Source organism: Bufo gargarizans, chromosome 3 (genome assembly GCF_014858855.1).
Source record: "Bufo gargarizans isolate SCDJY-AF-19 chromosome 3, ASM1485885v1, whole genome shotgun sequence".
Classification (NCBI taxonomy): domain Eukaryota; kingdom Metazoa; phylum Chordata; class Amphibia; order Anura; family Bufonidae; genus Bufo; species Bufo gargarizans.
Window position 1 is genome coordinate 260,959,210 of NC_058082.1, and position 288,358 is coordinate 261,247,567.

Consider the following 288,358-nt stretch of genomic DNA (forward strand, 5'->3'; position numbering starts at 1 on the left):
AAGTCCTGAAGCCAGGGACCTCATGGACAGTTGTACATATATTGTTCATTTGTAGGTTTCTCTACTTGGTTTCCTATGAGGGTTCAGGATGTATAACTTATGCAATCCTGAAACCCCATAGTACTATGTACATATATTGATTTTGTATGTTTGTCGATTGTGTACCCATACACTCTAGGTAAAAATGTGTGACAGCATATACCCAGGGAAACTTGCCCAACACACTGCGGTTGGTTATAATTTGGCTGTACACATTTGCATCCTATAGTTGTTTCCCATTGACACGGGGGTCTGTGACCTACCTGTGTATTTGGAAGTGTAGAAAGATATGCCAGGTTACATGAGTCTCTATGGGTACACACACTAAATCTAATCTGGCGGTGTTGGGAGGGATGTGACCTGTTTGTGTGAATGGGGAAGAGTAGATTTCCTAGGGACAGACCCCCTCCTTTACCAAGTTAATTTGCCACTTTAACCCCAACAACGGTGACGTTTGTAAGGGTTGGACTGAATATTAGTAGTGAGGTGTTCTTTCCCGCAGTTAGAATTTAGGTACCATGACATCACCTCTTACCAGAACTTCTGACCTGCCTTGTAAATACCTACGTATCTGTCCATCGGAGAACCTCCCCAACAACTGATTCTTCAATCAAGATGGAAGTTGTACTTATGTTGAAAGGAAGCCAGTCTACGGTTGACCGTACCCCAGAAGGAGGTGCTACATGGGATTGAGGGTAAAGTCACTCCAGAATCTTTGGGAGTGACTTACGCCGGAAGATTAGCACTGGCATTAGGGGTTGCTGACGCCAGAAGAGTAACACTGACACAGTCTACGGTTGCTGCGTGGATTGACCTAGAGACTGCAAGGGTGAAGCCATTTCCCTATATTACATTGGGAGTGGCCGATACCTGAAGATCATATCGAAAGATAAAGTTCCAGACCAAGATCCAGAGAGAAGACTGTGTATTCTGTGGATAGAGATGGCTGGTTATGGTGAAGGGCAGGTCGACGGTGTCGGTCGTGATGGGTGATGTGTGATGTCTAAGTACCTAAGGGGCAGATTATACTTCAGTCCTTCCTGAACTGTCACCAACAGTGAGTGCGGTTGAGGAGGCAAATACTTCCCAACCCTTCCCCCCAAAAGTTTATTGTCGTGTTCCCAACAACAGGAGGATTGTTGAGTGAAGTGTTAGATTTAAATATATATGTATATATGCCCTTATATATATGCATATACAGTATATTAGCCCTTTTGCATAGGCCTGTCCAGGTGGTGTAGGTGTACACTACGTGCAGAATTATTAGGCAAATGAGTATTTTGACCACATCATCCTCTTTATGCATGTTGTCTTACTCCAAGCTGTATAGGCTCGAAAGCCTACTACCAATTAAGCATATTAGGTGATGTGCATCTCTGTAATGAGAAGGGGTGTGGTCTAATGACATCAACACCCTATATCAGGTGTGCATAATTATTAGGCAACTTCCTTTCCTTTGGCAAAATGGGTCAAAAGAAGGACTTGACAGGCTCAGAAAAGTCAAAAATAGTGAGATATCTTGCAGAGGGATGCAGCACTCTTAAAATTGCAAAGCTTCTGAAGCGTGATCATCGAACAATCAAGCGTTTCATTCAAAATAGTCAACAGGGTCGCAAGAAGCATGTGGAAAAACCAAGGCGCAAAATAACTGCCCATGAACTGAGAAAAGTCAAGCGTGCAGCTGCCAAGATGCCACTTGCCACCAGTTTGGCCATATTTCAGAGCTGCAACATCACTGGAGTGCCCAAAAGCACAAGGTGTGCAATACTCAGAGACATGGCCAAGGTAAGAAAGGCTGAAAGACGACCACCACTGAACAAGACACACAAGCTGAAACGTCAAGACTGGGCCAAGAAATATCTCAAGACTGATTTTTCTAAGGTTTTATGGACTGATGAAATGAGAGTGAGTCTTGATGGGCCAGATGGCTGGATTGGTAAAGGGCAGAGAGCTCCAGTCCGACTCAGACGCCAGCAAGGTGGAGGTGGAGTACTGGTTTGGGCTGGTATCATCAAAGATGAGCTTCTGGGGCCTTTTTGGGTTGAGGATGGAGTCAAGCTCAACTCCCAGTCCTACTGCCAGTTTCTGAAGACACCTTCTTCAAGCAGTGGTACAGGAAGAAGTCTGCATCCTTCAAGAAAAACATGATTTTCATGCAGGACAATGCTCCATCACACGCGTCCAAGTACTCCACAGCGTGGCTGGCAAGAAAGGGTATAAAAGAAGAAAATCTAATGACATGGCCTCCTTGTTCACCTGATCTGAACCCCATTGAGAACCTGTGGTCCATCATCAAATGTGAGATTTACAAGGAGGGAAAACAGTACACCTCTCTGAACAGTGTCTGGGAGGCTGTGGTTGCTGCTGCACGCAATGTTGATGGTGAACAGATCAAAACACTGACAGAATCCATGGATGGCAGGCTTTTGAGTGTCCTTGCAAAGAAAGGTGGCTATATTGGTCACTGATTTGTTTTTGTTTTGTTTTTGAATGTCAGAAATGTATATTTGTGAATGTTGAGATGTTATATTGGTTTCACTGGTAAAAATTAATAATTGAAATGGGTATATATTTGTTTTTTGTTAAGTTGCCTAATAATTATGTACAGTAATAGTCACCTGCACACACAGATATCCCCCTAAAATAGCTAAAACTAAAAACAAACTAAAAACTACTTCCAAAAATATTCAGCTTTGATATTAATGAGTTTTTTGGGTTCATTGAGAACATGGTTGTTGTTCAATAATAAAATGAATCCTCAAAAATACAACTTGCCTAATAATTCTGCACTCCCTGTATACATAGAGATGTATGTATGCCCCCTTGTCAGCATACATCTCTATGTATATAATATATGTGTAAGTGGGCTTATTGCTGCCCATTCAGACCCCCAGTATATATATATTTATGGATGTGCCCCAAGCATCTATAAGTGTATGTATATATATATATATATATATATATATATATATATATAGTTAAAATATGGCCAGAAGATTTCCCATGGAGGCCCCCCCCCCCCCCCCGGAATGTGCCTGCAGGAGGGAGAGGCCAACAACTGGACAAATTATGTCTAGTTTCAGCCGTTTCAAAGGACAGAGGATCAATAAAGATCCTCTGTCCTTTGTTAACATCTCCGGCAGGGACATGGGACATGGGAACAAAGAGTTCCCATGTCCCTGTGTGCCGCTTACCTCCGGCGCTGTAATTACAGTGCCAGAGGTATGCATTATTTTCACAGACTGGAGGATCAAAGCATACCCCCCCGCCTGGAAGCGCGCTCCAGGATGCGCGGTCTGGCGCGGTGACGTCATATCACCACGCCAGCACTCGTGGACTGGGCTGAAGCGCGGGAAGACAGGAATGAGCGCTCCTGGGTTTAAATACCCCGGCCATGCTGCGCTCAAGGACACAGGACCCCCGGTACCTCCCCTGCAAGAGTAGAGCGCAGGCAGCCATGCTCCGGGCTGCGCTAGAAGACATAACCCCGGCGTGTCCCAGCAGTTACCCCTCACCCTCCTGCCAGAGGAGAGCACAGGCATCCATGTGCCGAGCTGCGCTGCACTAGAAGAGCAGAATCCTGGACTCCCCAGCCCCAGAAGGAGAGTGCAGCCAGCGCTCAGCCCAGTAGAAGAACGCAGGCACCTCACCCATGGAACGGGGAAGAAGGAGAACCCTGGATGACTAAGTACCCTTCCCTACCCCTAACCCATTAACCCCTTCACTGCCTGCTGCTGTGTGCAGCCCCGCATACTCTTGCTGGGCTGTATTAACCCTTGTTATCATGGTCCCCTGCAATAGCCCCGATACCCCTGACCCAGGTAACCCCTGATGTTCAACCTTGGGTTAACCCCTTTATGTCAGCCATCCCCTGCACTGTATTTACCCCTGCATTGCAGTGATTGTGTGGTTTACATCCCCTGCTTTAACCCTTGCATTGCTGGGCTGTATTAACCCTGTATTCCCCGGACCTGTAACCCACGGATATATCCTTAGCCTGCAAGTATTAACCCTTGCAGTGCCAACATTAGTGTTTTCCTTGTACCCTGTAGAGACAGTGAGTAGCCAGGAGGGTGGGTTGATATTTGTATGTAAGTGTAATGTATAGATAGTGTGTGGGGTGGAATGGGAATTGTGTATTGTGTAGTGTAGTTAGGTTTGTATTGTGTTTAATAATACTGTTTATTGTAGTGCTATTATTGTATTGCGGTGTGTGCCTCTATATGAATATATATATTTATAACCATTGATCTTTAAATATATATATAGATATAGCATATTATTAGACTTGTATAATTGTATAGTGTAATAAATACTTTTACTATTCATAGTGCACTGTTTATAGTCTTTTGTTGTAGCCGCCGTAGGATAGTAAGACCTCAGATCACACCCTCAATCTTCATCAGACCCCAAAATCAGACCCTCAGTCTTCACCAGACCCCAAAATCAGACCCCCAATCTTTACAATCTTTATCAGACCATAGATCAGACCCCCAATCTTCATCAGACCTCAGATCAGACCCTCAATCTTCATCAGATCTAAATCAAACCCCCAATCCTCCTTAGATCCTTAAATCAGACCCTCAGTCTTCACCAGACCCCAAAATCAGACCCCCAATCTTCATCAGACCTCAGATCAGACAAAAAATTTAAATAAAACAACTTACTTCCCCTGCCCTGGACTGCGCTGCTACTCGAGAGGTCCAGCACCCTCTTCCTTCTGCTCTGCCTTGTGACCTGACATAAGACAGCATCAGGTCATAGTGCGTGCTTATGCGCAGTACATCCTGATTCGGTACGTTGTCAGGACACAGAGTGGCGCTCAGAAAAGACCAGAGAGCAGTGAGTAATACCAGTGCTAAATTCACCGGTCCCCAGTCCTACTGTCCTAATGAGCACTTCCATAATGGAAGCACTCATTAGTAATCACTTTATATGATGCACTGCCATTTCCCCCCACTTTTGGGAGAAAAGGTGTCTTATAAAACAAAAAATAATGCAATTTTCAGTGTTAAAAAAATTATTAAAATAAATATCCTACCAGATCACCAGTTTATGACTATTTATGTATTATACGCCTATAAACAACATGTAAAGATTCTTCCTTATTTTTCCATGTATTGCCTTTATTTGTAGATCCAGGAGGTGTGACATAAGTGTCATTCAGCTGTTACTGGATAACCACTTAGTCATGTGTTCATATATATGTGGAAAAAGGATATTTACACATTAGGTTGTGGTAAAGAATAGCTAATGCTTTCACAAACTTGTTTTCTGGTCTAGTACATATTCTTCAACGTGGCTATATTAACAAATGGAAAATCTTGTGTTTAACTTTATCAACGAACTTACATTTCCAGAATACAGATTATAAAAAAGTGTAAGCATGCTAATAGCACTTATGAGTTTCCATTTGGACATAGTATATAAATGTACATTAGGTGTGGATCCCATCTACGGCAGCATCACTTACGTATCTCAAAAAAGGGGACTTGTCTCACCCATGGTGTCTATTTCATTTCTATGGGGATTCCAAAAATAGCTGATTAAGCACCCATTCTCAAAATAGGAGCCAGTTCCAGAGGCAGGACCTACACCTACGGTATATAACATTTATAGAATATCCTGTGGCTATATCAGAAATGTCCAAATGGTAATAACTCTTTAATGTTAAGAAGGAATCTCAAGTTGGAAGAAGCTTACTGAGACAAAGTAAAGTGCAGGGTCTTACATACTGGCCTAGGTTGGATGTGTTATGCACCTTTCTCATCATGATATTTACTACCAAACGGTTGTTATCAGAAATCGAGACAGACGGAAGACAGTATGATTGCAGGATCTGACTACACAGGGTTTGTAACAGCTGTAGATACAGAACAGTAGGGTACAGTATTTGCAAAGCACAGAAATATAATAAAACATGCCCCTCAAGACTAATTCACGCTTACTACAGCACATCCTACAAAAAGTCAAAGGGAATCTGATATCTAAACGGATAACTTTTTTAGTCAAAGTAATTTTTATTGAAATATCAGAGATATATATCGCTTTCAACACAAGTGATACAAGTCATATGAGGATTATGCTTTACATATTATTTGAAAGGCACTGGTACATCCACATTATGATACATTTTTATATCGTGTCTTCTCGATATGTTTTATTTTAAGAAAGGATAGAGTCTAATTAACCTACAAAAACATTTTAGCAACTTCTATTGCAAACTTTCTTTTGTCATTTATGATACATAAAATTATCAAAAACTTTTACAGAATGTTACAGGTTCACATGACCTGTAGTATTTAACTGTATATAAACGTACATACAACGGTAAATTTAGGGTGATCGGCTCCTGTCAGTGACTTCCGCTTCCATTAATTCTCCGGAAAATGTTTTAACCAGGTGTCCCACTTTAGTTTTAAGTAATTGCTTTTCCCTGCACATATTCCATATATTTTTTCGTTTATGTAGTTCTTTGAAACCATCTCGATTACATTTCTTATGTTAGGGATATTGTCCGACTTCCAATTTTTAGCAATCAGCATTCTGTACGCTATACAAATGTGTGTAAGAGGGTATTGTACTTCCGAGGATATATTTTCCATTTCCAAGTTTAGCAACACCAATTCAGGGGTTATCCTAATAGGTTTCCCCATTAGCATACTAGTTAAGATCTCTAGATCTTTTTTTAACTTGGTAAGTTTTGGGCAAATCCAAAACGTGTGTAATAGGGTGCCTCTTTGGTTGCATTTTCTCCAACAGTAGTCTGAGCAAGTGTTGTAGAACTGGTGGAGCTTAACCTGAGTGTAATACCATCTGCTGTACATTTTAAAGAATTGCTCTCTATGGTTTGTGCAGATAGTGGCTTTTTTAAACAATTGTGTCGCCTTGTTCCAATTGTTAAGTGATATATTTCTGTTTAGATCTATTTCCCACTTCTTATGATATGAAACACTTTCTTGAAGTGTATCGTTGTTGCAATAGTCATATATTTTTTTAAAGTTGTTGTTTATCAGTCCGCTCATAGAATGGTTTAAGACAGGCATGTCCAAACTGCGGCCCTCCAGCTGTTGCAAAACTACAACTCCCAGCATTCCCTAATAGCTGTAAGCTATCCAGGCATGCTGGGAGTTGTAGTTTTGCAACAGCTGGAGGGCCGCAGTTTGGACATGCCTGGTTTAAGAGGTCCGATAGCTGTTGTGGCATCACTATTTCTGCTGAAGGGTATTTTTCCCAAATAGTTTTTATAGCTTTGTACATGTCTCTGTCTATGTCTGTTAAGTTATATTTGTCTTTAAGGGACTTGTATGATTTGAAGTTATTGTTGTCAATTAATTGTCTTAAGTGGACAAGTCCTTTAGACGTCCAATTTTCAATGTTTTTGAGTACGATGATATGTTCAAGTGATGCTATTTCCAGAGGGTGCCTACTTGAGTTTGGTAATTTTTTATGTTTGGAGATTTGTATGTTCCAAACCTCTGTGGTGCTTTTTACGGTGGGTAAAATTTTCTTTGTAAATTCAGGGAGTTTGTCAGAGTTCATTATGAGGTGTGTCCAGTTTTTTACTTGAGTTGCCTCCGATTCTATTTCCACCCAAATTTTGGGTTCCTTTATATGTCTTATCCAATCCATTGATTGCTGCAGCAAATTGGTATTATGGTAAGCTTCTATATTAGGAAGGGATATTCCTCCAAACTGTGTCTTTTTTGTGATAATTTGCATTGGGATTCTAGGTTTCTGTTTGTTCCATATAAAGTTGTTAGCTTGCGTTTGGAGGTTTTTTAGTATGTATTTAGGTAGTGAAATGGGTACCGTTCTGAATTTGTAAAGCACCTTAGGCAGTATAAGCATTTTATAAAGGGTTAATCTTCCAAACCAACTCCATTCTCTTAGCGCTAACATATCTATATCTTTCCTGAGATTTTTAAGCAGGGTGTGAAAGTTTTCTTTTATTAAAAGGTTTCTGTCTGGAGCTATTTCTGTTCCTAAAAAGGTTATTGTTTTGTGATTCCATATATAATTGAACTCCTCCATGATCTTGGATCTGGTATCTTCGTTAATGTGAATCCCTAGTATGTGAGACTTGTTTTGATTTACTTTGTGGTAGGAGATTTTTCCAAATCTATCTAGTTCTTTCTGTGTTTCTCTAATGGATCTAAGTGGGTCAGTTAACGTTAATATCATATCATCCGCGAATAGTGTAGTTTTATATGATTTATCAGTTATTTCAATGCCTTTTATATTCTGGTTCAATCTTATATGTGTTATCAATGGTTCAATTGCCAGAATGAATATAGTTGGGGAAAGTGGGCATCCCTGTCTGGTCCCGTTACTGATAAGGAAAGTATCTGAGTATATACCATTACATTGAACTCTTGCAGACGGGTTTTTATATAATGCAAAAATCGCTTTAATCAATGTTTCCGGGAAACCGTATTGAGATAGGACCAATTTGGCGTAATCCCATTGAATTCTATCAAACGCCTTCTCTGCGTCCAAGGAGAGAAGCAGAGAGGGCGTTTTTCTGGTTTTTGCCCAGAAAGCTAGGTCAATGATCTTTCTAGTACCATCATATGGTTGTCTGTTTTTGGTAAATCCTACTTGGTCTAAGTCTACCAGAGACGGTATTAAATCTTTCAACCTGTATGCTAAAATTTTTGCGTATAGTTTGACGTCTGCATTTATCAATGAGATTGGGCGGAAATTTCCTGGGCTGGTAGGGTCTTTACCTGGCTTAGGGAGCGTAATTATGTTGGCTGATAACATTTCTTGAGGAAATTCTCCTTGTTCCATTGCTTTGTTAAAAGTTTTGGTCATATGAGGAATTAAAATGTCATTGAAGATTTTATAATATTCGGATGAGAATCCGTCTGGACCCGGCGCTTTCCCTTGTTTTAAGGATCTTATTGCTAGCTCTGTTTCTTTTTCAGAGATAGGGGATTCAAGCGAGTTTTTAATTTCTGGATTAATCTTTGGAAGTTTGCATTCTTTCAGGTAATCGGTAATTTCTTCTTTTGTTGGTTGGTGTGTGTCTTTATCTTTTTTTAAGTTGTAAAGTTTTTCATAGTATTTAGCTATTGAGTTAGCTATTTCTATCGGGTTAGTCACTTTTTCTTTCGTGATTTCGTCTATTAAGTGTTGTATTCTGAACTGAGTTCTGATATTTTTGGATTGTCTGGCCATTAGTTTTGGTGGCTTATTAAAATCCCTATAGTAATGTGCTGCTATTCTTTTTGTTGATGTTAGATGATTTTTAAGTAGGATATTGTGGAGTTTTAGCCTAAACTTAGTTAGGGCTTCTAGTGTGGAAAACGAGTTGTCTAATTTGTGCTTTTCCTCAAGGTGTCCCAATTCTTTTAATGTGTTTGTAATTTCTTTTTTATGAGACTTATTAAATCTGGCCGTCTGTTGAATTATTATCCCTCTTGAAAAGGCTTTGTGAGCCCTCCACACCATAATGGGGTCAGAATGTGAGGAGGAATTAAATTCAAAGAATTCTTTTAAGTTTTTCCTTATTGCTTGGTTAGATTCTTCATTGTTGAGTATGAATATGTTATTTTTCCATGTGAAGGATGTAGGGGCCGGTGCTGTATTTTTAATTTTTAGTAGTATTGGCGCGTGATCTGACCAGGTTATGTTGTTTATAGTGCTCGATATGATCTGATTGAATGCATCAGCTTTAGCTAAGAACATATCAATTCTTGCGTACGAATTATGGCATTGTGAATAGTGTGAGTAGTCTCTTTCAGAGGCGTTTAAGCATCTCCATATATCGTATAGTCCCCTGTCCTTTAACCCCTTATCTATGAGAACTCTGTTCTTATTTTTCCCGCTGTTTGTATCTAGAATTGGGTCCTGTATTGCGTTAAAATCGCCTCCCATCAAGAGAGTCCCTGTGGTTAGCCTGTCAATTTTTTTGTAAAGTTTATTCAGGAATCTTATTTGTCTGGTATTGGGGGTGTATATATTCACTAGCGTGTATGTGGAGTTGTTTATTTTGCAGTTTAGGATGATGAATCTTCCTTCGCTGCTTTTTGTTACTTTTTCCTCTTGAAAGGTTATTGAGTCTTTGATAAGGATAGCAACACCTGCCCTTTTAGATGTCGCGTTAGCATAGAAAGTCTTCGAATAACCCTTAATTTTTATTTGTGGATTGTCACCTTCTTTGTAGTGTGTTTCTTGAATGAAGACTATGTCTGGTTTGAGGTTTTGTAAGTCATGTTTCAGGAATGCTCTCTTTTGAGGACTATTCAGGCCCCTTACATTATAACTAAGCATTAACAGTGTCATGTTACTTTCCTGTATCTAGCAGAGATAGAAAGGTGGAGTATTCTTAGTGGGTGTGTTGGATGCGGACGTGGAGTGCGTCCGAGGGAAGTCACTTACGTTTGTAGTCTTCCGTACCTCTGTCAGCGCGTACGTTTTTTCAAGGTATGAGGTGAGATGAGTACAAGACTTGGTGATAACTTGGATGATCTGTGTGTGGATAGTTTACACCTGTGTATATATATATATAGGTTATATTCAAAATAAGAGCACAATATATGACAGGAGCCGATCAAGCCCAACCTAAAAAGTAAATAATCTCGTAACTTACAAGAGTATAAAGATATTTAGACCAACAAAAGTAAAGAAAAAAAAAATAAGAATAAATTGGTGAGTAAAATTTATAGGATGTGTGAGCACTGATGTGGCAACCCAGAAAAGGAGGTTACCCCATAAGGGCCCACTATATTGAAAGATAAGAAAGATAAGAAAATAAAGGAAAGTAAAAGTAAAAATAGAAAATGATAAAGAGTAAAAATAAGATAGGGGAATATAGATGTTACAGAAGAGTAGCCTCCGCTACACAATTGGGGTCAATCGCAGGAGAGGGAAGGGAAAAGAAGATAAATACACTTGGAGTCTTGGTGATACATGTGCTCCAGTGTATACTGCAATAATTGTAAAGACTGTCAACATGTTTTTAAAACTATTATAGAAAGATACATAATGGTTTCATCAGCGTAGTTTCATCTCTTCTTCTTCAGCGCGGTCTTTCTCTTTTTGATGGTCTGTCAGGTGGACCATCTTCTATTTCTGGTGAAATATCCCATTTGTTCAGAAGGTCCAGGCCTTGTTCCATGGATGTGATGATCCTTGTCGTTCCTCCGTCTGGGATCAATAGTTTTACCGGGAAGCCCCACCTGTAAGGTATATTATGTTTGCGTAGTGCATTAGTTATTGTTTGGTATTTTTTCCTCTGTTGGATTGTGAATTGTGATAAGTCTGTATAGACTTGTATATTCTTGAATTCTTCTGGTAGTTGTTTGCACTTTCTGAATTCTTGGTTGAATTTTTCCTTGATTTTATAAAAATGTATTCTAGCGATAGTGTCCCTTGGAATTGAAGGGTCTAGTCCTCTTGGTTTGGGCAGACGGTGGGCTCTATCTATTTCAAAGTCCTGTGAGGAGCAGTCTGGGAGTACTGTGCCCATTAGTTTTTGTAAGTATTGTGTTAATTCCGAGGGCAAAACGGTTTCTGGTATGCCCCTGAATTTCAAGTTGTTTCTTCTATTTCGGTCTTCTAGATCAGCTATTTTAAGTTGTAATCTTTCAATTTCGTCTGAGTTGCAATTAATGGTGTCAGCAATCTCGTTATGTGACTTGCATATCTGATCTACCTTGTTTTCTATGTGCGTTACTCTGGAGTCCATCTTTTCCAGCTTTGAGTTAGTTGATGAAAAGACATTGCTTATCTCTTTTGTAAAGGATTTGTGTAGCAGTAAAATTGTCTCTTTTATGAAGGATTCAGAGGCCGCTTTGTCAGTAGCAATGATAGAGTTTAGGTCTATTCCCTGATTAGGTTCAGGTACAATTTTGGTCTGATCTGTTTGAAGTGTCTGAATTTCTTCGTTTAAGGATCCACTGAATGATTTTTTCCTTGCTCTCTGTTTTTGAGGACTCGCAGTATCTGAGGAGTTGTCTGAGATATTTTCGTTCTCCATGTTATCCTCCTGTTCTTCATTTCCCATAATTTTATTGTTAATCTTGAGGCCTTTATTTTTGGGATATTTTGTCTTATTTTTCTGCGCGCTTTGCATGGTGTATATGTCCGGGAAGTCTTCTTCAAGATAGTCTTTTGACTGATAAGTTTTATTTGATGGGGTTCGCCAAGCTTCAGGATTATTTATCCCTCTTGTACAATAAGGGTGGTTATGTTTCTGTTGCATCTCACAGTGTAAATAAGAGATCTATGAGGTGTAGATACAGCAGGGACACTGTAAGATCTATATATTATAGCAGTTTGGTATTTTCTTGTTAATGAAGAAGTGTTTTCAATAGCAGCTTGTTCTTACAAAAGGCAATATCTGTGATATAGCATGTACAGCAGTATACCCCACATATATAGAATGCCCCACAGTCCTACCAGGTTACTTGCTGTGACTGGTGTGTCGCTGGGTTCTGGGGCTTGATGGGTTAATGCATGCGCTTCTGTTTCTGGTGCTGCTGCAATCAGAGCTGTGCCTCTGCTTTTCAATTTCCTGCTGACAGCGATCTTTGTATATTTCCCCACTGTTATGGGTCTCACTGTTGCCAGGCTGCGATCGGAAGGTTAGTGTCTCCCTTCAGTAGCTTCGGCGTCTTGTGTCCCTTCTTCTTTTGCTCTGCACCCTCGGTCACTTTCAGAGATCGTGTCCGCTACTGCGCTGTTGTCTGCTGCTTCAGTAGTAGTAGCGCTCCACACGAGCAGCTAGGGGAGTTGTCTTGCAGCTTGTGTTTTTATTGCGGCAGTCTCTTTGCCTTGCGGATCACACAAGATGTCGCTCCTTTCTCTTCTATTGCAGACTCCGCCCCTTTTGTGACGCGTTTTTTCGCGCTTCTTCCCCTCAGCGCCGCGGCTTTGCTTCAGATCTTGAAATGAGTTCTTGTGTCCGATTTCCTCGGAGAATGAAAAGTATAGAGTAAAGCTCTTGTATCTAGGGCCTTTTCTTAGGCTGCCTGCGCTTATCTGACATTCATAAGTCGCCTAATTTTGTCGCTTCAGCAGGTATACACGAGGAGCTGTGCCTAGCTGCTTCCTCTCTGCATGGGTTCCAAGCTCCGCCCCCCGGATAACTTTTTTAATGGGGCAATGTTGAATAATTTTGATATCAAAGAAAACCTAAATGTTAGAGAAACTTTGCATTGCATTTGTCTGTTCTGAGGAGTTAAGGTCATTGATATCAATAAAGGGTCAAAGATAATTATCTTATCCCCTCCTTCTCATGAAGCCATGCTTTATTAAAAGCTTAATGAAACTTATCTCTGCCCTTAAAGGTGTGTACAAATCTTTATCTTTTTTCCCCCTTGACCGCCATATTCTGGCATTTGTAATTTTTTTTATATTTATGCCTTGGAGCTGTGTAAGGGCTCGTACCTTGTGGGGCAACCTGTAGATACCATTTTAGGGTAGGTATGAATTTTTGATAATCATTTCTTAAATTTTTTTAGAAGGCAAAGCAACAAAAACAGCAGTTTCAATTTCATTTTTTTCCATTGCAGCATTCACCATACAGATTAAATACTTTTACATTTTAATAGTTCAGTAATTTTCAGACACAGTGATACCAGTGAATTAATCTTTATTTTTATTGTTTATTTATTTTTAAACATTTTTCCTTTTTTAAAACCTTCTAGGAGACTTAAACATACGATAATTAGATCACTTCTACCATAGATTACAGTGGTTTACCATTTCAGTCTATGGGAGAATTGCTAGGCTTCTATTGAGCCACTTAACTATGGTAGGCCTGGGAGCCTTCACAAGACTTCTAGCTACTATAGAAACCAAGCAGCTCCCGCAATCTCATTGTAGAGGATTGTTTGCTCACTGGGAATAGCCTGTTCCCCCTTCATAAGATGTGGTCACAACTTTCCATGGCATCAGAGGGGTTGAATGTCCGTGATCAGAGTTGTCTCAGATCACAGACACTAATGGCGATCATTCCAAAGGGTTCACTTTTTCTTGCAACTGCATTTACTAAAACAGTTATTGCAACCTGGTCCTGATTCCTATCTATAAAATTGCATGATACATAATTGGCTGAGATGCAACCACTTTAGTTAAAATAATTCAAAACACCACCGAGTCTGAACCATGAACTGGATTTACTGCAAAGCTGGCAGGCCAGGTGCAGCTCTCATTTACAGTCTGCATATTTATATGGGATGAAACTCTTGCTTGGAGATTTACTCTACAATTTCCATAAACAAATGTTCTAACCAGGTCAAGCTCCGTACAACCATCCACACCCACATATGTGCTCCCAGAATATAGTCCAAGGCAAATTAATGTCTATTTCATGCAAACATAGCATTAAAAAAGGTATGTCATCTAAACATACTAAATCCCAGGTCAGTTCTGTAAAAGCAGACTCCAGTCCTTAGGGTTATTTTCGGTGGATGATTTTTTTTCCACCGATATGTTACAAGAACCAGCAAGGAAAGCACAGCACTTCTGTCAGTACTTACAGTGAAGAATTACAGGAAAAGCCCCATGCTCAAGGAATAAAAGGAGACTGGGGAGAGCCCTGTTCTGTACTAAGACAAATATATGCATAGACTGGAAGATCATATTACAGTCCTTTACTTCTATAACGACAACATATTCTGCAGCACTGTACAGAAATTTTCACCATCCCCAGAAGAACCAGTCACATCTCCTGACATGTCCGTTTTAGTAACTATTTGCACTCCCCATGTAATAACAATTTTGGAGCATTTTTTCATATAACTCTAGGTTGTGCCGTTATGCTATTATTCTTTCTAGACGTTTACGAAGAAAGGTACAACTGTGTATATCCAGTTGGGTGCACGTCCCTGCACAGTCTGACCCTGGTAGCACTAATTGGATAGTGTTAGACTATGCAGGACACATCCCCAACTAGTAACAGTCTGTTGTACATTTATTCATACATTTCTTGAGGGAAAAAAAGTGGACTGGCACAACATACACAAAATAGGATCATAAGAATCAGTGCTCCCGAATTATCATTTTGTGTAGAATACAATTATTTACTAAAACAGACATGTCAGGAGTGGAGACACGTCCTCTTTAACACAAGGGTCAATTTCATTGTACAATAAGTATGCTTTGGAGTGTTGGAGGAAACCGGAAGAAATCCACTCAAATATGGGGTGAACATATAATTTCACTCTTGGTCAGATTTAAACCCAGGACCTAGTGCTACGAAGCAACCAACATCTTTTGTCATACGTTTTACTATATACTGAGGGTTTTATAGTATGTAATATAATCACTGTTGCTGCATTGGACAGTGGTTGGGCTTTGAACTCTCCATCATATAGCTGGTACACACATTGGCAGAGGAAGCTGACGTTTTAAGGTAATTAGGCTAGTTTCACGCATCAAGAAAATTCAGCATGCTGTTACAGCAGAGAACAGCCTGCCGGAGTTCTCTGGATCTGGCATAGTCGGATAGTGTTGCGTGCCTGCCAGATCACATTGACTATAATGGGATGTAGTGGGGATCCGACTGCTCCCTGATATGTACCATATGTTGGAATTCGGCTGAACAAAAACTGTTGCATGCAGCAATTATTGTCCAGCCGAATCCCAGCTGATATGCCGGGGAGCGGCGTATCCCTGACGCATCAAGTTGTAGTCAATGGGGTCCAGCAGCTATGCCAGATCCAGAGAACTCTGGCAGGGTGTTCTTTACCAGAACAACCAGCCAGATTTCTTTGATGCATATGTGGAAGTAGCCTTTGCATTTAGGGGTTTTGTTGGCTTTTCTGATATTTTTGACACCAAGAATGGCACAGTCTGTAGTGTTATTTCTGTCTAAAATATAGGAACCCTGACAATCTTCACCAAAGCCTTTGGGCCACCAGGAATTTGCCATTATTTATTTGAAAATTAATCTAGGAAAGCTGTGATACCTCCCTTATAAATGGAATGCATGATACTAGTGTAAGCAAAGTCTTAAAGGGGTTGTGTCACTTCAGCAAATAGCATTCATTATATAGAGAAAGCTAATAAAAGGCACTTACTAATGTAATGTTATTATCCATATTGCCTCCTTTGCTGGATGGATTCATTTTTCTATCACATTATAAACTGCTCATTTCCACAAGTTATGACCACCCTGCAGTCCATCAGCAGTGGACGTGCTTGCACAATATAAAAAAAAAACAAAACACCAGCCTATACGAGCTCCCACAGTCACGGCCACCAGAGAGGCAGCACTTTTTCCTATAGTGTGCAAGCACGGCAACTGCTGATGAACTGCAAGGTGGCCGTAACCAACCATGGAAACGAGCAGTGTGAAATGTGATGGAAAAATTAATCCAGCCAGCAAAGAAAGCAATATGGACAATAACAATGCATCAGTAAGTGGCTTGTATTAACTTTCTCTACATGAAAAATGCCACTTGGTGAAGTGACACAACCCCCTTAATTAAATTCACCTTTAAAAGTTTCCAGTCATTTTCCATTCGACTAAGATAACATATGTGCAATGTGGCAAACGTCCTACAAGGCAGTCTGTTGCATCTTTGGCTTTGGCTGAAAAAGCTGCAAGTTGATCCAGAGGAAGGCAAAAAAAAACAAAAAAACTGTGAGGTAGAAGCCAATTTTCCCCCCTTTAGGGGAAAAAAATGTCTTCCCGACTCCAATTAGGCAATCAGAAAAACTTCCTGGATCAACGACCCCTCTCTAGTAACTATAACCTATAATATTATTACCCTCCAGAAATACATCCAGGCCCCTCTTGAACTCTTTTAGTGAACTCACCATCACCACCTCCTCAGGCAGAGTTCCATAGTCTCACTGCTCTTACCATAAAGAATCCTCTTCTATGTTTGTGTACAAACCTTCTTTCCTCCAGACACAGAGAGTGTTCCCTCGTCACAGTCACAATCCTAGGAATAAATAGATGATGGGAGAGATCTCTGTTCTGTCCTCTGATATAGTTATACATAGTTATTAGATCACCCCTTAGTCGTCTTTTTTCTAAAATGAATAACCCTAATTTTGATAATCTTTCTGGGTACTGTAGTCCACCCATTCCAGTTATTACTTTAGTTGCCTTCCTCTGAACCCTCTCTAGGTTGCTATGTCTGCCTTGTTCACAGCAGCCCAGAACTGTACACAGTACTCCATGTAAAGTGGCAGGACTATGTTCTCATCACGGGCATCTATGCCCCTTTTCATGCAACCAATTTTGTTATTGGCCTTGGCAGCAGCTGCCTGAGACTGGTTTCTACAGTACAGTTTGCTGTTCACTAAAATTCCTAGGTCCTTTTTCATGTCAGTGTTACCCAGTGTTTTACCATTTAGTATGTACTGGTGACTTCTCAAGCTATAAACAGCAGAAAGAAGTTCCAGCACTATTGAAGAGTCTGTTGCTTGTCTTCATTTTTGGTAACAAATTATATCATATGGACACCATCTCACACCCCCGCACATTGACGCATTTTGAATTATGAAAAAAGATAAAATAACCTCTGAACAACCTACACTTGTCCTGACATATAGTCGCCAGTTCACACAAATACAACATGCGATCAAAAAATGTCTCCCAATTTTGTATGAAGATGACATACTATGTGATACCTTGAAAAATTGATGCAGAATAGTGTCGAGACGACCCAGCACATGGGCCAGTGTTCTTTCTCCATCTATGTTTATGCGTACCGTAAATAAACCATTAGGTACTTGGTTAAAATATTTAGGCTTCACTAAATGTGGAAGACATTCTTGTAAAACATGCAGATATGCCCTACCTGCAAAAAAAATTCACAATTCGACACACTGAAATATTCCCAATAAAAAGTTACATTAATTGTAACACAATGGGTATTATTTATGTCATTAAGTGTACAATCTGTGATCTTATGTATGTGGGGAGTTCAAAACAAGGTTGCGGGAACATATCAATTAGGTCTGCGACTAAAAAGGTGTTTGATTATTTTCATCTAATTTCCATGTATTTTGGTGTGCTGAAAACAAATATTGAAAAAACTCCTAGACATCATGATTTGCCAGAAAATTTAAAATTGTTATTGGTTTTTAACCAAATTTAGTCCAAATTGCTATTAATTAATTCAAATAAGTGCATTTAAGATATAAAATGCCCCAAAAAAACTAAAAGGGGTTGTCCGAGTTATGGTTGTCCGAGTTAAGGTCTGATGGGTCAACTTAAAATCCAATATGATTCAGAGCAATGCCGTCTTTTTATAAATTCTTCAAAAAGAAGTCTAAAGCAGTTTTACTCCACAATGGTGGTTTTTACACTTCCATACCTGTAGGTCATTCTGTACACTTGAAGGAAACCTACAAGAATTGGAATAGTTTTTTTTGTAAACTTAAATATGAAGACCATGGTTGGCAAGTTTGTGGGGACTTGAAGGTCTCGTGCATGCTGCTCGGGCAACAAGCTGGGTATACCAAATACCCTTGTTTTCTGTGTCTATGGGACAGTCAAGACTGACAAAATCACTGGACCAAGAAGAGTTGGCAGCCGAGGGTGCTAACATTCGGTGAAAAAAATGTCCTTCGAGAAACTTTGGTACCTTCCCATAAAGTTCTTCTACCACCTCTCCACATAAAATTGGGATTGATGAAGCAATTCGTAAAATCACTTCCAAGAGATGGAGAATGCTTTAAATACTTGGTTACCAAGTTTCCAAGCCTGTCAGAGGCAAAATTGAAGGAAGGTGTGTTCGTCGGACCAGACATTAGAAGGCTTATAGTTGATCAAGAGTTTGTCAATACCATGACGGATCCTCAAAAATAAGGGTGGATTGCATTTTAAGATGTACAAAATTTTTTAGACATTAACAAAGATCCTCAATACAAAAAGATTATCGGACGAATGCTGAAAGCATTTCAGGCTTTAGGTTGCCTGATGAGTTCCTCCAGTCCCACCTTGACTACTTTCCTAAAAATTTGGGAGGAACAAGGTGAACAAATCCACCAAGACATTAAAGAGATGGAAAGGAGATACAAGGGAAAATGGAGCATTACAAAAATGGCAGACTACTGTTGGATGCTTCAGAGAGACATTCCAGATGCTACTCACAAGCGTAAATGCACCAAGAAGAGCCTCATAGGGAAGAAGAATTGAGTTTAGTGTGTGTAGGTGAGCTCATTTCAGTTCAAAAAAGGATTTTCATGAACAAATTGTAATAAAACTTTTTCCATTTATTTTTAGGTATTTCCTTATTTAACATATTTACCTAAATTCTCAGGAAACGTGATGTCCTATGACAAAATGGAGGTCATTTTCGGATTCAGCGCACCAAAAAAAAAAAGATTACGTGGAATAACCAAAACAGCTCTTGAAAATAATTTTTTTGCAGACCTCTGATTTCCAATCCCTCAGCGACGGGTATATCAAATGCAGCAAATCATTTTATTACAGAACATAATCACAGTTTATATAGCTTCTGTACATTTGCGATTGAAAAGGTAGTGGTCCCGCCCAGAGGTGGTAACATGAAGAAAAAGATTTTGCAGCGGGAGGCATATGGGATCTTCAGATTGAATACCAGATACCCTTTTGGTCTCAATCTGAAAAAAGAATTGATGTATTTTTACTAATATTGCTATAATATGATTTAACAGCCATTGTGATGTTTTAAGTGTTATTATAAGGGTTTGTATTCAATTAGGTTTTTCTATCAATTTTATCTTTTCATTAGTATTTTATCACATTATGCAAAAAAAAAATTCTACCCAAAACTGCACATGATCAAGGTTCGGATCTGGAATGTATGAAGTGATCTTATGATGTGACCTTGTCCTAGATAGGTGTTTTTGTATTTTGTACATCATATTTCACATTTTTGTCAGATTTATAGGTGTTGTTTTTTAATATGATGTCAAATGTAGATAATGGGTGTAGACCAGGACAGAGTAAGTGCTTTGCCTCGCCCAGGGGGTGTGGCTCCCCTCCCCCTCCTTTTCAGGGGGAATTAATCTATTTAACGCCTTAGGGACACAGCCTTATTTCACCTTTAGGACCAGGCCATTTTTTGCAAATCTGACCAGTGTCACTTTAAGTGCTGATAACTTTAAAACACTTTGACTTAGGCCCCATGCACACGGCCGTGTTTCACAGCCGTGTGCAGGCCGTGGAACCGCGGCCTGGATCCCTCCTGAGAGCAGGAGCGCATGGCGTCACTGGTTGCTATGACGCCGTGCGCTCCCTGCTGCCGGCACAGTACAGTAATACACTGGTATAGATCATACCAGTGTGTTACTGTATTGCGGCGGCAGCAGGGAGCGCACGGCGTCATAGCAACCAGTGACGCCGTGCGCTCCTGCTCTCAGGAGGGATCCAGGCCGCGGTTCCACGGCCCGCACACGGCTGTGAAACACGGCCGTGTGCATGGGGCCTTATCCAGGCTATTTTGAGATTGTTTTTTCGTCACATATTGTACTTCATGACACTGGTAAAATGAAGTCAAAAAAATAAAAAATTTTGCATAATAAAATACCTAATTTACCAAAAATTTGGAAAACTGTGCAAATTTCAAAGTTTCAGTTTCTCTACTTCTGTAATACATAGTAATACCCACAAAAATTGTGATGACTTAACATTCCCCATATGTCTACTTCATGTTTGAATTATTTTGGGAATTATATTTTATCTTTTGGGGATGTTACAAGGCTTAGAAGTTTCAAAGCAAATCTTGAAATTTTTCTGAAATTTACAAAAACCCAATTTTTAGGGACCACTACAGCTCTGAAGTCACTTTGCGAGGCTTACATAATAGAAACCGCCCAAAAATGACCCCATTCTATAAACTACACCCCTCAAGGTATTAAAAACTGATTTTACAAACTTCATTAACCCTTTAGGTGTTGCACAAGAGTTATTGGCAAATGGGGATGAAATTTGAGAATTTCATTTTTTTGCCTAATTTTCCATTTTAACCCATTTTTTCCACTAACAAAGCAAGGGTTAACAGCCAAACAAGACTGTATCTTTATTGCCCTGACTCTGCCGTTTACAGAAACACCCCATATGTGGCCGTAAACTACTGTACTACCACACAGCGGGGCGTAGAGTTAAACGGTGCGCCGTATGGTTTTTGGAAGCCAGATTTTGCTGGACTGTTTTTTTGACATCATGTCCCATTTGAAGCCCCCTGATGCACCTCTAGAGTAGAAACTCCATAAAAGTGACCCCATCTAAGAAACTACACCCCTCAAGGTATTCAAAACAGATTTTACAAACTTTGTTAACCCTTTAGGTGTTGCACAAGATTTAATGGAAAGTAGAGATACAATTTCAAAATTTCACTTTTTTGGAAGATTTTCCATTTTAATATTTTTTTCCAGTTACAAAGCAAGGGTTAACAGCCAAACAAAACTCATTTATGGCCCTGATTCTGTAGTTTACAGAAACACCCCATATGTGGTCGTAAACTGCTGTACGGGCACACGGCAGGGCGCAGAAGGAAAGGAATGCCATACGGTTTTTGGAAGGCAGATTTTGCTGGACAGTTTTTTTGACACCATGTCCCATTTGAAGCCCCCCTGATGCACCCCTAGAGTAGAAACTCCAAAAAAGTGACCCCATTTTAGAAAGTACAGAATAGGGTGGCAGTATTGTTGGTACTAGTTTAGGGTACATATGATTTTTGGTTGCTCTATATTACACTTTTTGTGCGGCAAGGTAACAAGAAATAGCTTTTTTGGCACGTTTTTTTTTGTTATTTACAACATTCATCTGACAGTTTAGATCATGTGGTAATTTTATAGAGCAGGTTGTCACGGACGCGGCGATACCTAATATGTATACAATTTTTTTTATTTATGTAAGTTTTTACAATAACTTCATTTTTAAAAACCAAAAAATGTTTTAGTGTCTCCATAGTCTAAGAGCCATATTTTTTTCAGTTTTTGGGCGATTATCTTGAGCAGGGTCTCATTTTTTGCGGGATGAGATGACAGTTTGATTGGTTAGGTCATGTGATATTTTTATAGAGCCAGTCGATACGGACGCGGCGATACCTAATATGTATACTTAATTTTTATTTATGTAAGTTTTACACAATGATTTTATTTTTGAAACAAAAGAAATCATGTTTTAGTGTTTCCATAGTCTAAGAGCCATAGTTTTTTACGCTTTTGAGCGATTATCTTAAGTAGGGTTTCATTTTTTGCGGGATGAGATGACGGTTTGATTGGTACTATTCTGGCGTACATGCGACTTTTTTGATCACTTTTATTACCTTTTTTGGGAAGTAAGGTGGGCAAAATTTTTAATTTTCTCATAGTTTTTATTTTTTTATTTTTATGGCATTCACCGTGCGGTGAAAGTAACATGACTGTTTTATAGATCAGGTTGTTACGGACGCGGCGATACCTAATATGTGTAGTGTATTTTATTTTTATTTTTTTTATTCAGTGATAAATTTTATTTTTTATCTTAACTTTTTTCACTTTTATTTACATTTTTTTGACCCAGACCCACTTGGTTCTTGAAGATCCAGTGGGTCTGATGTCTGTAAAATACAGTACAGAACCCTATAGGGTTCTGTACTGTATTTTACTTACACTGAACAGATCTATGCTTTTAGCATAGATCTGTTCAGCACCATGGACAGCAGGACGCCTGAGCAGGCGTCCTGTTGCCATGGAAACCTTCCCCGTCTGCCACAACTTCGAGCCTGGGGGCTCTCTCCCTCTCCATCGGGGGGCTGCAAAGGCACAGCAGCCCCCCGATGGGAGAGGGAGGGAGCTCCCTGACCGATGACAGTTAACCTTTTCCATACAGCGGTCCGTTCGGACCACGGTATGGAAAGGGTTAAACGGCTGACATCTGCACAGATGTCAGTCGTTTATACCAGGGTGTCAGCAATGTGCTGGCACCCTGGTATAACCCACTAGAAGCCAACGAATTTTCAAGGGGAGGCGGGCTGGGGATCGCGATCCCGCCTGCCGCACCGCCCCTACCGCCTGCGACACCCCCCCTGCACCACCCGCCGGCATCAAATCGTGCAGGGGTGCAGGGGGGGGTGCAAAATCTTGATTTTAGGCACTCTAAAGTTTCTGATCCCCGCGGTCAGGGACCGCGGGGATCAGAAACTGCAAAAAGCGCAGCAAACCGCAGGTCTGAATTGACCTGCAGTTTGCTGCGATCGCCGACACGGGGGGGGGGGTCACATGACCCCCCCTGGCGTTGTGACAGGATGCCGGCTGAATGATTTCAGCCGGCATCCTGTTCAGATTAACCCCTGGGGCGCCGGAATGCCTATTTAAAGTTAGGACGTACCGGTACGTCCTGTGTCCTCAAGGACTCGGGAAATAGGGCGTACCGGTACGTCCTGTGTCCTTAAGGGGTTAAACCCGAGGGTCAGGCAGTGCACACAGTTACGACTAAGAATGTTATAGTTCGAAACGCGTCAATGTGTGGGGGTGTGAGAGGGTGTCCACATGATGTAATTCGTTACCAAAAATAAAGACAAAGCAACAGACTCTTCAATAGTGCTGTAACTTTTTTCTGCTGTTTATATCTTGAGAACTTACCTGGTTTGTTCCGTAAACAGAGGATAAAGGATATATGGTGAGCTGGATATTTTGTTTATTAACTTTATGTACTGGTGACTTAGATTATTCCATCCCATGTGCATAAACTTACATTTAAACCTCATCTGCTGCTTCTCTGCCCAAGCCTCTAATCTATCCAGATCCATCTGTAGCAGTATACTGTCCTCTTCCTTGTTAATTACTTTACACAGTTTAGTGTCATCTGCAAAAATGTATATTTACTGTGCAAGCCTTCTACAAGATCATTAATAAATATATTGAAGAGAATAAGGCCCCCTGTGGCAGCCCATTAGTGACAGTGACCAAATCTGAGTGTGTACCATTAATAACCACCTTGTTTTCTATCCCTGAGCCAGTTACTTACCAACATACAGACATTTTCCCCCAGTCCAAGCATTCTCATTTTATATACTAACCTTTTATGTGGTACAGTGTCAAATGCTTTGGAAAAGTCCATATATACAACATCTATTGATTTGCCGCGGTCATGTCTAGAACTTACCTCCTCATAGAAACTGATTAAATTAGTTTGACATGACCGATCACTCATGAAGCCCTGCTGATATGCTGTTATTTGCTTTTCATTGAGGTACTCTTAGAAAACCTTCAGTTTACCCACGACAGATGTTAAATTTACCGGCCAATAATTTCCAGACTCTGTTTTTGGACTCTTTTTGAATATTGGCACTACATTTGCTATGCGCCAATCCTGTAGAACACTCCCTGTCAGTATAGAGTCCTTAAATATCAGAAATAAGGGTCTGTCTATGACATTACTTAATTCTCTTAGGATATGGGGGTGTATGCCATCTGGTCCCAGCGATTTGTCTATTCCTGTACTTCTTTCTGGGTCAGGCAGGGCACTTTTAATGGGGAATTAACTTTTACATTCTACATTTCATCTGACAGTTTATATTCTTTAGTGAATACAGAGGAGAAAAAAATATTTAATAGCTTTTCTTTCTCCTCATCGCTTTCTGCAACTCTCCCCTCATCACTCCAACACCTTCAGATTTATAAGTTATGCATCTTGGTAGTAAGAATCTCTGTGCATCATATGTCCTAGGAGATGTAACACTGGAAGAGTCACTTATAGAGAAGGATTTGGGTGTCCTTTTAGATGGTAGATTAAATAACAGCATACAATGTCAATCAGCTGCTTCTAAGGCTACCAGGATATTGTCATGCATCCATGGACTCGCGGGGCAGGGATGTAATATTACCACTTTACAAAGCGTTTGTGAGGCCTTATCTGGAATATGCAGTTCAGTTCTGGGCACCAATCCATAGAAAGGACACTCTGCAGCTGGAAAAAGTACAGAGGAGAGCGACTAAACTGATAAGGGGCATGAAGGGTCTTAGTTATGAAGAAAGATTAAAATAATTACATTTATTTAGTCTTGAGAATAGACATCTAAGGGGGGGACATGATTAACCTAATAAATATATAAATAGGCCATACAAAAAATACAGTGAAAAACTGTTCCATGTCAAATGCCCTCAAAAGACAAAGGGGCACTGCCTCCAACTGGAAAATAAAAAGTTCAGTCTCCAGAAGCGTCAAAACCTCTTTACTGTAAGAACTGTGAATCTGTGGAATATACTTTCTCAGGACATGGTCACAGCAGGAACAGTGGACAGTTTTAAAAAGGGTTTAGTAAATGACATTAATGCTTATAAAATGTGTAGAAATCTGAGTCTCACTTTTATGTTTTTTTCAACCCTATTAACTATGTAACTAATGCTTCCTTGCTACCCTCCTATTTTAGTGATTTAAATGCTTTCTTTTAGTCATTTATTGCTTTCTTTACATTTATCCACATTGGTTTTTTCTTGTTCCTTAACCTTTTATTCCCATAAGGTATGTATGTCTCACAATTAGATTTTAGGATAATTTAAAAAATATCCCATTTTGAGGCTGTATCTTTATTTTTGAGGACTTTGTCCCACTCCGAATGTCTCAGTTAGTTAGGCCTATGGCCTCTCTAAGGGTACTTTCACACTAGCGTAATTTTTTGCTGGTATTGAAATCTGGTAAACGGTCCCAATACCGGAAAAAAATGTAGTTATGTCTTAATGCATTCTGAATGGAAAGCATCCCGTTCAGTATGCATCAGGATGTCTTCCGTTCCGTTCCTTGTACGGTATTTTGGCACAAGGGACGGAACACTACCACACAGCCTTAATTTCCATAGGGATGTATTAATGCCGGATCCTGTACCAAGTGTTCCGGAAATTGCTGCGTTGCCTGATTCGATTTTCCAGTCTGTGCATGCGCTGGGACATAGGAGGAGCTATTTTTGCTTTTGATCTTAAATTTTTTTTAAATACCGGATCCGTTATTCCGGATGATACGGATCTGGTATATCACTGGATCCATCTAATGGATCCGTAAAAAACATATTTCTGTTTGCATATGGTTTGCCGGATCCATTGCCAGAACTGCCTGCTGGATCTGAACAACGCTAATGTGAAAGTACAGTAAAGTTGGCAAAATTTAGCTTTTTTGAAGTTTGGTATTTTTGTTCCTCCCTGAAGAAACATTCTTTTGAATGATAATTGGAAGGTTATTACTTTATGGTCACTATTTCACAGGTGTCCCCCGACCTGCACATCTGTTATTCTGTCAGGTCTATTGGTTAAGGGTGCATTTACACGACCGTATAAATAGATCCGCATCTGTTCCGCAAATTTGCATTGTTCCATTCCGTGGCCACTCAAAAAAGATAGAGAATGTCCTATTCTTGTCTGCGGACAAGCTTAGCATTTTCTATATAGCGCTGGCCATGTGTGGTCTGAAAATTGCGGAACGCACACGGCCGGTGTCCGTGTTTTACAGATCCGCAATTTGCAGACCGCAAAACACTTACAGTCGTGTGAATGCACCCTAATACTCCAGTCCAGTGTGGCTGTCCCTCTAGTCAGGTCCTGAACCAGTTGGGAAAGGTAATTGTCTTTGGTTGCCAAGAACCTTTTTCCTTTATGAGATATACAGGGAGTGCAGAATTATTAGGCAAATGAGTATTTTGACCACATCATCCTCTTTATGCATGTTGTCTTACTCCAAGCTGTATAGGCTCGAAAGCCTACTACCAATTAAGCATATTAGGTGATGTGCATCTCTGTAATGAGAAGGGGTGTGGTCTAATGACATCAACACCCTATATCAGGTGTGCATAATTATTAGGCAACTTCCTTTCCTTTGACAAAATGGGTCAAAAGAAGGACTTGACAGGCTCAGAAAAGTCAAAAATAGTGAGATATCTTGCAGAGGGATGCAGCACTCTTAAAATTGCAAAGCTTCTGAAGCGTGATCATCAAACAATCAAGCGTTTCATTCAAAATAGTCAACAGGGTCGCAAGAAGCGTGTGGAAAAACCAAGGCGCAAAATAACTGCCCATGAACTGAGAAAAGTCAAGCGTGCAGCTGCCAAGATGCCACTTGCCACCAGTTTGGCCATATTTCAGAGCTGCAACATCACTGGAGTGCCCAAAAGCACAAGGTGTGCAATACTCAGAGACATGGCCAAGGTAAGAAAGGCTGAAAGACGACCACCACTGAACAAGACACACAAGCTGAAACGTCAAGACTGGGCCAAGAAATATCTCAAGACTGATTTTTCTAAAGTTTTATGGACTGATGAAATGAGAGTGAGTCTTGATGGGCCAGATGGATGGGCCCGTGGCTGGATTGGTAAAGGGCAGAGAGCTCCAGCAAGGTGGAGGTGGAGTACTGGTTTGGGCTGGTATCATCAAAGATGAGCTTGTGGGGCCTTTTCGGGTTGAGGATGGAGTCAAGCTCAACTCCCAGTCCTACTGCCAGTTTCTGGAAGACACCTTCTTCAAGCAGTGGTACAGGAAGAAGTCTGCATCCTTCAAGAAAAACATGATTTTCATGCAGGAAAATGCTCCATCACACGCGTCCAAGTACTCCACAGCGTGGCTGGCAAGAAAGGGTATAAAAGAAGAAAATCTAATGACATGGCCTCCTTGTTCACCTGATCTGAACCCCATTGAGAACCTGTGGTCCATCATCAAATGTGAGATTTACAAGGAGGGAAAACAGTACACCTCTCTGAACAGTGTCTGGGAGGCTGTGGTTGCTGCTGCACGCAATGTTGATGGTGAACAGATCAAAACACTGACAGAATCCATGGATGGCAGGCTTTTGAGTGTCCTTGCAAAGAAAGGTGGCTATATTGGTCACTGATTTGTTTTTGTTTTGTTTTTGAATGTCAGAAATGTATATTTGTGAATGTTGAGATGTTATATTGGTTTCACTGGTAAAAATAAATAATTGAAATGGGTATATATTAGTTTTTTGTTAAGTTGCCTAATAATTATGCACAGTAATAGTCACCTGCACACACAGATATCCCCCTAAAATAGCTAAAACTAAAAACAAACTAAAAACTACTTCCAAAAATATTCAGCTTTGATATTAATGAGTTTTTTGGGTTCATTGAGAACATGGTTGTTGTTCAATAATAAAATTAATCCTCAAAAATACAACTTGCCTAATAATTCTGCACTCCCTGTACAAGTTTCAGTTTCCCAGTCTATATCTGGGTAGTTGAAGTCCCCCATAATAACGACTGCATTATGATTTGCAGCCTCGTCTATTTTGTTTGTTTAGAAGTAGATTTTTTGGGGGATTTTGGTATATTCAATGGCTTATAATAAACTCCTATTAGTATTTTTCCTCCATGTCACCCACAGTGACTCCACATGTTTATATCCCCCACTTATATCTTCCCGGAGTATGGGCTTTAGACCGGACTTTACATAAAGGCAGACCCCTCCCCCTCTCCGGTTTTGACGATCATTTCTAAACAGACTGTAACCCTGTACATTAACTGCCCAGTCATAGCTATCATCCAGCCATGTCTCAGTTATTCCCACTATGTCATAGTCCTCCTCACACATCACTAATTTCAGTTCCCCAGTTCTATTAGTCAGGCTTCTGGCATTAGTATACATACATTTAAGAGGTTTATGTAAATTATTTACCCTACACCTTCCCTTATGAATTATTCTAGTCCCTCCTTCCATTCCTCCCCAGTTCCATTACCTCGCCACAGGTCTCTATCTGCACTATCTTCTCCTTCTATAACATAATTACCCTCCCCAGTCCCTAGTTTACACTCCTCCAACCTTCTAAACATTTTCTCCCCCAGAACAGCTGCCCCTCCCCCATTGAGGTGCAGCCCATCCCTACGATAGAGACTGTAGCCAACAGAGAAGTCTGCCCAGTTCTCCAGGAACCCAAATTCCTCCTTCCTACACCAGTTCTTGAGCCTCTTGTTAACCTCCCTAATCTCCCACTGCCTTTCTTGTGTGGCTAGTGGTACAGGTAGTATTTTGGAAAACACTACCTAAGCTTGTGACCTAAATCCCTGAAATAATTTTTAAGGACTCTCCACCTACCTCTAACTTTGTAATTGGTTCCGATATGGACCAGGACTGCTTTATCTTCTCCAGTCCCTCCCCAGTAATATGTCAACCCGAGCCGCGATGTGTCAAACTCGAGCGCCAGGAAGACAGCACACTGTTCGATGATCCTGGGCTTTGTGACAGATTGCCATATTTGTACCCCTAATAATTGAGTCTCCCACTACCAGTACCTGTCTGGCCTGCCTTGCTCTCCTGGTCCCCTGCTTACTGGAGCGGACATTCCCCTGACTGGCAGAGGAAGTGTCCAGCTGCAGCAGTGCTCTCCCTGAACTGATACCCCCCTCATCTGCCAACCTTGCAAACTTGTTGGGATGTGTCAGATCAGGGCTAGCCTCCCTGGCACTTTTCCCTCTACCCCGCTTTCTAACTGTTACCCAGCTACCTACCTCACTTTCCTGAGCCTCCATGCTACCACCCTCTCTCACATCTACACCATGCTTGCTCAGTGAGCAGCAAACTCTGTTCCAAATTGCCAATGCTTCTCAGTGTTGAAACTCGCCTGGTTAGATACACGATGTGCAATTCCAAACATTTGCTCCCATTTTGAACAAAGATATGCACCCTCAAACAGTTGTTCCAGGACTGCATACATTAGACACGATGTGCACTGGACACATACTAAATGGGGATTACGCAAGAAAAGAGAAAAAATACAATACAGTGCAGTTATAAGAAACTGATTTACTGTAGTCCCCTCCTAAAGTCCCTGAATCTGAAGTCACGTAAGAATTTCTACACTTTTTTCCCGACAAGCTCAATGGGGGGGGGGGGGGGTGGACTTAGCTAAAAGGGAGGGGCTTTGTGGGAAGGGGTGGGGCCTAAGATGTGCCTTTTTAAGACAAAATTATGCCAGAGAAAAGTGTCTAAACCTGCACCACATTTATCATCCAGCCCGGGCCACTATGATAAATCTGGTGCAGGTCTGGACTCCCTGTCTAAGCTTATGTCATCTATAGGCTTAGTAAATCGGGGCCTACATGTATATAGTCAGGTGCTCCACATTAACTAATGTTTCCGTGGCTAGACCTTGTACCAAAACTTAGTACAATTGATTGCATCTAGTTATACAAAAATCGATTGCATCTATCTTGCCAAAGGCATGTGGCTTGCCAGGAAATTAGTGTAGTGCAGCAGGAAAGAGAAAGTAGCCTGAGATGCAACATTTTGCACCAAAATGTTAACACAAAATTCTGTTGCAAAGTAAGCTAACCAAGAGTATTAAGTTAGACAAAAGTGTCTATCCCTGCACCAGATTTATCATCCAGCCTCAGTCACTGTGATACATGTGGCACATCTTTAGACAGTCTGTCTAGTTTATAAACATGCAAGTCTGTATAGTATAGTCAGATTGTATGGTCTGTATTGTCATCTTTATTACAAAGGCTCTGTCAGTTTGTATGCCACCAGGGCACTGGAGTACACTTGCAACTTTTTGCAAAAAGTTGCAATGATAAATCTGGCTAAAAATGTAGCTCTGCCCACAAAACATCTGTCCGCCCTTTAGTAAATGCAAGCTGCCTGTCGCAACCCACCCTAACAATGGCACAAATACATAAAAAATTTGACAAAAAGGCCTATTCCATTGTCAAAACAAGAAAAATAAGACTTGGATTCCTTTGACCCATTACCCCGAAAGTTTATGCTATCTACAGGATTAGTAAATCAATCCAATTTCTTTCCAATGCCCTGTGGAAAAAATGTCAGTAGCTTAATACTTGCTGTCACGGAAAAGGGAGAGCGTGCACAGCCCTGAGCTCAACCCACACCTCTGTCCCTGCCTACTTGGACGGTCTGCCCTAGACGACGGTGTACAACTGGATGATATTCCCTAAACGGAGTATGTGCTGGGCCTTAAAGGGAACAATGAAACTGGAGAAAATAATAAACAAAGTGACAGGCAGGCACGGAGGGGTGAATACACAAACAATGCAAATACAAGCAGCGGTCAAAATACAGGACGAAAGATACAAATAAAAGAGTAAGCAATGTCAAAACAAGCCGAGGTCAGTACCAGGAAGTCACTTCAGTACAAAGGAATAACCAAATCACAACAAACACAAGCCGAGGTCCGAATGCCAGGAGGTCATGTCAATTCAGAGGAAACAGCAGAAGCGGGGTCAAGGAAACAGAGCCGAGGTCAAGGTACAATGCAAACCAATACAGAGAACTTGGTAAATGAAAAGACCTTATTGAAAGGCAACCTGTGGCCAGCAGGCTGCCTGTTTAAATAGTCACATGACGTGGCCGGCGTCACATGACTCACAGCAGCCAAACTCAGCCGAGCACTGATCAAATTATCGGCACTCGGCTCTCCTGCAGCTCGCCCGCTGTCATGGAAACAAGGACACAGGCTACATCCCTGTCCTTCTCCTTGCGCAGGCGGTGCTACAAAGGAAGCGTGCGTCGCCGGCCCCTCGTTACACTTACCCATTCCTCGTTCCTCCTATGCCACTGTCCCTGTTGCGCTCACACAGGCTGCAGACTCTGCATTTCTGCGCTTCTTTCCTTATTCAGCTGCAATTACTATCATGCAGCTTAAATGGGTTATCTGGGTTCAGAGCTGAACCTGGACATACCCTTATTTTCATCCAGGCAGCCCCCCTGAGGCTAGCATCGGAGCATCTAATGCGGTGATGCGCTCCCTTGCCCTGCGCTAAATCGCAGGACAAGGTCTCTTTTGTTTTCAATAGCAAACTGCCAGGCGGAAACTTCCACCCAGCAGTGTGCTCGGTGACATCACTGGCTCTGATGGGCGGGCAGCGCTAAATCCCGCCCATCAGTACCGGTGATGTCGCCGGGCTTCCTGGCAGCCCCATGGAGAGCCCTGGTACGTCACCGAATCCCCCAAAAATGCCTTTGCCCTGCGCGATTTAGCGTAGGGCATAGGAGAGCATCGGAGCATGAACTGCTCCAATGCTCCTGTCAGGGGGGGCTGCCGGGGTGAAAATGGAGGTATGTCCGGGTTCAGCTCTGAACTCGGACAACCCCTTTAACAGGATTATGCCATTGGGACCTGGGAGGAAGAGCCCACAGCCTGTGTGAGCACAGCGGCATCGGCGAAGTGAGGAATTGGTAAGTATCGACCTTCCTTCCACAGGTCATTCGAAAAAACTATTATAAAAAGCCTGGAATACCCCTTTAAATAGCTAAAAACCTCCTATACAATACTTGTGAGAACATTTACAGTAACATTAGCACACACCTAGACATTTTGGGGGTAATTTACTAATAGATTACGACTCAAAGATTATTTGCGCCACAATCTGTGACTTTTCCCCATTTTCTCCAGGTCTAAAAAAGGGGGTGTGGCGTCTTATTTATAATTTTAAAACAGGCGCAGAAAATGTTCTAAATCTACACCAGTAAGGAAGCTGGCGTAGATTTAGACCGGTGGAGGATGTGCCAAAGTTATGTAGAGGCCGGCACCTCTACATAACTCCTGCTGATCCACCGCCAGCACAGGGGTTATTAGTAGATGAACCCCTTTACTTTAATACCTTTAAATAACATGTAACATATGTTCACATATGTTCCTCATATGTCAAGTCCCTGTATATAAGCCTTATAATATACAGCTATATGTTTTCTCTGAATTGACTAGTTTAATTGGATAGTGGCAGGTCATAGACTGGTGTTTCATATGCCAGTCTCAATAAGACGAAAGATCCAAACTATGTATTTCGATGCACAGGACTCAATATATTTGTCCCGTCTGTGAGGTCTGTGCATCCATGCTAGGAACTGGTGTAGGTTTCAGTTGAAATGACTGGCTTCAGTGGCGATGTATAGTCGCGGCCAAAAGTTTTGAGAATTACACAAATATTAGTTTTTACAAAGTTTGCTGCTAAACTGCTTTTAGATCTTTGTTTCAGTTGTTTCTGTGATGTAGTGAAATATAATTACACGCACGTCATACGTTTCAAAGGCTTTTATCGACAATTACATGACATTTTTGCAAAGAGTCAGTATTTGCAGTGTTGGCCCTTCTTTTTCAGGACCTCTGCAATTTAACTGGGCATGCTCTCAATCAACTTCTGGGCCAATTCCTGACTGATAGCAACCCATTTTTTCATAATCACTTCTTGGAGTTTGTCAGAATTAGTGGGTTTTTGTTTGTCCACCCGCCTCTTGAGGATTGACCACAAGTCACTTTTGCATTATGGCACGGTGCTCCATCGTGCTGGAAAATGCATTATTCTTTTGGGCAAAATTGTGAGTGAGCCCACTCCCTTGGATGAGAAGCAACCCCACACATGAATGGTCTCAGGATGCTTTACTGTTGGCATGACACAGGACTGATGGTAGCGCTCACCTTTTCTTCTCCGGACAAGCCTTTTTCCTGATGCCCCAAACAATTGGAAAGAGGCTTCATCTGAGAATATGACTTTACCCCAGTCCTCAGCAGTCCATTCACCATATTTTCTGCAGAAGATCAATCTGTCCCTGATGTTTTTTTTGGAGAGAAGTGGCTTCTTTGCTGCCGTTCTTGACACCAGGCCATCTTCCAAAAGTCTTCGCCTCACTGTGCGTGCAGATGCGCTCACATCTGCCTGCTGCCATTCCTGAGCAGGCTCTGCACTGGTGGCACTCCGATCCCGCAGCTGAATCCTCTTTAGGAGACGATCCTGGCGCTTGCTGGACTTTTTGGGACGCCCTGAAGCCTTCTTAACAAGAATTGAACCTCTTTCCTTGAAGTTCTTGATGATCCTATAAATTGTTGATTGAGGTGCAATCTTAGTAGCCACAATATCCTTGCCTGTGAAGCCATTTGTATGCAACGCAATGATGGCTGCATGCGTTTCTTTGCAGGTCACCATGATTAACAATGGAAGAACAATGATTTCAAGCATCACCCTCCTTTTAACAGGTCAAGACTGCCATTTTAACCCAATCAGCCTGACATAATGATCTCCAGCCTTGTGTTTGTCAACATTCTCACCTAAAGAACCTAAAAAGTCACACACATATATATATTTGATAATGCTTTATTAGTAGAAAAACACAATAATTATTACATATATGGCGGTTTCAATTAATGGTAAAAAGTGCAGGAGTATAAAGTGACAAGTGCATAGGAGCCACCCAACCAATCCAAAAAAAAAGGTTGATATATCTGATAGGTAAGATGGTACAAAGGGTAATGGAACGATTAAGAGCAATGCAATGAATGGTATGAGTCCCAATACCATTCATCAGGAGATGGTTTATTCTGCGCCTCATTTTGTCTCAGGCCTCTGGTGATCCGAAGTGCTGCAGTTGCCTTCATAACCCCAGGCTGCTTTTATTTCCAGTGGTGGGCAGTGGATACTGCTGTGTCCAAGTTATACAGAAAACACCATAAATATCAAGAAGCAGAAAAATCACAAATCATCAATATACCCAATGAAGATACAAGGTTTTCTCATGGATGCGGTCCCTATCATCTGACAGTCTGACATATGTTCCCGGGACACAATAGCCTGATAATCTGGTCTCTAGGACAGAGTTAAAATAATAAATTAAGATTTCACCCCTCATTAATAGGTAGACACAGCAAACTTATGAGGCCCATAGGCTAAAAGGCCAATGTTTGTGAGGTGTGATTATCCGAAACCTTTGGTGGTTGTCTAAGGACTTACTACACATACATATATTATCACATGAAAGGACACTATTACAATCAGTACATGAAGATGATCAAACTTAGAAAAGTCACTGGTTACTTACCGATGCCAACAAGTCTGTGGTTTCAGGATCTGTACCATGGGTCAGCAGTTGTAATCTAGGGTTAGGTAGAGACTGCAGATTTGGTGATATAGAGGATCCAGGTCTGTTTCGGTAATATGAGGCTTCTGGTCAGGGCGATCACTTGGCCCATCATAGACTTGACATGTCATGAAAGACATGGAGTCACTAATTTACCTTTTTGGGAAAGCCTGTGATCCTGCCATTCTGCAGGCAGGATATTAGGTGGTCTCTCATCAGGTTGTGCTGAAAGATCGCTGTGGGTTCATCGTCATCTGCCAGAAATTCAAAGGCAAATGCTATGGCGAACACCCCACAATCATAGGTGTTTCTCTGCTGATCCACGTTGAGAAATTTTAGATGTTTCAGGGGCGTATGGACCACTACAGTGGAGATGTTATTAATCTGCTCGCAAACAGATAGAGGCAAATTGCTGGTCTAGATGCTGTCGGCCACTAGGATGTCACCATTTTTGAAGCAGGTGGTCAGCCAGTGCACCCTGTCCTTGCTGTATTGGATTTGTACGGCCTTCTTTAGCACACTGTACCCTGGAGAGAGAAAAGCAGCAGCGGGCTGCAGGCCATCAAAGTCCCCAAACTGATTCTGCAGGAGATCCTGGGCCTTATTAATGATGTCATCGTCCAGCATGCCTTCCAAATGAGTTTTACTAGTGGCACCCTAGTCCAACACTGATTATGAGCACCATAACTTCCAGATCAAAATTATACATAAGAGTTAGCTTTTTGTACCACATCTTCATTTTACGCATAGCACGGTACTTCAATGCTTGATCTGAAATTCAACCGCTCCCATGTTTGTACTGTAGTCCAGGGTGCAGTCTGGTTTGTTGGTAGTGGGGCAGGTGAGCTGCTGTTAGCATGAACTGTGGTCAGTGCAATAACATCCCTTTTGTCCTTTGTTCTTAAAGGGGTTATCCAACCCCTACAATGTCCCCTCTAATGCACAGGCCACTTACACAGGTTGCACTTACCCTGCTCCCTGGCACCCACATTGCTTCTGATGTCCACACGGCTGCCGTTGCATCTCCTAGTCGCGCGGATCAAAACGTCCGGCGACGGGGGGGATGGGGACATCCAATAGCAGGCCACTATAGAGACAAGCCTTCTTAGCATTGCAGGAGATGCAGATGCGGCAGTGTGGACATTAGAAGTGACTCGGGTGCCGGGGAGCAAGGTAAGTAGAACCTGTGTGAGAGACCTGGGCATTATAGGGTTTGGATAACCTCTTCTACCACCAGCATTTTCTCATTGCAGTGCCCTGCTGTCGCCCTTTCCGAGTGGTTACCCAAACACAGATCTTGGAAGGCCTCTTTGATTTTTGAGTACCATGCCAAAAGCTCTGGCAGTGACTCAGGGTGGTAACCCTGATCCAGCAGCGGGTGCACACTATTTTCCCACTAAATCCTAAAACAACTACAGCACAGACACCGGGTGTCTGGGACAGGAGCTTCTCTACATACAGTATGTGCCTATGCATGCCACGGTCCTGGACATGAGAGAGGCTGGCCCTTTTTCTTACAGTGTGCAAGCACTGCCACTGCTGCTGCATTGCAGTGGTTGCCATAAGACCTGGAAACAGGCATTTTATAATGTGACTGAAAAATGAATCAAGCCAGCAAAGAAGGCAATATGGACAATCACAATACGTTAGTAAGTGGTTTGTATTACCTTTGTCTACATGATAAATGTAATTTGTTGAAGTGAGACAACCCCTTTAATCCCATCCAAGATGGTAGCAGCTCCACAGGAGGATTATATTACACATCAATACAAGTCTATAGTGAGGGGAGGAGGAAGGAGTGAGGAAGTCCTGTATGAGACGCACACAGACAAGGAGACTAATAAAGCTACATGGGCTGAGACATAAACATCCCCAAAAAATGTATTCAAAACTATACAGGTCAGTACCTCTCCATAATGTTCTCCATGATCTTGGGGCTGCTTCTGAGTGCATAAGAGAAGGTTAGAAAGCAGATTCTCCTCTTCTTTCTGTGTGCAGTGGATGGCAGTTAGTCTTCACCCACCAGATCTAGGAGAACTGAAAACTAAACATTCAGCATGCACAGAGGAAAACTGCTAAAAAATGGTAGATGTAGTTGACAGAAGTAGTATAATTCCTTATGTACAGACAGGTTAGGTACTTTAAAGTTAGAAGCATTGACCCCTCCACTTCCATAAATTACTAGTTTTGATTAGTAAAAAATCTTTATTTTCTAATTTCTTGTTGTCTAAACCTGGTCAGGTGCGTCTTTACCATGTAGATTGTAAGCCCTCACGGGCAGGGCCCTCTCTCCTTCTGTACCAGTTTGTAACTCATTTTGTTTTTGATTAGTGCAATAGTCTGTATTATGTATGTGCACCCCTTATCATATGTACAGCGCTATGGAATGAATGGCGCTTTAATAATAAGTAATAATAATAATTATATATTGTTTGAAAAATATGGTACATATACAGACATTTAGATTACTGAACACTGCAGCAGATTCAGGAATACTTGTTTTCACAGTAGATGACAGTGCAGGGGCACCACAAGTTCCAGCAGGCCACAGCACATAGAATCTCCCAGTATACCATCGCAAACTAAAATAGCATTGTGCAGAGAGGATCTTACTATTCTATATGCCCCTCTTGTGGTGCAATTTGCTGATATGCCATACTAGCCAATCACAGCACCTACAGGGGATGACAAACAGGCATGTCCACTGTGCAACCTTGGAGGCGATTGGTGCCCCTGTACAGTACTAATCATCTCAATTTTCAGCCACCTACAGGCCCCTGGATTTTACAGCATTGACCAGCCAATGGCAGCGATTGAAGCTGCAGGGAAGGTAGTGTTCATCTAAGCCCGGTCACAGTGTGATTGCACAGGATGACTGGTTTTCGTTGTGCAGGATATACTGTATATTCGGCACTTGTCAGGAACTTAATTCCTGATATATATATATAAACACATGGAGATTGGTGCTGGTGATATATGTCTGTAGACAGGTTGTTTTAGATATGGCAGCACATAGCCATATTAAGACTGTCATAGAGATGTGTAAGTATTGTGCTCCAAATTATTGATTGGGATCTCAATAAAAGGACATCGAAGTGAGTGTAGAGGAAGCTACACATGTACAGCCAGCCACTCCTCCATTAATCTCTATGGGATTTCTGAAAATACAGTAGTCAAGCTGTTTTAAGAAGTACCAAAGCACTGGATGGAGTGGTGGCCTTTGCTTCATTATTATCAAAAGTACAGTAGCTGTGAATAGGGGGGACACCACATATGCTCATTATGTTCTCAGGGCGAGTGGGTCCCAAAGGTATAACCCGCACCTATTGGACATTTATAGCATGACATTTATAGCATAACCTAGCATTATGCCATAAATGTTGAGGTGGGACAACCCCCTTAATTTTAGTGGTTTAGCATAAATTGGTTGCGTCCTTCAGGGTTATAATACTTTTTAATAAAACATATTTCATATTTACATAAAGTATTCTCCCCTAGATGCATCTCTAAGGCCTTATTCACACGTCAGGGTTTTGATGAGTGGTTTCCATCGGTTATCGCCAAAACCAGGAGTGGATCCTCCACAAAGATGAGGTGTAATGGAAAGATGGAAAACACTGACCAAACACTGACCCTGTGAATTAGGTCTAAGAGGGGAGATATCTTTAGACATATGGCACCTAATGAAGCCTGTAAGGAAGCACACAGAGCCTGTATTGCAGTGTATGGAGGTTGTATGAAACCCACAAAGCCTGTACAGCTACAAAGAGAGGCCATGCGACTCCATACTAACAAGTTGCACAGTCTCCATATATTACACTTAAGGGCTCATGCACACAAACGTATTTTCTTTCCGTGTCCGTTCTGGATTTTTTTGTGGACCGTATGCGGAACTATTCACTTCAATGGGTACGCAAAAAAACCTGAAGTTTCCATAAGTCCGTATTTCTGCTCTGCAAAAAACTGAATTACGCATTACGGCCAAGAATAGGACTGTTCTGTTAGGGGCCAGCTGTTCCATTCCGCAAAATACGGAATGCACAAGGATGTCCTTCGTATTTTTTCCGGACCACAAAATACATACGGTCATGTGAATGAGCCCAAAGGCTGTATTACACCAGCGGATTTTGGGGCAGATCATCGCTGACAAGTGTTCGTAGGAACGCTATTTAGCGATGATCTACCTATGTAATACTGCCGCCAATTACCTAATGAGCAAGCAAATGCTCATTCATCAGGAAATTGCAACTTTTTAGCAGGTTTAAAAACAGAGCCATGGCGATTGCTCCTCTCCATACTGTGGAGGAGATTGCTGCATGTAATAGCAGCGTTCCCGTCGGGAGACAAGCAGGCGATTGCCAGGAAAGAACGCTTCCTTACTGACAATCGTCTGCCTAATCGCCTGGTGTAATACCAGTGGCGTAACTACAGGGGAAGCAGCTGCTACGGGGCCTGGGCTGACAAGGGGCCCGGCGCCCAGCAGCGTGAGTAACAAAGTTTTCGAATTATCTAATAGTTTTTCAGGCCAAGCCCCTTCACATACAGTGCAGCTCCAATTGGGGGCCTGGCCTGTCCACTACAAAACACCGCCCCCTGTGTGACCAAATGTGAGCAGCAACACTGTCTTCAGCACAGCCCGAAGCCTGACTCCGCCCACTCATGTGACTGATCACCTGTTCCTGACATCATGAAAGGTCCTTTTGCTCACTATGAACTCGCATCTCCTGAGGTAGGACATGTAACTGAAATAGTATATAGCCAGTTCACAGTGAGTTGCCCCCCCACACCTCAGTGTACAGTCCCCCCACATCTTAGTGTACAGTCCCCCCACACCTCAGTGTACATTCCCCCCACATCTCAGTGTACAGTCCCCCCCACACTTCAGTGTACAGTCCCCCCACACCTCAGTGTACATTCCCCCCACACCTCAGTGTACAGTTCCCCCACACCTCAGTGTACAGTCCCCCCCATACATTAATGTACAGTCCCCCCACATCTCAGTGTACAGTCCCCCCATACATTAATGTACAGTCCCCCCACATCTCAGTGTACAGTCCCCCCCATACCTCAATGTACAATCCCCCCACATCTCAGTGTACAGTCCCCCCCATACTTCAATGTACAATCCCCCCACATCAATGTACAGTCCCCCCACATCTCAGTGTACAGTCCCCCCCATACCTCAATGTACAATCCCCCCACATCTCAGTGTACAGTCCCCCCCATACTTCAATGTACAATCCCCCCACATCTCAGTGTACAGTCCCCCCATACCTCAATGTAGTCCCCCCACATCTCAGTGTACAGTCCCCCCACATCTCAGTTTACAGTCCCTCAACATCTCAGTGTACAGTCCCTCCACATCTCAGTGTAAAGTCCCTCCACATCTCAGCGTACAGTCCCCCCCCACATCTCAGTGTACAGTTCCCCCCATACCTCGGTGTACAGTCCCCCCCACATCTCAGCAAACAGTCGTCCCCCCACATCTCAGTGTACAGTCCTCCCACATCTCAGTGTTCAGTCCCCACAGCTCAGCGTACAGTCCCCCCCACACCTCAGTGTACAGTCCCTCCACATCTCAGTGTACAGTCCCCCCATACCTCAGTGTACAGTCCCCCCCACATCTCAGCGTACAGTCCCCCCCACATCTCAGTGTACAGTCCTCCCACATCTCAGTGTTCAGTTCCCCCCACATCTCAGCGTACAGTCCCCCCCACATCTCAGTGTACAGTCCCCCCATACCTCAGTGTACAGTCCCCCCACATCTCAGTGTACAGTCCCCCCATACATTAATATACAGTCCCCCCACATCTCAGTGTACAGTCCCCCCATACATTAATGTACAGTCCCCCCATACATTAATGTACAGTCCCCCCACATCTCAGTGTACAGTCCCCCCCATACCTCAATGTACAATCCCCCCACATCTCAGTGTACAGTCCCCCCCCCCATACTTCAATGTACAATCCCCCCACATCTCAGTGTACAGTCCCCCCCATACCTCAATGTAGTCCCCCCACATCTCAGTGTACAGTCCCCCCACATCTCAGTGTACAGTCCCCCCATACCTCAGTGTACAGTCCCCCCACACCTCAGTGTACAGTCCCCCCTATACATTAATGTACAGTCCCCCCACATCTCAGTGTAGTCCCCCCCATACATTAATGTACAGTCCCCCCACATCTCAGTGTACAGTCCCCCCACATCTCAGTGTACAGTCCCCCCATACCTCAATGTACAATCCCCCCACATCTCAGTGTACAGTCCCCCCCATACTTCAATGTACAATCCCCCCACATCTCAGTGTACAGTCCCCCCCATACCTCAATGTAGTCCCCCCACATCTCAGTGTACAGTCCCTCAACATCTCAGTGTACAGTCCCTCCACATCTCAGCGTACAGTCCCCCCCCACACATCTCAGTGTACAGTTCCCCCCATACCTCAGTGTACAGTCCCCCCCCCACATCTCAGTGTTCAGTCCTCCCACATCTCAGTGTACAGTCCCCACAGCTCAGCGTACAGTCCCCCCACACCTTAGTGTACAGTCCCTCCACATCTCAATGTACAGTCCCCCCATACCTCAGTGTACAGTCCCCCCCCACATCTCAGCATACAGTCCCCCCCACATCTCAGTGTACAGTCCTCCCACATCTCAGTGTTCAGTTCCCCCCACATCTCAGCGTACAGTCCCCCCCACATCTCAGTGTACAGTCCTCCCACATCTCAGTGTTCAGTTCCCCCCACATCTCAGTGTACAGTCCCCCCATACCTCAGTGTACAGTCCCCCCTATACATTAATGTACAGTCCCCCCACATCTCAGTGTACAGTCCCCCCCATACATTAATGTACAGTCCCCCCACATCTCAGTGTACAGTCCCCCCACATCTCAGTGTACAGTCCCCCCCATACCTCAATGTACAATCCCCCCACATCTCAGTGTACAGTCCCCCCCATACTTCAATGTACAATCCCCCCACATCTCAGTGTACAGTCCCCCCCATACCTCAATGTAGTCCCCCCACATCTCAGTGTACAGTCCCCCCACATCTCAGTGTACAGTCCCCCCACATCTCAGTGTACAGTCCCTCCACATCTCAGTGTACAGTCCCTCCACATCTCAGCGTACAGTCCCCCCCCACATCTCAGTGTACAGTTCCCCCTATGCCTCAGTGTACAGTCCCCCCCCCGACATCTCAGTGTACAGTCCTCCCACATCTCAGTGTTCAGTCCCCACAGCTCAGCGTACAGTCCCCCCCACACCTTAGTGTACAGTCCCTCCACATCTCAGTGTACAGTCCCCCCATACCTCAGTGTACAGTCCCCCCATACCTCAGTGTACAGTCCCCCCCACATCTCAGTGCACAGTCCTCCCACATCTCAGTGTTCAGTTCCCCCCACATCTCAGCGTACAGTCCCCCCCACATCTCAGTGTACAGTCCCCCCACACCTCAGTGTACAGTCCCCCCACATCTCAGTGTACAGTCCCCCCCATACATTAATGTACAGTCCCCCCATACCTCAATGTACAATCCCCCCACATCTCAGTGTACAGTCCCCCCTCCCTCATACCTCAATGTAGTCCCCCCACATCTCAGTGTACAGTCCCCCCACATCTCAGTGTACAGTTCCTCAACATCTCAGTGGACAGTCCCCCCCACATCTCAGCGTACAGTCCCCCCCACATCTCAGCGTAGTCCCCCCCACATCTCAGTGTACAGTCCCTCCACATCTCAGTGTAGTCCCCCCATACCTCAGTGTACAGTCCCCCCCACATCTCAGTGTACAGTCCTCCCCACATCTCAGTGTTCAGTCCCCCCCACACCTCAGCGTACAGTCCCCCCCACATCTCAGTTCAAAATAAGTTACTACATGAGTAGGTTCCGCATACTTCTCCCGCTCTGCTGACACTCGCAAACTCCATGATCCATGTAAAAAAGCACGTTACTCTCCTGTTTCTGATCCACGTGATCTGGGAGTGCCACGTGATGTTGTGACGTCAGTAGGTCAGTATAGTATTTAGCCATTGCCGTAGGACATGTGAATGGAGCATTTCCAGCACTGATGTAGATACGGGGGTCGCAGAAAACCAGAGCCCTCCACCTTTCCTGTACTGCTTCTGGAGAACTACAAGTCCCAGAATATTAGTTCTTGCGATAGGTGTAAATCCATTAAAACCTGGCTACTTGTAGGCTTCCCTTATGTATGGAGACATTAAGCTGTGGTTATTAGGGGCTCAGACTATTGGGACAGTCGGTGTCAGCCCTGCAGCAATACATAGAATGGGCATCTATCCTACAGCAGGGGTCATACTGTGCTGTACATACAATGTAGTGTGACATCATATTCACCTCTTCGGTTATGTTACATAGGAAAGCACAATTCTGCAGCGGGGTGGTCCCATACAAAAAATTGCTGTAAGGGCCCAGTGACTTCTAGTTACGCCCCTGTGTAATACAGCACTTTGGCACCATGCACAGGGCTCTGATGTTTGCATGAGCTATTCCACAGGCAGAATGCAGACCTCCCAAGTGTCCTTCTTTTGGAGGGGCAGTCCCCCTTTTGGACCCAAGTCCCTCTTTTCTCCTTAAATGTCCCTCTTTTTGATCCGAGGTATAGATTTGCATTATTTCATTTACAATATTGATCAAGAAAGTGTTTGTCTGGTTCCTCTCTGTATTTTTATTATTTGGGTTTTAGAAATTTCGATATTCAGATAATTTTTGAGCTATTGTGCAAGAAGAAAACTATTAAAGTGCATAAATATACAGGAAAAAATGTACTTTTACACAATAAACCTTAAGTGTCCCTCTTTGACTGTCCAAAAAGTTGGGAGGTATGTGAATGGAGCTTCTGATGTCTCTGCTGATGACACGTGTGCACTTCACATAAAACATACTCAAATAAAATAGATACACGCATATTCAAATCTGCTTCTGGTGCCATTTGGTTTCCTTGTGCTGTGAGCCTGCCCTGATCTTTGGAACTGTTTTGTGACCCCAGTTTTCCTGAATCTGTTTATTGCCTGTTGATTTGAGGCACTGATTGTATTTATTACCAACTATATAAAAAACGTGGGGAGTTTTCGGTATGGAAAGGTTAAGACTGAAAGACCTCTGTTGTAGCACTTTATAGTCCTCAAATAATAATAAAATGGCAGGACATGAAAAAGATGATGACAGATCTCTGTGTGTTTTCAAGCACTTCTTAGGGACTGGACGCCATTCAAAATAAATAATGACCGTCCCAGGATAGCAGCGTTTCCGAACTTCAAATACATTTGCATGGGTCCCAGTTATTTTTGAACTGCTGCATGTATTTGTATTCTCCTTTGATAGGTAAACAGTGATTATTGCTTGACATGCAGATTACAAGATGAACCAGCACTGACACTGTCTGGATGTCCCTCTACCCTGTCGTGTCACACTCCCCCACAGCTAGATGTTAACTCAGCAGACAGATATTTGAATAAGTAATTTTCAAACATCCTGTGGAAAAAAAAACACAATTCAAGATGGAAATGGTAACTCTTTCCTTCCTATCTCTATGATTCTATCTCAAGTTAGGTCTGTTTTCTATTAGGGGACAAAAATGATAAATGGAACTGACACCGTCAGTAATAAATGCAGTGGGAACTGTCATGTAGAATGTGAGGAATCCCACCTTTTTATTACCGGTATCTGACAGTCCATGGAAGTATGTTGTTGAAATGAATGTATGCACCTGCGGTTTAATATGTGACATAATGCCGTCCATGGTAAGAACTTTATACACGGATGCAAAATATTAGTTCTGATGAGACTCTGAGATGTGTACAGTTTATTTCTGCACAATGAGACAAATTCACTAACAGTGTTGCACTTTGCACTGTCTAAAAAGTCAGTCATGCTTTTAGACAAATTTACTATTCTGGTGCATGGACCTTAAAGGGATCCTGTCTCCTCAAAAATGCATCTTCACCCACCAGCAGTACCTCATAGTAGCCCGCAGCCTGTTAATAATCATATGTTTTATTCTGTTGTCCCATGATGCATAAGTTAAAAAAACACAGTTTTATTCTCCATCAGCGCTATAGTGCCAGCCAGCTTGAAGTCAAGGTAACCATGCCCCCTAACAGTCCCCTCTTGCCTGATTGTGACAGCCTGCAGTACAGCCACAATTCCCCAAGTCTCACGCATGCGCGGTGCGCTCTCTAGTAATGCTCTATCCCATCTCCTGTTGCCGCTGTTAGCCGGGTTTCAGCGGCGCAATGCGGCCCCACTGCAGGCTGTCACACTTAGGCAAGAGGGGACAGTTAGGAGGTGTGGTTACATTGACTTGAAGCAAGGAGGCTGCTGCCCCCTTGACTTCAAGCTGGCCGGCACTATAGCGCTGATGGAGAATAAAACTTTTTTAACTTATGCAGCATCGGACAACAGGATGAAACATATGATTATTAACAGTCTGCAGGATACTATGAGGTACTGCTGGCGGATGTAGATGCATTTTTTAGGCGACAGGTTCCCTTTAATAAATTTGTAAAAGCCCACTTCAGATTTCCCCCACAATTCTGGCATTATAATGCCAATATTAATAAAGCCCTAAGCCAGCGGTGTATCCGCCAAAGTTACGAAGAGGCGCAGGCCTCTCCATAACTTCAGCGCATTCAGCGCCAGTTCTAAATGTACGGCAGCTTCCAAGCCATCTTACATTTAGACCTTTTTCTACGCCTAAAACAGGTATAGAAAATGATTAATCAGACGGGCCTGCCGATCCGTCCCTTTCCCCACCCACATCACGCCAACAATTTTAGACCTGGCGATCGCGGCGGAACAGTTAATATTTCAGAATAGTAAATTACCCCCTTAGTCTTAAACGGAGGCAGATTTATCATGGTTGCTGATGCTGGCTGATAAATCTGGCACTTCTTCAAGACTATATTACACCTGCCGATTTTTCAGCAGATGATCGCCGAGCCTTTCGCATGAACGTTCATCAACGATCATCTTGCAGTGTAATACTGCTGTTGATTGCACCTTGAACAAGCAAATGCTAATTCATCAGGCAATTGTGATTTTTAAGCATGCTTAAAAATCCTTTTGTGCTATCTAATTACGATCTGCTGCCAATAAACCACTAGACAGTATGGGGAAGAGTGATGGCATAATGATCGCTCCTCCCCAAACTGTGGAATAAGTAATAGCAGCCATCTCCTCCACTAGCTAGAAGGCGTGTTAAATATCCTGCAGCACTTCTTAATTTTGCAAGAAATGCTTTAGAAGGAGCCCAACAAATATGGAGAGTTCTTGATAAAAGATAAAAGTTAAAAGGATTTACAAGGTTACAAAACTTGGGGAAAAAAAGATAGTTACAGCACAACAAAAAATCTCAAAAAGTAACAAGCAAGCAATTATACAATTTAAAAGGAATGAAAAAGTAATTCCCCAAAGTAAAATGTATGCGTGAATCTGTGTGTGTAGAGAGCAACAGGTGTCTGTCAAAGAATGCGATCCCAATGTCATGAGACTAAGCCCTTTTTAAAGTCCGCATCTCCATAGAGTTACTTTGTATCCTATATTTAACATTCTAACAAACATATATGGTTAACAAGTAAAACCCCTTACATCATAGAAACATAGAATGTGTCGGCAGATAAGAACCATTTGGCCCATCTAGTCTGCCCAATATACTGAATACTATGAATAGCCCTTGGCCCTATCTTATATGAAGGATGGCCTTATGCCTATCCCATGCATGCTTAAACTCCTTCACTGTATTTGCAGCTACCACTTCTGCAGGAAGGCTATTCCATGCATCCATTACTCTCTCAGTAAAGTAATACTTCCTGATATTACTTTTAAACCTTTACTTTTCTAAATAATCCTTATTTGTTAAGCTAAAATTGATATGCTGGGGTAGGAGAATTCCTAACCTTTCAAATCCTATTGTGGTCTCAAGATCTGTCGAAATTGACACTTAAACAGAAGTGCTGGCCTTTCATGGTCCTTAAAATAGCTAAAAAGTGTTAGTATGTTATTTTACATTTCCTCCTGATTATGATTTGAAATATAAGTTTTCAATTATAACCTTCTCATTTAACGCAATTACTCACCATTCGTATCACATTCGTTTCACATTCATTCATTGACCATGTTATAGCACTTGGTTGTTTGATCAATTTTTTTATTCAGTATTCAATATAGAATTGGAATACTGAGTTCTTAACAGTTCTTTAAAAAAAAGTTGTCTCCCTTATTAATTTCTTTCTTTATATTACTATATGTTTTCCTGAATCCTATACATAATAAAAATTTGATAGATAACACACCAAAATATAACAATAAATATAATAATAATAGGATGGGACAAAGTATTCCCAACTGCTGTTTGTGCAGAAGATTTTGTACACAGTTACAGATTTCTTCAATATTCCCCACCAAAATGTTCCAGACATAGTATTCCATTCATGTTCTATTTCTGACAATTTTCCTTGTTGATGATTAAATGCAATTTCAGCTTCTTTTACTTGTTCACTTAATATTTTTAAAAGACCTTTATCTTTTTTAATTTCTTCTGTCCACTCATCCCACGGAAATGTGTCAATTTGAGTGAGATTGAATTGCATTGGAAGGGTTTTCAATTGATTTGTATTTATGTAAGAAATATTAAGTCTTCCTAAATTCATAGAAATCGCTCTCAAATCACCTTCCAAACAATATAGACCTCTTGTCAAATTCTCGTAATGTACACAAGAAGAAAACAATGCTATGACCTTTTCTTTCTCAGACATCACTTGTACACAAACTTTGTTTGGACCAACTTGAGTTACCAAATCATGAATTGAGTATACATTCTCAATCCGTGCATCGCAGGACGTTTGATTATGGAAACAAGAATGATAAATCTCCTTATCTTGCTCCGGTAAACAAATTATTTTAGAAACAAAGTGTAAACATGAAGAAAGGTCCAATTGTTCTATATGAGAACCATCAAATTCAAATTCAGTATATTGCAATTAATAATACATCAACAGTGTTTTAACTACTAGGTTATCTGGGAAGAGTGGGAGAATAGGGTTGCATTGACAATCCAACACAATGGGCAGCAAATTGAACACATTTTATAAGTGGTCAGAAACTTGTAAATAACTCATGAAAGAATAAAGTTACGTTAAAACCAAGCACACCATTGTTTTTCTTGTGAAATTCCCAATACGTTTGATGTGTCACATGACCCTCTTCCTATTGAAAAAACAAAAGTTGGATAAAAAAATGGCCAACTTCAAAATGGCCGCCATGGTCACCACCCATCTTGAAAAGTTTCCCCCCTCACATATACTAATGTGCCACAAACAGGAAGTTAATATCACCAACCATTCCCATTTTATTAAGGTGTATCCATATAAATGGCCCACCCTGTATATTGTGTCATAGAGGAAACAGTTCCTGTTGCACTCATCAGTACAAAGGGTACTGCATCAACCCATGTATTCCCTTTGTCTAATAACATTTTTGCAATCCGTGTCTTAATTGTTTTGTTCATTCTTTCCACAATGCCTGCAGATTGTGGGTGATACGATACATGGAACCGTTGTTTTATTCCTAGAATAGCACAAACTGCATGATTTTACCTATAAAATGACTTTCTCCGTCAGAGGTAATCATTCCTGGGATCCCCCAAGTACAAAACACATGATTCACCAATGCCCTTGCTGTAGACAGAGCATCATCTTTCCTGACAGGTAAGATCTCTACCCACTAATGCATACCTGAGACCATATTTACCTGTAGGCAGAGGACCTATGTAGTCTATCTGTAATGTAGACCAAGGACCATCTGCAGCTGCAATTCATAAAAGTGGAGGCTTTTGACCTTTAGGTCGTGGGTTGACTTGAGCACAAATGAGACATGACTGAACATCTTGGACAGTCTTCTCCATTTTGTTCTAGTAAAATTTATCTTTGAGAACGCCTAACACTTTTTCCTGACGCAAATTACCTAAACGCTCATGATTGTATTTTGTGAATTCAATTAAGTGTTTTGGGACAACAGGACAAAATTCCCCCTTATAGTCATGACAGAAACCCCCTTTTTCACAAATAAAGGGAGGTTTTGGACCAACTGAGAAGCAGCAAGGGACACATCCTTTGCTTGCTCTTCTGCAAAAGAAGGCAAATGAGTGTCTGTTTTCCTAACTGATAAAGCTTTCAACAATTCAGTTACTCCCTCCAACTCTCCTGCCATAGCTGCTTCCTTAGCCAATGCATCTACAGTGTTGTTTCATGTTTGCCTTTCTTATGTGCTTGGACTTTGACTATAGCCTAATAGCCTTCAGGATTTTTATTAGCCAACCTAAATACTTCCTGGAGTGTATCACTATGAACCAGGACCTTGTTAGAGGAATCTACAAAACCTCTTTTCTCCCACACTGGTAAATAATCTGTCAGTGATCTCACTAAATATAAGCTGTCACTATAAATGACCAAGGGACTCTTGTTTTCTTTCTTATCAATTGTCAATACAGTCTTGACAACTTCTAACTCTACTCTGTGAGCTCAATAATGTCCTGGCAGCCTATGCTGAACTGCATATCCCCTTTCAGGAGATCATATAGAGGCTTAGCTTTTTCTGCAAACCCTTCTATGAATTCTCTGGAAAAGTTTACCAAACTCAAGAAATGTCTTAGAGCCTTGTGTGATGTTGGAAAGGGAAGAGAAGCAATAGCATTAATCCTTTCTTGAAGAGGCTGTCTCTTTCCTGGACTGATTAACACTCCAAGATATCTCACTTCAGTTTGCAACAGCTTGACCTTCTTAGTGTTTAATTTCAAACCTGCTTCGTGCAACAATAAAAACAATTCTGCTAAGAGAGACAAATGCAACTCTCTATCCTCAGTGGCTAGAAGAATATCATCAGCATATTGCAACAGACAATCTGGTCTTGAAAACTTTGACAATACCTTAGCTACTGCTTGATGAGATATGCTAGGTGATAAATTAGCTCCTTGAGGCAATACATATTGCTCATCCATGAAAGTAAATGCAAACTTGTATTGACAACTCTTTGCAAGCGGAATGCTGAAAAAAACTTTACTGATGTCTAAAACAGAGAAAAACTTTGCCTTGGCATTCAATCGTGCCATCATGTCATGAGTATCTGCAACAATGTGTGCCACATTTGGGGTATACTTATTCAGCAATCTTAGGTCCAATAACATTCGGTATGAACCATCAGGCTTCATGGTACACCATAGGGGATTGTTCATTCCTGAATTAGCCTTCCTAATGACACCTTGATCAAGCAGTTACTGTATGATTTTAGACATGGGTCCAATTGATTCAGGTGGCAATTTGTACTGCTTTTGGGGAGGAGGATCTCTCCCTTCAACATTTACAAGTACATCTTTCATTGTGCCCACTTCACTTCTGAATTGTGCCTACAAAGAAGGAGTACATTGTACAATTCCCACCAGTATCTGGCCACAAATATTCTAAAGAAACAACTTCTCTTAAGTAAATTTTACCAACATGACTGTATTGAGTGGGATCAATGACTACAGGTTTAGATCCATCAACATCTTTCCAGATCACCTTATTTCCTAAGTCAATGACCCAACCCCATTTTTTCATTTTGTCAATTCCTATAATGTTTTCAGAGTTAGTACTAATGTCAATTTTAGTTTTCAGATAGCCAGGTATTTCCAAACCAACATTCTGAGTTGAAGTCGCTTTAGTGCCGCTCCTTCCACTAAATACAACAATTGTACAAACAGGTGCATTTGGAATTAGAGGCAAATCCTGATTAGTCACGCTTAATTGAGCTCCTGTGTCAATGAGAAATGTAATCTCTTTGGCCTGTAAGGATCCCTTTACAAATGGTCTCCCACACTCATCCAATGAAACTGGAGCCACTAATTCCAACTAATTCTAAGAGTTCGTCTTAGTCACGGGGAAGGTAACAAACCAGTTGTCCCCTCAGTCCTAACACCATAAGATTTCACCTTGTACTTTGTGTTATTCAATGTTAATACTCTAATTTACCTTATTAAAGATACATACAGTGACTGTGACTGATCCTGCTCTGGAGGAGGAGCTGTTGTCACAAAGCCATTTTCTTTCCCTGAATTTTGAGTCTCACTATAGAATTTCCTACATTGCCATTTTAAATGTCCTATTTTCCCACAATGATAACAAGTAACTTGTCCTATTGGAAACGACACCTTTCCTTTCGGTTTGGAATATTCTCCTTTCATGGGAGGGTTTGATTTAAGATGATTTGAATTGGTTACCGTTTTTTCATCCTTTTTTTGGACAGCAACAACCTTGACCTTTACACTACTTTGTTTAATTGATCTCCTTATCTAATCAATAAATGTTGCTGCCTCTTGTAAAGTAGACTTTCCTAATGCTAACTCCCTGGAGACTGGATCAAGGTATTTAAATCGTTTCACAAATGACTTTATCATTGAGGTGGGTTCAGAATTATTCTCAATTTCCATGACTATTCTATAAGCCTATCCAAATTTTATTAAGAATGCAAATGGGTCATCCTGTAAAGTTGGCTTTAACATGTCAAGAATTTCAAATGTAGGAGTAGATTCTCCAGTAGTAAATAAAAGTAGTTGCCTCAATCGATCTGCTGGGGAACTATGTATTATTTCACACTCATCATTTACTCTTGGTGTAGTCTCTAATCTCCTTGCCATATGTGAGGGAAGCCATACTTTAAATACTTTGTTTTTCTGTTCATCATTAAGGTTGAACTTATCAGAATTAGATTCAAAGATATCAGGATTGTGAAATGCATCCATCTTATCATTATAAGCTGGGATATTGTTAGTAATTTTCATTAACCGATCATGTATTTTTAAATTTAATTTGGCTGCCCTATCAAGTAATTTCCTCCTCCTGACTGCCTCAACCTCTATTTCTTCATCTACATCAGATGGAACAGTGTCTGGAACGTAGGACGCACCCTTATCTTTGCCACTTTTTGTAAGAACAGAAACGTTTTTCATACTGTGGCGTAATTTTGATATTAGTTGTGTCCTAGTTTCCATCTGATCTTCCAGATCTTCTATGTGTTGTGCCAAAATTTGACAATTTGGACAATCATTAAAACCATCCTCTTCTAAATGTTCCTGTGTGTCTGTATTATGTGTATCTTTATTATTCACACATATACTGTGTCTGAATCTGTGGCTGCTTGTCTTCAAGAACTAATGTATTGAATATTTTGACCATATGTAACACATTTCTGAGCTTCTTCTGTAATTTATCTATACACAACAACTATTTATCAATTCTTTTGTTCTCCTCTTCACATTGACTGTATAAACTTGCCCATAATTGTGCATTAGTATGACTACTCACAACTCTAAACTCAAATTTACTTTCATCAGAATAAAAATCAAGACATGCCATGACTTACTCAGATATTACAATGTCCTCGGTGTCCCCTTCACGTCTTCTTCCACAGTCAATGGAAGGATATCTGTCTACTAAATTGTTTCTTAGGCCTCCATCTGTAATATGTCTGGGAAGTGACACGTGCAACAGATGTGTGGCTCACTCCCTCTCGAATAGATTCTTCTATGTTTTTGTTTTCCTGAAGCTTATCAAAATAATTACTCTCTAGGCCCCCCCTTTTCGAAGCAGAAGGAAACCCAAAAAATCCGTACTGGCTCGCCACTGTTAAATATCATCCAGCACTTCTTAATTTTGCAAGAAATGCTTCAAAAGGAGCCCAACAAAATATGAAGAGTTCTTGATAAAAGATTAAAGTTAAAAGGATTTAATTCACATGAAAGGAGAAGGTTACAAAGCTTGGGAAGAAAAAGATAGCTAACGCACAACCAAAAAGTCTCAAAAAGAACTTTTTTGATCCTCTGTCTTGTGAAGTGGCCGAAACTGGACATAATTGTCCAGTTGTCGGCCTCTCCCTCCTGCATGCACATACCAGAGTGGGCGCACCCGTGACTGGGGGGATATTGGCCACATTTAAGCTTGGGCATATCTATATACATACATATATATATATGCTCAAAACAAAGAGCTCCCCTGCCCCTGTATGCTGCGTACCTTCGGCGCTATAATTACAGCAACGGAGGTATGCGATATCCCCACAGGCGGGAGGATCAAGGGATCCCCCCGACAGGACGCGCGGTGACGCAGCACGGGAAGACAGAAGCGAGCGCGGTCGGGCTTTAAATACCCCGGCCAGGCGGCGTTCAGGGCGGCAGAATCCCGGACACCCCCCAGAGGTAGGAGAGCGCAGTCGGCGCTCAGAGAAGTTAACCCCTGCAGCCCCACTGAAGCAAGAACCATCCCTTGCGAAACAAGCCATGCCATGTGAGAATCAACCCCAGGACAACGAGCTCAAGCGAGGATCAACCCCTAAAGACGAGCAACCCATGGAAAATGAGCTAGCTGAGTATTATACCCCTATACCACCAACGAACCCTTTGTTTATTAACCCCTGCTATACCACCAATGCTTCTACCCCTTCAGTCTTACCCTTGTTGCCCCGTCCCATACCCATGCTGCATTAACCCCTACAGACGCCAGCCTTGCTCCCCTGCCCTGATTTACCCCTGCATACCCAGGTCTAGCATTAACCCCTGCTGCCATGAACCCTAGCATTTACCCCTGCTGCTTGATTAACCCCTTGCTGGGCTGATCCTGATAATTAGCCCCTTGACTGCTCCCTGCAGCTGTAACCCCTTTACTGCTGCACGGGTGTTATTGTGAACCCCTTGTGCCCATAGGGACAGTGTGTAGAGAGGTTAGGTGGGTTGCTGGTATGTGTAAGTATAATATTTAGGTAGATTTGGGGTGGAATTGTGTATTATATTGTAATGTGTTTATAATAGTTACTGTAGGTGTATTGTGTAGTGTTGTTTATTGTAGTGCTATTACTGTATTGTGGTGTGTGCGTCTATAGGTATATATATTTATAACCATTGATATAAAAATATAAATATATATATATATATATATATATATAGCGTATTGTTAGACTTGTACATTTGTATTGTGTAATAAATATTTCTTTATTATTCATAGTGCACTGTTTATAGTCTTTTGTTGTGACAGCCATCGCAATAGTATAACGCACATACAGTAGTTCAACGTAGAGTAAAGGCAACAGAGGTAGCTAGTAAGCTAGACAATTATCTAATAGAGTTAAAATTTAAGGCATAAATAGGCGGAGTCATCACTGGACAACTCACACCTATTTATGAATATAAATTATTGAGAATAACACAAAATATCAATAATTAATGTTTCCCTTTACACATTGTATCCTATATTTAACATTCTAGCAAGCATATATGGTTAACGAGTAAAACCCCTTACATCATGATATGCTGAGGTAGGAGGATTCCTAACCTTTCAAATCCTATTGTCATCTCAAGAGCTGTCAAAATTGCTGGCCTTTAATGGCTGACTGAGGGAAGAGCGAGCATCGGACGTCACTGGGCTCGGCGCATGCCCAGTGACGACGATGAAGCTCCTGCCCTCAGTCTCCTGCAGATCGCACTGGCGCAGCCCTCAGTGGGTACTGCACCTGTGCGAGAGTTCGTTCGGCCGTGAGGGAGGGGGAGGAGAGGGATGAGAGGCTGTGGGAGGTTAGGCAGTCGGAAGGAAGGCGGGCTGGGCACTGTAAGAGGGGCGTTACTGGGCTCACTAAGGGGAACAAAACGCCCCTCTGGGCACCTTCAAGGCTAATTTGCATAACCATAAAAGTCGATTTTCTCATAAACTACTGGACGGATTACAAGATAGAAGAGCACAGCCTAGTCAAGGTAAGCTGTGCTGCATGACTGCTTTAAAATCCGATTTTGGGTTAGGGGAGGTGACAGAATCCCTTTAACCCCTTAACCCCTTAAGGACACAGCCCTATTTCACCTTAAGGACCAGGCCATTTTTTGCAAATCTGACCAGAGTCACTTTAAGTGCTGATAACTTTAAAACGCTTTGACTTATCCAGGCCATTCTGAGATTGTTTTTTCGTCACATATTGTACTTCATGACACTGGTAAAATGAAGTCAAAAAATTTTTTTTTTTTGCACCAAAAAATACCAAATTTAACAAATATTTTGAAAAATTAGCAAATTTCAAAGTTCCAGTTTCTCTACTTCTGTAATACATAGTAATACCCCCAAAAATTTGGATGACTTTACATTCCCCATATGTCTACTTCATGTTTGAATTATTTTGGGAATGATATTTTATTTTTTGGGGATGTTATAAGGCTTAGAAGTTTAGAAGCAAATCTTGAAATTTTTCAGAAATTTACAAAAACTCAATTTTTAGGGACCAGTTCAGGTCTCAAGTCACTTTGCGAGGCTTACATAATAGAAACCACCCAAAAATGACCCCATCTAAGAAACTACACCCCTCAAGGTATTCAAAACTGATTTTGAATACGTTGTTAACCCTTTAGGTGTTGCACAAGAGTTATTGGCAAATGGGGAGGAAATTTGAGAATTTTATTTTTTTGTCTAATTTTTCATTTTAACCCATTTTTTCCACTAACAAAGCAAGGGTTAACAGCCAAACAAGACGGTATCTTTATTGCCCTGACTCTGCCGTTTACAGAAACACCCAATATGTGGCCGTAAACTACTGTACGGCCACACAGCGGGGCGTAGAGTGAAAGGTGCGCCGTTTGGTTTTTGGAAGGCTGATTTTTATGGACTGGTTTATTTACACCATGTCCCATTTGAAGCCCCCTGATGCACCCCTAGAGGAGAAACTCCCTAAAAGTGACCCCATCTAAGAAACTACACCCCTCAAGGTATTCAAAACTGATTTTACATACGTCGTTAACCCTTTAGGTGTTGCACAAGAGTTATTGGCAAATGGCGATGAAATTTGAGAATTTCATTTTTTTGCCTAATTTTCCATTTTAACCCATTTTTTCCACTAACAAAGCAAGGGTTAACAGCCAAACAAGACTGTATCTTTATTGCCCTGACTCTGCCGTTTACAGAAACACACCATATGTGGCCGTAAACTACTGTACGGCCACACAGCGGGGCGTAGAGGGAAAGGTGCGCCGTTTGTTTTTTGGAGGGCTGATTTTTATGGACCGGTTTTTTGACACCAAGTCCCATTTGAAGCCCCCCTGATGCACCCCCAGATTATAAACTCCATAAAAGTGACCCCATCTAAGAAACTACACCCATCAAGGTATTCAAAACGGATTTTACAAACTTTGTTAACCCTTTAGGTGTTGCACAAGATTTAATGGAAAATAGAGATACAATTTCAAAATTTCACTTTTTTGGCAGATTTTCCATTTTAATTTTTTTTTTCCAGTTACAAAGCAAGGGTTAACAGCCAAACAAAACTCATTATTTATGGCCCTGATTCTGTAGTTTACAGAAACACCCCATATGTGGTCGTAAACCGCTGTACGGGCACACGGCAGGGCGCAGAAGGAAAGGAATGCCATACGGTTTTTGGAAGGCAGGTTTTGCTGGACTGTTTTTTTTTACACCATGTCCCATTTGAAGCCCCCCTGATGCACCCCTAGAGTAGAAACTCCAAAAAAGTGACCCCATTTTAGAAACTACGGGATAGGGTGGCAGTTTTGTTGGTACTAGTTTAGGGTACATATGATTTTTGGTTGCTCTATATTACACTTTTTGTGCGGCAAGGTAACAAGAAATAGCTTTTTTGGCAGCGTTTTTTATTTTTTTATTTACAACATTCATCTGACAGGTTAGATCATGTGGTAATTTTATAGAGCCGGTCGATACGGACGCGGCGATACCTAATATGTATACTTTTTTTTTATTTATGTAAGTTTTACACAATGATTTCATTTTTGAAACAAAAAAAATGATGTTTTAGTGTTTCCATAGTCTAAGAGCCATAGTTTTTTCAGTTTTTGGGCGATTATCTTAAGTAGGGTCTCATTTTTTGCGGGATGAGATGACTGTTTGATTGGCACTATTTTGGGGTGCATGTGACTTTTTGATCGCTTGCTATTACACTTTTTGTGACGTAAGATGACAAAAAATGGCTTTTTTTACACCGTTTTTATTTTTATTTTTTTACGGTGGTCACCTGAGGGGTTAGGTCATGTGATATTTTTATAGAGCCGGTCGATACGGACGTGGCGATACCTAATATGTATACTTTTTTTTTATTTATGTAAGTTTTACACAATGATTTCATTTTTGAAACAAAAAAAATGATGTTTTAGTGTTTTCATAGTCTAAGAGCCATAGTTTTTTCAGTTTTTGGGCGATTATCTTGAGTAGGGTCTCATTTTTTGCGGGATGAGATGACGGTTTGATTGGTACTATTTTGGCGTACATGCGACATTTTTGATCACTTTTATTACCTTTTTTGGGAAGTAAGGTGGGCAAAATTTCAATTTCATCATAGTTTTTTATTTTTTTATTTTTATGGCGTTCACTGTGCGGGGAAAGTAACATGGCCGTTTTATAGATCAGGTCGTTACGGACGCGGCGATACCTAATATGTGTAGTTTATTTTATTTTTTTAATTTTTATTCAGTGATAAATGTGTTTTTTTTTATCTTAACTTTTTTCACTTATTCTTTTTATTTTTTGACCCAGACCCACTTGGTTCTTGAAGATCCAGTGGGTCTGATGTCTGTAAAATACAGTACAGAACCCCTATAGGTTTCTGTACTGTATTTTACTTACACTGAACAGATCTATGCTTTCAGCACAGATCTGTTCAGCACCATGGACAGCAGGACGCCTGAGCAGGCGTCCTGTTGCCATGGGAACCTTCCCCGTCTGCTCAGTTATGGTCAGAACTTCGCAGACGGGGAAGGGTGAGGACGGGGCTTCGGGGGGCTCTCTCCCTCTCCATCGGGGGGCTGCAAAGGCACAGCAGCCCCCCGATCGGAGAGGGAGGGAGCTCCCTCTTACTGTTAACCTTTTCCATACAGCGGTCCGTACGGACCGCTGTATGGAAAGGGTTAAACGGCTGACATCGCATCAACGATGTCAGCCGTTTATACCAGGGTGCCAGCAATGTGCTGGCACCCTGGTATACCCACTGTACACCAACGATTATGCAATAGGAGGCGGGCGGGGGATCGCGATCCCGCCTGCCGCACCGCCCGCCTCCCGCAACGCCCCCACCGCCTGCGACACCCCCCCTGCACCACCCGCCGCCATCAAATCATGCAGGGGTGCAGGGGGGGGGTGTACTATATTGATTTTAGGCACTCTAAAGTTTCTGATCCCCGCGGTCAGGGACCGCGGGGATCAGAAACTGCAAAAAGCGCAGCAAACCGCAGGTCTGAATTGACCTGCGGTTTTCTGCGATCGTCGATGCGGGGGGGTCAAATGACCCCCCCCTGCATTGTTACAGGATGCCGGCTGAATGATTTCAGCCGGCATCCCGTTCCGATTAACCCCCGCGGCGCCGGCATCGCTATTTAAAGCCATGACGTACCGGTACGTCATGTGTCCTTAAGGACTCGGGAAACATGCCGTACCGGTACGTCATGTGTCCTTAAGGGGTTAAGGGTGAAATATGTTGCCGAAATCTGTTGCATACATTGACAGGTCAATTTATGCTGTGGATTTCTTAACATCCCATCCACTTTGTTGGTAATGTAAAACACTGCAGATATCTCACACACATTTCATTGCTGATACATCCACGTGAGATGTAATTTTCAACAGAAAAATACAAGTTAAAATCCACAATTTATATGTGCAGTACCAGAAGGACCCGGCTTTGCACGGGTAAATTTTATATACTTCATTTAATGTTTGTGTCTGTTGTCAAAAAATTGACAGTATTCCCTATAACAGTGACATCTTCAGTACCCTGCCCCCTTAACAGTGACCTCCACAGGCCCCAAGCCATTAACACTGACCCCCCACAATGCCCCACATCCTTAAAATGGGACCGCCACAGCAGCCCAACCCAACTATGACCTTCACAGCAGCCTGCCCCTTTAACAGTGTGTTCCACAGCACCCCACCCCCTTGACAGTGACCTCCACAGGGGCCTGCCCCCTTCAGTGACCTCCACATCACCCGCCCCTTAAAATAGGTTACAGTCCCCTTAACTGTGACCTCCACCATTCCCTGACCCCTTAACAGGGATCTCCACAGCGACTGCCCCTTAACAGTGACCTTACAGTACCCCACTGCCCCTTTAATAGTGGCCTCCACAGTCCACTACTCTATCAACAGTGACCTCCACAGCGGCCTGCCCCCTTAACAGTAACATCCACAACGCCCTCCCCTTTAATAGTGACCTGCACAGCGGCCACCCCTTTAGTGACATACACAGTACACCATCTCCTTAATAGTGATTTCCACAATAACCCACACTCTTAACAGTGACCTCCACACCAGCTGCTCCTGCAAGTGACCTCTACAGTCCCCCTCCCCCTTAACAGTAACCTCCACAGCTCCTGCCCCTTTAACAGTGACCTCCATAGCAGCCGACCTTTTATTTGTGACCTCCACAGTACCCCGTCTCATTAACAGTAATTTCCACAATAACTCTCCCCCTTAACAGTGACCTCCACAGAGCTCCGTTCCCTTAAAATGTGACCTCCACAACACCCCACCCCTTAACACTGACCTTTATAGCGGACCGTCCCCTTAACTGTGACCTCCACTGTTTGCTGCCCCTTAACAGAACCTCCACAGCGGCCCGCCCCCTTAACAGTGACCTCCACAGTAGCCCATCTCCTTAACAGTGATTTCCACAACACCCGACCCCTTTACAGTGGCCTCTACAGCAATCTGGCCCTTGACACTGTCCTCCATAGTGGACCACCCCCTTAACTGTGACATCTACAGCACTCTGCTCTCTTAACAGTGTCATCCACAGCGCCCTGCCCCTTTAAAGCGGACTTACAGCAGTGAAGAAAAATAGCTGGGTTGTTATGGAAACATGGTGTAAAACTGTGTGCATGTGGAAATTAAGGGTCTGCAAGCTTCTATTGGCTGATAAGGGTCATGTGACCATGAGTATGGTAGTTGGGATATGAGGAGAAAGACCTGCAGGCTTCTATTGGCTAATGTAGGTCATGTGATGGTGCCATATTTGCATTTTTGGGGGGAATATCTCTGGAACAGTACGTGCTAGAGAGTTGAGACCTGGTCTAAAACCTTCCCATACACCTGATGTACCTGTGTGCCAAATTTTGTGATTGTAAATGCGATGGTGTGGATTCCCTTAGCGGACATACATACACTCAGCTTTATATATTAGCTTTGTGTTGGATTTTGCTGCAGGTTTGGCACAGATTTCACCCTTTGCATTGCAAAGGTTAAAATCTGTGGTGGAAATCTGCAGCATACATTAAGGGGGGCTAAAACCTGAACTGAAGTTCAATTTATGCTGTGGATTTCTTAAGTGTTGTCGCCCATGACTGCTAGTTTGCCTTTAATAATATCAACCCAAAAATGAAAAAGTCAAAAATGGTTTTAGTGACAGGCACACTATCATCTAGTACGGCACAAAAAATTACCCTATATTGTTTTAATGATTATATAATTTCATAAATAATACATCATATTTATAAAAGTAGATAAAACAATGAATAAAAAGTTTCACTCAGTGATTGTATTATGTCCTCCTATCTATCTAAATTAATCCCAATAATACATACATGTATAAATAAAACATTAAAGAACCATGATCCTTATATCAATTGTATAAATAGATATCCTTATAAACCATTAGTAACATAGTACATAAGGCCGAAAAAAGACATTTGCCCATCCAGTTCGGCCTGTTATCCTGCAAGTTGATCCAGAGGAAGGCAAAAAAAACAACTGTGAGGTAGAAGCCAATTTTCCCCACTTTAGGGGAATAAAAATTCCTTCCCGACTCCAATCAGAATAACTCCCTGGATCAACGACCCCTCTCTAGTAGCTATAGCCTGTAATATTATTACACTCCAGAAATACATCCAGGTCCCTCTTGAATTCCTTTATTGTACTCACCATCACCACCTCCTCAGGCAGAGAGTTCCATAGTCTCACTGCTCTTACCGTAAAGAATCCTCTTCTATGTTTGTGTACAAACCTTCTTTCCTCCAGACGCAGAGGATGTCCCCTCGTCACAGTCACAGTCCTGGGGATAAATAGATGATGGGAGAGATCTCTGTACTGACCCCTGATATATTTATACATAGTAATTAGATCTCCCCTCAGTCTTTTTTCTGAAGTGAATAACCCTAATTTTCAGGGTACTTTAGTTGCCCTCCTCTGGACCCTCTCCAGCTCTGCTATGTCTGCCTTGTTCACAGGAGCCCAGAACTGTACACAGTACTCCATGTGGTCTGACTAGTGATTTGTAAAGTGGTAGGACTATGTTCTCATCACGGGCATCTATGCCCCTTCTGATGCAACCCATTATCTTGTTGGCCTTGGCAGCAGCTGCCTGACACTGGTTTTTGCAGCTTAGTTTGGTGTTTATTAAAATTCCTAGATCCTTTTCCATGTCAGTGTTACCCAGTGTTTTACCATTTAGTATGTACGGGTGACATGCATTATTCCTTCCCATGTGCATAACTTTACATTTGTCAGTGTTAAAGCTCATCTGCCACTTATCTGCCCAAGCCTCCAGTCTATCCAGATCCCTCTGTAGTAGTATACTGTCCTCATCAGTGTTAATTAATTTACACAGTTTAGTGTCATCTGCGAAAAATTTATACTTTACTGTGCAAGCCTTCTACAAGATCATTAATAAATATATTGAAGGGAATAGGGTCCAATACTGACCCCTGAGGTACCCCACTAGTGACAGTGACCCAATCTGAGTGTGTACCGTTAATAACCACCCTCTGTTTTCTATCAGAGCCAGTTACTTACCCACTTACAGACGTTTTCTCCCAGTCCGAGCATTCTCATTTTATATATTAAGCTTTTATGTGGTACAGTGTCAAATGCTTTGGAGAAGTCCAGATATACAACATCCATTGATTCACCGCTGTCAAGTCTAGAACTTACCTCCTCATAGAAACTGATTAAATTAGTTTGGCATGAACATCCCTCATGAAGCCATGCTGATATGGTGTTATTTGCTTATTTCCGTTGAGATGCTCTAAGATAGCATCTCTCAGAAAACCTTCAAACAGTTTACCCACAACAGATGTTAAACTTACCGGCCTATAGTTTCCAGGCTCTGTTTTTGGTCCCTTTTTAAATATTGGCATAACATTTGCCATGCGCCAATCCTGTGGGACATTCCCTGTCAGTATAGAGTCTGCAAATATCAGAAATAAGGGTCTGGCTATGACATTGATTAAATCACTTCCATTTGTTTGTATGTAATATCAAAAATATTATTATAATCACTGATACATAATTGATCCTCCTTTTAGTATATAAAAATACAAAAATTGTATAAAAAATAAAATTATATATGTCCCTTTTATGTTGAATCAGAGCATATATTCCATACTGAAGAATAAATAGATGATCATCTATTTATTCATTAGTATGGAATATATGCACTGACACTATAAATACCAATTTGGCATTGGGTGTGCCAAAGACAGAGCACCTTTTTCCAGAAGTCTAGGAAGGTGTGCCACTGTATTATTATTATACTACCACTAAAAAATGAAAATGTATTTGTCCTTGGTGCCTTGACTTTCTTCCACTCTTTGGGCTAGATGCTCCTACTGATCATGAATGTGGTTGCACAGAAATCCACAGCTTTAGATTTCTTCTAACTGTTGTGGTGTGGTCATGTCAACCTACAGTATTATTATGTGTGATGTAGTAGTGCAACATTGCCATTAGAAGATTTAAAAGGATCATGCGAGTTTTCACTCCTATGGGTGATAAAAGTAGGTTGAGGAAGAAGACATCCCTTCTTAGAGAAAGGACCATAGGTTATCAGCACAGTTTTGGAATCCATGCCTAGTGTGGGTCTTTAGAACTCAGCTTCAATGTGAGGGTCACTGTGTTCAGCTGCCCACCAATCAACAAGTAATGGCATGTCTTATTAGTCATTACTTACTATGACCCTTTATGTCTACATTTTCAATTTACTCATATTACAAAGTCATTTTTGTGGGTAGTCAGTAGGAATTTTCTGTCTTCATCAGATTAGGATCCCATTCAACACTATAAACGTTCATTAGTTTCAATATGAAATACTTCCTCATTTCAACATTTTGTCTTTTTTGGAACTTTTAATAATTGCTGTTTCTTTCCTCCCCATTGCTGAACGTGTGCCATGTACTCTACTTTAGAATAATTTAAGAGTACATTTGTGAAAGTTTCATTCCTTCTTTAGACAATATTAAGCAATCTGCCAGTCTGCTCTAAATATCAGTCTCTTAGTAACACTGCTTTAATTAAAGGAAGAATGTCCAGTGTATATGAGCTCAGATTTTTTGAATGACTCTATTGTTAAGCTTGAAGGAGCAGTGAGAACAGCCAACTATGGATTCTGTGGGAATGTCTTCTAGCCTATGAAACATTCTCCTTAAATAGAAGACCAGGAACTCACTTCTTCCATGATCATTAAGGGGCCTTTATATTTAAAGGTGCTTTCATGCCATCTAAACCTACATACAGTAAAGAGAAAGTGTTGAGTATGCAAGTATTATTAAAGTAATTTTCTGGGATTAATATCAGATTGGTGGGGGTCCAACTCCAGAAACCCCCGTTGATCAGCTGTACGAAGAGGCAGTGGTTCTCCATGAGTGCTTAGGCCTTTTCCTAGGTGCAGCACAAGTGAATGGGGCTGAGCTGCGTTGGCAAGTATAGCTACTATCAAATGGATGGCACTGTGCCTGTTGAGCTGCGGCACTCACCGGAGGCTCTGGTGAGCACCACAGCTTTCTCAAACAGCTGACTAGTGGGAGGCTGGAAGTCAGACCCCTGTTAATCTGATATTGGATAACCTATACACAATACCCCTAGATAAATTGCTTGAAGTTTAGTTTCCAAAACTTTTTGGACTTTTACACTGTACTGGTAACTCAGGGGCTCTGCAAATCTGACATGGCACCGACAAACCACTCCAACGAAATCTGCCCTCCAAAAGCCGACTGGTGCATCTTCCTTTCTGTGCCCATACAGCAGTTTATGTCCATATATGGGGTATTGCTGTCTTCAGGAGAAAATGTGTAACAAATTGCTCCTCATGACCTCTAAGGTAGTAGAGACAAAGGAATAAGCAACAAAAACTGCCATTTCGATATTTGGTAATTGGTCTAGAAGATCATTCTCTCTGGAAAATATAAAAGTGAAAAAAGTGGCCTAAACGGGTGGAAATGCTCCAAACCCAGACACTGTAGCGCTACAGTGTCTGGGTTTGGAGCATTTTCACCCGTTTAGGCCACTTTTTTCAGTGAGTTTTTGTCTTTATGTGTATGGAATGTGCCACTTCATTGTGGTGGTAACATTCTTTTGCACCTGGTAGCTTCTGTGTCACATGGTCTGTTGTGGGTGCGGCTCACAGCTTTATCCTACCTCACAGTGCATTGGTGATACCACTATGGAGGCATGTGAGAGTCTGGCTGTGAGCTGGTTTCTAGCACTGTTCAGACCCTGTTCACACACCATGGATAGTTGAGTGGTAGGACCCCATGCGTGCTGAGACACTGTGACGTGGTGCATGAGGGGCTCCGATATGTTCCTGACTGGAAGATATTGGCAAAGTTCTCAGCATTTAACATCGGCTTGAGGAAATGGCTAGTATTGTCAGTTGTGTATCATTTTGGTGCATTTTTTGTAGTCATTTGTAAATATAAAAGTGGTCTAAAGAGGGGAAGGTATCTTAACCCACCATTACCCTATCAACAGATGATAATAATGGGTTATAGGGGGGTAATTTACCATTTATAAATGTTTTGCCCCATCGTTGTTCTCCTGGGTGACAAGTCACAACCACAGGCATATGGTAGTGGATTTATCCTCCTCGGCCCATTGAAAACACACACACACTTGACCGACTAAAAGTGTATAGGCACCTTTAGAGGCCCTAGATGGATACATCCATATAATTGGCTGTGTTGTCTATGATGAAAATCTGAATTTTGGACAGATGACCTGTCCTGGTTTTTGAGCTCCTGATGTGGGAAGTAATTCTATATTCTGAGCACTACCATGGGATATTAACTACAACACAGCACAGGGGATTTCAGTTTCTAACAGTAGTGTTCATCTCACCATTAAGAAGCTGCATGTCCCAAATCTCTCTATTTTGTCACATTATGACAGCTATGCAAATTCATTCCCATCTCTGGACATGGATATTTCACATTTCACAGATGGATCCGGCAGAAGCCCTGCAACTGTGCTTGAAATGAAAGTAACAAGATTTAGGATCATAGTCACAATGGTTGCTAACCAGCCATTTGGAAGCAGCCCAACATTACTGTCTCAGGTTTGATTTAACTATACTAATAAAAGACAATTTGCCTGGCTTATGTGCCTTATCTGAACATCTGCACTCTGACTGGCCTGTCACTCCCAGAATAAAGGCAGGATATGACTCATTACTATATTAGAAGCTCTGTGCCCCATGATAACGCATGTAACACACTGTACAGCATTCATATAATACAGTACTACACTAACAGTAGATAAATGTGTGTTAAAAGGACAATATTCATGTACTTAAATGCATTTTCTTCTATTGCTAAAAAAAAAAAAAAGGTGCCTGTAGTTTACCAGTAAGTACAATGCTGATTTACATGTGTTATATGCAATCTCCTGATCGGTTCTTTCTCAATGCGGTTAAAGGGGTTATCCCATTATTCATTTTTATACCAAAATTTCTGAAACATTGTTAATAGCAGTTTTAAAGTAAATTACGGTGTTTCTAGAAAAATAAATCATAATTTTTTGCTTCCATGTGCTCCCTTTGGTGCTGATTCTTTCAGTCATTTTAGTAGCAAAGTAAGGGTACTTTCACACTTGCGTTATTCTTTTCCGGCATAGAGTTCCGTCAAAAGGGCTCTATGCCGGAAAAGAACTGATCAGGCATATCCCAATGCATTCTGAATGGATAGAAATCTGTTCAGTTTGCATCAGTATGCCTTCCGTTCAGTCACTGTCAGGCGTTTTGGCCGGACATAATACCGCAGCATGCGGCGGTATTATATCCGTCCAAAATGCCTGATCAGTCGCCGGAATCTGCATTAATTCCCATTGACTTGCATTAGTGCCAGATCCGGCATTGCAAAACAACTGAAGGACGGAAAAACTGTGAAAAAGACTGCAAGACGGATCCGTCCATCCTGCATGACAAGTGGAGAGACGGATCCGTTCTTGCAATGCATTTGTAGACGGATCTGCACCCGGATCCATCAAAAATGCTGTCAGTTGTAACACTGATCAGCGGATTCGGCAGGCAGCTTCGACGATGCCGGATCACACTAACACTAGTGTGAAAGTACCCTATACATTAAGCTGGGCTCAAATGTGCCTGAAAATCCAGTGGAAAAACGAGATTTTTGTATAACTTACCAGTAAAATCTCTTTCTCGCTCTTCCTTGGGGGACACAGGAACTCTTGGGTATAGCTTATCTCCATAGGAGGTGTGACACTAAGTAAAAGACTGTTAAGCCCCTCCTCCAGCAGCTATACCCTCAGCCTGGAGAGAGAGACTTCCAGTTATGTGCCCAAGTAGTGCAAGACAAAGGCAAGGAGTAACCAAACCAATACCAACAAGTCAGAAAAAAACACCCGAAGGCCAACAAAAAAACAATGGGCGGGCGCTGTGTCCCCCAAGGAAGAGCGAGAAAGAGATTTTACTGGTAAGTTATACAAAAATCGCGTTTTCTCGCCCAATTCCTTGGGGGACACAGGAACTCTTGGGACGTTCAAAAGCAGTCCACAAACAGGGAGGGACCACAATCAAAAGCGAACCAGGCACCGTAAACATTAAGGCACCGCCGCCTGCAAGACCAAGCGGCCCAAAGCAGCATCCGCCGAGGCATAAGTGTTCACCCTGTAAAACTTGGTGAACGTGTGCAAAGAAGACCAGGTGGCCGCCTTGCACAGTTGTTCAGCCGAGGCACGATTACGCTGAGCCCAGGAAGCCCCGACCGCTCTGGTAGAATGAGCGGTAACACCAAAGGGCGGATCCCTGCCCCGAGCACGGTAAGCCTCAACGATAGCCATCTTGAGGAAGCGGGCAACAACCACCTTAGACGCCGCCAGCCCCCTGCGCGGACCCTCCGGAATCACAAACAGAGAATCCGAGCGTCGAAAGGGTCTGGTCACATCCAGGTAGATCCTGAGAGCCCGAACAACATCCAGACGGTGAAGCTCCCGCTCCCGGGGATGCGACGGGGACGGACACAGAGAAGGAAGGACAATATCCTCATTCAGGTGAAAGGCGGACACCACCTTCGGAAGAAATTCCGGAACAGGGCGGAGAACCACCTTGTCCTGGTGAAAAACCAAGAAGGGCTCCACGCAAGAAAGAGCCGCCAACTCAGACACACGCCGAAGAGACGTGATGGCGACGAGAAAGAAAACTTTGCAAGACAACAAGCGAGGGGAAACCTTGCGCAGAGGCTCGAAAGGGGAAGATTGGAGAGCCGCCAACACAACGTTAAGATCCCAAGCAGGAACAGGAGGGCGATAGGGGGGAGCACAGTGAGCAACCCCCTGAAGAAAGGTCCTAACCGGACCGAGCGGAGCCAGTGGACGCTGAAAAAGGACCGAAAGAGCCGAAATCTGACCCTTCAGGGTACTGAGACCCAAGCCCAGAACCAGACCAGATTGCAAAAAGGATAAAACCGTAGGAAGGGAAAACCTCAGAGGGGGAGTCCCCAAGGCCTCACAGAAAGCCAAATAGGCCCGCCAGGTACGATAATAAATCCTGGCCGAGGCCGGTTTTCGTGCACGAATCATGGTACGGACCACGTCAGCCGAAAACCCCCGCCGCGTCAGGACCGCGGTTTCAATAGCCACGCCGTCAAACGTAGCGACCCTAAATGCTGGTGGAAGATCGGCCCCTGAGAGAGGAGGTCTTCTCTGAGAGGCAGAGGCAAGGGAGCGTCTGCCAGAAGCAACATAAGGTCGGCGTACCACGGACGACGCGGCCAGTCCGGGGCGATTAGGATTGCTGGCGTGCCCTCCGCCGCAATCTTCCGAAGGACACGCGGAAGAAGAGGCAGGGGCGGAAACACGTAGAGGAGCGAAAACTCCGTCCAGGGGAGGACGAGCGCGTCCGCGCCGTAAGCGTCCGGATCTTTGGCCCTGGCCATGTAGATGGGAAGTTTGTAGTTGAATCTGGAGGCCATGAGATCCACGTCCGGACGACCCCAACGGAGACAAAGAGACTCGAAGACGTCGGGGTGCAGAGACCACTCCCCCGGGTCGATAGTCGTCCGACTGAGGAAATCCGCCGCCCAATTGTCCACCCCCGGAATGTAAATGGCCGAAAGGGCCGGAACATGAACCTCCGCCCAGCGAAGGATCAGAGACACCTCCCTCATCGCCGCCGCGCTGCGAGTGCCCCCCTGGTGATTTATGTACGCCACAGCCGTGGCATTGTCCGACTGGACCCGAACAGGGCGACCCCGAAGCAACGAAGTCCAGTGTCGGAGCGAGAAGAGGATGGCCCTCAGCTCCAGAACATTGATCGGCAGTCTGGACTCCGACGGAGACCAAGTGCCCTGGACGGACCGAGGAGGAAACACTCCCCCCCAACCCCGCAGACTGGCATCGGTGGTAATCACCAGCCAAGTCATTGGCAGGAAAGACTTCCCCTGAAGAGGGGTCCGCAGCCACCAGAGGAGAGAGGAACGAACCTGGGGGGAAAGGGGAAAATGCCGATCCAGACTCTCCTGGGACTTGTCCCAAGCGGACAGAATGGCCGTCTGAAAGGTGCGGGAGTGGTACTGTGCGTAAGGAATCGCCTCGAAGCAGGACACCATCTGACCCAGGACCCGCATGCTGAACCGGAAAGAAGGACGGCGGTGGGACAGAAGGCTCTGAACCGACCGATGGAGGAGCAGACGCTTTTCCAACGGAAGTCGAACCACCGCTGAATCGGTATCCAGCAGCATCCCCAGAAAGACCAATTGCCGGGAAGGAACAAGAGAGGATTTGGGTAGGTTGATAACCCAACCGAACCGGCGCAAGGTCTGCAGCGAGAGATCCACGCTGGCTGAAGTCAGTGACAGAGAAGGCGCCTTGATTAGGAGGTCGTCTAGATATGGAAGCAGAAAAACTCCCCTGGAACGAAGTAAGGCGAGTACCGGGGCCAGGACCTTCGTGAAAACACGAGGGGCCGTCGCCAGCCCGAAGGGAAGGGCAACGAACTGGTAGTGTTCGGACCCCACTGCAAAACGCAGAAGGCACTGATGACACCGTGCGATTGGAATGTGAAGGTAGGCGTCTTGGATGTCGATGGAGGCCAGGAACTCCCCCTGTTCCAGAGAGGCCACCACCGACCTGAGAGACTCCATCCGGAAACGCTGAAGACGAAGGAAGCGGTTCAGCCGTTTTAGATCCAGAATGGGTCGCACCGAACCCTCCTTCTTGGGGACCACAAAAAGGTTCGAATAGAACCCCTTGAACCTGTCTCCCATAGGAACCGGGGTGATGACTCCTTTGTCTAGAAGAGTCCGAACGGCAGCAAAGAAATCGGCCGCCCCTCGGGAATCCCGGGGAACCCGAGAGCGAAAGAACCGAACTGGGGGAAGGGACGCAAGCTCGAGTTTGTACCCGGAAGACACAACCTCGAGAGCCCAGGCGTCGGAGACGTGCGCCTGCCAGAAGTCCCTGAACAGGAGGAGACGTCCCCCCACCCGGGTGGGTGGGGGCGCACCTTCAGGCGGGGGCCTGCTTGGTCGCGGGAGCGCGAGCAGGTTGAGATTTGCGCCAGGAGGGCTGGGTCCGAAAAAAGGGTTTCTTACGCCTGTCCTGGACAGGGTTAGCGGACGGACCAGAGGCGGAGCGAGGAGCGGAAGCCCTACGAGAAGACCTGAAACGGGAGAAGGTGGGACGACCACGAGTGGAGCTCCTAGCCTTGGATTGGGGAAGATGGGTACTCTTCCCCCCCGTGGCTTCAGAGATGATTTCATCCAAACGGGTTCCGAACAAACGAGCACCAGAGAAAGGAAGGCTAGTAAGAGATCGCTTTGACGCGGCGTCCGCCGACCAAACCTTTAACCAAAGCTCCCTCCTAGCCGACACGGCCAGAGCAGACGAACGGGCAATAAGAGCCCCTGCATCCAGGGATGCTTCACATACAAATTTTCCAGCCTGAACGATAAGTTGAGCCAGGGCACGGAGGTCTTGAATAGGGACGTCGGATTCAAGCTCCAGATCCAGCTGAGACGCCCATTCTGAAACCGCTTTACCCGCCCAAGCGGAGGCAAAGACTGGCCTAAGCGCGGATCCGGAGGCCGAAAAGATACCCTTTGTAAGGGCCTCTATACGGCGATCTTCAGTGGATTGTAAGGAAGAACCATCTGCGACGGGAATAGCCGTGCTCTTGGACAAACGGGCCACAGGGGGGTCGACCTTAGGAGGAGACGCCCAGTTTGTGATGCAATCCGCCGGAAACGGATAACAAACATCTAACTTTTTTGGCGGGGTAAACCGTGCATCAGGACGGGCCCAGGCCTTAGAAACCACTGACGAAAAGTCAGCATGGAGGGGAAAAACCGCAGAAGCCTGCTTCTGGCGAAAAAAGGAAACACTGGTTTTCTCAGGATCAGGAGGATCATCGCGAATTTTAAAGGTATCACGGATACTGTTTATAAGGTGGCCCACAGCGGAAGCCAGCTTTGAAGGCAGCGCCGAATCCATATCCCAATCGGAATCAACCAGCTCCCCTTCAGAGGGCAAATCCTGCAAGGAGGAAGGGCCCGACTGAGAACGCACCCTTGGGGGGGATACCGAAGCATCCGAGGATGACCGGTGATCTGCCCTAGACCGCTTCTGGGATTGGCGGGCTCTGGAGGAATCGCCTGCAGAGAGAGACTCAGACGGGTCGGCCAGGACAGCAGACCCGGAGGGCCCAGCAGGGGAATCATCCGGCTGCGACAAGGGCAACACATCTGCAAGTCGGCCCACAACGCTAGTGAGACTAACCACAGCCTGGGAGAGGGATCTAGCCCAGTCAGGGGGATCCAAGAGGCCAGGGGGTGACACAACAGATGGCGGACCCTGCGATGGGTCTTTGCAAAGCGAGCAATGCGGGTCAGACTGCCCTTGAGGAAAGGGCGCCTTACATGCGGTGCAGGTATGATACCAAGGTCCCACCGGCAGGGGTCAGACATGTTGGTAGGAGCAATAGAAAAAAACCCGAGTCCAGGCCAGGGGGCTACAGTGAGGAAGGGTCAACAGTCCTACCAGGTCACAGAGGAAGCTGAACGGCAGCGGCAGCAGCAGAAGAACGGTGGTGGCAACCAGAGCAACGGTCCGTCCTGCAGTGAGCTCCCAGAAGCACGCAGGCACGAGAGTGGGCGGGACTAAAGAGGCGCGGGAGAAAGGCGTCCGGCCCCTGAATGAAGACCAAGCCAGACGCTGGGCCGGTCCGAAACTCCGCCCCCCACCGAAAACATTATCGCGCGCGCGATTCAAATCCCGCGCCTAACCATTACAGGTCTCCCCAAAGGCCCCCGCCGCAGCGGAAGCGAGGTAGGAAGCCGAAAGAGGAGGACCGGGTGTCGGCGTCCTGCAATGCAACGGCACAGCGGTCGCATACCCGGCCGCCCTCAAACAAGCCTCCCCCATGAGCGCCGCTCAGCTCTCCTGGGACTTGTCCCAGACGGTACAAACAGGGCGCCAGGCCGCCGCCGAATCGCGCCAACACAACGTTACGCAACGAGGCCATCAGTAAAGGGGAGCCTTGAACCGGAGAGGAGAGGGAGGAGAGGGAAGGGAGGGAAGGGAGGGAGGGGGAGCGGAACGGCTGCACTAGCCACCTCACCTGCGACGTCTTCACCCTCTAGTCCATCCAGCTGGGACGCCCCTTCAGCCACTGGCACAAGAGTGACAGTAGCTGGAGAGGGGCTTGCAGGTGGGCGACCCAGTGCTGGCGGGATGCAGGGGAGCATGAGCTGCCCTGGTCCTCCTTTTCTTCTGTGGGGGAGGCAGCAGGGCGGATAACCGGCCCTGGTGCAGCTCAACCCCGGGAAAACAGAGAAGTCTACTGCGACTCTGTTGTCCCTGTGAAAAAATCCAAGTGAAAAAATTAAAAACTCTAAAATCTTCACAAGACAACTCTGCAGTGCAGAGAGTGTCTTGCCTCCTTGACACTAAGCAAAAAACTGGAAGTCTCTCTCTCCAGGCTGAGGGTATAGCTGCTGGAGGAGGGGCTTAACAGTCTTTTACTTAGTGTCACGCCTCCTATGGAGATAAGCTATACCCAAGAGTTCCTGTGTCCCCCAAGGAATTGGGCGAGAAAACATGCTCTGGATTTCATTACGTTTCTGCAGCAAAAAACACAAAACCAAATGTATTACATGTGATTTTTGCCATGGAAAAGCTAGCAGATTTCAACATCCACTAGAGAGATCTGCAGATTTCAGGTCAATTCACACTGCGTTTTTTTGTATGCAGCACGTGAAAGAGAATTCAGAAATTTGGCTGGTGCTTTACAACACTGCGGCTATTTCATATGAAAATACATGGCGGCTAATCAGTCACTTGTGAACCCGGCCTTAAAACGTAACTGAGATTTCAAAAACAGTTTAAATAATGCCTGTGGTTTTTTGTACAATCATAACTGTGAAGGAACAGGAGTTTTGAGGCTTCTCCAATGAATCTTTCAGCCATATTACTCCCCGTTTCAGTTGCACAGCTAGATGCATTTCCCTCAGAAGCAGGGGGTGTCTCCCTTCTGTGGAATCTGACAGCACTCTTCTGCAGTGATATCCTTTCTCTTAATTTTTACTATGTTTGTTTTCCCCCTACTTATCTCACAGAACAGATAAGTAGGGGGAAATCAGACTTACGGTAGACACATAGGAGGCTCCTATAATCTTTAAAAGCTGAGTAGAAGTAGTTCTTTTACCAGGCTCACGATCTCAGCCATCTGTGATCTCCCACTTTCTCTCAGCTGTCTTCTGACAACAGGCTGTGGACTGCAAATTAGGTGAAAGAGTGACCCCTAGTGGCCATGACTTTACAGCTTTCTCAGGTGGATGCAGGCATAGTCTTTTTTAAAAGCAGCGATTTAGAAATTTGCTAGTTACACAATTCTCTATTAAATAAAATTGTGTAAAAGTACAGTGACTCTAAGACTAATTTACACATGCCAACCTTGCAGGCAATTGTTTGGAAGGAATGTGTCCTTCCTGATAAAAGCCAGATCATCAGTGGCGGTAAGAACTGCATTTACATGCAGCACTCACTCCCACTGTATGTGTACGATCGACATCTACTGCCATTGCTCGTCCCGATACAGATTCATTGTTTCTGGGCAGCAAATTGCAGTTCACATAGCATAATCTGCTGCCCAGAAATTGTGAATTAGGTGTCCGCATAAACAATTAATTCACCTGATGAACGAGTGTTTTGCTCATTCACCGAGTGATCGGCGGCAGCTTTACATGGGCCGATATTTTGTAACGAGTGCTTGTATTAACGCTCATCCTCCGTAATCGACCTGACAATTGCACTGTGTAATTCCACCATTGGATTTCTAAGAAAATGTTATAGCCATCTTAAATCACAATTATCTTTATGGAATCAACAAGATGAATGAGTTTTGTGGTAAATATAATGGTATATGAAAACCTAGATTTGAAAAATAAATTTAGTACCCAAGTATTATTGTAGGCGGTAGGAAAATGTAGTTCTGCAAAATAATGAGCTTTTAGCCTCAGAACAAGGATACGGAAAAGTTAATTTCTTACTAAAATGGATTAACATACTTGTTGGACTTAAGGTTATTCGTCATAATTACATTAACCAGTAATTCCAGTATAGACGACTACTGCTAGTATGAAAGCAAGACTAGTACATTGTTATCATGTGACCATGGAACGACTGACTGGGACAGACTGTGTTAAGAATGTAGAGTCAAAAGGTACTACGAGTTATGTTTCACCCCATCCCTACAGAGTCCTGTATATGCACATCATTACACCATCCGGGAAACGGTACAGGGGTTTTCTGACGTTTAACCACCTAACTGTTTTGCCCCAGTCCAGCTCCAGCAGTGGGAAAAGTGGCTAACTGGAGGGGGAGGGCTACTTTAGATGCGGCTTTCTCCTGAATGACAGCAGCTAGAAACATGCAACTGATCTTGTTTGAAAGCCGACATTCCAGGCTTTCAGACCAGAATGATAGCACTATGTTTAGTACAGGCGAAGATATCACCGAATGCAGCTGGAAGTGAAAGTAAAAACAGGGTTCCCCCGCGATTATTCCCGACGCGATTTCTACCAGTGATTTCTCCTGTGTTGCTTGGACTTTAGCTGTCATTTTGGTTTTGTATGAAAGCCTGGAATGTCAAACAAGACCAGTTGCATGTTTCTAGCTGCTACCATTCAGGAGATAGCAGCATCTAAAGCAGCCCAGGGTTGCACAGAGAGCAAAGCCTCTAGGGGTAATGGCAATGCCCCCTAGAGGCTCATTTGCATATATTAAAAACATTTTCTCAGCAATGTAGGGACATGTGGACATGGAACCAACACAGATGTCTTCAGCTGCCAAGCGCACATGTAACAGGTCGACCAGTGTCATAGGGACAAATCTGCTGACAGATGCGCTTTAAGTGCACTGAGGGCACTTTAGTTCCTCCCTGCTTCCCTCGACACTCCTCTACTTGATGGACAGGGCTAAGTGTCCAGTTGGAGGGGGGAGTGTACAGGGAAGCAGAGTGGAAGAGCTAAAGTGCAGTAAGTGGCTAGGGCCTGCCCTCCTTGCACTTAGCCTCTAATTTGCATATTTATAAAAACTCTTATTCCTCCTAAGCTCAACAGATCAGGGGAAGAAGGTATATTTTTAATAGCAGGGTCAGCTCCATCAAACATTATGGATGGGTTGCTAGGGTTGATCCTGCTGACAGATGCCCTTCAAATACTGCTGACCTAACCAATCTGGATAGGTCATCAATATCAGATTGACTCTTGGCTGTGGTATTCAGGTGTGCAATTTGTGACCCTTCCTTGATCTTTGAAGTCATATCTATCTCATTGCTTTTATGTAGTTTAGTGCCATTCAATGTATGGCGCTGTGATTGGTATAGTTAGAAGATAATGCAGAGTTCATCCGAGTGCCCTGGCCCATTCAAACAGCTGCATGGAGGGGGTGTCTAGATTAGGATCCCCACCGATCTGATGTTGATAACATGTTTTAAGGATAGGTCAGCAATAACTAGGTTCCAGAAAACCCCTTTAACCACTGTATAATCAAGGATTTAGCAAAATTGTGTCCATCTTCAAGATCAGCATTTGTAGTCAGTGAATGGAAACACTTATTTACATCTAGAGGCTGAAAACCTTATACTTTTCACAACTTGCTACAGTATGAGAAAAAACATTAGGGGACTCACAGAAACTGTAACACATTGTAGCTTGCAGAGCCAATTCATTTTAGTTGCAGGTACAGGCAGACAGATTTTTATCATTTAGGGCACTTTCACATTAGCGCAGACCTTTAAAAATGAGAAAAAAATAAATACTAAATACCTGATCCGTTTTGCCTGATGACACTGGAAAAACGGATCTGGTATTGCAATGCATTTTTCAGACTGATCAGGATCCTCATCAGTCTGAAAAATGCCTGATCAGTCAGAAAAAAAATGAAATGCATTTGCATACAGTTTGCCTGATCAGGCAAGCAGTTCAGGCAACGCAACTGCCTGCCGGACTCAAACAACGCAAGTGTGAAAGTACCCTTCGCTTGCTCATTGTGAGAAAGGAAGCAGGAGACTTGAAGTCTTAAATAAAAGATATATGATGCAGTTTCTGCCGCTACAAACACCCTGGAAAAAGAAGAGCCTGCAAACTGGAAATTTCTTGCTGGTCCCCCAAAGCAATGACTACACCACAGTGACATTGCATCTATAATGAAATCATATGGCTGCAAAGAGTAGAGGAGTGGCGTATAGCACAAGAGCAGGGCAAGTAGTGTGGGTCACCACTGACCTCCGTCTATTGGCAGATCTGGGCTCTCCTGGCCCTTTTTATGGCACTCCAGAATATAGTAGATGTGCAGCTATATTTTTTTGTCATTTATGGGAGTAGTGGCACACTTGGCTGTTTCATCAACTCACAAACTACATTGGAGATCGCTCCATCCATCTACTAGGGGGAGAAAAGCACCTCATTATCCTGGAGGGGGACTGCCACTTATCAGACCTTTATGGCATATTACATACAATATGCCATTCATTCCTCATATAGCAATACTCTGGCAAGATTTATTGTCTAACTTGGAAGTCATTCAATCTTGGAAAGGCCATGATGCCAATTTGAACAGAGCCTAAAATTATGCTTTCGGACATTCCAAAATGTAATTTTATTCTTACACTAGAAAGACTGTTATTCTAATAGTCTACAGTCGAGGATTTGTTTGATGAGACTTGGAGGAAATGTAGTTTTTATAAATATATCCTATTAGTACTACTCTATTATACTATATCATGTACTTACAAAGTGTCATCTGCTGAATCTCATGATGTTACAAAGAACTGCCAGTACTCCTTTACTCTGGCCAACGATGGCAAATCTGACTGCCTGATTTGTGGATTAGGTCATAAAGGGGAATAAAACTGTCAATAATGGGAAGGTGTTTAAGGGTACTTTCACACTAGCGTTTTTCTTTTCCGGCATAGAGTTTCATCCTAGGGGCTCAATACCCGAAAAGAACTGATCAGTTTTATACTAATGCATTCTGAGAGGAGAGAAATCCGTTCAGGATGCATAAGGATGTTTTCAGTTAAGTCTTTTTGACTTTTAAGGAAGGAGATAATACCGCAGCATGCTGCGGTTTTATCTCCGTCCAAAACTCCGGAGCACTTGCCGGAATGCCGGATCCGGCATTTTTTCCCATTGAAATGCATGCTCAGACCGCAAAAAATTTGAAAAAAATAAATGCCGGATGCGTTTTTTCCGGATGATACCGGAGAGATGATACCGGATCCTGATCAGTCTGACAAATGCCATCATTTGGCATACGTTCTGACAGATCCGGCAGGCAGTTCCGGCTATGGAAGAATCCTCTGCCGCAAGTGTGAACGTACCCTTTTACTGAACAAAAATATTTTGCACCATGAAGTCTACTGTAAGAAAAGGCAAAGGCAGATCTGGGCCCATGGCTGATAACCATCCTTATCATGTGTGGCTTTAGTTGAGATACCGTATGCAATTATTGGAACATACAATATTTACTTACAGGGTGTTCATTTATTGTTCTACAAGATGGCATATAATGTGGCAAACAGATAGTCTGACTGCTCTTTACATATACGTATATATAATAAAATATCAAACAGTTGCATTCACTATATTTTATTAGTGATTTTTTTTTTTTTACAATATATTCCCATTATATTGAGATCATATGTATAACTTTTTACATGAGAAATTTATAATATAGTATATTTTTCTTTACAACCAAATAACAAAAATCTCTCAAACCCTTAAAATAGAAAAACAAACAAAACGTAATAAAACTGGTTTGTAAAAGAAGAGAATTTCAGAAACAAATCTTAAATACAGTGTGTATCCTTGTGCGTCTACACATTAAATGGTATATCTTAGGCACATTTTGTTAGCATACCAGCCAGCAATGTCTTTATAACATTGGTTACAGCCACATCAAAGCAACTAATGTGTTTCTTTTTAAGCATTGCTGAACAGTCATATAATCTTGCATTATGTGCTATGAGTCGCAGTGCGAATGACTCCAAATAACTGAATGTCAGGGTAGGGCAGAACATACATTACTACCGAGTAAGTGCAAACCATGCTTCTCCGCTACAGACAGGACACCGTGCAATACCAACTGCACAGCCCGTTTGTAGTCTCCAAGATGCAAAGCATCTGTCTTTGTAAAATAAAAAAAACAGGTTGATCATGTACAGTTTATAGACAATTTAAGATGAAACTAGTGGAAATAAGATTTAATAAAATCTTGATGCAGTGAAGGCAAATAAAATGTATGAATATAAGTAAAAAAAAAAAAAAAAAGGATCTAAGTATTACCTACCTACTGATTATCTATGTATTAGCATAGTGGCAACTGATTAGTATCACTGCAGGCGTCCCTGACGTCTACCTAGTTCTTAGTGAATAGATTGGTTCAATATTGCATCAACTTAAATTCGGGCACATGTACTGTATACAGCAGATAGGTCTACGTTGAGAGCAAAAGATTGATCACCTATATGCTACTAAGAAAAAAACAACCAAAGATGATAAATAAGATATAAGATGAATGACGTTTCACAAATCCACAGTTTCTACGTAAACTGAGTATATGTTAAAGCTAGGCAATAGAAAGCAGTGTGACATTTAGCCTGAGAACTAGTGCCATCAAGGATTCTAGATAAAAAACAAAAACAAAAAAAAGAACAACCTGTTTTGTGCAAAACTTGAAAAGATTAGCCTGCACTACTAGCAACTGGCCATGCAAGGAATTCCTCTGACTACACCTAATGGAAATGATTATCTATGTTTAGAAGATTAAATGGCTTATGGGGAATAAGAGGACAAAAGATGCATGGGTGTGAAAAAGTGGCAAATATGCCACAAAAGAGACCAGCTACCATGCATACATAGAGCCTCCTGCTTCACAAGGGGGCTGGGCAATGCCATTCGCTTCCTGTGAACAATCCACATTAATTGTCATGGCACATGGAGACTTAAACTGATTAAAATAATATGAAACTCCTCCATAATTCAGCTATCTTGAGTTACGTGAAACCCAGAACTGTTAAAAACTCTAGATCACCTGAAATATAAAAAGTTAAATAAGATCCTGTGTAATGAAAAATTTGAGTATTTATTGTAGATTGACACAAAGTGTTGCTATTCTGTACACGAGAACATGAGATGGTGGAGAACAACTGTATGCAGATCATTAAAGTACTTAAAGACTTCTCCTCCCCAACATCTCGCAATGTCATAGGTGTTCTTACGTGATATGCTGTAGGCAATACATGTAGTAAGTACCATATTGTCCATTAACAGTATTCTAAGAATGGGCATGCAGATGCCATAGACATAATGTTCTGTAGAAAACACAGAAAATGATGATTATCCCTTTTTAACAGGAAAACAAGGCATAACTGTATTATCTTCATCATCTATAGTAAATCTACTAACAAGGTACAAACGAAGTCTGATAGCTAGAATATAGGCATTTAAACTAAAGAGGGGTAGGGATAAGTAAGAAAACTAGTGCAAAACAAAGAAACCCATCAGATATCTGCTTTCAGTTTCACGTGATAAGTTCCAATGGACAATCCTGCTGCTTCTTTCACAACCTCACCAGCTTTGATTTGATACCCAATAGTACTGAAAAGCTCAATTACCTTAAAAAAGTGCCTTTTACCTTTTTTTTTTTATAATAGTAATATCTTCCTATACTTGATTGGCATACAGTACCATCCCTATTATAAACCAGACCAAAAAGAAAAATATATATAAAAAAATTATCCTATACCATTTAAGACCTAGTGTTGCACATTTATAGCAGTAGTTCTGTAAGAAAATCAAGGTGTTTTAAGTGCAAATGTTAATAGGCAGGTGCATGTACAGTCTTCAATACACATCTGCTAGGTCGTGATCTTCTTAAGTTTTGGGTGGCATTTTCACAGGCTATACTACCGTCTTCTTATCCAGTCCATATACTTGTAGACTTGTTTGGGTAGTTGATCGCAAAGCTGATAGCAGCAATGTTTTTCAGTGCCTGTAAGTGCAAAGTGACAATGAGATGACCATTTCATTGCTTGTTCACAGTTAAAATGAATGGTGCCCCAGAGGGTGGAACCGGTGCAGGGTGCAGCTTTATAATATAATATATCACACTCTTATTTCTGTCTTTGTACAGCCTTCAGAGTTGCGTAAACCAGGTCTATGTGCAAAGCCAATATATATCTAGGGGGGGGGGGGGGGGGGGGAACTAAATCATTTAATTAGAACGGAGGAAGGTAGTCCTGCAAATTATTAGCTGTTGTCGATTGCTCTCCTGCCGGACAGTACACCAAGGGTGCTTTCACAATAGCGGTTTTCTTTTCCGGTATTGAGTTCCGTCACAGGGGCTCAATACTGGAAAAAAGTTTTATCCTAATGCATTCTGAATGGAGCATCAGTTCAGTCCCTCTTACGTTTGCTGCAGTTTCCCCTCCGACCAAAAATCCTGAACACTTGCCGGATGCGCAGACCTTTAAAAATGAGAAAATAAAATCAATACCGGATCCGTTTTTCCAGATGAGAACTGGAAAGACTGATCTGGTATTGCAATGCATTTGTCAGACGTATCCGCATCCGGATCCGTCTCACAAATGCGTCCGTTTGGGTCCGGATTGACGGAACTGCCTGCCAGAATCCTCTGCTGCAAGTGTGGAAGTACCCTAAACCTAGTTGTAAAGCTTTACCACATGATTTAACTATGGGAGTGACGAATAATGACACTACCAGTCTCTGGTTAAACAGCATATACTACTATGCCGATTTTTAGGTTTTCAGATAGCCTCTTGATCTCCTTTCTTTGCCAATACAGTTCAATAAAGGTCTCTAGATGGGTTAAGAGGGGGAATAAGGTGGCAATCAAATTTAAAAGGTGTCTATCCAGTTACAAACACAGAAATATGTATGTTTGTTTTACTACTTTGATTGACAGGTTTTGGGGTAGGTCTCAAACACTCCTCTAAGGGCCTCTTTACCTGGGCAGACAATCAGTAACGAGCTCTGACGGACAACACTGGGAGTAGGTTTGGAACGATCGTTTCATTCAATGTGCAGTTTGCAAATTGTCAGAAACAGATGTTTACGTGTAGCAACCTAACAAATGATGATTTCAAAGGGATTGTGTAGCTAGTACATATTGGTGACCTATCCTCAAGATAGATCATCAATATCTAATGGAGGGCTGTCTGAAGAGGAGGTAGCTGCACTTGTGTGAGCGCTGCTTCCTCTTCAAGGACTACACCGCGCATCATCTCAGCCAAACAGTAATTACAAGGGCTCGTCCCATTCACTTGAATGGGGAAAGCACTTGTAATTACATGGCGCTACCGCTACAAGCAAAACAATGCACTGTGTAAACTTGAAGAGTAAGCAGCATTTGCACAAACGCTGTTTCCTCTTGAAACCGCTAATCATCAGGGGTGCCGGGAATCGGACCCCTGCCATTCAGATATTGATGATTTATTCTGAGGATTGGTCATCAATATGTACTGGCCCGCACAACCCCTTTAATATCCACATCAATGATGGGATCAACGACCACCTTTATACAGGGCAGTGCTTGGGTAGAATCATTCATGCCATCATGGCTCCATATAAAATGGACCTTAACACAGAGCATGGGGATCAACCTGGTCATGGATAACATCATAATTGTGGAGGGAGGACAATACTGTTGCCTATCTCTAATACAGGGGCACCCCAGCATCTGAAAATAGTGGATGCAAGCTCATGTGTCTGTCCCTGTGCCTGTTAGAGAACTTAACGTGGGCTTCACAAAAGTTCATCCCATGGCTGCGCCTCATTAAATAGGTTGTGTCTTAAGTTATTATATTATCCCCTAACCACAAGATACCTGAGGAGTCTGATTGCTGGGACCTCCACTAATCAGAAGAACAGGGGTTCAAGTTCCCTGGAAGGAATGGATCAGCAGTCTGAGCATGACCACTACTGCTTCATTCATTCTCTATCGGATAATGAACCGAGTGGCTCCAGTAAGGCTCTATTCACACGACCGTATGAATGAATACGCATACGTTCAGCAATTTTGCGGGTGCTGACCCATTCATTTCAAAGGGGCCCAAAAAAATGTGGACAGCATTTTCTATGATAGTGGCGGCATGTGCGATCTGTAAATTGCAGAACAAAAATGGGACCGTATCTGTGATCTGCCAAACACCACGGTCGTGTGAATGTAGCACAACCCCTTAACATTTAAACCTATTACAGAGAAATATTTAATTGTGGCAGGAGAATCAGAGTCTTCGCTTATCCAGACAGAGAAGAACCAAACAAATGTGTTTGACAAGAGTACAGCACTTCACGTAGAAAAACCCTCCAAAGAAGATACCTGTTCTGTGTACTCAGTGATTTGCTCATCTGTAGTTAAACTAATTAGATAATCCTCTAAGCAGCCCAGCGCCTGTAGTGACAAAACAGAAATAAGGAACGTCAATCTATAGGTGACAGCAAGCTGACAAAAGCCTCATTAGTGCATACTAAAGATACGAGGAGACAAAATCTAACAACTCAAGCCATACATCGTACATTAGAAATGTTAAGTAAGCCATGGAAGAGGTTTCTCGAACATCCAGGCACTTAGGTTAAAGAGCTTTTATTTACGAATATTTAAAAGCATGGACGTCAGACATCATACACTGTGTGAAGCCAAATCAGTTCCACGAATTCTCACTTATCAAGTTACCAATAACCAGCATTTGCTGGGAAGCTAGTTTAAAAATAACAACCAATACTACCGCTCCTGCGGTTGTCACTTGCCTGCCACAACAGAAAAGAAGATAAACAGAATTTTATAAAAAAAATATTGTGTTAAAGAGGATCTTTCACCACTCCTGACATCCCTGTTTTAATAGGTTTATGCATTTCCCAAGTAATAACGATTCTGGAGCATCTATTCTTATGTCTCTGTTGTGCAATTCCTTTATTATTTCTACTAGAAGTTATGCATGTATTGCTAGCAGTCTGCAGTAAGGGTACAGAGGGGTGGTAACTAGTTGGAGGGGTGTCCCTGAACAGTCTCACTCTAACAAGTTAGTGCTGCCATTTTCAGACTGTGCAGGGACACCCCCCAACTGGTTACCACCCCTCTGTACCCTTACTGCAGACTGCTGGCAATTCATTCATAACTTCTAGTAGGAGTAATAAAGGAATGGCACAACATACAAACATAGGAAAAGTTGCTCCAGAATTGTTATTACAGGGAGAATGCATGGAGCTATTAAAACAGTCATGTCAGTAGTGGTGACAGGTCCTCTTTAACACTGTTAGCACTAGTCTTACATTCATTTAGGCCTTAGTCACATGTCCGTGTACAATTTCTGTCCCTAAAAAAACGGTCTGTTCCTCGTACAGGAGGATGTTGTGCCAGTTTTTGTACTGCGTGTCTAGAAAATAGACCAAAGCAGTGCATGCCTCTGCAGCTCTGCTCATTTCCTCTAGACCAGGTGTGCTCAACCTGCGGCCCTCCAGCTGTTGTAAAACTACAACTCCCACAATGCCCTGCTGTAGCCTGTTCGGGCATGCTGGGAGTTGTAGTTTTGCAACAACTGGAGGGCCACAGGTTGAACATACCTGCTCTAGACCAACGGTCCAAGGAAAATATTGGCCCATATTTACTAATCCTAAAGATGGCTTCCGCTTAGACAGGCAGTCTAGACCTGCACCAGATTTGTTACATGGGCTCAGGCTGGATGATAAATCTGGCGCAGGGATACACAGTTTTCTCTGATATTGGTTGGTTTACTCCTTTCCCCACAAAACTCCCATCTTCTGCTAAACCACACTCACTTGTTGAGCATGTAGAAAAAAAAAAAGTGTAGAAACCCTACATGCCCCAAATTGTGTAGACAGATTTTTGGCGTAGACACATTAGTAACTCTGGGCCACTGAATTCAATGTCCGTGTGCAGTCCGTGGTGAACACAGAAAGATAATCAGACGTGTGAATACGGCTTTACTAATATATGGGGAACAAGATACTAGAATCTGGAGAGAGGGACTAAAGTCTCCGCCAGCATGCAGCTGAATTGGACATTTGGTAAAACCTCTAAAGAAAAGGTGTCCTAACATTTCTCATCTCTGACAAAACTTGCAATGATGCTGTGTGCCTAAGAGCAGCTTCGCCCAAATGTCATTTTTTGTTGGACCTAGGTACAGTTTACAACCCCTTCCCCCCATTCCCTTCATTCTGATCGTAGGAGCTCTTTATCTCCAATATTGGTGTTTTAGAGATTATTTCGATTAAAAGGAGTTTATCCCAGCACTGCCACCGATTAGCTGTTTGGAGAGGCCGTAGCTCTCCTGTGAATTGGCCCAGGCTCCAGTACAAGGCACAGCAGTTGTACAGTGAACAGCACTAGGCTTGGTATGCTGAGAAGAGGTTCTCAGCATACCAAGCATAGTGCTGTTCACTGTACAACTGCTGTGTTTTGTAGTACTGCAGCCTAGGCCAAATCACTTGAATGGGATTGAGCTGCAATTAGGCTATATGATTGATGAAAGTGATGTCATTGGCCTACAAAGAGGCCCTGGCACTCACTGCAGTAGCCGCTGCCTCTTCAAACAGGTAATCGGCAGGAATGCTGAGAGTCCTGAGGATAAGCCTTCAACTCGCAGAAAACCCCTTTAAAATGCTGCCTCGTGTACGCTTTATATCCCCAAGTTTGCAACTGCATGTAAACGTTCAAATATGTACAGTAAGTCTTACTACCCTCCTGGTTTTATTTAGGACATACTTACATTTGCACAGTTCTCTGCAAGGAAGAACAGTTCAGTGAGAGCTCTATGCAGTGGCAGAAGAACACCAGAGCTAAAGCCATCTTGACAAGCTACATTTTCCATGGATGTGAAAACTGCCCATAATGGCCTCAACAGCCTGAGGTCACAATCTCTAAACAGGGTAAAACAAATGAAGAAGAACACCAAGTAAGAGAATGATTTCACATTGGCACTAGGTATAGTACTGGAACACCTCCAGTGCAGGCTGGAGTTGGATCCCATCATCCCACCCTGCAGGTTACCGATATCTGTACAGTGGTAAAGGAGAAAAGCAGTAATTTTGCAGCATAAAAGTGGAGATGTATACAGTCTAACATATTAAATACCGTATGAGAATGGGTAAGGGCTTTTGAATGAAAATGATGCATTTGATAGTCTTCTCACCTCACACGACTAAGCTGTAAGATCTTTAATAGTAAGTGGATTGCTTTTAATCTCTGGTGGCCAGTCTGCCGGCACGCCACATCAACCTGCCACTCCCAGATACTGGACAGAGGAAGATGTCGGACAACTCTTTGGTCAGATAACATCTGTTTTAAAATTTCAAATCCTGGAACACATGATGCAGAGCCTTATGAGTCCAGCTACAAAGCAGCACATGCCATGCAGCTACAAAAGACACAACATAAAGATACTAAACCATCCAAAGATCATATCTATGAAATAAAACAAAAATGCAGGGAGATCTTCCCTTTGAAGTCATTGTGCAGCTCTGCTTAGTCTCCTTGGATATGAATAAATTGACAACTGGGCGTTACCATTCCCCCAGTCAGATGGGTGTCCCCCTACACAGTCTGGCACTGTCAGCACTAATGATAGTGTCAATGTGTGTAGCAACAGCCCTCTCCCCCACATCTAGTAACACTCAGTTGTCAATGTATTCATACATTTACGAAGGGAATAAAAGATGAATGGCCCAACACAGAGTTCCAAGAAAGGATGATCTGGAAGTGTTATTTTTTGAGAAATACAAGCATTTACTAAAAATAAAGAGTGCTGACAAGTCTTCTAAGGGCCCTTTCACACTTGCGTTGTCCGGATCCGGCATAGAGTTCCGTCGTCGGGGCTCTATGCAGGAAGAATCCTGATCAGGATTATTCTAATGCATTCTGAATGGAGAGAAATCCGTTCAGGATGCATCAGGATGTCTTCAGTTCCGGACCGGAACGTTTTTGGGCCAGAGAAAATACTGCAGCATGCTGCGCTTTTTGCTCCGGCCAAAAATCCTGAAGACTTGCCGCAAGGCCGGATCCAAAATTAATGCCCATTGAAAGGCATTGATCCGGATCCGGCCTTAAAGGGCTTCTGTCACCCCATTAAACCTTTTTTTTTTTTTTTCTTTACTAATAATCCCTACACTGCGATCTCATCATACATAAGCTAATTAATGATTTTCGTTCAGTAGAATTTGTTAAAAATCGATTTTTGAAATATGTAAATTACCTTGCTACCAGCAAGTAGGGCGGCTACTTGCTGGTAGCAGCCGCATCCTCCGATGGTAATGACGCCCCCTCTGCTTGTTGATTGACAGATCCCGTCCGCTGGCCCTTTCTCTGCTGGCCCTGCCTGTTTTGATTCAATATCTGGCGCCTGCGCCGCAGCCGTACCTCTCTTCAATCTGCGCAGGCGCACTGAGAGGCGGTCACTCGCTTGGCCGCTCGCTCCTCAATGCGCCTGCGCCGGGTGTAGATGTGACGTCATCGGCGCAGGCGCATTGAGGATGGAGCGGCCGAGCGAGTGGCCGCCTCTCAGTGCGCCTGCGCAGATTGAAGAGGGGTACGGCCGCGGCGCAGGCGCCAGATATTGAATCAAAACAGGCAGGGCCAGCAGAGAAAGGGCCAGCAGACGGGATCTGTCAATCAACAAGCAGAGGGGGCGTCATTACCATCGGAGGATGCGGCTGCTACCAGCAAGTAGCCGCCCTACTTGCTGGTAGCAAGGTAATTTACATATTTCAAAAATAGATTTTTAACAAATTCTACTGAACGAAAATCATTAATTAGCTTATGTATGATGAGATCGCAGTGTAGGGATTATTAGTAAAGAAAAAAAAAAAAAAAACGGTTTAATGGGGTGACAGAAGCCCTTTAAGCTAAACGTCGTTTCGGCGCATTGGCGGATCCGACGTTTAGCTTTTTTAGAGTGGTTACCATGGCTGCCGGGATGCTAAAGTCCTGGCAGCCATGGTAAAGTGTAGTGGGGAGCAGCATACTTACCGTCCGTGCGGCTCCCCGGGCGCTCCAGAGTGACGTCAGGGCACCCCAAGCGCATGGATCACGGCATCCATGCGCACGGGGCACTCTGACGTCATTCTGGAGCGCCCCGGGAGCCACACGGACTGTAAGTATACCGCTCCCCCGCTCCTACTATGGCAACCAGGACATTAATAGCGTCCTGGGTGCCATAGTAACACTGAACGCATTTTGAAGACTAATAAGCTGGGTGAGATTTAAGAAAAACAACTGCACTAAATTATGTCCCATTTGGATATCTTATAATATTACTATTATTAAGTGACAGATCTGCTTTAACAATTTATTGAAATTGCTTAAATACCGTAGTCCGTACAGGAAAATAATCTTGATATCTTTCAGTACACCAAAAGTAAGAAAGCTGAAGCACAAGTAAATGTGGAGTGTGCTAACCTGTCTGAAATCGTCCTCTATGTCCAGCGGCCACTGAAAACTTGTACCCCCATTCTGTACAGCTCATGTCAGATGTAAATCGATAGAACAAGGTATCTCCTGTAAGAAAACATGTAAAGAAAATGTAAGGGAATGTTCCTTCTGTACCACACCTCAAACTCTTACACAGCAACTCCTTTGATGAGTAAGTATGGTCACAATTTGACTCCATAATGACAACTAAAACATACAGGATCACAGATCTATAAAATGTTTTGCAACGAGACACTTTAATACATATGAATATACAGTATTTCAGCACGTTGGTGCATCTTAAGCCATGTCCCTGCCCTACTAAACTGATGCCCTCCTCTTGGAGCGAACCACAAAGAATTTTAAAAGTACATAATAGATGTAGTGCAAAGGATATATATGCCAGTTTTGTTGGTGCAAATAAAGCCAAAATTCTGGTGCATTTAGATTAGAAAACGTCCCCCCATGTGCTCAAAGTAGCAGTGGATGTGTCAGTAGGTCTGTCTAGTAGTACTTGATGTGTGACTTGCAGGTACATATGCTGCAGACAAATCTGCTCCATGCACCTAAATAGGGTTGGTTCTGCAACATATGCATCAGTTTCGTACTGCAGATGAATGGAGCTGAATTTCTGGCATAGAAATTTCTGCATCAAATCAGATGTGTGTAAACGTACCCTTATAAAACCTATACTCACCAGGAAGTTCAAAGTCTGTCCATCTTTTAGGTGGCCCACTAAAACTGTGCAGATCTTGTTTAAAGTCAGAGGAGCTTGAAATGACCAATTCATCACAACCTTCTTCTGTGTTACACAACGGGTCAAACTTGATTGATAGATAAATTGCACCAGGGATGTGTACTTTGTCCTAAAGAACAAGAATGGACATTTACTACATAAAATTTCCTGCACTTCAAAATTTGTAGAGTAACCACAATCAACAACAAGTAGTTCTAGGAACATTTCCTTTAAAGGAAGGCCATCAGCAGTTTTTTAAACTGCTGATAGCTATATATAGGAGAGAGAGAAAGCAGTGAAGAGATACCTAGAGTTATACTTGTATAGAGAAGGGTCGGCACTGCTGGATGGACGCGGTGCACGAGTCAGTGGGTAGACATCCCAATACTTGCAATAGAAGGAAAAAAGACCGGCACTCGCGATGATGATGAATGTTGCGTTTATTCAGTCACATATTATAAGCATATAGTGACGCGTTTCAGCACAACACGTGGTTTCATCAGACTATACAATACACCCCTATCACATCCCTTTTATACACAGAGGAAAGGAGGAGTAACAGAAAAAAAAAAAAAAAAAAAGAAGGAAATGACATCATGATATATAGCTCCGCCCACTTCAGGGCTGACACAGGTATAATAATGAAAGGTGCAATAAACCAAACAGATCAATGTACATACATTGATGAAACGGGTAATAACAATTCAGGAATCAAGTCCGCTGAAAGAGACAAATAAAATATATGTTATTATAATATAAATTCTTATGATGGGAATAATATAATCAAGAGACTAGGTGAAACTAGAAATATTGTACTCGCGATTGAGCCCCCTTGGATCCAAAGTTTGTAACAGATGGATCCAATAGGCCTCACGCTTGAGAAGCAAACTATTCCTGTCGCCACCGCGACGAGGTAAAGATACACTCTCGATCACTTGAAACCGCAACTGCGATATCGCATGACGCTTCTCATGAAAATGATATGGAAGGGGTAACAACAAGTTCTCAGTACGGATGGTGGACTTATGTTTACTTAGTCTATCTTTAATGCGCATTGAGGTTTCCCCTACATAGACCAAACCACACGGACATTTCAAAATATAAATGACATTTCTGCTGTCGCATGTGAACATGCCTTTAATAGGAATTTGTTCTCCAGAATGAGGGTGGGTGATGGTTGGACCTCTAATGACACTCGAACAGTTGTTACAATTTAAACAGGGAAATGTGTCCTGACGCGGAGTAGTCAGTGTGGTTTGTCTGACTATAGGTTTATTAGTGCCTATATCTGCTCTAATAATTTTATCGCGAATATTGTCCGCTCTTTTGAAACACATCATCGGAGAATTTTGAAATATCTCCATATGAGGATATGATCTGGACATGATGTGCCAATGCTTATTAATTATGCCCCTTATTCTCTGTGTCCAAGGATGGTACTTCACTATTAATGGAATACGTGGTGGTTTGGTAATCTTGTTTAATGTAGGGGATAGCCTCTATTAAGGAACTTTTTAGTCATCTCTTGCAACCTAATTTCACAGGTATCAGGATCAGTCACGATCCTTTTAACCGTTTGGTACTTTTCACAGTACCAAAGGGTTAAAAGGATCGTGACTGATCCTGATACCTGTGAAATTAGGTTGCAAGAGATGACTAAAAAGTTCCTTAATAGAGGCTATCCCCTACATTTATTACAATCTCAAAAGAATAAGTTAGATCAACCGCAGGGACAGAAGATTACCAAACCACCACGTATTCCATTAATAGTGAAGTACCATCCTTGGACACAGAGAATAAGGGGCATAATTAATAAGCATTGGCACATCATGTCCAGATCATATCCTCATATGGAGATATTTCAAAATTCTCCGATGATGTGTTTCAAAAGAGCGGACAATATTCGCGATAAAATTATTAGAGCAGATATAGGCACTAATAAACCTATAGTCAGACAAACCACACTGACTACTCCGCGTCAGGACACATTTCCCTGTTTAAATTGTAACAACTGTTCGAGTGTCATTAGAGGTCCAACCATCACCCACCCTCATTCTGGAGAACAAATTCCTATTAAAGGCATGTTCACATGCGACAGCAGAAATGTCATTTATATTTTGAAATGTCCGTGCGGTTTGGTCTATGTAGGGGAAACCTCAATGCGCATTAAAGATAGACTAAGTAAACATAAGTCCACCATCCGTACTGAGAACTTGTTGTTACCCCTTCCATATCATTTTCATGAGAAGCGTCATGCGATATCGCAGTTGCGGTTTCAAGTGATCGAGAGTGTATCTTTACCTCGTCGCGGTGGCGACAGGAATAGTTTGCTTCTCAAGCGTGAGGCCTATTGGATCCATCGGTTACAAACTTTGGATCCAAGGGGGCTCAATCGCGAGTACAATATTTCTAGTTTCACCTAGTCTCTTGATTATATTATTCCCATCATAAGAATTTATATTATAATAACATATATTTTATTTGTCTCTTTCAGCGGACTTGATTCCTGAATTGTTATTACCCGTTTCATTGTTTCATCAATGTATGTACATTGATCTGTTTGGTTTATTGCACCTTTCATTATTATACCTGTGTCAGCCCTGAAGTGGGCGGAGCTATATATCATGATGTCATTTCCTTTTTTTTTTCTTTCTTTTTTTCTGTTACTCCTCCTTTCCTCTGTGTATAAAAGGGATGTGATAGGGGTGTATTGTATAGTCTGATGAAAGCACGTGTTGTGCTGAAACGCGTCACTATATGCTTATAATATGTGACTGAATAAACGCAACATTCATCATCATCGCGAGTGCCGGTCTTTTTTCCTTCTATTATACCTAGAGTTATAGTCATATAGGTTTTCTGACCAAGAAATCAAAGTTTTAATTTCGTGGCACCAAGGATGTATGAGTTACAGAGACGGTCATGTTCCACGCACTAGGCATTCTGCGCTGGGCACGTGCCATTCGCTTTGCTCTGAGTGACAGCTGTAGCGGTCTTTGGATTACACACTAGAGGCCGTTACTCAGAGCAGAGGGGAGCGCCTGCACAGAGTGAATTTACAATTCTTTACTACCACCACTAAATGTGAACAGGTGTTGCATTTAAAAAAAAAAATATTGTTGAATGAATATTGTACGCAAATGAGGGCAAAGATGGAGCATGTAGTCAACAAACATGGCTGCATATGGACATCCATGTGGTGTCTTCTTCTCTGGACACATTCACTTGAATAAATGAGTCTCAGACAAGAAAAAGACAAGAACGGTGCATGCTCAATGTACCAACAGTGCAAAATGACGTCTGAATTGCACTAATTACTCTAGTGGGTCTGTGTACTATGCAGGTCCAGTTCAGATAGCTCATGGATGGAAAAAAAGACAGTCTCAATCAGCCTTAAAGGGGTAGTGCATTTGTATGAAACAGACATAATTATATTATAATACTAATAGAAAGATGTTTCCAATTTGAGCTCCATCTCCCCTTTCTTACTCACTGATCCAGCATGACATTCCGTCTGCCAACTGTTAGACTTCCTAAACTTTAACCTCGCCCCTTAGACAGAGCATGCCCATCCTTTGAAGTTATGGATAGCTTAAGCGCAGTGCACAAATGGCAGAAAGGCTGTCACACCATAGAAACCCTGCTCCGCTCAGACAGAGCGTGATGTGGCTCAGAGCAAGTGCCTGCTAGCTTCAGCAGCATAGCCACAGCGTTCACTGAGCACTGCTGTCAACGTGTCTCAAGAAACCGAGACAGAATCACCTGAGACACGCTGATAGCAGTGTAACACTGAACTCTGCGTGCCTCATGTGGCAAGACATCCCATCTGCCGACTAGCCAACTAGCAGTCACCTAACTAAATTTAAAGCGCAGCAAGGTTCATCTATGAGAGCGGAGTGGAGGAAGTCACGTGATTGGCTGACGGCACATCATGCTGCATCAGTGTGCGCTAGGTAGTCACAGTCACTGGTCAGAAAGGGGAGTTGGAGCCCAAACGGGAAACACTATTACTAGTAAGTGAATTGTTTATGATAACATAATTATCTGTATATTATTTTAAATGACTGCACAACCCCTTTAAGAGTGAAGTCAAGGCAAAAAAATATCTTGTGACAGGTTATATACAGATATGAAAAGATTATTCGGGTGGAAACAGGATACAAACAAACAGTCTTGAGAAACAGAAAAACATTGATTAGCTTTGTACCTCAAAACTTGTATTATTATTGTAGGGGTGTTTGGATTCTCGGACTTGCACTGCGATTCCAGGCTCCTCCATGAACTGACAAGCTGTAAGTGCTACTGTGCCAAGCATACTTTCATTGCAGCTGCCAAGAACCTTCTGCAAGATCTAGACGAAAATGAAATCATGCTTTCAAATAGATGAAATAATGGCATTTATCATGTAGAGAAAGTTAATACAAGGCACTTACTAATGTATAGTGATTGTCCATTTGCTGGCTTCATTAATTTTTCCATCACATTATATATTTTTCATTTCCAGGAGTTACAACCCTATTAAGCTGACAGCCCTACTGTTACATTTCACTATTACATGTCAGATAACCCCTTCAAAGGATATGTACACCTTTGGGGGCAATTATTTTTATTAGTGCATTGTACTCACGAACGAGCATCCCTAGTATCGCCGGGGAGCGAGGTAAGTACTATCTTAGGACTCTTTCACATCTGCGTTCTTTTCTTCCGGCATAGAGTTCCGTCGTCGGGGCTCTATGCCGGAAGAATACTGATCAGGATTATCCTAATGCATTCTGAATGGACAGTCCGTCCTTCAGGATGCATCAGGATGTCTTCCATTCCGGAACGGAACGTTTTTTGGCCGCAGCAAATAGCGCAGCATGCTGCGCTTTTTGCTCCGGCCAAAAATCCGGAACACTTGCCGCAAGGCCGGATCCGGAATGAATGCCCATTGAAAGGCATTGATCCGCATCCGGCCTTAAGCTAAACGTCGTTTCGGCGCATTGCCGGATGCGACGTTTAGCTTTTTCTCAATGGTTACCATGGCTGCCGGGACGCTAAAGTCCTGGCAGCCATGGTAAAGTGTAGTGGGAAGCGGGGCAGCAGCATACTTACCATCCGTGCGGCTCCCGGGGTGCTCCAGAGTGACGTCAGGGCGCCCCAAGCGCATGGATGACGTGATCGCATGGATCACATGATCCATGCGCATGGGGCGCTCTGACGTCATTCTGGAGCACCCCGGGAGCCGCACGGACGGTATACCGCTCCCCACTACTACTATGGCAACCAGGACTTTAATAGCGTCCTGGCTGCCATAGTAACACTGAAAGCAAAGCATTTTGAAGACGGATCCGTCTTCAAATGCTTTCAGTACACTTGCGTTTTTCCGGATCCGGCGTGTAATTCCGGCAAGTGGAGTACACGCCGGATCCGGACAGCGCCAGTGTGAACGAGGCCTTAAGTTATATTCTTATCAGTTTGATAAGAGTTTAGCTATAATGAGTGTTCATAAGCACAGGAGATCAGAGTTAAGGCTTCATATGAGCCAACAGCTGATGGAACTTAGGAGGGACAGTATGCAAATAGACTGATTTTTAACTGCATGTATTACAAAAACTGCAGATTTTTTTTTAAAATAAAGACCGATTGAAAATAAAGCCCCAAATAAGTAGTATGCAATCATAAAAAATTGTTGCCCCAATGGTGTCCATAGCCTTTAAAGGGGTATTCCCATCTCAGACAATAGGGGAATATCGCTAGGATATGCCCCTAGGTGCAGGTCCCATTGAGAACGAATCCCTGAAAGTTGTAGAGGGCACACTGTGCATGTGCAACTGCCCTCCCTTCATTTCTATGGGGCTGCCGAAAATAGCCAAGCACTGGCTCGGCTATTTCCATCGGCCCCATAGAAATAAATGGGAGCAGTGGCCGCGGAAGAGCGGTGTGCTCCCATTCACTTCTGTGGGGAGAGCAATTGGCGGTGGCCAGACCCCGGCCACCACATTTCCCGCTTCGTTCTCGGTATAGGTGTGGATCCTAGCGATAAGCCCCCATTGTCTGAGATGGGAATACCCCTTTAACGATTTTATTTGAAAAGTAATGCTTCAAACAGAAGGCAAAAAATATATAAAGATTTCTGAAGAATGTGCAGTTCTTCGGTGCTGTAAAGCTTGTAACACCTACCTAGTGCTTGAATTATATTGTTAACGCCTTAACATGAAACTTTTAATGATAAAATAGGAATCAAAAGGATAAAGAGGGTGTTTGAGCAGAAGTTTCTTGGTGTATGGGGCCTATCTCATAATTCTAGGAAAAATTCTAAGAGAAGAACAAAAGACTAAATGCATCATGGCATAATAATAATAATGTGTCAGAAGACGATGGAACGCCTAGTAATAAAGACCCCGTCTTTATATTACCATTACATAAAATGCACCATATCTTTCCTAATTATCACAGAGAAGCTGGAAATTATTTGCTCTATGATAAAGGTCTGGTCTCCTTTACACAGACAATATTATTAAGCCTGCCACAGATGATGGTTTAGTCCGTATAGAAAATACCTATGCTGCAATGCATATGGACGATATTTGAACTATAACTAATTACTGTAACTGTAAAAACACATTGAAGAATACATCTGATGATTTCTGACAACAGTGGTAAACCGGATGTTCTAGGTGAACATACAGTAAAGCATTCATATAATGTTGTGACTTGGGCCCTGTTCACATCTGTGTTTTGGGTTTTATGCTTGCCAAAGTGTTCCCTGTCCTCTAAATCAATCTTCAATGGAGATTTATATATATATATATATATATATATATATATATATATATATATATATATATACACAGACGTGGACAAAATTGTTGGTACCCTTTGGTCAATGAAAGAAAAAGTCACAATGGTCACAGAAATAACTTTAATCTGACAAAAGTAATAATAAATTAAAATTCTATAAATGTTAACCAATGAAAGTCAGACATTGTTTTTCAACCATGCTTCAACAGAATTATGTAAAAAAATAAACTCATGAAACAGGCATGGACAAAAATGATGGTACCCCTAACTTAATATTTTGTTGCGCAACCTTTTGAGGCAATCACTGCAATCAAACGCTTCCTGTAACTGTCAATGAGACATCTGCACCTCTCAGCAGGTATTTTGGCCCACTCCTCATGAGCAAACTGCTCCAGTTGTGTCCGGTTTGAAGGGTGCCTTTTCCAGACTGCATGTTTCAGCTCCTTCCAAAGATGCTCAATAGGATTGAGGTCAGGGCTCATAGAAGGCCACTTTAGAATAGTCAAATTTTTTCCTCTTAGCCATTCTTGGGTGTTTTTAGCGGTGTGTTTTGGGTCATTGTCCTGTTGCAAGACCCATGACCTGCGACTGAGACCAAGCTTTCTGACACTGGCTAGTACATTTCTCTCTAGAATTCCTTGATAGTCTTGAGATTTCATTGTACCCTGCACAGATTCAAGACACCCTGTGCCAGACGCAGCAAAGCAGCCCCAGAACATAACAGAGCCTCCTCCATGTTTCACAGTAGGGACAGTGTTCTTTTCTTGATATGCTTCATTTTTTCGTCTGTGAACATACAGCTGATGTGCCTTGGCAAAAACTTCGATTTTTGTCTCATCTGTCCACAGGACATTCTCCCAGAAGCTTTGTGGCTTGTCAACATGTAGTTTGGCATATTCCAGTCTTGCTTTTTTATGATTCGTTTTCAACAATGGTGTCCTCCTTGGTCGTCTCCCATGTAGTCCACTTTGGCTCAAACAACGACGGATGGTGCGATCTGACACTGATGTTCCTTGAGCATGAAGTTCACCTTGAATCTCTTTAGAAGTCTTTCTAGGCTCTTTTGTTACCATTCGGATTATCCGTCTCTTAGATTTGTCATCAATTTTCCTCCTGCGGCCACGTCCAGGGAGGTTGGCTACAGTCCCATGGATCTTAAACTTATGAATAATATGTGCAACTGTACTCACAGGAACATCTAGTTGCTTGGAGATGGTCTTATAGCCTTTACCTTTAACATGCTTGTCTATAATTTTCTTTCTGATCTCTTGAGACAGCTCTTTCCTTTGCTTCCTCTGGTCCATGTCGAGTGTGGTACACACCATATCACCAAACAACACAGTGATTACCTGGAGCCATATATATAGGCCCAATGGCTGATTACAAGGTTGTAGACACCTGTGATGCTAATTAGTGGACACACCTTGAATTAACATGTCCCTTTGGTCACATTATGTTCTGTGTTTTCTAGGGGTACCATCATTTTTGTCCATGCCTGTTTCATGAGTTTATTTTTTTACATAATTCTGTTGAAGCATGGTTGAAAAACAATGTCTGACTTTCATTGGTTAACATTTATAGAATTTTAATTTATTATTACTTTTGTCAGATTAAAGTTATTTCTGTGACCATTGTGACTTTTTCTTTCATTGACCAAAGGGTACCAACAATTTTGTCCACGTCTGTATATATATATATATATATATATATATATATACTGTTACTGCTGTCAACAGGGCGAGTCTTTACACAGTCTGACACCGGCAGCACTGATTGGACACACCACATGCACGTATTGACAAGGGGACTGAACAGCCAATTATTAATATATGCATACATTTCCAGAAATATTAACAGGCGAACAGCACAATGCAGTCTGAAGAAATGGTGCTCCAGCATTTTTTTTTTTCAAGAAGAATACAGGTATTTACTAGAAGTGACAGGTCAGACGATCGGCTAGATCCTCGATAAGTATAGGGTGGAGTCAAAGAAAACTAAAAGTTCTCCTCAGGGCAGAATCCCCGAATATGGCATTTCCATTAACTTTATGACCGATGAATATTCAGGGGCTTACGTACAGACATAAATCACAGTAAGGCTCCATTCACACGCCCGCATCCGTTCCGCAATTGTGCGGAACGGAGGCAGACCCATTCATTCTCTATAAGAACGGAATGGATGTGGACAGTGTGCTGTCCGCATCGGCATTTCCGGAGCGCGCCGCCGATCTTCTGGTCCGCGGCTCCAGCGGACAAGAATAGGCATTTTCTATTAAGTGCCGGCGGACGTGTGAATGGACCCTAATCATACTAACCAAAAAACAGTCAGAGCACAGTTTTCCCTTTCTAAATGGGACAGGGATAATTAAAGAAAAATGTGCATGTACTGCTAATCAGCTTTCATGTTCATCATGATGTCCAGGTCTACAGCATAACTACAAGATGTTTGGCGACTTGTATTACCTTCTCCCACAGCTGCTTTTCTTCTAGGTGCATCAGCATGTTTAAGATATAGGTGATATGTGCAGGACCACTTAGCTCCAGGATGTCTTCATTCAAGGGAACACCATCGGGCCATTCCGCCAGCAGGGATGCCAGAACATGGCGAGCGTATATCACAGTTGTAGCCTCGTTCACATGGTACAAGTAATCCCGCACTGCTATTTTGCTGTGCGAGTCCAGCTCCTTCTGGAGAAGAATGGAGCTCTTGGTGCGCCGTTGCTTGGAATACCTGAGCTGAAGTTCACTTTCACTGGTTAGAATAAGTTTTTGAGTGACTGGGTTGGTCTCCTCTGTGGCTTTTTCACACTGCATAGGTTTGAGCTGAAAAATAGATAGTTTCAGGCTTTACAAGAGCCGTACTGTTTCTCATTCCAGAAATGTGTAGGTTTTTTAAAATTGCAGATGTGGGAAGAAAAGCTTTTTACACACCGTTTCTAGATACAAGAAATCTAATCAGCATTACTTTAGTGAAAGTGTACCAGCCATTTCCGGTGACTTTTCCTGAATAAGCTCTCATGTGTGTACATCAGGAATAATCCTAATCTGGCCATTGCATGTATCCTGCATTTTTCACCAATTTTCACCTCCACAATCCACCTTCAATTGTCAGTTTTCCTTCAGCTGACGGGTGGAGACTAGCTGTTATTAGGTTTCCCCTACACTGCATTCAGAGAAGAGGAGATCCTGCTCGCCTATCTCTCTGTTGCTCCTATTTAGAATCAGAAGCAACATGAAAGGCATTATAAAGTCAGATCTAGTAATATAGCTGCGAACCGGGGTGAGATAGAACAAACACTACATGCTGCGGAAGCTTCTGTGTGTGTGTATGTTCCTTTGTAGCCCTTACAGCGGCAGACTCCTTTTCCATAGATTTCAATAGGTAACCTGATCTCTCAGTGAGCTGATCGTGCTTCTCTCCTGTTAAGGCCTCATGCACACGACCGTTCCGTTATTTGCGGTCCGCAAAACACGGAAGCCGCCCGTGTGCCTTCCGCAATTTGCGGAATGGAACATGCGGCCCATTGTAAAAATGCCTATTCTTGTCCGTAAAATGGACAAGAATAGGACACTTTGTTTTGCAGCCCCATTGAAGTGAATGGGTCCGCACCCGAGCTGCAAAAACTGCGGCTCGGATTTGGACCACAACAACGGTCGTAAACATGAGGCCTAAGACAGACTTCAGCTGTAAATTAAGTGTGAATGATCAGTATAGGATGGAGGAAAGAAGCATTTTTCTCTAATAAGATATAATACAAGGTTTCTGATATATATCCTTGTGCAATTGATTTATCCAAAGTTTGTTGAAAGCACTGTTAAGGCCTCATGCACACGGCCCTTGTGGGGCTGTTCTGTGCATTGGGGACCGCAATTTAGAAAAATCTAAGATCTAAAGACATATGTACAGAGTGAAATATAATGGTGAACAGGGTGTACTGAGTATTTCCACTAAATCTTACCCCATGAGAGTTATTACTATTGATTTTTAAATTATAACATGTCATGTGTACAGTATAAAATAAAGCCAAACCAATATACATACCAGACATGGTGGAATAATCATGTCTGTGTCCATCACAGAGAGTTGCGTCTGTAATCTTTCAGACTTCAGAGGCTGCCATTTCCGTGCCATTTTCTTAACTTTTTCATCAATAACAACAGTTTTTCCATCAAATCTTTGAGAAAGAAAAAATAAAAAAAGGGAAACAAATCTGAGCTTTTTGGTTTATTTTTAATACAGCATAGGGAAAGGAATGTTAAACATTTATGTAATATACTTTATTGGGAAAGTCCATCTTCTGTGTTGTACTGAGCACTGAAGACGAATATGTGTGTATATACTGAGGCAGGCTTCCAGCCTACCTCTTATCTCACTGCCCCAGCCCCTGCCTCCCTGTTGTGTCCCTTCCTACGTGACCTGTCCCCAGTGCTAACCCCTGGCAGATCTGTACATGTCTCTCTTAGTTACTCAGTACAGGGAAGAGGGCAGAGATAGGAAAGCCAGGCGAGCTGCAGTGTTCTGCACTGACAGTAAGTGTGCTATGTTACTGTATACTTACTATCAGCGCAAAACGCTACAACCCTCATCCTCTGCCCGTTTTCTCAATGGTAAGTGACGCACTAGAAAGATAGAGGACTGGGGCTGCAGTGTTCTGCACAGACAGTAGGTGTGCTACCTTACTGTATACTTAAGTGCTGGAAGCTTCATACTTCACTCTCTTCTTATGGAACCTGTATGCTTCCCTGTCCAACTGTATCTCATCTTGTATCCAAGCTAGAGCTGGCCAACAGGGTAAAAGAACCTCCTTTCATTGTACAGTTTTCCCCAATAAGCTTATCCTTTCACTATAATATTGTAATCACTTACATATATCATTACATTCACTCATAGAAAGCTTCACTCAATTCCAAAAACTCTTTTGTAGTGCATTAGGCTGCTTTCACACTAGCGTTCGGGTGTCCGCTCGTGAGCTCCGTTTGAAGGGGCTCACGAGCGGACCCGAACGCAGCCGTCCAGCCCTGATGCAGTCTGAATGGAGCGGATCCGCTCAGACTGCATCAGTCTGGCGGCGTTCAGCCTCCGCTCCGCTCGCCTCCGCACGGACAGGCGGACAGCTGAACGCTGCTTGCAGCGTTCGGGTGTCCGCCTGGCCGTGCGGAGGCGTACGGATCCGTCCAGACTTACAATGTAAGTCAATGGGGACGGATCCGTTTGAAGATGCCACAATATGGCTCAATCTTCAGGCGGATCCGTCCCCCATTGACTTTACATTGAAAGTCTGGACGGATCCGTACGAGGTTATTTTCACACTTAGCTTTTATATGCTAAAATAATGCAGACGGATCCGTTCTGAACGGAGCCTCCGTCTGCATTATTATGATCGGATCCGTTCAGAACGGATCCGATCGAACGCTAGTGTGAAAGTAGCCTTACTTTGTCAATGAGTGTATGCGGTAGTAAAAGAATAAGTGAAAAATCCTGAAATATATTACCTTTTGTGAACTTTTTCAAGGAAGGAGTCTATATTCTTCATTTCCATCTCATACATGGCACGGAGGATATGTAAAGGTATGTTGTGAGACTCATGAATTACCTAAAGGTGGTACATACAGTTCATGTAATTCAGAAAACCATAAAGAGCAAGTAACAATTAGGTTTATTTGGAAATATATTTTATTTTTTTACATATTCTTATAGTTTTGTGCTGCAATCTTCATTTCTTTATTCAGATTCAACGGACCTCTCACTGACACATGGTGAGTTTATCGCATTGAACTTGCTCGTGTGTTTCTGGCCTTATACTCCCTGTTTGTTTCAGAGAAAATTTGATGCCAGTTCCCATTAAGAACTTTTGTGACTTTTTTTACTTCTTGGTTTTCACTTTCTTACCTGAAAACATATTTTTGTGGCTTCATCAAGATCTTCGAACGGATTCGTTTTCTGCTGCATTGTATCAACAGATGGAGACTCGAAATCTTCGTCTTGGGCCTGATTCTCAGAATCTGACTGCTCTGTTTCAGACACCAAATGTGTGTCTTTCTTTGATGTATACAGCAATATAGACAGTATCTGCACACACATAAAAAAAGATGCATAAAGCGCCTCCACTAGGTTAGCTTTAAAGGGGTTTTCTGAGATTTAAGTACTGATGAACTATCCTCTGAATAGTTCATCATTCACGTGACTTAGGTGCAGCTTAGCCCCACAGAAGTGAGTAGGGTTGAGCACAATACCAACAACGGCCGCTATCAGAGCTACGGTGCCGTGCTTGGTAAGCTGCGAGAAGGCAGCAGCACCGGTGCCCTCTCAAACAGCTAATTGGCGGGGGTCCCGGGTGTCGAACCCTCACCAGATACTGATGACCTATCCTCAGGATAGGTTATCAGTATTTAAATCTCGGAAAACCCTTTTAATACAGTTTACATATAAAATTTTGCTGATGCATGACATTACTTATACTGATTCTTTGTTATAGTCCATTCTGTGCACAGGCACTGTCACAATTCTGCAGGCTCTAAAGCTCACATGCCCGACAATGGATAGATCCTGACTCTACATAGTGTTTTCTCATGGTGATCTGAAGGTTTTGAGGTTTTCAATTTGCTCTCATATCAGGCTTCTGTGAGAGAGTAGATATACTAGTGGGGTCCGAAGGAGAAAATAATATTTTTTTTTTCCAGGATACCTCCATAGTAATACCTGGCCTAAACTATTTTGTTTAGTGCTGAACTGCATTGTGATAAAGAACTTTCTATGTAGCATGCTTCTTTAAAAAGGACCGTTGACTCTCCTGACTTGTCTGTTTTAATAAGGCTACTTTCACACTAGCGTTTTGGTTTCCATTTGCGAGATCCGTTTCAGGGCTCTCACAAGCAGTCCAAAATGAATCAGTTTTGCCCTAATGTATTCTGAATGGATAAAGATCCGGAGGCAAACGGATCCGTTCTGACACACAATGTAAGTCAATGGGGACGGATCCGTTTTCACTGACAGAATATGGCACAATAGAAAACGGATCAGTCCCCCTTTGACTTTCAATGGTGTTCAAGGCGGATCCGTTTTGGCTATGTTACAGATAATACAAACGGATCCGTTCTCAACGGATGCATGTGGTTGTATTATCTGAACAGAAGCGTTTGTAGAGTTATATAAAAAGATGCTCCACAATTTTTATCACATAGGTAATGCAAGTAGGTACTAAAACAGTCATATCAGGAGAGGAGACTGGTCCTCTTTAATACTAAGTCTAACTGGAATCCGTGATACCAGTAATACACATAAAACGATAGCTGACCAGTCTGACGGTGCCACAACTAGTGATAAGCGAACTTCTGTTTTCAAGTTCAGTGTACAAGGTTCGGGATAGCTAAGAATTCCGTTATGGATTCCGCTACCACCGAACATAACTTATGGCCCGTGGTAGTGGAATCCATAACGGAATTCATAGATAACCCGAACTTGAAAACAGAAGTTCACTCATCCCTAGCCACAACTACTGGAGTCAGACTGGGGTGCTGTATCAAACACATCACATTTTTGGTTACCTATGAGATAAGCAGAACCATGAGTGTTTGTCAACCAAGTGTATGAGCAGCTTATGTGGACAAATGCTATACAAAGGGCGTTGTAGAAGATGTCATAAATAGGGGGTTCTCTAGCTTGTGGGGGCAATCTTAGAAGACGTTGCACAGAAGGAAGTGTATGCCGACGGGAAAAGTTCATGAAGCAGCTCTTACAGGGGTTATTTACATGTATCTAGACCCACCATATACATTATATAACAAAGTATTGTGTGAGTATTCAGAACAAGCATTACCTCTAGATCACGAAGAAGCCATGTTTTACTGAAACCAGTTCCTTTACTACATTTTCGCACCAGTATCTTTAATAGCCCAGAGTGAATAAATGCAGACTGAATTTCTTCAAAATTATGATTCTGCAAATTTAAAATGTTAACATGAGTAAACACATGGATGAAAAAAACTGGATACTTTTTTAATAACTCAGAAATTAAGAATTTAAAAACAAGAATATCGATACTGCGATGTTCATAAAACAAATACATTTTACACTAAGCTGTTAGTACAAGTATTCAAAAAGTAAAATGACAGAATTTCTGTCTGGAAAATATATAGTTTAGGCCACCTTTATATTGTCATTTTTCATTGCCCATAATGAGATGAAAAGTGACTACAGACAGAATATATTGCGATTAGGTAATTCTATAAGCCATGCTGCCCTGACAAAAAGCTACACCTTTACTTCCGCAGCATCTCCACAACATACGGTTTAATGATGATATAGGTCAGTTCATAATTTTAAAGCAAACTTGTCAAGTTGAACATGGTCTCTGAGCTGCAGGCAGCACATTATAGAGCAGGAGGAGCTGAGCAGATTTATAGTTTTGTGGGAAAATATTCAGTACAACTCCTATCATTCCTGCTGATTCTGGGCTTTGAAGTCAAGGATTCGGTCCTATCAGTGATTGACAGCTATCTCTGTGTACACAGTCATAGAGGGAAGGCCATCAGTCACTAACAGGACCGAATCCTTGACTTTAAGGCCAAGAGTGAGCAGGGATGTAAATGAATTAAGCACAACTTATACTGAATATACTATACTATAAAACTGTATATCAATCTGTTCTGTAACACACTGCTGGCCGGTTACACTCCATTTTCAGGGTTTCTTTAAACACTTGCCGGTGAATGTCCTATTGTCTGACGTTTGAGGAAAGTAGCCAATATTGAGTACTTAGAGCTTGCTTTCCAGAAGTACATAAAAAGGGCTTGAACTGCAGAAATCTTTTTGGTTGTTGGCTACCTTATGTGGCCACACACTCCATACACCTCCTAAAGGAGACTTATAAAACCAGATGTCATGAAACATCCATTTTTTTCCCAAAAGGAAAATCATCATGTATCATATAGTATAATTAACTACTACGACCACCACCACTATGGTATATTAAAGAGGACCTTTCATGGGTCCAAACATTGCAAACGAACTATCAGGATATGTAGCGCGGCACCCAGGGATCTCACTGCACTTACTATTATTCCTGGGCGCCGATCCGTTCGCCCGCTGTGGACCCCGGTATATTCTCCAGCTCTGTATGCTAATTGCTAGCATCGGAGCAATGGGGAGGAGACAGGCCTTTTTCTCAAAAGGCATTCCTTCTCCCTGTAGCGCTGTCCAATCAAAGCGCAAAACGTCACAGCTAGGGAGAAAAAAAAAAACAACAACAAACAAACAAAACTCACCTTCTCCCTGGAAGGAACACCCATTGAGAAAAAGGGTAGTCTCCTCCCCATTGCTCCGATGCTAGCAATTGGCATACAGAGTGGGAGAATATACTGGGGGCAACAGCGGGCAAACAGAGCGGCGCCCAGGAATAATAGTAAGTGCAGTGAGATCCCTGGGCGCCGCACTAAATATCCTGATAGTTAGTTTACAATGTTTGGACCCATGAAAGGTCCTCTTTAAAGTGTTTAGCTGTGGATTACAATATTAAAACAGTTGGATTAAAAAATAAAAACTCTTGTAGCTAATCATACAATGGGAGAAATTAATCAAAGCGAGTTTAAAGGGAATCTGTCACCAGCGACCTCCACATCAAACTGTTTGCAAAGCCCTATAGTTGTGGTACAACTGTTTAAAATGCTGCTTTTCTTCTTTTGTTCATCTGAGGCTCTGTTCCAGAGTTATGATACTTTTTCTTAATATGCAAATTAGGCATTTGGAGCTATGAGAGCGTCACCATTGCTCTTCTTGCACCCATGCTCCACTCATTTCTGTGGCCAGATCCTTCATTGGCTGTGTTCCCAGTGCCTGGCCCTGTCAATCAGAGCAGTGAGGGAGGGGCTGTTCACAGGAATGAGTGGAGGTTGGGTGCAACAAGAGCAATGGTGACGCCCTCATTGTTTTAATATGCTAATTAGGCAATTGGTGCAAAGTATCATAACTCTGGAACGGAGCCTCAGATCAACCAAAGAAAGAGAACATTTTAATCAGGTCACCCACAGCTATGTATCTATGCAAACAGTTTAAGAAGTCATGTCACCAGTTTATTCCCTTCCCTTTAAAGTACCCATGTACCAATAAACAACTTTGCATAAATCAATAGTACAAGTGAAGGCAATAAACTTAGCATGTTTTCATAACCTATAATACACTTTCTACACTCAGAATCCGCTTTTCCTTCCCCTGCCTCCTGAACTGTTTATTCACTCTGAACTCACTGATAAAACCATACACAGTAGGCAGAGATGAAGACAGATTTTCAGCACTGAGAGATCAGGTTACATATGCTCCCCAAAGAAGTCTGTGGGGCGAATAAGGTAGAAACATGATATTTACCGAAAAGAACACAGATATTCTGCTCCCCTATCACACACACATGCATCAACAGCATGGAGGACATGTTACAGCAGTAATGAACAGTGTAGCTGTGCATCCAGCAACATTTCGGGGTCTTTCTATGCCTTTCTTCCTCGGCAGCTGCTCCTGCCCCTCCTTCCCTCTCCACAAACTTCTATGGACATTAGCTGTAACTAGACCCCCTCAGTGAAGCTTAAAATATGTCTCGTATGGACAGAGTTTATCGGTGACCAACAGCAAACGATCAGTGCAGGAAAAAAAAAAAAAGTCGTTGTCGGATTAGTGGGGAAAAGTAGACTTTTTATCTAATCAGATATATTAAGGTTTCTTTTATATCTCTGCTTGTACTATTGATTTATGGAACATTGTTTATAACTGGAGTTCCAATTTAAGGAGAAAGTGTCCATGGCAGCCAACCAGATTCCAGTTCTCATTTTTACGTGCTTTTCTTTGAAAAAAATAGAGGGCAAATGATCGATTTTTACTTTGTATGAGTATAATAAAGCTCCTATAGATCTCAAAAAGTCTAAATCCAGTAAAGTGTTATCACTCATTTGAAATATCCTCATTTGGCAGGTTTACATATACAAGTTGAACCAGCATCCTTCAGGGTTACCTTAAGAGTTTTATATAATCCCTTTAGAGCCAGTGACAGGACCCATGTAGCTTCCACCGCCTCCACACAGCTGTTGTCCAGATTCAACTGCAGGAGGTGGCGGGAAATGGAGGCAAAGTGTTGAAGATACTTCTTGACATTTCTTTGGGTAAACTGCCCATCATAGTCAGTGTTATGTACCAGTTGATAATCTTTCACTGGGATGAGAGAGTGACAGTAATTGTAAAGACTTTGAGATACAACAGCTAGTAAGTATTAGTTCTCCTCTTTTTTATGTAAATTTAAAGTGGTTTTCTGGGAAGTAAAATATTGAGGACCTATCCTCAGGATAGACCCTCAGTATCTGAACAGTGGGTTTCTGAAACCCAGCACCACCAGAGATCAGCTGTTTGAAAAAGCCTCAGCGATGTGGGTGGCACCGTGGTCTCGTGGCTCACCAAGCAAAGCACGGTACATTGTAAAGCGGCTGTGCTTGGTATGGAACCGAGATGTGCCTAGGCTATGTGGCTCATAAAAGTGACGTCATCGGCCAAGGAGCAGCGCTACCTCTTCAAACAGCTGAATAGTAGAGTTGTGCCAGAAGTTAGACCCCACCGGTCATATACTTTACCTATGCGGAGGATAGGTCATCAATATTTTACTCCTGGAAACCATTTTAATGCATAGGTTCACTTTTAGTGAGCTAAGAGGACACCTATACTTCGGAAACTGAATATTAAGCATAAAAAGTATAATAAACACATATCTGCCCTCTTCAGGGTATCACTACTCCTGGCATGTCTGTTTTAGCAAATATTTGTATTTCACATAATCTAAAAATTTGACAGGATACTTTTTCTATGTTGCCCTGTTCCTCTGCTATTCCTACTACACATTTATGAACAAATTGCCAACGGGGTGTCACTACACGCACTCACACTGTTCAATCAGCACTGCAAGTTCAGACTATGTTGGGGACACACCCAGATGGCAATTCATTTATTTCATCTTACTGCAGAATGAGACTGGGATAATCAGTTTTTAATAAGCCCCCCCACATCTAACAAAGTTTATTTTTAACCAAATTATAGATTTTTCCTTAATCTGAGTAAAACTTTATACTATAACAAGACTTAATTATAGGAAAACATTGACTGATGTAATGTTCAGGATCAGACAGATGTCCCAACACTCATCTACTTAACCCATAATCTAAATCCAATGATACACAAATACCCCTCCCCTCCCCCCTAATAGTGTTTTTTACTAAAGAGGTTTTGACTACAGGAGAGATTTATTAAACTGTCATTAAGGAAAACTGGCTCAGATTCCACCTTTCATTTCCTAAAGGAGCTCTGAAAAATGAAAGGTGGACTGTGATTGGTTGCTACGGGCAAGTAAGAAAGTTTATGACAGTTTTAATAAATCTGCCCCACTGAGTACACCACAGTTTTACCTTAACTCTTAGTAATGGAAAAATATAAAACGCTCTCCAAATTTAAAAGCTTGAATCTCCATATGGGTTAAATCTTGTAGCTGCCTCATTGGGTCTATTATTGCAAGTAAAATCTCAATAGAAGAACCCAACAGTAAAAATAGCAAATCATTTTTGTATTTATTTTATTTACATAGTGCTGACATATTCCACAGCGCTGTACAGACATTATTACTCTTTATTAAGGTAAATTTCTTTCTAAACTCAGAGCCTTAGAGAATAACTTTATTCCATATAATTGTTAAAAGCGAAGGTGCCAGCAAGATATGGCGTCTGGCTTCTTGATGTGACAAACCTAATCGCACTGCAACTAAGTGTGCCACTATTTAGACACATTTTAGTCACAATTCAGGAGTGCTGATCTGGGCTGTTTAACCCCTCACGCCACATTTAAGCGGTTACAGAGGGAGTGGACTCCCTCTTTACCCCATCGGCACACTGCAAATGAGATTGCAGCATGCTGACGTCAGTGCAGGGAGGCTGGGACCTAGAGAATGCCTCAGGTCTGCCTCCAGCATTTCCCAGCAGGCTGTGCCTCTCTGGCTCAGTCTGCTGGTGAATATCAGTATAGCAATGACATTAAAATGCATGGCACTATAGGAATAGTGCAATGTATTTCAGAAAAGTGCCTATTAAAATGGTTTAAAAAAAAAAGGAAAAAATTCCAAGTTAAAAATACACTTTTTCCATTGAAAAAAAGCTTTTCAATGGAAAAAATTGCAAAAATAAGATCTCCACATATTTGGTATTGCCAAATACAGAACGATCCATACTAAACAATAATTATGCAATTTATTCTGTACGGTAAATGATGTTAAAAAACAAACAAAAAGAAACTATAAACAAATGACAGATTAGCTTTTTTGCTTAGTTGTCACCACAAGAAACAAAATAAAAAGCTATAAAAAAGTGTTATGTACCCCAAAAAGATAGCAATGAAAACTACAAGTCGTCTCGCAAAAATCAAGCCCTTAGACAGCTCTGGGGGCGGATCCCCTTGCTTTTAACAATTATATAGCATAAAAATGTTTGTTTTCTTTTTAACGTTTCTCTAAGACAGTGAGTTTATTGCTTTAGGAACGTGTATCTTCATTATCTTCCATCCGACTGAATAAATGTCTTTCTAATGGAAGTCAGATGACCTCTTTGGGGGAAAATAAGGAACAATAGCGCAAAAACTAGGTGACACACAGCGGTCATTATCATGTGTTATACCATACTTACCGGTTTTGCGTTTTCTTGTTTTGATGTCAACAATCGCAGCTTTATTTTTCTCAGTGAAGTGCTTTAATATAATCACATCATGGGGCTCTTTGGCATTATCTATATATACAGAGTGTGTTCCCATACATAGTACCTGCAGGCAAAATCATACTATGCATAAAAACAAATACTTTATAGAGACATCTGGCAGAGAGGCATGGAAAAATTACAGATAAAGCAGATCCCACGACTCCCCTTATTATAAAGCCTCCTTTACTTTAGAATATGTGCAGCAATTTCATGACAACTTTAACCCTTTCATGACCAAGGGTCATTGATGCCCCAATGTCCAGGTCAAAATTTTCAAATCTGACATGCGTCACTTTATGTGGTAATAGCTTTGGAACACTTTTACTTATCCAGGCCATTCTGAGATTGTTTTCTCGTGACACATTGTACTTCATGATAGTCATATATTTGAGTCAATAAATTTCACCTTTATTTAGGAAAAAATCCCAAATTTACCAAAAATGTGGAAAAATTCAAAATTTTCCAAATTTCAATTTCTCTGCTTCTAAAACAGAAAGTGATACCTAATAAAATATTTATTACTTAACATTCCCCATATGTCTATTTTATGTTGGCATCATTTTGGAAATGTCATTTTATTTTTTTAGGACGTTAGAAGGCTTAGAAGTTTAGAAGCAATTCTTATAATTTTTATGAAAATTTCCAAAACCCACTTTTTAAAGGACCAGTTCAGGTCTGAAGTCACTTTGTGGGGCTTACATAGTGGAAACCCCCATAAATGACCCCATTGTAGAAACTACACCCCTAAAGTTACTCAAAACTGATTTTAAAAACTTTGTTAACCCTTTAGGCGTTCCACAAGAATTAAAGGAAAATGGAGATGAAATTTCAAAATTTCACATTTTTGGCAGATTTTCCATTTTATATATTTTTTTTCTTTAACACATTGAGAGTTAACAGCCAAACAAAACTCATAATTTATTACCCTGATTCCGCGGTTTACATAAACACCCCACATGTGGTCGTAAACTGCTGTACGGGCACACGGCAGGCGCAGAAGGAAAGGAATGCCATATGGTTTTTGGAAGGTAAATTGTGCTGGATTGGTTTTCTGAACGCCATATGTTTTTTATTTTTGTGCCGATCGTCTTGTGCAGGGGCTCGTTTTTTGCAGAAAGTGTTGAGGTTTTTATTGGTACCATTTTTGGGTACATAGGATTTTTTGATCATTCATTATTACACTTTATGTGGCAAGGTGACCCAAAAATTGGCAGTTTTGGAACAGTTTTCATTTATTTATTTTTACAGCGTTCATCTGAGGAGTTAGGTCATGTGATAGTTTTATAGAGAAGATCGTTACGGACGTGGCAATACCTAATATGTATACTTTTTCTTATTTATTTAAGTTTTACACGATAATAGCATTTTTGAAACCCAAAAAATGATGTTTTAGTGTCTCTATAGTCTGAGAGCCATAGCTTTTTTATTTTTTGGGCGATTGTCTTAAATAGGGTATCATTTTTTGCGGGACGAGGTGACGGTTTGATTGGTACTATTTTGGGGGTCATACGCCTTTTTGATCGCTTGCTGTTGCACTTTTTGTGATGTAAGGTGACAAATATAGCTTTTTTGGCAGAGTTTTTTTAATTTTAATTTTATGGTGTTTATCGGACGGGGTCTATCATGTGATATATTTATAGAGATGGTCGTTACGGACGCGGCGACACCTAATATGTGTATTTTATTTTATTTTTTCATTTTTTTATAGGAAAAGGCAATTTCTTTTTTCTAATTTACATTTTTATTTATTTATTTATTTTTACTTTTATTATTTTCACTTTTTTTTTTATCAGTTCCCTCTTGGATCTTGAAGATCCAGTGGGGCTGATAGTTGTACTATACTTTGCAATGCTCTTGCATTGCAAAGTATAGTACTTCCAGATTGCCTGTAGGTGGCAGCACTGGACGCCTTTGCCATGGCAACCAGACGCTTTTGCAAAGCGTCCGGTTGCCATGGCAACCATCGGGTGCTGCAATCACAGCGCTGCAGCCCCGATGGTGGAGAGAGGGAGCTCCCTCCCTCTGTTAACCCCATGGATGCCGCAACCGCGGCATCTATAGGGGTTACAGGAGAGTGTCAGCATAGAGCTGACACTCTCTGCTGATGGCGGCGGCTCAGTAATTGAGCCGCCGCCATCGCACACAGCAGGGGGATCGGGGGGGGGGGCAGCGCAGGAAAGAGGGGGGTTCCGGGAGGCTGCCCATAATATCGAGGGAGGCGGGCAGGAGAGCGGCTTGAAAATTAATGCAGGGGGCGGGGAGGCGGCGGACCGCATAAGTGCATGGGCACAGATCAGCGGGGCACAGATGAGGGGGCACAGATCTGCACTAAGTGCTTGGAGGGGCACAAATCGGGGAGCATGAGGTACACTATCTGCTTTCAGACTCTGATCTGCAGAGCGCAGATCAGAGCCTGAAACCGGCATTTAACACTGCCGCGATCCGATTGGTTAGTCTGCACAGACTAACCAATCGGATCGATTGCCGGCAAGGGGCCACTCTGATTGGTCCCTTGCCGGCATTACTGCACTGTATGCTGTCCGTGACAGCATACAGGGCAGGGGCAGAAGCTTTAATCCAAGCGCTTTGCAGCGCTTGGATTAAAGAGCTGCCAGAACGTTTATATACGTGGTAGCTGCACGGGGTATGTGCAGCTATCACGTATATATACAGATTGCAGACGTGAAGGGGTTAAAAGGGGTTTTCGGAACCTCAGAAACCCACCTTAATTGCACGAGTCCCCTGTAGAAGAAAGTTTGTGATATACTTCCCACCTTGAAGTTGAATGGAACAGCCGTTTAGAAATCCAGTCACATCCGTCAGTATCCGTCAAATAGAAGTTCAATGGCAGGAGATTGGTGCTTGCTCCAATTCACCTTTTCTGACGTAAGGTGGAAGTCCAGCAATACAAATAGCAAGCTTATACTAAGACGGGGTATCAGCGTGTAAAAACAATCAGTCCAGCATGGGTACCCTGTTCATTCATTAAATAACTAAATTTAATAGGAAGTTTAAGAATTTACATATACACAGACATATACAATTCTATGCAATAGATCCACGCAGAGGCCAGAGAGTGTGAGTTAATACCTAAGGTAAAGGTATATAGAGCGGGAGGCCGGGGAAGAGTATCCCTAGCATTGATTCCCTGAACTGGTCCTCTGCCCAGGGACGTCTCCTGGTGGTGGGGGCGCCCTGTCCACGTGCCTAATCTCCAGCTCCTGACTGTCCCTGGTGAGGTGAGTGGTGGAGTGAGAAGATATGCGTGGTATCTAAATGGAAAACTAGCACAGATAGGCTATCTGTGCTAGTTTTCCATTTAGATACCACGCATATCTTCTCACTCCACCACTCACCTCACCAGGGACAGTCAGGAGCTGGAGATTAGGCACGTGGACAGGGCGCCCCCACCACCAGGAGACGTCCCTGGGCAGAGGACCAGTTCAGGGAATCAATGCTAGGGATACTCTTCCCCGGCCTCCCGCTCTATATACCTTTACCTTAGGTATTAACTCACACTCTGGCCTCTGCGTGGATCTATTGCATAGAACTGTATATGTCTGTGTATATGTAAATTCTTAAACTTCCTATTAAATTTAGTTATTTAATGAATGAACAGGGTACCCATGCTTTTCTGACGTAAGGTCAGAAATTAAAAACTTCATACAGTAGAAGGACAGCACTTGATGAATTTAATGCAATTAAGTTTGTAAGTAACGTAAGTTTGTAAGTGTGTAATTTTCATCCAACAGTATGCAAATCTCACAATGCCATCCAGGAAGATACATTAACTTGACAAAGGGCACTGAACACCCGAAACGTTGCAGCAACACATATATAACTAATGCAAACTGGTGGCGAAAGAAAATGAATAATAAAATAACATAACTGCTTCAAATTCACAGAGTGCTGTCCTTTTACTGTAGTGAATCCAGTCAAGTGGTGTGTCTCCTCTGAAAATACTGCTTCCACTGACACGTCCTTTCCGACTATAGATGTAATGTAATGTCACTTCACAGCCCAGGACGGGGAAGTACTGTGACCGGGGTCAGAACCTCTCACTAGAGCATGTGCAAACTCCTGAATCCACCTCACTGGCGAATGCGCAAGGGAGAGGAAACGTTCACAGAACCTCCACTGTCATGGCCTGTGGAAGTGACATCCCGTACATAGACCATGCCAGAAACCTGAAAAAGAACATGGCATAAGCAAAAGTTTAAAAAGGGGTTCTTCATGTGACAGAGTTCCTGAGTGGCCGATCCACGCAATTTGATATATTACAAACTTTCTTCGACAGGCAAGTTATGTGTGATTAAAGGGGTTCTGCAGTTTAACTGATTATCTATCCTCTGGATAGATCATCAGCATCTGACCGGCGGGGGTCCGACCCTCGCCGATCAGCTGTTTGAGAAGGCATTCAAGTGAACAGAGCTTAGCCCCGCCCAGGCCAGTTGATTCTAGTCGTGACGTCACTGGGCCAGCGGTAATCAGCGAGAAGGCCGCAGCGCTGCTGGAGCACCGCTGCCTTCTCAAACAGCTGATCGGCGGGAGTCCCGGGTGTCGGACCCCCGCAGGTCAGATGCTGATGATCTATCCAGAGGATAGATCATCAGTTAAAACAAACTGCAGAACCCCTTTAAGGTTTTTTTTGGGCCCACAAGGTCCTGGAAAACCCCTTTAGGCTACTTACATTTTATAATAATTTTGTTGCTGCTGCCACAGAGTGAATGCAACCAAGAGGCTAACACTGAAGATAATAGGGTCAGCGCTGCCCTGAAGTACTGACATGCACTGTTATGACCACAAGTCCACTTCTACTTTAGCAAAGTAACATAACCATTACAACCATTTTAATGCTCCAAAAAATAAACTTCCTTACGGTCTGTGTATATAGTTCCTTTGTGGATCGACGTGTCTCTGTTCAAAGAATATTTTTTAATGCATTGAATAAGAAAAAGATTGTGGAGGTGCACAATCGATTTAATACCTTAGCCTTTTGGGAGATATCAGTTGCTGACTATATCTACAAGGATATTAATGATTTCACAACAATTATACAGAACGGTAATCAATTTAAGTGATAACTGACATATGGACAAGTTACTGGTTAGGGACAAATACAAAAATCCCACCTAACTGTAAAAGATAGAGAGGTTTTCCCATAAACAATATTTATCATCTATCCAAAGGATTGGTGAAAAATGCATGATTTCTGGGGGTCCAACCATTGGGACCTCCACTGATCACCAGAAAGGGGGATTCTCGGGTCCCCTGTGTGAATGGAGCAGTAATGTGCATGTGTGGCAACTGCTCCATTAACTTCCATGGACTGCAGAGTACAGCCCTAAGATATCTCAGTCAGTCCCATAGAAGTAAATGGTGCAGTGGTTATGCTACATTCATACATTTATATTCTTGTGACTGGTGGGGTTCCAGCGGTGGGATCCCCACCCATCATACATTTATAACTTATCCTGTGGAAAGGTAATATCGATGTTAATAGCAACGCATCTAAAGTATGTTTTGCATACAAAATGCTTCTGGTGATGTCTTACCTCTGGGAACCCAACCAAGACTAATAATGTAAAGATATTTGAGTTTTTTAGCTGGTGAGGCAGTTGTTCCATACAGTGATCTGTGAAGGCCGTCATCACTTTGTGCCATTTTGGAGAGTTGTGTAACTCTCTCAGGATATCAGACATGGTGCAAGCCCAATCAAGACCAACTTTGCTATAGAAAAATACAAAAATACACTTAAAATGTGTTTCATACACAAGAATTATTATTGATGCAAGCCAATCTCCTGCAATCAACTCTGCGCTTCCTGCTTCCCTGACCCCCTTTGATCAACTAATATTCTAAGGCTACTTTCACACTCACGTTTGGTGCGGATCCGTCATGGATCTGCACAAACGCATCTGTTCAGATAATACAACCGCATGCATCCGTTTAGAACAGATCCATTTGTATTATCTTTAACATAGCCAAAACGGATCAGTCTTGAACACCATTGAAAGTCAATAGAGGACGGATTAGTTTTCTATTGTGCCAGATTGTGTCATAGAAAGCGGATCTGTCCCCATTGACTTACATTGTGGAGCAGGACGGATCCGTTTGGCTCTGTTTCGTCAGACGGACACCAAAACGCTGTCCGCCTCCAAAGCGGAAAGGAGGCGAACGGAGCCAAACTGATGCATTCTGAGCGGGCACCTCCAGGGAAGTGTCATTACATGGCACCCATTTAAACAACTAGGTGACCATGTAATACAAGACCACACCCATTGACTTTCAATGTAAGTCAGGACGGATCCGTTTTGACTTAGACTTTTTTTTTAAAAGAATAATGCAAACGGATCCGTTCTGAACGGATACAAGCGTTTGCATTATAGGTGTGGATCCGTCTGTGCCGATACCAGACTGATCCGCATCTAACGCAGGTGTGAAAGTAGCCTTATTAAGTTATTACGCGAAGTCTCACGAGACTTCGCAAAGTAATACTTTTGGCTTATCTGAGCCAATACGCTCCGTACAGTATTTAAACAAACTTTTATGTGAATCGACTTTGGATTTTTCATCTGAAGTTGATTCGCTTATCCCTATTTAGCATATTAAGTAGGGATCGACCGATATAGATTTTTTAGGGCCGATACCGATAATTTGTGAACTTTCAGGCCGATAGCCGATAATTTATACCAATATTCTGGGAATTTTCATTTTTGAAAAAAAAAAAAAAAATTCCTACACAAATCTGCTGAAAATTAATGTTTATTGTTAATGTGTATTTTTTTTTTTTGTAAATCTTTTTTTTCCATTTATACTTATTTTTTTAACTTATTTTTTGTTTTTCTAACTTTTAGCCCCCTTAGGGACTAGAACCCTTGTCCTATTCACCCTGATAGATCTCTATCAGGGTGAATAGGAGCTCTCACTGTCCCTGCTGCCCTGTGCTTTGTGCACACAGCAGCATGGAGCTTATCATGGCAGCCAGGGCTTCAATAGTGTCCTGGCTGCCATGGTAACCGATCGGAGCCCCAGGCTTACACTGCTGGGGCTCCGATCGGAGGAGCAGGGGAGAGGGGATCCGCTACACCACCAATGATTAATACAGGGGGGGGGGGCTTGGGTGGGGGGGCGCACTGCGCCACCAATGTTTTTAATGTGGGGGTGGGGGGCGCACTGCGCCACCAATGATTAATATACTGGGGGGCGCACTGCGCCACCAATGATTAATATACTGGGGGGCTTGGGGGGGGGGGCGCACTGTGCCACCAATGAGTAATATACTGAGGGGCGCACTGCGCCACCAATGAAGTTAAGTCTCTCATTTATTCATATACAGGAGGCGGGAGCTGGCTGCAGAATAACATAGCCGGCTCCCGACCTCTATGAGCAGTAGCTGCGATCTGCGGCACCTGAGGGGTTAACCGAGGATCGCAGCTACAGCTCATAGAGGTCGGGAGCCGGTTATGTGATCCTGCAGCTCCCGCCTCCTGTTCAATTTGAATGAATGAGAGATTTCTCTTCATTGGTGGCGCAGTGGCCACAGCCCCTCCCCTTCTCTTGTCCCCTGTCCTCCCATTGGCTGCAGCAGCAGCACAGGGGGAGGGAGACACTGCTCCTTCTCCCCTGTGCTGCTGCTGAGGGAACACGGAGAGCGCTGACAGCAGCGCGATCTGTGTTCCCAGTACGTTATCGGTATACCGGCAAAATAAATGCCGATACTGATAACCGTCAAAATCCTCAATATCGGCCAAACCGATAATCGGTCGATCCCTAATATTAAGGCAGACTATACACGAGTAAGCTATTAGCCCAACAAGTAAAACTCCCCTAGACATCAAACGTTTCCACTAACTACACAAGTCCAGTTTGCTTAAAAAAGAACCCGTAAACTATGCTGAAATGTGTTTTAGTAACCACTCGCTTTGCCCCTGAAATAATTCTGGAGCATCTTTTCATATAACTCTATGTTGTGCCATTCCTCCACTACTCCTTCTAGAAGTTTATGAGTGAATTTCTAGCAGCCTACAATAAAGATCCAATTGGGGGTTACCAGTTGGGGGAAGGGGGGAGAGGTGTCCATGCACAGTCTGACACTATCCAATCAGTGGCAGCCATGCAGACTGTGCAGAGACACCCCCAACTGGACCTTTATTTCAGGCGTCTCGCAATCCATTCATAAACCTCTGTAGGCATAACAGAGTTACATGAAAAGATGCTGTAGAATTGGTATTACATTGGGAAAGCAAGGAGTTACAAGAGAGGCGACAGCATGCTTGTAGTGCTGCTCACAAATATTTTGTTGTTTTTATTTCACACTAAACGATATCATGCAAATGCTTATCAGAAAATGTAAGAAACAAACCTGTCCAGACACATAGCTCCTAGGCTGAAAAGCAGTTGAGTGGTTATCCACCCAGCTGGAACAGAACTCCCATCAGCTGCAGCCTGCTCACTGTGCTTCAGAGACAGAACCTTCTTCACTGCGCTATCCACCTCGCAAGGGTTTAGCCGAAGAATTAACTGTGCCAGAAGGCCCAAGGTTAAATGGTAGGATTCGTTTAAATGGCCAGCGTTGGATATAACAACTTGAAACATCAGTGGCAACACTTGCTGAAGATTCGCTAAGGAGCCGCCTGTGTCCTGGAATACAAAATGTAAAACTGTAGTAAGAACAGTTCACATAGAGATCATAGTGAAATTTTGTAAGAAAGCTTCCTGCTTGATGGCACATCTAAATGTTCCAGAAAAATACACTGTAAATTATGATGCAAATTCTGCAGAAAAATCCAAATGGTTCAGTTGTGGATTCTGCATTGAAAGGTGTGAAGCCCCCCTTTAGCTAATTGACATCCACATCTAAAGAATATTAGCTGCCACCACTCGTCATACTAAGTGGCCACCACAGCGCCGATGCCGTCGCCTCATCAGCCGAGGCGTACGGCACTTACATTGTCTGTGTACTGTCCGTCTTGTGCTTAACCTAGCCACTGATGAGCATTTGTGTGGCGAAATGTCAAGCTTAAAATAGGGTTTAGAGTACAGACTCTGCGCATCCTTATGTGATTTATAAATGGCAGACAGCCGTTCATTAGGTCAGTCTGGACCATTGACTGCTTGAATACAGGGGATATATAGGGACTAGCAATATGTTACTGGGGGAGTCAGTGAAAATTACCCACGGAATGCTGTCAGATCCCTTCCCCCCAGCTCGACATAGTCTATCTGTATACTGATATGGTACCGCTACATAGCGTGATATTAGCCTGTGAATATACTGCGCTACAGCATTTCCTACAGGAATTATATCAGCTTTAGGGTACAATCATTTACACAGCGATTTGAATGTACATGTGGTTGGTCACTAACTAGTACAGCCACTGTGTTCTCACCAGAGACGCAATGTTACAGATACTGGTGGGTTTTGGTTGCATCCTAAAAATCATTTAGTGACCAAGCACATTTCTATGTGTATATGTGTATTTAGGGATTCACACTTCTTCCCTTATTTTAGTGCATATCCAATAAAACAATGAAGTTTAACTTTACCCACAACGTTTCTCTTAGCTGTGACCCTATACTAAGTGGACAAGATACCTTAGGTAACCCACATTTACCCACTCCTTACCACTACCCTCCCTAGCACTCACCTCTGATGTCAGGACTGAGGCTGGTGTTTATGCTAATGGCCTTTACGACCATGCCGTCATAATGTCTCACACGTTTGCATATCAAACATGGAGGGGTTAGAGACAGAAGGTGGTGTGTTCTTTATTTACCACCTCTTCCACCCAATTGAGGTGACGTTCACATAGGTGATGCCGATGGATGGCCTAATTTTAATCCTGAGCAGCACACGGCCAAGTTCTAAATTAGGACCAGTATTTCTTTGGTCAATCTTCATCGGTATGGTTTTTGATACATAACCCCCTACTGCTATTCATGGCATCTTCTACCTGACCTTTTGAATGGTTTCACCAGGCTTAGGGGCGCTGAGGACATCTCAAATGCTAGGATAGTGTTTATGATGGGTAACATATTTTCTGAATGAAGTTGTTCTGCAACCCTGGTTTTGTGTAGACAGACCCTTGTGTTCTGTTTTGGGGAATAAGGCGTCAATGATTTTATGGCCTTCGAGTTCATGAAATGTAAAGGGGAGAAATATCGGACATAGTTGAAGGATGTACAGTCTGAGTGGAACTGATGACCCATAATTAATTAAAAAAAAACAAAAAAAAACAGGGAATACGTAAATAATATCTACAATCGGAGTAACTCGTGTGCATTGGAAGTGGGTTAAAAATGATTTGTCTCTTATTGGTCTATGAGAAACCTGGAATGAGGGTGGGAGTCGCCCGCCGCCTCTGCGGCACCCGTGGCCAGGCATAGAGGGGAAGGGGGGGGGGGGGGGGGGGGATAGGATTGTTTGATATGGGAGGTGGGAGACTAGTACTACTTCGGGGTGTCTTGTATTTTTATATGTTGATTGACCCATTAGGTTATTGCTTTATGTTAGAACCCCCGCAGTATGCACGTAATTGGGGGCAGGTACCAAGAAATGTAAAATACATTTATATGTGCTATGCTCCTTCTGTCTTATATATTTGTATATTGTTCTTGTTCAAAGAAAATTAATAAAGATATTTAAAAAAAATAATAATATATTTTATGGCCTGATACAAAAATGTCAGTTTTTTTTCTCCTACTCCGATATCTACAAATTATTTTGCTACCTATACCGAATTGACACACTGCAGATTTGAAATTTGTGCAACCAGTTGTGCAGGTCAGTTTCTGCATGGAATTTGTTTTTAGCGGGATTTAGATAAGATCAGCAAATGTGTTCCACTGTGGATTTTCCACCCACAAAACCAGATGGAAAATCCTCAGCATTTCCACTGTGAACATACTCTTTTTTTTTTTTACTAGGTTTCTTCTCGGAACACATTCTAGTGAATAAAACAGCTGCACTACCAGGCACTACCACAGGGACAAGAGTTTTCTGAGAAAAAAAACAACCCCCCTTTTTTTAATCTTACATAAATCTTGAATAAAAAAAAAGGTCTTACAGATTTTAAAGGAGGCAGCATGGCAGCTATCAGTCCTAAAATACGTTCCTGAGAGCATTCAGCAAAGACTTGGTCAGGGCTTGGGATTACAACCTTCTTGGAGTCTCCAGCAACTGCACAGAAAATAAAAAAATATATATAAACATTTCTATGAATTAATTTTACAAATACCATTATCAGAACAGATGCAGATAGGAAGAAAAATGCCTCAAAACAAGGGCATAAAGTATCTTACAAAGACATTGCTCGTTAGGGTGTTCGGCATCATCTTCATCATAACTGGACTCTTTCGAGGACACATCCTTTGCTTGGTGTCCATCTTGACATTGTGCCTTGTTGAGGATAGGTATAGGTGTGTCTATATCCCCTTTGCTCTAGAGAAAGAAAACACAAAAGTGAACAATTACCATTCCTATCAATAACAATTGTATCACTGTAGAAATAACTAGGGTATATTAACAGAAATACCTTTTCTGACTCTACCTTTTCTGACTCAGTAGGTTTTACTGTTATATTTGGAGCCTCGGCAGTCTTATTTAACAGACTAACACCATTGCTGTCAGTAACCTCATCACTGGAAGACTCAATAGAAGGCGGTTCATGTCCATTACTGGTCCACATGGAGAGTAATGATAATACTCTGACACCTATAGAAACAGAAAACAATGGGGGTTATTTGTGAAGCTGAAATACACCTAAATTAGGTGCATTTCAGGTGCAGATGACGGTGCAGCGGTTAGTAACGCTATCTGCGACTTTTCCCTGCTCACAACAGGTCTAAAATTGTGGGAATCTCATTTACGATTTTCTAGGGGCAGAAAAAGGTCATCAAGTTATGGAGAGGCCTGCGTCTCTTCATAACTTCAGTGGATCCACCGCCAGTAATGGCACTGGTCTTAATAAATGTGCCCCAATGTCTTTAGAAAAACTAATAAAAAAAATTAAAATCATACACAATTTTGAAGATAAAATTAAGAACACTGAAGCACAGCTCAACCTAAGGGCTTGTTCACACAACCGTTGCCCCTCCGTGGCGTGCTGTGGACCGCAAATTGTGGTCCGCAATTCACGGGCACCGGCCGTGGGGCTGCCGCATGTGGAACGCGACCCCGTTCACTTGAATGGGGTCCGCGATCCGTCCGTTCTGCAAAAAGATAGAGCAAGTTCAATCTTTCTGCAGTGCGGAGGCACGGAATGGAACCCATGGAAGCTCTCCGCAGGGTTCCGTTCCGTGCTTCCATTCTGCCACTCATCTCCGGATTTGCAGACCCATTCAAGTGAATGGGTCAGGGCCGCAATACGGAAAGGAGGGGCAACTGCCGTGTGAATGAGCTGTGAAACTTCAGTTATTCATTTTAACTTTTGGTCCAAAATTCTGCTCTGATTAATAACTTTAGAACAGTTTTTACAGCAAACAGTGTTCCATTTCTTCTCATACAAAACAAAAATATCCTGCATAGACAGATGCAAAATAATCCATTCTGGTTGCCTGCAGCCACCACTAGGGGATCTCAGGACCTTACTGTGTAGACACATGCCTAATTTTGTCACAACTCAGGAGGTCTGTGCCCAAGAAGTAGATTTCATCAGTTATTTGCGCCCGTTTTCTCTTCATATATTGGTAAAATCAGGCTGGCTGGTTAGGCCCCTCCTACTTTTTAGAAACATAAGCGCAGTCTAAATGGCAAAATGTCACACATTTTACACAAAGCAGGGCATGTGCAAATATTTAAAGGGAACCTGTCCCCAACTTTATGCTGCCCATACTAACGGCAGTATAAAGTAGAGACAGGTGAGATGATCTCAGCGGTCTGTCATTTATAAGATAAAAGTAAGTGTTTGCCGAGAACCAACATCACAATCATTGCAGACTGGGCCTGGAAAAGAGTCCCAGCCACCTGAGAAGAGTCCTGGTTACTCATGAATTCCTGCTCTCCTGCCCACCTGCTGATGGCTGACAGTCTTCTACCTAGTTTTCTCTCTTTCTCTCTAGGAGAGAACTGCCAGTCATCAGCAGATGGGTGAGAGCAGGAGATTATAATAACCAGGACTCTTCTCAGGTAGATTGGACTCTTTTCAAGGCCTGGGCTGCAATGATTATGATGCTGGTTCTCAGCAACCACTTACTATTAGCTCATGAGTGACACACCGCTGACATCAGCATTTCTGTCACTAGTTTATGCTGCCCTCAGTAAGGTCAGCATAACGTTGATGACAGGTTCCCCAAATTCTCACTACTGAGTTCAACTTAAAAAACTAATCTTCTTAAGGAACCCCCCTCCAGTGGTGGCAGCAGTTGGCCATAATTTTGATTTAACACTAGGTCTATGCAGGGGTCTTGAACTCATGTATCAGAAAAGCATAGGTCCGACCACTGTAAAAATACACTATATACTTAAAAATACGTGGACGTCTATACTGAGTTTAAGGGTGGTATTGAAGAGCTCAACGACTTTGGCACTGTCTTAAGATGGCACCTTTGCCACTACTCAGATTCTGAACTTTCAGATCTACCCTGGTCAACTGTAAGTGCTATTATTGTGATGTGGAAGCATCTAGGAGATACAACCATTCAGCCACAAAGCAGTAGACCTTGTAAACTGAGTGCTCAAGTGTGTGGTACTTAGAAATCACATGTTCTTTGTCATATTACTATACAGGTCCAAGCTTTATCTGAAAGTGACATCAGCACAGGAATTGTGCATCAGGACCTTGAAAAAATCTATTCATATAGTCAAGCAACTGCTCAAGCCTAAGGGTCCATTCACACGTCCGTTGTTTCTTTCCTGATCTGTTCAGTTTTTTGCGGAACCGATCAGGACCAGATCTGGACCCATTCATTTTCAATGGGTCCTGGAAAAAAATCTGACAACACAATGTGTGCTGTCCGTTTCCGTTGTTCCGTTCCGCATGTCCGATTAAATATAAAACTTGTCCTATTCTTTTCCGCAAAAATCGGATCCTGGTACAATACAAAGTCAATGGTTCCGCAAAAAACGGATGACATTCGTATGTCATTACGTATGTCATCCGTTTTATGCGGAATCCGTTCCTGGAAATTAAATCCTGCCCACAGAAATCACTTATTCACTTTAAAAAAAAAAAAATTCAAAGAAATCCAAACAACTTTATTTGCTTTGTGAAATTTATACATGTTTCCGTTTTTTGCGGATCCGAAAAATGACATACGGAAACATTTTCAGGAACAACAGATCCGCAAAAAACGGACCGAAATTCGGGATATAGAAAAATACTGACGTGTGAATGTAGCCTAAAGGGTATATTAGACTGCCAGATTTTCTGCCCGATAATTGCTAACAAGCGTTCTGATGAATGCTCGTTAGCAATCATCTGGCAGTCCAGAACGCTCTTCACCATGTGCATGTAATAGCAGCAGTGTCCTCTGCTAGATATCTGCCGATTCCCGAAGGGGGTGCTTCTCTACCAACAATCGCTAGCAGCATCGGGGGGGTCTAATACACCCTTTAGATCACCATGTACAATGCCATGCATTGGTATAAGGCACACTAGAGAAATGCAGACATCTCTAGAGTGACGACTCATGTTTCACCATCTGGCAGGGTGATGGTGGATACCTGGAGAGCCCCAACTACTGAAATGCAAAATGCCTACTGTAAAACTTGGTGCAGGAGTGATGGTCTGGGGCTATTTTTTTAAGGTTAGGTCCTGTATATCCACCACTAAATCTGTTATTTCTACAGTATACAGTCACATTTTATACAACTGTATGCTTTTAACGTTGACCAGTTTGGGGACTTTTTCATGACGCGAGGTCCATAACGACAAAGTTCATAGAGTTTAGTGTGGAGGAATTTGGGTGGCCTACACACAGCCCTGCACCCCACTGAATACCTACTGGATGTGAATCCACTAGAATGTGAATAGTGAGATCTATTTAATGGTGGACATTCACTTTAAGTTCTGAATGTGGGCAATCTGACACCTGAGCAATGTCAACCTGTAAACCTGATTCCTAGGTCACCAATTCCATGTCAACTGCAGAGAGAAACCACTGCAGCCTACCCTCCAATATCTGACAACTGTGAAACTTTCTGGGATCAGCAGATAAGAGATGAACTTTAAAATGTATCAGTTTGTAGCAAGTTGCGACAATCAAACAAGAGAGATAAAGGAAATATTTGACATATGATATGAGGAACAACGAGTTACTCCTTAAATTAAAGACTTCAAAATCTCACCCTTTCCTTTCTGCGCTTTCAGAAGACAATTTGCAACCAGATCCGTGCAGTTAGCCTGCAAAGTCTGGGCACTGGAAATGACAGCGGAATCGAGTCTGACACCGTCCTTTTCCTCTTCACTGGCCAGGTCTGACGAGTAGAGGGCTAGTGCAGTAAAGAGTAACCACGAGTAGTTGTGTATGTAAGGCTGGATGAGCCGCTGGCGGTCACTGATCTTATTAGTGACTGTTGGATAGATAGTAACACTGTGGCTAGGCAAATGGCTGAAGATGGAAACAAAGGAACAGAGTTATGGTCAATGGGGGTCATTTATTAGGACTCCCTATGCCAGTTTTTGGAGTAAAAAAAAAAAAAAAAAAAAAAAAAAAAAAAAGGGGGCCCAGTCTAAAAATGTTTACATTCTGATGTGCCTAAATTTAGAGGCACACACAGTTTTATGCCGTCCTCGACACTGGGGAGTGGTGGGGCCATCAGTCCCAGCAAAGTCACTAATATTTAGGCCAGTTTCTTGCCATAAGTCACAACTGAAGTAGGCACAGACTGGTGGAGGATAAAACTAAATTAAGCTCATCCTCTGGTAGGGGATGTTAAAGACTGGCGTAAAGCTCAGGTCTTTGATAAATAACCCACAATATTTCTTCAAAATCTTCACAAACACAGAATATCGTTTCTTTCCTGTAACAGGAATTAAAGGGGTTGTCCAAGCGTTTTTTTAATGTACCAAAAAAAAAAAAATATTATAGTAATAATCAACTCACCGATCACTTGCTACACCACTTTCCAGGTCACCCGCTTGTATCTATTGGACATGTAACTGCTGCCGCAGGTCACGCTGTGGCCAGCGATTGGCTGATGGTGGCCGGACAACCCCTTTAACCCTGTGACACTTACATTTTTAAAACCTTATTTAATTTCTCACTTTTCCCACCAAGCTTTCTTGTACTCCATTAGTGAACAGAAACACCCTTTTCCACATTCAGAAGCTGTAAACCTGTCATTACCTAAGTCCTAGTGGAGCTGAGCCGTGGGGGCTTATGTGAGCAGGACTAGGTCTCTATGGTTTTCAGCCTCTGAATGTAAACCAGAAACCTTCCATTCAAAGAAGCAAACGGAGATCATGAAAAGTGTAAGAGCATAATGGAAAGCTGCATAACTTCTCAGTAGACCAGGATAACTTTCACTTATATAATACGTAATTGACATATTAGCCGTACCCTTCTGAGTATCTCATGGCAGCATAACATCCGTAGCACAGATCAAAGTCATCGCATACATTGCAGTTGATTCTATGACCAATAATAAGTCCTTGGCAATGATCACATGCATACTCCATGTTAACCATTTCATGGTAAACCTCATGTCCTTCCGGCTTTACACCACCTATTATAAATGAGGAGTTATTAGGAATTTCAATAGTAAACACATCTAAGAAAGACATCACAGCAGCTAAATGAATCCAAAATGAATCAAAAACCACAAGGAAACATCAATGTTGAAATCTTACCGAGGAAGCAAGCTTTGCATAAATCCATGTCATTACATTGCAAACACCGGTAGCGGTGCCACGGGGCAATTTTGTCACAGCCATCACAGGAAATTTCCACATTCAACAGGTCACAGTATCTCGCGATGAACATGTGCATCTATAAACAAAGAAGGCGAGCTCAGGTTAAAAGACATTGAACAATGATATTTCTCAAGTACAATTTAGAAAATCTTGTAGAATTTAAAACTAGTGATTGTTTTTCTAACGTTTATTTTAAAAGGAAACTTCAATTTAATAAATTGCATAATTCATCATTATGAAATATAATTTCTAAGCAGTACACAACGTAACCTGGACTACTACTTTAGCAATGTGTCTATCTTCATGTTCATTTTAAAGAGCAACTGTCAGCAGGATCAACTCTATTAAACCAGGCATACTGCTGGTAGGGCAAATCCTGCTGATTTAAATGATACCTCTCTCGCAAAAGTAAGTTGAGACATTGCTGAGAAAAAAATGCTTTTATTCTTTATATAAATAAGGGCCTCAGTGCACCGAGGAGCAGGGCCTAGCCCCTCTGTGAACTGGAACCTTCCAGTGCTGGCCACACCCCCTCAGTGCACTGAAGCCCTCATTAGCATAAATAATCAAAATCTTTTTTCCCCCAGAATGACAGGTATCATTTTTTTTCAGATGGATCAATACCGCCAGCAAGGGTGCTTGGTGAAATAGGGGTGATCCTGCTGACAGGTGCTCTTCAAACCTTTCAGGACATTTTTTATTTTAGGTTTTTCCTTCCTCACCTTCTAACATGTATAATCTCTTTTTTCGTATTTCTGCTCACATAGTCGCATAAGTGCTCGTTTTTTGCGAGAAGAGTTGTATTTTTTAAATGGCGCTGTTTATTTTACAATAGCTTATATTGGAAAACAGAAAAAAAATTATTTGGAGAAAAATGGTCAATTCTGCCAAAGTTTTTGGGGTTTTGTTTTTGTGATGCTCATGGTGCACTAAAAATGACACGACGACCTAATTCTGCAGGTCACTTTGATTACGGTGATACCAAATTTATATAGTTTTTACTATGTCATTACTTTTAAAAAATAACCTTTGAAAAACTTTTTTTTCTTTCCATCGCCATAACTTGTTCATATTTTGGTCTACAGAGCTGTGAGGGCTTTTTTGCTGGGGTGATTTGTCTTCTAATGGTACCATTTAGGGGTACATAAGACTTTGTGATCACTTTTTATTCATTTTTTTTGTACAGAACAGCAAGTCTCCGCATAGCAGGATTTTATACAGCATTTTTAAATATAGACAGTATAAATAACATTATTAAAAATATTTTTAACATAAAAACTTGATTCAAATACACAGGTAATTTCCTAATGAAACATTTCATTTAACATGGGCGTTCTTATGATCAGTGGTGGCTTAAGCAGTTGGACTCCCACTGATTAGACACCTATGAACTAACCACAGGACTATATTTCCACATTGCAATAATTCTAAAATTTAACTGTCTGGATCTAGATCAATAAATGATCAATCTTCTTTAAAGGAAATGTGTCACCAAAAATGTTATGTGCCAGTTAAAACCAGAAAGTAACACATCTCCCTCCTTTTCTGATTGAAGATTTATTTTATTTTATTTCCTGAACATGATTATGGGGGCGGCCTTCTTGCCTGAGCATTTCTTCACAGCATTTAGAAAGCATTGAGAAAATTGCGTTATGGCAGCCCCATGATCCATAGACACAATGGTCAGGAGGAGACCTCATTGACTTCTATGGGAGAGTTTACTAGGCATCATTTGTGACCTGTGCAGAGGTCACTGTACAAGGGAAGAATAGATAAGCTTTGACAATCGCCTATTGTGAATGGTGGATCCCGTCTCAGCTATATGTAGGTGATATCATTACAGGCAGGATTAGAATGACAGATAAGGAGATAATTGCAGTAAAGGGATCTATACAGATAGAGAAGTGGCGCCTATTAGGCTTAGTGGTTAGTGTGAAAACTGAAGGATATATGGATTTTGTTTAAATATAGACAGACCGTGACATGGAAAATTAAAAAACATCACCAAAAATTATTTTAAAATAAGTTAAACATAAAAACGTGATTTAAACAATAGGTCATTTTCTGATGACACATTCCCTTTAAGACAACTATGATGCACAATAAATTACTAAAACAGTTTGAAAGACATAGGAGAATATCTGGTCATATATGGTTTATGATCTAATGAAAAACAATATACACTGTACCTACTGTATATTACAGTATAGGGAAGAGTCCAAATTAGTTTACCTTTCTCTTTATATCTGAATCGGCCTGGCTTATCTTTTCAAACCAGCTTTCAAACAGTCCATCCTTGCATTCCTTCAACCACAAAAGGTTCTGTCTGTAATCTGCTCTCTCATCTTCCTCCTCCCATTGACTGAAGTGAGGAAATGGACATTTCGTAATACAAAAAGGAATAAAATATATTGATTAGATTTCCCCTGACTGCTGAAATAAAGACAAAACCAGAAAAGGACACCTCATTGCTACACAATACACTTTATAGTGACATGGCAGAAAGCCAAATAAATCATACTTGGCATGGGAGGCTGTACTGCGATTGTGATCCAAGGTGTTAGCAAGCGTCCCTTCATTGTGGTTAGGGAACTGTTTTTAAGCAGTGTGGGAAGATAAACTGAATGTTAAGGACAGTATAAATCTGACAAATCATTGTCACCAGCAATTTTTGTGGAATCAGTAAATTCATTGGCTCAGTAGGGTTTGAAGTGTGGGAAGAGTAGTCCGATCATCTTGCATTGCAGAGAAATGGAAGCACAGAATTCTCTGTCATCGCTGCGTTCATAATATACTATGGAAACACAGCTTACCCGGATAGATATCTTTCAGAAAAAATACAGGACAGATATGGGATAAGTGTCTGATCCATGCAGGTCCAAGTGTCCTGACGATCACAACAAGGGCCTGTTCGCCCCCACTGGAGTGGAGCAGCAGTTACACATGTACGCTCTTGCTCATTCAGGTCTTTGGCGTTGCCTGGGATAGCGAAGTTCTTGTACGCTCCCATAGAGTTGAACAGAGAGGTGGACCTGTATGTATATGTCTTTCGCTCTACTCAAATGGGGAGCAAAGGTCCCTGTTCTTATGATCAGTGGTGGCTTCAGCAGTTGGACTCCCACTGATTAGACACCTATCAACTAACCACAGGACTTAGGACATTCCCTTTAACAAAATCATAGCCCATTTATATTTCCACATTGCAATAATTCTAAAATTTAACTGTCTGGATCTAGATCCTAGAAACTAGAACCAAAACAGGATTTGTCTCACCTCACAACACTATCATGGGTACTTATGTTCTCCTGAGTCATTGATAGAAGTAGTTCTGGAAGATCGATACTTTGAAAGAATGACAAATCTTGCGGCTCCCAACTCATGTATAACATGTGCAGGAGTGTAGTCTGCACACATGATACTGCTGGAAGAAGTGACCTGAGCAAACAATTTAAAAAAAGGTGTGTTTTTACGTAACCATTATTAATATCAAATTTGCATGTATATTATTGCTGTGAAAGCCACTGACACTCTGTTGCCACAGTTTACCCATTTCAAACTGAAATGTCAGATACAAACTAGAACGATATCTTAATTCCCTTCATTTGCAAAAGTATGCAGGCACAATTTTAAAGCAATAATTGCAAGTAATTATAGAGGTCACGGTAAAAAATAAAATCACATATGCTTTTAATAAATGCTACCTATTCTACATAGAGCCACATTTACTTTCACTCTAATTTCTCCTTTTCAAATCTGCAGCTATTTTAACAACCAAGTCTTACAGATCATGAAAAAAAAAAAAAATTGTACAGTTCATAAAAATCTGTCAAAATGTTGCTTTTGCTTATAGTCCATGTCTGTCTCAATATATGGACAGTTACAAAAGTTAATTTTCCATAAAACATTCTCAAACTGCTTTATTTTCTTATTCTTCTGACAAGAGCCAATGAGAACAGAAGGATCAGGAGAAAGAAAGTTCAGCCATTTTATTATACACTGATCAGTCATAACGTTAAAACTACCTGCCTAATATAGCGCAGGTCCCCCCACCATAACAGCTCGGATCCATTGGTGCACAGAGTTCACAAGACCTCTGAAGGTATCCTGTAGTTTTTGGCACCAAGACATTAGCAGTAGATCCTTTAAGTCAAGTAAGGCTACTTTCACGCTCGCGTTTTGTACAGATCCGTTCAGATAATACAACCGTCTGCATCCGTTCAGAACAGATCCGTTTGTATTATCTGTAACATAGCCAAGACGGATCCGTCTTGAACACCATTGAAAGTCAATGGGGGACTGATCTGTTTTCTATTGTGCCAGATTGTGTCAGTGAAAACGGATCCGTCCCAACTGACTTACATTGTGTGCCAGAATGGATCCATTTGGCTCAGTTTCATCAAGCGGACAGCAAAACGCTGCAGGCAGCATTTCGGTGTCCTCCTCCAAAGCGGAACGGAGACGGAACGGAGCCAAACTGATGCATTCTGAGTGGATGCTTTTCCATTCAGAATGCATTAGGGCAAAACTGATCCTTTTTGGACCGCTTGTGAGAGCCCTGAACGGATCTCACAAACGGAAAGCCAAAACACGAGTGTTAAGTAGACTAATTAGTAAGGTGGGGCCTCCCAAGGATTGGACGTGCACTTCAGCTGTGGACAGGGATCAGCGTGGGCTCTCTGACCAGTCCGCACATACATAGCATGCTGTGATGTACTGTTAGTTCTGACACCTTTTTATCATACCAAGCAATAACGTTTTCTGCAATTTGTGCTACAGTAGCTCTTCTGTGGGATCAGACCAGGTGAGATAGCCTTTATTCCCCACATGTATCAATGAACTTTGGACATCATGACCCAGGCGTCTGTTCACCAGTTGTTATTTCTTAGGCCACCTCTAGAAGTTACTAATCAGTGGACACTGGGAACGCACCAAAAGATCTGCAGTTTTGGAGATGCTCTGACCCAGTCTAGTCATCACAATTTGGCACTTACCAAAGTTGCTCACATGCCTTATGCTTCCTCATTTGTCCTGTTTCCAACAGATCTACTTCAAGAACTGATTGTTCACTTGATGCCTAATATATCCCACCCCTTTACCGTGCCATGTGACTGATCAATGTACACCGTACAACATCTGTAAGCTCTTTTGGGTATATACTAACAAATTAAATATTATATCACACATACCTGTCATCAAGGTTGTTAAAACTCTTTACAGCGTTGACTAAAAGCGCAACAAGCCTGTAGTAGGACTCCCGCACTTCTCTATGCAGCTCAGCTCCACAGCCTTCCAGGCGACCAAAATAGCTTCAAGGGGGGGGAAAAAATATGTTATTTTTGTACCATTTCTGGTACCATTGCTCAGTGCTTACTTATTAACAGTAGGGTATCTTTACCTGGACAATTCACCACTACGTATAAACCATTATACAATTGGCAGGGGGCTGCCTAATCCATACACATGAGATGATCCCACTAGCAAAACGCTACACTAAACTGGCCAACCAGGGAGTCAGCTTTAGCAAAAAACTAAAAAACATACATACTCCTTGATCTTTGAGCACAATGGCAATTGATCATCTGAATTCGTAAGATCAATACACACACACACACACACGTAGTTTTGGCTGACAACAGAAGACATTTTCAGACTTGGCCAATCACATTTCTGGCAGACCAAAGCTTGCGTTTGTCATTTGAAAAACTGTCATCCAAAATTGCCAGAACTGGGCAGTTTAGGATGACCTTATTCTCACATATATGGAAAGCCTAAAGGGGTTGTATCATGTCAGACTTAAAATAACATATCACGACGAAATCGCATCAAAGCGAGATAGCTGAAGGTTTTAGTGTGACCCAAAGCCATCCCCAGAATGGGCCCCCAAAGTAAAGGAGGGCGCACCGTGTATATGCACACATGCTCTCCCTTCATTTCTATGGGAGTCCTGAAAATAGCAGAGTGAGTGCAAACTTTGCCATCGCACTATTCCTAATTATTGACTATTTTCGTCAGTCCCATATAAGTGAATGGAGAGCGGCCATGCATGTGTGGCTGCTCTAGACTCACTCCCGGGGGTCTTGTTCTAATGATAGGTGTGGATCCAGAGATGGGACCCTGACCTATCTGACATTAGTAATATGCCATCAATGGCTAAGATGACAACGTATTCCAGGTTTGAAGGCACTAGTGAAGGGCATCACATTACAGAGTACTGTACTTACTTAGTGAAGTCACTCTGGCAAGCAAGCAGCTCCAGTAGAAAGACTACACAGGAGGGCTGAAAGAAATGAGGCTGCCCCAGAGTATGTAGACATTCCTGAATTATTTTAAGCACCTTGAGAATGCTTCCAGCCTGGGCTTTTCTGAGGGAGAGGACCTGCAGAACACTTGTGGAAGGAAGCAGAAAAAAATTGAACTTTTACAAACATAAGATGTACAAAGTAAGATGAAGACATTTAATGGGAAAGCTTTGTTTTGCCCAACTTTTAAATGATTTCAATCTCCACAGCTTCAAACACCTACATTAACTTCACTTATGAATATTGTAGGCGCTCCCATATTAAAAATTCTTTCCTCACAAAAGGATAATTAGAACATATTTAAATGGATGAGTGATCTGCTTTGATCATTTTACGCTGGCATTTTTCATAATACCTTGTGCTAAAAGCCTTAAGGGCTAAAAATAACAGACGTCAAGGAACATTTTCAGTCTTTACCTTTCATGGGAAATTGTTGGATCCTTTACAAAATCTAAGATGGTTTTCAAAATGGGATACTTTTCCTTCACAGATGGCAAAACCTTTGGTTCTTCCATGGAACGAAATGAAAGCAGCCGTAGCTTTGCCCGACTAAATGGGGCCTTCCGAGTAGGAGTAGGGGGAGGAGAGGCAGCTTCTTCTGATTTTTCCGTTTTCATCTGAGTACCTACAGGGGTCTCGTATTTGAAACATTCCGATTCTGGCTTTTTCTTGGAGTCCTGCTCAGGCACTTGAAACTTCCCAGGCAGACCAGGATAAGCAGCTTCTGGAGAGGCATTAATTGGCGAGGCACTTGAAGCTTGAAAATCTGCCTCCACAATGGACCCCTTTCTCTGAATATTTAGTAGCAGATCTTCATCTGCAGAAATACAGCTTTCTAATGGTGGCCGTGATTTAGGTATAAAACTTAAGAGTAAAAGACACTTTTCGATGCACTGTTTCGCTGTAAGAGAAAACCATAAAGTATATCAAATGATGGTAAGCATATTAAATCAGAAAAGTTGTAAACAAGTCAATGACATAGACAGTTCCATTATAACCTAACTATGGCAGACCTGGGAGTCTTCAGCAGGCCCCAGGATGCCATAGCAGCTGAATGACTACCACAATTTGTCGTGAGAAGGCCATTTGATCACTAGGAGCATCCCGCTCCCAGTGAAGAAAACCTCAGATTCAGTAGTAACAACTGACATTGCATGAGAGGGGTTAAAAGTGGCAGTGTATCTCTGTAAAACAGCAGGCACCTACTGGCTGTGGCTGCTACTCAGCCCCTGAGGAGGCGCCATCTTTAAAGACCTGATATCCACAATACTCCTATGGGTTAAATAGGTTTTGTGGGACTATAAATTAGGATAGGCCATCAATTTCAGTAAGAATGGGGATAATGTTTACTTTGTTTCTTTAAAAATATAATTATCTAACTATTTATGCAAAAAAAGGAAAAATTGTAGCAGCACAGCAAAAAAAACGTATGTATACAGTTCCTTACTGTGGTGGTGCCCGCTGTGTCGGAAGCCAGTCTTGAACTTCCCCAACTTCAGATGCACTCATAAAAGAAACTAGAGTGCTGCGGTTTCTTTTATGATTGCATCTAACTAGTTATGCAGAGATTGTAAGTTTATAGACTTTCCTGGGAGTTGTTTTATGTTGATATGCAATTTTGTTGTGGGCTCGTGCAAGTACAAAAGCTGTGCTTTTAATTCTTTGCTGCGGGACTTCGTTATTTTGGGTGGCATTCTGTTTTCCTCATATGGGAATTATAGTGTGACACATCCAAAATAGAAAGTTTTAAATTGGGCACCACGAGTGCTGATTGAGTGATGAAGTTATATGCTTAAGAACTGCGGTTTCTGAAACACCTGCAAGTGACAAACTTTCAATCCATCTTTTGTCACCATTTCATGCGTAATTAAGAGACCGAGCACTTTTTTCTTTCTTTCTGTTAAACCATCTGTGGCAATGTCCGATGGGTTTATTAAGCCTAATTTATTTGCACGTCTGCTCACCTGCTTCCTGGCAGCGCTTCGAAATTCTCCGCTGATGGAGGGTCCCATCCAGCCTCCATTCACTTGCACCAGGAATGGATTGCACATGCACTAGTTTACCTGTCCATCCCCAGTGAAAGGAGGCCACTGGTGGATGGAGCCTTCAATCCGCAGCCATTTTCGGGATCTGCAGAATTATGCATATAAGCCATTGGACATCAGCGCAGATTGTTTAATAATGCCTATCACTAGCTGCATGTATGTGCTGTTCACAGCACATGTGCAGATAGTAGTAGATAATGGCCAATCCTTTTAAGTAGCTGCGGCACTCTAAGGTCCCTTGCAAACTATCGTTCCTCCCACAGCGAGTCCGCATCGCGCCACCCGGCCTGACATCCCAGGGACAGGATTCACATAGCATTATATTTATTTATGATTCTACGTAACCCTTACAGTTCTGGAATGTATTGGATAACACTGGCAGCATTATGGCAGTGTTATACAATACATTCCAGAACTGTAAGGGTTACATAGCATCATAAATAAATATAATGCTATGTGACCCCCGGCAGCGCTGGGAGGTCAGGCTGGAAGCTGCGTTGCGGACTTGCCGCGGGAGGAACGCTCGTCTGCAAGGGGCCTAACCAATGCAGCAGACAAAGTTTGGTACTTTGATAAGTGGCTGCGTCTGCTACTGCAGAACGGTCCTTTAGACTTCAAAAGGGACTGAGCTACAGGGCCTGCAAACTCACAACTAAAAGTATGGAGCTTTGGCTGGTATAAAATGAAGGGGAACGCTACAATCAGCAGACTAATTGTAGAGAAGAGTCACCAGAAATAGCATCAGCGAAACATGAGTTGGGGCGCAGAGGTGCATTATTGTCTGTATGCCTTTTTTAATGGGCACCTATGGCATTATTATGTGACAAAATAAAGACTATTTGTTTGTACTATATTGTGCCTTGATTATTTTGTAGGGTACATGTAAGTTTGCAATGAGACACATGCTGCATCTAGGCCTTAGTGTCGTACACGCAGGTTGGATATATGATGCTTACCTAAGGTGTCTGGGTTCATTTCTGCTCCTTCAAAAAGAAGTTTTTCACTTCCACCAACATGCAAAGATTTCTGTTTCATTTCTAGCTGTATGGGTTATAAAATAAAGTATCCACATGTGAAATAAAACATGACTAAAGTTCCTAAAAGGGTTTTCCAAGCTGCTTTTTCTCTGGGACCTCCACCGATCAGCTGCTTGAGAAGGCACCGGCGCTTCTTTGAGAACCGTGGCCTTCTCGCAGCTTACCAAACACAGCGCCATACATTGTATAGAAGCTGTGCTTGGTAATGCACTTAGTTCCATTGACTTAAATGGAGCTGAGCTGCTACTGTGCCATGTGCTCGAGGAACGGTTCATCATTGGCCTAGGAAAAGCAGGGAGAAGGCCACGGTGCTCATAGGAGAGTCGGTGCCTTCTCAAACAGCTGATCGGCGAGGGTCCCAGGTGTCAGGTCTGGTGGTGAATGCGCCTCTACATAACTTGGGCGCATCAAGAGCCAGTGCAGGGTCTTAATAAATGACCGCATATATCTGTAGGAAAAAAAAATGTAAACTCTTACCATCCATATTCTAATGCCATCTGCCAGAGCATACACCTGGGCAAAATCTTCACTTAAACCAAGGCTGCCACTATTGAGAACTGTAAGGGATTAAAAAAAATACTGATTAGCAATTCTACACTGTATCAGCACAGACAAAGAAATTATATTCCTACTTTTTTTTTTTTATAAGTCAATATTTACCACCCGGGAACTGGCTACAGACACCCATGGTGATCAGCTTTTATTGCCAAGGAAGGCAGCAGACAAGCATTTACAACCATGCAATTCAAGTAAATGGCCGATTATGGAACAGCAACAAGCTGGGTCTGCCAGAACGCAAGCCCTATTAGTGATATCATAATCAATAATATATGGAAAGAGGTTGCCTTCACAAAACTATTCAACGTCAACCGCTTTTTCAATAAAAGAGTGTTGTCGGTGTTTATATTAATATAAAAAATAAAATAAAAAAAAGGGGGTAAAGGCAAGGAAAAGTCATAAAAATTAATAAAAGTGATGCTCATCTGCCTCTCCACTTTAGTGTCATAACTTTGTTCCTCTCTTCTCTCATGAGGTCTTATTCTCTGATGCAGCAATGAAGTCCTGTATACTGCATGACACTACTGCAGCCAATCACTGGCTTCAGCGGTATACGCTACAAGACTTGAGGCCAGTGTGTGGAGGCAGCTGTCACATGTGTTATACAGGCACGTCACTGCTGCAGTCATGTAATCAAAGCCTGGCTTGGAGGAATGCAACGGTTTACAACTGTGAATATAAATGTACTGTTTTAACACCTTGCCATGACTTTTAGGTTTAAAGTTCAAGTGCTGACAAATTAATTAGCATTATACTATAGACTTCTCTTTGTAGTTTTAAGAGCCATTAGTATCTGTACACTTTTAAAAGGGAGCCAATATATTCCAGCCAAGAAATATGAAACATAAAGATGTGTTGAAGGCAGGTCAGTGACTTAGGCTACTTTCACACTAGCGTTCGGGTGTCCGCTTGTGAGCTCCGTTTGAAGGCTCTCACAAGCGGCCCCGAACGCATCCGTCCAGCACTAATGCATTCTGAGTGGACGCGGATCCGCTCAGAATGCATCAGTATGGCTTTGTTTGTCCTCTGCTCCGCTCAGCAGGCGGACACTTGAACGCTGCTTGCAGCGTTCGGGTGTCCGCCTGGCCGTGCGGAGGAGTGCGGATCCGTCCAGACTTACAATGTAAGTCAATGGGGACGGATCCGTTTGAACATGACACAGTATGGCTCAATCTTCAAACGGATCCGTCCCCTATTGACTTTCAATGTAAAGTCTGGACAGATCCGTTCAGGCTACTTTCACACTTAGAATTTTTTTTAACAATATAATGCAGACGGATATGTTCTGAATTGAGCCACCGTCTGCATTATATGAGCGGATCCGTCTCAGACGGATCCGCTCTGAACGCAAGTGTGAAAGTAGCCTTATTTGCAATAATTTCAAAAATCTTGTTAAAAAAAGTAAACTACTTTTATCAGAAGGCATTGATTTGTTTGGGAAAGTAAATCTCCTATGATATATAAGAAACCAACATACTTAACTCTTTAAAATAGGGAGGGAAAATGATGAAAAACGAGATTTTTGTATAACTTACCAGTAAAATCTCTTTCTCGCTCTTCCTTGGGGGACACAGGAACTCTTGGGTATAGCTTATCTCCATAGGAGGCGTGACACTAAGTAAAAGACTGTTAAGCCCCTCCTCCAGCAGCTATACCCTCAGCCTGGAGAGAGAGACTTTCAGTTATGTGCCCAAGTAGTGCAAGACAAAGGCAAGGAGTAACCAAACCAATACCAACAAGTCCGAAAAAAACACCCGAAGGCCAACAAAAAAATAATGGGCGGGCGCTGTGTCCCCCAAGGAAGAGCGAGAAAGAGATTTTACTGGTAAGTTATACAAAAATCTCGTTTTCTCGCCCAATTCCTTGGGGGACACAGGAACTCTTGGGACGTTCAAAAGCAGTCCACAAACAGGGAGGGACCACAATCAAAAGCGAACCAGGCACCGTAAACATTAAGGCACCGCCGCCTGCAAGACCAAGCGGCCCAAAGCAGCATCCGCCGAGGCATAAGTGTTCACCCTGTAAAACTTGGTGAACGTGTGCAAAGAAGACCAGGTGGCCGCCTTGCACAGTTGTTCAGCCGAGGCACGATTACGCTGAGCCCAGGAAGCCCCGACCGCTCTGGTAGAATGAGCGGTAACACCAAAGGGCGGATCCCTGCCCCGAGCACGGTAAGCCTCAACAATAGCCATCTTGAGAAAGCGGGCAACAACCACCTTAGACGCCGCCAGCCCCCTGCGCGGACCCTCCGGAACCACAAACAGAGAATCCGTACGCCGAAAGGGTCTGGTCACATCCAGGTAGATCCTGAGAGCCCGAACAACATCCAGACGGTGAAGCTCCCGCTCCCGGGGATGCGACGGGGTCGGACACAGAGAAGGAAGGACAATATCCTCATTCAGGTGAAAGGCGGACACCACCTTCGGAAGAAAGTCCGGAACAGGACGGAGAACCACCTTGTCCTGGTGAAAAACCAAGAAGGGCTCCACGCAAGAAAGAGCCGCCAACTCAGACACACGCCGAAGAGACGTGATAGCGACGAGAAAGAAAACTTTGCAAGACAACAAGCGAGGGGAAACCTTGCGCAGAGGCTCGAAAGGGGAAGATTGGAGAGCCGCCAACACAATGTTTAGATCCCAAGCAGGAACAGGAGGGCGATAGGGGGGAGCACAATGAGCAACCCCCTGAAGAAAGGTCTTAACCGGACCGAGCGGAGCCAGCGGACGCTGAAAAAGAACCGAAAGAGCCGAAATCTGACCCTTCAGGGTACTGAGACCCAAGCCCAGAACCAGACCAGATTGCAAAAAAGACAAGACCGTAGGAAGGGAAAACCTCAGAGGGGGAGTCCCCAAGGCCTCACAGAAAGCCAAATAGGCCCGCCAGGTACGATAATAAATCCTGGCCGAGGCCGGTTTCCGTGCACGAATCATGGTACGGACCACGTCAGCCGAAAACCCCCGCCGCGTCAGGACCGCGGTTTCAATAGCCACGCCGTCAAACGTAGCGACCCTAAATGCTGGTGGAAGATCGGCCCCTGAGAGAGGAGGTCTTCTCTGAGAGGCAGAGGCAAGGGAGCGTCTGCCAGAAGCAACATAAGGTCGGCGTACCACGGACGACGCGGCCAGTCCGGGGCGATTAGGATTGCTGGCGTGCCTTCCGCCGCAATCTTCCGAAGGACCCGCGGAAGAAGAGGCAGGGGCGGAAACACGTAGAGGAGCGAAAACTCCGTCCAGGGGAGGACGAGCGCGTCCGCGCCGTAAGCGTCCGGATCTTTGGCCCTGGCCACGTAGATGGGAAGTTTGTGGTTGAATCTGGAGGCCATGAGATCCACGTCCGGACGACCCCAACGGAGACAAAGAGACTCGAAGACGTCGGGGTGCAGAGACCACTCCCCCGGGTCGATCGTCGTCCGACTGAGGAAATCCGCCGCCCAATTGTCCACCCCCGGAATGTAAATGGCCGAAAGGGCCGGAACATGAACCTCCGCCCAGCGAAGGATCAGAGACACCTCCCTCATCGCCGCCGCGCTGCGAGTGCCCCCCTGGTGATTTATGTATGCCACAGCCGTGGCATTGTCCGACTGGACCCGAACAGGGCGACCCTGCAGCAACGAAGTCCAGTGTCGGAGTGAGAAAAGAATGGCTCTCAGCTCCAGAACATTGATCGGCAGTCTGGACTCCGACGGAGACCAAGTGCCCTGGACGGACCGGGGAGGGAACACTCCCCCCCAACCCCGCAGACTGGCATCGGTGGTAATCACCAGCCAAGTCAATGGCAGGAAGGACTTCCCCTGAAGAGGGGTCCGCAGCCACCAGAGGAGAGAGGAGCGAACCTGGGGGGAAAGGGGAAAATGCCGATCCAGACTCTCCTGGGACTTGTCCCAAGCGGACAGGATGGCCGTCTGAAAGGTGCGGGAGTGGTACTGCGCGTAAGGAATCGCCTCGAAGCAGGACACCATCTGACCCAGGACCCGCATGCTGAACCGGAAAGAAGGACGGCGGTGGGACAGAAGGCTCCGAACCGACCGATGGAGGAGCAGGCGCTTCTCCAACGGAAGACGAACCACCGCAGAATCGGTATCCAGCAGCATCCCCAGAAAGACCAATTGCCGGGAAGGAACAAGAGAGGATTTGGGTAGGTTGATAACCCAACCAAACTGGCGCAAGGTCTGCAGCGAGAGATCCACGCTGGCTGAAGTCAGTGACAGAGAAGGCGCCTTGATTAGGAGATCGTCCAGATATGGAAGCAGAAAAACTCCCCTGGAGCGAAGTAAGGCGAGGACCGGGGCCAGGACCTTCGTGAAAACACGAGGGGCCGTCGCCAGCCCGAAGGGAAGGGCAACGAACTGGTAGTGTTCGGACCCCACTGCAAAACGCAGAAAGCACTGATGACACCGTGCGATTGGAATGTGAAGGTAGGCGTCCTGGATGTCGATGGAGGCCAGGAACTCCCCCTGTTCCAGAGAGGCCACCACCGACCTGAGAGACTCCATCCGGAACCGCTGAAGACGAAGGAATCGGTTCAGCCGTTTCAGATCCAGAATGGGTCGCACCGAACCCTCCTTCTTGGGGACCACAAAAAGGTTCGAATAGAACCCCTTGAACCTGTCTCCCATAGGAACCGGGATGATGACCCCTTTGTCTAGAAGAGTCCGAACGGCAGCAAAGAAATCGGCCGCCCCTCGGGAATCCCGGGGAACCCGAGAGCGAAAGAACCGAACTGGGGGAAGGGACGCAAGCTCGAGTTTGTATCCGGAAGACACAACCTCGAGAGCCCAGGCGTCGGAGACGTGCGCCTGCCAGAAGTCCCTGAACAGGAGGAGACGTCCCCCCACCCGGGTGGGTGGGGGCGCACCTTCAGGCGGGGGGCTGCTTGGTCGCGGGAGCGCGAGCAGGTTGAGATTTGCGCCAGGAGGGCTGGGTCCGAAAAAAGGGTTTCTTACGCCTGTCCTGGACAGGGTTAGCGGACGGACCAGAGGCGGAGCGAGGAGCGGAAGCCCTACGAGAAGACCTGAAACGGGAGAAGGTGGGACGACCACGAGTGGAGCTCCTAGCCTTGGATTGGGGAAGATGGGTACTCTTCCCCCCCGTGGCTTCCGAGATGATTTCATCCAAACGGGTTCCGAACAAACGAGCACCAGAGAAAGGAAGGCTAGTAAGAGACCGCTTTGACGCGGCGTCCGCCGACCAAACCTTTAACCAAAGCTCTCTCCTAGCCGCCACGGCCAGAGCAGACGAACGGGCAATAAGAGCCCCTGCATCCAGGGATGCTTCACATACAAATTTTCCAGCCTGAACGATAAGTTGAGCCAGGGCACGGAGGTCTTGAATAGGGACGTCAGATTCAAGCTCCAGATCCAGCTGAGATGCCCATTCTGAAACCGCCTTACCCGCCCAAGCGGAAGCAAAGACTGGCCTAAGCGCGGATCCGGAGGCCGAAAAGACACCCTTTGTAAGGGCCTCTATACGACGATCTTCAGTGGATTGTAAGGAAGAACCATCTGCGACGGGAATAGCCGTGCTCTTGGACAAACGGGCCACAGGGGGGTCGACCTTAGGAGGAGACGCCCAGTTTGTGATGCAATCCGCCGGAAACGGATAACAAACATCTAACTTTTTTGGCGGGGTAAACCGTGCATCAGGACGGGCCCAGGCCTTAGAAACCACTGACGAAAAGTCAGCATGGAGAGGAAAAACCGCTGAAGCCTGCTTCTGGCGAAAAAAGGAAACACTGGTTTTCTCAGGATCAGGAGGATCATCGCGAATTTTAAAGGTATCACGGATACTGTTTATGAGGTGGCCCACAGCGGAAGCCAGCTTTGAAGGCAGCGCCGAATCCATATCCCAATCGGAATCAACCAGCTCCCCTTCAGAGGGCAAATCCTGCAAGGAGGAAGGGCCCGACTGAGAACGCACCCTTGGGGGGGATACCGAGGCGTCCGAGGATGACCGGTGATCCGCCCTAGACCGCTTCTGGGATTGGCGGACTCTGGAGGAATCGCCTGCAGAGAGAGACTCAGACGGGTCGGCCAGGACAGCGGACCCGGAGGGCCCAGCAGGGGAATCATCCGGCTGCGACAAGGGCAACACATCTGCAAGTCGGCCCACAACGCTAGTGAGACTAACCACAGCCTGGGAGAGGGATCTAGCCCAGTCAGGGGGATCCGACAGGCCAGGGGGTGACACAACAGACGGCGGACCCTGCGATGGGTCTTTGCAAAGCGAACAATGCGGGTCAGGCTGCCCTTGAGGAAGGGGCGCCTTACATGCGGTGCAGGTATGATACCAGGGTCCCGCAGGCACTAAGGGGTCAGACATGTTGGTGGAAAAAAACTGCGTCCAGGCCAGGGGGCTGCAGTGGAGGAAAGGGTCAACAGTCCTACCAGGTCACAGAGGAGCAGAACGGCAGCGGCAGCAGCAGCAGATCAGCGGCGGCAAGCAGTGGTCCGTTCTGAAGTGAGGATCACAGAATCACGCAGGCACGAGAGGAGGCGGGACCAGTGAGGCGCGGGAAGAAGAACATCCGGCCCCTGACTGAAAACCAGCAGGACGCGGCAACGAAAAAAAAACTCCGCCCCCCGCCGAACACAATTTCGCGCGCGCGCGCGATTCAATCCGCGCATCCAATCACCACATGTCCCACGCCGCAGCGAAGCGAAAGGCAGGAGCCGAAAAGACAGGGGCCTGTAGAATAGCGGCCCTGCGCGAACGGCGATCACAAGACCCGGCCGCTCCTAACAACCCTCCCATGAGCGCCGCTAGTACTGACAAGTAACATTAAGGCACCGCCGACAGGCCGCCCCAGAGTCGGAGCAACAAGGTCAGCAGAACGGAGTACAGACAGAGCGGAGGGGAGGAAGTCACAAGGAAGGGAGGGAGAGGGAGGGAGGGAGGGGGAGCGGAATGGCTGCACTAGCCACCTCACCATGTGATGTCTTCACCCTCTTGTCCATCCAGCTGGGGCCGCCCCTTCAGCCACTGGCACAGAAGTGACAGTAGCTGGAGAGGGGCTTGCAGGTGGGCGACCCAGGGCTGGCGGGATGCAGGGGAGCAAGAGCTGCCCTGGTCCTCCTTTTCTTCTGTGGGGGAGGCAGCAGGGCGGATAACCGGCCCTGGCGCAGCTCAACCCCGGGAAAACAGAGAAGTCTGCTGCGACTCTGTTGTCCCTGTGAAAAAAAAAAAAAAAAAAATCAAGTGAAAATAAAATAAAAAAGTAAAAAATCAAAAAATCTTCACAAAGACAACTCTGCAGTGCAGAGGGTGTCTTGCCTCCTTGACACTAAGCAAAAAACTGAAAGTCTCTCTCTCCAGGCTGAGGGTATAGCTGCTGGAGGAGGGGCTTAACAGTCTTTTACTTAGTGTCACGCCTCCTATGGAGATAAGCTATACCCAAGAGTTCCTGTGTCCCCCAAGGAATTGGGCGAGAAATGATACCTAACCCTTATAAGTGAGGTTTACAGGTCATCTAGACAAGGATGACATCTGTCTTTTCACCTCTGAAAAGAGAAATCTGCTCACCTCTGTGGCTGAGGCCCCGTCAAGAATCTGTCTCAGACTCAGTCTTATTTGATGGGGGAAAAAATGCAGCCTGCATTGCTATTCGTCCAGTCAAAACAGCAGACACCACAATGGACCCCATTATACATCAATAGGGTCCATCGGGGCCATTGGTGTCTGTTGTGCAATCTGGTATTGGGGCATGGCTTCCATTTAGAAAGAAAACCAGAACAGAGATATGAACAGAGCCTTAGCACCAACCTCCAGTAGACCCAAAAATGTCAGGAAAAAAAAAAAATCCTGGTTTCTTCTTTGTCACGTTATGCCTTTTAGCTAATCACAAAACAAATACTTTGGCTTCCTCTCCAAGCATAATTTACTTTGGCAGCAAGTTTTACTGGTCCGAGATATGCCTTACAGATCACATCACAAGCAAAACCCATAAAAGAGCGTGGCAGAGCCACAAATATCTCAGTGCTAACAGTGTTTAGGATTTTCAATGCAGAGGACAGGTCTTGTAAGAAAATCATTGCAAGGGAGCGCTAATCCACCTCTGTATGTCAATGCATTTACCATATTTTTGCAGTTTTCCATACAACTGTGGCGTAAGATACACCAGTGCAGCAAAGGTGCAGTTCACAGCTTGATCAACCGCAGAACCCGCCACTATATCATTCCTTGCCAGCTGTTTCCTAATGGCTTGCACCAGTCCTTTGAAAAGTTCAGAATTAGGGCCACAGAAATCCTTGGTAGGATCTGAGTTTGCAAAGTCAAGGAGAAAGTTACGACAGTCATCTGCATGAGAGTTCTTAGTCTGGAAATAAAATAATAATGTAAAAGAGCATTTACATAATATTAGCTTTCAACTAAACACTATGGTTGCGATTTTGCTCTATTTCACAACTATTTTTATACATACGGTAGTAAATATTTTTTACCTTTATGCTTCCAAAGATTGACTATATTTAATCATACATGGCCATGTTAACTAAAAAGAAACCAATTCTCTAATTTGTATTAAAATGTTACTTTCTTTATTGCATGTAAACATGGCAGCTGCGATTCGGCCTGTACATGGCCTTTCCTGCTAGATCTACCAGCCAGGTGTACAGGTGGCAGGTATGTATGGGCTGAGACGCAGCTGAAAAGGTGCAATATGCCAGTCACAAGCATTAAAGTACCATCCAGTATTCTGAATATTAACAGCAGCATTTAGTTCATAACTTGCATGTTTTTCAAGTAAGGGCCATTTCAGCTGAACGTCTCATCTTGTCATATACTGTTAGCCAAGACCCAAACATGCAAACATCTCTAGGTCATCATCTGACAGCTTCTACATACACTATCCAGTCCTGCTCTCAGCCGAGAAGTGCCTACAACTGTATGCAGTCTAAGTAATCCTCTGAATACTTCCATAGCAGTTGCACAAATCTCTGACGGTTTGCTACGTTTCCTCCTGCAGTGCAAACTGCTTTGCTCATAGAGCCTTGCCTTGGTTGGATACAATTGTACCTACTTTTCAGCGGAGATTGGGACTCTACATGTAAACAACAGAGTCTACATTCACTGTCAAGGAACAGTGAGAACTTTACAAACTATAAGTGTATAACCTTTCATTTATATAGTGTCTTAAGTGGTTGAACTTTAGTATAAGGATAAGAGACACTACGGGGGAGACTTATCAAGACTGGTGTTCCCATACGCCAGTCTTGATCCCCCTGCACAGAAGTAAGATGAGCCCAATTTAATAAGTGGCAAATAAATTAGTCACTCCTCTGGCCGTCCACATGCAAGAAACTGAAATCTATGCCAGCCAGGGTTTGAGCTATAACTTCTGCCAGTATCTGGAGCAAGTCATTGTAAATCGGACCTCCTGCTATATTCTTTAACAATTGTGGTTTAGAACAGCAAAGACAATGGGCGTCATTTACTAAGTGATGTACACCAGTTTTCTGGTGTACATCTGCCTCAGATTGCGGTGTAAAGTTTTTTTGCACCGCAATCTGCGACTATTCCCCACTCATGCCAGGTCTAAAAAAAAAAAAAGGGGGGGGGGGGCGGAAAGCCTGTCTCATTTATCAATTTCTGCTCCCGTTTTCGGCACAGAATATTATCTAAATTTAAGCCTGCTAGGAAGCTGTCTTACATTTAGACCAGCGGTGGCTGCGCCAAAGCTATGTAGAGGCAGGGGCCTCTATATAACGTCGGCGGATCCACAGCCAGGTATAGCGGTTATTAAGACCGGTGTCTAAAATGCCGGTCTTAATAAATGACCCCCAATGTATGGTAGATCTACTGCATTTAACATCAATCTGTGTGTGAAATACATATCATCTGTACACAGACGGAAGTAATATACTCAAATAATAAAATGAAGTAAGATACCTCAGCATATCTTTGGTCTTGGGGGTTTATTTCTGCTACCAAGTTGCTTTGGACAAACATTTGATGACTAAACACAGATTTCCACAGAGGGGAGCTAATAACTGATGTCATCTTTGAAGACGGCAAATCTGCAACCGGTCCCAACTCTATATATATATATATTTAGAAAAAAAATAAGAATTAGACATTTTATTCCAATAAGGAAAGACGAAGTGACAATCATAATTAAGCCATAGCTTGACTAGGTTTCATGCTTTATTTTGTTTTTATTTTTTTATACTGCTGTGTGAAAGAGGCCTATGGGACTGGAATGTCTTACCGCATGGTGACTTCATGGCCATAGACTGAGAAGCAAAACGTCCCAATAAGCGTGCAACAAGTAGCTGTAAATCTGAACTCCAGGACAGGGCAATGTCTGGCAGGCCATAAGCGGTCACTGTAAACTTAAACCCCCATTCACTGTTGCTATTGTCCGAGAAGAACAAAAAGTGAAGTTGTGGACCAGCCTTAAAGGTCACTTTCTGAAATATTAAAATAAGTGAAATATTACATATATAAATAGTTAACCTGCCAAAAATTTCCGTACCCTTCTCTTCCTCCAGATCAGTGCCAATTCAACTTGTCATTAGGACAGAAGTCTTAAAATTAGAGAATCAGCGTGATATACTATACTGACAATGAAAAGCCACCTAAAGTGAAAAGCAGTCCCTGGTTCTGTGGAGTGGCATGATGTTTGCACTGACTGCAAGTTCTGTTGGCACATACCGCTATACACCACCAGCTCTTCAGTGCTGGAAGAGGAGTGTCGTTGTATATCAATAGCACTGCTTTTTAGAAGAGGAAGTCGGGAATCAATAAAGACTTCGCAAATCCCACATATATATCTCTTTAATTGTAAAAAAGACTTAGACTTTGCAGTGATAAATAAATCTCTTCGAAAAAGAAACCTGGAAAACATAGTGTTTGTTTTCTTACTTACCTTTGGCCATTTGTCAGTACCAACTTTGTGATCATAACGAACTTTGCCGCCTCTGGCATCTGTAAACTCCAAATAGTCACATCTGTGTAGAAACATAAAATCCACTTATAGGTATCAATAGCATAACTACCGAGTGTAAAAAAACCAAGTATAAATCGGTGAAACTTTATACCTATTGCTGATTAAAACTGATCCTTCAATATAATTATCATAGTTTGAGAAGTTGTTACATGTAAATGTTGTTTGTCTGAAAGCTGGTTTGTTGTCTGCTATCCAAAATGGCGACGGATGTACAGTAAACACAATGAAATGTCCATATTAGGGCACTTTCACACTAGCATTGTTTGAATCCGACAGGCAATTCCGTCGCCGGAACTGCCCGCTGAATCCGGAAAAACGTGCGAAAACGGATTACATTTGAATCCTGATCAGAATGAAAAAACGCATTGGAAAAAAACAGATCTGCCATTTATGGACTAACTTTTTTTCACATTTTTCGGGTTTAACATGCAAAAGCCGGATCCGGTTTGACGGAACACATGGAGCCGGATCCGCCATTAATGCAAGTCAATGGGAAAAATGCTGGATCCGGCGTTCAAAGTGTTCCGGATTTTTGTCCGGAGGTAAAAATACAACATGCTATGGCTTTCTGAAAAGCCTGATTATTAAAAAAAGACTGAACTGGATGCATCCTGAACGGATTGCTCTCCATTCATGGGGATGCATGGGGATAAAACTAAATCAGTTATTTTCCGGATTTGAGCCCCTAGGACGGAACTCAGCGCCGGAAAAGAAAAACGCTAGTGTGAAAGTACCCTTAGGCTACTTTCACACGTGCGTTTTTGCTTTCCATTTGTGAGATCCGTCATGGGCTCTCACAAGCGGTCCAAAATGGATCAGTTTTGTCCTAATGCATTCTGAATGGAAAAAGATCCACTCAGAATGCATCAGTTTGCCTCCGTTCCGACTCCATTCCCCTCTGGAGGCGGACACCAAAACGGTTGACGAAACTGAGCCAAACTGATCCGTCCTGGCACACAATATAAGTCAATGGGGACGGATCCGTTTTCTCTGACACAATCTGGCACAATAGAAAACGGATACGTCTCCCATTGACTTTCAATAGCGTTCATGACGGATCCGTCTTGGCTATGTTACAGATAATACAAACTGATCCGTTTTTTGCAGATCCATGATGGATCCGCCCAAAATGCGAGTGTGAAATTAGCCTAATGCTCATGTTAATTTTTCAAATGGCCAAATATTTTCCAGTATTTTTTATTAATTAATTATATTTTTTCTATTATTATTGAGATGTGTAAACGCAGCTATACATTTTAAATGGTATGCAAGATAAATATATTTGGGAATTACCTCGTTTCAGTTTCACACTTGTCATCAAATTCCACCTCAAAGTATGTTGCCCCAGGACAAAGGAAGACTGTTGTATCACAACAATTGTTTTCATAGTTGTGGGGGGATTCCATGTTCCAGGTCTGAAGAACCACCGGATGTTGAATTTGACTCCAACTTTCCATTTCAATCTAATCATGAAGAAAAAATAAACAATACTCTGTTTATAACATGGTTTATTCTTCAACGACATGAACAGTTTCCCTGTATAAAAAATAAAATAAAATTCCATTCAAGCAAAATATCTTGTTGTGTCAAAAGGAAATCATTTTGGGGGTCATTTATCAAATCTTCTATGCCAGTTTCGTGGAGTAAAGAAGTCGCAAGTAATGCCCACATGCAACATTTGGTGGGCCTAGTCACTTTGAGAAGTGGAGTAAAAAGTAGGTCAGGATATCAGATTAGAACACCTTTAAGTCTCATTTATAATGTGTGACTTTTTAAAAAGTTTAATCTTCACGCCAGATAACCCCTAGTGTACCTTCAGACATAGGTGTATACCACATTGCACTTGCACCAAATATATTATTACTGTGCGCCATTTCATAAATTTGGTGCAACCTCAAAAAGTAAAGACAGACTTAAAAGTGACACCAAAATCAGCGCAAATACCCCCAGCAAAATTGTGGTTAAAGAGGTATTTCTAACATAGATATTTATGACAAATCCACAGAATATGCCATAAATGTCTAGTAGATGCCCGGACCACCTCGAGGACATGCACTGGCACAGCAGGTGGAGAATAATTAGAGACGTGGCCACACATACTCAAGTCTCTCCCGACACTTCTAAGGAAGTTACAGAACTAGAACTCCACAAAGGTGTGGATCCCGAGCTTGGACATGCATCTATCAGACATTTGTGGCATATCTTGAGGATATGCTATGAATGCTCATGTTGGGAATATCCCTTTTTATAATGAGACTAAGAATTTTTACAAATATACTACCTTATTGTCACTGTCACCAGGATCACCACAAAGCTTCATCATTAATTTAGTTAGGTTACCAAATCTTTGAAGTAGTAAAGAGTGTGGAATATCAAGAGAGCAAAACTCCAACATGTACATCATCTGTCAAATAAGACACTGTATCAGTTAGTAAGCCATTGAAAACCTGAAATATTTATGCCTATGTGGCTAATACTCACAAACTGGCGTGTTGACATGGAAAACACTGAATTGTTCAATTTTTCAATGATCACCTTCCCACTGCACTCGCTCAACAAAGACTCTAATATGTTTGTCGTGTTTGTTAAGAAAAGGTCAACATCTAGAAAAATAAAGTAACAAGTGTAACTAACACAGAGCAAAAATTGTCAACGGTAATGAATTATTTTTAGCATTATAAATAATATGATGTATAATATATGCATATGACATAGATTTATAGCAGAGTATTAATGGAAATTACCTTAAAGGGGTATTCCGGTAAAGTAACTTCATTTTTGAAAACTGTATTAAGGCTGCAAGCTGTGACCCAACCAGGACCCATAAATATACATATAACCAGAGCTTCACTCTACCTTGCAATCCATTTGTCTAGCTCAGGCATCCTCAAACTGCGGCCCTCCAGATGTTGTAAAACTACAACTCCCACAATGCCCTGCTGTAGGCTGATACCTGTAGGCTGTTCGGGCATGCTGGGAGTTGTAGTTTTGCAACAGCTGGAGGGCCGCAGTTTGAGGATGCCTGGTCTAGCTCCTGTGTGAGCCTGCAACACACTGAGTATCATAGAGCACAAAACTACAATCCCCACAATCCTTCGCTTTCCTGCTGTGAGTGTTGATGTTTAGTGATTGGCTGCCCGATATACGGTCTGGCCACGCCACCTACTCAGTAATCGCCAGCACACTAACGCCCTTTGTCTCACAAGACATTTAGCTAGAGAACTGATAGCAACACACTGAGCATGCTCGACCTAACAAAGGCTGAGAACTACAGGTCGAAGCCATGGCAATTTATGAGGAAACACAGTGCGTAGCAGAGGAAGAAAACTACTTTTATAACTTATAAATGGTAAATATGTGAAATTTATATTATATTAGGTAATTATTGATGATGAATTAGTCTCAAACATAAGTAATATTCATGGTAACCGGAATACCCCTTTAAGTTAGTTAACCACATGCAAATGTCCCCCCATTCATTGCAAAGGGTGAAACCTACGGTAAAACTCCACAACATAAAGTGACATTCTGCAGATTAAAAATCCACCCCACCGGATGATTTTTTCCCCGCAGCATTTGATGACATTTCTACTGTAATGTAATGCCCTGAGGATTTTCTGCCAGTGAAATCCAGATGGAAAATCCACAGCAGATCTTACGCAGGGAAGGCCCTAACTCTATTTCTCGGGCTAGTAAAAAAATTGTTGCGCCTTTTTCATTTCATATAGACCTATATTAATACCTTATAATACTAATACAATGAGACACAGGATTTAATAACTTGCATAAAAGCATAAAAGGGTTTCCCAGCTTGCAGTTTTTCTGGACTACCCATGTGATAGATCTGGAAGTTGGAAAGTTCAAATCCGACCACAACTTACATTTCTCAAGTAATTCTCTCGCCCTGGGCTGGGACACTGGATCTTCTCCTTTTAGTTGGCAAAAGCACCAAGACAGAAGACTACCCTGGACTGCCCACAACAAGAAATGTAGGTTTGGCCCACATTCTCCCTGGGAATCATGAAGAACTAATGCTTTACTCTGCAAACAGGAAAATAGAACTGTTAGAAATTCAGTCATCTTTAAAAAGCCTAGGAATATATTTATTGCTGTGTAAAAATACTGCAATGTGTCTATGTAACTGTCGGAATCTATGTCGCTTTGTGTGTGAACACATTCTAATGTAATTCAAATGTACAAGATGACGACATTCTAAATCTTATTTACAATAAAATATTTTACAAACTAAAAATCCTAGGAATAGAGAAAAATCAGTAATTAAATGGAGGAGTCCTCACATGTCAGAAACAATGCATCTGCACTTAAAGGGAACCAGTCATCAACCTTAAAGGGAACCTGTCACCGGGATTTGGGGTATAGAGCTGAGGACATGGGTTGCTAGATGGCCTCTAGCACATCCGCAATACCCAGTCCCCATAGCTCTGTGTGCTTTTATTGTGGAAAAAAAACGATTTGATACATATGAAAATGAAACTTAGATGAGTTCTGTACCTGAGATGAGTCCAGCGTGAAGGAGCCCAGCAATGCCCCGCATCCTCAGAATCTCCTCCTTGCTCCCCAACGTCAGAAAGCTAGAGCGGTGTAATCTCGCTATGCGCAATCTCGCTAGCGCATGCGCAGTTCATTCCCTGAGGCTGATGCCAGCACAGGGAAGGAACACTATGATGACACTAGCTCGTGCATCGCAAGATTACGGCGCTCTAGCTTTCTGATGTTGGGGAGCGAGGAGATTCTGAAGATGTGGGGCAGTGCTGGGCTCCTTCACGCTGGACCCATCTAAGGTTCAACTTATTAGAACGTTGCTGTTGATAAAACGAGATTTTTGTATAACTTACCAGTAAAATCTCTTTCTCGCTCTTTCCTTGGGGGACACAGAAGACCTTGGGTATAGCTCATCTCCCTAGGAGGCGTGACACTAAGTGAAAACTGTTAAGCCCCTCCTCCACAGCTATACCCTCAGCCTGGAGAGAGAGACTGCCAGTTGCGTGTCCAAGTAGTGAGAAAAGGCAAAGTCCAACAAGTAGAAACAACAAGCCAACTACCCAACGGGTAAACAAAACTCGGAAACCGTGCAGAAAAAAACCAATGAATGGGTGGGTGCTGTGTCCCCCAAGGAAAGAGCGAGAAAGAGATTTTACTGGTAAGTTATACAAAAATCTCGTTTTCTCGCCCAATTTCCTTGGGGGACACAGAAGACCTTGGGACGTTCAAAAGCAGTCCAAGAGGGGAGGGACCACAGCACCAAGGCGAAGCACCCGAAGGCAGCAAGGAAATGCCGCCTGCAAAACCAGGCGGCCCAAGGCAGCAGCCGCCGAAGCCAGAGTACGCACTCTGGAGAACCTGGTAAGGAGTGCAAGGAAGACCGTGGCCACCCTGCACAATGGCATGGCCGAAGCCCAATGCCTCCGGCCGCGGAGGCACTAACCGCTCCGGTGAAATGAACGGTGACACCAAAAACAAACCCCTGACTTTGATGCAGCAATCTCAACAACAGCCAGTTGGTTAAAGCGGAGGAAAGCACCCAGGAGCCGTCAACCTTAGCGCGGACCTCCCGGAACACAAGAGACCGAGCGTCGACAAGAGTTGGAGAAGTCCAAGCAAAAAAAACGCAGACACTGCAAGTAACAGAGTCCCAGTCGCAGGACCAGGCCAGACTGGAGAAGACAGAATCATGGGAAGAGAAAGGCCGAGTGGAGGAATGCCCAGCTTCCTAAAGAACCCCAGGTAAGATCCGAAATCAGACAACAGAACCTGGACGAAGCACGGCCGGGAGCGAACACTAGCGTGCTCGCTGGACTCGTCTGGGCAGGCGGGAGGAAACCCAATGCGAGCAGGCGCAGATCAGTGGCACGGGCAAAAAGGTTGGTAAAACTGGTCCCGTCGGCCCCCCCGAGCAACGCCGTCCCGTATCCACAGGAGTGGGGGAGCAGAAGGACAAAAGGAAGGAACCGAAAGCGACCCGGCCAGCATCCAACAGACGCCAGGACAAGGCAGGCTAAAGTCCCTGTCATTATACACCACAGGAAGGTGTTCTACAGTCCCGGAGTGGGGACTTGAAGGGCAATCTTGACAGAAGAAGTAGTCCCGCCAGGTTACCGAGAAGGTAAGTCCAAGCAGGACCATTGCCCAGAATGGAAAAAATAACCTGCACCCAGCGGGAGGACAGAATGCAGCAACCCGGTAAACAGGCACACAGCTAGTACCGCCAGTGTGAACAATGGAGACAGTATGAGACCATAAGGAACACCGGAACCATCCATATGAACAACCATGTTCTCCCCAGAGGGGAGGGCCGCGAAGGAACAGCCCCTAAAGCCTGGCCGGGGCAGAAGCCACATCGGAGTAAAACCGTCTCAGCGGAAGCCAAAACAGAGCAGTCGAGAGAAAAAAAAAAAAAAAAAAAAAAAAAAAAAAAAAAGTAAAAATCAAAATTTAAACAAGGAGAAAACAGCCCTGCAGTAGCAGGGAGTGTCTTGCCTCCTTGGACACTAAGCAAAAACTGGCAGTCTCTCTCTCCAGGCTGAGGGTATAGCTGTGGAGGAGGGGCTTAACAGTTTTCACTTAGTGTCACGCCTCCTAGGGAGATGAGCTATACCCAAGGTCTTCTGTGTCCCCCAAGGAAATTGGGCGAGAAATCTGACAAATGAGCTCGATAGGCTAACCACCGTCATTTTTCTTCCACTTTTCAAAACTGGTGTGAGAGCTATAAAATGCAAAGCGACATTTTAGGCAATAATAAGCCAAACAGGTCACACAGGTCCTATTTTGCAACATTTTGAAGCAGCCAGAATTCTAAAATGCACAGTGTGATAAATTCCCCAAAACGTTTTCATTTTCATATAGCCCAAAGCATTACAACTGAGCACTCAGCAACTACGGTACCTCTCTCACTGCCATCACCCAAAATTTGTCCATGACAGAAAGCACTTGGCCTATGTCAAAATCTGGAGACATCTCTGTATCTGGTAGTAATAATAGTCCACTTGGGTCTTGCTCACTGTATAAAGAAATGTATTTAAAAAGTTATATGTCATCAATTAAAAATGTACTATTGAGCAAAGTATTCAGAAATTAAACTGCTATTCTAAGTATTTGGCACACAAAGTTGATAGTTTACAGCCATGTTTACAGGCAAGTGATCCAGGGGTAAAGCTGACCTTACACAGGAGATCAAAGTGGTTGTCCACCATTTAGACATTGATGGTCATGATCATCAATATTAGGTTGGTGGTGTTCAATACCCACACCACACAGCTCGTTTGTGGCAGCCTTGGAAACATAATGGAGCCTCAAACAGAAGGTGCCTTCCACCATGTAGTGCCTGCGCCGAGGAACCGCAGCTCGGCTACCACCTGTTCATAGATCACTTGGTTTCTAGTAAGCAGGCTCACAATCCACAGTCTAGAAAAGTACCCAGTCTGCCGAGCCCTCTGCATCTCCTTCATTTCTTTATGACAGGCGCATTCTGTAGCCAGCTGCTGGCAATAACTTTCTACTACTAACGCGCCTAATATCCTACTTGGCAAATTGGGCAGCAGAAGCAGAGATCTACATAGACTCACAATGTGAGGAGCTTGCACTGGGAGATTGAGACTAGGCTCCATTCACATGACCATATTTTTGGTCTGCATCTGATCCGCATTTGTTGCAAATTGGATGTGGACCCAATAATTTGAATAGGGCCGCAAAAAATGTGGACAGCACACTGTGTGCTGTCTGCATCCATATGTCTGTTTCGCAGTGCTGCAAAAAAGATAGAACATGTCCTATTCTTGTCAGTTTTGCAGACAAGAATAGGCATCGTTACAATAGGTCCGCATAAAAAGATTGCGTACATCATTTGTAATTTTTTGCGGACCACAAGATACATACGGTCACAAGAATGCACCCCAAGTCATTAAAAGCATTTACTAGCAGAAAATTTCAGGAACTGGCAATAGATAATAAAGATGTCACCTGAAGTAAGTACACAGAGACTGGAAGGTGGTTTGAACTGACTGTGGTTGCTTCTCTTCAGTAATTTTCTTCTATAATAAAAAATGACAACAGTAAAACAGGCGTAATTTTAGAAATGCAGTCGATTGTGTTAGGCTACTTTCACATTAGCGTTTTTACTGGATCAGGCAGGGTTCAGCAAACACGCTTCCGTTACTGATATACAACCATCTGCATCCGTTATAAACGGATCCGGTTGTATTATCTTTAACATTGCCAAAACAGATCTGTCATGAACTCCATTGAAAGTCCATGGAGGATAGATCCGTTTTCTATTGTGGCAGAGAAAACGGCTCCACCCCCAATGACTTGCAGTGTGGGTCATGCTGCGGTTTGCTCTCCGGTATGGGAACGCAACTTAGGCTACTTTCACACTAGCGTTCGTCGGTCCGCTCGTGAGCTCCGTTTGAAGGGGCTCACGAGCGGACCCGAACGCTTCCGTCCAGCCCTGATGCAGTCTGAATGGATGCGGATCCGCACAGACTGCATCAGTCTGGCGGCGTTCAGCCTTCGCTCCGCTCGCCTCCGCACGGACAGGCGGACAGCTGAACGCTGCTTGCAGCGTTCGGGTGTCCGCCTGGCCGTGCGGAGGCGTGCGGATCCGTCCAGACTTACAATGTAAGTCAATGGGGACGGATCCGTTTGAAGATGCCACAATATGGCTCAATCTTCAAGCGGATCCGTCCCCCATTGACTTTACATTGAAAGTCTGGACGGATCCGTACGAGGCTATTTTCACACTTAGCTTTTATATGCTAATATAATGCAGACGGATCCGTTCTGAACGGAGCCTCCGTCTGCATTATTATGATCGGATCCGTTCAGAACTGATCCGATCGAACGCTAGTGTGAAAGTAGCCTAAACGGCACGGAATGCATTTTGGAGCATTTCATTCTGTTTGGTTCAGTTTTGTACCCATTGACAATAAATGGGGACAAAAACAGAAGCGTTTTTTTCTGGTACTGAGCCCCTATGACGGATCTCATTACCAGAAAATTAAAACGCTAGTGTGAAAGTAGCATTACTCTGTTATACCCATTATTAAACACAAAACAGAAATACATGATTCAAAAAAGAAAAAAAAGAATTAGATTGCACATCCACAAGCTTAGCGCAGTGAGTGGGCTTATGCCTTTTGATCAAAAAGTACACTAATGCCTCTTATATAGCATGCAGTATAGGGGGCCGTACACCAATTATTGCACTGAGAGGCGATGTTAATTTTGCTGAGAAGCAGTTATAGATCAAAGCTTAGCTTGTTGATGTGCGATCTAATTCTTTTTTGAAACAAAATAGAAATAAATCAATTATCAGTTGTTTTTTAGCGTGCAAGGTTCCTAATAGTAATATTCTTACCATTAAAGAGAACAGTTGATCTCTTCTGGTCACACGATCAGGAAAAAAAATTGCAGCTCCATTCAGTAAAGTGTTAGTAATCTCTTGTTTGAGAGCTTTAGAAGACAAAGAGGAAATGTCCATGCTGTCCATAGCTGAAATGAGAGTAGCAGGGAATAAAATTAAACTGTGCTATTAACAGCTCTTCAGAAAAATCATCACATTTGACAGTCTGCCTTATCTACAAAAGTACTAATGTCTGTTTCCATATGTGAAGCATACATACAATTATAGAGGTTTTGCCATCTATGACTGCTATGGTATAATCACTAGGACCTTCAGAAACCTTGCCAATCACAACAAAAAGAGAAGACTGGGTTTCCTCCAGCCTTGTCTCTGCACAGTGGCACCAATATCCGCACTGTGGGGAAGAGCAACACATTCTTAGAAAGTCCCACCATTAGAAAAGTGATGATATAGAGTAACCTTGCTATATGCCATCATTTCTTGTGGTGGGGAGACAACTCCATGTCAGATATGTACAATGCCAGAAAGTTCAGAAGAGCAAAGGAATTTAGCAATGCTACAGGTTGCCACAGCCCCTTAGTTTAGGGTCATGACTGGTCCCGGGTGTTTGACCCCAACAAATCAGATACTGATGACCTACCAGACGACAAGTCATCAGTATTTAAGTCTAAGAAAAGCCCTTTAAAGAGGTTCTGTCACCAGAATCATCCCTCATAAACCAGGCATACTGGCTTCTAGGGGTCATCATGCTGATTAAAACTGAACCTTTCTTTTGTCTGTATGATAAATAGCTGCAGAGAAATATGCGTTTTTATTCATACCCAAATATTCTGAGCTCTGCAACACCCCCTGTGCTCTGCAGACTCCCCCCTCCCATTGATTGACAGGACTAGACATGCTGAGGCCAGAGCTGTGTGCTAGCATGTAAATATCATATCACTATCACAATATCATATCTACATATTGCTGCTGTATTCACAGGCACAATGTATGCTTATGTTAAAGATGTGTGAATTTTATTCTATATTTTTTGTATATCTAGGACTGTAATGAGTTAACTTTTTATTTTCCAAGTGCCTTCCTCCCACACCTCTCTCTTTGTCTCAAGCTGGAGAAGGGAGAGGGAGGCAAAGAGCTGTGCTGTGAGAAGTGTCTGATTTCTCATCTTTCTACAGGTGTCCCATAGAGTGTGGTGGAATGCGTAAGCCAATCATATGGCTTGATGATATATATATTATTCACTGCCTATAGAGAAGCACCTCTTTGAAGTGTCACATATGACGTATGCAGTATTATTGTTAGATTGTCCGCCATTACAAAATGGCGAACACCTAGATGTTTACATTAGTTCACATTCCAAAGTGGTACTCACTGCGCAGATGTTGAAGTGTTATCTCTGTTTCTCTTATCACTTTTTCCTTTTTGACCAATGAAACAATGTTTTAGCCTCAGAGAGGAATGCCCTCTTCTGAAGATGTATATATGGCTTACCCCATGTAATAAAGTTAGAGAGTGCTTTGACCAACTTCTGTGTCAGTGTCCAGTCTCTCAACCACGCGTGGATATTAACCCCCCTGAGGGTACATTGATTTGGAACACCAGAGTGTATTTTAAATGCCCTAATTTAGGGCGGTTTCATCACTTATACAGACACCAGTAAGGTATGTTAGCTTATAAGCATAGAAATACTATGCATCTCTAAGGTGATGCTATAGCTTAGAGGTATAATGGTTTACCCTACATATAGAGATCCCAGGTTCAAATCCCAGAAGACCTATACATTTTCTTTGTAATTTCTTTCTTTTATTCAAAACCATATTTATTATACTATAATAAATAATTCTCATTTACATGTGAATAAATACGCTGGTATCTCTGCAGCTGTTTAGTATACAGACAAAAGAAAGGTACAGTTTTATTCAGCATGATGAGCCCTAACAGGCAGTATGACCGGTTTAATAGGGTTGCTCCTGATGACAGAGCCTCTTTAAAAAGGTGAGTAGGCTTTCATGCTATTTTCATAAATGTCTAAATTAAGTCAACTCATGAATCAACTATTAAGAGATCTTGAGAAACACAAGAAAAAGGAACCTACCTTTACACAAGTGAGTATATAATTCCTGAGCATACTGCACTTGGTTAGATTTCGAGGCGGACGTTCCTGCAGCAAGTACACCAGAGCAGCTCTGAATTAGCTGCAACAGAAGAGTCTGGGCAGAGATACATTCTTCTCTGGGGCTGAAAGAAAAAAAAAAAGATGAATAAATAGTACCTTACACTTGATCAGCAGCATATAATTTCTCATAACAAGCCACATTTTGTGTTGAAGTTTCTACAATGAGAAAACTATATTTTTGTACTTACCGTAAAATCTGTTACTGTTCTGTTCATTGGGGAACACAGACTTGACCATGGGTATAGCTGCTGCCACTAGGAGGTGACACTAAGCACAAAAAGTGTGAGCTCCTCCCTTCAACTATACCCTTCCTACAGGGGCTAAACTAAATCAGTTAGTGCAAATGCAGTAGGAAAAGCAAGAAAAAAAAGAAAAAAGGAAAATCGAATAATGTACAAACCCAGAACCACATAGGTGGGTGCTTTGTCCCCCAATGAATGGAAGAGAAACAGATTTTACGGTAAGCACAAAAATCTAGTTCTCTCATCCGTATCATTGGGGGACACAGGCTTGACCATGGGACGTTACAGTCCCAAGGGTGGGCCATAAAAAAAGAAACCCTCCGATGAGAGAACCGCTGTCTGCAAAAATCTACACCCCCAGAGAAGCGTCAGAAGATGCAAAAGGTGTGTACTAAAATTTTCAAAAAGTGTGCAAAGATGACCAAGTAGTCGCCTTGCATACCTGAAGGGCCAAAGCTCTATGATGCACTGCCCAAGAGGCCCCTACTGCCCAAGCAGAATGAGCAGTAACCCAGAAGGGTGGGACCTGATAATTTATGCGGTACGCTTCCACAATGGCTAAACAAATCCACCGGGAAATAGAAGCTTTGGACGTAGCCAACCCTTGTCTCGGCCCCTCTGGAACGACGAACAGAGAATCCGTCGATCGGAAAGATGACGTCTGAGACAGATAGATGCGGACGGTTCGTACCAAATCCAGAGTGTAAAGTGACTGCTCGCGAGGAAGAGACAGGGCAGGATAAAAGGAAGGTAGAATGATCTCCTCATTGAGATGGAATGCTGACACAACCTTCGGAAGTTACATTTTATTTCCTCTCAGCTACAGCAATTGAGGGGTTGGGGGAGGACCCCTGGGGACAACGCATCTGTGCGGCTGATAGCCCACATTATAGAAAATGAATCCCCTATAGCCTTACTAGAACATAGTGGTCTCTCTGATAAGTTGGCGGGATACCCTACACTTAATTTAATATGTAAGGTTTGGCATAAATGTTGTGACTTGCAGTCTATACGGGGCTTTACCCAGGTCACTCCTCTATGGAGAAATCCCCAGTTTCCTGAAATGTTTCACCTTGAGGTGTTCTCCCCATGAGAACAGAAGGGTGTGGTTGTTCCTGTATCAACTACAAAGAGATGGGTGTGTTTAAATCTTTTGAACAATTCAGGAATGAGTTTGCCCTTCCTCATACAGCCTTTTTTCAATTTTTGCAATTAAGAAATGCATTCCAGGTACAGGCAAAATCTATGTCGCTTACATGTACAACAGTCCCATTGCTGCAACAGATTCTCACCTGTGGCTCTTCGAGTGGACTAATATCGTCCATGTGAGGCATGACTCCTTGGTGGTCAAACAAAAATGGGAGGGGGAGGTTGGTTATATATCAGAGGATCAATGGAAAGCCGTACTGGCACTAACACCTCAGTTATCAGTCTGAGGGCAAGTGTATGTCCCAATTACTTCTTGTTCACTGTGTACTGTGTATACCGGACTCCATCCTTTCTGTTCAAGATCGAGGTTAGGAATGATGCTTACTGCCCTAGATGTGGGGAGAGTCCTGCATCCCTGATGCACATGTTCTGGGAGTGTACGGAGCTTTGGAATTACTGGATAGGCGTGCTAACCTCATTGTGGTCCCATCTGGTCCGAGGACGTGTGTTGGGACTGTTGTACATTACAAATCGCAATTCACACCTGGGGGTGCAGTGTTTGCTCTTCCAGGCCAGACAATGAATTGCTAAATACTGCCTTAGACCCCAGCTCCCTTCTGGGGTTTAATTTTTGAACAGAATGGACAAGATTCTTCGTCTGGAAAAAGGAGTAAAAGGCAGTGCTTGGCCAAGTTCACAAAAATCATAGTTTGGCTTATGATTGACTTGGCTGTGATGGGAGGAGTGACCTCGGAGTTGCACGTGGTTTCCGAGTTTTCACATACGAGACCAGGATTGGAAATGATAACTATGGTGGGTGATCTGGAGAGAAGGACTTGAGAGACAAGTTTATCAAGGAAAGTGAAGGCGCTAAGACCTTTTCCAGGGTCACAGTTCTATCTTCTTTAACGCGCTGACACACGCTACCTATACAAGTGTTATAGTACCAGTCTCTGGGAGGTGGGGTGTCGGAGGGCGGTTTATTTTATTTTGGGTTACATCTAAAAGGGTATATTTTTGCTTCTTTTGCTTTCACTATTGAAATATGGATGTAAATTATGGAAAAAGTCTTGACAATTTTCTGAATGCCAAATTTGATGGTCTATACCCATCCCTTTTTTTCTGTATCTTGAATACTTGTTTAATAAAAAATATCAGATACAAAAAAATAAATAATAATAATAATAATAATAATTAGGACTTCCAGGTCCGGTGATAGATCCGGGAGAAAATGACGGTTTCCTGGCACGAATCATGGTCTGGACAACAGCATCCGAGAAACACCGAGAAACAGCCAAGCCGTTAAATGTAGAGACCTTAAATTCGGGTGGAAGACAAGAGGTCCTCCCGAAGGGGAAGATGCCAGGGTTAGTCAGCGAGGAGGGAGACTAGGGATGTGTGCCAATCCAGGGCCACAAGAATGACGGGCAGACTTTCGGACCTGATTTTCCGGAGAAGACGCGGAATGAGGGGAAGAGGAGGGAACACGTAAGGAAACATGAACTGACTCCACGGAATCCCAAGAGCATGGTACACCAGGGCCAGGGGATCCTTGGACCGTGCAACAAAGTTCTTGTCCTTGTGGTTGAAGCAAGAGGCCACCAGATCCAGCCGATCTCACTCACAGATCACTAGAAAAACCTGCAGTGAAAAGCCCATTCGCAGGGATCGAGACACTTCCGGCTGAGAAAGTCGGCGATCCAGTTGTCGACGCCGGGAATGTGAACTGCCAACAGCGCCGGGACATGGTTCTCCAACCAGCTGAGAATCAGCACTGTTTCTGCCATGGCTGCCGGTAACCGCCCTGGTGGTTGAGGTAGACTACTGGCGCGGAATTGTCAGACTGAACCCGAACTGGACGTCCCCTGAGGCGGTCAGTCCAATGAAGCAGAGAGAGACGAATCGCCCTCAATTTCAGAATTTTGATGGGAAGGGAGTGTTCCTCGTGCGTCCACGTGCACTGAACACGACTGGAACACTGGGAAGGAGTGGAAGGTGGCCCCTGGGGAGAATACTATAAAAGCGTGCCCTTTCATGAAGGCCCCCCCCCACCTGCAGAACTGAGGTCTCAGGTGAAGGTAAGCAGGCCTCAGTGGGGGACATTCACACATGGAGTAACCTGAGAAGGGGGCCTTGGGGACCGAGAGAATACTCACCAGTCTGCCTCCTAGAGACACTAAACTAAAACTGTTTTAGCTTAGTCCCTGTAGGAAGTGTATAGCTGAAGGGAGGAGCTCACACTTTTGTGCTTAGAGTCTGCCTCCTAGTGGCAGCAGCTATACCCATGGTCAAGTCTGTGTCCCCCAATGATACGGATGAGAATTATTATTAGTTTTTACACTACACCACAATTATTTCATATTTAGGGACAAATTTTATATACAACAGAAAAATACAGCAATGGGGGACTAAATTTGCACCGTCCTATGTGAATCTTTGAAGACTTTGAGGAGAAAGTAGGCCTACTTCAACATCCAAACATTGTGTTTTACCATAGGTTTATAGACAGCATTATCCTCATCTGGGGGAGTAGAGGATCTACATCTATTTACAGAAAATCTAAATAAAACCACGCGGAACATTGGTTATACTACAGAACTATCCATTATTAGGTCAAAGTATTTCTAACAATCCAATTTTAACATTCCGTAGACCCAAAACCTTGAAGAACATTCTAGCTACTTCATGCCCTAAAATACAATCTCACACTCAAATCGATAAGATGAAAAGAACTTGGTTAACAGGAGGTGGGAAAAAAGTGCATATAGATGCGGACTAAATGGTGTGAGATCATATGTCATAGGACAAGAGAAATCACCATTCCTATGACCAGAGGTGATTGTCATACAACAAGATATGAATTGTGGTACATCTGATGTAATACACCTCCTTGAATGTCTGTGCAACCTACAATATGTGGGGCACACCACACAAACCTAAAGAGAAAGAATGAATGAACATCGGTCAAACATTAAACGTAAAGTAGAGACACACAGTACCACCAAGACATTTTACAAGAGTTTATAATGGGGATACTGCTCTCCTAAAAGTGACAATGTTAGAATGGGTCCCCTGATCTTTCCAGCAACTAAGCAGAAAGGAAAGGTTTTGGATTTTTAGACTAAACACTGTATCTCCACTTGGTTTAAATGAATCATTAGAATACATTAATTATTAACCCTTTCACGACCGAAATCTGTATATATACGTGATAGCTGCACATACCCCGTGCAGCTACCACGTATATATACGTTCTGGCAGCTCTTTAATCCAAGCGCTGCAAAGCGCTTGGATTAAAGCTTCTGCCCCTGCCCTGTATGCTGTCACGGACAGCATACAGTGCAGTAATGCCGGCAAGGGACCAATCGGAGTGGCCCCTTGCCAGCAATCGATCCGATTGGTTAGTCTGTGCAGACTAACCAATCAGATCGCGGCAGTGAAAAAATGCCGGTTTCAGGCTCTGATCTGCGCTCTGCAGATTAGAGCCTGAAAGCCGATAGTGTTTCTCATGCCCCCCAATCCTCCAAGCCTTTGGTGCCCCTCTGTGAAAATAATAAAAGTAAAAATAAATCAATAAATAAATAAAAATGTAAATAAAAAAGAGACATTGCCTTTTCCTATAAAAAAATGAAAAAAATAAAATAAAATACACATATTAGGTGTCACCGCGTCCGCAACGACCGTCTCTATAAATATATCACGTGATGGACCCCGTCCGATAAACACTATAAAAATAACATTAAAAAAACAGTGCCAAAAAAGCTATTTTTGTCACCTTACATCACAAAAAGTGCAACAGCAAGCGATCAAAAAGGCTTATGACCCCCAAAATAGTACCAATCAAACCGTCACTTCGTCCCGCAAAAAATGATACCCTATTTAAGACAATCGCCCAAAAAATAAAAAAGCTATGGCTCTCAGACTATAGAGACACTAAAACATCATTTTTTTGGTTTCAGAAATGCTATTATTGTGTAAAACTTAAATAAAAGTATACATATTAGGTATTGCCACGTCCGTAACGATCTTCTTTATAAAACTATCACATGACCTAACTCCTCAGATGAACTCTGTAAAAATAAATAAATGAAAACTGTTCCAAAACAGCCAATTTTTGGGTCACCTTGCCCCATAAAGTGTAATAATAAATGATCAAAAAATCCAATGTACCCAAAAATGGTACCAATAAAAACCTCAACACTTTCTGCAAAAAACGAGCCCCTGCACAAGACGATCGGCAGAAAAATAAAAAACATATGGCGTTCAGAAAACCAATCCAGCACAATCTGCCTTTCAAAAACCGTATGGCATTCCTTTCCTTCTTCGCCCTGCCGTGTGCCCGTACAGCAGTTTACGACCACATGTGGGGTGTTTCTGTAAACCGCGGAATCAGGGTAATAAATATTGAGTTTTGTTTGGCTGGTAACCCTCAATGTGTTAAAGAAAAAAAATATATTAAATTAGAAAATCTGCCAAAAAAGTGAAATTTTTTAATTTCATCTCCATTTTCCTTTAATTCTTGTGGAACGCCTAAAGGGTTAACAAAGTTTGTAAAATCAGTTTTGAGTAACTTGAGGGGTGTAGTTTCTACAATGGGGTCATTTATGGGGGTTTCCACTATGTAAGCCCCACAAAGGAACTTCAGACCTGAACTGGTCCTTAAAAAGTGGGTTTTGGAAATTTTCTTAAAAATTGTAAGAATTGCTTCTAAACTTCTAAGTCTTCTAACGCCCTAAAAAAAAAAAATGACATTTCCAAAATGATGCCAACATAAAGTAGACAAATGGGGAATGTTAAGTAATAAATATTTTATTAGGTATCACTTTCTGTTTTAGACGCAGAGAAATTGAAATTTGGAAAATTGTGAATTTTTCCTAATTTTTGGTAAATTTGGGATTTTTTCATAAATAAAGGTGAAATATATTGACTCAAATATATGACTATCATGAAGTACAGTGTGTCACGAGAAAACAATCTCAGAATGGCTTGGATAAGTAAAAGTGTTCCAAAGCTATTACCACATAAAGTGACGCATGTCAGATTTGTAAATTTTGACCTGGACACTGGGGAATCAATGACCCTTGGTCATGAAAGGGTTAAACAAACATAAGGAAATTACAATAAAGAACATAAGATATTATTTCTCGGTTGCCAAAATATATTTTTTTATTGCATTTTCTTTTTTTTTTTGTAGTCTGATCAACATACATCTATTTACCGTATTTAATTTTGTGTTCTTAACATTGATTATAGCTACTGATTAATATCATGTTTTATCATATGTTGGGGTACTTTCACACTAGCGTTTTTCTTTTCTGGCACTGACTTCCGTCATAGGGGTTCAATACCGGAAAATAACTGATTAGTTTTATCCCCATGCATTCTGAATAGAGAGAAATCCGTTCAGGATGTCTTCAGTTCAGTCACTGAACTGCGTTTTGGACTGAGGAAATACTGCGGTATTATCTCCGTCCCAAATTCCGGATCAACTGCCAGAACGTGTCCTTCCGGTCTGCACATGCGCAGACCGGTAAAAATAAAAAAAATAAAAAATAATGGATCTGTTTCTCCAGATGTGATCCGGAGAGACGGATCCGTTCTTGCAATGCATTTGTAAGATGGATCCGCATCAGGATCAGTCTACAAATGCAGTCCGTTTGCATGCAGATTGCCGGATCACTCTGCCACAAGTGTGCCTAAGATTGTATTTCCATATATGTATTATTTACATATATTCTTATACATGTTTTATGCATATTTTTATACATATCTTTGATTGTACATATTACTATGCATGTCTTACCATATATCATTTATACAAATCATCAATTGTTCAGATTTTTTTAATGCATATTTGTCTTTTTCTTTTTATTCTAAATGTGATATTTCTTATAGTTGTAAATGTATCTTTAAATAGACAGTGTAAGGATTCATATTGATAATAAAAGGGGTTTTCTCCTCTCAGACAATGGGGCCATATCGCTAGGATATACCCCCATTGTCTTATAGGTGCGGGTCCCACCGCTGGGACCCGCACCTATATCGAGAACGGAGCCCCGAAAGTGAAGGAGAGCGCACTGCGCATGCGCAGCCGCTCTCCATTCATTTATATGGGGCCACCGAAAATAACCGAGCGCCGTCTGCCCCATAGAAAGTGGGGATTAGCGCTTGGTGGTGGACGGACCCTGGGAAATCTGGGGTCCTCCATCCACAGCGTTCCCCGCTCCGTTCTCGATACGCTAGGACCCGCACCTATCAGACAATGGGGGCATATCCTAGCGATATGCCCCCATTGTCTAAGATGGGAATACTTAAGATAGACTACCATAGAACGGGGGCATTCCACTTACTTATGCAATGACCTATTACTAAAAGATCCATTTAGATTCAGAGGGCAGGATGCCCAAGTGTGGAGTGCATATGCTCCACACACGAGCGCTTCCCGTTTTAGCCTCAAAAGATCGATTTCACCAGAGCACAGGGCTGGCAGACAGATGCGAGCGCTGCCTGGCCCTCTGTCAATCAGGACTTGGAGACTTGGAGGGAGGCGACAAATGTGGGAGAACGGAGCCTTTATGAGAGGAACAACGCCCCCCCCCCCTATAAAGGTTCGATTTCTGGCGTAACGAAGGCATAGATAAAAGTAGGAATAGGCTAGTTAGATTTAGCCGACATTAGCACATCGCTAATGTCAGCTAGTTAATAGGGTTAAATCTGGTGACAGAATCCCTTTAAATGGAGAACTTGCGCCGATTTTACATATGTAATTGTGAATCAAAAAGCCTTTCACGTCATTTGCTGCTACACATTATTGCTGCTGGTATGAGAAACCCCTAATACTAGCAGAGACCAATTGTGAGCATTCCTCTGGGCATCTTTTGTATGAATAATTGCAATAAAGCTCCTTTTCATGGCCAGGGAAAATTAGTGAAGAAGCAGCAGAGCTTAAAGTTCATGCTTTGATGCTCTTTTGCCCGGTGACGAACCAGGCTCTCCATGGGGCTACCAGGAAGCCCGGTGACATCACCGGCACTGATGGGCGGGCTTTAGCGCTGCCCTAGCCAGTAAAACTGCTAGGGCAGCGCTAAAGCACGCCCATCAGAGCCGGTGACGTCACGGAACACACTGCCGAGTGGAAGACTCTGCTTGGCAGTGTGTTATTGTAAACTAAAGAGCCCGTGCCCTGCACGATCTAGCGCAGGGCAAGGAAGATCATCGGAGCATGAACCCGGACAACTCCTTTAAGGAGGACCCATCATAACGAAATTCAGTGCAATCTGCAGGTGGCATGTTATAGAGCTGAGCAGATTGATATATAGTTTAGTAGGAAAAGATTCAGTAAAACTTGTAATTTATACATTTAATCTGCCTTTTCTGACTTCAATTGTACATGGGAGAGGTGTTCTCAGTGATTAATAGTATTCCCTGTGTGTGTATACAGAGATAGCTGTCAGTTATTGATAGTTGTACACGGGTGGGGTATTATCAGTGGTAGCATTCTCTGTGTAAGTGTGTATACAGAGATAGCTGTTAGTCACTGATAGCTGCACACAGGGGAGGTGTTATCAGTGATTGATAGCATTCTCTGTGTAAGTGTGCATACACATACATACTGATGGGGACCTTAGATTATGAGCCCCATAGGAAGCAATGATTATGTCGGTAAAGTGCTGCAGAACATGTTAGCACTATAAGTGAGTAAAATAAATGTAAAACATAAATACCTGTCTCGTAACTTCTTATAAAACCTCCAAAGGAGCTCCAAATCTAGGTCTGATAAATCAAGAAGTGATTTGTGCCGTGATCGATTGTCTTTTTCCTGCACAAAAAGAGAAAAACAAAGAACAGGAATTATTTTTAAATAACACACACTGCAGTACCTAAAAAACAGCAGCTGCAATAAGGTTGGTTTCAAAAGAGGCAGATTTAATGCATAAAATTGGTGCTATACATGTGATTGGGGGTTGTTTCTGAAAGCAAAGCACATGGACTTCAGCATGCTCCATTGAGATGAATGGGAAAGTTGCAAATATTTCTTCAACAAATCTGCTGTGTGAAGTCACCTTGAAGGGGCGATCCAGTTTTGTTACAAAACAATGTAATAAACACACCTGTAAATCAGGTTACAACTTTTGTTGTCTTCATGCACTCCCAAATACTGTCATGATGTATCTAATAAAAGGTTTGTTTTTAATAGCTACCCCTGGCTATGGCCACAATTCCATGCTGACCCTGACACTGACACAGCTCAGTCTTCTTTATATGTAGAGGTTTTCTGCCTACACATCCATAACCTCTCCATACAAATAAGCAATAAACTCCAGGAGACAGTATGCTACACAACCCTCAAGATGCCTTGAGATATTTCAGATGAACGGTAGCTGCAATCACTGTACTAGCGGACATCTGGCTGAAGATCATCATGTAACAAGTAGACAAGTTAAAGACCATCTGTCAGCAGATTTGTACCTATGAAACTGGCAGACCTGTTACATGTGCGTTTGGCAGCTGAAGGCATCTGTGTTGGTCCCATGTTCATATATGTGCTCGCATTGCTGAGAAAAATGATGTTTTAATATATGTAAATGAGCCTCTAAGAGCAATGGGGGCGTTGCCGTTACACCTAGAGGCTCGGCCAGTTTCATAGGTACAAATCTGCTGATGGATGAGATTTAATAATAGGGTCCTTTCACACACAAATTTGTCTGTCCTTTTTTTTTTTTTACTTGTAAAAAAAAAAAAGGTCAGAATAAGATCAAGTGTCATTTGTTTTTTTGCTTTTATCTGGAGTTTTTTTTTTTTTGCACACAGTGTGGTTTAACACTAGTGTTTTCTTTGTGGCATTTTCCCTTACAGAAAACACCTGAAAAAGCACCAAGAGCTATAGCATGCTGTGTTTTTGAAAAGAAGCAAGAAAGCAAAAAATAAAAAAATTCCAAAAACCATCTGAAGCTGCCAGCAGTACCTGAGAGTAGCCAGCAGTGTGTTTCTGGCGATCATTTTCTTCCTGAAGGCAGCTGCCTCAAAAGCTCTGAAAACGTTATTTTATCCCCTGCCCCTGGGATTTTCTAGTGATGCATGGTAACGCGCCCCCTTCTCTGCCCCTTCGCCTGTTCGACAAACCCAGCGGAACTCTAGTGCATAAGCGCTGTCAGTCACAGCGAAGGGGCAGGGAAGGGGGCGTGGTTACCGTGACTTGAAGCAAGGAGGCCGCTGCCCCCTTGACTTCAAGCTGCGCCGGCAGGGAATAACAGAACGTTTTCAGAGCTTTTGAGGCATCTGCCTTCAGGACGAAAATGATCGTCAGAAACACACTGCTGGCTACTCTCAGGTACTGCTGGCGGCTTGGGATGGATTTTGGAGGTGACAGGTTCCCTTTAAACTAACATGCAGTGCTGGTGTTTTTGCTGTAAAAAAATGTCACTAAAAATCAAGATGTGAGAGCAACCCAACACTGCCCTCATGCTTAAAGGGGTTCTCCCGAACTGAAGAATTCAGGGTAGGTTCACACAGCTTTTTTGGATTAGGATTTTTTTGCTTTGTCCACAAAAGTTGGACTGGTTGTTATGGGTAACAGACAGTCAGTACAGTTTATAGGCATGATATAACTGTAGGTCAGAAGTTACAATGCCTATACACAGCAGATGAAAGGTCAGATGACCCAGCCAAATTTCAGCACAACCAGTCAACCCATTTAATGTGTATGGGTGTATCCCAATTCTCCTCTAATGGACGATGTTTGAGGACTGAGGTGTCGACCACGTTGTATTTTAATCATTTGTTTTCAAGGATGATCAGCCATTTTCAGAGGTCAGGCTCATTCCCCATCTCCCAGCTGATTACATATACCCACTTGGCAGTGCATGCATGTGTTCAGGGATCCAAATTAATGGCTGCTTATCAAAGGTTTACAGCCACCTTAAAGGCTATTAGCAATGTTTTTTTATTATTGCATTGTACTTATTTTGAGCTACAAATCATTGTTTCAATAGGTCTTTATTAAAAATATGGAATCCTTTTTCGTGTACAGAGCTGAGATGCTGTAGTCGCACCCTTTGGATTTTCTGTCTTTTCCGTCATTTGGGGAGCTGACGGGCTCCTTATCTCTAACATTATAAACACTCATTATAGCTCAGTTCTTATCTTACTGATAGGAATGTGGCTTAAATAAGTGTTTATGACCTCTCAGTTTACAGATAATTTTTATTAGATGACCTACACAAAATGTGAATGTGAAAGTACCAGTCACACAGTTAGAAAAACAGTTAACCAAATGTGAAATAATGGCTCAATATTTTTAATAAAGGCCAATTTAAATTATGATTTTTAAACCAAAATAAGTAAAATGCAATCAAAGAAAAATTGCCTCTGAAGGTGTACATAGCCTTTAAAGGGTTTCTACCACTTCGTTTTCACATAATTAGGTGTCAGACACTAGCGATCCGCTAGTGTCTGCTCTGCCAAACAATCCTAATATAATAGCTTTTGTGGCAGCCGTTTCGCTAAAAAAAGAACTTATATTGATATGCTAATGACCCTCTAGGTGCTATGGGGGCGTCATTAGCACCTAGCGGATCAGTTTACCTTCACAAGATGCCGCCGGCCAGCGCGTCCCTCCAGCCCGCCCATCTCCTCTGGAATGCGATCAAGCGGACGACTTCTCGCGCATGCGCCGTGTGCGTCTGTATTTGGCGCATGCGCAGTGAATGTCCGACCGCTTCCCTGCTCAGACATCTCCACTGCGCCTGCGCCGATGGAGCACTATGACATAATCGGCGCAGTGTAGATGTCTGAGCAGGGAAGCGGTCAGACAGTCACTGCGCATGCGCGAGAAGTCGTCCGCTTGATCGCATTCCAGAGGAGATGGGCGGGCTGGAGGGACACGCTGGGCGGCGGCATCTTGTGAAGGTAAACCGATCCTCTAGGTGCTAATGACGCCCCCATAGCACCTAGAGGGTCATTAGCATATCAATATAAGTTCTTTTTTTTAGCGAAACGGCTGCCCCAAAAGCTATATTAGGATTGTTTGGCAGAGCAGACACTAGCGGATCGCTAGTGTCTGACACCTAATTATGTGAAAACAAAGTGGTAGAAACCCTTTAAGCATTAAATGTAAACTGTGCAGTCATAAGATTAAAGGGGTTGTCCGGGATTGGGGGCATTGCTCTAATAGTACAAGTGTGGCATACACATTACATACAAGCATGTAGTACCTTTGGCACAGATTTCTGCAGCCTAGTTTTCATCTTTGAAATTCATGGCTGGAAGTTACTGTTTTCTTCTCATTGACGTACCGGGTCCCTTGCAGGCAAGCAAAGCTTCCTCTTCCGCTGCTCAGGGAGCCCGGTGACGTCACTGGCAGCATAAGTTATTTATGCAGAGTGGATGGAGGGGCAGTAACTAGGATGGCCAACATCCCGCTAAGCCCTGCCCCTTCAGTCCGGTGACGTCACGGGCAAGAAGCTTTAGAATGAATGGAGGTGAATATTGATGAGGGGGCGGAGTTACAGCAGAGCAGAGAGACAGCTGTAACTACCTGATGCTGCGCTGCCCCAGGACCCACAGGGCAGTGCAGCCGGAAGTTAGGGAAAGATAAACAGATATATAAACAATGAGTGGGGGACCGTTGGAGCCACATAGAAGTGGCAAAAATAGCTGAAAATATATGGAGGCACCTTTATTTAGATGTACATTGTGAGCAAACGTGTATTTTATTTATTTTTTTGGTCCCGGACAACCTCTTTAACCACCTCCGGACCGCCTAACACAGATGTGCGTTCCGGAGGTGGCAGCCCTGCGCTCAGCGACGCATATACGCGTCATCTCGCGAGACGCGAGATCTCCTGTGAACGCGCGCACACAGGCGCGCGCGCGCTCACAGGAACGGAAGGTAAGCGAGTGGATCTCCAGCCTGCCAGCGGCGATCGCTCGCTGGCAGGCTGGAGATGTGATTTTTTTTAACCCCTAACAGGTATATTAGACGCTGTTTTGATAACAGCGTCTAATATACCTGCTACCTGGTCCTCTGGTGGTCCCTTTTGTTAGGATCGACCACCAGAGGACACAGGTAGCTGTGTAAAGTAGCACCAAACACCACTACACTACACCCCCCCCCCTGTCACTTATTAACCCTTTATGAACCACTGATCACCCCATATAGACTCCCTAATCACCCCCCTGTCAATGATCACCCCCCTGTCATTGATCACCCCCCTGTAAGGCTCCATTCAGAGGTCCGTATGATTTTTACGGATCCACGGATACATGGATCGGATCCACGGATAAATGGATCGGATCCGCAAAACGCATACGGACGTCTGAATGGAACCTTACAGGGGGGTGATCAATGACAAGGGGGTGATCACGCATATAGACTTCCTGATCACTTCCCTGTCATTGATCATCCCCCCCCCCCCCCCGTCATTGATCACCCCCCTGTAAGGCTACATTCAGACATCCGCATGTATTTTGCGGATCCGATCCATGTATCCGTGGATCCATAAAAATCATACGGACGTCTGAATGGAGCATTACAGGGGGGTGATCAATGACGGAGGTGATCAGGGAGTCTATATGGGTGATCACCCCTCTGTCATTGATCACCCCCCTGTAAGGCTCCATTCACACGTCCGCATGTGTTTTGCGGATCCGATCCATGTATCCATGGATCCGTAAAAAATCATACGGACGTCTGAATGGAGCCTTACAGGGGGGTGATCAGGGAGTCTATATGGGTGATCACCCCTCTGTCATTGATCACCCCCCTTGTAAGGCTCCATTCAGACATCCGCATGTGTCTGAATGGAGCCTTACAGGGGTGATCACCCCTCTGTCATTGATCACCCCCCTGTAAGGCTCTATTCAGACGTCCTCATGTGTTTTGCGGATCCGATCCATGTATCCGTGGATCCGTTAAAAATCATACGGACGTCTGAATGGAGCCTTACAGGGGGGTGATCAATGACGGAGGTGATCAGGGAGTCTATATGGGTGATCACCCCTCTGTCATTGATCACCCCCCTTGTAAGGCTCCATTCAGACATCCGCATGTGTTTTGCGGATCCGATCCATGTATCCGTAGATCCGTAAAAAATCATACGGACGTCTGAATGGAGCCTTACAGGCGGGGGGTGATCAATGACAGGGGGGTGATCACCCCATATAGACTCCCTGATCACCCCCCTGTCATTGATCACCCCCTGTAAGGCTCCATTCAGACATTTTTTTTGGCCCAAGTTAGTGGAAATTTTTTGTTTGTTTTTGTTTTTTCTTACTAAGTCTCATATTCCACTAACTTGTGTCAAAAAATAAAATCTCACATGAACATTTTTTAGACATTTATATTCCAGACTTCTTCTCACGCTTTAGGGCCCCTAAAATGCCAGGGCAGTATAAATACCCCACATGTGACCCCATTTCGGAAAGAAGACACCCCAAGGTATTCCGTGAGGGGCATATTGAGTCCATGAAAGATTGAAATTTTTGTCCCAAGTTAGCGGAAAGGGAGACTTTGTGAGAAAATACAAAAAAAAATCAATTTCCGCTAACTTGTGCCAAAAAAATAAAATAATTCTAGGAACTCGCCAGGCCCTTACGGAATACCTTGGGGTGTCTTCTTTCCAAAATGGGGTCACATGTGGGGTATTTATACTGCCCTGGAATTTTAGGGGCCCGAAAGCGTGAGAAGAAGTCTGGGATCCAAATGTCTAAAAATGCCCTCCTAAAAGGAATTTGGGCCGCTTTGCGCATCTAGGCTGCAAAAAAGTGTCACACATGTGGTATCGCCGTACTCAGGAGAAGTTGGGGAATGTGTTTTGGGGTGTCATTTTACATATACCCATGCTGGGTGAGATAAATATCTTGGTCAAATGCCAACTTTGTATAAAAAAATTGGAAAAGTTGTCTTTTGCCAGCATGGGTATATGTAAAATGACACCCCAAAACACATTCCCCAACTTCTCCTGAGTACGGCAATACCACATGTGTGACACTTTTTTGCAGCCTAGGTGGGCAAAGGGGCACACATTCCAAAGAGCACCTTTCGGATTTCGCAGGCCATTTTTTACACATTTTGATTGCAAAGTACTTCTCACACATATGGGCCCCTAAATTGCCAGGGCAGTATAACTACGCCACAAGTGACCCCATTTTGGAAAGAAGACACCCCAAGGTATTCCATGAGGGGCATGGCGAGTTCTTAGAATTTTAAATTTTTTGTCGCAAGTTAGTGGAATATGAGACTTTGTAATGAAAAAAAAATAAAATAAAAAAAATAATCATCATTTTCCGCTAACTTGTGACAAAAAATAAAAAATTCTAGGAACTCGCCATGCCCCTCACGGAATACCTTGGGGTGTCTTCTTTCCAAAATGGGGTCACTTGTGGGGTAGTTATACTGCCCTGGCAATTTAGGGGCCCAAATGTGTGAGACGTACTTTGCAATCAAAATGTGTAAAAAATGGCCTGCAAAATCCGAAAGGTGCACTTTGGAATATGTGCCCCTTTGCCCACCTTGGCTGCAAAAAAGTGTGACACATCTGGTATCGCCGTACTCAGGAGAAGTTGGGGAATGTGTTTTGGGGTGACATTTTACATATAACTATGCTGGGTGAGAGAAATATCTTGGTCAAATGCCAACTTTGTATAAAATTTTTTGGAAAAGTTGTCTTTTGCCAAGATATTTCTCTCACCCAGCATGGGTATATGTAAAATGACACCCCAAAACACATTCCCCAACTTCTCCTGAGTACAGCGATACCAGATGTGTGACACTTTATTGCAGCCTAGGTGGGCAAAGGGGCACATATTCCAAAGTGCACCTTTCGGATTTCGCAGGCCATTTTTTACACATTTTGATTGCAAAGTACTTCTCACACATATGGGCCCCTAAATTGCCAGGGCAGTATAACTACGCCACAAGTGACCCCATTTTGGAAAGAAGACACCCCAAGGTATTCCGTGAGGGGCATGGCGAGTTCCTAGAATTTTTTAATTTTTGTCGCAAGTTAGTGGAATATGAGACTTTGTAAGAAAAAAAGAAAAAAATCATTATTTTCCGCTAACTTGTGACAAAAAATAAAAAGTTCTATGAACTCACTATGCCCATCAGCGAATACCTTAGGGTGTCTACTTTCCGAAATGGGGTCATTTGTGGGGTGTTTCTACTGTCTGGGCATTGTAGAACCTCAGGAAACATGACAGGTGCTCAGAAAGTCAGAGCTGCTTCAAAAAGCGGAAATTCACATTTTTGTACCATAGTTTGTAAACGTTATAACTTTTACCCAAACCATTTTTCTTTTGCCCAAACATTTTTTTTTAATCAAAGACATGTAGAACAATAAATTTAGCGAAAAATTTATATATGGATGTAGTTTTTTTTTTTGCAAAATTTTACAGCTGAAAGTGAAAAATGTCTTTTTTTTGCAAAAAAAATGTTAAATTTCGATTAATAACAAAAAAAGTTAAAATGTCAGCAGCAATGAAATACCACCAAATGAAAGCTCTATTAGTGAGAAGAAAAGGAGGTAAAATTAATTTGGGTGGTAAGTTGCATGACCGAGCAATAAACGGTGAAAGTAGTGTAGTGCACAATTGTAAAAAGTGGCCTGGTCATGAAGGGGGTTTCAGCTAGCGGGGTTGAAGTGGTTAAAGACTAAGAAGTACAGCACAAATGTCAGGGATATATCTGGATATAGAACTCACCATATCATATGCCAGCTGTTGAACAAACAGCAATGTTTTAAGGATGAGAGTCATTCCACATGAACTGTCAGCTGCTAAATCTTTACACTTCAGACATGTGACATTTATATCAATTTTTGCTTCCAGTGGCCTGTGGTAACCAGAAGCAATGATGCCCTGAACACCTAGACGCTCTGCTGTGTCTTCTCTAGTGCATAGGAATTTCACCATCCAGTACTAGAAAGGAGGGGAAAATGAAACCAATTAGCAAAAGTTTTATATACTTTATATATGATGTGCAGGGAAAAAATAAATAAAAAAGCATGAAACTAGTGGGTGGTAAAGGGGTTTATGTTACTAACATATTGATGTCATATCCTTAGAATAGGTCATCGATATGAGATCGGTGGGGGTCCAACACTCAGCAGCCCCACCATACAGATTCTTGAAATAAACAGAGTTCGCATCCGAAACACCACAGTGCCATATCTACTGCCAGACTAACTCCCATTCACTTGAACAGGAACATCAGCTGCAGTACCAAAGAATGGCCACAGAACAGTGAATGGTGCTGTGGTGTTTAAAGGGTTTCTGTCACCGGATTTAACCCTATTAAGCTAGCTGACATTAGAAATGTGCTAATGTCAGCTAACCCTAACTAGCCTATTCCTACTCTTATCTATGCCCCCGTTGCAGAAATCGAACTTTTATAATATGCTAATTAGCCTCTATTGTTCCTGCTCCTAGAGGCTCCGTTCTCCCACCTTTGTCGGCTCCCTCCAAGTCCTGATTGACAGGGCCAGGCAGCGCTCGCACCTGTCTGCCAGCCCTGTGCTCTGGTGAAATCTCACACCGTTCAGTATTCGGCGCAGGCGCGATGAGGAAGTTTGTAGCCTGCAAGCGTCTTTCCCTTACCGTGCCTGCGTCGTTCAGCTAAATACCGCAAAATTTTGCCAGAGCACAGGGCTGGCAGACAGATGCGAGCGCTGCCTGGCCCTGTCAATCAGGACTTGGACGGAGCCGACAAAGGTGGGAAAATATAAAATATATAATTTCCTGTTGCTTATATAGCACCAACATAAACCAAAAGCACTGTACACAGATATGAATCTCAATATGAATTATACTTTTAAAACATGTAGTCAGATATACTGTACTTACTTTTGCAATTTTACACCGCTGCATTCTGATGTCGACTTCATCCCATTCCTCTTCAAGTTCAAACCAGGCAATGGGATCACACTCCTCGCCTTCTGTGGACGGCTTGCTACTCCTGTGAAAAAAAAACAATGCCAATAAGAGTGGTTTCACACACTTGTTTTTACAGTTTTTAAGTTTTTGTATGTGTTCAAATTCACTACAGACAAAGCTTGTTTTTTACGTATTTTTTGCATTGTGCTTTTTTTCCCTTAGGCCAGACAGGCACAAGCAAGATCAATGCAAGGAACTCAGAGCTTGTGTCAGTGTGTGGTCCCTTTCTGACCTCCGCTCCTCTGACTGGATCGCACAGTATTATAAAGATTTAGAAGGTTGTGCGACCCTGAAAGTCCTGGAATCTATTGTATTACACCGACAGCATTATGTCAACGCAATTCAGTAGATTCCAGGGCTCTAAGGGTCACTCAGCCTTAGGGCTCATGCACACAACCGTTGGATGTTTTGCGGTCAGTAATTTAAGGATCGGCAAAACACGGACACCGGCCAAGTGCATTGCGTATTTTGCAGAACATAATGTGGACAATAATAGGACATGTTCTATTTTTTTGTGGAACAGATATATGGACACGGGACGCACACAAAGTCAGTTCAGTTTTTTTTGTGGCACCATTGAAGTGAATGGTTCCGCAAACAGGCTGTGAAAAAAACGGAATGGACATGGGAAAAAAAAAAAAAGTTTGTGTGCATCAGCCCTTTTAAATCATTATAATGCTGTGTGATCCTGTCAAAGGAGCGGTGGTCAGATTGGGACCTCACACTGACACGAGCTGTAAGTTCCTAGCATTGAACTCGCTTGTGTGCGTGTCTGACCTTAGGCATCTCTATAGGACTTGAAAAACACCAGAACAAAAGCCTGTTTAAAATGTGCAAAAAAAATGTGATATGTATATGTTTGATGAAGTGTGAAAGTAGCCGCAGACGGATCCGTCCAGACTTTACATTGAAAGTTAATGGGGATGGATCAGTTTGAAAATTGAGCCATATTGTGTCAAAATTCAAACGGATCCGCCCCCATTGACTTACATTGTAAGTCTGGACGGATCCGTTTGCCTCCGCGCGGCCAGGCGGACACCCGAACGCTGCAAGCAGTGTTCGGGTGTCCGCCTGCTGAGCGGAGTGGAGGGCAAACGCTGCCAGACTGATGCATTCTGAGCGGATCCGCATCCACTCAGAATGCATTAGTGCTAGAAGGATGCGTTCGGGCCACTTGTGAGAGCCTTTAAACAGAACTCACAAGCGGAGCCCCGAACACAAATGTGAAAGTAGCCTAAGGTAAATATATCCTACTATCCAGGGAACTCTTGATGTTAATGAAGTAGCGATGTAAAGACAATTTACCACATGTATATACATATCAATCAACGTTATACAGGAAAAGATATTGATGACTTAATCTCAGGAAAGTAGTAATAGTAAAGGAACGGCACTCACTCCTTGTTTCTTTTGAAATGCTTGTTTATTGCCACATATTTTTCAAAAGAAATCAGGAGTGAGTGCCGGTCCTTTACTATTTATATGGGACGTCAACCCTAGGACACGTGCACCACCACGCTACATCCGTAGTGCTGACTGACAACATATTAATCTCAGGAAAGGTCATCAGTATCAAATCTGCGGGGATGCAACACCTGGCACCCACGCCAATCAGCTGTAAGAAGAGGCCTTTAGCACCACAACCTCTTCCTAGGCCAGAGACATCACTGTATATCATTCACATGGCCCAGTAGCAGCTCATCCCCATTCAAGTCAAAGGGGCTGAGTTGCAATACCAAGCACCGCCACTATATGATGTACGGCTCTGTCTTTGAAAAGCTGCCGGGAGCCTGCATTGCTCACCAGGATAACCTCTTTAATAATTGAAAATATTATGTGTTCTATAAAGAAATTACCTCTCTTTCACAAAATGTCTAAAGTCTGATAATTTCCATGTATCAAAATTTTCAAATTTTTGGAAATGCTCTTCTGCATTGAATTTTTCTGAAGAGTTGTAAGCAAATACCAAGCCACACTTGGCACCAATGGCACCTCTCCGGACCTTCAAGACAAGAGACATGAACTCAATGAACTCCAATAAACATGAATCTTAACACAAATATAAAATAAACATTTTTTTATTTTTATTTAAGACAGAAAAAACTGCTGCAGCAACAATGTTGCAATGAAATCATAAGTAGTCGTCGATTATAAAGAATCGCTGTAGGTAACACAGGGTCTGGATAACTGCCCCAAAGGCTAACAGTCTGACCACAGGCCACCTGCTGCTACGCTATACCACGGTTTGGCACTGCCCTCTGTAAACATGCTGCTTTACTGGGTGGGTCAATTATTTGTTTGCCATGTTACTCAGGTCAGCTTTCTGTAGCTTGGATGTTTGTTGCTAGTCAAAAGGACAAAATACAATGGCAAAAAGTAATCAATTCAATGCTCAAATAGAACGCCCTTTGTGGGACAACTCCTTTAACTATGAAAATGTTTTTGAATATCTTTCTCATTCCTTCGAAAAAATTAAAAAGAAATACAGTACGAGGGACTGGCCCCCCTTAGCAAGTGTGATGGTAGGCTGAAACCTGTGAGTCGAGCTGCCCCTATACGCTTCCCTCATGATTTATGTACACAGATAAAGCCAGTGATGACTTCTCACACAATAACATTACTTTAAACTACTTTTAAACAACTTGGGTCATTTGCACACATATGCTAAGCCCTAAAAGCTCAAGAAAGGGGGAGCACAGAGTTCTGTATTGATTGGTCCAGGTAATTACTCCGGTATCATGCGCCATGGCCACTATGGAGTTAATTATGCTTCTGATACTTAAACAGTAGCAAACTATCACGATCGGCGTGACTATCACATACGTGACACAGAGGGAGGGAAAGAGGAAGGCCCTGCCCAAGTGAGAGGGAAGGTGGTGACCCCTGACTCACCTTGCGGCTGGCACCTGGCTGCCCTGACGTCCCTAGATGGGTTCCTCACCCGTACGCCGATCACGTGCCTAAAACCCTGGCTTTCCCTAAGATGAGCCCTAGATAGTGAACAGGGCGGTGGGAACACTAGTCCGCACCACTAGCTCTAAAGGAAAACACCAAGGGGAGGACAGACAATACAGACTCAACATATAATCCCAGGTGGGCGACAACAGGAGACAACAAAAAGCCCAACAGGGATCCGGAGGGTAGCACTCTGGAACAACAACCAGGATTCACAGCTCCAGTGGGTCAGTATAGAAGTCCAGGCAGGAAGCTCTATAACTGGCAACTAGAGAAGTGTGAGAGGAGAATATAAGGAGGTTGGGAGTGGCAGACAAGAAACAGCTGAGGAGGAGAAGCTACGGATCCCTGAGTGAGACAAAAAGGATAGCAAGGCAAACACAGAAAACAATCACTAAGAAACAACGTGATCTTTAGACATAGAGCGCGCAGCCAGCCGCTGCGACTTCCTGACCCCGGGTATAACGGAGTCAGACGTGGCTCTTGACACCCTCGTGACACAAACCATATGTAATTGTTTAAAATTGGAAGATCTATAGTAGTGTCACCATGATGGCTAGGCAAACATCATTCGTGGTAATAGATTCACACAGCAGAATCCAGATGTTATATAATTCAACTCAGAATCTTCTTACATTATAAACTACCCTTAAATGGAAGCACAATATTAGGAGAGGGTGAGGTTTAAGTCTTCTGGAGAAAAACAAGCTTTCTTGCCAAGTTAAACACAACCCGGAGAGCACAGTAAGATGGTGTTAAATATATCTGTGATCACAACTAATGTGTAAAGCAAGCCATTTACTCTGCCTAATAGTTCCAGAACACATGTAATCATCAAAAATCACCCCATTTTAGGCAAATGACTGTGATAAATAAAGGCTTATATTGGGCTATATCTGAAATGGCAAAAATCACATCCAGGCCTCACAACCTAAACAAAAGGTGTTCCTGCTGGCCTTTTAAAGTGCACCTCCAGAAACACTCACCCACTCGATATCGGAGTGGAGAGATGCAGCTGCATGCTGAGCTGTAAAGGTATCAAGGCAAGAACATTATGCGCTTAAAGGGGTTCTCCGCCTTTCCTATATTGGCCGATCCTGAGGATAGGTCATCAATATCAGATCAGCGGGGACCCCACCAATCAGCAGTATTAACTGAACACGAATGCGCTGTTCTCTTCACTATTTACCTGCTCGCAGTCAACATCTCAGCGAAGAGCAGTGTAATTACAGCTCCTCCGTCCAGTTACTCTCTGTCTGCTTCTTCCTATTGAAGTGACTGGGACAAAGGAGCTGTAATTACACTGCTCTCCGCAGAGATGTCGACTGTGAAGAGAACACAGGGCTCATTACAAGCGCTGTGTTCCCTTCATACAGCTGATCGACAGGGATGCCGGGTGTCAGGCCGCCACAAATCAGATTTTGATGACCTATCCTGAGATTAGGTCAAGATAGAAAAAGTGGAGAACCCCTTTAAAATGAGACTTTATGAGCAGCACATGGTTGTCTCAGCATTTGTACTGCCCAGCGTGCAGTTGTCTCTCCAATGTCAAGTTTGTGGATTCTAGCCACAATTTTAGTGTAATTCACAGGCAAACTTTCAACCACTTTCACAGAGGGTATAGAAACTCAAACATTACCTTTATTAGATTAATATCATAAAATAAAATTAGGGGAGGCAAGAAAACAAGAACAAAATACAGTTCTGTATAAACCAATAGGTAAAGTGGGTGCAATAGGGGAATGTAAAATAGATACTGCAACCGACTTCTAGTACTGATGGGGTGGGAAAAATGGGGTACCCCCTAACCCTAACCTGTACCCTAGATATCCTAAACAAGGAGAAACCCTGCAACACTGGAACCTACCCTCGGCGCAGTCTAAACAATTCCTATACTGGCACAGTTTTTAGTTGCCATCTCCTCTGATGGCGATAGCGATAGTGTCTAGTACTAACATGGTTAATGTTTACCAGGATTTTGCAATTGCCTGATTCAGTTGCACTGTAATAGTGCAACTTTAAGTCACCCTGTAGCCCAAGTCTAAAAAGGTATGTTCACATGTACTGAATACGCTGCAGATTTTCCCTCCCGATTCGGAACCACAAAATCCACAGGGTATCAGCAGAAAAGTGGATGAGATGTTGTCATTCACATGGCGCAGGAAGACAAACAATCAATGCAGAAATTAACAAGCAGGACACATTTTTAATCCACAGAATGTTAATGTAGGTCACTGATTTTACTGAAGATTTCACCCTTTGCAAGCACATGGGTAAATCCACTGGGAACCTGCAACAAAACTTGCATGTAGCAGTTTCGATGCAGAATTCAAAGCCGATGTCAAAATTTGCAGAAAAATTTGTCCAAGTAGAAGCACACAAACAAAAAAGCCTCACAGCATCCTTGTAGAATATTACACTGCATTCCCTGTGTAAAAACTAAACCGCCAAACAAATGTTGTAAAAATGTATGTACTTCGATTTTACTCTACATCAAAAGGCTTACCCTAATCCTCATCTGTGTAACCTGAAAGGCTGATTCGGGTCCAGAAGAAAGAATAACGGTTGCCCTAGTTTTTCCAGTCTCTGTAAGGAATCCTTAGGAACCAAAACAGAAACAAGAGAAGTGTGTTGAAAATTTGTAAAAAAATAAATAAAATAAAAATAATTAGTACAAATAATAAAGTAATGTTGGAAGATAAATACGCTAATAGAAATTGTCATGTTGATCGATACTTTTAGGAAAATAAATACAAAAAGTCAAGAAATATTCCTGAGCTTTAAAGCCTCAAAAAGTTAAGTTGCATAAAGTGTGCATTAAAATAATAATTACACACCATCTGCTGTCCATGGTTCCACCAACAAGTTTTCTGGTCCTGATTTTTCCTCTTTCCCTTTGACATCACAAGCAAGTAAGGTAAATTTCAATGGCCTTGCTGGAATAAAAAAATAACATATCCAATGAAACCAAACAGAAGTAATTCTTATATGTTCTTACTGTGTTTAGACCAGTAACCAGCAATCCTAAGCCAAACAACCCATACTCAAATTACATAAAATATCCGTAATGCCGACAACGCCCTTAAAGGGTTTCTGTCATGAGAAATAACGTTATGTAGCTGACTGACATTAGTGATGTGCTGATGTCAGGAGTACATAACAGTATGCTTTATAACTCCATGCCTGCCGCCGTTCTCTTAAAAAACAGACTTTTATAATAGGCTAATGACCCTTTAGGTGCTATTAGGGCATTGCTGCAGCACCTAGAGGCTTCATAAGCATATTATAAAAGTCTTTATTTTAAGAGAACGGCGGCAGGCATGGAGTTAAACACACTGTTATGTACTGCTGACATCAGCACATCACTAATGTCAGTCAGCTACATAACGATTTTTCCCATGACAGAAACCCTTTTAACGTCTTCTCCTCCCTGTACCGAAAGTATGGACCAGGATAGGTCATCAATATGGGATCGGTGGGATTCCGACACTTGATGCCAATCAGCTGTTTTAAGAGGAGACGACACGATCCATTGTCTCCTCTGGAGCAGTGGTGTAATGTAATTACAAGTACTCCTTCTGTTCAAGTGAATAGACCGAGTACTTGTGATTACATTGCACTTCCGAGATGAATTGCAGTGTAATGAACAGGAAACGACACTCACATGTAGAGCTGCCTCCTCTTCAAACAGCTGATCAGCAGGGGTGCGAAGTGTAAGACCAGGGTAGGTCATCAATGTACATGGCCAGACAAACCCTTTAACACAAGGCAAAGTAGAAGAGTGGCAAAAATGGCTAAGAGATAGACAACATACCATATTTATAGAGTAGACTAATTCTAACAGATTCCATGGAAGCGATGAGAGATGAGGCCTTGTATTGCACATCGGCGTTATCAATGATGGTGCAAAGAGATGTAATCACTTTAGCTATACTCCCTCTTGCCAACGCAAAAGCAAGAAGATTTAAATTCACTTCTGGTGTCGGGCAGCAGCTTAAGAGGAAAAAAACAAGAAGGGTTAACGCTGGAAGAATCTTCATGCAGTAGTCAAAGGAGAAAGTTGTTTTCTATGGTAAGTTCTTATTACCTTGCTGTCCTCATAAGGAAGCTGTTCACCTCCTCAAGAACATTTGGTGATAAGAAGTTTGGGAACTCTGCAGTACCTCGTGTTAAGGAAAGTGGCGTCATGTGCTGTAAAGCCTTCCTATAAAATAAAACAAACGTTATGATACCATTAAATATAATGTCTTTACATTAAAGGGGTTGTGTCACCATTAAATATTTTAATATAATTCATCATAAAAAAACTAGTTACTTTTGGTTACACAGATTCTCCTCTTGGGAGGTAATCTCTTTACTTCATTATAATGGCACCTCCTGAAGTTTACCGTATTTTTAGGACAATAAGACACACACCAGGATTAGACAACACAAGATTGAAAATTATATTTTCTGCTTATTGAACCTTCCCTGGTGGGTTAATGAAGTGTAGTGGTCAAGGTCAGTAACTTTGGGGTCTTGTGTAGATGAGGTTAGAGTTTGAATAGCTCCCGTTAACCTTAGGCTACTTTCACACTAGCATTTTTGCTGGATCCGGAAAGGCTCAGCAAAAACGCTTCCGTTACTGATAATATAACCATCTGCATCCGTTATGAACGGATCTGGTTGTATTATCTTTAACATAGCCAAGACGGATCCGTCATGAACTCACTGAAAGTCAATGGGGGACGGATCCATTTTCTATCGTGTCAAATACTATGAGAGTTAAAACGGCTCCGTCCCCACTGACTTGCATTGTGGGTCGTGACGGATCAGTTTTGCTCCACATCTCATGGCGGAAAGAAAACCGCAGCATGCTGCGGCTTGCTCTCCGGTACGGGAATGCAACAAAACGGAACGGAATGCTTTTTGGAGCATTGTGTTCAGTTACAATTTGTGCCCTTTGACAATGAATGGGAACAAATCCGAAGCATTTTTATCCGATATTGAGATTCTATGATGGATCTCAATACTGGAAAATAGAAAGGCTAGTGTGAAAGTAGCCTTAGCGTGCCATCTGATGACCATTGTAGTAAAACATCAACAGCGCATGTTTTCACCTCATAAAATGTATCTATGTAAATGCATCTGCTGTCATTGCTCCGCAGTTTTTTTTTTACTCTCTAAGACATGATGCTTTACAAATACAGACAGTGAACAATTATAAGTATGGCAGCATACTGAAACAAAAGAAATAGGGATTATTCTGGATTAAAGTGGTACTACACCCACTATAAATGAAAAATGGAAGCTCTTTGCGCACATTTTTGATCAAACGTGTTTCGTCCCCATCTACCAACACTCAAGGTTGGCTTCTAAAGATGGGTATCTGTATTGTAAGGGTATTTTAAGTACTGATTAGTTCTGTCCCCTTTAATTCTGTTTAGTACTCTGTGTAATAGTTTACAAGTTTTCCTTGTAATGAAGTGGGTTAGAGATAGAACCCATCCCCCATTGTGCTGATAAGAACACATTTCTAAGTGATCTCAGAGACATGCGCTCTGGAGGAGGGGCTGTTGGGAATAACTGTGGTCTGCACTAACAAATAAATTGGGATTTGATTAGGCACTTAATTGATAGAGATGTGTGAATATCTTTCTTTCATGTAACTAGATTGATTTTCATAGGTAGTTGCCTTAAAGAGGACCTTTCACTAGAATAAAACTTCTAAACTAACTATACAGACATGTAGAGCAGCGCCCAGGGACCCCCCTGCACTTACTGTTATACCTGGGCGCCGCTCCGTTCTCCCAGTATATCCGGTATCTTCATAGTTAGGCTCCACCCAGGAAAATCTGCTGGCTTCTCATTCTCCCATGCTGTAGCGCTGGCCAATCGCAGCGCTCAGCTCATAGCCTGAGAGACAAAAAAAATCCTCTCAGGCTATGAGCCGAGCACTGCGATTGGCCAGCGCTACAGCATGGGAGAATGAGACGCCGGCAGGTTCCCCTGGGTGGAGCCTAACTATGAAGATACCGGAGGCTATACCGGGAGAACGGAGCGGCACCCAGGTATAACAGTAAGTGCAGGCGGGTCCCTCGGTGCCGCTCTACATCTCTGTATAGTTAGTTTACAAGTTTTATTCTAGTGAAAGGTCCTCTTTAAGCTGCTTGTTCCTTATCTCAACCGCTTCCCCTCCCCCTTTGCTTCAAGCTGTCTATTTTTCCAACACTGAAGCGAGAACGGAGAGGGATTGAAGCTGCAACAGGCCCGTCAATTCTCCCTCAGAACGATGTGTAGACTGTAGAAGAATGTTTGAGCCAATTATTTAGCTGGATACACACACACATTATTCACTGCCTATAGAAAAGCACCTCCTTGAAGTGTCACATATGACGTATGTAGTATTGATGTTAGCAAGACATTAAAACATGGCACTCACCCACAGGTGTTTACATTAGTTCACATAGCAAAGTTTGTAAGACAGTGCACACTGCGCAGACGCCAAGTGTTAGCTCTTTTCTTCTCATCTCTTTTTCTTCTTAGCCAATGAAGATGTAAAATGGCTTTACGCATTGTAAAAAAAAAAGAAGAGATTGCCTTGACCAGCTTTGTGTCAGCGCGTGTCCCTCCACGCATGGATATTAACCCCTTGGTGGTACCTTGATCTGGAGCACTAGAGTGCATCTTAAATGCTTTAATTAAAGCAACTTCAACATTATCCTAGGTAGGATGTGAGTATTGTTTACCCCATCTCTTGTACGCCCTGGGGGGTCAGTCATGTGTTATAACGTGGTAGACAGCCATGTGATATAGTATGGCCGACCAGATCCCTACCCCATATTTAGGCTAGTAATGATTATTTACTTTTTACTATTCTGTATGTGATTTCTCCATTTTATCTTATATTTAATCACTTAGTAAATATATTTATTCACTAAGCCTGCGTAAGCTTATTCATTCTCAAATTTGTTGAATTAACATTAGTTACAGTACCTAATACTAACAGAACTGCCTCTTCTGGGCCTAACCTAAGCCTACAATGTTCAGGGCGGTGTAGGAACTAGCTAAATTTATGCTCTGCTTGTAACCCATGGGCATATGGGTGGAGAGTGCTCAATCTAAGGGCTCATGCACTTGGCCGTTGCCCGGCTGAGACCAAATTGCGGCCCGCATACAGCGGGTCCACAATACACGGGCACCGGCTGTGTGCACCCCACATCACGGATGCAAACCCATTCACTTGAATGAGTCCGAAATCCGAGAGATACAGTGCAGTGCGGAACAGAGACACAGATCGGAAGCCCATGGAAGCATGCACTACTTTTTTGCAGTGCGGACCGTTGGATGTGGATGCCATTCAAGTGAATGGGTCCGCAATCTACATGTGATGGCCCGGTCGTGCGCATGAGCCCTAGAGCTACCCTCCAAACATACTACAAGAAAATTTAGACTAGCAATTATATAACAGTGAGCTGCCATGCGTATTTTGTTTGCCTGTTTGCTTTATGGATATGCACCTGTGACTTTGGATATGCTAGTCTAAATTTTCTTGCAGTGCGATTTTTTATTTTTTTTTATTCGCTTTAGTCAACATTTGCAATAAACAAAGTAATACAAAAAGCCGGTTAAGACCGAGGCCCTGATAACATGGGTATAACACCATATTCATACATATCAAATCGTAAATAGCACAGATCATATGCGAGAATTGTATAGTCACTCAGAGAAGCCTATCTAGATACTGAGGCGATAGCATTAGTCATATTTTGGGATGAATACAAAGTCTGTGTAGAGGAGCACCAGGGTCCCAAGACCCCCAAGAACTTAGAAGCACCCCCTATTTTTGAAGACTAATTCATATGTGATTATAGTATTTACCAATATCTTCCACTGGTTCATAGTGGGACTTCTGTCCCCCATCCACCTGATTGCTATGGCTTTCCGTGCCAGAAACAAGACTTCCTGTAGGAAGGTGTAGGGTGGATAGGTGGCTTCATCAAGAATGTCAAATAAGCATAATGTAGGTTCCAAAACAGAAATCCAACTTCCAAACATGAACTCAGTAATGAGTAGCTCCGCCGTTATTGTTTACCACTTCCAAAATTCATTTTGGCATGCTTGATGCAAGCGTTTCCATGAGGTGAGTGGGAACATAACTCCAAGTGGTGAAGACGGCCACACGAAGGCCATCTACTGTCTGGAACTGTTGTCCATTTTTTGTAAACTTCCCTTGCCATCCATCCCCAAAGGTTCTCAATTGGATTTAGATCAGGGGAACACGCAGGATGAGCCAAAAGAGTGATGTTATTCTCCTGGAAGAAGTCCCTTGTCCTGCGGGAATTGTGTACTGTAGCGTTGTCCTGTTGAAAAACCCAGTCATTACCACACAGACGAGGGCTCTCAGTCATGAGGAATGCTCTCTGCAACATCTGGACAGAGCCAGCGGCCATTTGACGCCACTGCACTTCCTGAAGCTCCATTGTTCCACTGAAGGAAAAAGCAGCCCAGACCATTATGGTGCCCCCTCCACTGTGGCGCGTAGAAAACATCTCAGGTGGGATCTGCTTGTCATGCCAGTAACGTTGGAAACGATCAGGACCATCAATGTTAAATTTTTTCTCATTAGAGAGTAAAAAACTTTCTTCCACCTTTGAATGTCCCATGTTTGGTGCTCTCTTGCAAAGTCCAAACAAGCAGTTCTGTGGTGTTCAAGGAGACAAGGTCTTTGAAGAGGTTTTTTGTTTTTGAAGCCCTTCAGTCTCAGATGCTGTCTGATGGTTATGGGTCTGCAGTCAGCACCAGTAAGGGCCTTAATTTGGGTCGAGGATCGTCCAGTGTCTTGACGGACAGCCAATTGGATCCTCTGGCTCAGTGCTGATGACATTTTTTTGGGTCTTCCACTTTACTTTTTTGTTCCAAAACCCTCAGGATCATTTAAGAAATTCCAAGTGACTGTCTTACTGTGTCCCACCTCAGCAGCGATAGCACGCTGTGAGAGACCCTGCTTATGCAGTTCAACAACCCGACCACGTTCAAAAAGGGAGTTTTTTTTGCCTTTGCCATAACAACGTGTGACTACCTGACAGAAAATGACAATGAATCCACATCTTTGCACAAATTTGGCTTTTTAAAAGGCATGTGATCCTAAACCTAAAGTTTCAGTTTATTCGTTGTTTTCATTAAATTGAATGCTCAAAAAATGTTTTGTCTCACTCCCATTTCTTCTTGTTACATGTTGAAGCTCTACTTGGAACCTTGTTAAGATCCAGCCATGCTAAATATGATTTTTTGCCATTTTTCAAGTAGTCTTAAACTTTTGGTCAGGACTGTACATAGCTAGATGTGCTTCAGAATTGGGAAGCTGGTCATACAGAGACAGCCAGGACTTAAAGTAGCGCAGCTGACCTGCCAAATAATAAAGATAGAAATCAGGTAAGGACACCCCCCTCCCGCATTAGGATGACATAAATTGGGTATAGAAAGTTTAGGTGTAGTAGATCCCCAGATGAATGGTGATATCAAGGAGTTAAGTTGCTGAAAGAATGTCTTATGTACTATGTTTGGGGCATGCTCCAGAATATAAAGGCATTTAGGTAATAGGATCATCTTGATCGGGTTAATACGGCCAGAGACTGACAGTGGCAAGCCGCTCCATACCTGAAACTTGTCTCTGCAATAATCCAGGAGAGGCTGTATGTTAAAAGTGTGGAAAGAGGTGGCATCTTTAGTAATAACTAGTCCTAAATATTTAAAGTGGGAAACCACAGGTACTTTTCCACTAAGGCGGGCCCAATCAGTATCATACAACGGAAACAGAACGGATTTAGACCAGTTAATCCGTAGCCCAGAATAAATGGCCAGAAGTATCAATATATAGCTTAGCTTGTAATAAATGGCCAGAAGTATCAATATATAGTTAGCTTGAGGAAGAGTGTCCTCCACCTCTGACATAAAGAGCACCATATCGTCAGCATAGAGTCACAGTTTGGCCTCCCTCTCTCCTACTGGAACACCCCGGAATGGAGACTCACTTTGAAGGCGCATGGCTAATGGCTCTATTGCTAGGGAGAATAGTTGCGGAGATAGCGGGCACCCCTGTCCCCATTCCAAAGGGAAATAAGTTAAGCAGATGCCATTCACTAGGATGTTAGATCTTGGGTGCTTGTACAGAAGAGAGACCCATTTAATAAAGTTGGGCCCAAAACCAAAGCATTGAAGAGTGGCCAACAGAGGCCCATTCTGCTGAGTCAAAAGCTTTAGCCGCATCTAACGATGCCAGTGCCCATTGCTGCTGTTGTCTAAGACCTATTTGAGTCACCACCTGCACTCTCCGGATGTTATCGGTAGTGGATTTCCCTGGCATAAATTCAGACTGGTCGGGATAGATTATAGTGAGAACATATCTGGCCAGACAAACTACCAGGATCTTAGCCAATATTTTGTAGCTTGCAGTGTGATTTACTACTAAGTTTTGTCCTGTTTCATTTTAAAAGCATCGGGACAATAAATAACATTGTTGCAAAGGAGGACATGGCCCATAACAATTATGGACACAATGTCAGTGCAACTGCCTATACAGTGAATTTATTTATTCTAGCATCAATGTGATGTGTATCAAGGTTTGCCAATGTTTTAGAATAGTACAGGTGAAACTCGAAAAATTAGAATATCGTGCAAAAGTCCATTTATTTCAGTAATGCAAATTAAAAGAAATTGCATTTAACAATATATTTCCGGAGTTCCTACACTTTTCTACAGCTAAGAACTGGGAGTCTAGAGGGGTGTGGAGAATAGGGAACTTACTTGAGGGAAATGTCTTTAAGTCGTTCTAGGATATGCAGGAAGAATTTAATATCCCACGTAATTGCTTTTATCAGTATCTCCAACTTAGACATGCGTATGAGACCACTATAAGGACTGGCTGCTTAGTAGCTAAAGTGGAGGCAGTTCAAAAGTTGATTTTGATGGGAGGTAGCAGGAGAGGTTTGATATCCCAAGTGTATGCTTTGTTGTTGGAAAAATTCCTCGCTGCTTTTCCATTGTCGAGGATGAGTAAATGGGAAAGAGATGTAGGAGAGATTCCGAAAGATCAATGGGCTGATATACTGGAAGCAGTGCCAAAGGTGTCCCTGAGTGAGCAGGGCAAGTTGTCGCAACTCTTTATCCTACACAGAGTGTATAAAACACCTGTGTTTGTGCATAGGGTGGGATGTAGGGCGGATGCAAAGTGTCCTAGGTGTTCGGAAGAGCCTGCGGACTTACTGCATATGCTTTGGTCCTGCCCAGTTATTGCACGCTACTGGGAAGAGATATTAGACTTGATACACCAGCATATGGAGTTAAGGGTGCAAAGTGACCCGAAAGTATGTATATTGGGATATGTCTCGGAACTCGCAACTACTGAATTTGCTAAAATTGCTATAGGTAGACTGTTGTATGTTGCCAGGAAATTAGTGGCGCTACACTGGATTCGGAGTAACCCACCGGCACTAGGCGAATTTGTAAGGAAGGTTCATGATATGTTGATGGCAGAGAAGAGAGTTTTCACTAAGAGAGGATGCCCTCAAAAGTTCGATAAAATTTGGGGCGATTGGCTGGCGCATAGCCCTATAGTTGTATGATTTTTTAAGAAACCTGAATGAGCAACAACCAGGCATTCCAGTTAATTATATGTTTGGGTGGGATGGGATGGGATGGGGTGGGATGGGATGGGATGGGGGTTACAGGAGTCTTCTTGCTTTCCTTTTGAAATAATATGTACACATGTAATAGAGATATTTTTATGTCTTTATGCTACCATGTACTTATACGCTGTAGTGTAATGGTATGATCTGGAAACAGACAAAGTCATGTGAATATTGTTTCATAATGTTACCTTATATGTAACAATAAAAAAGATTTGATAAAAAAAAAAAGAAATTGCATTAATTCAGCTTAAAATTCGAATTTTGTGAAAAGGTTCAATATTCTAGGCTCAAAGTGTCACACTCTAGTCAGCTAATTAATCCATACCGCCGGAGCAAAGGGGACCTGAGATTGTTACTTATAAGCCATAATCATCCAAATTATAAGAAATAAAGGCTTGAGATATCTCGCTTTGCAGGTAATGAGTCTATCTCATGTTAGTTTCACCTTTTAAGTTGCATTACTGAAATAAGTGAACTTTGCACATATTATAATTATTCGAGTTTCATCTGTAGATTTCACCTAAAAAGCTTATAAAAATCACTTTTTGGAACAAACTAAGGCTACTTTCACACTAGCGTTCGGGCGGATCCGTTCTGAACGGATCCGCTCATAATAATGCAGACGGAGGCTCCGTTCAGAACGGATCCGTCTGCATTATTTTTAGCATATAACAGCTAAGTGTGAAAATAGCCTCGTACGGATCCGTCCAGACTTTCAATGTAAAGTCAATGGGGGACGGATCCGCTTGAAGATTGAGCCACATTGTGGCATCTTCAAACGGATCCGTCCCCATTGACTTACATTGTAAGTCTGGACGGATCCGCACGCCTCCGCACGGCCAGGCGGACACCCGAACGCTGCAAGCAGCGTTCAGCTGTCCGCCTGTCCGTGCGGAGGCGAGCGGAGCGGAGGCTGAACGCCGCCAGACTGATGCAGTCTGAGCGGATCCGCTCCATTCAGACTGCATCAGGGCTGGACGGCTGCGTTCGGGTCCGCTCGTGAGCTCCTTCAAACGGAGCTCACGAGCGGACCAGCGAACGCTAGTGTGAAAGGAGCCTAAAATAATGACTTTCTGCAAATAGGACTTCAGGGCTCCAAAAAACATGGTTGGGCATTTGCCTGCCAAAATGTTTGAGCCAACCGTACAATAAGGGAAGCATTCACATCAGACTGTGGACTGCAATTACTACACTGGACTGTGGACGGCAGCATTTACAAAAAACGTGCTCTACATTAAAACCGCTGTAGCTGGAGGGAATTACCTCTATACAGCAGGACTCCGGGTGCAGTTTGCTCTTTAGTCCAAACATTTAGGAGCCAAATGCCTCTCTTTATTGTATTTACAACTATCATACCAACATCTGGAGCCCTGGACTCAAAAGTAATTTTCCAATTGGTCTCTGCTTTGCTGCTGCAGCTCCATGCAGGAAACAAATGCTGGAGTTCAGAATATCTGGATTATTGGATGCTGTGTTAATGTCCTTTCACAGCATGTTTAAAGTGTCTCTATGGTGAAACGCCACTTACACTATTCTTCTGCTGTAAAATGGAGACCTACATTGTTAAAAGGGCAGATTTGCTTTGCATAGAGTGAAAATAAACACGTGACTACACAATGCAAATACAAGTGTCTGAAAGCTCATGCATGAATGGATTTAGAGTCTGCCAGAAAAACCTGTCTCATGGCACTGTAAATGATAGGAGTAGTAGTGCATGTGTCAGCAGAGCCTATTTCATTGCTTTTTGATGGTCAGTACAGCAAAGAGTTCTGCAATATACATAAAAAGCAGGTGTATGCGTCAGGCTCTGAGAACAACTGCATTGGAGGCTTTGTTAGGAACGTCCATCACAAATTCGGTCATGTCTGTGTTGTTGGCACTACCTTTGCCAACAACACAATGAACAGACCCCAATATGAGTCAATATGGTTCAATCTTCTCCACTGGTGTCAGTCAAGCCACTGATCCAGCATAGCACTTGGCTTCCATTTATGGTGGTAACTACAATGCAGATGTTACATCTGCCCAAAAATCACAGGCATACAACATGCTAACTGGGTTTCTATATAAACAAGTAATCTAGTAAGTCAAAATATTCAACGCTACAAAGAGTATCCAACACGTCAACGACAAATGTCAAGGCTGGCCACACTTCTTGGGTTTCCTTGCAAAGTTAGCAGCTGCAGAAGTGGGTACAGCAGGACTCCCCATAGAGAAGGCAGGGATTTTTGTTTTACCCTCCACACCTCCATCGCTGAATACACAATGCTCAATAAAACGCTGCAATTCTGGTTCCTGCTCTGGTCCAAGTGATCATATGATTGCTGCAGATCCAGATGATCAGCTCTGGAATAAGGCTCAACAGACATGTAAAATGTAACTGTGGCTGACATATTAGGCCCGGTTACAGGGGAATACAGGCCCAGAGACAAGAGACATCAGCAATAAAAAAATGTTTAAATGACCTTTAAAAGTCTTATATACCTTATGGGAGCATGCAAAGTAAAAAAAAAAAAATAAAAAAAAAAAAACACACCAGCTTCTAGCCCCCCCCACAACTGTAAACTATGTATCCTAACCACCGTTAAGAAAAGGGGACAATTTAAAAACTTATTTTAGAGGCTATAACAAAAAAATGTAACAAGAAACCTTCTGTCAGATAAAAAAAATAATAATAAAAAAAAAAATACATAAAAAAAAATATAGCACTGAAAAAAAAAAAAAAAAAAAATTATGGCGCTCAAAGACGCATATGCTGAAAAAAAACCTGAAAATGTGTCTAGTAAAAGAAGTGGGGAAATGGCCCAGTTTTGAAATGGATAAAAGAAGTCTGTCACCTCCAAAATCAGTTTTAGGGCTCACGCACAGGAACGTATTTTGATTCTGTGTCCGTTGCGTTTTTTTTTTTGCAGCCCGTATCTGGAACCATTCATTTATAAGGGGGTGCAAAAAAACGGACATGACTGTGTGCATTCAGTATCCGTATGTCCGAGAGTCTGTTCCGCCCAAACAAAATAGAACATATCCTATTCTTGTCCCTTTTGCAGACAAGGACAGGCATTGTTACAATGGATCTGAAAAAAAACAAAACAAAACAAAAAAACACGGATGTCACATGTTTTGCGGACTGGATAATACATACGGTCATGTGCATGAGCCCTCAAAGTAAACATACCGCAATGTAGGGTAGAGCCCTGATAACCATACATTTGCTTGTAGAAATCCTGTCCTGAGAAATGCTTCGTTTTAATGGTGCATCTCAGACGTGGCGACTCTGGTCAGTGCACTTGGCCTCCCTTGTCTCATCACTACCAGCTCAAACGCTATGGACTGTTGACCAGACAAGAAGGAAAGGTGCTGGGCAGCATCACTAGTGGAGTGATGGTGCACCGAACAAAGTGGAAATGCCTGGGTGCACCAAAAACCTTATCTGGGGTATAAACAGGAGTTTTCCTAAAAACAAATCCCTGTCATTTCTCATGCATTATAAGGCAAGATGTAAACTGAATATTATCTTTGAATCTGTAGGAGGTATCACCAGAGCTACAAGAAACTGTAGAAGAAACAGCAAAACTCAATGTAAAGGCACAAGAAAGGTCATTTTACATACTGTGTGTGCTGCTGGACAGCTTGAGCAAGGGCTGGGTTTGTCTCCATTGAAGTTGTCACAAGTGACGTCAGCAGAGAAAGATACCAAATTGCCGATGCATCAGATACAGACACTGCAGACTTTTTAATCTTTTGGTGGCCAATTGCTCGGAGACCACGAACCCTCGTGTCACAGCCGTCACTCAGACATCGCTTAATATTTATCTGCACATCTGGGGAAAAGAACATTTATAGTGTTATTTTAGGTCAGGCATTCATAAATGTATATGTTAAAGTGAACGTGGGTATGCATTATCACAACCATATCTGGAAAATAAATGTATGGTACATATGGGAACCTATGCAAGAACAAAAGGTTTAAAGGTGTATTCCGGTTGTTTGAGGTTATCTCCTACCCACAGAATAGGGCATTGGATATTAGATTGGCGAGTCCACTGGGACGCCCACCGATCACAAGAACAGGGCCCCTGTACCCCCTGCAGCCCCCCTGAAATGAATGGAGCGGCTGGTCAGGCATGCATGCAGCCACTCTGTTCATTTCTATGGGAGCTCTGCAGCTAGCTGAGCGCTGTACTATCTCCGGAATTCCCATAGAAATTAATAGGGCGGTCAAACGTATGCCCGACCAGTCGCTCAATTTATTTCAGGGGGGCTGCAGGGGATACGGGGCCTCTGTTCTTATGAACAGTAGGGGTCCCAGCAGTAGGACCCCCAGCGATCTAATAGTTATCCCCTATCCTGTGGATAGAGGATAACTTCCAACAACCGGAATACTCCTTTAACTGTAATCACATTGCAAGCAGCAATGATCACAAGCAACCAAAGTACACCGATTGTTTCATCCAAGTGTAGAAATAACCGATTCATCAAGACTCCTGCTTATTCACATTGCCATGTGAGGACCGGCTATTGTGAAAGCAGACTGTAGAATTTCCAGTGCTAATGGTATTAAACCAATTACTGCAACAAGCAGAACTCATTTCAATTGTCTAAACCAGTGTTTCCCAACCAGTGTGCCTCCAGCTGTTGCAAAACTACAACTCCCAGCATGCCTGCACAGCCAAAGGCTGTCTGGGCATGCTGGGAGTTGTAGTTTTGCAACAGCTGGAGGCACACTGGTTGGGAAACACTGGTATGGAGGTCATTTATTAAGACCAGCGATTTAGACGCAAGTCTTAATAACCCCTATACCTGGCAGTGGACCAGACAGCAATGAAGAGGTGTCTGCCTCATAAGTTTGGCGGTTTCACCATTGCTTATAAATGTAAGACGTCTTCCTAGCTGTCTTACATTTAGACAATTTTCTACGCCTAAAACGGCATATAAAATGATGAATGAGAAGGGCCTGTCGGTCCGTCACTTTTCCCGCCCCACTCACATATTTAGACCTGGCGTGAGCAGGAAAAAGTCACAGATGGAGGTGCAAATAAACCTTTGCACCATAATCTGCATCAGAATTACACCTAATACAGGCGTATTTTGGCATAATAAATGACCCCCTACATTCCTAGGTAACGCCTTAATTTTGTCTAACCAGGCAGCTATCTCGGGCTCTGCTCACATTTCATTTTTACAACTCATTTGTCGGATGTTAGCAGGGAAGCCTGTGGTGCATTAACCAAACAAATCCACTCGATTCCATACACGATCTATGCCCAAAAAAAAACTTTCCTTTCGCATACCCTTTCTTTCTACTATATGGGAAACCATTGTCTTCAGCACCTTTCTATTTATACAGATACATTAAAATAGGATTTGTTGTCCTTGACCCTGTTGATTTTGAAATCATCTACTCAAGGCTATACGAAAATTAAATTTGAGACAGATTTTTAAGAACCTACCGCACACACAGGAGAAACTGTTTGATAGGGGAGGCGAACGTCCAGTCACTATAGGGCATTTAGGATTTAGTATGAATGCAAATTTTGATTCCGCAGAGATGATCTGCCTCGAATGGATGGTGGGTGGTGAGCTCAATAGGACTGAGGATACAGAGTTCTCAGGTGTTTATGGGCAGTATCAAGTCCACATATAACCCCCCCTTGCCCGTCGGTTCCAGCATTTATGTTTTTCAGCGAAAAGTCCTGGAAGGGGTAAAGGCCTTGGTTTACCCCCAGGCCAAGAAAAACATCACGGAAAGAGAAAAACTGGCTTTGAAATGGCTACAGAACAACAATATCCGGTGGACAAGGGGGGTAATGTGGTCCTCTTAAGTAACAGTTATTATATCAGTGAGGCTCATAGACAATTAAAAGATGTTAATATACATGAGGAATTAAAGAGGGACCCTACCCATGAGATCCAGGGGAGTATGCAGAGTCTGTTGCATAAGTATGTGGAGAAGAACTTTATATCGAGAAATAGAGCAGAAAAACGTATTCCATTATATCCAAGAAAACCCACTTGGTATTTTCTCCCGAAGATCCATAAGTCACTGACCGAGCCCCCAGGGAGACCTATTGTCTCGGGGGTTGGGTCAGTGACTGAGCCCCTTTCCAAATATATTGATTGGCTTCTTAGACCAACTGTGCGTATGATGCCCTCTCATCTTAGGGACACATCCGACTTGCTACTGGCATTAAGATCCATCCAGTGGCAGGAAGGATTTTAGTTGGTGTCCCTGGATGTGGATGTTGAGAGCCTTTATACACTGATTACCCAAGATGGAGGCATTGAGGCAGTAATTGAGATCCTAAAGAACATGGACAAGAGTGGAATTTTCTTGAATTTTGTTGGAGAGGCACTTGCCTTTATACTAAACAACAATGCCTTCATGTTTGGGAACAGTTGGTTTAGGCAAAGGTGCGGTACGGCTATGGGTACATCCGTAGCATGCACCTTTGCCAACCTCTACTTGGCACGTTTTGAAGATGCGTATACTCGACTGCCAACCCATATCTTTCACATATGCACACCTATTTTAGGTTTGTGGATGATGTTTTCATAGTGTGGCGTAGTGATGAAGGTAAGTTTGGCGATTTTGTAGAATACCCTTAATAGAGTAAATGAGATGAATATGAAATTTACATATGTATTTGGAGGTGAAAAATTAGAATTCTTGGAATTCTTGGACGTCCTGGTATCCGTTAAGGAAAGGGAGTTGGTGACGGAGGGTTTTAGAAAACCCACGGCCACCAACTCCCTTTGACATCACTCGAGTTTCCATCCAACTAGTGATAAGCAAGCTGTACCATTTGGCCAGTTTACACGACTGGCCAGAATTAATACCACTGAAAAAAGCTTCCAAAAGCAAGCAAGAGACCTGAAGAGTAGGTTGTCTTCTAGGGGTTACCCCATGGAATTATTAAATGACACAATGATGCGAGCATCCGATACTATTTGAGGGGGAGAATTACAAGCAAAGAAAAGATCCAGTATTAGGGGGCAGCCTTCTCCAGTAGTTTTTTCTTTCAAATATAGTTCGATGGCAGAGCAAATCAGGAAAATCATTGAGGATAATTGGAACATGTTGGAGGGAGACGCCAGTCTTGGGGATAGTGGGGGTTCACGACCCCTAGTATCCTTCAGAAGGTGTCATACCCTAAGGGATAAACTAGTAAGGAGCCATTTTAAAAGGAAAAAAAAAACGGGATACATGGTTGAATGGTTGGCGCCCACAGGGGAATAAACGTTCGGGAAGTTGCTCCTTTTGTAAATTCAACTTACAATGGTCCTCTGTCTCATTTGGAGGTTTACATCAGAGTGAAAACATTGATAACATGTAGAAGTAATTTTCTTGTTTATTTAGTACTGTGTGTGTGCGGTAGGTTTTATATTGGTAAGACCATACGCTGTTTATTTGAAAGGTTCCGTGAACACGTGGGATCAACTGCCTCAGATAAAGTAGTCCTAAGATTAATAGAACATGTCCGCACGGTACATGGCGGAGACTAGGGATGTCCCGATACCGATACCAGTATCGGTATCGGGACAGATACTGGACATTTGCAGAGTACTTGTACTCGTGCAAATGTCCCCGATACCACTGCCGATACCTGCTGTCTGCTTGCGGCGGCGCTCTCAGCAGTTCGGCGTGGGGGGAAAAAATTCTGTGACTCGCATTACCAGCACCAGACGTCTAAAAAGACGCCGTGATCCGCGCAATTAACCCCTCAGGTGTGGCACCTGAGGGGTTAATTGCGCGGATCACAGTGTCCTCTCAGAGGTCGGGTGCCGGTAATGTTCTTCAGTCTCTGCATTGGTGGCAGTGGGCAGTGCGCCCCCCTCCTTAATCATTGTATGTTAGTGAGCAGCATCATACCCCTGGTCTTCTGTGTCCCCCAATGAACTCGGCGAGAAAAGGATTTTACAGGTACAACATAAGAAAATAATCCAGCGGCTCTCACCAATCGACGTTTTCATTTACTTTATTCACCATGGGTCAGGAGCAGACGCGATACAGTGCAACCAAACAAACAGTAAGTGGCGACAGCTGTTTCGCGCACGAAGCGCTTCCTCTGGCCACAGCTCACAAGTCGAGAACACCCATCACCTTATATTAGGTAAATGCACTAGGGGCGTATACCCACTACATCACTTCCCATCCATAACGCAGCTTATGTGTACGGCGCTGTTGCGATCGCACTCACCCACCTCCATCACACACTATCCGATTGAAAGTGTGTGCATTTATTTTGTGACCACTGACCAACCAAAAGTCCAAAAAACAGCCCCCAGCTTCTGATCAGCACCCCAGCCTCTGTATCCAGAAGCATCCCCAAAAAGACAAGCTGCCTGGACGGAACAAGTGAGGACTTGGGAAGGTTGATTATCCAACCGAACCGCTGCAAGGTTTGCAGCGTGAGGTCCACACTGGCGGATGTCAGCGAATAGGAGGGCACCTTGATGAGCAGATAGTTCAAAATATGGAAGAAGAAAGACTCCCCTGGAACGAAGCAAGGCTAAGACAGGGGCAAGGACTTTCGTGAATACGCGAGGAGCCATCGCCAGGCCGAAGGGGAGGGCGACAAATTGGTAATGGTCGGTCCCCACTGCAAAGCGCAGGAAACACGAGCGATCGGGATGTGAAGGTAAGCGCCCTGGATGTCGATAGAGGACAGGAACTCCCCTTTTTCCAGGGAGGCCACCACCTATCTGAGGGACTCCATCCGGAACCGCTGAAGACGGAGGAAACGGTTTAACCGCTTGAGATCCAATATGGGATGCACCGAACCTTCCTTCTTAGGAACCACAAAAAGGTCCTCTATAGGAACCGGAGCGATGACCCCTTTGTCCAGAAGGGTGCGAATGGCAGTGAAGAAATCGGCCGCACCTTGGGGATCCCCGGGAACGAAAGAACCGAACTGGAGGGAGGGATGCAAACTAGTTTGTACCCGGAAGACACAACCTCGAGGGCCCAGGCGTCGGAGACGTGCGCCTGCCAGATGTCCCTGAACAGGAGTCGTCGTCCCCCCACCCGGGTGGGTGGGGGCGCACCTTCAGGCAGGGTTCTGCTTGGCCGAGGGAGGGCGAGCACGTTGGGACTTACGCCAGGAGGGCTGGGTCTGAAAATAAGGCTTCATACGCCTGTCCTGGGCAGGATTAGAAGATGGACCTGAAGCAGATCGAGGGGTCTGAAGCCCTACGGGAGGACCTAAAGCGCGAGAAGCCAGGAAGATGAGTACTCTCCCCCCCCCCCCCCCCCCCTGTGACTTCAGAGATGATTTCATCCAAGCGGGTCCGAATAAGCAAGAGCCCGCGAAGGGAAGGCCAGTAAGCGACCGTTTGGACATGGAGTCCGCCGTCCAAACTTTCAGCCAAAGCTCTCTTCTAGCCGAAACAGCCAGGGCAGACGAACGGGCTATGAGAGCCCCTGCATCAAGGGAGGCCTCGCAAACGAATTTACTGGCTTAAACGATAAGTTGGGCTAAAGCACGGAGGTCCTGAATGGAAACATCTGACTCAAGCTCTTGATCCAGCTGAGACGCCCATTCCGAAACCGCTTTTCCAGCCCAGGCGGAAGCAAAGACCGGCCTGAGGGCGGAACCGGAGGCTGCAAATATGCCCTTGGTAATGGATTCCATGCGCCGATCCTCAGCGGATTGCAAAGAGGAGCCGTCCGCCACAGGAATGGCCGTGCTTTTGGACAAGCGGGCCACAGGGGGGGGTCAACCTTAGGTGGTGACGCCCAAGTTGTAATGCAATCCGCCGGGAAAGGGTAACAGATATCCAACTTCTTAGGGGGAGTAAAACGCGCATCAGGACGAGACCAGGCCTTAGAAACTACCAACGAGAAGTCGGCATGGAGGGGAAAAACCGCGGACGCCTGCTTGGGGCGGAAAAAAGACACACTGGCCTTGTCAGAGCTAGGAGGATCATCGTGAATTTTGAAGGTATCACGAATGCTGGCAATAAGATGGCCGACGGCCGAAGCCAGTTTGGACGGTAAGGCTGAGTCCATATCCCAATCCGAATCAACCAGTTCTCCCTCTGAGGGCAAATCTTGTGAGGAGGAGGGGCCAGACTGGGATCGCACCCTTGGGGGTGACAGGGAAGCATCCGAAGATGATACGCGCTCCGCCCTGGACCGCTTCTGGGGTTGTCGGGCCCTGGAGGCCTCGCTAGGAGAGAGGGACTCAGACGGGTCGGACAGGGTAGCGGACCCGGAGGGTACAGCAGGGGGATCATCTGGCTGCGATAAAGGCAATGCATCCGCAAGGCGGCCCACAACATCAGTGAGACTGACCACGGCCTGGGAAAGGGATTTAGCCCAGTCAGGAAGATCCAAGAGGCCAGGGAGTGACACAGCAGGTGGCGGACCCTGTAATGGGGCCTGGCATGCCGGACAATGCGGTTCAGACTGCCACTGTGGAAAGGGCGCATTACAGGCGGTACAGGTATGATACCAGGGTCCAGCAGGCACTGAAGGATCGGACATGTTGGCTGGAAGGTCAGGAAAAAACAACCGTCCAGGCCAGGGGCTGCTGCACTAGAAAGGGTTAACAGTCCTACCAGGTCACAGAGCTGGAGCAGACAGCAGTTGCAGGCAGCAGGCACCAGTGTGTAAAACGATCCGTTCCAGCAAGAGCAAGTCAGGCACGTATGAAGAAAAAGGAGGCGGGACAAACGAGGAGCGGGAAAAGAAGCTCTGCCCCCCGCCATAGAGTTTGTCAGGCATGCAAGGAGAAGCGGGAACGAAGCTCCGCCCCCCGCGGAATCGTCGCACGCGCGATTCAAGCATGCCGCCGAACCTCCGCTTAGAACTGTCCAGTAGCCGGACAGAAAAAAAAAAAAGACATGAGCGAAGGACCCGCCAGTCCGCCTCCCATAAGCGGAGGCGAACGACAATGCCAGAATGACCCAGTAATGAACGCGCCGCCGCAAGCCCAGAGCGGCAGACGCATTGTAGGCCGGAACATGAGTGCGCCGCCACTCGCCTGCCCGGACCTAGGAAGAGTGCACACGGCCGCCGCAGATGCAGTAAAGGCCCTCCTCCCCGATCGTCTCCCCTGCATCCCCCTATGCCAGTATTCCCCCCACACAAAATGTACCGTCAAAAGTGCCTAAGGCACACTAAAGAGGTGTGAGGAGCACCATGCAGGTAGGGAACGGAATGAGAGGGGAGAAAGAGAGGAGAAGAGGGGGAGAGAGGGAGAAGGGTGGTGGGGAGCAGGAGCAGGGCTGGAACAGCCACTCTCACCATCCTGAAGTCTTCACCCTCTGTCCATCCAGCAGGGTCGCCCCTTCAGCCACTGGCACCGAAGTGGCAGGAAGCTGGAGAGGGGCTTGCGTGTGGGCGACCCTTGCGCTGGCAGGATGCAGGGGAGCTAGGCTGCCCTGGTCCTCCTTTTCTTCAGTGGGGGAGGCAGCAGTGCGGATAGCCGGCACTGGCGCAGCTCGACCCCAGGAGAAACAGAGAGGTCCAGGCGTCTCTGTTGTCCCTGTGTAAATAGAGAAAATAAAAAAATAAAAGAAAAAAAAATAATTTTGAGCAGAGAGTGTCTTGCCTCCTTGACACTAAGCAAAAAACTGGTAGTCTCTCTCTCCAGGCTGAGGGTATAGCTGCTGGAGGAGGGGCTTAACAGTTTTTCACTTAGTGTCACGCCTCCTAGGGAGTTGAGCTATACCCAAGGTTTCCTGTGTCCCCCAAGGAATTGGGCGAGAATTGTTTTTTTACAGTACAAATTAATTTAGGAAGTTATTGCGCGAAGTCCCGCAAGACTTCGTGAAGCAATAACATCGGCTCATCGGAGCCAATACATTCTAATACTGTTAAGGAGCTCCTGCTCCGTACAGTATTAGAATGAAATTTTATGCGAATCGACTTCGGAAGTTTCATCTGAAGTTAATTTGCTCATTACTAATCTGGTCATTGGACCACAGAGTGTCTTTTTACATGCGCTGCTACTTTAAAATAAAAATGAAGTTTTATTCTCATTAAATGAAGAGCTCCTTTTAGTAATTGCAATTTACTATAAGGCTATTTAAAATATTCTGTAGAATTGTAGCAATTGCCTTTTTCAATTCCCACAAGATAGATATAGACAGATAGATATATCTTGTGGGAATTGAAAAAAGGCAATTGCTACAATTCTACTGAATATTTTAAATAGCCTTATAGTAAATCACAAATTGCAATTACTAAAAGGAGCTCTTCATTTAATAATGAGAATAAAATAAAAGTTTTAAAAGTTTTAAAGTAGCAGTGCATGTAAAAAGACACTCTGTGGTCCAATTATCAGATGAAATTGAATACTAAAACCATTTTCACACATGCGTATTCAGTCTGGGAAGCAGGGTCTGTGCGGGAGCAGTATTTCCCAGACTGAACACTACTTCTCTGAAGTAACCTCACAGAAGCATCAAGATTTATGAGGCTGTGAATTCTTGTCTCACCGCAGGTCTACTGGACTGTCCTTACATAATGCTGTAACTACAGTATAGTAGACCTGCGGTGAGATACAGAAATTCACAGCATCATAAATCATTATGACGCTGCAAGTTCAGTTCAGAGAAGCAGTGTTCAGTCTGGGAAATACTGCTCCTGCACCAAGCGTGTTTCCAGTCTGAAACTGGCCTAAAACTGTTCGTCCAGGAGCAACATTTATCACCTATCCACAGTATAAGTGATAAATGTACAGTAAGACCGCCAAACTCCTTATAAGTGCAAGTCCTGAATGGGAGCTGAGCTGCAGCACATTACACAGTAATCAGAAGCGGTCTGCTGTGTTACCCTCAGGGTACCGACACCCAACACCCCTGCAGATCAGCTTGTCTCAGCTGGCGCCAGAGGTATGCCACCAATTTCTACAACCCAGAACAGGAAGAAGCTGTCAGCTTTATCAGTCATTAAAGGAGCCCTCATCCTTGTAGTTTTATGTTACAGCGTGAGATAAACATGTATTGAAATCTCTGCAAACAGCACATATCCATAACATAAGACAAAGCAGTGGATTTACTGGACTCACACATCTGACTTATGTTAGCATTTTCCAGCAATGTCACATAGCCTGTAATATGGCTGGGAATGTGGACCTCTCGAACTTCCTGCAGACTGCTGGGGTTTCGTCCCACTGCAACAGCCACTTGCTGGGGCATGTAGCTCTGGTCTGCAGCGCACACAGCAATTGATAGGTGCCTCAATACAACATCAGATTTCATTCGCAACCTATGGGAAATGAAGATATTAGCTGTAAAAAAATAGATGCAGTTTCTCCGATAAGAACAGAAAATGAATACAACTAACAGGAAACAGATACTGAATCAAATACGTAACCACGGAAGGCAGAATTATAAATAAAATATATATATATATATACACATACATACATACCACACACACACATACATATACACCACACATACATACATATACACACTATATATGACAGAAAAACATTGAAAAGATTACGTGCATGATACTAAAAATAAAAGCGAAAGTAGAAAAAAAATATTCTAACAAAAGTATCCTTGATCCACTTAGGGCCCTAACTCGAGAGATGATTCAAGGGGCTACTTCAGTTCAGGAGACATTGGCATAGCCAGGTATTATTAGAGATATTACTTGCTGGATCAGTGGTGGAGTTCCACTCATAAAGCGGGTTTCTTTATTGACTACCATCAAGGGATTAAGGCGGTACACCAACGGAAAATTTTACACTTTTAGTATAGCCAGTGAGTTATTCAATAAAATGTATCTGTATAGCACTACTTTCTGTTTTTCTCTCATTACTTTGGCTCACTGAGAAGGCCGCACATGCTCAGTTTCATCCTTCAGCTGCCTCCTAAGCCGTTATAGGGAGAAAGCTGCGGCAGAAAGGAAATGCCCCCCCCCCCCCCCCCTGAGCTGCAGCAGAAAGGAAACTCCCGTTAAGCTGCCACCTTGATATAAATCTAGCAGAGCAATTGGAGCAGTAAATGGGGAGATCTCTGGATCCATGTGAGGTACAGTGCCGATTCTGGCTTTGTTAGAAATAGATTGTCATGTACTATATGGTGTCTGACTCATTTCTGACTTTAAAGGGGTTGTCCAGGATTAGAAACACATGGCTGCTTTCTTTCAAAAACAGCACTACGCCTGTCTATGGGTCGTGTCTCATATTGCAGCTCAGCACCATTGGAGTCAATGGGCACAGCTGCAATACCTCACAACTAGTGGACAGGTGTGGTGCTGTTTTAGCAAGAAAGTGGCCATGTTTTTCTACATCTGGACAAGCCCTTTAACTTTGTACATTTTGGCTAACATTATCAAAGATTTCAGTTGCTGCAGGCATTTTATACATAGCTGACCGCCACCATTGTTCATTGAAAATGACTTTGAAGCCATTACTAATCTCTGAATGGCTGCCATACCTGAAGAGCAACATTTATGAACTGAATGCTTACTCATCAGAAGCCTGTCAGGTTCTCCTCCTTCCTCCTCAACCACTTTTATATCATATGTTGTATAGCACCCCGATAGAGTTAAATCCAAACTTCAAAGACAAGCAGAGCGTACCTTATCCAATGAGAGCGGGCACTGCCATCTGATTGCCAGTATGAGGTTGTCTCCCCATTAGTCATCTTGTCTATATCTGAGGAGTTTGATGAGGTTTCAATGTTACTGTAACACTTGGTTACTGTTTTATACTTCAGAGCTTCATCACTGCCACTCAGAGCAGAGCACAATTCTGGAAAAGAGGAAAGCATTACATGGATTTCATTGCTTCAGAAACAAAGGAAACACAATATGTGCAGTCGGTCAGATTGGGCAGTTCCAGAACAGTACTGCCACGTAATTCAAAATACAAAAAAATAAGGGAAATAACAGTCTAGAAAAGAAGATCTCTACCCTTACCATCAACATTCCTTGTGTCCTCAAAGTTGGTTCAGCAAGACAACTTAAAGGGGTTGTCTGGGTTCAGAGCTGAAGCCGGACATATCCCCATTTTCACCCTGGCAACCCCCATGAGATGAGCATCGGAGCAGTTCATGCTCCGATGCTCTCCTTTGCCCTGAGCTAAATCGCGCAGGGCAAAGGCATTTTAAGGAGTTTCAGTGATGTACCAGGGCTCTCCATGCCATGGGGCTGCCAGGAAGCCCGGTGACATCACTGGCACTTATGGGCAGGCTTTAGTGCTGCCCTAGCCAGTAAAACAGCTAGGGCAGAGTTAAAGCCCACCCATCAGAGCCGGTGACGTCACTGAACACACTGCCGGGTAGAAGCTTCCGCCCAGCAGTGTGTTATGATAAACAAAAGAGCCCTTGCCCTGCGTGATCTATCAGGAGATGCTCTGATGCTAGCCTCAGGGGGGCTGCCTGGGTGAAAATAAGGGTATGTCCAGGTTCAGCTCTGAACCCGGACAACCCCTTTAAGGTGGTCATACACAAATCTAAAGTTGACCAAAACAGACAATTTCAACCACAACAATCATTCATCGGGTGAAATTTATCAATGAATGACTTTTAGCTGATGGAAGACAACCTATTTTCATCACATAGTCAGATGAAATAGCTTTTCTTTTAAGAAAGAATATTTGTGGACCACAATCTTTTTCTGCAAGAACGTTCTCAAAAAGATCTTTCGTCCATCTTCAGGTTTCATTGTAACGCCCAATATGGACTAAAAAGGTGTATGCCGGTATCTGTAAAATTACAGTTCACCAGCTGACTGCTCAATCATCAACTAGCTTCTGCCTAATGTGCATGACCACATCATCCATGGTCTACTGAAGGGTGAAAGGTCATGGTGGACCAGGGTGGATAAAAAAATGAAAAAAAATAAAAAATAATCTGATTTTGTAATATAAAATGCTTTTTGAGGAAAATATATTAGTTTATATATTGGTCACAGACAATGCTGCAAATGTATCCAAGATGAGAAGAAATTTAAAATAGCAGGAAGGGAATACAAAGCTAATAACATATGGTTGCAGTGCTCATTTGCTGCACCTCTTAGCCAAAGACTTAAGTGTTCCAGAAATAAAGACTAATGTTGTTGAAATTGCTAAATACTTCCGTAACAATCATTTTGCTGCAGCAGCTCTGAAAAGGATGGGTGGAACCAAGCTAACACTCCCACAAGATGTTAGATGGAACTCTGTGGTGGACTGTTTTGAGCAGTATATCAAGAACTGGCCTATTCTGATGACAGTTTGTGAAGAAAATCAACATAAAATAGATGGCACTGTCATGGCCAAAATCCTCAACATTGGGCTTAAGAGAAATGCTGAACATATGCTGAGCATCCTGAAACCCATCTCTGAAGCTTTAAAGAAAATACAGAAAAATAGCTGTTTTATTGCTGATGCTGTTGAAATTTGGAAGGAACTGAGTGAACACTTAAAAACAGAACTACACATGGACAGAATTAGATTACAAGCATTAAAAAAAACGAATGGGACAAGCACTGTGTCTAGCTAATTTTTTGGCAAATATTGTCAATATCCAGTATCAGGGTCAAAACTTAAGTGCTGAGGAAGAGGAGTTAGCTATGACATGGGCATCCAGCAATCATCCATCTGTAATGCCAACTATAATGAACTTCAAAGCCAAGGGGGAACCATTCAAGAAATATATGTTTGCTGAAGATATTTTAACGAAAGTCACACCAGTGAACTGGTGGAAGTCACTTAAGCACTTGGATTTAGAGACTGTTCAAGTAATGATTTCACTTTTAACGGCAGTAGCTTCTTCTGCGCGCGTTGAAAGAATATTCTCTTCCTTTGGACTCGTTCATTCTAAATTGAGAAATCGTTTGGGTCCCGATAAAGCAGGAAAGCTTGTTGTTCTTTTCCAGATTATGAACAAAGAAGATGAAGATGACGAGTGAGCTACCGAGGACATTATTAAGCTTTTCTTGTGTAGGCTGGGCTGACAGTCTAAGTTTCTTAAAATATATATATTTTATTTAGCCAAATTAGTTAACAAACATGGATGTTTAAGCAAATAACATGCTGTAATGTTATTGTTTCAGTTGAATAAATCCTATTTAAATTGTTATTATTAAGTAAGGTAATGATTATTTTTTCTCCTTCCTAAGTACAACAGAAAAATTGCCCAAATGTGAATCTTTATGTAAAAAAACTATGATTTAAATCAAGCCTTACTGACTAGTGATTTAAATCGGTTTGATTTAAATCAAATCCACCCTGTCGTGGACTATAACCACTAGGAGACCTGGCCTAGTGATATCATTGGACCTCATTCACATGGCAAAATCAACAGCAAAATTGGGCATATAGAACTCGGGTTTTACAGGCTGTAAATGCTTTAAAACCACTTCAAAACAGCTTCCCATTGTTTTCAATGGGAAATACTCACCATAGTTCACATGGGCAAGTATATTTACAATCCGCACTAAAATCCGCAGGTGTTCGCAGGGAAATCTGTGCGGTCAATCTGCATCAAATGCTGTGGATTTACATGCGGTTTTTCCACAAGCGGATTTTACTCTCCTCATTGAAGTGAATGGAGAAAATCCGGTCAGCAAAAATAAACTAAATCTGCATCGTGTGCATGAGAATTTCGCATTCTCAAAGAATACAATATACATGACCTACACTGCAGAATTTCCACACGCAAATCCTGATGGTGTGCATTTAGCCCAAATCCACAATTTATACAGTGGATTTTCCGTATGGATTTCATCCTCTACCATGCATGGAGGGAAATAGGTGACAAATTTCCATCAAAATCTGCAACAAAAGCACAATTAACTAACGGATCGTATTTTTCTATTGCAATTTACATCCAGTGTGGATGTACCCTTAGGTTAATGTTCACACCACTGCCCAGATGTTCAAGAGCAGCGTCTCATGTCTGGAAATCATGACTGAGGGGACCATATGCCGATCACAAAAAAATAAAAATAAATATCTGGTTAAGCAATATAATGGCCTCCCATAGAAAATGTCTAAGAATCCAGACTGTATGCTGTGGAAGTTATAGATCATGGGTAAGCCTAGAGATACCCAGCCCACAGGCAAATTGGCTCATAGCCTGCAACGTTAGATGAAACCTATGTAATATGCTTTACTACATCTTCTGCTCATGGCGCAGCTTTGACGTTCTCAGTTTTCTACTAATATTTTAGGCCTATTTGAGACACAAAAATTTGTCTGTGCGCTCTCTCTCTCTCTCTTTCAGTCTGCATCCACATAACACACAGACCCCCTTTTTCATCGGAGACTCATTCATTTAAATTAATGGGTTCATGTTTTGCAGACAGACTGGAAAGGCCGTTTGAATCCAGCCTTATAAAAATACATCTCAAATAGTGTTCGGGTTCGAAATTCTTAGATAACCTGAACCCAAACTTTGCACACCGAACCTGAAACACAAGTTCACTCATCACTAATCTCAAACATAAACTGATGTTTAGTGCATGAAGTTTCTTTATTACATTGATCACAGTTAAAGAGAGTAATGAACTAAATAGGCACTCTACAGGGGGGCGCCGCATGCACTCTACAGGGGGGCGCCGCATGCACCGTTTGTAGAAGAATATGATATGGACAATATATAAAACAAGTACAAGTAACATGATGAAATACTAAACTTACCCTTCTCTTTTTTACAAAGTTTATCAAGGTAATCCTTCAGGACAGAAGACCTCATGTTACATATGTTACTGCAGCACTCGAGCATGGGATAAGGGATCACAGCACTGGGAATTCGGTTTCGATGCAAAAACCGCAGTGTCTTTGAAGAATGTAAACAGAGACGATCTTTCGATTTGGAGAATATGTCTACGAAGCCTGAGACAACATGAAAACAGAGAGAGAGAGACCTAAAATGAAGTCCAGCTGTGGTATTACCAAATTCATAGTCTTCTTGCATTTGGCTCAGTGGGTAAGAACTACCACATTTAAAACAAGTTTAATTATATTGTGGCAAAATGAATGCATTTTGTACTCTGAACAAACACCAGCAGAAAATACCTTAAAGAAATTATCTCACCTCCACCAATGATATTTATGTAGAATATAATGCTAGAATTAATAATTGACTAATATAATCTTTGTTCCACTAGCGCCTCCTGGCTCAATTTCATTTTGTAGTCCCTTTCAGAACGTAATTTATAAGGTGGCCAGGATAACGGGAGCGTGCATAGATGCACATGCGCAGAAGTCCCCTTCCAGGCCACCTCATATATGCCGTCTTCAACAGCTCCAGGTAGTGGAAGTAGCCTTCATGCTGTTCCAGGGGTGAAAATGCAGCTCGGGGCATGTAAAAGAATGCAGTATTACAAGTCCAAGAACCAGTTAAGTTTCTCTGGACATGTCATACCTGCGCAAGCACAGTCAACAGGCAGGATTACATTATGCCAGCGCTGCTTTCTTGTGCCCATTAGTCAGCTGTAGCTCAGAGAGGCAGTCTAGAGACCAGCTGAAAGTAGAAGGCGAGACAACCCCTTTAAATCATAATGATAAGCTATGCGATGACTGACATATTCCATAACATTAATAAAGACTTAAGGACTGTGTGCAAGGGGTGGCTCAACTAGTGTTGCAATATGAGAGGTGCTCTAGATCTGGTCTGACTCACCCAGTCAGAAGGAGTATAATGCAAATGAAAGTATAGACCAGCACTCAAATATAGGAAGAAGCAGAATTTATTAATACTAAAAATAGTTGATAAAAAGACCTGGTGGTGGTCAGTCCATAATGTCCGATGAGAACTAAAAAGTCTCACCTGTATGATAGAGGTGAAGGAATAAATAAAGGAATTGTATAATATAGTATTAAAAAATTGCAAAAATAAAAATATAGGTAATAATAGGCAATAAAAATAAGATGAGGGTAAGGTGACCCTATGTGGGTGATCTCGGCTTTGTGGTAAACGAGAGGAGTAACTCAGAGTGCTGATAAACTGTAGGTGACAGTTGATAATGTTCTAAAGGATCGCAGGATATAGCTGTCGGTGTGTAGTGCTTTCCTGGGTACTTTGTTGCAGTAACTGTTATTAGCCGGAGTCACCTCCCGATAGGTTTGTTCAATAGACAGTTACACAGTGAGGTAAATGGTGCTGCGGTCTAGAGCAGATGGTGCTAGCCGGTCACGGGTGAGAAAATCAACAAAATTCACAGACCATCGTGTTGTACAAAAAATTGGGGTATAGATGACAGGCCAGGATCGGGCGGCGTCCCACCCGAATTCAATGTGCTGGCCTGTGTTAACTTTCTCTATGTCTGCTCTGGGTCTCGTCGCTCACCGGTCTCCTTTCTCTTTGAAGAGACTGTCGCTGATGTTGAAGTGGATATTCCCGTGTATATACCTGAGTCGAGCAGGCCTTTCTCTGAGCGGCGTCCCACGTGTATGGTGCTGAATAAGCGCCGGTATTGCGCGGGCCTCCGGCGTTCGCGGACAAGTGGGTGCTCCTGGGAGATCCTTCTTGGTTGGAAGCGCTTCCAAGACAATGTCAGTTAATTGTCTGTATGCAGATTTCCCAAAAGCGTTTCGAAGTCTAGAGCTGACTTCTTCATCACTGCTCCTTTAGAACATTATCAACTGTCATCTACAGTTTATCAGCATTCTGAGTTACTCCTCTCGTTTGCCACAAAGCCGAGATCATCCAAATAGGGTCACCTTACCCTCATCTTATTTTTATTGCCTATTATTACCTATATTTTTATTTTTACAATTTTTTAATACTATAGTATACAATTCCTTTATTATTCCTTCACCTATCATACAGGTGAGGCTTTTTAGTTCTCATCGGACATTCTGGACTGACCACCACCAGGTCTTTTTATCAACTATTAATAAAGACTTACTTATTGGTCCATAGTTAAAAACCCCTAGCGCTAGTTACATACATGCAGTACTCTTCAATCGGACCCCTATCCCCAGCTAACAAACTGTGCAGACGCCAATCTGCTAATTTCCTAGGTGAGCAGAAGGACTACTGACCACCGCATCTCCAGCATCAAACTGCAGAAGTGGACTGCACAGAACCTGTAGGAGCCCAGAAGCCCTCCTGCTGTCTGCTTCAGTCCCCTTAGTTCTTGGCTACTTTCGCTCCCAAGCACCGCAATGACCGGCCATGAGTATGGGAGAAAGAAGTTGTACAGCAGCATTATGCAAGATATTTTACTAGATTACAGAAAACTGTTCTTCTATGTGGAGTTCAGCAGGCCATACAAATCTCTCCTGACTCAGATAGGGAAAACTAAGTGATCCAACCGCTGGGACCCAACCAATCCCAAGAATGGGGGTCCTGCGTTATCACGTTCATGTAGCGGCATGTCAAGCATGTGCCCTGCTGGAGATAACCGAGTACAGCTAACCATTTCCAGTGACCCTGTGGAGAATGAATGGAGTAGTAGGGCATATGCTTGACCTGCCGCTCCATTAGGACAGGGGAACGGGACCTCTGCTCTCAGGATTGATGGAGGTCCCAGTTAGTTATCCTGTGGATAGGGGATACCTTTGCACAACTCCTTTAGTTTCTTCAGCCCAGCGTCTCACTGGCACAGGTCAGGGTACCTGCCCACATGGCAGATTTTGTTGCGGAAATTTCTGCAGCCAAAAATCTGTTCCATTTATCTGAATGGGGGTTTGTTTTGGTTGCAGGCACATGGATCTGCCACGTGTGAACAGAACAATCAGGATGCTGAAAGACATCTCCTATTCATGAAGATCTGCTGATCAGAAAATGGAGGGCTCAGCTTGCATCATACATGTGGGCAGGTCCACTGCACAAGCCAAAAGAAAGAAATTATATATATCGTTTTTGAATAACAAAATACTAATATTACCTGGTGTAAGGGAGCAAGCTTGCAGCTGTCGGATAATATGACTCAATTCCCCTTGAAGATTGGCACCATTAGAGGCCTTGACGGCTTCCAGCATGCTCTCCAAGTCTACCACCTCATTGCCTTCCGTGTCAAACTGCGCAAATGCCTGAAAGAGATGCCCATGGTTAATCCCAGATGGAAAGTGTTCTTGGCAAAAGGCTAAGACATAGAAGTGTGTGAATCATGGAGAGGAATGCTGACTGCACTCATACATGACCACACACCAGCCAGTCTCAATCCAGTCCTAAAAGCTACAAGCATATGCTACCCAAGAGGGAGGCCGCCCGTGCTTACGGTGTGTTCACACATAGAGGTTGAGGTGAAGTTAAAACGTAGTTGCTTTTACAGGCAAAACATGTTAAAGGGATACTGTCACCTGGATTTTGCCTATAGCGCTGCGGACATGGGCTGCTAGCACGTCCGCAATATCCATTTCCCATAGCTGTGAGTGCTTTTATTTAGGCAAAAAAATGATTTTATATAATATAATATATATACATATATATATATATATATATATATATATATATATATATATACACACACACACACAAATAAATGTTTCTGGTGCCCAGCCACGCCCACTGTGAAGGAGCCTAGCACCGCTCCGCATCCTGCAAATCTCCTCCTTGCTCGCCAACATCAGAAAGCTAAAGCACCGTAATCTCGCAGCTAGCGCATGCACAGTTTGTTCCCTGAGGCTGATGCCAGGATTGCCAGCACAGGGAAGGAACACTATGCTGGCAGTGAGATGCGACGCACTCGCGCATGCGTAAGATTACGGCATTCTAGCTTTGTGATGTCGGGGAGCTAGGAGATTCGGAGGATGTGCAGCGGTGCTGGGCTCCTTCACAGTGGGCGTGGCTGGGGACCAGAAACGTTAGTACAGCGCCTTGGGCTCCTTACTTGCCTCATTTACATATAGATAAAATCGTTTTTTGCCTAAATAAAGCACTCACAGCTATGGGGAATGGATATTGCGGACGCGCTAGCGGCGATCTAGCAGCCCATGTGCGCAGCTCTATAGGCAAAATCTAGGTGACAGTATCCCTTAAAATAATTCTGTTTCCTTGCATTTTTTTTTACTGCAACTCAACTGCTACTTGTGAACACACAGTTAGGGCAGCGCGAGTCTGCTGACAGGTTCCCTTTAATTCATCCAGCACTGGCTAGTACAAAGATTAAAAAGCAAATATTACAAATTAGTTATGCTAACATCATCATTTACAAGACACTAGAAATGACCCTTGCCCTGCACTGACCAATATTGGCATAGGCAACCTATTCTTTACCTCCATAGGAGCCTTGGTTATACCTGGCGCGGTGCCCCTTGTATCTAGGTGGACTCTAATTGCTCGTTTTAGTGCTCTTGATATGGCTGAACTCCAGTTCATCTGGAGCAGAGGGAAGGGACAGGCCAAATAGCATGGTAAAGTAATATGGACACGGGTAGGGATAATTCCGGGAAACGTATGTAATATTCATGGTGAATCATAATCAAAAATGTAAGATTTTACCCCCCAGACACTGGAGCAATCAGCAATACAATTACTTCTACTGCACACCACGAGATTGTCTAAAGGCTTCTATAAAGCTCCAGGGACTGAAAGGGTAAAATTCTGCACTCACAACTCCTATTTCAGAACTGAACTCAGGACCCGTCCTTTCTGAGCTGAAAGTACTTTCATAGCCGCAGCTTCCCTTTTATTCTCTTATATAATGATTACATTTATCTGCAGGCACTGCAGCCATATTGGTAGTACTCCGACTAAACATCCCGAGAGATCGGGACGGGGCACATCTAGCCCACTAGCGGCTCTTCCATTTGTTTGTGCATTGCCGAGTCCCTGATGAACCCCAAAAGATTGACAGTCTTCGTGGAAACGCGTTGGCCTTGATGGTCCTTATGACTGATGGAATGGTAGATGCTGTCTAATATTTCCTACAGGGTCCTCATTGACCAATGTACTGGACCTGAGGCTCATATGACCGATTTTATGTTAGGTGGTATCTCAGTATCTTCTACAGTGTCCAACTGACCTAAACTCTACTGTATTAATGGGGTTATCCAATCCTAGAAAAAAGGGGGCCCCCCCATGCTGAATATACTTACCCGGGTCCCCCTGTGCTGCTCCTGGTCCCCGCGCCACCGCTGCTGCTTCTCCACGTGCACAGATGAAAACATCCGGGGTGAAGGTCTCTCCGCCTGCCATTGGCTGCTCACCACCGACACGGCAGGCGGAGACACGTTCACCCCGGATGTTTTCATCCGTGCACGGGGAGAAGCAGCAGCGGCGCAAAGGGGATCAGCACCGACACATGCCCGGCATATGGGCTTTTTTAGGATTGGATAACCCCTTTAACAGTGACTGACCCACCTACTGTGTATCAGCATCACAGTCCAGTTTTTTTTTCTACCATTCCCTACCCTTGTAGGTGACCCCATGTCTTTATCCTGGATACCCCAGTAAGATCAGGGCGATACAGGGAGAACAAAGAAGACAGTGGGATCGCACTTGTCAGGGCGGCAGTTCTGCTCCTAGGCAGGGAGAGAGTAGGGTCGCTGTAGGGTGGTTAACTTGGGCTTATTTTCATTTTGGGAGTTTTATAGCAACAATTAACGGTTACGTTTTATGGGGTCATTCTGTTTTTGCTGGGATGATATTGACAATACCTCTTCTTCGATATATATCCCGACTTCACTGACAAGTGACTGGTCAGATCTGTGCTTCCCCAGTATCAGGTTCCTGGACTGCTGGAGAAGGCACCTCATCATAAATGAATCACATTCTCCAGCAGCACAGGGGATATCGAAGGCCAGCAAGATGACTCCCAGGCTACTTTCACACTAGTGGCAAGGACCTCCGGCAGGCAGGTGAACAGCCTGTCGGATCCGTCCTGCCGCTCGTGCCTCCGGACTTCCGCTCCATGCCCATTGACTGTAATGACTGCGACATGTCCGACATTTATTCCAGCAGCCTCTCGCCGTGTGCTGCCGAGCCTCCGCCAGAACTCCGCACCGCCCCCATTATAGTCAATGGGGACAGAGCGACAGTCCGGGGGCACAACGGTCACTAGCAGCAGGACGGATCCCACAGGCTGTTCACCCGACGGAACAGCATGCCGGAGGTCCGTGCCGCCAGTGTGAAAGTAGCCTTAGGGTACGGTCACGCGGTCAGGTTTCCTGATGCAGTTTTGGACAACAAAACGAGGAGTGAATTCCAAAAAGAGAAGAAGCCATATCATCCACTCCTGATTTTGGCTTCCAGAACGGCATGGTGAAACCCGACTGTGTGGCTGTACCATTTCTAAGTCAAATCCCCATTTCTAGACACTTTTTAAAACTTGTGCTCCAGGTTGGACTTCACTTTTTGTACCCCATTTTGCTCAGTAAGGGTGCGGCCACGCAGGGAGGATTTGTTGCAGTTCACCATGGGCTCGCTGCAAATTCCAACCTGTGCATTACAAATTGCCATGCTGCATATTTTAAATCCGTACCGCAGGCGAATTTCTTCTGCGGATTTCTTTGGGAGCCTTCACACACACACACAGCAGATTTTGTTGTAGAAATTTCTGCAACCGAAATTCAGTTCCATTCATCTGAATGTGGTTCTTTCGGAGGACAGCACACAAATTTTTACGAGGCCAGTTAAATGAATGCAACGGATTTTCAGACGCAGAAATTTCCGCAACAAAATCTGCTACTTTAGGGTATGTTCACATGTGGCATACAAGCTGCGTGTGGGAAATTCTCCGCCTTTTACAGTAGCAATCCCATCCACATACTGCGTTGTGACCGGTGGGGAGGATTATAAATCGGCATCATGTTACTTCAGGCTGCGTATTTCCACCACAGCTCCACCTTTTGCAAAGCGTACGGTGAAATCAATGGAAAATCTGCAACTAATCCACGGTGGCATTTCTGCTGCAGAATCGTGGCTAAATCTAAACTCCAAATCAGCCCCACGGGGCGGTACCTTAAAATGAGGAGGATTTTCTGCATGCAATTCCTCTATGGAAAATCTGCAGCATTTATTTCACCCCTGAACATACCTTAAATCTCCCCAGACTATATCAGAAATGTTAATGATCTTACGTTTATACAATGGGGTGGCCATGAGTTGCCCCTCTGTTTACACCACTAGACGCTGCGGTAGCGATGGGCACGGGTGCTTGATTCGTTACAGTATAGTTACCAGAGTGCTTTGTACAGTCATGTCAGGGTGCCCTCCGTCAACCATACTGCCCATCCTGACCACCAGGATTCGGCTTGCCTTGCACTACAATCCCATCCGTTCCCAGCTCCTGGGGTGAAGTCCATGTACCCACACAGCAGCGGGATGCCTATGTAGAACAAACATTGGTACAGCACAGACGTCTCACTCGTCAACGGATAAGACCAGGATTTACCGCCAATGGGCAACAAAACCACCACTTATACCAGAATACACTACAGCCTGGCACACAGCAGTAAATCCTCCATAGCACGGAGTGCGTTTCGTGGCGTTCCGAGCACTGGTTGTGCAGGAACGACAACAGAACACAGAACTCCATTGCCAAATAAGCGAGTGCTTCAATCTCAGAAGGCGGACGGGACAATTCCTTTAATAAATGTACCTCTTGTAAATTTACGACCCGTCCAGGACCTTTAAACAACAGGGGATGTGATAAAATAAACTGTTACCTGGGATATCCCCCTCCGCTCCTCTCGCCAGTCTGTGCACCTGTCCTCCAGTGGTGACACTACCCACAGATCGGCCACAGTGGTCCCTTGTGGGTAGTTATGGTCACTGCTGGACAGCGACAGGGACCGGCGAGCGGAGCTTTCCGGGGAACAGATTTTTATTCCATCACATCCGCCTTCTGCTCCGAGACACGTCCCGTCATTCTGCCTACACCCATTTATTGAGGAAGTGTTTGGCCTGTCACAAGTTCATGTGTTTTTGTCACATGCCTTTCTTCAGCCTATTGTTCCCTATAAAGAAATCTATAGGAAATGTCTGAAAAAACACCAGTGACAAATGGCACGAGTGACTGGTGAGATGGCACTTGGTTGGCAGCATACACATGGTACTAGGTGCTGTAGCATAGTGGGTGACCCTCACAGGTACAGTGCCAGGGGTGAGGCCATGAGGATGCCAGCTTGCTAGGTGTGTGGCTGCAGAGGGCAGGTTACCTCCTCGCACTCCTCCCGGCCGCTGCCTCTGCTCTCCAGCATCTCCACGAACTGCTCCCGGCTCAGCGCCTCTTCCCCCCGGCTCAGCCTCTCCTCCAGGGAGCGGAGCAGGGCGGTGTGGTGCCGGGACACCACGGACTCCGGAGCCCCCACCTCCCGCACACGGGCCGCGGACTCCTTCAGCCGGGCCTGCTCCAGCAATGCTCCGGGTGACGGGGGCAGCAGCGCCGGTGCCTCCGTCCCGGAGACCACCTGCTGAGCCGGTCCTCGCTGGCTGGCCGATCCTCCTGCCGCCGAGTCCACGGCCGTCGTTCCGATCTCTTCCTGCTCCATCCCGGGGTCATCCTCGTCTCCGCTGCCGCCGCTCACCACATTCCCCATGACTATGGCAGCTCGGAGTGTCCGGAGGGCCTGTGAGGCCCAAGCCAGCGCCCGTCTTCGCCAGCCTGGTCCCGCCCCGCAGCCCGCCCCACACTGACAGCTCAGGCCTGACACCTGTTAGCAGCAGCCTGGCCCGGTAGCCTCGTGACCCGCCTCTGTGACTGGAGGGAGCACTTCCTCATCCGGCACAGAGGGAACGTCTCTCAGCTGCACCTTGTACTGTGCTGCCTGGAGTTTACTGCCTATACCAGACCCCGGCAGGAAACAGGCAGAACAAGTGCTAGACCCCCGCAGGAAACAGGCAGAGGGTGTGCTAGACCCCGGCAGGAAACAGGCAGAGCCTGTGCTAGACCCCCGCAGGAAACAGGCAGAGTGTGTGCTAGACACAGGCAGAGCCTGTGCTAGACCCCCGCAGGAAACAGGCAGAGTGTGTGCTAGACCCCCGCAGGAAACAGGCAGAGCGTGTGCTAGACCCCGGCAGGAAACAGGCAGAACAAGTGCTAGACCCCGGCAGGAAACAGGCAGAGGGTGTGCTAGACCCCGGCAGGAAACAGGCAGAGCCTGTGCTAGACCCCCGCAGGAAACAGGCAGAGTGTGTGCTAGACCCCCGCAGGAAACAGGCAGAGCCTGTGCTAGACCCCCGCAGGAAACAGGCAGAGTGTGTGCTAGACACAGGCAGAGCCTGTGCTAGACCCCCGCAGGAAACAGGCAGAGTGTGTGCTAGACCCCCGCAGGAAACAGGCAGAGCGTGTGCTAGACCCCGGCAGGAAACAGGCAGAGCGTGTGCTAGACCCCCGCAGGAAACAGGCAGAACAAGTGCTAGACCCCCGAAGGAAACAGGCAGAGCGTGTGCTAGACCCCGGCAGGAAACAGGCAGAGCCTGTGCTAGACCCCCGCAGGAAACAGGCAGAGCGTGTGCTAGACCCCCGCAGGAAACAGGCAGAGCCTGTGCTAGACCCCCGCAGGAAACAGGCAGAGCGTGTGCTAGACCCCCGCAGGAAACAGGCAGAACAAGTGCTAGACCCCTGCAGGAAACAGGCAGAGCGTGTGCTAGACCCCCGCAGGAAACAGGCAGAGGGTATGCTAGACCCCGGCAGGAAACAGGCAGAGCCTGTGCTAGACCCCCGCAGGAAACAGGCAGAGTGTGTGCTAGACACAGGCAGAGCCTGTGCTAGACCCCCGCAGGAAACAGGCAGAGTGTGTGCTAGACCCCCGCAGGAAACAGGCAGAGCGTGTGCTAGACCCCGGCAGGAAACAGGCAGAGCGTGTGCTAGACCCCCGCAGGAAACAGGCAGAACAAGTGCTAGACCCCCGAAGGAAACAGGCAGAGCGTGTGCTAGACCCCGGCAGGAAACAGGCAGAGCCTGTGCTAGACCCCCGCAGGAAACAGGCAGAGCGTGTGCTAGACCCCCGCAGGAAACAGGCAGAGCCTGTGCTAGACCCCCGCAGGAAACAGGCAGAGCGTGTGCTAGACCCCCGCAGGAAACAGGCAGAACAAGTGCTAGACCCCTGCAGGAAACAGGCAGAGCGTGTGCTAGACCCCCGCAGGAAACAGGCAGAACAAGTGCTAGACCCCGGCTGGAAACAGGCAGAGGGTGTGCTAGACCCCAGCTGGAAACAGGCAGAGCATGTGCTAGACCCCCGCAGGAAACAGGCAGAGCGTGTGCTAGACCCCCGCAGGAAACAGGCAGAACAAGTGCTAGACCCCCGCAACAAACAGGCAGAGGGTGTGCTAGACCCCAGCTGGAAACAGGCAGAGCATGTGCTAGACCCCAGCTAGAAACAGGCAGAGCATGTGCTAGACCCCCGCAGGAAACAAGCAGAGCGTGTGCTAGACCCCCGCAGGAAACAGGCAGAGTGTGCTAGACCCCGGCAGGAAACAGGCAGATCAAGTGCTAGACCCCGGCAGGAAACAGGCAGAGCATGTGCTAGACCCCCGCAGGAAACAGGCAGAGCGTGTGCTAGACCCCCGCAGGAAACAGGCAGAGTATGCTAGACCCCGGCAGGAAACAGGCAGAACAAGTGCTAGACCCCCGCAGGAAACAGGCAGAACAAGTGCTAGACCCCCGCAGGAAACAGGCAGAGCGTGTGCTAGACCCCCGCAGGAAACAGGCAGAACAAGTGCTAGACCCCCGCAGGAAACAGGCAGAACGTGTGCTAGACCCCCGCAGGAAACAGGCAGAGCGTGTGCTAGACCCCCGCAGGAAACAGGCAAAACGTGTGCTAGACCCCCGCAGGAAACAGGCAAAACGTGTGCTAGACCCCTGCAGGAAACAGGCAGAGCGTGTGCTAGACCCCCGCAGGAAACAGGCAGAACAAGTGCTAGACCCCCGCAGGAAACAGGCAGAACAAGTGCTAGACCCCAGCTGGAAACGGGCAGAGCGTGTGCTAGACCCCGGCTGGAAACAGGCAGAGCGTGTTCTGGACCCCAGCTGGAAACATAGCCAGAACAAGTGCTAGTCCCCAGCTGGAAACAGGCAGAGCATGTGCTAGACCCCGGCTGGAAACAGGCAGAACAAGTGCTAGACCCCGGCTGGAAACAGGCACAGCGTGTGCTAGACCCCAGCTAGAAACAGGCAGAGCGTATTCTAGACCACAGCTGGAAACATAGGCAGAACAAGTGCTAGACCCCAGCTGGAAACAGGCAGAGCATGTGCTAGACCCCGGCTGGAAACAGGCACAGCGTGTGCTAGACCCCAGCTAGAAACAGGCAGAGCGTATTCTAGACCCCAGCTGGAAACATAGGCAGAACAAGTGCTAGACCCCAGCTGGAAACAGGCAGAGCATGTGCTAGACCCCGGCTGGAAACAGGCAGAACAAGTGCTAGACCCCAGCTAGAAACAGGCAGAGCGTGTTCTGGACCCCAGTTGGAAACAGGCAGAGCATGTTCTAGACCCCAGCTGGAAACAGGCAGAGCGTGTGCTAGACCCCGGCAGGAAACAGGCAGAACAAGTGCTAGACCCCAGCTGGAAACAGGCAGAGCGTGTTATGGACCCCAGCTGGAAACAGGCAGAGCATGTGCTAGACCCCGGCTGGAAACAGGCAGAGCGTGTTATGGACCCCAGCTGGAAACAGGCAGAGCATGTGCTAGACTCCAGCAAGAAACGGGCAGAGCGTGTGCTAGACCCCGGCTGGAAACAGTCAGAGCATGTGCTAGACCCCGGCTGGAAACAGGCAGAACAAGTGCTAGACCCCGGCTGGAAACAGGCAGAGCATGTGCTAGACCCCGGCTGGAAAAAGGCAGAGCGTGTTCTAGACCCCAGCTAGAAATGGGCAAAGCGTGTGCTAGACCCCGGCTGGAAACAGTCAGAGCATGTGCTAAACCCCAGCTAGAAACAGGCATAGCATGGGCTAGACCCCAGCTGGAAACAGGAAGAGCGTGTGCTAGACCCCGGCTGGAAACAGGCAGGGCGTGTTCTGGACCCCAGCTGGAAACATAGGCAGAACAAGTGCTAGACCCCGGCTGGAAACAGGCAGAACAAGTGCTAGACCCCGGCTGGAAACAGTCAGAACATGTGCTAGACCCCAGCTAGAAACAGGCAGAGCGTATTCTAGACCCTAGCTGGAAACATAGGCAGAACAAGTGCTAGACCCCGGCTGGAAACGGGCAGATCAAGTGCTAGACCCCAGCTAGAAACAGGCAGAGCGTGTTCTAGACCCCAACTGGAAACAGGCAGAGCGTGTTCTAGACCCCAGCTGGAAACAGGCAGAGCGTGTTCTAGACCCCAGCTGGAAACAGGCAGAGCGTGTTCTAGACCCCAGCTGGAAACAGGCAGAGCGTGTTCTAGACCCCAGCTGGAAACAGGCAGAGCGTGTGCTAGACCCCAGCTGGAAACAGGCAGAGCGTGTGCTAGACCCCGGCTGGAAACAGGCAGAGCGTGTTCTGGACCCCAGCTGGAAACATAGCCAGAACAAGTGCTAGACCCTAGCTGGAAACAGGCAGAGCATGTGCTAGACCCCGGCTGGAAACAGGCAGAACAAGTGCTAGACCTCGGCTGGAAACAGGCACAGCGTGTGCTAGACCCCAGCTAGAAACAGGCAGAGCGTATTCTAGACCACAGCTGGAAACATAGGCAGAACAAGTGCTAGACCCCAGCTGGAAACAGGCAGAGCGTGTTCTAGACCCCAGCTGGAAACAGGCAGAGCGTGTGCTAGACCCTGGCAGGAAACAGGCAGAACAAGTGCTAGACCCCAGCTGGAAACAGGCAGAGCGTGTTATGGACCCCAGCTGGAAACAGGCAGAGCATGTGCTAGACCCCGGCTGGAAACAGGCAGAGCGTGTTATGGACCCCAGCTGGAAACAGGCAGAGCATGTGCTAGACTCCAGCAGGAAACAGGCAGAACAAGTGCTAGACCCCGGCTAGAAACAGGCAGAGCATGTGCTAGACCCCAGCTGGAAACAGGCACAGCGTGTGCTAGACCCCAGCTAGAAACAGGCAGAGCATATTCTAGACCCCAGCTGGAAACATAGGCAGAACAAGTGCTAGACCCCAGCTGGAAACAGGCAGAGCATGTGCTAGACCCCGGCTGGAAACGGGCACAGCGTGTGCTAGACCCCAGCTAGAAACAGGCAGAGCGTATTCTAGACCCCAGCTGGAAACATAGGCAGAACAAGTGCTAGACCCCAGCTGGAAACAGGCAGAACATGTGCTAGACCCCGGCTGGAAACAGGCAGAACAAGTGCTAGACCCCAGCTAGAAACAGGCAGAGCGTGTTCTGGACCCCAGTTGGAAACAGGCAGAGCGTGTTCTAGACCCCAGCTGGAAACAGGCAGAGCGTGTTCTAGACCCCAGCTGGAAACAGGCAGAGCATGTGCTAGACCCCGGCAGGAAACAGGCAGAACAAGTGCTAGACCCCAGCTGGAAACAGGCTGAGCGTGTTATGGACCCCAGCTGGAAACAGGCAGAGCATGTGCTAGACCCCGGCTGGAAACAGGCAGAGCGTGTTATGGACCCCAGCAGGAAACAGGCAGAACAAGTGCTAGACCCCGGCTGGAAACAGGCAGAGTGTGTTCTAGACCCCAGCTGGAAACAGGCAGAGTGTGTTCTAGACCCCAGCTGGAAACAGGCAGAGTGTGTTCTAGACCCCAGCTGGAAACAGGCAGAGTGTGTTCTAGACCCCAGCTGGAAACAGGCAGAGCGTGTGCTAGACCCCGGCAGGAAACAGGCAGAACAAGTGCTAGACCCCAGCTGGAAACAGGCAGAGCGTGTTATGGACCCCAGCTGGAAACAGGCAGAGCATGTGCTAGACCCCGGCTGGAAACAGGCAGAGCGTGTTATGGACCCCAGCTGGAAACAGGCAGAGCATGTGCTAGACTCCAGCAGGAAACAGGCAGAACAAGTGCTAGACCCCAGCTGGAAACAGGCAGAGCATGTGCTAGACTCCAGCAGGAAACAGGCAGAACAAGTGCTAGACCCCGGCTGGAAACAGGCAGAGTGTGTTCTAGACCCCAGCTGGAAACAGGCAGAGTGTGTTCTAGACCCAGCTGGAAACAGGCAGAGTGTGTTCTAGACCCCAGCTGGAAACAGGCAGAGTGTGTTCTAGACCCCAGCTGGAAACAGGCAGAGTGTGTTCTATACCCCGGCAGGAAACAGGCAGAACAAGTGCTAGACACCGGCTGGAAACATAGGCAGAACAAGTGCTAGACCCCGGCTGGAAACAGGCAGAGCGTGTTCTGGACCCCAGCTGGAAACAGGCAGAGCATGTGCTAGACCCCAGCTAGAAACAGGCAGAGCATGTGCTAGACCGCAGCTAGAAACAGGCAGAGCATGTGCTAGACCCCAGCTAGAAACAGGCATAGCAAGTGCTAGACCCCAGCTAGAAACAGGCATAGCATGTGCTAGACCCCAGCTAGAAACAGGCATAACATGTGCTAGACCCCAGCTAGAAACAGGCAGAGCATGTGCTAGACCCCGGCTGGAAACAGGCATAGCATGTGCTAGACCCCAGGTAGAAAAAGGCAGAGCCTATTCTAGACCCCCAGCTGGAAACAGGCAGAGCATGTGCTAGACCCCAGCTAGAAAAAGGCAGAGTATGTGCTAGACCCCAGCTGGAAACAGGCATAGCATGTGCTAGACCCCAGCTAGAAACAGGCATAGCATGTGCTAGACCCCAGCTAGAAACAGGCAGAGCGTATTCTAGACCCCAGCTGGAAACATAGGCAGAACAAGTGCTAGACCCCAGCTGGAAACAGGCAGAACATGTGCTAGACCCCGGCTGGAAACAGGCAGAACAAGTGCTAGACCCCAGCTAGAAACAGGCAGAGCGTGTTCTGGACCCCAGATTGGAAACAGGCAGAGCGTGTTCTAGACCCCAGCTGGAAACAGGCAGAGCGTGTTCTAGACCCCAGCTGGAAACAGGCAGAGCATGTGCTAGACCCCAGCTAGAAACAGGCAGAACAAGTGCTAGACCCCAGCTGGAAACAGGCTGAGCGTGTTATGGACCCCAGCTGGAAACAGGCAGAGCATGTGCTAGACCCCGGCTGGAAACAGGCAGAGCGTGTTATGGACCCCAGCAGGAAACAGGCAGAACAAGTGCTAGACCCCGGCTGGAAACAGGCAGAGTGTGTTCTAGACCCCAGCTGGAAACAGGCAGAGTGTGTTCTAGACCCCAGCTGGAAACAGGCAGAGTGTGTTCTAGACCCCAGCTGGAAACAGGCAGAGTGTGTTCTAGACCCCAGCTGGAAACAGGCAGAGTGTGTTCTAGACCCCAGCTGGAAACAGGCAGAGTGTGTTCTAGACCCCAGCTGGAAACAGGCAGAGTGTGTTCTAGACCCCAGCTGGAAACAGGCAGAGCGTGTGCTAGACCCCGGCAGGAAACAGGCAGAACAAGTGCTAGACCCCAGCTGGAAACAGGCAGAGCGTGTTATGGACCCCAGCTGGAAACAGGCAGAGCATGTGCTAGACCCCGGCTGGAAACAGGCAGAGCGTGTTATGGACCCCAGCTGGAAACAGGCAGAGCATGTGCTAGACTCCAGCAGGAAACAGGCAGAACAAGTGCTAGACCCCAGCTGGAAACAGGCAGAGCATGTGCTAGACTCCAGCAGGAAACAGGCAGAACAAGTGCTAGACCCCGGCTGGAAACAGGCAGAGTGTGTTCTAGACCCCAGCTGGAAACAGGCAGAGTGTGTTCTAGACCCAGCTGGAAACAGGCAGAGTGTGTTCTAGACCCCAGCTGGAAACAGGCAGAGTGTGTTCTAGACCCCAGCTGGAAACAGGCAGAGTGTGTTCTATACCCCGGCAGGAAACAGGCAGAACAAGTGCTAGACACCGGCTGGAAACATAGGCAGAACAAGTGCTAGACCCCGGCTGGAAACAGGCAGAGCGTGTTCTGGACCCCAGCTGGAAACAGGCAGAGCATGTGCTAGACCCCAGCTAGAAACAGGCAGAGCATGTGCTAGACCGCAGCTAGAAACAGGCAGAGCATGTGCTAGACCCCAGCTAGAAACAGGCATAGCAAGTGCTAGACCCCAGCTAGAAACAGGCATAGCATGTGCTAGACCCCAGCTAGAAACAGGCATAACATGTGCTAGACCCCAGCTAGAAACAGGCAGAGCATGTGCTAGACCCCGGCTGGAAACAGGCATAGCATGTGCTAGACCCCAGGTAGAAAAAGGCAGAGCCTATTCTAGACCCCCAGCTGGAAACAGGCAGAGCATGTGCTAGACCCCAGCTAGAAAAAGGCAGAGTATGTGCTAGACCCCAGCTGGAAACAGGCATAGCATGTGCTAGACCCCAGCTAGAAACAGGCATAGCATGTGCTAGACCCCAGCTAGAAACAGGCATAGCATGTGCTAGACCCCAGCTAGAAACAGGCAAACCATGTGCTAGACCCCGGCTGGAAACAGGCAGAGCATGTGCTAGACCCCAGCTAGAAAAAGGCAGAGTATGTGCTAGACCCTGGCTGGAAACAGGCAGAGCCTGTGCTAGACCACGGCTAGAAACAGGCAGAGCGTGTTCTGGACCCCAGCTGGAAACAGGCAGAGCATGTGCTAGACCCCAGCTGGAAATATAGCTAGAGCGTGTGCTAGTCCCAAGCTGGAAATACAGGGAGTGCAGAATTATTAGGCAAGTTGTATTTTTGAGGATTCATTTTATTATTGAACAACAACCATGTTCTCAATGAACCCAAAAAACTCGACCCCGGCAGGAAACAGGCAGAACAAGTGCTAGACCCCAGCTGGAAACAGGCAGAGCGTGTTATGGACCCCAGCTGGAAACAGGCAGAGCATGTGCTAGACCCCGGCTGGAAACAGGCAGAGCGTGTTATGGACCCCAGCTGGAAACAGGCAGAGCATGTGCTAGACTCCAGCAGGAAACAGGCAGAACAAGTGCTAGACCCCAGCTGGAAACAGGCAGAGCATGTGCTAGACCCCGGCTGGAAACAGGCAGAGTGTGTTCTAGACCCCAGCTGGAAACAGGCAGAGTGTGTTCTAGACCCAGCTGGAAACAGGCAGAGTGTGTTCTAGACCCCAGCTGGAAACAGGCAGAGTGTGTTCTAGACCCCAGCTGGAAACAGGCAGAGTGTGTGCTAGACCCTGGCTGGAAACAGGCAGAGTGTGTTCTAGACCCCAGCTGGAAACAGGCAGAGTGTGTTCTAGACCCCAGCTGGAAACAGGCAGAGTGTGTTCTAGACCCCAGCTGGAAACAGGCAGAGTGTGTTCTATACCCCGGCAGGAAACAGGCAGAACAAGTGCTAGACACCGGCTGGAAACATAGGCAGAACAAGTGCTAGACCCCGGCTGGAAACAGGCAGAGCGTGTTCTGGACCCCAGCTGGAAACAGGCAGAGCATGTGCTAGACCCCAGCTAGAAACAGGCAGAGCATGTGCTAGACCGCAGCTAGAAACAGGCAGAGCATGTGCTAGACCCCAGCTAGAAACAGGCATAGCAAGTGCTAGACCCCAGCTAGAAACAGGCATAGCATGTGCTAGACCCCAGCTAGAAACAGGCATAACATGTGCTAGACCCCAGCTAGAAACAGGCAGAGCATGTGCTAGACCCCGGCTGGAAAAAGGCAGAGCCTATTCTAGACCCCCAGCTGGAAACAGGCAGAGCATGTGCTAGACCCCAGCTAGAAAAAGGCAGAGTATGTGCTAGACCCCAGCTGGAAACAGGCATAGCATGTGCTAGACCCCAGCTAGAAACAGGCATAGCATGTGCTAGACCCCAGCTAGAAACAGGCAGACCATGTGCTAGACCCCGGCTGGAAACAGGCAGAGCATGTGCTAGACCCCAGCTAGAAAAAGGCAGAGTATGTGCTAGACCCCGGCTAGAAACAGGCAGAGCGTGTTCTGGACCCCAGCTGGAAACAGGCAGAGCATGTGCTAGACCCCAGCTGGAAATATAGCTAGAGCGTGTGCTAGTCCCAAGCTGGAAATACAGGGAGTGCAGAATTATTAGGCAAGTTGTATTTTTGAGGATTCATTTTATTATTGAACAACAACCATGTTCTCAATGAACCCAAAAAACTCATTAATATCAAAGCTGAATATTTTTGGAAGTAGTTTTTAGTTTGTTTTTAGTTTGTTTTTAGTTTTAGCTATTTTAGGGGATATCTTTGTGTGCAGGTGACTCTTACTGTGCATAATTATTAGGCAACTTAACAAAAAACAAATATATACCCATTTCAATTATTTATTTTTACCAGTGAAACCAATATAACATCTCAACATTCACAAATATACATTTCTGACATTCAAAAACAAAACAAAAACAAATCAGTGACCAATATAGCCACCTTTCTTTGCAAGGACACTCAAAAGCCTGCCATCCATGGATTCTGTCAGTGTTTTGATCTGTTCACCATCAACATTGCGTGCAGCAGCAACCACAGCCTCCCAGACACTGTTCAGAGAGGTGTACTGTTTTCCCTCCTTGTAAATCTCACATTTGATGATGGACCACAGGTTCTCAATGGGGTTCAGATCAGGTGAACAAGGAGGCCATGTCATTAGAATTTCTTCTTTTATACCCTTTCTTGCCAGCCACGCTGTGGAGTACTTGGACGCGTGTGATGGAGCATTGTCCTCCATGAAAATCATGTTTTTCTTGAAGGATGCAGACTTCTTCCTGTACCACTGCTTGAAGAAGGTGTCTTCCAGAAACTGGCAGTAGGACTGGGAGTTGAGCTTGACTCCATCCTCAACCCGAAAAGGCCCCACAAGCTCATCTTTGATGATACCAGCCCAAACCAGTACTCCACCTCCACCTTGCTGGCATCTGAGTCGGACTGGAGCTCTCTGCCCTTTACCAATCCAGCCACGGGCCCATCCATCTGGCCCATCAAGACTCACTCTCATTTGATCAGTCCATAAAACCTTAGAAAAATCAGTCTTGAGATATTTCTTGGCCCAGTCTTGACGTTTCAGCTTGTGTGTCTTGTTCAGTGGTGGTCGTCTTTCAGCCTTTCTTACCTTGGCCATGTCTCTGAGTATTGCACACCTTGTGCTTTTGGGCACTCCAGTGATGTTGCAGCTCTGAAATATGGCCAAACTGGTGGCAAGTGGCATCTTGGCAGCTGCACGCTTGACTTTTCTCAGTTCATGGGCAGTTATTTTGCGCCTTGGTTTTTCCACACGCTCCTTGCGACCCTGTTGACTGTTTTGAATGAAACACTTGATTGTTCGATGATCACGCTTCAGAAGCTTTGCAATTTTAAGAGTGCTGCATCCCTCTGCAAGATATCTCACTATTTTTGACTTTTCTGAGCCTGTCAAGTCCTTCTTTTGACCCATTTTGCCAAAGGAAAGGAAGTTGCCTAATAATTATGCACACCTGATATAAGGTGTTCATGTCATTAGACCACACCCCTTCTCATTACAGAGATGCACATCACCTAATATGCTTAATTGGTAGTAGGCTTTCGAGCCTATACAGCTTGGAGTAAGACAACATGCATAAAGAGGATGATGTGGTCAAAATACTCATTTGCCTAATAATTCTGCACTCCCTGTATAGCTAGAGTGTGTGCTAGACCCCAGCCAGAAACAGGCAGAGTGTGTGCTAGACCCCATCTGGAAACATAGCTAGAGCATGTGCTAGTTCCCAGCTGGAATCATAGCTAGAGCGTGTGCTAGACCCTAGCTGGAAAAATAGCGAGAGCGTGTGCTAGACCCCAGCTGGAAACATAGTGTCACGGCTGTGTCATGGTCTGGTGTTAGTGGACCGTGACGCTTTTGCCGAGCAAGCTTGTTGCTAGTGGCAACGTGTAGTTTGGACACTTTTTACTTTAAGTCTGGTTCTCTTCCCATTTCTGGTGTGTATGGGGTTAAGGTGTGAGCAAGATGGAGCTGGGTGTGGCCTCTTGACTCTTATAGTACTGGTGTTTGGAGCCTGAGGTCAGAGTTGACTTCAGCTTCTTGTGGAGCTGGAATTATGCTGCCATCCTGGACCTTTCAATCTGTCCAGCTTGAGGGCCACCTTGTTGAACATAGTTTGTCTTCCCATTCTATCCTTGTTCCCATACTTTACCTGTGTGGTTGTTTGTGTGGGTTTATGTTCAGGGTGTGGTGTCTCGTCTTGTTGTTGTTACATGTCTGGTCAGTTGGTGTTTTATGTCTGGCATGTATGCAAGGTGTTATCCTGGGTGTTGTGCCTCCGATTAGGGGGCTTCTGTGTTCCTCGGAAAGGGACACAGCGTTGACCACCTGCCTGTGGAGGTGGGCTCCATGGTTTCCCGGAGGGGTGGACCACAAGTGTAGGCAGTGGGCGTATTTATTCGTGTTGCTGCGGCAGGTAAGTGCTATGTGTCCCAGAGCTTGTTATCCAGGTGGGATTCCTCTCTCTGGATTCTTACCTGCTGACCCCCTTGGTTTCTCACTGTCATTTCTGTTTGTGTTTTTCAATGGGGATTCCTACAGTTGTGATGTCCTTGGGGGCCGGTGGAGTTGCGGTAAAACATGATTGTAGTGTTGTTTTCCCTGTTGCTACTGGTTGGTAGGCCTGCTGGAGACTCTGGGTCATCAGTGTTGTGGATGGAACGGTCAGGTTCTGGAGTATGAGCCCCCCTACCATTGAGGCCGGCTCATACAGTTAGGAGGTCAGGGATGGGATGAGGGTGGCATTAGGACTTAGGAGGTGACCTGCTCCCCTTCTCCTGGTATCCAGGCCTAGTGGCATATCCTACCATTCATCATTGTACGGTGGGCGGTTTCCCCCACTCCCCACCGTGACACATAGGGTCTAGCACGCGTTCTGCCTATCTGGAAACACGGGTAGAGCACGTGCTGGAAACACGGGTAGATCGCATGCTAGACCCGTCGGTCGCAGATTCTGTCGAAAAGACCAGACAAAAAATACCCTGCGTGCAGGACTTTTTTGTCTGGTAAAAAGAGAGAATCTGGAACAGAAATTGAAAGGACTAAATAATATGAAATGGAGTCTGTTCCCGTCAGTTATGTGGTTGAGCTAGCACTTCTGTTATTTTCATTGTTCTGTTCATCTAACAGCAGAATACCTAAAATAAATAGTGGTGGTGTGGACGTGCCCTAAGAGGTGGGTATTTATGCAAGGGAACCATTAGTTGTCTTAATAACAGTAGGCAATTATAGAAAAGTAATAGAGTACAGTCCATGGCAGAATATGCCATATAGATCGCCCATAACATTTACACCAAAACAACCCATACCTATACACACACACATATATTTATATATATATATATATATATATATATATGTATATATATATTTTTTTTTTTATATAATAATACACATAGAGAGTGAAGTTAAAGGCCATGGCCTGTTTATTAACTTAATAAATAACATTATAACTTAAAGCATAATCATAACAAAGTCCAGTCATGGACTCGGACTTACCTTCAGCAGTACAATATCAAATGTACACATAGACAAGTCCATCCCCATATCGGGGACGACTATCCTCACCACCCACAGCGCCATGGCCCGATCACAACGCTATCATAATCGACTAAAAAATTGGGAGGGCGGGTGGGGCACGAACAGTCCTCTTGACAGCCGCAGGTCAATTCAAAAGGCACCTCAGCCTGTGTCTCCCACCTTCTTATTCAACCCAGAGGACTCCCATGACCAATCAGAGCCCTATCTCCAGGGCCCAGAAAAACTGCCCTAGCCCTAGAGCATTTACAGGCCCACCTGAAAACCAATCAACTTAAGGTTGCTGGGCAGAGCACATCAGCCCAGAAACCTTAACCAAAACAGCGGGAAACTTTCCCGCCTAAATCCATCTTTATCTGCCCTCCTAGCCTACCAACACAAACCTCCTCACCTAAGGTCAAATAAAGTTTAAATATGGCTTAATGCCAATTCTGCCATGGGTCCCCCTCCTAATTGTCCGGGGGCTATTCAATATAGTGGATCTCACCTGCACTTCATCACAAGTCAGACAGGTAAGTCATAAAAGTGACGTCTCTCCTGACAGAATGAGGAGGGCGCAACAGCCCTCTGGTTATAGGTGGCATACAGGCATCTTTGGGTGCTCTAACTCCATAGCACAGTGGATCCTATGACATGTTGCATACACATATTAGCTGTAACATGGGAGTGAACCAGCGATGTGGAGAGTAACTAGCTCCAAACTGTGCTTTCACTTCCAGCCTAAGTACTGCAGAAAGGCCTGTTGTGGTAAAATATATTAGTTGTAATCAGCTCGCATCAAAGTTTGTGTAAGGAAAAAGGTAAGTCCATCTTCCATCAGCCGCAGCCAGAGAACCACCCAAATGCTACCATCTTGATTGAATTCTCCTGAGCATCTCCCTCCTCCTCCTTGCCCAGTCCGTCCTTTATTGACTAAACAAAAGGTGTAAAAGGGGCTGGCCCAAGACAAGGATACAGGAAGTGATGACATATCAAAGGACAGGGAGGGGCAGTCAATGTGGCTGTGCAGACTCTGTATAACAGCCAGCTGACAAACACATGTATACAATAATCTACCATTACCACTGAGAGACATGATGACAATCTATAAAACACACACACACATCCTAAGATAAAATGTCTGAATAATAAAATTTCCACAACAGGCCTAAGAGCCACAGCAGGGCACAGGCCTTTCTGCCTCTGCCTCTCACAAACCTCACTGCCTTCCACATGTATAGGGCAACTTCGGAACACCAGTGCAGGGGCATGCCACCTCCTCTTCTCAGAACATGCATACACTGGAGGCTGCAGTGCCACAGCTCCTTCTGTGCCCATACACCATGGATGAATACACACATTGTAGAGATGATACCTGGTGCCCCCCCACCTACAGCGCCTCTTCCCAGGAGAAAAGGAGCTTACTCACTGAGATCATCCTGAGCAGCATCTGGGACCGGAAGGCAAGCACTGCTCTAGTTCCTGCGCATGGTGCTCCGGGTGCTGTAGCGGTTGGGCAGCAACCGCTGCTAGAGCTGCCCCGTGCAGATGGTGTGCACATATAGTTAGATCGCGTGCCGCAGCTTCACATTGGCGTGCCAAATTGTCGCCAGCCTACTCAAACCAACCAATAACAAAGCTCCTTGCTGTAAGGAGCTTTTTTGTTGCTTGGTTCTGGCAGCAGCATCGCTGCGCTGCCTGTGCTGTTCAGTGTGCCCTAAGCTGATGAAATGCAGAGAAAAGGCTAAGGCTGGTTTCACACGGGCGTTGCGGATTGGGTCCGGATGCGTTCAGAGTGCGTTCAGTGAAACTCGCACTATTTTGCAAGCAAGTTCAGTCAGTTTTGTCTGCAATTGCGTTTAGTTGTTCAGTTTTTTCCGCGCGGGTGCAATGCGTTTTGATGCGTATTTCATGCGCGTGATAAAAAACTGAATGTTTACAAACAACATCTCTTAGCAACCATCAGTGAAAAACGCATCGCACCCGCACTTGCTTGCGGATGCAATGCGTTTTTCACGCAGCCCCATTCACTTCTATGGGGCCAGGGCTGCGTGAAAAACGCAAAATATAGAACATGCTGCGATTTTCACGCAACGCAGAACTGATGCATGAAAAACAACGCTCATGTACACAGACCCATTGAAATGAATGGGTCAGGATTCAGTGCGGGTGCAATACGTTCACCTACTGCATTGCACCCGCGCGGAAATCTCGCCCGTGTGAACGCAGCCTTAGGCTGGGTTCACATCACGTTTTACCATCCGTTTAACGGATTCCTCAGATTGATGCCATACAGTGGCATCTATTCACCATAGTTACAGCGTAAAAAAACGAATATGTCAAACCTAGGCATAAAACGTGATGTGAACACAAACTTAGACTTTCAGGGAGTAAAATGGCGTGAACAAGCATCTATGACTCTTGTACAATCGTTATTGCGACCTCTGTGTGTACTACACTCCAGCTGTAATTCTACGTGTGTATTACACCAACTGTAAATATACACATAATCTGTATTACAGGCCAGTTATACATCTACATTACACCTCAGGTCTGTGTATACTGTGAGGCAGAGACAGGCCTCATATATGAAGGAAGGTATCTATCTCCCAGAATGGTGCAGGAAACCTTCTAAGGAGATACATATTGTGGTTTGCTGTGGTGCACCTGAGACGTGGCACAAAGGTACCCGGCCTTGGTGGAGTGGAAGCCTGTAGCTAGAGTGTCCACTAAGGCTACTTTCACACCTGCGTTTAGGTGCGGATCCGTCTGGTATCTGCACAGACTGATCCGCACCTATAATGCAAACGCTTAGATCCGTTCAGAACGGATCCTTTTGCATTACCATTTTTTTTTTGTTCATGATAGTGCAAACGGATCCGTTTTGACTTTACATTGAAAGTCAATGGGGGACGGATCCGTTTGAAAATTGAGCCATACTGTGTCAACTTCAAATGGATCCGTCCCCATTGACTTACATTGTAAGTCTGGACGGATCCGTTTGCCTCCGCACGGCCAGGCAGACACCCGAACACTGCAAGCAGCGTTCAGGTGTCCGCCTGCTGAGCGGAGCGGAGGACAAATGGTGCCAGACTGATGCATTCTGAGCGGATCCGCATCCACTCAGAATGCATTAGGGCTGGACGGATCCGTTCGGGGCCGCTTGTGAGAGCCTTCAAACGGAACTCACAAGCGGAGCCCCGAACGCAAGTGTGAAAGTAGCCTAAGATAGATAGTGGACACTGTTGTTACCTAATTTACTGGTAACAGCTAATCCGGGCCTGACATTTACTGAGAGTAAGCAAAAAGCTGGGTGGGTGCTTACTCCCTACAATCCACTCCGGGGTTTATACGTGGCCCATGTCCACGATTGCGTTTAAAAGTCAGCAGCATGCCAGCCTCTCCTACATCTATCCGTCATTCACACATGTCTAAATGGGAATCGCTCCTGGACCGTTCTATTTCAATGGATGAATGGAAAACTATTTGGCAGAGAGCTGCGATGACCTCACCCTGTGTTACACACAGAGAGAACACTTACAAAATAATGATGTTCTGGTACCACACTCCACGATTATTGCATAAGTTTAATCCTAATAGTTCAGATCGCTGTTGATGTAACACGGAGGAGGGTTCACATATTCATATTTTCTGGGAATACCGGATTATAACCACTTTCTGGGCCATGGTACAAGAAGTTCTATACAGCCTGTTTAAAGTACGGTTCCCCCTAGACCCTTACACATATTTGCTGAATATCCCACATATACCTCTGAAGAAACACTTATTGAAGTTAATGTTATATATTTTGACTGCGGCTAGACGTTTACTGGCCAGATTTTGGAAAAGGACAGATTGCCCGTCACGGGCTGAACTCATCAATAGTATATTAGAAGTCAGGCGCCTTGAACATATGTCGGCTACATTGCTTGCCTCGGTAGATAAATTTGACCGAGTTTGGAAGCAATGGGACCTGGTGTTTGATGCTTCAGACTGACTGAGTCTCCGCCATACCCCACCCATCCTAACCCTACTGTGTCATGTCTTCTCACTCCCCTTTGTGTGTCCGAATCTCTTACAGTAATTTTTGTATGACTTTCTACAGTTAACACGAAAATAGACACTCTGTTATTTTAGTAATATGTAGACTCTTACTACAGTACTGTTTTTTCATGAGTATTGTATTTGTATTTTCTCAAATGTATTCATTGTAATGCCTTATTTGCATAAGGATGTGACGTATGCAATCTTTTGCTCAATGCCCTTAGTTATATCTCTGTAACATGAATAATGTACACCAAAGTCATAGTTTTTTGTATGTACATGTTTATTCTTGGAAATATGTTCAATAAAAAGACAATTGATAAAAAAAAAAAGTCAGCAGCATGAGGCAGGGTGTGTCTGTTGTGTGAGAGGCTGTAGATCACACCCTGCAAGGCGTGTGTGAAGCAAACACTAGCCCAGGGCTGGCCAACCTGCGGCTCTCCAGCTGTTGTAAAACTACAACTCCCACCATGCCCTGCTGTAGGCAGACTGGGCAAGCTGGGAGTTGTAGGTTTGCAACAGCTGGAGAGCCGCAGGTTGGCCATACCTGCACTAGCCTGTGGACACTTCTAAAGGAGCCCTGAGACTGCTTGACTTTATTGTGGATGACATGAACGGATTACTTGTCCCGGCTGACCTCAACTCTAAGTTGGCTGGAACAAGCAATAAACTGTGTCCCTGCCTGTCTTTAAAACTGGTCATAGGAGCCCACAGCATTACAATACATATAACATGTGTACTACGCTCCTGCTGTAATTCTACATGTGTTTTACACCTCAGCTTTAAATCTGTATTACAGCCCGGTTATATATCTACGTTACATGAGTATTACACCTGATGTCGATGTATACTGTACATATAATATGTGTACCATGCCCTAGCTGTAATTCTAGATGTACATTACACCTCGGCTTTAAATCTGCACATAATCTGTATTACAAGCCAGTTATACATTATATATAGCTGTATTACATCCTAGCTTAATATACATATATAACATGTATCCTACACTAAAGCTGTAATTCTACATGTGTATCACGCTTTAAATCTACACATAACCTGTTCTACATTCCAGTTATACATCGATTTAAAGCATGTATTACATCCCAGACATACATATATTTTATACTGCACTTGAGCTGTAATTCATATTTATCACAGTTTTTCCTTAATATTCATCATCTAATGGCACAAAAGAAAGATCTAAGGTGTCCCGAGAAAAATAATATCAAATACATGTAGGCTGGCTCAGAAATTAATTAGGTATTTGCAGACACATTGCTACAACTCAAAAACTGTCCTGGTAAGGAAGGGGGATAAACACTCTGGTAATGAAGGGGTTAATTTAGGTATTTAACGTATACTATTACAGGCGACTGTAAATTGACTGCTCGATATTGGATCAGACCTGTTGCTCCCACTAAGGGCTCATGCACACGACTTGGCACTGACCGTGGGGCAGCTTATTCATTTGCACTACTTTTTTGCAGTGCTGAGGCAAGCACAGAAAACCCACGGAAGCACTCCATAGTGCTTCTAATCCGTGCCTCCGTTCCACGTCTCCGTGATTGTGGACCCATTCAAGTGAATGGGTCCACACGGCCGATGCCCGTGTATTACGGACCCCCTGTATCGGCCCGCAATACGGCCACGGCTGGGCAACGGTTGTATGCATGAGCCCTAAGTGAGAGTTCATTAAAGGGTTTTTCCGAGACTTTAATAATGACCTATCCTTTGGGCACTGCTCGTTTCTGTCATATGATGGATCCACCAATGCTGAACATACACTTTTCACATGTTGTATACTGATGGGAGTCTGCTATGGAAGCAACTCTAGGAGGTTTTTCAAGAACTGCATTTTTTACGATGTAGTCATAGTACACACCCCTGCCAGAAAATATGAACATGGAATACCAATAGTTTAGTTAGTTGCTTTGTTAACAAAAAAGAATATTACACTAGTCATATTTCCTTCTCACTGGAATTGCATTGGACTCTATTCCTTGTGTCCAGGAAGGCATTCTATCACATTATAAATCTGAAGACAATCATTACTCATTATACTGACTATAGCGCACTGGAAGACTTTGACCCATTTGAAAATATGACATTTGGTTAGAAAAAATAAGTTTCATAATCATATTGTGCATAACAGCTGCTCGATCAGTCCACATACATAGATATCAAAGTCTCCACTTACTAAAGCCTCATGCAGACGTCCGTGAGATACCGGACTGGCATTGCTGGAGCGCACGGCGTCATTGGTTGCTATGATGCCGTGCGCTTCATGCCGCCGGTGCTGTACAGTAATACACTCGTATAGATCATACGAGTGTATTACTTTACTGCGGCTGCACAAAGTGCACGCAATCATAGCAACCAATGACGTTGTGCGCTCCAGCAATGCCAGTCCGGTATATCACGGACTGTGTTCCACGGATGTCTGCATGAGAGCTCGTTCACACGAGTGATGCCCGTTGCCGTCTAGTGGACCACATTTGCGGATCCGCAATACATGGGCACTGTTCTGTGGCCATTCCGCATCACGGATGCGGACCCATTCATTTCAATGGGTCCGGAGATGCGGAATGGAAGAACGGAACACTACGGAAGCACTACGGAGTGCTTTCTAGGGTTCTGTTCCATGCTTCCGAACCGCAAAAAGATAGAGCAAGTTCTATCTTTTTGTGGAATGGAAGGATAGCGGACCCATTCAAGTAAATGAGTCTGCGATCCCCCTGCGCCTGCCCCACGGACAGTGCCCTTGCATTGCGGACCGCAATTTACGGTCCACAGCACGGGCTTCACACATTTGTGTGAACGAGCCCTGAGGCTTAAGGCATCCTGCACACGACCGTATGGCTTTTTCAGTGTTTTGTGGTCCGTTTTTCACAGATCCGTTGTGTTTCCGTTCCGTTTTTCCATATTGCATAAACAGTATACAGTAATTACATAGAAAAAATTGGGCTGGGCATAAAATTTACAATAGATTGTTCCGCAAAAACGGAATAGATACGGAAGACATACATATGTGTGTGTTTTTTTGCGGACCCATTGACTTGAATGGAGCCACGCAACGTGATTTTTGCCATGGATTTCACCCTATACATTGCAAATTTATGAGTTCATGGAATAAAAACTTCCATGAACTCACTATGCCCATCAGCGAATACCTTAGGGTGTCTACTTTCCGAAATGGGGTCATTTGTGGGGTGTTTCTACTGTCTGGGCACTGTAGAACCTCAGGAAACATGACAGGTGCTCAGAAACTCAGAGCTGCTTCAAAATGCGGAAATTCACATTTTTGTACCATAGTTTGTAAACGCTATAACTTTTACCCAAACCAATAAATATAGACTTATTGCATTTTTTTTTTATCAAAGACATGTAGAACAATAAATTTAGAGAAAATTTTATATAGAAATGTAGTTTTATTTGAAAAATTTTACAACCGAAAGTGAAAAATATCATTTTTTTTGCTAAAATTTCGGTAAATTTTGATTAATATAAAAAAGTTAAAATGTCAGCAGCAATGAAATGCCACCAAATGAAAGCTCTATTAGTGAGAAGAAAAGGAGGTAAAATTCATTTGGGTGGTAAATTGTATGACCGAGCAATAAACGGTGAAAATAGTGTAGTGCAGAAGTGTAAAAAGTGGTCTGGTCATTAATGGGGTTTAAGCTAGGGGGGCTGAAGTGGTTAAACTTGAATTTAACACTTGCAGATCAGGAAAATAGTGTTTTTTGGGCAAAAAAGTGTGTTTTTAAAAACACAGAAAATGATGGCTGTATTTCTAGCTTAAATTGCACACTGACTAATCCAGATGTTGTATATTGCCAAAAAAGTGTTTTTTGGGTAACAGAATATGAAAGCTGTATATATTAAACTTGAATTTAACACTTGCAGATCTGGAAAATACTGGGTTTTTGGCAAAAAAGTATGTTTTTAAAAACCCAGAAAATGATGGCTGTATTTCTAGCTTAAATTGCACACTGACCGTTGTGTGCATCCGTGGCCGTTGTGCCGTTTTCATTTTTTTTTTTTCGCGGACCCATTGACTTTCAATGGGTCCGTGGAAAAATCGGAAAATGCACCATTTTGCAGCCGAGGCCGTGATCCGTGTATCCTGTCCGTCAAAAAAATATGACCTGTCCTATTTTTTTGACGGACAACGGTTCACGGACCCATGCAAGTCAATGGGTCCGTGAAAGAACACGGATGAACACAAGATTGGCATCCGTGATCCGTGGCCGTAGGTTGCTTTCATACAGACGGATCCGAAGATCCGTCTGCATAAAAGCTTTTTCAGATCTAAGTTTTCACTTTGTGAAAACTCATATCCGACAGTATATTCTAACACAGAGGCGTTCCCATGGTGATGGGGACGCTTCTAGTTAGAATACACTACAAACTGTGTACAAGACTGCCCCCTGCTGCCTGGCAGCACCCGATCTCTTACAGGGGGCCGTGATCAGCACAATTAACCCCTTCAGGTGCGGCACCTGAAGGAGTTAATTGTACTATCATATCCCCCTGTAAGAGATCAGGGCTGCCAGGCAGCAGGGGGCAGACCCCCCCCTCCCCAGTTTGAATATCATTGGTGGCCAGTGCGGCCCCCCCCCCCTCCCTCTGTTGTAATAATAGCTTGGTGGCCAGTGTGCGCCCCCCATCGGGCCCCCCCCTTCCTCCCTCTATTGTAATAAATCGTTGGTGGCACAGTGTGCGCCCCCCATCGCCCCCCCTCCCTCCCTCTATTGTAATAAATCGTTGGTGGCACAGTGTGCGCCCCCCATCGGTCCCCCCTCCCTCTATAGCAGTAACAACATTGGTGGCCAGTGTGCGGCCTCCCATCTCCCCCCCCCTGATCATTGGTGGCAGCGGAGTTCCGATCGGAGTCCCAGTTTAATCGCTGGGGCTCCGATCGGTAACCATGGCAACCAGGACACTACTGCAGTCCTGGTTGCCATGGTTACTTGGCAATAGTACAATAGTAGAAGATTCATAGTTACCTGCTTGCTGCTGCGATGTTCGTGTCCGGCCGGGAGCTCCACCTACTGGTAAGTGACAGGTCTGTGCGGCGCATTGCTAAATGAACTGTCACTTACCAGTAGGAGGAGCTCCCAGCCGGTCACAGACATCGCAGCAGCAAGCAGGTAACGATTTAGGGCAGTCATGTACACAGTTTTTCAGTATATTCTAACCTGAAGTGTCCCCATCACCATGGGAACACCTCTGTGTTAGAATATACTGTCGGATCTGAGTTTCACAATGTAGCTCATATCCGACAGTATATTCTAACATAGAGGCGTTCCCATGGTGATGGGGACGCTTCAAGTTATGTTCGGGTGTCCGCCTGGCCGTGCGGAAGCAAGCGGATCCATCCAGACTTACAATGTAAGTCAATGGGGACGGATCCGTTTGAAGATGACACACTGTGGCTCAATTTTCAAACGGATCCGTCCCCCATTGACTTTTAATGTAAAATCTGGACGGATCCGTCTGAGGCTACTTTCACACTTAGAAATGTTTTAACAATATAATGCAGACGGATCCGCTCTGAACTGAGCCACCGTCTGCATTATATGAACGCAAGTGTGAAAGTAAAGGGACTCCTAACTTTACATTGAAAGTCAATGGGGACGGATCCGTTTGCAATTGCACCATATTGTGTCAACGTCAAACGGATCCGTCCCCATTGACTTGCATTGTAATTCAGGACGGATCCGTTTGGCTCCGCACGGCCAGGCGGACACCAAAACGACTTTTTTTTCATGTCCGTGGATCCTCCAAAAATCAAGGAAGACCCACAGACGAAAAAACGGTCACGGATCACAGACCTACGGACCCCGTTTTTGCGGACCGTGAAAAAAAACGTCGTGTGCATGAGGCCTAAGCCTGCAAATCCACCAGATGTTGTAAATTGCCCAACAATTTTTGATTTTCAATGTCCCAAAAGCTCAGATGGAGTGCTAGTGCACTGAGCTTGCATAAAATTACCGCCGCCGCCCACTTAACTGACTTATAAAAGTTTTTTTTTTTTCGGTCACTGGGCTCAGGGCAGGATAAAAAAAAATGGTGCCCTGCACCCACAAAACACAATGTATGTAGATCGCTGAGTTAGATTCAGGTTTTGAGCAAAGATTCAGTCCTATTCTCTCCCTGAAATCACCAGCAGCACCCTCTCCCTACAATAAGCACAGCAGAGTGACGTGCAGCGCTACGTGACTCCAGCTTATATAGAGGCTGGGTCACATGCTACACTGGCCAATCACAGCCATGCCATTAGTAGGCATGGCTGTGATGGCTTCTAAGGTCAGACAGTTAAACGCTTGTTGATTGGCTGCTCTGCAGCCTTTCAAAACGCCAAGAAAGCGCCGAACACCAAACCCGAACCCGAACTATTACCGAAATGTTCGGGTTCACGTCCGGGGTCCAAAAATCCTAAAGTTCGGGTTCGCTCAACCCTAGTCCTAATACCTAATATGTCTACTTTTTTATTTATTTTAGTTTTACAAAATATTATTATTTTTTGGTTTCTCAAGTCTGAGAACCATTTTTTTTTTTCCGATTGTCAGTGACTAAATGGAATTAAAATTGGGGAAGGGATTTATAAATTTAGTACTCCATGGAAGTGTGGTACTCCCTAAAGCAACCAATAATGCAGAGGCCCGGATGATCGGGGCACGTGTCACACTGAGTGGTGGTGTCCTTCTGTATCCCCCTCATGTGACACACTCTACACTTTTTTGGGGTCCGTCCCTTCTTTCATGTATGGGGGACCACACCTGGAAAGTGTTGGCCAGGGACTATCTGGGCGCCTCCAATTCCCGAGGTACTCTGGCCTGCTCTTTCCCAGTCAGAAAAGATCAGGGCCTTGAGGACTGCCTCATAGAACTGGAGAAAGTTCCCTGTGTTGCCAGCGCTCCAGGACAGCACAAAAGAGTTATACAAGGCAACCTGTACCAAGTAGACCATAAGTTTTTTGTACCATGCCCGGGTTTTGCGCATGGCGTTATATGGCTTGAGGACTTGATCAGAGAGATCAACTCCTCCCATCTACCGATTGTAGGCAAAGATACAATCGGGCTCGAGGACCATTGCCGCGGTACCTCGCACAGGGACAGGGGTGATGCCGTTACAGTGAATTTTGGACAGTACAATGACATTCCTCTTGTCCTTATAAAATCTGGAAGCTCAAAGGGAGTGTCTATTCTGCTGCAGCTAAGGGGGCATGTGCATGCTCTCCCTATTACAGCTCAGGAGCCAGTTGAAGGATGAAGCTGAGCATGTGCGGCCATCTCAGTGAGCAGGTCAAAGAAATAAGAAAAAAAACTGCAGGTGGCTCTACACAGATACATTTTATTGAATAACTCTGTGGCTATGCAAAAATTTTTATTACATAGAAATACAAAAGTATTCAGACCCAGGGGCTGATTTGAAAACTGTAGAATATTTTCTGTGGGACAACCCCTTTAAATGCTGTGGGGGGGGGGGGGGGGGGATGTTTCCCTCTGTAACAGCTCTTTTTTTTTATATAAACTTAACTTACTTTTGTAAAATGAAACGTAGTTCAGCATCCTTACACAGGACAAGTATGGATTTTCAGATGATTGACACAATATCCTTATAGATATGGCTGAAATGTGTACTAATGGTAAATTTGTCACATGTAGAGGCACATCTATCTTGAGATGATCTTTTTGTTGTGTACACGGGTTCTTCAAGCAGCAGCCCTTTCTTTGGCCCCACTTAAATGATTGACATTATACCCGCGGTTGCTCAGTCTGATCATGATGTGTTCACATTTCCTTTCAAATGCAGACTCTTCACTGGAAACTCTTCTTGCCCTAACACATTCACCCATGTGTGGGTTTTGTGGGTCTACAAAAACCTCTAATATGAACATGTCACTAGACAGGCCCTTATCAATTGGGCATTTAAAAGTTGACTAGCAATCGGAAGTTGGTGAGTATTTCTACAGAATTGAGATGTAATATGTATAATAATGCCCTCAGGCCTTATTAAAGGCATAAATGAATAATAGCATAATGAGTGCTACACCTGGCGAGTCAAATATGCTGAGAGGCTGATGAAAAAGATCCTGGTTCTCTTTGGAATGATTGGGTGCAGTCGGAGAAAGCCTGCATGTCAGTCCACTTGGTATATGTGATGTGCCTGTAGAGCAAAAGCACCTGGGTGAGCACAACTGGCTGATGTAAATGTGGCATGGGGAAAGGTGGATTGTGCAGAATGACTGATTTTACTGTCATTACTGGTGAACTTCCCGGGGTGGAGATGAAGCCCCAGGAAGGAAGATTGAGCTTCTGGGAGGAATATGAAGCCCGCTGTGGGGTAACTAAGCCCACCACCGAGTCCTTGAGGGCCAGGCAGAAAGTTGGGTATCTCGGCCAATGGTCTTCAAATTAATTGACATGGTAAGCTTACTAAATGTTTGCAAAACCCATTTAAACACAGTTTTAAACCTATGGCCCCTGCTGGGATGGATTGGCAGTCTACCACCTGCTTTTTCCCTCCACAAACTCTAGGAGCCAAGATCCAGGTGTAACAAATATCCTGGCACCCCGACCGGGTACCTCCGTCGATGGATGCTCCTAGTGCTTCCCGAGGACTCCAAGCACTTCACTTGACACCATAAGCGCTGCAGACCCCACGAACCGCCGAAGCTTGGTTGAGGTCTCACCGTCTCCTACCCACCCTGGGCCTACGACAAGGCTCCACTGTCTGTAACGCAATCAACAAAATACAATGAGCATTGTCTTTGACTTTGACGCAATTAACTAACGCACTGGCATTGTCTGAGATGCAATTAACTAGCACACTGGCATTGTTTGAGACGCAATAAACAAAATGCAATTACCAATAATACAAAGGCTACAGCCCACATAGAATCCTCCCCTCTGCCTGTGATATAATCATGGTACGCCATGGTTAACATAATCATCACAGGCAGGAGAATACACAATGTCCTCTGTCCTGGAGACAACCGAGTTTTAATTCAATTATCTCTCAGGACAGAGAGCAATCGCCAATACACACTGAGAGACAATGGAACAGACCTCACTACTCAACATATACAATGTCTCACCCTTTACAATACACATAGACATTTAACATCCCAACATAGCACAAATTAGTTGTAAAAGTCTCTTGGGCCTGGCTGTACTCATGGCTTTTCTGTCCAAAACAGTTCCACAGATTTAAGCTGTGCAGCCGGTCTGTCTTCTCCTTCAAAGTTAGTATGGGCCATAATCCTAGGGGAAGAGGCTGGCAACCAGGCCCCTCCAAAACCCAGTGGCGAGGATGGTTTCGCCACACATCTCCCCCTCCCAGGGAAGACTAACCAGACACCTGACCTCACGCCGGTCGGTACCTGAGTTAGTCTGGCAGTCCACCCACAACCAAATATTTGACCTGTTGAATTTTGCAGCCTGGCTCTGTTCTGTACGTCCCCAGTTGTTGAGTGGGCATCTGCTACTCCTTGCTTCATTGGTGTTCTCTAGCTTGGAGCTGTAGGTACTTGGTGGCAGAGGCCGAATGCTCTCTGCCCAGATGCCAGCTCTTCCGCTGGGGGTAGCCTGTGGAAAGTCCGGCTCTGGAGAAGTGGATAGGGGAGGGCAGAGGCCGACTGCGCTCTGCCCAGATGCCAGATCTTCCACTGGGGTAGCCTGTGGGAAGTCTGGCTCTGGAGAAGAGGATAGGGGAGGGCAGAGGCCAACTGCACTCTGACCAGATGCCAGCTCTTGTGCTGGGGTAGCCTGTGGGGAGTCAGGCTCTAGAGAAGGGGATAGGGGAGGGCAGAGGCCAACTGCCAGCTCTTCCACTGGGATGGGGTCAGGGAATCCTGCCCCCAAGACCTTGTTGCGGATCAGCTATGGAGAGGAGGGGTGCTGTCCCCCTGTGGTTGGGGAGAGAGACCAATTGTCTCCTCTCCCTTCAAGGTACACTGCCGCTGCAGCAGGGGGCAGACCCCCCCTCCCCAGTTTGAATATCATTGGTGGCCAGTGCGGCCCCCCCCTCCCTCCCTCTGTTGTAATAATAGCTTGGTGGCCAGTGTGCGCCCCCCATCGGGCCCCCCCCTTCCTCCCTCTATTGTAATAAATCGTTGGTGGCACAGTGTGCGCCCCCCATCCCTCCCTCTATTGTAATAAATCGTTGGTGGCACAGTGTGCGCCCCCCATCGGTCCCCCCTCCCTCTATAGCAGTAACAACATTGGTGGCCAGTGTGCGGCCTCCCATCTCCCCCCCCCCCCTGATCATTGGTGGCAGCGGAGTTCCGATCGGAGTCCCAGTTTAATCGCTGGGGCTCCGATCGGTAACTATGGCAACCAGGACACTACTGCAGTCCTGGTTGCCATGGTTACTTGGCAATAGTACAATAGTAGAAGATTCATAGTTACCTGCTTGCTGCTGCGATGTTCGTGTCCGGCCGGGAGCTCCACCTACTGGTAAGTGACAGGTCTGTGCGGCGCATTGCTAAATGAACTGTCACTTACCAGTAGGAGGAGCTCCCAGCCGGTCACAGACATCGCAGCAGCAAGCAGGTAACGATTTAGGGCAGTCATGTACACAGTTTTTCAGTATATTCTAACCTGAAGTGTCCCCATCACCATGGGAACACCTCTGTGTTAGAATATACTGTCGGATCTGAGTTTCACAATGTAGCTCATATCCGACAGTATATTCTAACATAGAGGCGTTCCCATGGTGATGGGGACGCTTCAAGTTATGTTCGGGTGTCCGCCTGGCCGTGCGGAGGCAAGCGGATCCGTCCAGACTTACAATGTAAGTCAATGGGGACGGATCCGTTTGAAGATGACACACTGTGGCTCAATTTTCAAACGGATCCGTCCCCCATTGACTTTTAATGTAAAATCTGGACGGATCCGTCTGAGGCTACTTTCACACTTAGAAATGTTTTAACAATATAATGCAGACGGATCCGCTCTGAACTGAGCCACCGTCTGCATTATATGAACGCAAGTGTGAAAGTAAAGGGACTCCTAACTTTACATTGAAAGTCAATGGGGACGGATCCGTTTGCAATTGCACCATATTGTGTCAACGTCAAACGGATCCGTCCCCATTGACTTGCATTGTAATTCAGGACGGATCCGTTTGGCTCCGCACGGCCAGGCGGACACCAAAACGACTTTTTTTTCATGTCCGTGGATCCTCCAAAAATCAAGGAAGACCCACAGACGAAAAAACGGTCACGGATCACAGACCTACGGACCCCGTTTTTGCGGACCGTGAAAAAAAACGTCGTGTGCATGAGGCCTAAGCCTGCAAATCCACCAGATGTTGTAAATTGCCCAACAATTTTTGATTTTCAATGTCCCAAAAGCTCAGATGGAGTGCTAGTGCACTGAGCTTGCATAAAATTACCGCCGCCGCCCACTTAACTGACTTATAAAAGTTTTTTTTTTTCGGTCACTGGTCTCAGGGCAGGATAAAAAAAAATGGTGCCCTGCACCCACAAAACACAATGTATGTAGATCGCTGAGTTAGATTCAGGTTTTGAGCAAAGATTCAGTCCTATTCTCTCCCTGAAATCACCAGCAGCACCCTCTCCCTACAATAAGCACAGCAGAGTGACGTGCAGCGCTACGTGACTCCAGCTTATATAGAGGCTGGGTCACATGCTACACTGGCCAATCACAGCCATGCCATTAGTAGGCATGGCTGTGATGGCTTCTAAGGTCAGACAGTTAAACGCTTGTTAATTGGCTGCTCTGCAGCCTTTCAAAACGCCAAGAAAGCGCCGAACACCAAACCCGAACCCGAACTATTACTGAAATGTTCGGGTTCACGTCCGGGGTCCAAAAATCCTAAAGTTCGGGTTCGCTCAACCCTAGTCCTAATACCTAATATGTCTACTTTTTTATTTATTTTAGTTTTACAAAATATTATTATTTTTTGGTTTCTCAAGTCTGAGAACCATTTTTTTTTTTCCGATTGTCAGTGACTAAATGGAATTAAAATTGGGGAAGGGATTTATAAATTTAGTACTCCATGGAAGTGTGGTACTCCCTAAAGCAACCAATAATGCAGAGGCCCGGATGATCGGGGCACGTGTCACACTGAGTGGTGGTGTCCTTCTGTATCCCCCTCATGTGACACACTCTACACTTTTTTGGGGTCCGTCCCTTCTTTCATGTATGGGGGACCACACCTGGAAAGTGTTGGCCAGGGACTATCTGGGCGCCTCCAATTCCCGAGGTACTCTGGCCTGCTCTTTCCCAGTCAGAAAAGATCAGGGCCTTGAGGACTGCCTCATAGAACTGGAGAAAGTTCCCTGTGTTGCCAGCGCTCCAGGACAGCACAAAAGAGTTATACAAGGCAACCTGTACCAAGTAGACCATAAGTTTTTTGTACCATGCCCGGGTTTTGCGCATGGCGTTATATGGCTTGAGGACTTGATCAGAGAGATCAACTCCTCCCATCTACCGATTGTAGGCAAAGATACAATCGGGCTCGAGGACCATTGCCGCGGTACCTCGCACAGGGACAGGGGTGATGCCGTTACAGTGAATTTTGGACAGTACAATGACATTCCTCTTGTCCTTATAAAATCTGGAAGCTCAAAGGGAGTGTCTATTCTGCTGCAGCTAAGGGGGCATGTGCATGCTCTCCCTATTACAGCTCAGGAGCCAGTTGAAGGATGAAGCTGAGCATGTGCGGCCATCTCAGTGAGCAGGTCAAAGAAATAAGAAAAAAAACTGCAGGTGGCTCTACACAGATACATTTTATTGAATAACTCTGTGGCTATGCAAAAAATTGTATTACATAGAAATACAAAAGTATTCAGACCCAGGGGCTGATTTGAAAACTGTAGAATATTTTCTGTGGGACAACCCCTTTAAATGCTGTGGGGGGGGGGGGGGGATGTTTCCCTCTGTAACAGCTCTTTTTTTTATATAAACTTAACTTACTTTTGTAAAATGAAACGTAGTTCAGCATCCTTACACAGGACAAGTATGGATTTTCAGATGATTGACACAATATCCTTATAGATATGGCTGAAATGTGTACTAATGGTAAATTTGTCACATGTAGAGGCACATCTATCTTGAGATGATCTTTTTGTTGTGTACACGGGTTCTTCAAGCAGCAGCCCTTTCTTTGGCCCCACTTAAATGATTGACATTATACCCGCGGTTGCTCAGTCTGATCATGATGTGTTCACATTTCCTTTCAAATGCAGACTCTTCACTGGAAACTCTTCTTGCCCTAACACATTCACCCATGTGTGGGTTTTGTGGGTCTACAAAAACCTCTAATATGAACATGTCACTAGACAGGCCCTTATCAATTGGGCATTTAAACGTTGACTAGCAATCGGAAGTTGGTGAGTATTTCTACAGAATTGAGATGTAATATGTATAATAATGCCCTCAGGCCTTATTAAAGGCATAAATGAATAATAGCATAATGAGTGCTACACCTGGCGAGTCAAATATGCTGAGAGGCTGATGAAAAAGATCCTGGTTCTCTTTGGAATAATTGGGTGCAGTCGGAGAAAGCCTGCATGTCAGTCCACTTGGTATATGTGATGTGCCTGTAGAGCAAAAGCACCTGGGTGAGCACAACTGGCTGATGTAAATGTGGCATGGGGAAAGGTGGATTGTGCAGAATGACTGATTTTACTGTCATTACTGGTGAACTTCCCGGGGTGGAGATGAAGCCCCAGGAAGGAAGATTGAGCTTCTGGGAGGAATATGAAGCCCGCTGTGGGGTAACTAAGCCCACCACCGAGTCCTTGAGGGCCAGGCAGAAAGTTGGGTATCTCGGCCAATGGTCTTCAAATTAATTGACATGGTAAGCTTACTAAATGTTTGCAAAACCCATTTAAACACAGTTTTAAACCTATGGCCCCTGCTGGGATGGATTGGCAGTCTACCACCTGCTTTTTCCCTCCACAAACTCTAGGAGCCAAGATCCAGGTGTAACAAATATCCTGGCACCCCGACCGGGTACCTCCGTCGATGGATGCTCCTAGTGCTTCCCGAGGACTCCAAGCACTTCACTTGACACCATAAGCGCTGCAGACCCCACGAACCGCCGAAGCTTGGTTGAGGTCTCACCGTCTCCTACCCACCCTGGGCCTACGACAAGGCTCCACTGTCTGTAACGCAATCAACAAAATACAATGAGCATTGTCTTTGACTTTGACGCAATTAACTAACGCACTGGCATTGTCTGAGATGCAATTAACTAGCACACTGGCATTGTTTGAGACGCAATAAACAAAATGCAATTACCAATAATACAAAGGCTACAGCCCACATAGAATCCTCCCCTCTGCCTGTGATATAATCATGGTACGCCATGGTTAACATAATCATCACAGGCAGGAGAATACACAATGTCCTCTGTCCTGGAGACAACCGAGTTTTAATTCAATTATCTCTCAGGACAGAGAGCAATCGCCAATACACACTGAGAGACAATGGAACAGACCTCACTACTCAACATATACAATGTCTCACCCTTTACAATACACATAGACATTTAACATCCCAACATAGCACAAATTAGTTGTAAAAGTCTCTTGGGCCTGGCTGTACTCATGGCTTTTCTGTCCAAAACAGTTCCACAGATTTAAGCTGTGCAGCCGGTCTGTCTTCTCCTTCAAAGTTAGTATGGGCCATAATCCTAGGGGAAGAGGCTGGCAACCAGGCCCCTCCAAAACCCAGTGGCGAGGATGGTTTCGCCACACATCTCCCCCTCCCAGGGAAGACTAACCAGACACCTGACCTCACGCCGGTCGGTACCTGAGTTAGTCTGGCAGTCCACCCACAACCAAATATTTGACCTGTTGAATTTTGCAGCCTGGCTCTGTTCTGTACGTCCCCAGTTGTTGAGTGGGCATCTGCTACTCCTTGCTTCATTGGTGTTCTCTAGCTTGGAGCTGTAGGTACTTGGTGGCAGAGGCCGAATGCTCTCTGCCCAGATGCCAGCTCTTCCGCTGGGGGTAGCCTGTGGAAAGTCCGGCTCTGGAGAAGTGGATAGGGGAGGGCAGAGGCCGACTGCGCTCTGCCCAGATGCCAGATCTTCCACTGGGGTAGCCTGTGGGAAGTCTGGCTCTGGAGAAGAGGATAGGGGAGGGCAGAGGCCAACTGCACTCTGACCAGATGCCAGCTCTTGTGCTGGGGTAGCCTGTGGGGAGTCAGGCTCTAGAGAAGGGGATAGGGGAGGGCAGAGGCCAACTGCCAGCTCTTCCACTGGGATGGGGTCAGGGAATCCTGCCCCCAAGACCTTGTTGCGGATCAGCTATGGAGAGGAGGGGTGCTGTCCCCCTGTGGTTGGGGAGAGAGACCAATTGTCTCCTCTCCCTTCAAGGTACACTGCCGCTGACAAATGGAGACGATGCTCTCCTCTCCCTGCAAAACATACTGCTGCTGGGGAGCAAGACCAACTGTCCCTACTCCCTGAAACTGCTGCCGGCTGCCGTTGGGGATCTGGGCCTACTGCCTAGCCTCCCTGTGGGGCCGGTGGAGAGATCTCGGTCCCATCTCCACCTGCCATATGGGTTTCCCCCCAGGACCAGTCTATGAGGTCCCCTACCTCTGTAGCTGGTACTGAAGCAGGGGATACTTCAGTCGGGTCTTCCCAGCTGTAGGGTTGTAGGTCTGAGATGGCCACTCAGCTCTCTGGCAGTGTATCTTAGGACCGAATTGAGCTGAAAAAGTATTAGTAGTCCTGCTCCATCTCCCACTCCTTTGACACTAGAGATGCCAGGTCTTGTCTCACCTCTCTCGCTGTAGCCCAATCATGCATAGACTCCCTGTAGTCATAGATATCCCAGAACCGGGACTCTCTAGCATCTCAGAATTCCGGTTCTGCGAAGGCCTCAAACAACAGGCCAGGGCCATCATAATCCTCACCCTCGGGTCTGTCGTGCTCAGCCAACCAGGGGGAGTGCCGAATCACATACCATCATAGTGCCTGGTAGGCGTTGTCTAGCCAAAGCTCCTTCCATACCATGCTCTCCAGTCCTGTCACCCACTCATCCAGGGGCTGCTCTCCCAAGAGACCCATCCGCATTACTACACGCTTCTGTAGCCGCTGCTCATAACTGGGGAGGCTCTCACCTCGCCGCCGCTGGGCATTTTCCAGGGCAGCATACCAGATTTCCTTTCTGTCTGCATCCCTGTAGTCTGCAGATGCCTCCTCCTCCTCATCATATAACGCTGTCCGAAGACTAGTTGATTCCATCCTGCTGTATCTAGGGGTGCTGTACGGATGCTAGCGTTGCCCTCAATTTTGTAAATCCACAAACGGTGTCTCCGAGCTGCTTCTCCTCTGACTAGGACGCAATCCCACTGCTTGCCACCAATGTAACGGATCTCCTGGCACCCCGACCGGGTACCTCCGTCGATGGATGCCCCTAGTTCTTCCTGAGGACTCCAAGCACTCCACTTGACACCGTAAGCGCTGCAGACCCCACAAACCGCCGAAGCTTGGTTGAGGTCTCACCGTCTCCTACCCATCCTGGACCTACGACAAGGCTCCAGTGGGTGAACCTCTCCTAAATCCAGAGAGCAGTAACAGCTCTTACAAGAGCTAGTAGTTATAGCCAGGGGAGTATAGCAAATCTTCAGTGTATAGCAATCCCCCAGTGTTGATCAGTTACCCAAACACCAGCCTCAACATGATGGAGGGTAAAACAGGAACTCTTTAATGGGTTATTTTTCAGCCTTTTATGCAGGTCTCTTAGCAAGGGACACTCCCCCTGGGGCCCTTGTAGAAGACTGTGACAGTTTATATTTTAGCCAATCACATGCATTTACAGTATTGAAACCTTCCCAGCAATTGTACACAAAACCCCCTTCCCTCTGTAACGTAATCAACAAAATACAATGAGCATTGTCTTTGACTCAATTAACTAACACACTGGCATTGTCTGAGACGCAATTAACTAACACATTGGCATTGTAGAGACGCAATCAACAAAATACAATTACCAATAACACAAAGGATACAACCCATATAGAATCCTCCCCTCTGCCTGTGATATAATCATGGTATACCATGGTTAACATATTCATCAAAGGCAGGAGAATACACAATGTCCTCTGTCCTGGAGACAACCGAGTTTTAATTCAATTATCTCTCAGGACAGAGAGCAATCGCCAATACACACAGAGAGTGTGTAAGCTGTGCGGCCGGTCTGTCTTCTCCTTCAAAGTTAGTATGGGCCATAATCCTGTGGTAAGAGGCTGACAACCAGGCCCCTCCAAAACCCAGTGGCGAGGTTTGTTTCACCACACCAGGCATTCGTAAAACCTCAGTTTGGAACCCGAGGCTGCAAAACTCTGGCCTAGACAAAGCGTCTCCTGCTGATGCTCCATAAGGGAGCAATTTAAGATTTCCTCCACCGATGGCAAATTTGAACCTTACCTCTTTGAGCTTGCTTTAAAAATCAACATGTGCCCTGCTATGAGGAGACTGTTCCCAAGCACCGTCCCCCTCCATGGTCCAATCCCCACCCGTTCGGGGTCACTAGGGGGGGAAAAGCGCCACTGGTTCCCAGAGACAAGGAACTCTGGTGTGGGCTCAGCGACTGCTAGGGTCCCATTACATTTCCAGGAGAAGATTACAGGGTTTGTGCAGAATATATTGATGACCTATCCTCACGACAGGTCATCAATATCTGATAGGCGGGGGTCTGACAACCCAGCTGATCATCAGTTTGAATAGGTGACGCTCCATGCGAGAGCTTCTTCCTCTTCATTACACTCGGTGGCGTCTCCTTTGCAGTGGTTGCATTCAAGTGAATAGAGCGAGTACTTGTAAATAAACGTCACTTCCGAGACCATGGGCAGTGAAGCTCTGTCTCCTCTTCAAACAGCTGATCGGTCGGGGTGCCTGGTGTTGGACCCCCACCGCTCAGATATTGATGACCTATTCTGTGGATAACTCATCAATGTATAGCACCTACACAAACCCTTTAAGCCCCAGGGAGGAAGATGAAGCAGTCCTCTCGGCATGATTGACCTCTATTGAGTTGGAGCTAGCATCCTTTCACACCTCCAGTACCTGAGGTCCACGCAACAAGAGAATGGGAGGTCGGTACCCGGGCCATGGAACTGTGGTCAGGACACCATGAGCGGCCATGTCCGTTCAACTACCAGGGTTGCAGATTATGCACTTAGCTGGAAAATGAAGCCAAAGGCTCACAGTGTCAGGCACCTTGAGGACCACAGCTACCCTCACTGCCTCAGTCACCGCTCCTACCCTCTCATCTCTCCTCACCTGGTGCCTTTCCTATGAGCCAGGGCGCTGCACATCAACTTTATCATGACACGCAGTGGTGTAGGGATCGCTATAGCAACCATAGCAGTGGCTATGGGGCCCTACACCACTGGGGGCCCATCCGGGCCTTCTTCTGTTGATTATTATTTTATTAACACACACACTACACACAGGCAACTAGGCCCGAGCCGCGGACCGCGGCTCGGGCCTGGCTGGGGAGAAGGAGTCAGACTGGAGCAGGGCGCACGGCCGCAGGAGCAGCAGATGAGGTAGGCGGTGAAGGGGACCGGAACGGGGGTGTACCTGAGGGACGGAGGCTGAGCCAGGCACCAGCGCCACAGGCCCGGCCGCAGCGCAGCAATTTGGAATCCTAAGTAACTTCCGGAATCCATTGGGAGCTGCAGGGCAGGCTAGGGATGGGCCGAGGGCGGGCACAATTAGTGGGCGGTCCGTCCGTGGCCAGGCTGGAGAGGAGTCAGGAGCAGTCAGAGCAGGCGAGCAGCACAAGTGAGGTAGGCAGTGAGAACTTATGATTTCTGAGATACTTGATCTGAATTTTGAAGTTAAAAAGAGCTGCCTGCAGAGTGGGGCCGCCAAGAGAAGCAAGGGGTGCCCTCCTCATCATTGCAGGTCTGCAGGCAGCTCTTTTTAACTTTAGAATTCAGATCATCAGACTCTCACTAATTACAAATTTACAGCACAAACACCCTGTAGTGTCCACCATCAGACAGGGGAGGGAAGAAACCCCAGAACTAGAGTGTGACCTCCAACTTGGGGGGCACACTGACACTCTAGTTCTGGGGTTTCTTTTCTTCCCTCCCCTGTCGGATGGTGGACACTACAGGGGTGTGTGCTGTAATTAATAAGTGAGAGTCTGATGATCTGAAGTTAAAAAGAGATGCCAGCAATGATAAGGAGGGCGCCCCTTCCTTCTTTTGGGGGGCACACTCTAGTTCTGGAGTTTCTTCCCCCCCCCCCTCCTTATATGACAGACTAAGGGTACTTTTACACTTGCGGCAGGACGGATCCCGTTCAGCCTGTCGGATCCGTCCTGCCGCTATTTCGCTGGACTGCTGCTCCGTCCCCATTGACTATAAACTGCTCATGGCGGTGGGAGATCTAGGATGGGTGTTTTGGTGGGAGCTCTGGAAGGGGTGGTGGGAGGTCTGATGATATGTGGGGGCTGCGGGGAGCCAATACATTTTTTTTGCTATGGGGCCCATGCATTTCTAGCTACGCCCCTGATGACACAAGTTCCTTTTTGATAAATTTGTCATCACTAAAAAGCTTGTCACCTCTGCTCCATCCTCTTGCTGCACAGGTTTAAAAACGCACCACTGGATATCTGGCTTTGTCGCTATGCAATATTTAATGGACGCTCACTTCGAAGCAATACCACCCAAACCAAAGATTATGAAAGAAGTTACAAAACACTTAAATTGTAAAATAGAGAGAATTTATTTAACATCAAATGACTGTATTTTTATTCAGTGCCTCCAATTTATTTTCAGGCCAATCGCTATGAATAGGGCACCGGACATGGCACACCCCCGACTCACGAAGAGTCAAACTCAGGAGAGGAAAACCCCCTGTGGGGGAAACCTCTAGGGAACCATGACTGGAGGGTTGCCCTTCCCTTGGGCTTAGGCCTCATGCACACGACAGTATTTTTTCACGGTCCGCAAAAACGGGGTCCGTAGGTCCGTGATCCGTGACCGTTTTTTCGTCCGTGGGTCTTCCTTGATTTTTGGAGGATCCACGGACATGAAAAAAAGAGTTGTTTTGGTGTCCGCCTGGCCGTGCGGAGCCAAACGGATCCGTCCTGAATTACAATGCAAGTCAATGGGGACGGATCCGTTTGACGTTGACACAATATGGTGCAATTGCAAACGGATCCGTCCCCATTGACTTTCAATGTAAAGTCAGGAGTCCCTTTACTTTCACACTTGCGTTCAGAGCGGATCCGTCTGAGACGGATCCGCTCATATAATGCAGGCGGTGGCTCCGTTCAGAACGGATCCGTCTGCATTATATTGTTAAAACATTTCTAAGTGTGAAAGTAGCCTCAGACGGATCCGTCCAGACTTTACATTGAAAGTCAATGGGGGACGGATCCGTTTGAAAATTGAGCAACAGTGTGTCATCTTCAAACGGATCCGTCCCCGTTGACTTACATTGTAAGTGTGGACGGATCCGCTTGCCTCTGCACGGCCAGACGGACACCCGAACGCTGCAAGCAGCGTTCAGGTGTCCGCCTGCTGAGCGGAGTGGAGCCCAAACGCTGCCAGACTGATGCATTCTGAGCGGATCCGCGTCCACTCAGAATGCATTAGGGCTGGACAAATGCGTTCAGGGCCGCTTGTGAGCCCCTTCAAACGGAGCTCACAAGCGGACACCCGAACATTTTAACTTGAAGCGTCCCCATCACCATGGGAACGCCTCTATGTTAGAATATACTGTCGGATATGAGCTACATTGTGAAACTCAGATCCGACAGTATATTCTAACACAGAGACGTTCCCATGGTGATGGGGACGCTTCAGGTTAGAATATACTAAAAAACTGTGTACATGACTGCCCCCTGCTGCCTGGCAGGTGCTGTCAGGCAGCAGGGGGCAGACCCCCCCCCCTGTTTTTAACTCATTGGTGGCCAGTGGGCCCCCCCTCCCTCCCCTGTAGTTAACTCGTTGGTGGCCAGTGTGCGCCCCCCTCCCTCCCTCTATTGTAATAATAGCATTGGTGGCAGTGTGCGCCCCCCCTCCCTCTATTGCATTAACGATGGTGGCAGTGTGCGCCCCCCCCGCCCCTCCCCTTCCTCCCTCTATTGTTTTAATACATTGGTGGCAGTGTGAGGCCTCCCCCCCCCCCCCCCGATCATTGGTGGCAGCGGAGTAGAAGGATCATACTAACCTGGCTGCTGCGATCTCTGTGTCCGGCCGGGAGCTCCTCCTACTGGTAAGTGACAGGTCTGTGCGGCGCATTGCTGTCACTTACCAGTAGGGGGAGCTCCCGGCCGGACGCAGACATCGCAGCAGCCAGCAGGTAAGTATGATGCTTCTACTATTGCTAAGGCTAAGTAACCATGGCAACCAGGACTGCAGTAGCGTCCTCGTTGCCATGGTTACCGATCGGAGCCCCAGCGATTAAACTCCGTGGAACTCCGCTGCCACCAATGATCTGGGGGGGGGGGGGAGAGGGGAGGCCGCACACTGCCACCAATGTATTAAAAGAATAGAGGTAGGAAGGGGGGGCGGGGGGGGGGGGCGCACACTGTGCCACCAATGTTATTAATACAATAGAGGGAGGGAGGGAGGGGGGCCACACTGGCCACCAATGAAATTTAAACTGGGGAGGGAGGGGGGTCTGCCCCCTGCTGCCTGGCAGCCCCGGATCTCTTACAGGGGGCTATGATAGCACAATTAACCCCTTCAGGTGCAGCACCTGAGGGGTTAATTGTACGGATCACGGCCCCCTGTAAGTCATGTACACAGTTCGTTGTATATTCTAACTAGAAGCGTCCCCATCACCATGGGAACGCCTCTGTGTTAGAATATACTGTCGGATCTGAGTTTTCACGAAGTGAAAACTCAGCTATGAAAAAGCTTTTGTGCAGATGGATCTTCGGATCCGTCTGTATGAAAGTAACCTACGGCCACGGATCACGGACACGGATGCCAATCTTGTGTGCATCCGTGTTCTTTCTCGGACCCATTGACTTGAATGGGTCCGTGAACCGTTGTCCGTAAAAAAAAATAGGACAGGTCATATTTTTTTGACGGACAGGATACACAGATCACGGTCTCGGCTGCAAAACGGTGCATTTTCCGATTTTTTCCATGGACCCATTGAAAGTCAATGGGTCCGCTAAAAAAAAAACGGAAAACGGCACAACGGCCACGGATGCACACAACGGTCGTGTGCATGAGGCCTTAGAAGGTTAATGCCAAAATGGAACAAGATATTTTATCAGAAGGTGTACATTTTCAATGAGACATGATAGAAATTCATTAAAGATATGACAGAAAGAACATCAAATAGTCATACATGTTAAAGAGTTAAAGAAACAGATAAGTAACTAGAAACTAGAAGTGACTGGGCCCCACAGCCCCCCCCCCCCCCCCCCCAAGAAAACGACTGATCGTTACACAAAAACAAGCCCTCACATAGACCGAAATATAGAAAAGTAATTTTTTTAAGTAATTAAACAAAATAAAAACTATACAAATTTTGTATCGTAATTGGGCCGCAGAATAAAGACGTAATTTTTAGTGAATGCCATGATGTCAAAACCTCAAAAACCTTGGCGGAATTGTGTGTTTTTTATTCCTGCTTTCTGATACAGGACATGGTAAATTAAGTGGCGACATTTAAAAAATGCATCTTGCCCCACACAAAATAAGCCCTCATATGACTATGTGAATGGAAAAATAAAAAGATTATGGCTAATGTAAAAATGAAAATGGGCCCGGTCTTTAAGGGGTAAAAGGTATCAAACTACAATGTTTTATATTGCTTGCTCTTTTTGAGAGCATCAGGGTTTTTGCACATTTTACATACACAACTCTGCTACATGCTCACACACACACGCACACACAGCTTTGGGTGGCACATTATATTTCACTGTGTTGCACATTTTACATACACAGCTCTGCTACACACACAGCTCTGAGTGGCACATATACAAACCGGATTCCCAAAAAGTTGGGACACTAAACAAATTGTGAATAAAAACTGAATGCAATGATGTGGAGATGGCAAATGTCAATATTTTATTTGTAATAGAACGTAGATGACAGATCAAACGTTTAATCCAAGTAAATGTATCATTTTAAAGGAAAAATACGTTGATTCAAATTTTCACGGTGTCAACAAATCCCCAAAAAGTTGGGACAAGTAGCAATAAGAGGCTGGAAAAAGTAAATTTGAGCATAACGAAGAGCTGGAAGACCAATTAACACTAATTAGGTCAATTGGCAACATGATTGGGTATAAAAAGAGCTTCTCAGAGTGGCAGTGTCTCTCAGAAGCCAAGATGGGTAGAGGATCACCATTTCCCACAATGTTGTGCAGAAAGATAGTGGAGCAATATCAGAAAGGTGTTACCCAGCGAAAAATTGCAAAGACTTTGCATCTATCATCATCAACTGTGCATAACATCATCCGAAGATTCAGAGAATCTGGAACAATCTCTGTGCGTAAGGGTCAAGGCCGTAAAACCATACTGGATGCCCGTGATCTCCCGGCCCTTAAACGACACTGCACCACAAACAGGAATGCTACTGTAAAGGAAATCACAGAATGGGCTCAGGAATACTTCCAGAAACCATTGTCAGTGAACACAATCCACCGTGCCATCCGCCGTTGCCAGCTGAAACTCTACAGTGCGAAGAAGAAGCCATTTCTAAGCAAGATCCACAAGCTCAGGCGTTTTCACTGGGCCAGGGATCATTTAAAAAGGAGTGTAGCAAAATGGAAGACTGTTCTGTGGTCAGACGAGTCACGATTCAAAGTTCTTTTTGGAAATCTGGGACGCCATGTCATCCGGACCAAAGAGGACAAGGACAACCCAAGTTGTTATCAACGCTCAGTTCAGAAGCCTGCATCTCTGATGGTATGGGGTTGCATGAGTGCGTGTGGCATGGGCACCTTGCATGTCTGGAAAGGCATCATCAATGCAGAAAAATATATTCAGGTTCTAGAACAACATATGCTCCCATCCAGACGTCATCTCTTTCAGGGAAGACCCTGCATTTTTCAACAAGATAATGCCAGACCACATTCTGCATCAATCACAACATCATGGCTGGGTAGGAGAAGGATCCGGGTACTGAAATAGCCAGTCTGCAGTCCAGATCTTTCACCTATAGAGAACATTTGGCGCATCATTAAGAGGAAGGTGCAACAAAGAAGGCCCAAGACGATTGAACAGTTAGAGGCCTGTATTAGACAAGAATGGGAGAGCATTCCTATTTCTAAACTTGAGAAACTGGTCTCCTCGGTCCCCAGACGTCTGTTGAGTGTTGTAAGAAGAAGGGGAGATGCCACACAGTGGTGAAAATGGCCTTGTCCCAACTTTTTGTGGATTTGTTGACACCATGAAATTCTGATTCAACATATTTTTCCCTTAAAATGGTACATTTTCTCAGTTTAAACTTTTGTTCCGTGATTTATGTTCTATTCTGAATAAAATATTAGAAGTTGGCACCTCCACATCATTGCATTCAGTTTTTAATCACGATTTGTATAGTGTCCCAACTTTTTTGGAATCCGGTTTCTATATCACTGTGTTGCACATTTTACATACCCAGCACTGCAACACACAAAGCTCTGAGTAGCACATTATATATTACTGTGTTACACATTTTACATACACAGCTATGCTACACACACACAGCTCTGAGTGGCACATTATATATCACTGTGTTACACATTTTACATACACAGCTCTGCTACACACACAGCTCTGAGTGGCACATTATATATCAATGTGTTGCACATTTTACATACACAGCACTGCTACACACACAGCTCTGAGTGGCACATTATATATCACTGTGTTGCACATTTTACACACACAGGTCTGAGAGGCACATTATATATCACTGTGTTGCACATTTTACATACACAGCACTGCTACACACATAGCTCTTAGTGGCACATTAAATATTACTGTGTTACACATTTTACATACACAGGTCTGCTACACACACAGCTCTGAGTGGCAAATTAGACAGTATATCACTGTGTTGCACATTTTACATACACATCTCTGCTGCATACACAGCTTTGAGTGGCACATTATATATCACTGTTAAACAATTTACATACACAGCTCTACTACACACACAGCTCTGAGTGGCATATTATACATTATATCACTGTGTTGCACATTTCACATACACAGCTCTAAGTGGCACATTATATATCACTCTGTTACACATTTTACATACACAGCTCTGCTACACACACAGCTCTGAGTGGCACATTATATATCACTGTGTTGCACATTTTACATACACAGCTCTGCGTGGCACATTATATATCGCTGTGTTGCACATTTTACATACACAGCTCTGCTACACACACAGCTCTTAGTTGCACATTATATATCACTGTGTTACACATTTTACATACACAGCACTGCTACACATACAGCTCTAAGTGGCACATTATATATTACTGTGTTTTGACATTTTACATACACAGGTCTACTACACACACAGCTCTGAGTGGCACATTAGACAGTATATCACTGTGTTGCACATTTTACATGCACAGTTCTGCTACACACAGCTTTGAGTGGCACATTATATTTCACTGTGTTGCACATTTTACATGCACAACTCTGCTACACACACAGCTCTGAGTGGCACATTATATATCACTGTGTTGCACATTTTACATACACAGCTCTGCAACACACACATTTCTGAGGGGAACATAATATATATCAATGTGTTACACATTTTACATACACAGCTCTGCTACACACACAGCTCTTAGTGGCGCATTACATATCACTGTGTTGCACATTTTACACACACAGCTCTGCTACACACACAGCTCTGAGTGGAATTTTAAATATCACTGTGTTGCACATTTCACATACACAGCTCTGCTACACACACAGCTCTGGGTGGCACATTATATATTACTGTGTTACACATTTTACATACCCAGCACTGCTACAAACACACACACAGCACTGAGTGGCACATTATATATCACTGTGTTGCACATTTTACATACACAGCTCTGCTACACACACAGCTCTGAGTGGCACATTATATATCACTGTGTTGGACATTTTACATACACAGCTCTGCTACACACACAGCTCTGAGTGGCACATTATATATTACTGTGTTGCACATTTCACATACACAGCTGGTCTACACACACAGCTCTTAGTGAGACATTATATATCACTGTGTTGCACATTTTACATACACAGCCTTGCTACGCACACAGCTCTGAGTGCCACATTATATATCACTCTGTTGGACATTTTACATACACAGATCTGCTACACACACAGCTCTGAGTGGCACATTATATATCACTGTGTTGCACATTTCACATACACAGCACTGCTACACATACAGCTCTGAGTGGCACATTATATATCACTGTTACACATTTTACATACAGAGCTCTTCTACACACACAGCTCTGAGTGGCACATTATACAGTATATCACTGTGTTGCACATTTTACATGCAAAGCTCAGCTACACACATAGCTCTGAGTGGCACATTATACAGTATATCACTGTGTTGCACATTTTACAAACACAGCTCTTCTACACACATAGCTCTGAGTGGCACATTATACAGCATATTACTGTGTTGCACATTTTACAAACACAACTCAGCTACACACACAGCTGTGAGTGGCACATTATACAGTATGTCACTGTGTTGCACATTTTACATACACAGCTCTTCTACACACAAAGCTCTGAGTGGCACATTATACAGCTTATAACTGTGTTGCACATTTTACAAACACAACTCAGCTACACACACAGATCTGAGTGGCACATTATATATCACTGTGTTGCACATTTCACATACACAGCTCTGCTACACACACAGCTCTTAGTGGCACATTATATATCACTGTGTTGCACATTTTACACACACAGCTCTGCTACACACACAGCTCTGAGTGGAATTTTAAATATCACTGTGTTGCACATTTCACATACACAGCTCTGCTACACACACAGCTCTGGGTGGCACATTATATATTACTGTGTTACACATTTTACATACCCAGCTCTGCTACAAACAAACACAAACACACACAGCACTGAGTGGCACATTATATATCGCTGCGTTGCACATTTTACATACACAGGTCTGCTACACACACACAGCTCTGAGTGGCATATTATATATCACTGTGTTGGACATTTTACATACACAGTTCTGCTAGAAACACAGCTCTGAGTGGCACATTATATATCACTGTGTTGGACATTTTACATACACAGCTCTACTACACACACAGATCTCAGTGGCAAATTATACAGTATTTCACCGTGTTGCACATATTACATACACAGCTCTGCTACACACAACTCTGAGTTGCACATTATGTATCACTGTGTTGCACATTTCACATACACAGCTCTGCTACACACAAAGCTCTGAGTGGCACATTATATATCAATGTGTTGCACATTTTACATACACAGCTCTGCTGCACACACAGCTCTGAGTGGCACATTATATATCACTGTGTTGCACCTTTTACATACACAGGTCTGCTACACACACAGCTCTTAGTGGCACATTATATATCACTGTGTTGCACATTTTACATACACAGCACTGCTACACACAGCTCTGAGTGGCACATTATACAGTATATCACTGTGTTGCACATTTTACATACACAGCTCTGCTGCACACACAGCTCTGAGTGGCACATTATATATCACTGTGTTGCACCTTTTACATACACAGGTCTTCTACACACAAAGCTCTTAGTGGCACATTATATATCACTGTGTTGCACATTTTGCATACATAGCACTGTAACACACAGCTCTGAGTGGCACATTATATATCACTGTGTTCCACATTTTACATACACAGCTCTTCTACACACACACACAGCTCTGATTGGCACATTATACAGTATATCACTGTGTTGCACATTTTACAATCACAACTCTGCAACACACAAAGCTCTTAGTGTCACATTATAGATCACTGTGTTGCACACTTTACATACACAGCTCTGCTACACACACAGCTCCTAGTGGCACATTATATATCGCTGTGTTGCACCTTTTACATACACAGCTCTGCTACACACACAGCTCTTAGTGGCGCATTATATATAACTGTGTTGCACATTTTACATACACAGCTCTACTACACACAAAGCTCTGAGGAGCACATTATAGAGCATATCACTGTGTTGCACATTTTACATACACAGCTTTGTGGCACATTATATATCGCTGTGTTGCACATTTTACATTCACAGCTCTGCTACACACACAGCTCTAAGTGACACATTATATATCACTGTGTTACATATTTTACATACACAGCTCTACTACACACAAAGCTCTGAGGAGCACATTATAGAGCATATCACTGTGTTGCACATTTTACATACACAGCTTTGTGGCACATTATATATCGCTGTGTTGCACATTTTACATTCACAGCTCTGCTACACACACAGTTCTAAGTGACACATTATATATCACTGTGTTACACATTTTACATACACAGCTCTACTACACACAAAGCTCTGAGGAGCACATTATAGAGCATATCACTGTGTTGCACATTTTACATACACAACTCAGCTACACACACAGCTCTGAGTGGCACATTATACATCTTATAACTGTGTTGCACATTTTACAAACACAACTCAGCTACACACACAGCTCTTAGTGGCACATTATATATCACTGTGTTGCATTTTACATACACAGCCTTGCTACACACACAGCTCTGATTGCCACATTATATATCACTGTGTTGCACATTTTACATACACAGCTCTTGTGGCACATTATATATCGCTGTGTTGCATATTTTACATTCACAGCTCTGCTACACACACAGCTCTAAGTGTCACATTATATATCACTGTGTTACACATTTTTTATACACAGCTCTACTACACACAAAGCTCTGAGGAGCACATTATAGAGCATATCACTGTGTTGCACATTTTACATACACAGCTTTGTGGCACATTATATATCGCTGTGTTGCACATTTTACATTCACAGCTCTGCTACACACACAGTTCTAAGTGACACATTATATATCACTGTGTTACACATTTTTTATACACAGCTCTACTACACACAAAGCTCTGAGGAGCACATTATAGAGCATATCACTGTGTTGCACATTTTACATACACAGCTCTGCTACACACACAGCTCTGAGTGGCACATTGTATATCGCTGTGTTGCACATTTTGCATACACAGCCTTGCTACACACACAGCTCTGAGTGCCACATTATATATCACTGTGTTGCACATTTTACATACACAGCTCTCGTGGCACATTATATATCACTGTGTTGTATACTTTACATACACAGCCCTGTACACACACAGCTCTTAGTGGCACATTATATATCACTGTGTTGCACATTTTACATACACAGCTCTGCTACACACACAGCTCATAGTGGCACATTATATATTACTGTGTTTGGATAATTTACATACACAGCTCTTCTACACACACAGCTCCGAGTGGCACATTACATATCATTGTGTTGCAAATTTTACATACACAGCTCTGCTACACACACAGCTTTTAGTGGCACATTACATATCATTGTGTTGCACATTTTACATACACAGCTCTGCATGGCACATTATATATCGCTGTGTTGCACATTTTACATACACAGCTCTGCTACACACACAGCTCTTAGTGGCACATTATATATCACTGTGTTACACATTTTACATACACATCACTGCCACACACACACAGCTCTGAGTGGCACATTATATATTACTGTGTTTGGACATTTTACGTACACAGGTCTGCTACACACACAGCTCTGAGTGGCAAATTAGACAGTATATCACTGTGTTGCACATTTTACATGCACAGCTGTGAGTGGCACATTATATATCACTGTTAAACAATTTACATACACAGCTCTACTACACACACAGCTCTGATTGGCATATTATACATTATATCACCGTGTTGCACATTTCACTCACACAGCTCTAAGTGGCACATTATATATCACTCTGTTACACATTTTACATACACAGCTATGCTACACACACAGCTCTGAGTGGCACATTATATATCACTGTGTTGCACATTTTACATACACAGCTCTGCTACACATAAAGCTTTGAGTGGCACATTATATATCACTGTTAAACAATTTACATACACAGCTCTACTACACACACAGCTCTGAGTGGCACATTATATATCACTGTGTTACACATTTTACATACACAGCACTGCTACACATACAGCTCTAAGTGGCACATGATATATTACTGTGTTTGGACATTTTACATACTCAGGTCTACTACACACACAGCTCTGAGTGGCACATTAGACAGTATATCACTGTGTTGCACATTTTACATTCACAACTCTGCTACACACACAGCTCTGAGTGGCACATTATATATCACTGTGTTGCACATTTTACATACACAGCTCTGCAACACACACATTTCTGAGGGGCACATAATATATATCAATGTGTCTCTCATTTTACATACACAGCTCTGCTACACATACAGCTCTTAGTGGCGCATTACATATCACTGTGTTGCACATTTCACATACACAGCTCTGCTACACACACAGCTCTGGGTGGCACATTATATATTACTGTGCTACACATTTTACATACCCAGCTCTGCTACAAACACACACACACACACACACACACACACACACACAGCACTGAGTGGCACATTATATATCACTGTGTTGGACATTTTACATACACAGTTCTGCTACACACACACAGCTCTGAGTGGCACATTATATATCACTGTGTTGGACATTGTACATACACAGTTCTGCTAGAAACACAGCTCTGAGTTGCACATTATATATCACTGTGTTGGACATTTTACATACACAGGTCTGCTACACACACAGCTCTGAGTGGCACATTAAATATCAGTGTGTTCCACATTTCACATACACACCTCTGCTACACACAAAGCTCTAAGGAGCACATTATACAGCATATCACTGTGTTGCACATTTTACATACACAGCTCTGCTACACACACAGCTCTAAGTGGCACATTATATATCACTGTGTTACACATTTTACATACAAAGCTCTGCTACACACAAAGCTCTGAGGAGCACATTATACATCATATCACTGTGTTGTACATTTTACAAACACAGCTCTGCTACACACACAGCTCTGAGTGGCACATTGTATATCGCTGTGTTGCACATTTTACAAACACAGCTCTGCTACACACACAGCTCTTAGTGGCACATTATATATTACTGTGTTGCACATTTGACATACACAGCTGTGCTACCCACACAGCTCTTAGTGGCACATTATATATCACTGTGTTGCACATATTACATACACAGCCTTGCTACGCACAAAGCTCTGAGTACCACATTATATATCACTGTGTTGGACATTTTACATACACAGATCTGCTACACACACAGCTCTGAGTGGCACATCATATATCACTGTGTTGCACATTTCACATACACAGCACTGCTACACACACAGCTCTGAGTGGCACATTATATATCACTGTTACACATTTTACATAGACATCTCTGCTACACACACAGCTCTGAGTTGCACATTATACAGTATATCACTGTGTTTTACATTTTACATACACAGCCTTGCAACACACACAGCTCTGAGTGGCACATTGTATATCGCTGTGTTGCATATTTTACATACACAGCTCTGCTACACACACAGCTCTAAGTGGCACATTATATATCACTGTGTTGCATATTTTACATACACAGCTCTGCTACACACAAAGCTCTGAGGAGCACATTATACAGCATATCACTGTGTTGTACATTTTACATACACAGCTCTGCTACACACACAGCTCTGAGTGGCACATTATATATCACTGTGTTGGACATTTTACATATACAGCTCTGCTACACACACAGCTCTTAGTGGCACATTATATATTACTGTGTTGCACATTTCAAATACACAGCTGTGCTACACACACAGCTCTTAGTGGCACATTATATATCACTGTGGTGCACATTTTACATACACAGCCTTGCTACGCACACAGCTCTGAGTGCCACATTATATATCACTGTGTTGGACATTTTACATAAACAGATCTGCTACACACACAGCTCTGAGTGGCACATTATATATCACTGTGTTGCACATTTCACATACACAGCACTGCTACACACACAGCTCTGAGTGGCACATTATACAGTATATCACTGTGTTGCACATTGTACATGCAAAGCTCAGCTACACACACAGCTCTGAGTGGCACATTATACAGTATATCACTGTGTTGCACATTTTACAAACACAACTCAGCTACACACACAGCTCTGAGTGGCACATTATACAGTATATCACTATGTTGCACATTTTAGATACACAGCTCTTCTACACACACAGCTCTGAGTGGCACATTATACAGCTTATAACTGTGTTGCACATTTTACAAACACAACTCAGCTACACAGATCTGAGTGGCACATTATACAGCTTATAACTGTGTTGCACATTTTACAAACAAAACTCAGCTACACACACAGCTCTTAGTGGCACATTATATATCACTGTGTTGCACATTTCACATACACAGCTCTGCTACACACACAGCTCTTAGTGGCATATTATATATCACTGTGTTGCACATTTTACATACACAGCCTTGCTACACACACAGCTCTGAGTGCCACATTATCTATCACGGTGTTGCACATTTTACATACACAGCTCTTGTGGCACATTATATATTGCTGTGTTGCACATTTTACATTCACAGCTCTGCTACACACACAGCTCTAAGTGGCACATTATATATCACTGTGTTACACATTTTACATACACAGCTCTGCTACACACAAAGCTCTGAGGAGCACATTATAGAGCATATCACTGTGTTGCACATTTTACATACATAGCTCTGCTACACACACAGCTCTTAGTGGCACTTTATATATCAATGTGTTGCACATTTTACATACACAGCCTTGCAACACACACACAGCTCTGAGTGCCACATTATATATCACTTTGTTGCACATTTTACATACACAGCTCTGCTACACACAAAGGTTTGAGTGGCACATTATATTTCACTTTGTTGCACATTTTATATACACAGCACTGCTACACACACAGCTCTGGTTGGCACATTATACATCACTGTGTTGGACATTTTACATACACAGGTCTGCTACACACACAGCTCTGAGTGGCATATTAAATATCAGTGTGTTCCACATTTCACATACACATGCCTGCTACACACAAAGCTCTGAGGAGCACATTATACAGCTTATCACTGTGTTGCACATTTTACATACACAGCTCTGCTACACACACATCTCTGAGTGGCACATTGAATATCGCTGTGTTGCACATTTTACATACACAGCTCTGCTACACACACAGCTCTTAGTGGCACATTATATATCACTGTGTTACACATTTTACATACACAGCTCTGCTACACACAAAGCTCTGAGGAGCACATTATACAGCATATCACTGTGTTGCACATTTTACATACACAGCTCTGCTACACACACAGCTCTGAGTGGCACATTATATATCACTGTGTTGGACATTTTACATATACAGCTCTGCTACACACACAGCTCTTAGTGGCACATTATATATTACTGTGTTGCACATTTCAAATACACAGCTGTGCTACACACACAGCTCTTAGTGGCACATTATATATCACTGTGGTGCACATTTTACATACACAGCCTTGCTACGCACACAGCTCTGAGTGCCACATTATATATCACTGTGTTGGACATTTTACATAAACAGATCTGCTACACACACAGCTCTGAGTGGCACATTATATATCACTGTGTTGCACATTTCACATACACAGCACTGCTACACACACAGCTCTGAGTGGCACATTATACAGTATATCACTGTGTTGCACATTGTACATGCAAAGCTCAGCTACACACACAGCTCTGAGTGGCACATTATACAGTATATCACTGTGTTGCACATTTTACAAACACAACTCAGCTACACACACAGCTCTGAGTGGCACATTATACAGTATATCACTATGTTGCACATTTTAGATACACAGCTCTTCTACACACACAGCTCTGAGTGGCACATTATACAGCTTATAACTGTGTTGCACATTTTACAAACACAACTCAGCTACACAGATCTGAGTGGCACATTATACAGCTTATAACTGTGTTGCACATTTTACAAACAAAACTCAGCTACACACACAGCTCTTAGTGGCACATTATATATCACTGTGTTGCACATTTCACATACACAGCTCTGCTACACACACAGCTCTTAGTGGCATATTATATATCACTGTGTTGCACATTTTACATACACAGCCTTGCTACACACACAGCTCTGAGTGCCACATTATCTATCACGGTGTTGCACATTTTACATACACAGCTCTTGTGGCACATTATATATTGCTGTGTTGCACATTTTACATTCACAGCTCTGCTACACACACAGCTCTAAGTGGCACATTATATATCACTGTGTTACACATTTTACATACACAGCTCTGCTACACACAAAGCTCTGAGGAGCACATTATAGAGCATATCACTGTGTTGCACATTTTACATACATAGCTCTGCTACACACACAGCTCTTAGTGGCACTTTATATATCACTGTGTTGCACATTTTACATACACAGCCTTGCAACACACACACAGCTCTGAGTGCCACATTATATATCACTTTGTTGCACATTTTACATACACAGCTCTGCTACACACAAAGGTTTGAGTGGCACATTATATTTCACTTTGTTGCACATTTTATATACACAGCACTGCTACACACACAGCTCTGGTTGGCACATTATACATCACTGTGTTGGACATTTTACATACACAGGTCTGCTACACACACAGCTCAGAGTGGCATATTAAATATCAGTGTGTTCCACATTTCACATACACATGCCTGCTACACACAAAGCTCTGAGGAGCACATTATACAGCTTATCACTGTGTTGCACATTTTACATACACAGCTCTGCTACACACACATCTCTGAGTGGCACATTGAATATCGCTGTGTTGCACATTTTACATACACAGCTCTGCTACACACACAGCTCTTAGTGGCACATTATATATCACTGTGTTACACATTTTACATACACAGCTCTGCTACACACAAAGCTCTGATGAGCACATTATACAGCATATCACTGTGTTGCACATTTTACATATACAGCTCTGCTCCACACACAGCTCTGAGTGGCACATTATATATCACTGTGTTGCACACTTTACATACACAGCCCTGTACACACACAGCTCCGAGTGGCATATTATATATCACTGTGTTGCACATTTTACATAAACAGAACTTCTACACACACAGCTCTGAGTGGCACATTATATATCACTGTGTTGCACATTTTACATACACAGCTCTGCTACACACACAGTTCTGAGTGGCACAATATACAGTATATCAATGTGTTGCAAATTTTATATACACAGCACTGCTACACACACACAGCTCTGAGTGGCACATTATATATCACTGTGTTAGACATTTTACATACACAGTATAGCTACACACACAGCTCTGAGTGACACATTATATATCACTGTGTTGCAAATTTTACATACACAGCACTGCTACACTCACAGCTCTGAGTGACACATTATATATCACTGTGTTGCACATTTCACATGCACAGCTCTGCTTCACACACAGCTCTGAGTGGCACATTATATATCACTGTGTTTTACATTTTACATACCCAGCTCTCCTCCACACACACACACACACACAGCACTGAGTGGCACATTATATATCACTCTGTTACACATTTTACATACACAGTTCTGCTACACACAAAGTTCTGAGTGGCAAATTATATATCACTGTGTTGCACCTTTTACATACACAGCTCTGCTACACACACAGCTCTTAGTGGCGCATTATATATCACTGTGTTGCACATTTTACATAAACAGCTCTGCTACACACACAGTTCTGAGTGGCACATTATATAGTATATCACTGTGTTGCAAATTTTACATACACAGCACTGCTACACACACAGCTCTGAGTGACACATTATATATCACTGTGTTGCACATTTCACATGCACAGCTCTCCTACACACACAGCTCTGAGTGGCACATTATATATCACTATGTTGCACATTTTACATACACAGCTCAGCTACACACACAGCTCTGAGTGGCACATTATACAGTATATCACTGTGTTGCACATTTTACATACACAGCTCTTCTACACACACAGCTCTGAGTGGCACATTATACAGCATATAACTGTGTCGCACATTTTACATACACTACTCGGCTACACACACAGCTCTGAGTGGCACATTATACAGTATATCACTGTGTTGCACATTTTACATACACAGATCTTCTCTACACACTGGTCTGAGTTGCACATTATACAGCATATAACTGTGGTGCACATTTTACAAACACAACTCAGCTACACACACAGCTCTGAGTGGCACATTATACAGTATATCACTGTGTTGCACATTTTGCATACACAACATTGCTCTACACACATCTCTTAGTGGCACATTATATATCACTGTGTTGCACCTTTTACATACACAGCTCTGCTACACACACAGCTCTGAGTGGCACAATATACAGCATATAACTGTCTTGCACATTTTACATACACAGCTCTTCTACACACACAGCTCTTAGTGGCACATTATACAGCATTTAATTGTGTTGCACATTTTACATACACAGCATTGCTACACACACAGCTCTTAGTGGCACATTATATATCACTGTGTTGCACATTTTACACACACAGCTCTGCTACACACACAGCTATTAGTGGCACATTATATATCACTGTGTTGCACATTTTACATACACAGCACTGCTACACACACAGCTCTGAGTGACACATTATATATCACTGTGTTGCACATTTCACATACACAGCTCTGCTACACACACAGCTCTGAGTGGCACATTATACAGTATATCACTGTGTTGCACATTTTACATACACAGGTCTGCTACATACACAGCTCTTCGTGGCACATTATATATCACTGTGTTGCACATTTCACATACACAGCTCTAAGTGGCACATTATATATCACGGTGTTGCACATTTTACATACTCAGCTCTTCTACACACACAGCTCTGAGTGGCACATTATACAGTATATCACTGTTGCACATTTTACACACACAGCTCTACTACACACACAGCTCTGAGTGGCACATTATATATCACTGTGTTGGACATTTTACATACACAGCTCTGCTACACACATAGCTCTGAGTGGCACATTATATATCACTATGTTGCACATTTTACATACACAGCTCAGCTACACACACAGCTCTGAGTCGCACATTATACAGTATATCACTGTGTTGCACATTTTACATACAGAGCTCTGCTACACACACAGCTTTGAGTGGCACTTTATATATCACTGTGTTACACATTTTACATACACAGCTCTTCTACACACACAGCACTGAGTGGCACATTATACAGTGTATCTCTTTGTTGCACATTTTACACACACAGCTCTGAGTGGCACATTATATATTACTGTGCTGCACATATCACATACACAGCTCTTCTACACACACATTTCTGAGTAGCACATGATGCAGTATATCACTGTGTTGCACATTTTACATACACAGCTCTTCTACACACACAGCTTTTAGTGGCACATTATACAGCATTTAACTGTGTTGCACATTTTACATACACAGCATTGCTACACACACAGCTCTTAGTGGCACATTATACAGGTCATTCTCAAAAAATTAGCATATTGTGATAAAGTTCATTATTTTCTGTAATGTACTGATAAACATTAGACTTTCATATATTTTAGATTCATTACACACCAACTGAAGTAGTTCAAGCCTTTTATTGTTTTAATATTGATGATTTTGGCATACAGCTCATGAAAACCCAAATTTCCTATCTCAAAAAATTTGCAGATTTCATCCGACCAATAAAATAAAAGTGTTTTTAATACAAAAAAAGTCAACCTTCAAATAATTATGTTCAGTTATGCACTCAATACTTGGTCGGGAATCCTTTTGCAGAAATGACGGCTTCAATGCGGCGTGGCATGGAGGCAATCAGCCTGTGGCACTGCTGAGGTGTTATGGAGGCCCAGGATGCTTCGATAGCGGCCTTAAGCTCATCCAGAGTGTTGGGTCTTGCGTCTCTCAACTTTCTCTTCCCAATATCCCACAGATTCTCTATGGGGTTCAGGTCAGGAGAGTTGGCAGGCCAATTGAGCACAGTAATACCATGGTCAGTAAACCATTTACCAGTGGTGTTGGCACTGTGAGCAGGTGCCAGGTCGTGCTGAAAAATGAAATCTTCATCTCCATAAAGCTTTTCAGCAGATGGAAGCATGAAGTGCTCCAAAATCTCCTGATAGCTAGCTGCATTGACCCTGCCCTTGATAAAACACAGTGGACCAACACCAGCAGCTGACATGGCACCCCAGACCATCACTGACTGTGGGTACTTGACACTGGACTTCAGGCATTTTGGCATTTCCCTCTCCCCAGTCTTCCTACAGACTCTGGCACCTTGATTTCCGAATGACATGCAACAGTCCAGTGCTGCTTCTCTGTAGCCCAGGTCAGGCGCTTCTGCCACTGTTTCTGGTTCAAAAGTGGCTTGACCTGGGGAATGCGGCACCTGTAGCCCATTTCCTGCACACGCCTGTACACGGTGGCTCTGGATGTTTCTACTCCAGACTCAGTCCACTGCTTCCGCAGGTCCCCCAAGGTCTGGAATCGGTCCTTCTCCAAATCTTCCTCAGGGTCCGGTCACCTCTTCTCGTTGTGCAGCGTTTTCTGCCACACTTTTTCCTACCTACAGACTTCCCACTGAGGTGCCTTGATACAGCACTCTGGGAACAGCCTATTCATTCAGAAATTTCTTTCTGTGTCTTACCCTCTTGCTTGAGGGTGTCAATGATGGCCTTCTGGACAGCAGTCAGGTCGGCAGTCTTACCCATGATTGCGGTTTTGAGTAATGAACCAGGCTGGGAGTTTTTAAAAGCCTCAGGAATCTTTTGCAGGTGTTTAGAGTTAATTAGTTGATTCAGATGATTAGGTTAATAGCTCGTTTAGAGAACCTTTTCATGATATGCTAATTTTTTGAGATAGGAATTTTGGGTTTTCATGAGCTGTATGCCATAATCATCAATATTAAAACAATAAAAGGCTTGAACTACTTCAGTTGGTGTGTAATGAATCTAAAATATATGAAAGTCTAATGTTTATCAGTACATTACAGAAAATAATGAACTTTATCACAATATGCAAATTTTTTGAGAAGGACCTGTATATCACTGTGTTGCACATTTTACACACACAGCTCTGCTACACACACAGCTATTAGTGGCACATTATATATTACTGTGTTGCACATTTTACATACACAGCACTGCTACACAGACAGCTCTGAGTGGCACATTATATATCACTGTGTTGCACACTTTACATACACAGCTCTGCTACACACACAGCTCTGAGTGGCACATTATATATCACTGTGTTGCAAATTTCACATACACAGCTCTGCTACACACACAGCTCTGAGTGGCACATTATATATCACTGTGTTGCACATTTTACATACACATCTCTGCTACACACACAGCTCTTAGTGGCACATTATACAGTATAACACTGTGTTGCACATTTTGCATACACAACATTGCTACACACACAGCTATTAGTGGCACATTATATATCACTGTGTTGCACATTTTACACACACAGCTCTGCTACACACACAGCTCTGATTGGCACATTATATATCACTGTGTTGCACATTTTACATACCCAGCTCTGCTACACACACACAGCACTGAGTGTCACATTATATATCGCTGTGTTGCACATTTTACATACACAACTCTGCAACACACACAGCTCTTAGTGGCACATTATATAACACTGTGTTACACCTTTTACATACACAGCTCTGCTACACACAGCTCTTAGTGGTGCATTACATATCACTGTGTTGCACATTTTAAACACACACAGCACTGCTACACACACAGATCTGAGTGGCACATTATATATCACTGTGTTGAAAATTTTACATACACAGCTCTGCGCGGCACATTATATATCGCTGTGTTGCACATTTTACATACACAGCTCTGCTACACACACAGCTCTGAGTGGCATATTATTCAGTATATCACTGTGTTGCACATTTTACATGCAAAGCTCATCTACACACACAGCTCTGAGTGGCACATTATACAGTATATCACTGTGTTGCACATTTTACATAAACAGGTCTGCTACATACACAGCTCTTCGTGGCACATTATATATCACTGTGTTGCACATTTCACATACACAGCTCTAAGTGGCACATTATATATCACGGTGTTACACATTTTACATACTCAGCTCTTCTACACACACAGCTCTGAGTGGCACATTATACAGTATATCACTGTTGCACATTTTACACACACAGCTCTACTACACACACAGCTCTGAGTGGCACATTATATATCACTGTGTTGGACATTTTACATACACAGCTCTGCTACACACATAGCTCTGAGTGGCACTTTATATATCACTGTGTTGCACATTTCACATACACAGCTCTGCTACACACACAGCTCTGAGTGGCACATTATATATCACTGTGTTGCAAATTTCACATACACAGCTCTGCTACACACACAGCTCTGAGTGGCACATTATATATCACTGTGTTGCACATTTTACATACACATCTCTGCTACACACACAGCTCTTAGTGGCACATTATACAGTATAACACTGTGTTGCACATTTTGCATACACAACATTGCTACACACACAGCTATTAGTGGCACATTATATATCACTGTGTTGCACATTTTACACACACAGCTCTGCTACACACACAGCTCTGATTGGCACATTATATATCACTGTGTTGCACATTATACATACACATCTCTGCCACACACACAGCTCTTAGTGGCACATTATATATCACTGTGTTGCACATTTTACATACACAGCTCTGCTACACACACAGCTTTGAGTGGCATGTTATACAGCATATAACTGTGTTGCACATTTTACATACACAGCTCTTCTACACACACAGCTCTTAGTGGCACATTATACAGCATTTAACTGTGTTGCACATTTACATACACAGCAGTGCTACACACACAGCTCTTAGTGGCACATTATATATCACTGTGTTGCACATTTTACACACACAGCTCTGCTACACACACAGCTATTAGTGGCACATTATATATCGCTGTGTTGCACATTTTACATACACAGCACTGCTACACACACAGCTCCGAGTGGCACATTATACAGTATATCACTGTGTTGCACATTTTACATACAGAGCTCTGCTACACACACAGCTTTGAGTGGCACTTTATATATCACTGTGTTACACATTTTACATACGCGTTAATTTCTTAACGATAATTTGTTTTCCCTTAGTCCTAACAGCAGCACATGTGGGGTTTATCCGCCCCAGTGAAACTGGTAGGACAGACGGAATATTTAATGAAGTAAAGTAATCAAATAAATCCACGCCCCCATTACCTCACTATAAGAGGCCAAACCCCCCATACATCAGTGTGTCATAACAAGAAACTCTCAAAAAAACAAAGGGAGGGATATTTGTGTGCTGCTGTTAGGACTAAGGGAAAACAAATTATCGTTAAGAAATTAACGCTTCCCTTACGTCCTAACCAGCAGCACATGTGGGGACTTAGCAAGAAGTTAGCCTAAAGGGTAGGGACTTCAATGCTGAATGGAACTCAAAACAGACCTCCCAAAGGCAGTGTCTTCTGAACCCCTGAAGTTGAGTCTATAATGGCTCACAAAGGTAGAATGTGAGCTCCACGAGGCCGCGGAACAAATCTGTTCCAGTGGAATAAGATACCTTTCGGCCCAACTAGTAGAGACTGCTCAGGTGGAGTGAGCAGTGACAAAGGCAGGAGGAGGTCTATTCTGGGAAGCGAAAGATTCTCTGATGGCCTCTCTGATTCATCTACTTAGAGTAGGCTTAGAGGCCTTCTTCCCTTTATTCCTGCCAAAGAACAGGATAAGAAGATTCTCTGACCTTCTGAACTCCTGGGATCTCTCAATGTAGATTCTCAAACATCTGGCCACATACAGAGTATGGAGGGAACTTTCTTCTGCAGAGGAAGAAGAGGAACATAACACAGGCAAAGGCACAACTTGATTAATGTTGTGCACAGAGGGCACCTTAGGCAAAAAGGTGGGTAAAAAACGTAAAAGGACTTTGTCCGGTAAAAATAAAGTGTATGGCTCATACGCCGAAAAAGCCTGAAGCTCTGAAATGTGCTTGGCCGAAGTTACGGCCAACAAAAAGGTTACCTTCCAGGATAAAAACTTAAAGTCCACTTCCTCCAAGGGTTCAAAGGGGGGACCACTCAACCCTTTAAGCACCACTGAGAGATCCCACTGCGGTATAGGTCTTGAAATGCTAGGCTTAAGACGTACGGCTCCTGTAAGGAACCTCTTAATCAGAGGGTCTTGATGTAAAGATCTGCCAAAGGCGGCTGACAGAGCAGAGATCTGTACCTTAAGTGTAGAAGGGCTGAGGCCCTTATCTAGTCCATCCTGCATGAACTGGAGAATAGCAGATACTGGAGGATCCTGAGATGGTACTTGATGAGATGCACACCATAGAAGAAAAATGCGCTTTACCCTGGCGTAGGCCTTGACAGTCGCAGGAGCTCTGGAATGAGACATCGTTCTTAAGACCGCTGCTGATAGCCCTTCAGGCTCTAGAAGGGACTCATCAATCTCCAGGCTGTCAGATTGAGTCTGGATGGATCCAGGCAGAGCTGAGTGCCCCGGGACACCAGGTTCTGCATTGGGGGAAGCTTCCAATATTACCCTCGGCTCATCTGCATGAGCAGGGTAAACCAAGACCTCCTGGGCCAGAATGGAATCACGGCTATTACTGAGGCTTGGTCCTGCCGAATCTTCATCAATACCCTGGGTATCATGGCGATGGGAGGAAAGATGTAGGCCAGCCTGAACTCCCATGGAATTGACAGAGCATCTACTGCCAAGGGATTGTCCTCCCGATACAGGGAACAGAACGTTTCCACTTTGGCATTGAATCTTGTCGCCATGAGATCTATGTCTGGGCGACCCCACCGGAGAGTAATCTGATGAAAGATCTCCTGGTTCAGAGACATTTCTCCCAGAGCTGGGACTCCTCTGCTGAGCTGGTCCGCAACCACATTCAGGGACCCCCGAATGTGGACTGCTGAAAGGTGGGAAAGATTCTGCTCTGACCAAGACAGAATTAGACCTACTTCTGAGAGTAGACTCTGAGACCTGGTGCCTCCCTGTTTGTTGATGTAGGATACCGCAGTAGAATTGTCCGAGCGAACCCTTACAGCCTTGTTTCTGATAAGGGGGAAAAAATGAAAGAGAGCCATCCGGATTGCTCTGAGTTCTCTCAGATTGGATGACATCAAACGCTCTTGAGGGCTCCAGGATCCTTGAACTTGAAGTTCCTCTAGATGGGCACCCCAGCCTAGAAGGGATGCATCTGTCATCAACAGGATCCAACAAGGTTGGATCAAGGACCTCCCATCTTTGACCTGTTTCCACCACTTCAGTGAGCGGCGAGCTTGAGATAACAGGGAGCACTTTGTCTCTAGCCCTCTGGGAGTTCGATCCCATAGACTCAGAACTTCCGCTTGAAGAGGGCGAATATGCCACAAGGCCCAAGGAACCGCATCCACGGCTGCTGACATTAGGCCTAACATCCTCATCAATACTCTGATAGTTACCCGGCGGGGAACCATGAGTTGATCTGCAGTCTTGGAAATGCGTAACTTCCTTTGCGGAGAAAGGTAGAGCGTCATGTTGGCAGAATCTATTATGAACCCTAGAAACCTCCTGGTAGTGGAGGGAGAAATCTCTGACTTCTGCCAATTGATAATCCAGCCCAAGCACTGGAGGAAGGACTGAGCCTGCAGCAGATGAAGATGAAGCGTCTCTACCGAGTGGGCTTTTAGAAGCCAATCGTCCAGATATGGAATGATCTCCAGGCCTCTCAATCTGAGGGGAGCTACTACAGCTATTACCACTTTGGTGAAGATGTAGGGCGCGGTTGTGATGCCGAAGGGAAGCGCGGCAAACTGAAAATGTTTCACCGTCCCCCTGAGACTCACTGCCACTCGTAGATACTTCCTGTGGGCCTGGCACACAGGGATGTGAAGATAGGCATCCCTTAGATCCAGTGTAACCATCAGGTCCCCTGGGCTCAGGATGCTGATTACCGATTTGATGGTTTCCATCCGGAACCGCCTTTTCTTTATGAATCGGTTGAGGTAGCGGAGATCTATGATCATGCGCCAACCTCCTGTGGCTTTGGGAACAAGGAAAACTGGCGAATAAACGCCGGATCCAATCTCTTCTGGAGGAACCTCCTCCAAGGCCCCTTTCCGTCTGTATTCCAGTATAGACTCCTCCAACACCGCTTGCTTCTCGCGCGGAAGTAATCTTGTCAAAACAAATTTTTCTGGGGGAACAGATAAAAATTCTATCCTGTACCCTGTCCTTATTATATTCAGGACCCAGGGATCTGGAACAAACTCTGTCCAGGTATTTAGAAAAAAAGTTAGACGGCCTCCAACTGGGAGGTCTGAAAGAATAGGAGTCAAATTTATGACTGGATCTGACGGAAGGGGAGGGCCGTCACTGGTCGGCTTTATTGTTTTTGTTCCCACCGGAACGATATGATCCTCCCCTCCTGGACCCACGGCCTCGCTGAGGCCTGGATTGGCCCTGAAAGGGTCTGAACCCTCTACCCTGCCTACCCCTACCCCTAGGGGTTTGAGGGAGGCATTTACCTTTTTTATCGGCAAGACCCTCCATAATGCGGTCTAGTTCAGCCCCAAAAAGCCTTCCTGGCTCGTAAGGGAGGCTGCATAAATTATACTTGGAGGCATTATCTGCCACCCAAGGTTTTAGCCATAGTGGCCTCCTACCCGCTGAAGAGAGGGCCATAGCCTTAGAGGCTAATATCATTGCTGTTCACCGACAGACCACCAGAGGGCGCTGGCACACACGCTACCGCAGGTGAAGAGAGGAAGCCAAACAGGAAGCTGAATACAGGAGCTCCGTGCCTAGCAGGAGTTTGTCTCACGGCAGAACCAGCTTCATCAGATAAGCTGCAACCCTGAAAGAAAAACACAAGGTTAGCATGAAATCTAAGAGCATGGCAGCCAAATGGCTGCCCCCGTCTGTCCTGCAGTCCCAAGGACAGAAAAAAAAACACTGATGTATGGGGGGTTTGGCCTCTTATAGTAAGGTAATGGGGGCGTGGATTTATTTGATTACTTTACTTCATTAAATATTCCGTCTGTCCTACCAGTTTCACTGGGGCGGATAAACCCCACATGTGCTGCTGGTTAGGACGTAAGGGAAACAGCTCTTCTACACACACAGCACTGAGTGGCACATTATACAGTGTATCTCTCTGTTGCACATTTTACACACACAGCTCTGAGTGGCACATTATATATCACTGTGTTGAACATTTCACATACACAGCTCTGCTACACACAAAGCTCTGAGGAGCACATTATACAGCATATCACTGTGTTGCACATTTTACATACACAGCTCTGCTACATACACACAGCTCTGAGTGGCACATTATATATCACTGTGTTTTACATTTTACATACCAAGCTCTCCTCCACACACACACACACACACACACACACACACACACACACACAGCACTGAGTGGCACATTATATATCACTCTGTTACACATTTTACATACATAGTTCTGCTACACACAAAGTTCTGAGTGGCAAATTATATATCACTGTGTTGCACCTTTTACATACACAGCTCTGCTACACACACAGCTCTGAGTGGCACATTATATATCACTGTGTTGCACATTTTACATACACAGCCTGCTACACACACAGTTCTGAGTGGCACATTATACAGTATATCACTGTGTTGCAAATTTTGCATACACAGCACTGCTACACACACAGCTCTGAGTGGCACATTATATATCACTGTGTTAGACATTTTACATACACAGTATAGCTACACACACAGCTCTGAGTGACACATTATATATCACTGTGTTGCAAATTTTACATACACAGCACTGCTACACACACAGCTCTGAGTGACACATTATATATCACTGTGTTGCACATTTCACATGCACAGCTCTACTACACACACAGCTCTGAGTGGCACATTATATATCACTATGTTGCACATTGTACATACACAGCTCAGCTACACACACAGCTCTGAGTGGCACATTATACAGTATATCACTGTGTTGCACATTTTACACACACAGCTCTGAGTGGAACATTATACAGTATATCACTGTGTTGCACATTTTACATACAGAGCTCTGCTACACACACAGCTTTGAGTGGCACTTTATATATCACTGTGTTACATATTTTAGATACACAGCTCTTCTACACACACAGCACTGAGTGGCACATTATACAGTGTATCTCTCTGTTGCACATTTTACACACACAGCTCTGAGTAGCACATTATATATCAATTTGTTGAACATTTCACATACACAGCTCTGCTACACACACAGCTCTTAGTGGGACATTATATATCACTGTGCTGCACATTTCACATACACAGCTCTGCTACACACACAGCTCTGAGTAGCACATTATACAGTATATTACTGTGTTGCACATTTTACATGCAAAGCTCAGCTACACACACAGCGCTGAGTGGCACATGATGCAGTATATCACTGTGTTGCACATTTTACATACACAGCTCTTCTACACACACAGCTCTGAGTGGCACATTATACAGCATATAACTGTGTCGCACATTTTACATACACTACTCGGCTACACACACAGCTCTGAGTGGCACATTATACAGTATATCACTGTGTTGCACATTTTACATACACAGATCTTCTACACACACTGGTCTGAGTGGCACATTATACAGCATATAACTGTGGTGCACATTTTACAAACACAACTCAGCTACACACACAGCTCTGAGTGGCACATTATACAGTATATCACTGTGTTGCACATTTTGCATACACAACATTGCTACACACACACAGCTCTTAGTGGCACATTATATATCACTGTGTTGCACATTTTACACACACAGCTCTGCTACACACACAGCTCTGATTGGCACATTATATATCACTGTGTTGCACATTATACATACACATCTCTGCCACACACACAGCTCTTAGTGGCACATTATATATCACTGTGTTGCACATTTTACATACACAGCTCTGCTACACACACAGCTCTGAGTGGCACGTTATACAGCATATAACTGTGTTGCACATTTTACATACACAGCTCTTCTACACACACAGCTCTTAGTGGCACATTATACAGCATTTAACTGTGTAGCACCTTTTACACACACAGCTCTGCTACACACACAGCTATTAGTGGCACATTATATATATCACCGTGTTGCACACTTTACATACACAGCTCTGCTACACACACAGCTCCGAGTTGCACATTTTACATACCCAGCTCTGCTACACACACACAGCACTGAGTGTCACATTATATATCGCTGTGTTGCACATTTTACATACACAGCTCTGCAACACACACAGCTCTTAGTGGCACATTATATAACACTGTGTTGCACCTTTTACATACACAGCTCTGCTACACACAGCTCTTAGTGGTGCATTACATATCACTGTGTTGCACATTTTAAACACACACAGCACTGCTACACACACAGCTCTGAGTGGCACATTATATATCACTGTGTTGAACATTTTACATACACAGCTCTGCGCGGCACATTATATATCGCTGTGTTGCACATTTTACATACACAGTTCTGCTACACACACAGCTCTGAGTGGCATATTATTCAGTATATCACTGTGTTGACCATTTTACATGCAAAGCTCATCTACACACACAGCTCTGAGTGGGACATTATACAGTATATCACTGTATTGCACATTTTACATACACAGGTCTACTACATACACAGCTCTTCGTGGCACATTATATATCACTGTGTTGCACATTTCACATACACAGCTCTAAGTGGCACATTATATATCACAGTGTTACACATTTTACATACACAGCTCTTCTACACACACAGCTCTGAGTGGCACATTATACAGTATATCACTGTGTTGCACATTTTACACACACAGCTCTGAGTGGCACATTATATATCACTGTGTTGCACATTTCACATACACAGCTCTGCTACACACACAGCTCTGAGTGGCACATTATATATCACTGTGTTGCACATTTTACATACACATCTCTGCTACACACACAGCTCTTAGTGGCACATTATACAGTATAACACTGTGTTGCACATTTTGCATACACAACATTGCTACACACACAGCTATTATTGGCACATTATATATCACTGTGTTGCACATTTTACACACACAGCTCTGCTACACACACAGCTCTGATTGGCACATTATATATCACTGTGTTGCACATTATACATACACATCTCTGCCACACACACAGCTCTTAGTGGCACATTATATATCACTGTGTTGCACATTTTACATACACAGCTCTGCTACACACACAGCTCTGAGTGGCACGTTATACAGCATATAACTGTGTTGCACATTTTACATACACAGCTCTTCTACACACACAGCTCTTAGTGGCACATTATACAGCATTTAACTGTGTTGCACATTTTACATACACAGCATTGCTACACACACAGCTCTTAGTGGCACATTATATATCACTGTGTTGCACATTTTACACACACAGCTCTGCTACACACACAGCTATTAGTGGCACATTATATATCACTGTGTTGCACATTTTACATACACAGCACTGCTACACACACAGCTCTGAGTGGCACATTATATATCACTGTGTTGCACACTTTACATACACAGCTCTGCTACACACACAGCTCCGAGTTTCACATTATATATCACTGTGTTGCACATTTTAAATACCCAGCTTTGCTACACACACACAGCACTGAGTGTGACATTATATATCGCTGTGTTGCACATTTTACATACACAAATCTGCAACACACACAGCTCTTAGTGGCACATTATATAACACTGTGTTGCACCTTTTACATACACAGCTCTGTTACACACAGCTCTTAGTGGTGCATTACATAACACTGTGTTGCACATTTTAAACACACACAGCACTGCTACACACACAGCTCTGAGTGGCACATTATATATCACTGTGTTGAACATTTTACATACACAGCTCTGCACGGCACATTATATATCGCTGTGTTGCACATTTTACATACACAGCTCTAAGTGGCACATTATACAGTATATCACTGTGTTGTACATTTTACACACACAGCTCTGCTACACACACAGCTCTGAGTGGCACATTATATATCACTGTGTTGGACATTTTACATACACAGCTCTGCTACACACATAGCTCTGAGTGGCACTTTATACAGTATATCACTGTGTTGTACATTTTACACACACAGCTCTGCTACACACACAGCTCTGAGTGGCACATTATATATCACTGTGTTGGACATTTTACATACACAGCTCTGCTACACACATAACTCTGAGTGGCACTTTATATATCACTGTGTTGCACATGTCACATACACAGCTCTGCTACACACACAGCTCTGAGTGGCACATTATATATCACTGTGTTGCACATTTCACATACACAGCTCTGCTACACACACAGCTCTGAGTGGCACATTATATATCACTGTGTTACACATTTTACATACAGAGCTCTTCTACACACACAGCTCTGAGTGGCACATTATACAGTATATCACTGTGTTGCACATTTTACATACAAAGCTCTGCTACACAAACAGCTCTGAGTGGCACATTATATATCACTGTGTTGCACCTTTTACATATACAGCTATGCTACACACACAAATCTTAGTGGCGCATTATATATCACTGTGTTGCACATTTTACATACACAGCTCTGCTTGCACATTATTTATCACTGTTTTACACATTGTACATACACAGCTCAGCTACACACACAGATCTGAGTGGCGCATTATACAGTATATCACTGTGTTGCACATTTTACATACACAGCTCTACTACACACACAGCTCTGAGTGGCACTATATATATCACCGTGTTGCAAATTTCACATACACAGCTCTGCTACACACACAGCTTTGAGTGGCACATTATATATCACAGTTTTGCACATTTAACATACACAGCCCTGCTACACACACAGCTCTAAGTGGCACATTATACAGTTTATCACTCTATTGCACATTTTACACACAGCTCTGAGTGGCACATTATATATCACTGTGTTGGACATTTTACATACACAGCTCTGCTACACACACAGCTCTGAGTGGCACATTATATATCACTGTGTTGCACATTTCACATACACAGCTCTGCTACACACACAACTCTTAGTGGCACATTATATATCACTGTGTTGCACATTATACATACACAACTCTGCCACACACAGCTCTTAGTGGCACATTATATATCACTGTGTTGCACATTATACATACACATCTCTGCCACACACAGCTCTTAGTGGCACATTATATATCACTGTGTTGCACATTTTACATACACAGCTCTTCTACACACAAAGCTCTGAGTGGCACATTGTACAGCATATAACGGTGTTGCAAATTTTACATACACAACTCAGCTACACACACAGCTCTGAGTGGCACGTTATACAGTATATCACTGTGTTGCACATTTTACATACACAGCTCTTCTGCACACACAGCTCTGAGTGGCACATTATACAGCACATAACTGTGTTGCACATTTTACATACACAACTCAGCTACACACGCAGCTCTGAGTGGCATATTATACAGTATATCACTGTGTTGCACATTTTACATACACAGCATTGCTACACACACAGCTCTTAGTGGCACATTATATATCACTGTGTTCCACATTTTACACACACAGCTCTGCTACACACACAGCTCTTAGTGGCACATTTTATATCACTGTGTTGAACATTTTACATACACAGCTCTGCTACACACACAGCTCTGAGCGGCACATTATACAGTGTATCACTGTGTTGCACATTTTACATGCACAGCTCAGCTACACACACAGCTCTTAGTGGCACATTAAAAATCACTGTGTTGCACATTTTACATACACAGCCTTGCTACACACACAGCTCTGAGTGGCACATGATATATCACTGTGTTGCACCTTTTACATATACAGCTATGCTACACACACAGCTCTTAGTGGCGCATTATATATCTCTGTGTTGCACATTTCACATAGACAGCTCTGCTACACACACAGTTCTGAGTGGCACATTATACAGTATATCACTGTGTTGCACATTTTACATGGAAAGCTCAGCTACACACACAGCTCTGAGTAGCACATTAAATATATCACTGTGTTTCACATTTTACATACACAGGTCTACTACATACACAGCTCTTCGTGGCACATTATATATCACAGAGTTGCACATTTTACATACACATCTTTGCTACACAAACAGCTCTGAGTGGCACATTATACAGTATATCACTGTGCTTCACATTTTACATACACAGCATTGCTACACACACAGCTCTTAGTGGCACATTATATATCACTGTGTTCCACATTTTACACACACAGCTCTGCTACACACATAGCTCTTAGTGGCACATTTTATATCACTGTGTTGCACATTTTACATACACAGCTCTGCTACACACACAGCTCTGAGTGGCACATTATACAGTGTAGCACTGTGTTGCACATTTTACATGCACAGCTCAGCTACACACACAGCTCTTAGTGGCACATTAAAAATTACTGTGTTGCACATTTTACATACACAGCCTTGCTACACACACAGCTCTGAGTGGCACATTATATATCACTGTGTTTGACATTTTACATACACAGCTCTGCCACACACACATCTCTGAGTGGCACATTATATACCATTGTGTTGCACATTTCACATACACAGCTCTGCTACACACACAGCTCTGAGTGGCACATTATATATCACTGTGTCACACATTTTACATACAGAGCTCTTCAAAACACACAGCTCCGAGTGGCACATTATACAGTATATCACTGTGTTGCACATTTTACATACAAAGCTCAGCTACACACACAGCTCTGAGTAGCACATTATATATATCACTGTGTTTCACATTTTACATACACAGGTCTGCTACACACACAGCTCTTCGTGGCACATTATATATCACTGTGTTGCACATTTTACATACAAATCTCTGCTACACACACAGCTCTTAGTGGCACATTATATATCACTGTGTTGCACATTTTACATACCCAGCTTTGCTACACACACACACACACACACATAGCACTGAGTGGCACATTATATATCGCTGTGTTGCACATTTTACATCCACAGCCCTGCGACACACACAGCTTTGAGTGGCATATTATACATCACTGTGTTGCACATTTTACATACACAGCTCTCCTACACACACAGCTCTTAGTGGCACATTATATATCAATGTGTTGCACATTTTGCATACACAGCTCTGCCACACACACAGCTCTTAGTGGCACATTATATATCACTGTGTTGCACAATTTTTCATACACAGCACTGCTACACACACAGCTCTGAGTGGCACATTATATATCACTGTGTTGAACATTTCACATACACAGGTCTGCTACACACACAGCTCTGAGTGGCACTTTATACAGTATATCACTGTGTTGCATATATTACATACACAGCTCTGATATACACACACAGCTCTGAGTGGTACATTATATATCACTGTGTTGCACATATTACATACACAGCTCTGCTACACACACAGCTCTGAGTGGCACATTATATATCACTGTGTTGCACATTTTACATACACAGCACTGCTACACACACAGCTCTGAGTGGCACATTATATATCACTGTGTTGCACATTTTACATACACAGCTCTGCTTGCACATTATTTATCACTGTGTTACACATTGTACATACACAGCTCAGCTACACACACAGCTCTGAGTGGCACATTATACAGTATATCACTGTGTTGCACATTTTACATGGAGAAGCTCGGCTACACACAGAGCTCTGAGTAGCACATTATATATATCACTGTGTTTCACATTTTACATACACTGGTCTGCTACATACACAGCTCTTCGTGGCACATTATATATCACTGTGTTGCACATTTTACATACACATCTCTGCTACACACACAGCTCTGAGTGGCACATTATATATCACTATTTCACACATTTTACATACAGAGTTCTTCTACAGAAGCTCGGCTACACACACAGCTCTGAGTAGCACATTATATATACCACTGTGTTTCACATTTTACATACACAGGTCTGCTACATACACAGCTCTTCGTGGCACATTATATATCACTGTGTTGCACATTTT

General features: G+C 43.9%; 1 protein-coding gene across 2 annotated transcripts; it reads right to left on the reverse strand.

Moving 5' to 3' along the window:
* Positions 1 to 77,173: 77,173 nt before the first annotated feature.
* ZZEF1 (zinc finger ZZ-type and EF-hand domain containing 1) lies at positions 77,174 to 218,107 on the reverse strand. Of its 2 annotated transcripts, none has more exons than XM_044285185.1 (55): positions 217,568 to 218,107; positions 212,353 to 212,497; positions 209,156 to 209,350; positions 205,111 to 205,282; positions 203,582 to 203,781; positions 194,176 to 194,386; positions 182,984 to 183,100; positions 182,711 to 182,889; positions 181,734 to 181,832; positions 181,403 to 181,494; positions 177,798 to 177,943; positions 175,852 to 175,963; positions 174,712 to 174,927; positions 166,734 to 166,828; positions 157,538 to 157,680; positions 155,437 to 155,570; positions 154,041 to 154,111; positions 152,967 to 153,081; positions 149,945 to 150,104; positions 148,545 to 148,666; positions 148,345 to 148,467; positions 147,357 to 147,526; positions 145,983 to 146,064; positions 145,323 to 145,524; positions 145,004 to 145,149; positions 143,192 to 143,432; positions 135,042 to 135,121; positions 134,484 to 134,568; positions 131,900 to 132,383; positions 131,405 to 131,569; positions 130,370 to 130,489; positions 128,457 to 128,618; positions 127,416 to 127,545; positions 125,121 to 125,259; positions 124,831 to 124,996; positions 123,617 to 123,879; positions 119,880 to 120,043; positions 119,632 to 119,770; positions 119,397 to 119,509; positions 116,693 to 116,970; positions 113,883 to 114,057; positions 108,259 to 108,391; positions 105,561 to 105,757; positions 102,381 to 102,500; positions 100,454 to 100,633; positions 100,057 to 100,157; positions 98,606 to 98,738; positions 97,027 to 97,386; positions 91,989 to 92,132; positions 87,743 to 87,911; positions 87,034 to 87,132; positions 84,773 to 84,938; positions 84,350 to 84,500; positions 81,943 to 82,014; positions 77,174 to 79,593 (listed from the first exon to the last, which is right to left on the reverse strand). In XM_044285185.1, exons 1-55 carry the CDS (start codon positions 217,946 to 217,948, stop codon positions 79,519 to 79,521), a joined length of 8,832 nt encoding a protein of 2,943 aa, XP_044141120.1. In that variant the 5' UTR covers positions 217,949 to 218,107; the 3' UTR covers positions 77,174 to 79,518. The 2 variants fall into 2 exon arrangements, with proteins under 2 accessions (XP_044141120.1, XP_044141119.1); XM_044285184.1 differs by having other exon boundaries at positions 119,865 to 120,043.
* Between the last annotated feature and the right edge of the window lie 70,251 nt (positions 218,108 to 288,358).

Bases quoted from the DNA above. Each gene is read 5' to 3' on its own strand.
- ZZEF1 (XM_044285184.1), bottom strand. From the start codon at position 217,948: ATGGGGAATGTGGTGAGCGGCGGCAGCGGAGACGAGGATGACCCCGGG. The intron at 181,495-181,733 runs GTGTGTAATTAT...TTGGTTCCTAAG, and splicing joins GGAACCATGGACAGCAGATG to GATTCCTTACAGAGACTGGA. The intron at 116,971-119,396 runs GTAAGACCTTTT...TTTGTATTCCAG, and splicing joins TGCTGCCTCCTTTAAAATCT to GACACAGGCGGCTCCTTAGC.